Source organism: Oryctolagus cuniculus, chromosome 6, assembly GCF_964237555.1.
Source record: "Oryctolagus cuniculus chromosome 6, mOryCun1.1, whole genome shotgun sequence".
In the NCBI taxonomy this organism is placed as follows: domain Eukaryota; kingdom Metazoa; phylum Chordata; class Mammalia; order Lagomorpha; family Leporidae; genus Oryctolagus; species Oryctolagus cuniculus.
The window spans coordinates 160,950,585-161,238,942 of record NC_091437.1 but is presented as its reverse complement, the minus strand read 5'-3'; the positions used below and the strand labels follow the sequence as shown (position 1 = coordinate 161,238,942).

General features: G+C 42.5%; 1 protein-coding gene across 3 annotated transcripts; it reads right to left on the bottom strand.

The window, feature by feature from the left end:
• Positions 1–48,494: 48,494 nt before the first annotated feature.
• On the bottom strand, positions 48,495–254,507 carry KHDRBS3 (KH RNA binding domain containing, signal transduction associated 3). Of its 3 annotated transcripts, XR_007918873.2 has the most exons (11): positions 254,001–254,504; positions 173,118–173,236; positions 151,226–151,342; positions 146,955–147,101; positions 134,024–134,163; positions 131,642–131,837; positions 98,903–98,985; positions 56,269–56,327; positions 54,299–54,448; positions 52,851–52,904; positions 48,495–49,648 (listed from the first exon to the last, which is right to left on the bottom strand). XR_007918873.2 is itself a non-coding variant. In XM_051844066.2 (9 exons), exons 1-9 carry the CDS (start codon positions 254,086–254,088, stop codon positions 54,357–54,359), a joined length of 1,041 nt encoding a protein of 346 aa, XP_051700026.1. In that variant the 5' UTR covers positions 254,089–254,504; the 3' UTR covers positions 53,833–54,356. The 3 variants fall into 3 exon arrangements, 1 of the variants encoding a protein (XP_051700026.1); XR_007918874.2 differs by lacking the exons at positions 146,955–147,101; positions 151,226–151,342 and having other exon boundaries at positions 254,001–254,507; XM_051844066.2 differs by lacking the exons at positions 48,495–49,648; positions 52,851–52,904 and having other exon boundaries at positions 53,833–54,448.
• Between the last annotated feature and the right edge of the window lie 33,851 nt (positions 254,508–288,358).

Sequence of the window (288,358 nt, the reverse complement as noted above, 5' to 3'; positions counted from 1 at the left end):
GCAGTGAAATTCCTCTAATCACTTCTCCATGTTTTCCTTCCCCATCTCGTCAGTGACAGTGCCTGGCAGAGCCTCATCCCTGAGCAGCCCTGGCGGCAGCAGTTAGGCTCTCAGAGGCTCCACAGACGACCAGGAGAGGATGCTGGTCAACCTCACTGCCCTGGGCCTGGCACTGGATGTGGCTGGAGACAGGCTGGGCATTCCTAAAACTTCCAGGTCACGTGGCTTCCATCAGAGGCTCATTCCTTAGCTGGGCTATGGCTTCCAGCTGTGGGAAGTCTGTCCAGGACTTGATTCAGGGGGTCTCCACCCCCTTTAACTGGGCTTCCCTGGTCCTAAATCAGGAGGGTTCCACTGTGATAGGCTTAAGCCCCCACCCTTCATCCCACACCTGCTTCTCCGGCATCTACAGCCTCTGTGGACGCTGATGCTCAGGACGCAGATCTCATCCTATGGAGAGGCACAATGGAAGGGAAGGAGACTGAGGGCAGGCAGGAGGACAGGCAGGGGAAGGGGCAGTCATGGAGCCTGGTGGGGAGGAGAAAGAGGTGAATGTTATCAGAGGCTTCAAATGTACAATTGGGTCACAGCCATGCCGTGTGTTCTGCCAGGAGGATCCCTTTGAAGCAGTGACAGCTGAGATCTGAGTAAGGAGGAGCCGGCCTTACCCAAAGTCTTGGAGCAGGAGGGTGATGAAGATCATTGAGCCCCTGGCTTTGCTTTCCTGCCTCTGTCTCATTCTTGCCGACTATAGTGGGATGGGCGCGAGGTTGAGTTTGCTTTTGGAGCCAGATACATCTGTGTCCAGAGACAGTGACTGTACAACCCCAAGCTCATCCTTAAACCACCCCACACTACTGCCTTCTTAATGGAATAGAGTAACTTTGCTCCATCAGGGGTGTGGTTAGTTTAACTGAGGCTTCTTGATAGATGTTGTGTCCAGAAAGCGACTCCATGAGCCACAAGCAATGTGGTAGATTCTCTCTGCTGCTGCTGTAAGAGAGTCCCTGGCCTCTCCTGCCCGGTTTTTTTAGATGAAGTTCAAGGTAAGGTCCTAGATGACAGGAAAGGGCTCTGTGCTCCTGGTAATGCCCACCCCCAAGAGCAGCTTTCAGCTCAGTAACTAAAGCACCCAGCTCAGCTTACAACTTCAGGGCAGGCATTGTGCTGCAGTGGGTTAAGCCACTGCTCGGGACACCTGCATTCCGTATTGAAGTATCTGGGATAGAGTCCTGTCTTGACTTTGGATCCAGTTTCCTGATAATGCATCTGGGAGGCAGCAGGTGATAGTTGAAGGACTTGGGTTCCTGTCACCCACATGTGAGACCCAGCTGGCTCCTGGCTTCAACCTGGATGGACAACCAGATGTGGTCCAGCCACATCTGTTGTAGGCATTCTTGAACTAGCAGATAGAAGCGCTCTCTCTCTCTCTCTCTCTCTCTCTCTCTCTCTGTATGTGTGTGTATGTATGTATAAAAAATAAACTTTTAATTAAAAGACCTCTCAACTTCATTTAAGGTGAAACACCCCCCAGTCCAGGTGTCTAGTTCTTGACTCTATCCAGGCTCCTACTCTTCCCTACCCCACCCCGGGGGCAGGAAGTGGGAGAAGGATCTGGGAAGTCCTATGGGTGAATCTCTGGGATAACACTTGTGTTTTGCTGCTCTGTGTCCCTCAGCGGACATTCATGGATCCATGGGAGGTGCCAATGAGAAGCTCCTTGCCATCCAGGCCCTGAACACAGGAGATGCCCCCATTCCTGGTGGACCTGGTGAGACCTCCCTCTCAGCCACCACCCAAGCTGCACAGCCCCTAATATCACTATGGGCTCTCACCCTGGGAGCCTGCTTTCTCAGCAGGGTCCCTTCAAAGACAGTTTGGACCCAGCTACATCTTGCAATGGCCTTGTGGGAAACTCACAAACACTTGCTGAGCAGATGTGGGAGAACTCCACTGCTCCCACTGGGTCTTTCTTCACACCCAGGCACTGTGGAGGAGAGGAGATAGAAGTTGCCAATACAACCAGTCCAGCTGGATTCTCTCCATGCCCCCAGGAAACACGTGGTAAGCTGCCCTGCAAGTGGTCCCCTTAGAGACCCTCTCACTAGATTTGGAGTGAAGGAAGCCCTCCTCTTCTCCCCTCTGCTCCGGTAAGGGACAGAAATGTCACAGAATCTCAATTCTCTCTCTAAATACACCCTCTGCTGTGGGGAGCAATCCGGGCTAGACTAAGTTACTGGAATTAAGACTTATTCTATGCATCTGCTCTCCCACAATATGGCGCTGGGAGAGAAGAAAACAGCTTCTGCACAGCTGCCTCTCACCAACTTGACAAGCTGCAGGAGCTGCTCCTGATTGGAGGAGAGCGGCGTACTCGGCGTGTGGGCAGCCGAGTTAGGATTGGCGGAGGAGGACTATAAAGGAGGAGAGAGACGGCATGCACCAGGAACATCTAAGGGGAACATCTAAGGGGAACACCTGTGCAGCCCCCAGAGAGCCGGCCGGCGGTGTGCCACTCCCCTGCGGAAGTGGGGAATGTGGCCAGGGGGAACTGCCCTTCCACGGAGGTGGAAGGGACAGTAGCCAACCCGGGAGGAACCAGCAGCAAACCCGGGGAGGGCCGAGCAGACAAAAGAACAGCGCAGGGTCCTGTGTTGCTCCTCCACGAAGAGGGGGAGCAACATAATGGTGCCGTGACTCGGATATGAAGCCTAGGCAGGACTTAGTGTCGTTCCTCCATGAAGAGGGGGAGCGACATAATGGTGCCGTGACTCGGATATGAAGCCTAGGCAGGACTTAGTGTCATTCCTCCATGAAGAGGGGGAGCGACATAATGGTGCCGTGACTCGGATAGGAAACCTAGGACGGATAGGAAACCTAGGAGGGAAGAAACGGGAAGAAATGGGAAAATTTCGGAGAGAGAGACTAGCAAACAGCCTAGGGAAAAGCCGGACGAAAAAGGTGCCGGAAGAAGCTATTGAAAGCCTAGGCATAGACTTGGATACGGACTACGGGGGGAAGCTGGGAGAAATCTCTAAGGTCGAAAGCGAAAGTGAAAGCTAGAACAAACAGACTCGGATGCGGACTGTGGGGAGAGGCCAGGAGAAATGAGGGAGGAATATTGTTGGAAGAAAGTTTGGGGAAACATACCAGGTAGAGAAAAATGTTAGGGAAATTGAAGCCGCGGGGGGCAGGCCGAGGCGGAAACGAAAGCCACTTTGGGATTCTCAAGTTAGCCCGGGAATAGGGGGCGAAAAGTTGAAACCAGAAGCGGAAACGTAAGCCGGATTGGGATCCGTCTGATTAGCCCGGGGAGCAAAGGACGGGAAGCCAAATCGTGGGGCGGAGACGTGAGCTGGGTTGAATTCGCCAGGCTAGCCCGGGGAACTTGGATTGAATGCTAATGGCGGAAACGTAAGCTACGCCAGCTACAGAGCGCGCGGGGCTCAAGTAGATAGGGAACGCTGGGCTAAGTGCGAGACCGCGGAGTGTGCGCGCAAAGCCGAGCCGCGCAGATGAGAGAGGCACGGGCTGAAGCGGCTCAGAGCCGGAAAGCTGCCGAGAAGCAGCCTCGGGGCAGGCGCCGGGAAGCCGCGGGGATAAGAGAAACAGAAGTTTAGAAGTAAAATGAGAGAAATGGGAATGTTGGCAGACAGAAGTAAAATGGGAGAAATAGGAATGCCCGGAGATAGAGAAATAGAGAAATAGAAAGGCCTCCCTACAATACTGCAATTAGAAGACTTGGATTCGGTCTGCCCGATTAGTGAGGCGACGAGCACCTGCGGCGGCTAGCAGCTTATGCACCGCAGGTCACCGAAGACAGGCACGAATTAACATCAATAAGGCCTCCCCACAACACTGCAATGTGAGAGCTTGGATTCGGTCTGCCTGATTAAGTGAAGCGATGAGCACCTGCGGGCGGCTAGCAGCTTATGCGCCGCAGGTCACCGAAGACAGGCACGAATTAACATCAGTAAGGCCTCCCCACAATACAGCAATTAGGAGGCTTGGATTCGGTCTGCCTGATTAAGGCGGTAAGCGCCAGCAGGCGGCTCGACCAAAGTATGAGCCGCAGGTCACCGAACACAGGCACGCATCAGCGCCTAAAAACCTCCTCACAACATGGCGAAGAGAGGACCCGGATTCGGTTTGCCTGATTGATAGGACTTGTAAGAACCTGTGGCAACTCTAGCAAGTAGAGCAGAGTGTGTGCCGCGGGACACCAAAGACAGGCGCGTATCAACGCCAAAAATAAAAAGAAAGGGGGATCTGTGGGGAGCAATCCGGGCTAGACTAAGTTACTGGAATTAAGACTTATTCTATGCATCTGCTCTCCCACAATATGGCGCTGGGAGAGAAGAAAACAGCTTCTGCACAGCTGCCTCTCACCAACTTGACAAGCTGCAGGAGCTGCTCCTGATTGGAGGAGAGCGGCGTACTCGGCGTGTGGGCAGCCGAGTTAGGATTGGCGGAGGAGGACTATAAAGGAGGAGAGAGACGGCATGCACCAGGAACATCTAAGGGGAACATCTAAGGGGAACACCTGTGCAGCCCCCAGAGAGCCGGCCGGCGGTGTGCCACTCCCCTGCGGAAGTGGGGAATGTGGCCAGGGGGAACTGCCCTTCCACGGAGGTGGAAGGGACAGTAGCCAACCCGGGAGGAACCAGCAGCCAACCCGGGGAGGGCCGAGCAGACGAAAGAACAGCGCAGGGTCCTGTGTCGTTCCTCCACGAAGAGAGGGAGCGACATAATGGTGCCGTGACTCGGATATGAAGCCTAGGCAGGACTTAGTGTCGTTCCTCCATGAAGAGGGGGAGCGACATAATGGTGCCGTGACTCGGATATGAAGCCTAGGCAGGACTTAGTGTCGTTCCTCCATGAAGAGGGGGAGCGACACTCTGCCTCTTAGCTTCTCTGGCTTTCCCACCTCTTGACCTCATTCATAAGTAGAGTCTTCACAGTGGTGATCAAGTGCAAATTTGGGTCTGTAAGGTGAGCCTTCATCCAACCTGATTCATTCTAAGGAAGACATAGATAGCCAGGTGCAGAAGGAGGAAGCCACATGAAGAGAGAAGATCAGAGCTGTGCATCTACAAGCCAAGGAGTGCACAAGATGGCCAGCAGCCACTATAAGCTAACGAGAGGTAAGAACGGATTTCCCCTCCACAGTTTTCAGAAGGAGCAAGGACCTGCGGGAGCCTGCATCTTGGACCTCTAGCCTCCAGAACTGTAACATGGTCAGTTTCTGCTGTTTTGAGCCACCCAGTTTTTGGCACCTGTTACAACAGCTTCAGGAAACTAACCAAGTAGCAGGTGGCAAAAACCATTTTAAGCAACCTCTCTCATGAGCCTCACACGTTTCATGCCTGATGTCTCCCTGGAACTCTGGAATGTTGACCAACGTGAATCCAGAACTCCGGGACAGAGAGGGTTCCATTTCCACATTTTGTTACCTATGAATCCAGCATATATTTGTATACGGAAAATTCAAAAAATCTAATGAAAAATGCAAACTCTGAAAAAAATATGCATGGATTCCATTTTTTTAAATAAAATTATCTATAAATTCCATATGTCCATGAATATTTTGAAGTACCTTCTCATACAAGACACTGAGCCTGGTGCTGGGGATACACAGTGGATAAGGAGCACAGTCCTGGCCTGCTGAGGCTCATGAGTTATCAGGTCTGACAGATTCTAAAGCATGGGCAGCAGTGAAGTGGGCCCTCCAAAGACCTGTGAGGTCAGGGGTCACTGACCCTCCAAAGGAGACCTGTAGGGTCAGTGGACTTATCCCTTCTCCAACATCCGGGGCAATGGAAAGCATGCAAGAGCATGGCTTTTATCTGTCCTACAGTCCAGAGTGTCCAGCAGCTAATGGTCATCCTCACACAGGTGGGAAAAACCTCCATAGCACCCTGGACCTGGGCTGGGAGTCGGCTGAGAGGAGAGCAGAGTGTGGTCTGCAGCTCCCCAGCACCTACTTTTATAGCTCAGGTGTTGTAATAAATCACCATAGACCACAGGACCTAAAGAGCAGATATTTCTCAAGTTCTAGAAGCTGGGAAGTCCAAGATCAGGATGCCAGCTGGGGTGGATTCTGGTCAGGGCCCTCTCTCTGGTTCACAGATGGCTGTGCTGTGCCCACACATGGTGGACAGCGGAGGGAAAGGACGTGAGATGTCTCCTGTCTCTTTTATAAGGGCACTAATTCCATCACAAGGTCTCCACCCTCAAGACCCAATGACCTCCCAGAGGCCTCATCTCCAGGCACCATCATACAGGGAATTAGGGTTCAGCCTATGGGTGTAGTGGGGAACAAGCATTGAGTCCACTGCACTCCCAAATCTGAGCAATCCAAGACAGCCCCTCTGGGTCTGCAGTCTCCACAGCTCACTGTGGTTTCCTAGGCCCCGCATGGCTCTTAGAGACAAGGCCAAAGTGCTCCTGCCGGGGTGTGGGAGGGGTATTCCCTGCACCCCATAGGCTCTGGAGAGTTGGGGAAGCAGCTAAGAAGGGACTGCACGTCCAGTGCAACCTTGTGTTAACTTCCAGCAGGACAGGAAATGGGAGACACACTCCATGTACCCCTGCCAGCCACCCCTCCTGAGGCTGGTTCCTCTCTGCTCACCCACCAAGGAGAATGCATACTTTGCTCTGCCAACACCTACCTCGAAAACCAAAAGAGTGACAGTTCCAGGCACAGGTGGCACCAGGCCTGGACACGTGCTTCAGACAAGCCTGGTGAGAGGGGAGACATACAGACCGTGGGCAGGAGGCAGGCTCCAGGACTAAGCAGGTGGAAAGGGGGAGTAGTCATAAGCACTGCTCATGGGCTTGCTGCACAGCAAGAATGATGCTAAACGCATCCAGAAGATGTTAACTAGAATCCTCATAATTCTCCAGGATGTCCAGGCATTATCCCTGAAAAAACTACCCAGCAGAGCTGGCAACGCATGAAGAGCACATACATTCACACATCTGGGTCAGGTCACAAGATCAGAAATGTGGGGGGAGGTGTCGAGCTTCAGAGTGTGGGGACTGGCAGGGCTGGGGCACAGGTGCACTGTCAGATCCAGGGTTTTGGTGGCAGGTGTGACGGAGCTGCCGGGACACATTGGGGAGAGTGGCCTGGCAGAGGGAACACTAATGAGGAAAGAACACTATTCCCAATTTACAAACGAGAAAGCTGAGACTCAAAGAAATTGAGTGATTTTTCCTGTGTCACACAGGCTAATAAACAGCAGAGCTGCTTGCGAAAAAGTTGAGTGCTCTGGTCCCTCCCAAGTCACAGCGGACTCTGGTATCAGAAGTGGTTGTCACAGCTCTGAAGGCTGGGACAGCCTATTCTTAGGGACACTGTGGCAGGTAGAGATGGCCCTCAGTGGGTGCGGGCCTGGGACCTGCCAGCTGTGCTTCTGGGGGTCAGGGTATCACTCGACATCTTTAGTTTCCTCTTCTGCAGAGGGAAGTAGATGCTGGAAGTGCCATTGTAACCCCGAGCAGCAAAGTCACTGATGACCTTTTCGCTAACAAGGAGAGCACGGGCATTTTGCAGATGTGAGAAAATGTGCATTGTCCATGGCGCACTGTGGGTGCCTAGAGCAGGCTGAGCAGCCATTAGTTCCCTTCCCAGGGCTGCCTTTTAACAGGTTCCTCAGTCTATCCCTTCCCTAAGCAGCTGGGACACTTTGCGGGGTCTGAGAACAGAGCCCAGGCTCAGAACCAACCTTTAGCAAAATCTGCCCCATGCCCAGCACCTCTAGGGCTGAGAGACAGAGAGAGAGAGAGAGAGAGAGAGAGAGAGAGAGAGAGAGAGAGAGAGACTCCCACCCACACCGTTCCCCTTCAGCGGCAAGCCCACAAGGATGGAATCAAAAAATCCATCAAGGAGGAAATTAGGACACTGAAGAAGGGAATTGAAAATGAAGCTGAGACTGACAAGAAAGTAGATGAAGTATGAAAAGGATCTCTCTGTTCTATGCATTTATACATGAGAACATCAGAAATCCCACATCCGAGGGAGGCTGCATTTCCATTTGCAGAAGTAACCGTAGGAGTAGAAGTCAGGGCCGGAGGTCGTGATGGCAACAATGATTTGGCAGCAAGGGCATCCCCAGCCCTTTCTACACACACACACACACACACACACACACATGGGGCACACTCAGCCAGGCCACTCCACAGCCCTCCACATTCCTCTTGCCTTCCCTTCCCTGTAGTGCATCCTCCCTGGAGCGGCCAAGGGGCTGCTTCCCAAACCCGGGGCTGTCAACTCTTCCTGCACTACAACCCACACGGGCTCCTCTCCACCAGCTCCGAGCTCGCTGTGCCCTGATCTCGGTCTCGCCCCAGCTGCCTGCCTATTCCAGGCCCCCATCTCCTCCCTCCTTCTTGCCTCTGCACCTTTACCCTTGTCAGCTTTCCTCCACTCACCCAACAAGCATTGAGCAAGTGCCTTCTGCACACCTCGTAGAGGAGCCAGTAACAGGACTGTGATGAGATCTGGAGACATCCAAAGCTCTGAAAAGGAGCTGAGCCTAGGGGAGAGACAGATACATACAGAGATCATTAGGAAGTCCTCTGCCCAGGAAGGCTGGTGTGTTTGGGAGGGAGCAGGGTGGGAGCCCAGGCTGGCTGAGGAGGGCAGCCATGCAGGGGGTGGCCAGTGGGAGGAATCAGAGCCCAAGCAGGTGTAGGACAGGGCTGGCATCTGCAGTGGACACAGATACTTTCTATACAGGACTGGTCAAACAAGTGAGTCTATGAAGGGGGAAGGGAAGACTTCCACACAGATAAGGGCTGTCTGTGATGAACTCGTGGTTCCCACACATGCAGAGAGCTACCAAAACCACCACAGCTGTAAACGTCCCACGAGAACGCCTGAGAGCACCGACACGGCATGAATAACACACGTGCCTGGCGCATGGATCTAACTCCAGATCTCGTCCTCTTCTAAGAGTGATCAGGGCCAAACGCGGAGCATGGAAATCAAGCCAGGCACGCCCGAGGTGGGAGACGCAGATGGTGCTGAATGAATGACAGGGCCTGACTGACCAGAGGACACAGAGGCAGCTGGAAGGAGAAGGAGCCCAAGCCAGAGCATGGCGAGAAGAGCCAGATTACAGCGCACGGAACACGCTGGGAGGCCTCCTGGGCAGACTGATGGGTGAGTGAGTGCATGGGCTGGAGGGGTCTTGAGAAAGCAGATCTTTACATATTTGCTCCCTGCTTGCAAAGGGAAAGACGTTTCACAGAGGAGCCAGTCAGGTGGGACAAGTGTGCCCAGCAACGGCACCCGGCGAAGCGGGCAGCACAGCATCCCCTCTGCGACACTCCCGCCAAAGGAAAGGGGACTGGGTGCAGCCTAGAGGAAACAGCAGCTGGAGGTGAAGGCTGCCCCACAAAAGGGTTGGCCTGAAACGTGCAAACGTGCCCAGGCCATCCAAGTCAGGGAAAGGAGCATCCTAAAGGCACCTGACAGCTGACGTAACAGCAGATCCTTTTGATAGAAAGGGAGCCACCGGGACAGTGGAGAGAACTGGGTGAGTGAGGACGGCTGGGCAGTGCTGCACCTGTGCCAGTAGCTGATGCTGATGGCTGCACAGAGGTTGTAGGAAGACTCCTGCACTCACAGGCCATGACAGCAGAGACTTCTGTAAGTGGGTCCTGCACTTCCAGCCTTCTGTAAGTTTGCAGATGTTGACATAGGAACAAGAAGATGTGCACTGATGTGGCTGAGTCTCCCCCTCCCCACTTCTGCTTTCCCTGGCCCTAGGATGCCCCTTTTCTCCTTCCTCAGTCTGGGACCCCCGCTTCTCTCACTGCATTCAGCCTGAGACCCCCATTTCTCTTCCTTCTCCCACAGCGGGCCCCTTTCATGCTCTGTATCTCTGTCATAAACTTTGTCTGGGGCTCTGTGTATCCCCAGGGAAGCCCCGTCCTCCCTGCCATCTGCAAAGCACTTCATGTCCTCGATGCATGGTGTGGTCCCCACGTCAGCCATAGCAGCATCTCCTGGGGACTGGTTACAAATGCAGAGAGCCTGGCCCCCATGTTCCCAGCTGAGTCCTCATAGCAACAAGTTCATCATCACAGCTGAAGAAACATCTCTGAGACCAGTGCAGAGCGGCAACTCAGATCTGGATCTTTCCCCCACGCCCAGGGCCCTGGCACCCCTTGGCCTGGATCTTTCCCCCATGCCCAGGGCCCTGGCACCCCTTGGCCTGCCCTTCCTTCTCAGCAATTCAGGGGGCTCCACTGTGGATCTATCCATGCCCCAGTCCCCTCCGCAGAGCTCCTGAGACTGGAAAGTCAGTATCACTACAGTCCCCACCTCTTACAAGGTCCCCAGGGGAACTGGAGAAATGAGAGGGGCCAGGAAGGAAACGATTGGCACGACTGTCACACTGAGGAGCTCAGTAATTGCCCGGCAAATGAAGCTTGCAGAGGGAGAGGCGGAGCTCTGCAGACTGGCTGAGCGAGGCAATTGGTGGGTCTCCCAGGAGGGCGGGAGTCTGCTCCCAACAGACAGACTCACACGAACACCCTTCCAAAAGTTCATGAAAAACAAATTAAAGGACAAGTTCATTTTGGTGCCAAAAAATTGATATTCATTCATGTGACGGATTCCTCCAAAGGTCAGTAAATATGCATTGAACAATTGCATGTGATTTGCGTGGATTTCAAGGGGGGTTTTCACCAGAAAACATTGCTCTTTTAATTTCATAGTTATGTGAACTTTTTCAAGAACCCTCCTGTGTGCATGTGTGTGCGTGTATCTATGTATGTGTAATGTGTCTATATATATGTGAGACTGTGTGTGTATGTGTGTACTTGTGTGCTGTGTGCATGTGTTTATGTGTGACATGTGTCTATCCATGTGGTGTGTGTGCATGTCTATCCATGTGGTGTGTGTGCATGTCTCTAGGTGTGTGAATTTGTGTCTATGTGCGTATGCAAGTGTGTGTGGTGTGTGTGTCTATGTGTGCATGTCTATGTGCACTGTGTATGCATGTGTGCCTATGTATGTGTAAGTATGTGTGTATGGTATGTATGTGTGTGACTATGTATGTGTATCTATGTATGTGGTGTGTGCCTATGTGTGTATATGTGTATGTGTCTATGTATGTGTAAGTAGGTGTCTTTGTGTGGAATGTATGTATGTGACTATGTATGTGTGTATGTGTGCATGTGTGTGGTGTGTGCCTGTGTGTATATATGTCTATGTCTATGTATGTGTAAGTATGTGTCTATATGTGTGTAGTATGCGTGTTCATGTCTATGTGTATGGTTTATGTGTGTCTGTGGGGAGCAACTGGGAGCAACTCGGACTAGACTGTTACTGGAATTAAGACTTATTCTATGCATCTGCTCTCCCACAATATGGCGCTGAGAGAGGAGCAAACAGCTTCTACACAGCTGCCTCCAGTTCAACCAATAAACAGCAGGACCTGCTCCTGATTGGAGGAGAGCAGCGTACTCGGCGTGTGGGTAGCAGAGTTGGGATTGGTGGAAGAGGACTATAAAGGAGGAGAGAGACAACATGCACCGGGAACATCTATCTGAAGGAACACCTGTGCAGCCCCTGAGAGAGCCGGCTGGCGGTGTGCCGCTCCCCCGCGGAAGTGGGGAAAGTGGCAGGGGGAACCGCCCTTCCACAGAGGTGGAAGGGTCGGTAGCCAACCCGGGAAGAACCAGCAGCAAACCCGGGGAGGGCCGAGCAGACAAAAGAACAGCGCAGGGTCCAGTGTCGTTCCTCCATGAAGAGGGGGAGCGACAGTGTCTATGTATATGTCTATATGTGTGTGTCTATGTGTGTGTGTGTGTGTGTGTGCATGTGTGTGGACAGTCTCCACTCCCTGTCAAGCAGCCCAGCAAAGACATGGCAGGTAAGGGCAAATCTGCTTAAGGATGGCCACCACCATACTTAATTAACTGGGTAGCACTAGGAAAGTTCTTTAAAAGGAGGAAATCCTGCCAGCAGAGACAACGTGGGTGACGCTGGAGGACGTTCTGCTGAGTGGAATAAGCTGGACAGAGAGAGACAAATACAGTGCAGTCTCACCAGAGTGTGATCTACAGAGGGGAGAAGGTGGCTGCCAGGAGCTGGGGCAGCTGGGGCTGGGAGGGTTTGGGTAGAAGGGCAGCAACCTGCAGTGAGAAGACTTCCACATCCTGGAGATCAAAGAAGCGACATGGGGACCATATGTAGTTGTGACATGTCGAGGACTTGAGGTTTGCTAACTGCAGAAGAGATCTTGCATCCTCTCACCAGGAAAGAAGGTAAAGACGTGAGGGGGTGGACACGCTGACGAGCGCAACACTGGCGAACAGGTCACGTCACAACACTGTGGCATCTACACTGAATAGCCACAACTTTTATTTGCCAATTGTACCTCAATGGAACAGGGGACATTTTTTAAATTAAAAGCAGATATATATACACCAGGGGAAGCATCAAATCCCAGCGAGACAGATTGTCAGCTGGCCGTGGTCAGCCCAGGGGCACCTCTCTGGCCTCTGTCTTCTCACCTGACAGGCAGAAAGGATGAAATGGAGGAAATAACCACAGAGCGGAAGTGAAGCAGAAGCAATTCAGTAAAAGGATGAGGATCTCAGAAGAGTCGTGCCTCCTCCAGGAAGCTTTCCTCGATTTCCCAGGGACGATGCACGGGCCCCTCCCTTCTGGGTTTGCCGCAACGACAGACAGAATCACCGCACCTGGGCCACCCCAATGGCACAGGGTCCTGCCAACCCCATGCACAGCACACACTGGGGCTCCCTCCCTGAGCCCCACCCTCGCCTCCAGCTCAGTCCAGCGTTTGCTCAGCTCCCCACTTCCCTCCAGGTCTCCTGAGCCTGCCCTTGGGCTTACTCTGGACTGATGACAACGCTGGCTTCTCCAGACCAGATCTGTGGCTCTCTCTGTCCCTGTGCTTTCTTCTCTCTTCTCCACCCAGCACATGAGCTTTCAGCTCCCCAGCTGTCAGGGAAAGCCCCTCCCCAGCCTGGGTGCCCCCACCCACCGGGAGCCACATTAATAAGCACCCAGCCCCACACCCCCCACCCGCTTTCCTAGGTCCAGGACACTGACAGGATCCACACTCCTCAGAGCATTCCTGTTTCCAGAAATTTTCAATGAAATGAGACCTGCTCTGTCTCTAGTAATGGGGCCACAGGATAAGAAACCCAAAGATGAAGCCAAACAGAATCACCACCCTGGGGAAGAGTTCAGAAAATCAAGCCAGCAAGCTGGGGGAGGCAGGTGCTGGGCCAGCATCACCCCACACACTCGTCTCCTGCTGCAGTGATCGCTGTCCAAAGCCCCTCTCTCTGCTCTGGGCTAGTGCTGGAGACCAGAGGAGCACAGGACACTCTTCTCAGGGATGGACAGGCGTGGAGCTGCCCCCTGGGACCTGGACACCCTTGCTCATCCCCAACCATTAAACCTGCTGACCGGCATTGCCCCAGAGCCCTACCCGGCACGGGGCGGAGCCCACAGAGGCAGTTGCCACCCTGGCAGGGATCCCGCCCAAGAGCAGAGTTGCCAGGGCCTCCCCTGCCCCCAGCTACTCCTCCTGGGGTCCCAGTCCAGCAGCCAAGTGGGTGTGGCTTCTTGCATGTCCCACAAGCTCCAGCTAGCCCACCCCTCCTTTAGGGTGACATCCTGATCTGCTTACCAGCCCCCCACATCCATGACACCCCAATTCCCTTGGCACAGTGCTTCTGAGGCTCCACTTCCTAGTCTGGGTGGACTCATGTGGGGGTGGACGCATGACCCAATTCTGGGAGCTCTTGAGGCTGGGATGAGACCCCTAACAGGTGGTTGTCCTGCCTTCCTTTGAACCCCTGGTCCCCACTCCCACTACTGCCTCCCGAGAGCCCATCTCCTAGCAGCAGCACAAACCAGGCCACTCCTCACTGCTTTCTCATCACCACCAAGAAAAAACCCTTGGACGGACCCTGCTTGCCCCTCTGGCCTCCCCTACCCCAGCTGCTCACTGCCCCAGCACTGTGCAAGCCATCCTTCCCTTCCCATAGCTGCCAAGCCCCTCCCCCTGTCCTGGCGGCCAAAGGGTACATTGCCTCTCACACTCAGGTCTCAGCTCCAAGGCACCTTCCATAAGAGCCCCGCCAGCTGGCTGCCCACTGGGTGTGGCCCTGGCTGCCTCCTTCACTTCCTGTTAAAGACTAGCGCATAGTCAGGCAGACAGAGGAAGGGGCTGAGCATCTGTCGGGCAACTAATGCACCTGCCTGCTGGCTCAGCTCAAAGGGAGGGCAAATAAAGATCAGAGGTGTCACTGGATCCCACATACATCTGGTTTATGCATGCTTAAGGTGTTCCCCACTGGGAGTCCCAGCTCCCAAGGGGAGGAGAAGGTGACACTTTTTATTTTTCTTCTTATTTCCTTGAGGTCCTAGTACAAAGCCAGATCCAAACAGGTGTGCACTGATGGCTAAGTTTGCAAGGGGCCCAAGGAACTCATATAACCATTGGCCCAAGTCTTCATGACAGAGAGGAAGAGAAGCAAGACTCCAAGGAGAACAATGACTCAGGTCCCCAGTGACTGAGCACCGAAGCCCCCATAAAACATAAGGATGTAAAATATGAAGAGGAAGGAGTAGTCCCCTTTGCAGACAGTGTCATTGACTTCTGGACCTATGTCCCAAGCCAGGAGACAGGAGACACGGGCCAACCTTGTCAACCTAACCTATCTACACCACATGGCACACCACCCCAGAATACAGTAGTATAAGACAGCCTCAGTCCACTCCCGCTACTGAGTCCTACTCAGTCCCTGGTCCAGGACTTTAAACTGGAACACAGAGAGCCACAAAGTGCAGGGCCCGTGGAGGTGCTATCTGTGGGCTGACCAGGTAGTGACCTTGCTCGATGTGGTGCAGCTGGCTCAGCCAAGACCCTGCACACAGCCACGAGCTTGCCCAGGGAACCTCAGTTCTCCTCCAGTGTCCTGACTTTCCTCATGGCATCTCCTCCTCCAGGCTTCTATCATCAGCTGATAGCCTGACTTCCTTAAAGCATGGTCACCATAGCCCACGAGGCAAAGCCCAGACACATTGTCACTTTGAAAGCCTTTGTTTGCTTCGTGATTACTAAGCTCCTGTTTGCCACAGCGAGCCACATGGCCAAACCCCGAGTCAGCATAAGATGGGAGGGGGGCACCAGAAAGTGTGTTTGTTGGGGACACTTGCACCCATTTGCCACGATCAACCTCCTCAGAAATGCCAGACCTGTCACCTCCCCAGTGCCTGGCTCTGGGTCTCCTGAGGGGGTGGCAGAGGTTGCCTAGATGTGGTCCAGAGCATGGAGAGGTTCTGCATTGGCTGAACACTGTAAGCTACACTGTCACTGAGGAACAGTATAAACGCTGGGAACAATCTTAACATATCCCTAATGCAAGCTTGGAAGAAAATTAGAAAAATTCCCAGAAGCCAAAAATCAAAGCAAAAAAGGAAGCCAAAGAGATAGGCCATGCTGAAGTCAACTGTTTCCTGGAGACACTTGCTGCACCCTGGAGAGGTGAGCCTCCTCCATGTTGGTGGCCACATACCAAGGAGGAGCACAGACACAGGTGTGGGGAGTCTGACGAGACTCCTACGTGAGGTTACCCTGTAAGTGTGAAGGACAGAAAGAGACCTGCATGGGCAGAAGGGGAATCTGCACCCCAATTCAGCACTAAGTGGAGAGACAATGCTCCCCTGGAGTTCACGGCCATCAGCCAGCACTCACCACCTGCAGACCAGACTTACTCTTCATGGGATTCAAAAGACCCTGTACTCACTTGCTCATGCCTCCCAAGGAAATACCATAGGCTATATGGCTTAACAATAAAAGTTTACTTTCTCACAGTTCTGGTTTGTGGATTTTTCAAGATCAAGGTCCAGGCAAGGTTGGTGGCTGGTGAGGGCTCTCTTCCTGGTTTGCAGATGACCTTCTTTCTGGGCATGCATTCAAAGAGTTAGAGACAGGGAGAGAGAGAGAGAGAGAGAGAGAGAGAGAGAGAGGCTATTCTATGTATAAGGACATCAGTTCTATTGGATTAGTGCCCTACCCTTTTGACTTTAATTTTCACTTAATTTTAATGACCTATCTAAAGCCACATTATAGTTCCAACCTGTGGATCAATGTCCAGTTTGTAATAGGCCCCATGTTTAGAATTTATTTCAAAGTCAAATGAGAATCATTTCTAGAGGAACAACTTCATTTTAATATTTGAAGAATTCCTGCAAACAGATATCCAAGGAATCTGAGTTCATAATATTAAAATTTAAAATACTGAAGAAAATAAATCACTATGAATGTGGAATTAGAAGCACAAATAATTAGATTCCATCTAAAATGAGCATATTTGTTGTTTAAAAGAATAAAAAAGGAAGCTGTCTGCATTATAGAGGAATAGGAGGTGATAAATATGAACAAGCAAACTGGAAGTAGTACTCCATTTGTAGCAAAATGTACGCAACTAGAGGACATCATGTTGGGTGAAATAAGTCGGACCCAGAAGGACACTGCATGTTCTCCCTTATGTGTGGGAACTAAAATTTAAGAAAAAAAAAAAAGAAGAAAAAAAGAAAGGAATGTCTGTGTGTATCAATATTGCTGCAAATATAGTTTTATAAAACTTTTATACTTTTATGAAACTAGTGGTTAGGAATGTTACACTACTATAGTTTTAAAGATCTGTGATCACTTTAAAATTTATTGTATATGGGAGAAATGGTCGTTTTTCCATTCAATTATTTTCATTGTTTATAGTCATTGTCTATATCCTCACTAAAGTAGGGTCTTTTTTGCTTTTTACTTGTTAAACCTCTTTTTTTTAGAAAATTTTTATTTAATAAATATAAATTTTGAAAGTACTATGTGAATTAATGGTATAACTAGTACTCAAACAGTACTTTATACTTTGTGTTAATTAAAAATGAATCTTAATGAAGAATGGAATGGGAGAGGGAGTGGGAGATGGGAGGGTTGTGGGTGGGAGGGAGCTTATGAGGGGAAAAAGCCACTATAATCCAAAAGTTGTACTTTGGAAATTTATATTTATTAAATAAAAGTTTATAAAATTTTTTAAAAAAAGAAAGTACAACTTTTGGATTGTAGTAGTTTTTCCTCCATAAACACCCTCCCACCCACAAACCATCCCATCTCCTACTCCCTCTCCCATCCCATTCTTCATTAAGATTCATTTTTAATTATCTTCATATACAGAAGATCAACTTAGTATATACTAAGTAAAGATTTCAACAGTTTGCACCCACACAGATACACAAAGTATAAAGTACTGTTTGAGTACTAGTTATACCATTAATTCACATAGTACAACACATTAAGGACAGAGATCCTACAGGGGGAGCAAGTGCACAGTGACTCCTGTTGTCTGAGAAACTCTCATGGGGTTTTTAGCTAGATCCAAATGCCTTAAGGGCTGATTCCAAGGCCAGAATGCTGTTTAGGGCATTTGCCATTCTATGAGTCTGCCTTGTATCCTGCTTCCCATGTTCAGTGTAGTATTAAGCCTTATTACTGTAATGTTAATTTAATGTTAATGTTATCAGAAAAATGTTTTAAAAAATGGAGAAGGAAGGAGAGTGGGACAGAGGGAGGGAGGGAGGAAGGCAATAGCATTATGTTCTTAGAAGTCTATATACAAAGGGCCGGCGCCGTGGCTCACTAGGCTAATCCTCCGCCTAGCGGCGCCGGCACACCGGGTTCTAGTCCCGGTCGGGGCGCCGGATTCTGTCCCGGTTGCCCCTCTTCCAGGCCAGCCCTCTGCTGTGGCCCGGGAGTGCAGTGGAGGATGGCCCAGGTGCTTGGGCCCTGCACCCCATGGGAGACCAGGAGAAGCACCTGGCTCCTGGCTCCTGCCATGGGATCAGCGCGGTGCGCCGGCCGCGGCGGCCATTGGAGGGTGAACCAACAGCAAAAGGAAGACCTATCTCTCTGTCTCTCTCTCTCACTGTCCACTCTGCCAGTCAAAAAAAAAAAAAAAGTCTATATACAAAGTATATTGAATCTGATAAAATTTAAATTAAATTTTTTTGAAAAAGTAGTGCTTCCCTAAATAAAAATACAACATTATTTAAATTTAAAACTCAGTGAGTGAGTTAAAGAACAGATTGACCAGAAATGAAAAGAGAATTCATGAACAAGAAGATAATTCTAAGGAAATTTACTCTGAACACAGCACAGGAAGACCTGTCTGGTGCTTTGAAAGCAAGATTGAAAGCAAGGACACCAGTGTGAAAATCTTACAGTCATTTTACAAACATCCAGAACAGTGACAATGTGAAGAGGACATGTGTAAGGATTTTCCTGAATGATGGGAGGTCAGGAGTCAGGAAACACGACATGTCACAGGTAGGCACACCCTGATGAACCCGAAGAACACCAAGGACAAAGAGTCTCTACCCATCCAGAGGCAGTAGAGAGATGAGCTCCAAAGAACTGACCACAGAAAGAACGTGAGCGTCTCAGGAGCAACACTGGAAGCCAGAAGACAGTCAAGTCACGTCTCCAGATGAGAGAAAGATCCATGTGGAATTGTGACTCCAGCAAAACAATCTAAGAATGGACGGGCACAGTAAAGGCACGTCTGGACAAGTGCAAGCTGACAGCACCTGACCAGCAGCACCTCACTGCAGGCAGAAGAAAAATGATCTAGTGATAATTTATAGATAGTTCTAACCAAACTTTGTACAAAACAATCATCCAACAGCAGTCACTTATTCATTTCTTTATCCCACTTGGATTTCCTGAGCACGCCTTGGTCTTCAGGCTCGCAAAGAGAATGGGCTTCCACAGAAAATTTTATATTAGTGACCTCAGAATCCAAGGGAAATGTCCATTGCATTAATGCTTTTATGACAGAACGTGGAAAGTACCTCACTAGGAATAGACAGATGATAAGAAAACTATAACAGGGGCTGGCGCTGTGGCGCATTGGGTTAACACCCTGGCTTGAGGCACCGGCATCCCATGTGGGCACGGGTTCAAGACCCGGCTGCTCCACTTCCAAGGCTGCTGTGGCCTGGAAAGGCAGTGGAGGATCGCCTAAGTCCTTGGGCCCCTGCATCCGCGTGGAAGACCCAGAGGAGGCCCCTGGCTGCTGGCTTTGGACCGGCAGAGCTCCAGCTATTGCGGCCAGTTGGGGAGTGAACCATCGGATGGAGGACCTCTCTCTCTCTCTCTGCCTCTCCTCTCTCTGTGTGTGTGTAACTCTGACTTTCAAATAAATAAATAAATCTTTAAAAAAAGAAAACTACAAGTAGTCTGTTTTTGGATCTCCCCCACTGGGCAGGAGCAATGGGAAGGTGTAGGACCCAAGAGCTCTCACTCTTTTCTGTCATGGGAGAGAGGCTGGGGAGTGAGAGAGAAGAGGCCAGATTAAGTTGATGGGTTTTCTAGAAAAAGTTGCATCAATTCAGTCTACAGGAGGTAAGAAAGGCCACAAGGCAGCCTTGTGCGATGCTGAGAGCTCAGGCCAGTGGCCAGGGAAGGGCAGCGAACTCGGTGATGTGGAGCATTTATGACATCCACAGCTGCCCTCCTACATGCTGCTGGGAGTGGCCACGGATCAAAGATGGTGGGTACATCCTGACCCTTGAATCATTCTATAACATTAGAGGAGCTCCCCTGGGAATATAGTTTACGATGCATATGTAGACATTTACATATTTGTATTTACAAAATGTGACATGTCATAGTTTACGATAGGAAGAATATGAAAACAATAAAATTGTAGTTAAGGGAAATCATGGTACATCCACTCAGTGAAATAACACGCAGCCAATACCAATGGCTTATGCTGTGAGAGTAAACAACCTAGATATAAAACGCCAGGAGCCATATGACTGCCACTCAGTGAAGACATCCATGGGAAGAATAATGGTGAATGAGAAAATAGGCTCAAGGGCTGAAAATAGGCTCTAGGTTATTTTCATTAGGAGGGCTATCAATGATTCCTAATTCCTACTTCTGTGTATCTTTGAACTCTTTATACAGGTATGTATCATTTTCATAACAAAAACAAATTCTAAATCATGAAATCATGAGCTAACCATGTTTCACAGGATGCTTACCTTGCGCGAAGTGAGATGGTATCAAAAAGGCACAGAATGAGAACTTCTCGGGTTCTTTCTCCACCTGTGGAAGTGCTGAGCCTCCAGCTCTGGGCCATTTCTTCCTTCTGCTCAGGCCAGAGTTAAGTCCTGGGATTTTCATCCACTGAGCTCTCCCACCAAGCTCCCAAGAGCCTCTGGGCTTTGGGTTCTCTATGGAGGTCCAGGCATGCCTGGAGTCGGCTGGAGCCCAGACTCTCCACCTCCAGCACTCACGTGGTGGGCTGCAGGTGCCTCTCCTTCCGCATGACTCTCGCCTTCTCCTCACACCTGCCCTAGATGCCAGCAGGAGCACTAAGATCCCCTTCAGGGCCAAAGGCCTTGCTCCCCCAGCTGCTGGGAGTGCTTCCAACTGCTAGCCCTCCTCAGGATTTGCCTTGGCTTCGGAGCATCACCTTGCTCAAGCTTATGTTTCTTCCTGGTCAGCCTACATCCAGCAACTGGCCAATAACAGCAGCGTAAAATCACAGCCCCTACTGCAACAACCCCAGCTCCGAGCTCTTGATGGTATAGATTGAAAGCTTGTGTTGACTCCGTCTTGCTTCGCCTCTCGCACTGCCTGATCCTTCTTCCTCCAGTAGGGGGTGGCAGGGTGGTATTTTTTTTTTTTAAGTTTGCAGAAAATGGAATCAAAGGATATATTTATATTGGCACAAAGAAAACCTGAGACTCATCCATATAAAAGGTCTTCAAAGTATTCCTGGAAAATGTGTACTATGCAAAAAAGACTATTTATGGACTTAAAATTATTTTGTACCAAGACGATTCCATTTCCTGTGAACTTGGAAGCACTCTTGTCTTACTCCCATAGACCAGCTTCCTGAGCACTCTGTGGAAACTCCCACACATTCACTTCCATCTCTGTCTACTGCCCGGGTGGGCTGCCTGCAACTCCTGCTGAAATCCCCCCTTCAGGTGTCTCTGAGCTGCTAGCAGCAAGGGCCACTTTCTGCCTGCTCATTATCTCAGACTGTCCCCAGGTTCATCCTGGGGTCCTGCCCCAGCTAGGATGTCTGCCCTTTCAGCCTGTCCCTCCCCTTTCTTGAGTCATCTTATCCTTTCCTGAGGACAGACTTGGCAAGCCTTTATTATCTACCAGCATCCTGCTAGTTTCAGCCAACAGAAAACAGACATGGTGCCTGTCCCCAAGGAGTTTTCAGGTCAGCACCGGGAACAAACCTTAATGAAGTTGTCACATGAATTAATTATGCCAGCTTGAATCCCATGAAAATGCCAATATTAGGCCACTATAGCTCATAAAGCCAGCCCTCGCATTTGGTTCAAACTAAAAATTGTAAATGGAAAGAAAGCCCCAAATCTTACTTTCATTTATTAGCAGTAATTTTTCTCAGTGCTCAAACCAAAATTCCTAACCCCTTTTTTCTGGTTTCTTTTCTTTCCATCATTGGTGCCTTTGTCATTTTTGTTAAAAAAAAAAAGCTAATATCCCCCATAAGCCTGATTGAAAATTGATTCTCTCTCTTAGTTACTTATGTTCTGCTTGTTACAACTAACATTGAGATTGAAATTGAAAAGTGCATTGAAAAATTCAAGCCAGAGCTAAGCAAGAGAAAATCTAAATAAACAAGCCCACAGATGTGCTTGGCTGTTTCTCCAGATGTGCATTTTCGTGACATCTGACAACCAGAAATGGGTGGGCTTCCCCCTCCCCACTCCCCACCCCATAGAGAGACACCTCAATGATGATGGGCTGAAGCCATGGCTGATATAAGGAAGGAGACTCCATTGCAGCCATTCCAAGGCCAAAGTAAAGATGAGCGATGGGGAATTTCCCAGGGGACAGCCCTCTGTAGGCCTCGGTGGACAGCCACATGACCATTTTTGTAGGAACAGTCAGGATTCGTGCAAAAAAAGAAAACATGAAAACTGAATGGAGTGGAATGGAAGGGGGAGTATGGGAAAGAATGGGGCAGCATGGTGGTGGCAACTCATTTGCCATGGAAGTCTTTGTATTCCAGATAGTTGTTGTGTAGCCTTCTCTTCTTCTTCTTTCCTGGTGTTGGCACGAAATTCTAACAACCCTCCAAGGTGTAGAAATCTCAGAACTGAAGAGTCTGAGTTCACCCAGGGCATCGCAGACAACAACAATACAAACTAGACATTGAATTTCACAGGGCAAGACTGGGTCTTGGGGAAGCCTTTTGGACTGTAAGTAGATCAGGGAACGCAGGGTAGGCCTTTCAGGCCATCAGAGATTCAGTGGGGCTTTCCCTTCTCTTGTCTCATTAATACTTCCTATTTGGACAAGTAAAGTTCTCACCCTGCCTCTGAGACTGAAGTCACAGAACAGGAGATGTCAAGGGAACTGGGCCTGGAATTGTTGACCAGCTACTGCCCACATCCAGGGCCACTCTCACCAACTCCTTGGATGAACCCTGCATGGACACTATGGAAGCTAAGACTACAAATTATGCACACAGTGAAACACACACTCACATGTGATCCTGATGGTGGTCACCTCTCTTCTGAGATGCTAAAATTCTGTAAGATTTAATAACCAATGTGTCAGGAGTTATTGGAGGCAGAACACAATAGCCTTTCTCAGAATTAACTAGGAGTCTTCCTTTTTCCTTGCTGGGGTGGACAGACTTCTAGGATGGGCCCTAAGATTTCTATGTCCTGTCCAGATACCCAGGGCTTTTTGATAGCAAACCAAGGCCAGGCTATTTCCAGTTGGCTACACACTGTGCAATTGATTTTTTTAAACTTTTATTTAATGAATATAGATTTCCAAAGTACAGCTTATGGATTACATTGGCTCCCCCCCCCAATGACTTCCCTCCCACCCGCAACTCTCCCCTTTCCTGCTCTCTCTCCCCTTCCATTCTTATCAAGATTCATTTTCAACTTTCTTTATATACAGAAGATCAATTTAGTATACATTAAGTAAAGATTTCAACAGTTTGCTCCCACATAGAAACACAAAGTGAAAAATACTGTTTGAGTACTCGTTATAGCATTAAATCACAATGTACAGCACATTAAGGACAGAGATCCTACATGAGAAGTAAGTGCACAGTGACTCCTGTTGTTGACTTTACAAATTGACACTCCTGTTTAGGGCATCAGTAATCTCCCTGTGCTCCAGTCATGAGTTTCCAAGGCTATGGAAGCCTTTTGAGTTTACCGACTCTTATCTTATTTAGACAAGGTCCTAGTCAAAGTGGAAGTTCTTTCCTCCCTTCAGAGAAAGGTACCTCCTTCTTTGAAGACCTGTTCTTTCCACTGGGATCTCACTCACAGAGATCTTTCATTTAGGTCCTTTTTTTTTCCAGACACACTGTGCAGTTGTATTATGTGATTGTTCTGGACTCTTGTTGCTTGCTCTGAAATGCTAGTCACAGGTTTGAATTGACCTGCTGGCAGTCATACTTTTAACAATGTCTTTGTGAAGATCCTACTTACTGGCAGAAATGTCAGAATTGATTGAGTGTCCATATATTGGTGGGTCATCATTATTCGTACACTCAGTTTTCTGAGTGCTCCCCCTAGGCAAGGCCCTGTCTGGGGCATGGGAATTACTTCAGTGATCCAGGAAGATGAGGTCCTGGTCTCTCAGGAGCACACAATCCAGAGCAAGAGAGAGACAAGTATGTCCTCCAGGAATGCAGGGCATTAAATGCTAGAGGAGGACAAGTACCATGGACTCCAGGGCTCGAATCAGGCTGGGCAACATGGGAGAGGGCTTCACCCAGGAGACTGAGGAGGAGGAGAGCGAGGAGGGGCTGTGCGGAAGGGTGTTCAGAAGAGGGAACAGCATGCCAGAGACCAAAGAGGCAGAGCTCTCGGTGTCCACGGAACCACAATGTGTGGGTCATTACGCCTGTTGTGCCTGAGTCAAGGCTCCTTCAGAGCAAGCTCAGGAGCCTTGGCTGCGACCAGGCCGAGAAGACACAATCACCTGTGAGACTCACATTTGGCTACGTCCACTCTACGTATTCTAGTGGTAGGGGCTGAACATCCCTAATTCCAAAATCAGGTATCTAGAGGGCTCCAAAATCTGAAAGCTTTTTGAGCATGGACAACTCTACCGGTAGATAATTGCACTCCTGACCCTATGGGACAGGTTACAGGAAAAATTCAGGCAACAAAAAACACTGTTACAAATTACCTTCAGGCTATATGTAAGATAGTTTATTCTGGTTTTAGACTTGGGTCCCAGCACCATGCTATCTCATTATGCACTTAGAAATATTCGAAGATGCAAAAAAATTCAAAGTTGAAAATACTTCTTGTTCCAAGCATTTCAGATAAAGGAGACTCCAGCTCTATTATAAGGAGGAAGATACTTGAAGACAGCAGTGTTTTAAGCTTTGCAGACCACATGCCCTCTGTCCCAACCACTAACTTGTAGTTAAAAGTAGTCATAGACAGTACCTAGAAAAATGGGCATGGCTGAGTGGTCAATAAAATTTCATTCACAAACACAAGCTGTGGACTGCTTTATGGGGCAGACCTTGGTTTATCAACCTCTTCTCTGGAAGCGTGGGCTCCATTTGTCACAATGCATGAAGATTACGTACCAGAATGCTGCAAGCTGCTCCCATAATTCTACAATGATTTTTCAAGCATGATGATGGCGATTACTCAATTGCCATTCCATCCTGCCCTGTTGCCTTTTGTTATCACAGATATGACCAGCACCCCTGGACAGACAATCTTAGAATGCAGGAGCTAGAATGGATATATGAATTGCACAGTCTCATGGATTTCCTAGATAAGGCGATGGGGGACTCTGAGAGGTTTAGCAGCATCCCCGAGACCACAGAACTGGCACAGAACACACACAATTGCTTTCACTGGTGCAATGCTTGCCTTGTGTCAGGACCTGGGCTGGGCGTTTTACACCATTTTCAACTGCCGTCCATGGTACAGCCTCTCCTGCAAATGGGTCTCAGACAAGGATCTTAAAAGAACCCTACATTCCCATACTCTATTGATCAGTGGAAATGGGGATTCCACATGTGGGCTTGTGTGGAGAAGAGCAAAAGGTCAGGCAAAGAGAAGCAGCCAGTTTGAAGGCCACTGGAAGTGGCCAGCACCCCTGGGCCTGCTCTGACCTTTCCTGGCTGCATGACCCCAGCAGGTCACTTAACCTGTCCGAGCCTAATCTAGCTCTTCCTCTGTCCATGCGGGCTTGCTCTGAGAGCTTAAGAAGGCTCTGACTGTGCCTGACAGCCTGGTGCCGCTCACCCAGTGCACATGGAGCAGGGCTACACCTTTGCAGGACCTCCAGCACGTGTGATGTTCAGCGCTGTCCTCTATGGTGGCTGAATGAACAGCTGGAGCTTCTATGAATGGTTTGGTGCATTCCTGGGTCTTCAAGAGCTCAAAGCGCACCTTAGACAAGTGATTTGGGAAGTCCCTCCTTCGCCCACACAGAGCCCTCCTTCGTCCTCAGAGCCCACTCCCTAAATGTCAGCCAGGCTCAGACCCAGGCTGGGCACCGTGAATTTCCCACAGACACCTGTGTGATGTTGCTGTCACTCTTTTCTCTTGGGCTGGCCTGGAGCAGCCCTGAGGTGCTGGCAATGTGCTAAGAACCCTAAAAGCAGGGTCTCCTGTGGCCTCCACCATCCCTGAGGGTCAGTGTGATGGCTGATTGTAGGGGTCACCTTGACAGGAGTCAGGGCTTCCTAGCGAGCTGGCAAAGCGTGACTTCTGGGCCTCTGGGTGAGGTGTTGCTACAGGAGACTGGCATGTGGGCCCACGGACTGGGTGGGTAGGGAAAAGCAGCCTTGGTGTGGATGGGCAGTGCTGAACCTGCCGGGGGCATGCACAGAACACAAAGGCAGGGGAAGGGTGAGTCCTTGCTCTCTCTTTCAGGGCTACTCTGCTGCCCTTGGATGTTAGATCCCCAGGCACTGGAGCCTCTATGCCAATATTCACAGCAGTGCCCCTTCCGACCCCCAGGTTCTTGGGCCTCAACTTAGAGTTGCGCCATCAGCTTTCCTGAGGTTCTTGGGCTTGGACTGAGCCATACTCCTGGTTTTCATGGATCTTCAGCTTGCAGATGGCCTCTGAGGGACGTCTCAGGCTCTCTCACTGTGTGTGCTGGTCCCATCTCATCTCTCTCTCATCTATCTGTCTCCTAGTTGGTCTGTTTCTTTGCAGAACCCTGACTAATAGAGTCAGGTCAGAGAAGTTGAGGGCCTCGCCCAAGGCTGCAAACAACACTAACAGAGGCTGGCTCCATACCAGCTTAAGTACTTGGAAAACAGGGAGGCAGCAGGCATGGTTCTTGCCCCCAGTAGCTCTTAGGCTAATAACAGTGGAAACAGGCACAGAAGGAGTTTGTGTCATTACAATGACATAAGCAGGATTAAGGAGAGGCCCAGCTCCATCTGCAGGGACAGGAGAACCTTCCAGAGCAGGTAGCACCCAACCTCAACCCTATGGGTCCCAGGAGGGGCTGGAAAGCTTGGTGTTCGAATAATGGGTGCTCTAGGCTTGAATCCTTACCAGTTGAGTAGCCTTTGATGCATAATCTCCCTGTGCCTCAACTGCCTGAGCTGTACCATGGGCTCATAATACAACCTGCCTCCTAAAATACTACACGGAGTGAATGCGCTAGGAGGCAGGAAGCAGCCACTCACGGTCCCTGGAGAATGGTGGGCTGAACCCAGTGAAGCCGGGACAGGCCTGGGGCACCCTAGCAGGAGATGCACCCGGGCAAAGAGCCCCAAGGTTCATCTGTGGAGCAGACACTGGAGAAGGCCAGACCCTCTCAGGGGTGCATGTGCGACCTGTCCCTGTCGAGGACCACTGGGGACCTGCTGCACCATGGCCACGTCTGTGCCTGACCATGATCCTGCTGGCTGCAGGCAGCTGGACAGCTGCCACCTGAGAGCCATCCAGGGTTTCTCCCCAAGTGCGCACAGCCCAGCCTCTGCTCCCTCGTGCCAAGCAGCACAGACAGCATCTCTGTGAACCTCGAGGTCCTGCAGGCCCTGGCAGCCCCGCGCCCCTGCCACTCCCCGCCCACCACGCACACCGCCACAGGCCCAGTCATCCTTCTTCATTACAGACGGGTCCTCCCGCCACTGAGACCTTGTCCTGGACGCTTCTGACAGGCGCTGGACTCCGACTCCTGGGTCGATTCCACAGACGCCCCTGCTCTTTCTAATCAGAACAGTGCTGCATGACACCAAGTCCACTCTCCTTAGAACGCACGGGGCTCTCTGAGAGGTGCTCAGATGATGATTAATAGAGGCTTGGGCCCAGCCTAATCAAGCCCATACGTCTTCATAACCTGGGAACGGAGCAGCAGCGGCAGACAACGGGGCAGGAGCCTGGCCTGCACTGGGAGGAGGGGAGTCCATCCAGCGTTCCACCAAGAGCACACAATTGGGTCTTTGGTAAGGGGTGCCCAGTGCGAGCCCCCGGTGCAGGGAAAAACCTCGGGGGCACAGGGAGGCGGGGGTGTTGTGGGGGCATGGCAGCTGAGTGTGAATCTGGGCTCCCCCACCGGCAGCTGTGGGATCCTGACTTCCTCGTGGTAATGGTGATACTGAACCCCAAGAGTAATTGAGATCAAGGGAGATATTTCAAAGAAGCTCTTAGCACAGTGCCTGGGTTATAGTCAGAGGTGCACAAGTTCTGTCTAAGAGAGAAAAACACAAGTGTTGCTTCCATGGGTGGCAGGGCCTGCAGGGAACAGACCTGCGGAACCTGCCTGCCTTTCAGCCCTGCTCTCCTTCCCAGGATGCATCCAACCCATTCTGGGATCTTTCCCGTTTGCTCTCCCATCACCTTGCAAATAAACATAATTAGCCACGCTGTGACTCCTGAACAGACAAGCTCACCAGTGTGAAGTGAGTCACACAGTGAGGCCCCTCCCACACCAGGGTGTGCAAACCTAAGGGAGAGATTTGAGAGTAATTCGTGGTGGATTTGCAGTTGAAAATCAACGGTCATAAAACTATCACAGACAGTGTTTCTGCTGGAAAAATAACCGTGATTATTACGATAATCCCACCACGCAATTTTATTAAATCTTCCCCAAAAACCTTGGGAACGCTGAGGTGAGCCATGGCTGCTTGCTGTGTAAATGCAGCTCAAGGTTCCATACCCATTCCCCCTGCACCCACAGGCAGAACCCAGTCTGGGAGACCTCAGGGACTTGTGGGGGTCACCCACTACCACAAGGGTGTGTGGAACACAGGTCTACGGGCCCACACCCCAGCTGCTGCAGAACTTCCTGCCCAGCCACTGTGCAGGGCACCCAGCGTTTGGCTGCGTTGAATTTCTGCTTCCAGGAGAACCAGAAGCCATCTTCAGGGTCTCGTCCAGGAGTGCAGAGCAGCACTGAGGGCCCCAGATTCTTTGTTTCTGAGTAGATCCCAGCCTGGCCTGGCCCACTGCTGTTTCCGAGAGCTCCAGTTCTCTCCGGGGACCGCTTCACTTAGCCGCAGGGAGACCCAAATCGGGAAAACCCTCTAAGCTCTTTTTACAGATTCTAGGGGTTCCAACTGTGACGTGAGAACAAGAGGTGCATTTGTGCCTCAGTGTGTGGTTGAGACAGGTCTGGAACTTTTCCCAGGAGGCCATGGTGCAGTCCAGCCTGATTTTACAGGGGAGGGAAGAGGGGCTTGGAGCAAGGAGACTCGACCAAAGTCACACTTCCTGTTGGTAACCCTCACATCAGACTGTGCCAATCCACACCCCTCTCTCACACACACAGGCTCACCCTGTGTAAGCTCCTTGCTGAGTGCACAGACTGGCAGCCATCTAACCAGCATCCAGACCCTCTGCTCAGTGGCTCCCAAAATACTCTGGACCACCACCAGCAGCACCCGGGACTTTTTTGGAAATGCAAATTCTCAGGTCCCTTCCCAGACCAAGGAATCTGGAACCCTGGGCCCAGTGCCTAGCCATCTGCATTATAACAAGCCCTCTAGTACATCTGATACAGCCAGCATTAAGTAGCCACTCCTGACCAGCATGTGGGCTGACCCTCCGCACACCCCTTGTGCCGCTGGACGTCAGGTGCAGCTGGGGATTTCACAGCCGTGGAACCTAGGGTTCATACCCAGTGTGGGTAGCATCACAGCCTAGGTGCCCAGCAGCCTGTCTCTAGTGGGACCATTTGGGGCTGCACCTCCCTCGAGGTCCCTGGGGCACTGGCCCTCACATGCAGCACAGTGCCCCGTTCTCCCTGATCCCACACACAGCACATACGTGCTCCCTGCAGCCACGCCCCTGCAAGGTCCCTGAGACGCAGACTGCACTGATGCATGCGCCTGCCTCCCCAAGGGAAAGGGGAGGGCAGCTCCACCCTCCGTGGATGCGAGCGTACAAGGAGTGCTTTCCAGGGGGCTGTCCATGCAACATAGCCTTTGCCCCTGGCCTTTCTTCTTCCCCTGCTTGAGCCACACACACAAAGGCGAAGGCCAGCTTCATGGTGGAAGCCACCTGCTGAGCACTGCAGAGCACAAAAGTCATAGAAGCTGGTCCCTGAGCAGACGGAGCGGCTGTACCATGGAGTGCACTCTGCAGGTGGCACCAAGGGCCTGTGGCAGGATCTCAGCTCTGCCACTCAGGGACTTGCAGTGTTGGGCAAGGTCTTTCCACCCTCGGGGACCATGGAGGTAAGCACCTCTTTCAGACAGGGCTTTGGGGAATGGCATTGGATGAGGGAATACCAGACTGTGGCCCAGGCCAGGCTTATGGTCAGGGACCACTCATGCTAGCTGTTAGAATGTCACTGCAGGGTCAGCACCTTCAGAGGAAAACAAGCCAATTTGTTTAAACCTATTTTTCAGGTTTGTAATACAATGCAGTTTTACCTTTTTTGACACTTATTCAAAGTACCAAAGTTCTGGCACTTGCATTGTGGTGAAGCAGGTCGGGCCACCACACGTGACACTGCCATCCCATAAAAGCACTGATTCAAGTCTTGGCTGATCCATTTCAGATCCAGCTCCCTGCTAATGCGCCTGGGAAGGCAGTAGAACACGGCCTAACTACTTGGGCTCCTGCCACTCACATGGAAGAATTGGAATCTTCCAGGCTGAACATGCCCCTGGACAGGCCGGGCCGTTGTCTCTGCTGTGGTGCCAAGAGGGAGAAGCCCAGGTTGGAAGCTTGCATGGAGGTTCTGTGATTTAAGCCCAGGCCTCTGCTTCCAATCTGGGCCAGAGAAGAGTCCTTAGCCTCACAGCCTGTAGTCCCTCACCTTCTCAGTCAGAATTCCCGGCTCAGCCCAGGGTGCCAGGAGCCTTTAAATACCATGGACAGTCAAGCTGAGGGCCTGGTACCACACGCAGCACCTGTCGCCTCTCCCCGAGCCTGGCTGCCTGGGCTCAGTCCTGCTCCCACACTTCCTTGCTTTGTGACCTGGGGCACCATCACACCCTCTCTGTACCTTGTTTTTCCTCCTGTAATATCACAGTAAACCGTTGCATCTGACTTGGAAGACCAAAGGTCTGGTGAATCCAGCCTGAAAAACACTCAGACCAAGATTCAGCACAATCTTTTTTTTTTTTTTTTTTTTTTTTTTTTTTTTTTTTTTTTTTGACAGGCAGAGTGGACAGTGAGAGAGAGAGACAGAGAGAAAGGGCTTCCTTTGCCGTTGGTTCACCCTCCAATGGCCGCCGCGGCCGGCGCACCAAGCTGATCCGATGGCAGGAGCCAGGTGCTTCTCCTGGTCTCCCATGGGGTGCAGGGCCCAAGCACTTGGGCCTTCCTCCACTGCACTCCCTGGCCACAGCAGAGAGCTGGCCTGGAAGAGGGGCAACCGGGACAGAATCCGGCGCCTCGGCAGGGACTAGAACCCGGTATGCCGGCGCCGCAAGGCGGAGGATTAGCCTAGTGAGCCACAGCGCCGGCCAATCTTTTTTTTTTTTTAAGATTTATTTTATTTATTTGAAAGACAGAGTTACAGAGAGGTAGAGACAGAGAGAAAGGTCTTCCATCTGCTGGTTCACTCCCCAGATGGCTGCAACGGCCAGAACTGTGCTGATCTGAAGTGACCGGGAGGTTCTGGTCACTTTCAGAGGAGAGGTTGGAGCTGCTGTCCAGGGCCCGAGGTGCAGAGCAAAGTGGGTAGAAGTAAGTTCTGGGTTAAACTAAGGGAGCATTTGTATTCCCCTGCTGCTTATCTCTCCTGGCCCTCTCCGTCCATCCACACGGTGCAGTGAGCACATACCGTATGCCAAGTGCAGTGCCAGTGGCTAAAGAAGTAGACATTGCCAAGACACAGTCCCTGCTCTCCAGCTGCCCTTGGTGCGGCAGAGGAAGACAGCACCCAGCAAGCCTTCTCCTCAGGGTCCCCCCCAGCAGCTGTGTCACCCCCAGGTTTTAACACTTCCCACGTGGTCTTGCAGACCTGTCCATTAGCAATGCACTGCCCAGGGGAGGTGCTGAGCCCCGTCTGAGTGTGTAAGCAGAGGCAGAAGCTTTGCCAGAGCTATCACTGGAGGAAGAGTGACCTCTTCTAATGTAAGTGGCCACAGGATGACCCATCCTGGGGCAGGGGGGGCTGCAGCCCCAGCTGGGCCCTCACACATCCTGGTGACTCGGCCTGCCAACCGCCAAGCATCCTTGGCCTCCATAGGCCCACAGAACTCCTCCCCACACCTTGCTCTGCGACCCCTCATTCCCATCTTCACTGGGCCCTAGTGGCCGCCATATTGTTTGTGGCTGGAGTCCCATTCAGTGGGGAGGGGAGCACTCGGAGACTCATAACTCAGAGCGGTTCCCCCTCACCACCTACCCATCCTTCCTCCTGCTCTCCCATGCTAGGTACCAAGGACATCCATTTCCACTGGCTTGTCACTAGGCATTCTGCCAACCTCCCAGGGTCCAGCCCACCAGGGCCACTGGGAGGAGGAGCCGTGCTTTAAACACCCTCCCTGCCTGCAGGTGCCCATCCACCACGTTAACCATTGCCAACCACACTTTCCTTAGGGCGCGTGCTCTCCATGACTGATGGCGACAACCGCTAAGGAGCCCTGGACCGAGGATTTCACATCTGCTGTGGGGTGGGCAAAGCAGTGGTCCTCTGTGTAGTTCCCGAAGGAGCTGCCGGCCAGGCACTGCCAGCCGCAGAGAGGAGCCGAGGGGAGGGAGCGCTTGGTGAGCCAGCGGCCCCGGCGACTCCAGGTGCTTCCCTCCCTGCTTCACCTGCAGCTGCCCTAGAGCTGAATTAATAGCTCAGAGGCAGGAGTGGCGTCCTTCGTATTTTTTCTGTTTCTTTTAAATGACTTTATTTTGTGTAGGTTTCTTCCATTGCTCCTTTCTATATGCTTTAATATTGGAAGACTTCTCAAATCCTTTCTGAAGGCAGGCAGACTATAAATGATGAATGAATAAACACATAAATAAGTGAGGAAGACACAGCCGACTTTTCCAAGTACGTTTTCGTTCCTTTCTGGGTGTCTGTCATTCAGGGCAAATGCCCGTCTCACTCTCTGGCCACAATCACGCACCCTCTTGAAGCCTTTGTCCACCCAGTGTGAGAGAAGCACCTACTAGGTGCCGGTGCACCGGGCCCTGGGTTACCCCGGTGTCCAGAAGCAGGGTGGCAGCCTTGTGGAATAGTGGCAGGGAGGCTGTCCCTGGGAGGCAGTGACTTCCTCTCAAAGAGTGTGTATGGGGCATGGGGACACAGCCATTCCTAACTGGCATCCTAGTGAGTCCTTTCTGGTGACAAAATTGGGGGTGGCAGAGACATTGGGAATCCCAAGTCAGTGTTTCACTGCCCCACCCACCCAACACCCATATAGACTCTCATGGCCAAGGGGACCTGATGAAGACCAGCATGACCCCAGTGGGGTCTGGGCCACTACCCCAGGGCTGGACTAGGTTGGACCTGACAGGTGCTGTGGGGAGGCAGTTACAAGGGACCCTGGTGTGTCTCTTCCCAACTGAGTTTCAAGTGGGTTTGGTGGAGTGAGAGGGACTACAGGGGCAGGAGTTCCCCCCGCAGGCAGGCAGGGTGAATGAGTGAGTAGAATGGGGAGACAATGGCTCTACACCCTTCCTTCCCTTCTCATAGAAAAGTAGGGAGAGAGACCACACGGATGCCACCCACTCCCAGAGGCGGACTCATCCTGTCTCTGTGGAGGGGAGGGAGTCCTGAGCTCCCTCTGGGGCCCGTTCAGTTTGGAAACAGTACACTGTCAATCCAAAGCTGAGCTGTAAGGACTCCTTTAACAGGGAACCTCATGACAGAATCTTCCAGAAAGCTAGTCGGCCCATATCTGTGGTCACCAAGGCTGAGTCATGGAGCCTTGGAGGCAGGAGGGACCCCCAAGGTTGGCTGTCCAGTAGTTTCTCTACTCAGTTCCTTGCAGTCGGGGTGGGGGGCCAGGAGGGTGTTCTGGGTCAGCCCCCTTGGCCTTAACCAAAGCAGCTCCAGTTTCACCAGTTCTGCATGGTTATTGGTGAGATTGTATTAGGAGAAAGGGTGAGGAAACTTGGCCTTGTACATGCAGCACAGGAGGCGGGAATCCCATCCCTGGCTGGGGAGCAGCTAGCACCCGTTTAAACTGCTGGGTGGTAGTGAGCTGCTAATGAAACCCCCAGCTTTCTGGTCCAAGAACAAGGCCAACAGAGGACTTAGAAGTCCTTCAGTGGAGCTCAGAATGGACGCTCTGTTGCTTTCAGCAGAGGCTGCTGGTGGTCATGCAATGTTCTTCCTCTCCTCCTTCCTAAGGAGGCAAAGTTTCATGCAGATTGTGCACTCTGTTAAAATACTGCACTGTCCCTCATTGCCAGGACTGGTTGCTAAGTGTTGGTCAAGACCATATAAACCGGCCAGTGCCACGGCTCACTAGGCTAATCCTCCACCTGCGGCGCCAGCACACCGGGTTCTAGTCCCGGTCAGGGTCCCGGATTCTGTCCTGGTTGCTCCTCTTCCAGGCCAGCTCTCTGGTGTGGCCCGGGAGTGCAGTGGAGGATGGCCCAAGAGCTTGGGCCCTGCACCCCATGGGAGATCAGGAGAAGTACCTGGCTCCTGGCTTTGGATCAGCACGGTGCAAAGGAAGACCTTTCTCTCTCTGTCTCTCTCTCTGCCTGTAAAAAAAAAAAAAAAAAAAAAAAAAAGACTATATAAACCAACATGTGTCAGACTTCCAGAAGAGGTTGTGCAAGAGGATCTGACCTAGCTAGAAGGGGCCTCACTTTTGTCCTTTATATTGCTAGCAAGGGATGTAGAGGCAATGGCTAGAACTCCAGCAGCTGTTTTGGCCTATAAAGTGACTCTCAAGATGAAGGCATACATTTTGGATGGTGGAGAGGAAGACCAGGAGCGTGAAGCCCTGTGATGTCACGGCCATGGCTCTACATTATTTGCTTTGTTTGTGAGCGTCCTTTATGTAAAGGAGAAACAAACTTCTTTCTGTCTAACTCATTATGATTTGTGAGTTTCTGTGAAATAGCGTTAGGTCTACTTAGTTAAAAGAGCACATGACTTACATTGATATGTGGCTGCAAGGACAAAGCTGACACTTTCGCCTTCCCAAGACCCCACGTCTGGAGCTTGAGACAGCTCCACGCTCCCGGCAGATGCCAGACTTCCAATCACTGCCTCTGTCCGGTCCTGACTAAAGATGAAAGAGAAGACAGAGAATTCCAGCCCACAGAGCCTCCTAACAGCTGAGGAAATTCAGAGACCCCCTCCCTGGGAATTTAAGGAGGGGACAAGTGTCGTGCCATGAGACAGCATCCCTCCCTCCGGGGAAGGACTCATCAGCCACACGACAAGGCCGACGGCCGCAGGGCTGCTCAGCACGCGGAACTGGAACATCTCTCTCCTGGTGACAGCACCTGGGGGCGTTAGCTCTTCCTGGAACCACACAGGACAAGTGTCATCTTCCCCAGCAGCCCGGGACACCTCCACACCAAGGGGCAGCCTGCGCTGTAGGGCTGTCCGATAGAATGTGACACAGCCAGTTAAAACCGAATTTCAGATAAGCCGTAAATGTTTCTTTCCTGTGAATGTGTACCAAATATTGCCAAGGCTGTACTCCTACTTAAGGACTTATTTGCTGCCTATCTGAAATCCAAATTGAACTGGGCTGCCTATGTTTTTATTAGCTACACCCGGCAACCCTAGCTTAGGGGCTCGATATGTGCAGACTTCCGGATGGGCTGCATGTGTTTTGGAGAAAGGGTGCGATGAAAAGAAAATGTAGAGGTGCTTATCTGTGACTTCCACCTGCAATGCTCTCCTCCCTCCATGCAGCCGAGCTCTGAGCCAGTTCTAATCCGGCCTTGCTCAGAAGTCCGTGGCCTCCACCAAAACCCTGCTGTCAATGGTAGCTCATAGCAATCCAGAGTGGCATCTATGCCCCGCGTCTGAGCTCCATTACCTAAGTGCTCCGCCACATCAGCCTCTGCCTCAGGGCTGGGAGAAAGCCCAGGGCTGAGCCCACAGTAGCAGCGGTGGGGGTAAAAGTTCCATTCTCTCAACTCAGTGATTGGATGGAGGGCTGGCATGTGACCCAAATCTGCCCAATAGGAGTAGATCCTAGAGTTTGGCAGAGGTAACAGTCTCCAGCTACAGTGATTGGTGGGAAGGCTGGCATGTGACCCAAGTCTGTCCAATAGGGATGGACTTTGAGTCCTGGCTGGGCGGGACACTGCATTCTTGAGGTCCTGAGGGGATGGCCAGTTCTGGAATGGCTCCTTCCCAAGGGAAGAGACCCAAGATACAAGTTGAACTTATTTTCTGGACATTTCTGCTTACCAGCATCAGTAATTCCCCTTTGGCTGAACACCATCTTGTTCCCTTATCCCAGCACTTGCAGACAGAAGACTCCAGCTTCTTAGAGAGCTCAAGAACTGGTGTTGAGAGTCCAGGAGGCCTGTCCCATCCCAGCATGAGGTGTGGGGAGTCCAGGGCATGCGGTGGCCCCCAAAGCCTGGGGTTCCCCTCACTCCTTATTGCAGCTAAACAGATAATGACATGATGATGGTGATGATGGTGATGATGACGACGACGATGATGACAATGACGGCAGTGAACATGTAAGGAGCCCTCTTGTGTGTCAGGTTCAATGCCAAGCATCCTTCACTGTTGTCTCTGGCAATGCCCCCACCAACTGTGAATTCTCTGCTGTTCACATCCTCGCTCTGAAGATGAGGACACAGAAGTCCACACAGGTGACCTCAGTGCCAAAGCCAATGTGGCTAGACTGGAGGCGAGGCTGGGTTTGAGCCTGGATGGTCCAGTTGCAGGGCCTGTGCTCGCCATCACAAGGGGGCCCCCTGCAGGTGCCACGGGTCTCCAGGGCAGTAACAAGGCATCGCCGGGAAGATGGCTGCTCTGTAGGTCCAGGAGATTGGTCGGATCCTCCCCCTACCCTGGTATGCACACATCCCACTGGCTTTGGAGGGGGAAGCCAAGGACTGGCAGGAGACCAGGGTGATGGGTTCCTGGTGCTGTGGGGTGACCAGGGAAGTGGAAGGCACGCAGAGGGTGCCTCTAGAGATCGGCTCTCCCCTCCTCCTCCCGGATGTTGGTCTGAGCCTGTTTGTCATGAGGGCCTGGCTGTTTTCAGCTGAGCCTTCTTCCCTACAATTTTGGGTGCGTTTACTGCCATTCTGATCAAACCAAGGAGACAGCTTTTGTGTGGTGAAAATGGCCCAGAAAAGAGAGTGGCACCTTATAGAGAGAGGATGGGGTGGGGTGTGGGGAGCAAGTGAGACTAGACTGTTACTGGAATTAAGACTTATTCTGTGCATCTGCTCTCCCACAATATGGTGCTGAGAGAGAGAGACCAAACAACTTAAACACAGCTGCCTCCAGTTCGACCAATAAACTGCAGGAGCTGATCCTGATCCTGATTGGAGGAGAGCAGTGTGCTCGGCGTGTGGGCAGCAGAGTTGGGATTGGTGGAAGAGGACTATAAAGGAGGAGAGAGACAACATGCACCAGGAACATCTGAGGAACATCTGAGCAGCCCCTGAGAGAGCCGGCCGGTGGTGTGCCGCCCCTCGGCGGAAGCGGGGAAAGCGGCGGGGGGTGCCGCCCCTCTGCGGAGGCGGGGGCCTGCAGCTAACCCGGGACAGCGTCGTTCCTCCGCGAGTGAGGGAACAACAGCAAACCCGGGGAGGGCCGAGCAGACAAAAGAACAGCGCAGGGTCCTGTGTCGTTCCTCCGTGAGAGGGGGAGCGACAGTGGGGCACCTGCTCTGGTCCCCTCAGAGTAGGCCAAGCCTGTTTCTGTAACCCCTGTGTTTACAAAATGACTCACAACCAGGTGCTGGCTCTAAAGACAGCAAATCACTGGGGAGTCCAGACCCCTGCTTTCCCACTTCCTGCTTCTCTGCCTCCCACGCCCTGCTTTTTCCCACCCCCCTGCAGCTTGAGGATGAGACACTTGGCCAACAAGGTCACTGGGTCCAGAGTGGCCAGTTTGGGTGCTGGCTGCTCTGTGGCTCTACGTCTAGTGCCCCAGGCATGGCAGATGTCCTACAGCTTAGCCAGTGACAACCCGGGGCTGGGAGGCCACTCCATATGCATAGGTGCTGGGGGCCCTCAGACGGTGGGTAGAGCACCCGCTCTCGGAGACAGCATTGTCTCTGGTGTCTTCGGGGAGTGCAGGGGCACAGTGAGCCAGGTCACCAGCCACTGGAGCAGCACCCCAACACCCAGAAAGTCCTGCAGCCACAGGTGCACTGGACATGGCTGCCTTAAAGGCAGCAGCAGAGTGCAGAGGTGGAGGGGAGCACAGCCTGCGCCCACGGTGCTAGGGCAGGCTGTGGGAAGAGGGGCAGCTTTTTGCTGTAGACTCTTGCTCAGGGGGCGGAGTTTCTCCTATCACCTAAGCCTCGTGGCTGGGTCCCTCCTCTCTCAGCAGCATGGACTGCCTGTGACCGTCTTCTGGGCTTGCTGCTGGTGGGGCATCCTTTCACCTGTCCAATTGCCATTGAGCAGCTGCGTGGGGTCCTGCCCCATCTCCTTCACAGTGAGCGAGACGCCAGCGGTGCCTTTGGCTGAGTGGTCCAGAGTTAGGGGCCTGGATTGCCACCTTTTCTAACTAATTCGACTCCCCTGTGCCAAACAACCGAGTACAGGACAAAGCCTCACTGCCTGGGCTATGGGCTATGGGCTCCAATGCCACTGCTGATGCAGCCAGCAGTTCCTAGAAGTGCTCCAGTTGGCTGGGTGCGCAGCACTGGAGGATTCGGGGAGCAGGGCTGAGCCTGGCAAATGAGCCATGGAAAGCTGACGGGCTGCTAGCAAGAGAAGCCAGACATCTCGATGCTGGTACACAGTTATTTAGCAAGAGTGGACATAAACTGCCCCGCTGTGTAAGCCAAAGGAGACAGGCGCCCAGCTGAGCAGGAGCAGGGAAGCAGGCACACCCTCGGTGCTCCTTCCTGAAGAATCTGTGATTTGACCTCAATTACTCAAGTGTAATAGCTTTTGTAGGAAACCACATCCGAGGGGACTACATCCGCAGTAACCAGGTAGAGCCAGTCAGTTAACATGGGGGAATGCGAGGGCGGGCGGAAGAGCTCACCCGTCAGGCCAGAGTGCTCTGGGGTCTGATGGGCACAGCCGCGTTTGTCACCATGAACTGGCTGTCATGAACAGCGCGTCCCTCACGCCCCAGCGTGCCGGCCCAGCACCGCACAGACAGGGGCCCGCAGCTGTCGTGAGCAGCAGTAGCCCAGGCTGGCTGCTCTTTGCTCCCCGTTCCTGCAGGTTCTGATCTCGCCTCTGCCATCATGATCTTCCGACGGCTTCAGACAGCGTAAACGCTCAGAATCGGTTCCCGCCCATCGAGGCAGATGCAGTGCTCTTTGCTGTTTTCCGTCGTGCAGGGATGAATTCTCCCGGGATGGGCACTGATCTCCCTGACAGCTGCGGGCTGCTTCCTGGGTGCATGGGTTTGGAAGTCAGGGGTGGCGAAGGAATTAGCACATCGCAGTGTTTTCTTTGAAGAGATGATCCTGGATTTTGTTCAGCTGAAATACCACACTCGACAAGAAACCTAAACATTTGTCTGGTGTCTGGTTTTTAGGAAATGGGTGCGTTTGTGATCCTTGTGTCCCTTCTCCCTCCTGTGGATCTGAGCCACTCAGGGCGGGGCATGCCTTTCCTGCCCACATCTCTGCACCAGGCACAGGCCAGGCCTAGGCAGAGCACACAGCAGGTGCTCAAACATTGGGTGATACAGTGAGTGTGCCAGGTTGAGCGCTTGCCTTGTAATTTTCCTCTTGTCTGAGCTCCAGCGCATCCTCACCAACTTGTCGCCTCTGAGAATCCCTCAGCAAGCTCAGGAAGGAAGGGTCTACTTCCTCCAGATGCAAGAGCCGAGGCTCAGAGAGCCGAGAGCCCCGGCTGCTCACTGCCAATCTGATGGGGATGAAGAGGTGGAAACGCAGCCTGGCTGGGGAACCAATCCACTAGTAGGACTCCAGGGGCGAGGACACAGCCTGAAAACCCAAGGGGCCAGAACTGGGAGAACAGGCAAGCAGCTCAGGTCCAGCCCTGGGCTGCAGCTGGTCACACAGCTGAGGTCGGGTCCCACAGGCAAGAAAGCCAGGAGAAGAGGGCCCCAGGCAAGTGAGGTCTCAGGAACCAAAGGTAGGGCAATGGACAGCAAAGGAAGCTGAGGCCACCTCCAAAGGGAACAGCCAGGCCGTGACTCACATGACATGGAGTGGCAACAGTGGCAGCAGGAATGCTGAGTACAGAGCGGGGCAGCTGAGCAGGTCTAGGCTGCGCATGCTGGCGTGGGAAGTGTGGGTGATGTGGGCAGGGCGAGTCCTCATTTTGCCAGTGGAGGTCACTGCTTTGGAGAGGACACACCTTTAAAGAGACCAGTCTGTGCCAAGGTTCAACAGCAGAGGTGGGTCTAACGGTGTGGCTCAGGGGGCCACTGCCCCCACAGAGCCACGCTCAGCATGGGGGAGTATTGCAGTGTGGATGTGTGCCTGGGAGCATGGCACCAGGTCCCTTCCACAAGAGAGGATCATGGGAAACAGCTGCCTGCGAGGGAAAGAGGGGCTCCCTGCATGCCACAGGGATGCACGCACCTGCCCCAGGTAGCAGCTTCCTCACGGTGCCGTCAGCAAAGCTCCCCTTCCCAGCCCCGGCATGGATACTGGATCTGGAAAGCCCTCACTCCCGAGTAGCCATGGACATGTAGTAACACTTGGGAAAAGCCCCAGTAGCGTGACGCACAGGGACAAAGGTACCGTTATACTTCTCCATTCCTAGCTCTCTATGCCCCACTGCACCAGCCCCACCCAACAGAGCAGGCTGGGGAGTTTCTTGCCCTCGTGTCTGTGCTCTGCTGGGAGGTCATCTGTGCCGTGGCTCCTTCCTCACCAGCCCTTCCCCAGCTCCGGGGGCTGGGCATTTTGGAAGGGATTCAGAGCAGGGTTAAGTATCACCAGCATCCATCTCTCCCCCTTGTGAAATGCTCTCACTGTCTTCAGAAACACAGCAAACAATTCTTTCATCAATGAAGGCTTATGTGTTCCAAAATGTGTCTAGACTGCATCGCTGTTAGTGGCTGTAGCCTCCCACAAGGCTGTGCAACAGCAAATGAGCTGAGAGCTAGGAGCCAGCCTGGGCCAGGCTCAGGCCTCACCTCCACACTGCACAGGCTGAGATTTGGGGAAATGTTCCCTTCCTCAAGGCAAGGCTGCACACACACACACACACACACACACACAAACACACACAGCTACCTTGCATAGCAGGGGAGCAGGGAGTGCTTGCTTGAGCAGGCCTTAAAGGTGCTAATCACTGTGAATGTCCTTCTCCTTACTATAATCCTGCAATCCGCACCCCAGGACTCCCACTTCTCTCTGCCAGGTATTCAGTGGGGGCGGGCAAGTGCCTCGGTGCAGAAACATCCACACATGCGAGTGCCAGGGTCTCAGGAGCTCAAAGGCAGGTGCGTCCCTGAGACATGGGAGGGAAGCCTCCAGGCTGGAGAGTGTAGCTGGGAAGGCTCAGACTGCAGTGGAAGAGAACAGTGTGGAGCTGTGTGCGGCATGGCTGTTGGGGCACGGTGAGCCCCTGGTGGCCAGAATCCAGGTACAGCAGCGGCAGCTGGAGAGGCAGGCTACCGCCAGACAGGGAGCCTCACCCTTACCCTGGAGCCAATCAGGCAGCATAAAGGAGTGTCATCTAGAGGGTCCATGTGGTGAGGGAGACGATAGACACTGATTGAAAATCAATCTAGTGCAGGGTGAGGGGCACATTATAGAGGGGTTCCAGCTGGAATTGAGACCCCAGGAAGCATCAAGACAAGTGCTCTGCAGTGCTGCCTCTCAGTGACGATGTGGTCTCCTGCCCCAGCAGGTGGCAAGGGGCCTGGGCAGGATGGTCGAAGGCTTGTGACCAGGGGTTAGCACGAGGGGGATGGGGTGGCCCCACCATTCTATACTGGGAGTGTGTGTGTTTGAGGGAGGGGCAACAGCTGATCTATATCAAGCATTTATTGTCTCAGCCTTCATTTTCAGAGCTGGGCACACAGGGCACTAAATCTCAACAACTCCTGTGAGGTGGTCGCTACCATCCCACTGTGCAGGTGAGGACAAGGCACAGGGATGGGAGGTGACTTGCCCTGGTGGGAGCCAGTCTGCAAAAGGACCTCTGTGGTCCCGGCCTCCTGGTTCATACCTTATGTAGGGACCACCCACATTGCAGTGGCAGAGTGATGTTCTGTCACTTTGGAAATCAGGGAACAAAACGCTGCGGCTTCCGTCTTGTGCTTTCCTTCCTTGTAGCTTCCCCCTGTCTGGGAAAGTGAGCTGTCACTAGAGAGTGACCACCATGTGGATGGAATGGAGAGCCCTGGGCAATGGGCGTGTGAGTGCGCCTGCATGCGGGGCTCACCAGCCCCAGACGTCTGACTGCAGCCTTGTAAGACTGTGTAGCACAATGGGTCTCCTGTTCCTGACAGAAGACCCACACGCCAGCACGCATGTGTGTCCTCTCAGCTGCTGACTTCTAGAACAGCTTGTCACACATCAACCGATAGCACACCAGGGGCAGCTCTCCAGCGGCTGCACTTGACCTGTGTTGTAGGATCTCCACGAGCCACGGTGAGGAACCATTCTGAGCCATTTGGAGCATGCTGACTGGGGACTGTGGACATGCACATGTAGGTGTTGTCTAAAGACAGGTGGAGACGCAGAACCAGGCATCAGCAAAGGTGTCAGACACGAGCGGCCAGTGTAGGGTGTAGGACTGACAGGAAGTGAACACACTGTAAATTGCCACTGAGCAAGAACACGGGGAATGGAGCTATTAGGTTCTGTGCACAGCATCACTTTGCCAGGGCTTGGATGTTTCGTCTGGCTTGGGTCACCCTGGAGAGCAGGTTTCTGAGTACCAGTAAGGAGAAACTCTTTGATGTGGCAGCAACTGTAATTTTCACAACACTGTGGAAGGCAACACTTTAAAAAGACGGATTTAAGGACAAATATAAATACACTGAAAAACCCATCAGCTGTTATTTTTAAAATCATAGAAGTTAGAGTCTTTGGAGCCAAACACTACAAGGGTCATTTCCACCTTCTCTGCTTGGAGAACTGTTGACAGCAGGAAACACGGAAAGGAGCAACATGCTCGTCTGAGATGGGCTAAAATTAGCCAGACAAAAGGAAGGCTGCATTTCAAATCCAAAGGCTTCTTTTGGTCAGCTGTCCTCTACTCTGAATAATTCCCTCTGGTACTTCTCTCCCCTAGAGCTATGGGTGCGTGATCCTATGTCGCTGTGATCAGGGACAAAGAGCACTCACAACGGATGATGTTGGAAGCACAAAATCCTGAACCGTAGTCTCCGTCCTGCAGGGCCACTATGTCCTGGACACTGCTTCCCCCAGAATTCTGCTGCTGAAACCCAGCATCCCATGTGAGTGACAGCACTGAGTAGGGCCTGCAGGGAGAGACTAGGTCCCGAGTGCTCCTCTCCCACCAGAACCCCCTCTGCACTTCCACGCTGTGAAGGCACACAAAAGGCACCATCTCTGAAGCCAGAACAAGCCCTCACCTGATGCTAAATCTGCAGGTGCCTTCACCCTGGACTCCAGCTCCACAACCGTGAGCACTGACTTTGCTTATACATTAGTCTAGGGTATTTCGTTAGAGCAGCTCGAATGGAGATTAGCACCCAGAAGGGAGGTGCCGCTGCAACAACACCTAAACTCGGAGAGTGGCTTTGGGAGCAGATGATGGGCAGAGGCTGGGAGAGTTCTGAGGTATGCTGGTGATCCTGGCGAGGGGTCGGAAGAGAAGGGCTGTCTTCTCGCAGACTGCCTCAGTGGGACGAATGCAATGCTGATAGAAAAACGGATGGTAGAGCCATTGTGATGAGGTCTCAGATGGAAGTGAGGGCACATTATCAGAAACTGGAGCAAAGGGGATCCTTGCTATAAAGTGGTAAAGAACTCGGCTGCCTTGTGTTCATATCCTGGTGTTGTGGAATGCAGAACTTGCAACCAGTGAGATAGGACATTCAGCAGCTGAAATCTCTAAGCCAAGTGTTGACGGTGCAGTATGGCTTCCCTTCTGCTTATAATAAAATTCAAGAGATAAATGAATTAAAGATGGAATTTATAATTAGAAGGGAAGAAAGACCTTAAAAGATGTGTAAAAATCTTAGCCTGGACTTGTAGTAAAGAATGAGAAAATGTGTTCGAGAGAGAAAAGCAAAGGTGTGACTAAGTGACCATTAGATAAGGATATTAGTATATATGGGCAAAAGTCTGGGGATGATAGAATGGCCCTAAAGCTATTTCAGAGACCTCCAGGGTTGCCACACTCACCACAGGCTCAGAATGCTAGGGCCTTGATTTTCAGGCACAGTCCCCAGCATTCTGGCACAGGGCTCCATGGCAGCCCCACTGTGGCTGAAGTGGGCCTGCGTGTGCTTGGGCCTCTACTTCACAAAGCAGCATCCACGTGGTGCCGTCTCCACTGGGGTGCAAAATGCATGAGCTGTGAGGTCCAGCATCGCTAGTTCTACTTAGATTTCAAAGGCTAAGCCAGAAAGCTTTGGGGTGGAGAGGGAAGGGGTGAGTACAGAACACCCACTATGAGAACACTTAGTGGAGCCAGGAGTGTCAGGCCACGTTGTCTGCTAGGGAAATGCTCAATGGAGCTCCTGGTGTGCAACTCCAGCCTGGGAAAGTCACAGGCACAAGACCTCAGCCCATGAGAGCTGCCATATGGACTGCACCCAGCAAAGACACGGGGCAGGGCCCATCTGGAACCTTGAAGGACCACCCCCCACCCCAGTGTATCCAGGATGTGGGATTTCAAGTCACAGACTATAGATGCTCCTCAACTTGTACGTGGGTTACATCCTGATAAACTCACGGTAAGCTGAAAATATCTTCAGTTGAAAATGCATTTAATACACTTGACCAACTGAACAGACTAGCTTAGCCATCCCACGTACTGCAGAGCTGTTTACCCAGTGGCCCGAAGGCTGACTGGAGATGAGCTCGCAGCTGCTTGCTGTGTTGCCCAGCACCATGAGGGATGGACTGCCCATCACCAGTCCAAGCGCAGATCAAAACTACAATTCGAAGTATGGTTTCCACTGGTTGTGTAACACCTTCACACCATCATGAAGTCTAAAATTACACTGAATCACTGTACCCTGGGGACTGTACTTATTCTGGAAATGTAAGATTTAACATTTGCTTTTTGGGCATGATGGCTTCTTCTTTCCCTTCCTATTTCGTTCTTTCGGAATGGTCACACTTACCCTAGTATCCTATGTCTATCCCATCAATGTATGAGAGTTCTTGGGAAAATTGAATTAAAAGATAAGTGTACCTTGGTGCAAAGCATTTCCAAGTAGACAGTTTTCTCATGGCAGGTAGTTTCCATGACCTTTTTGAGGCCCCTTTTTAATTTGGAAGAGTGTTTGATTTCACAGGTTCACAGGACAGAGAAATGTAAGGATACAGGCTACCTTGAGACTCACATCTGATTTAGATGAGACTCTAGGGGCTGGAACAAATTAATACCCATGGGCCTATTGGGATGGGATTCATGAATTTTGCATGTGAGAAGGGCATGAATCTTAAAGAGGCCGGGGGTGAAATGCTATGGTTTACCTACTCCCATCTCCAAATTCTTACATAGGAACCTAATACTCAGTTGGCAGTATTAAGAGGTGGGGCCCTTGGGAAGTGGCTAGGTCCTGAGAGCTCTACTCTCGTGAAATGTGGTAGTGCTCTCCCTTTTAAGAGGAGCTCCTCTGTCCCCTTCAGCCATGTGAGGTCACACAGAAGGTGCCATCGATGAGGCACGGACAGCCTCACCACACTCCGCCAGTGTCTTGTTCTTGGCTCCCCATCCTCCAGAATGTGAGCAGTACCCTTCTGTAGTCCACAATGACCAAGCATAAGGCACTTTGTTATACAGTCCAAAAGGACTAAGACTAGGGCTGCAAAGAAAGCCAATGGCTAATACAATGTGATTAGGCACATGTGTGTATTATAGGGGTTTCTGGACTGTTAAGATTTTAGTTACTGTAGATTCAGAGGAAGAGGGAGGAGGCCTGTAATGGCAGGGGCTGGGCCAAGGCCAAAGCTGGAAGCTGGGAACACAATCTAGGTCTCCCAGGTGAATGGCAGTAGCCCAGCTCTTGAGGGTTTGGGAATTGCACCCAGGGACTCTGAAATGGGGATGCCAGTGTCCTGGCTAGACTCTTGGTTGTCATCTTTAAATTGCTGTGCCATGAATGGACTGTTTGTGTACAGAGTGATTTCCCTCAGCTTTTGGGCAGCTCAGCAGGACTGGGTAGCTCTGGGTCACCTCCACTTAACTCCCGTGAGTAGTAAATATATCATTCTATCTACCAAGTCCTGAGAAAGGTGGGAGACATGGGGTTAGAGGAAGCCATTCAGTGAGGTTCAGGGTTTAAAAGGAAGTGGGAAGATCCAGTCCCCAACCTGCGGCAGGCTACACGCAGTTCTCAGTGATGAACACATGTGAGTGCGGCTGAGAGTCGGGAGGTTCATGTCTACCTGGTGGCGATGGCACCCCTGTGAAGTTGGTAGGGAACTCTGACCTCCATCCCCACCTGGCTCCCTCCTGGTTGGGATGGGGTCAGAAAGGCAGAGGGGAAGGTCAGGATTCCGCCCCGCAAGGAGGCCCATGCCCCACACCATGCCAGCAGAGTCCAGGGGTTTAACAGCAGAGACCTTATGAGAGCTGGCACTCCCAAACCTGGCCAGGAGCAATTAGGAGACCCCTTTTCCTTTCGCTTCCCCTTGTTAACAGAGGCCAAGAGAATCCTGGACCCTTTCTCTGTACCCGGCAGTGAAAGGCAGCACATTCCTTCTCTCACCAAAGTCAACTCAAACAGATTTAATTCAGATCAAGAGCCAGGTAACATGAATCTCAGAATGCTCATGTCTCAGCTGGAAATCCTGCGTAAGACAATGGATGGCAATGCCAGGCTGACACAAAAGTTAGAGTAACCTGGTAATTTTCCACCATGGGAATTTAGGGCTAGAGATGCAGGTAGGAGCCAAACCGTTAGTGGTGATAAGCTGAGGAATCTGCCAGTTGAACTGGATGCTGAGGGGAGAACCTAATAATGTTGACCAATACGTAACATGTACAACAATTGGCTGTACTACTCAGCTGGCAGTAGAGCAGCCTGTAGGCTGAGAAAGCATCAGGACACCCATGAGACAGGAAGACCTGCTGACATGGTGCATATACACTCCACGGTCTCCTGTCCCGCCCACCCACCTCTGCGCCTCTGCACCCACTCATGGTGTGTGTTCATGACGCTGAGGTCAGTGCCTGTGTGGAATGTCCTCACTGGCTCACGGACATGCCTCCAACAACTCTTCTCTCCTCCACTCTCCAGTTTTTCCTATCAACTCCACAACCCTCAATAACTCCTTAAAGAGCCCCATAGAGTTGACTGAGCTAATCTCTCCTGTCATTCTTTCTTGAATCTGCCCCATGCCTTCCATCCAGAAATGAACCAGGTCCACCACTGACCTCTGCAGTCATCACCTGCAAGAGGATGGTGTCCCCTTTCCTCACAAGCCTTTCTTCAGACTCCTTCCAGAGTGTTCCTCTCGGATTTCTTCTCCCCGTCCCATGTTGGTTCCTCTGTAGCTCAGCGACCTCTATATCCGTTGTGACATTCTACATATTTGTTATGACCACCCCTCACAGTATAGCTTTCAAGTTAAAGGAGGGGCCGGTGCTGTGGCACAGGTTAATCTTCTGCCTATGGCACCAACATCCCATGCGGGCACTGGTTCTAGTCCCGGCTGCTCCTGAGCCAGCTCTCTGCTATGGCCTGGGAAAGCAGGAGAAGATGGCCCAAAGTGCTTGGGGGCCCCTGCACATGGCTCCTGGCTTCAGATGGCTCAGCTCTAGCTGTTATAGCCATCTGGGGAGTGAACCAGCTGATGCAAGACCTTTCTCTCTGTCTCTCCCTCTCACTATCTGTAACTTTACCTCTCAAATAAATAAAATATTAAAAAAATAAAGTTAGAGGACATTTATATTCTGGTGGCTTTCTTCAGCTGAAATCTCCCTCCTCCTGGTCTGCATCTCGAACTGAACACATAACCTGTGTCTCATATAACCTTCCCACTTTGCAAAGAGGGTATTTCCCCAGTGGCTCTAGAACAAAATCTCTGCATCCCCTAACTTTTCATTTTCTGCATTTCACAACTGGTGCACTAAGTCTTCTCGGGTCTACTTTACAAGTCTTGCTTGTTCTCAGTACCCTGGACCATGCTCACGTCTCTGTATCTTCATTATACGGCTTCAACTGACTCTTGCCACTGTGCTCACTACAGTGATCCTGGCACAACCAGAGGACCTTCTCACACCTCATCCTGCAAAGCTTAAAGGAAAGCTCAAAGCTGCTCCTACAGGCTCTGGCCTCCAGGCAGCTCCCGATCTCATGTTATTGTTGTTAGACTCTTGCTCACTCCATTACTTCTACACTGGCATCCAATTCTTCCTCGAGTACCTAAGGAGGGAAGGGTGCTCCCACCTCAGGATCTTTGGAAAACATCTCACTACTTCTCTTGGTCTCTGTTAAAACAACACCTTACTATACCTCAGTCACCCAAATTAAAGTCTAACCCTCCAATACTGTGCTCTAGTGGCCTGCGGAGCGCTGTCCCCATCTCACTTCTGGACAGTGTCAACTGTTCCTGATGGCCTGCCTCCCCACCACTTGAATGTATGTCTCTCCAGGTTGGACTTCCTTTGTTTTGTTCTCTGCCTTCTATCATGCAGCAAAATGCCCAGGAGGCTCTCAATGCATGATTTTAATGAATTAAGTAATGCAGGAAGTGAGACAGGAGGTCAAAACTACAGTAAGAATGAGATCAAGTAGAATCTAAGATGACTGGATGGGATTTTACTTGTAGGCTTACAATTTTATCAGTGACTCAGCAGGTGGAAAGGATGCAAACAAAAACAGAGTTCAAATTCTTTTCCATTTACCACACTCTGGCTTTTTTCTAAAGTTTCTGTTCATTTAAAATTAATTCCAAACAGAAGTGTTCTCTGAGTTGTCCCTCAACTGCCCACACACAGCCTTCGTGAGCCTGGTGCTCCTGCTCACCGCTGTTTTAACATGCCGGTTTATAGTCCATGCATTTCTGGGATAGGGAAACATGTATTCAGCTGTTTTTAAGATCTACCATAAGAAGATAGGCAAAAGCTAAACTATTCAGTGTTATTCTATGGTTAACACAATGTTCCAGACGTGGTTCACTGTAAAAAGTAAATGCCTTGAGGAAATGTCTCTTTAAGGTAAGAAAGTGACAAAACAATGGGTAGGACTGTTCTTGACATTCCAAGAGTGGGAAATACGGGTGAGCTTCCAGCCAAAGAAATGAAACACATCCTCCTGAGGCAAACTGAATTTAGTTCACAACGTGTGATTTAGAGTAAATGAGGAAAAGAGAACAAACAGAACAATACCGTCTGCAGGGATTACGACCTTTATGTGCCGTGACAAATTACAGGGAGGCATGAAAAATCAGGCTGCTATCCCATATCATTTTGCTTCTTGAAGAAAACCTCTATAATTAATCCTTTAGGTGACAGCATATTCTGCTTTACACTTTTGTGTTTATTGGAGATGGACAAATGAGAAAAGGTGTAGAAGAACCTTGATTTCTTGCAGTGAGTTGCACCTGTAGTTGGTTCTCAAGTGTATAACACTAAAAAGTTGTGCTGACATAAACAGATTTTTTTTCTCACTTTCTAGTGGAGTGGAAGACCTCTGATGGGCACAGTGGGCAGTTTTTATTAATTATTACACAAATCATTGTCTTTTGTTATTAGGAGACAATAAAATTTTTTTTTTCAAAAACAGGATTTCCAAATTGAAATACATACCATTTTATAAAAACATTTCACAGAACACAAATTTGGTTGGAAAAAAAATTAAACTAAGATGATTTTCAAGGTCCCAAGTAGATTCTTTACTGACTAGGCACGCTGGTGAGGTGACTATTCTTAAGAAGTCCATAAACAGAGGGCACATTCCTGAAAGAGAGGAAAATGAAATATATTTGTATATACCAAGGAACTAATAATAATTATAGGATGTGTTAGGAGTGGTAGGATCTAGGCAGAGGAATCAGGTAAGTAGAAATCTAATGAACATATTTTATATGGAAAATAATGCAAAATAGAATTATTAAAAGTAAAGACAACATATTTGTGTTCTGCAGACAGAAAAATTATTAATTCCACTTAGCATCAAGATCAAAATACTAAGTAATATGGGAATTTTTGGGTTAGATCTCAGAATGGCAATGCCTTGTCTTCTGTGAAACTTCTAATGTTTAGACATGAAGCGAGCTCCTATGGGTCCATGCTGGCGCAGTCCTTGCATTCTTGTCATCTGATAAGCAACTGATATATTCTTAACATTTTTTAATTGACAGACCCCAGAAATGCTGATATGCTTATACATAACAAAATTTTGTTTCTTCAAAATCTGTGTGGTGATCAAAGGAAAAACCTAATCACAGTGGTGAAAGCAGCCATTGCCAGTTCACTTTTCTTGCCTCTGTCTACATCTGCCTCACCCTAAGGGATCGCTCATCCATTCAACACAGCTGCAAGCAACCTGGTGCCTGTCATGGCTCCCGGGAGCTAGCCCCTTCCTACCAGATGTGTCTCCCTGCACCTGTCTTCTGGCACCCTGTTTTCTAGCTACTGCATAGATGTTCCCAGCACACAGTGGTTTCCAGAACTTGGCCAGTCTATTAGGTCTACGTTTTCCTTCTCCCTGCCTGCTTGTAAGATTTTGGCTTTGTAGACCCCTTCCAGGTTTCATCTCCCCCCGTCATTCCCAGACCAAGTCCACCACTTTTCCCTGTGTGAACTCTGCCTTTACCAGCCTTTCATGACTGCAGAGTCATCTCTGTCCCCTGCATGAAGCATCAGGGTTGCTAGGATCAATAAGATGCAAATGAAGTTAAGGCTAACACTTAAAAAAGTTGAACTTCAAATAAAGCAAATCTACTGATCTTTAAGTAACCAATGAACATGTTTTGAATAGCTTGTGAGCCAGTGCTTAAAAGGTTTCTAAGATAGAGCAGCCTCGTTTGTGACCCCGGGATAGAGGACAACCACATGTGAGCAGCAGTTCAGGATTAGTTATCTGCCAACTGAGTGCTATGAGCAGGACTCGCAGGCCGAGAAAAGAGGGACTCTCGGGTGAAGGAGCTGGGGAAGAAAACTGTTGGCACAGAAAAGTGCTCTGTTTCTTCCAAAGAGGAGAGGGCCCCTCAGAACAAAAGCTGTCTGTCTACTCAGGGTATCCCAGTGCTTAGCATGAAGCCTGCATGTGACAGGCCAGCCCCTGTTACCTGCTAACATAAATAGGTTCTGCCAGTGAGAAGCCACCAGCACAAGTCAGAGTAAGAGTCGGAAACTTTGTGTTCTCCCTGGTAAAGACACAGAGATGAGCAGCTGGAAGTGTCTGTGCTGGACCTGACACACCCTGTGTCCCCTGGGCATCAAGCCAACCACGTGCCAACACTGTGCAGTGTACAGAATACCATTTCAATGCCACTTTCCAGCAGGTAACTCATCTGTGTGACATGTTAACTGCATTTAGAATTTAAGCTTCCGTCAGAAAAGCGTATTAAGATACACCATGACTTCCATGGGGAACAAGAGTTAACATCTATAGAAATGTAATGACTTGGTAAATCTGCTCTAAGAAATTCATTGTGTGCGCAAGCAGGCACACACACACATATATGCGCAAAAACAGAAAAATAAGCCTGTTTTTTTCTTAGCACTGTCTTTAATGAGGAAAAAATACTGGAAACAAACTACATGTTTGTCAGCAGTTGTTTACATAATGGATCATTCACACAAATATTATTCAGCTAATAAAATATAGCCTTATATTAAAAATAATAGAAAATAAACTCCAACATATATTATTCAGTCTGAAGTGAAACAAGTAGGAGAGAAAACAGCATAAAGTTTTGTACATAAGAATAGTCTTGATAGGGGTGTGTGTGCGCCTAAGCACAGATTATCTCTGCAAAGATACATCGAAAGTTCTAGGAACCGACGGGTATCTGGAGGTACCGTACACTTGGGAAGTTTTAGATTTTGTGCAAGCACACTACTGCCTACGAAACAAAGACGGATTCTGGCTGTCCAGCTTTGCATTCCCCACAGAAACAGCTGCTGGTTAAGGCAGCATGGATCTCAGCTCCGCTGAGAAAACAAACTGCGCAGTGTCAGTGTTTCGAGAATGATTTCATTATTTCACTCGTTGTTCCTCACCTAATACCTCGTTAGCTCTTCCTGTATCTTTGTACCAGGCTAAGATGTACTCTAAGATTTTGGGGTACAAGTCAAAAAAGACATGGTTTTTGCCTTTAAAGGACCTAAAGTCTTGAACTTGAGGAGAAAACATTTGAACAAGCAGAGCAGAGACCTAGCTTCAGGTTAGCACTGCACGTCCTGCAGACGTGGCAGTGGTGTCTGCTCACTTACCCACCTCTGGGTTTGCAGGGTCCTACCTAGTTCAGGAACTGGGAACTGCATTAAGTGAGCACAGTGCACACAGTTAAGTGGCACAGCTCAAACACAAACACTTGAAGACAGACTCTGGCAGATCAAGACCTAAATAGTGGTTTTTGATGGGTTAGGACAAAGTAAGAATATCTGAAAGTGAGATCAAATCAGTGATACCTTTCCTTCACAGATCCCTAGATTTTTAAAAATGTTTGAATGATTTTCCAAAATACATTGTACATTTATTTTAGAAAAGTAATAATTTATTTCACGAAGTGCATAAGCACAAAAAACCATATTTAAACAAAACTGAGATAATTAAAGTCAGCAATTTAATGTTTATTTGTGTAGCTTTGTGTGTGTGTGTGCATACACATATGGAAAGCATTAAGTATGGGAAACTACTTCTTCTATGTAATAATTCTGAAAACTTTTTCATGTTGACTATTTTTATTTAAGAAAGTAACTCACATATTTAAATATTGTGATGACATGAGCCTCCAACTGCTGCAACTCTAATAAAGTTGACTGAGTCTGATTTGTTTACATTCAAGAAGCTCTTTTTCTGACCTGAAGACTTAATCTGCCACCTTCACCAGAACCGGCAGCAGGGAACCAGTGTGGGAAAACTTCCCGGTGACTTCGATGCCTTCATCTTGCCCGGTGAGCAAGCTTCCGGGTATAAACAGGCACTCACCTTCCTTCCAGGTGTGCACCAGTTCCTCCCACATTCCAAGACGACAGATGTCTCCTAGCAAAAGAAAAGATCATTTTACTCAAAATGGAAGGCGATCCCTCAAGAAACAAAAATTAAACATTTTATATAATCTACACTTAAAACAAAACTTAAGCAAAATGATTAAATAACTTTATTAAATATTTGTCAGTTTTAAGAAGTGCCCTCAATTACTAACCAAATAATGTATTACAAATAACTAGTTATGAGGTTTTACATTTGTTTAATAGGGAATAATTGGCCCCAATTAAACTGACTAAACTAAGGCTTTTTAGATTACTAAAACAAATTAAACTTTTTAAAATGAGAATTTAGGTGATCTTAAAACTTTTCTAAAATGGATAATGAAACTTGCTAAGTTGTAATCTCCCTAGCTTTATTATTTATATTAAGATAAATTAATTGAGATTAAAATCTTATTTGATTTATTTACCTTTGAAAATGAAGACCGTTTAAGGGTTACACATCCTCAGCCTTGGCGAGTGCGACCTCAATTAGTCAAGTCAGAATGTCTTTAAAAGCTTTGTGCTTATTGCTTCCAGCATGGAGCGAGGTGTTCATTAAGGTACCAAAATTCTCATAAAAAATCCAAAGTTGCACTAGTGAAAAAATGCTCAACAAGATGAAAACTGATCACATCTTTTTCAGAAAATCCAGTAGTTATTTTTAAAACCAGTTTTTAACCAAGATTTGGTTTTGCGTAGTTTTAACGTGCCACTCAAGCAGCTTGATAACATTTGGACTCTTTAAACAGCATTTAAATCTACGGTGAGTATATAATGGTACATTTAATTTTATACCATTTTTAAAATAAGTTGTACAATGTTTAGTGTGACCCTGTTATGACAAGCATTGTTAAATGAATTCTTTCCCTGTTTACAACTATTTATGAAAGCCTTTTTAAATAAGAAAAACATGAAATTGTTAGCTCACACACACGAGATTTCTTTCAAAAGTTTATTTAGTATCAAGCAAGATAGGACTTTGCTTAACACTACAGAACATTTCAAGACTTTAGTTACAAAAGAATACCACATTATTTGCACTTGTAATTGGCTTCCCTTTTTACGCATGTTGGCAAGAGAAAAAAAAAGAACTAGCATATTGCTGAAAGATAAAATAACTAAATTCTATGGAAACCTTTAAAATAAAAGGTGAGGCTTATGTTAAAAGAATGGATTAACATATTTAGTAAACCTATTTTTTTGTTTAACACTAGTTAATCAAAGTTATTTTTTCTCCTTTTGATGACCTATTTTTTCATATACAGAGTGGAAATAACAAAATTTTACATGTCTTTTTTTTTCTGCCCAGGTTGATGTTTCAACAAAGTAGTTTTAAGTTCCATCCATTCAGATTTTAAGCATTTTGATTTATTTAAAAAGGGATTGTTCATAGAAAAAAATTACTTTGAACAGTATACAGGACTGGTGGAGATTGGCTATTTCACAACATCAGACAGTACAATCAGTATCTGCCATATGGCTGGTCTCTGTAGACTCCCTTCGCTGTCCTCGCTGAAGGTGCCTTGTGTCTTGAGTTAGTCCACTCCTCTTGCCCTAAAATTAGTAAGAGGAATCACAATTACATCATTGCCATGGCTGTCACTGGCTTCATATTTTAGAATATAACAATATTGAACCAATGGTAGATGTTGTATTTAAATATATATGCATCCCTGATATATTAAAAAAAAAAAAACAAACAAGAAATTAAAAAAAATTTACAAACACAATGGAACATGCCGGCCTCACTAATGAAACCTACCAACACGGGAAAAAAGGCAATTTTTGTATCTTGAATGGTAATCATCTTTGCAAGAACTTTGGTTACTCTTAATAAAAGTTCAAAAGCTCACTCAACCAACTGGACCGCCTTTCGGTAAATATTAACAGAAGGGAGACAAATCACTTAGATTGTTCCTTATCGCAAAAACAAAGAAAAACATGGATAAAAATCTGTGAGGATAAAAGGATTAAGCGCAAAAGGGGGAATGGGCAAAGTGAGAAAAAGATATATTGTCTCACTCTTCATAGGCCCTTTTATAGAAATTTGCACTGGGTAAAAATTCACATCAAGAACACTTCAGGAATATGAAATAAACTAAATGATACAACGTGAAATTTCAGTCATTATAACTAAACCCGTACTGGACAATGGTATTGGTAACAAAGGATATCCCATCTTTATCTTCTGACATTAAACAGCTGTTCAGCTTCAGGACTTCCAACGAGTTACCTACAGGTCTCTGACAGCAAACAGTTAACATCCCTGCTGCAACATACAGCAATTTAAAAGCCATGTGTCCACAGAGACCAATTTAAAAAGCTGTGAAGGAAAAATGCTTAAAATGACCTCTTTTTTTTGATACAAACATGCAATCAACGTCATTCCCTCAAGCTAACTTGCATCAATTTAAGTAGATAGCTTTCAGTAAGCCAATGTATTTCTCTTAAGTGTTTGTTACGAATAACCAAAAAAGAAAAAAGAAAAAAAAAAGAAAAACCAAGATATGGTCATCATGTGTTCAGGCAGGTGATATAACAAAATACACTTCAAAAGGAACCCTGGAAAATGGTTTTTCAGTTATGTTCAGAGAAATGTCATAACATCCATTAACCACAGTCCTGACTCACTTGTACTGCGTACTACACACTCATCATAGCTTTGCAACTGATTGAAGCTTCGTGTTCTCTGATCTCTTTGCCCTGCAGCAAAGGTGCTTCTTACCATCATTATGTTGCTGCTGCCAACTCTTTTAATTAAATCTGTCATCCTTCGGCATATTCAGACTTTGGACATGGGCTCTCCAGCATCTCTATCAGGTCCCACTGAATTATGAGGGGTCTGGTTGCCTCCCTGAAGCCCCACAGACCCCTGCATCTCCTCGCTGGCTCAGTGCTTTTTTAAACCTTTATGGGATGACTCGCTGTGTAATTTTTTTCAGAAGATTTGAGATTGAGAATGAGTTAAAACATAAAGAAGTAGGAGAATCACTTAAGAGCTGCAGTCTCAATGGTTTCATTTCCTTTTACTGTCAAGAAGCAAAGACACTTCAAAAAGACCCATGCTATCAAGTATATGCAGTTTGCCAAACTGTCCATGAATGAGAAAAATCAGCACATGGCAATCAACCCAAACAGAAAATCTAATTCAGTATCTTAACCCATGCAATTTTCTGCAAATCTTTAGTACTCTCTAAATATTAAATAGTAAAGAAGCCTCTGGAAATAGCCAAGATATGCACAAATGAATGCAGAGAAAGCTGCTATTTCACAGGCAAAGTGACTTTTTAAATTTTTCCTCCAATTAAGACCTTCAAGGTCTTTCTGTGGCCACTCCCCCTCTCCATATGAGGTTGCTGTGACCAGTCACTCACCATAGGAATCGTAGGTCTCCTCACTGAGCCCGTGTCCATAATCATAGTAATCAGCACCACTGTATTGAATAAAAGGAAACATAGGACAAAATGATCTGGCTGTGAGTTTAAAATGTATTCTGAAACTTAAAGACAACTAACAAAAAGCAGGGCTAAAAACAAATCTCTACTAAGATGACAGAGCCTTAAGACAAAAGCCTTACACTTCATGGTTATCAAAAGCCTCTCTCCTTAATTCCCCCATTTTAATACATAATTATATCTGAATCTTCAAACAACACTTTAAGGAACTCATGGTAAGACCCTAAATTGCATGTGAGAATATAAAGACAGAACTTGTTCTGGGAGTGTGTGTGTACACAATGCTAGAATGCATGCCAGTGACTGGGGCGGGATTGTGCCAGGTACTACGGGAGTGGAGGAGGCAGCAAACATCACTCCTTCCCAACAGATGGAAAGTCAACCACAGTGACTTCTGTTGTTCCTTTAACAAGTAACACTCTTACTTATGGATGGGAGAGGGAGTAGGAAGTGGGATTTGAGTCAGGGTGAGAGGGTGAGTATGGGGGAAAGAACCACTATATTCCTAAAGTAGTACCTGTGAAAAATGCATTCGTTAAAAAAAAAGAAAGTTAACCACAGGGACTTTATTTCTGCTTAAGCCCATTCCCACCAGAGAAGTTGGCGCTGTGTGAACTGTGAGCCCTGGACAACACGTCAAGAACAAGCGTAGAGATGCACACGGTTCTGCAGCACTACTGCACTGCCATCAGGAAGTGGTGGACCACACCAACACTGCCCCAGTGACCAAGTGCAGCAGGAGGGCTGACAGATGATCTGTTTAAAAGTCAGAGGGCAGAGAAGCTTTTCAAAGCATTGGCAATCTATACTCCAACATCCTTGAGACAGAAGGCAGGAGAAAGCATGTTACTACTGCAACTTTGCAGATAGTGTAAAACAGGCTACATATACACAATATATCTTAAGTATGCATAATTTTTATGGGATCAGACCTATGGAAAAACCTAGGCTATCAAACCATAAGCATCTTGAGTATTTGAAGACGAGCTTCTACTTGCCCTCTCAGGCTTTCCTCTTTCCCACTCTACTTAATTTTGTAAGGAAATAACAGTCCTGAAATTATCTTAGCCTGTTGTGGAAATAAAACATCCCAGCATTCCAACTCCATACAATCAATCAAAATGGGAAATGACCAAGCTCAGCTATGTAACACCTTGGGGAGTCACAAGAATAAAATCCATGTGGCAACTGCCTACCATACGCTAGCTGCTGAGATGGCTCCTAGAGTTATCACAATAGCTCCAGCCCAAGGTAACTGTAACTGTCATACCCATTTTGTAGATAAGGATATTACACATAATAAAGCCTAAGTCTGCTTAAAATCTCATTGAGAACAGGAGAGCTGAATCTATCTGACTGCAAAGGTCGCACGTGTTAGCTACACCCACACCTGGTTCTCACCCTTGTTTGCTTTCTCAGGTATATGACACCAGAGACCAATCATCAGATGCAATGACCACGGTACAGTAAGCAATTCCTTTGATAAAAACATAAGCAATGGAGCTGTGCTCCTTTTTGTGTCACATGTATGGGGATGAGTCTTCACATTTGCTACCAGACATGCTCCTCTCCCCTCCTCTGAGCTATTTCCTATGTTTTTAGCTTAACTGTCACTTCCAGAGAGAACTCTCACAATTGCCCAGGGTTAGGCCAGTTTCCCCTACAGTATGTTTTCACTATTTCTCACCCTCTTGGCCTTAACAGACGCTTCCATTACATGTGTTGACTGACTGGGTATATGGAGAAGGGTACCTCCATCACTCTGGTGTGTCACGAGTAGCTTCCTGAGAATGTCCTGCTGAGGAGCACTCTAAAAGACCAGGAGGATGAAGGTGGAGAAGGGCTGAAAAGGGATGGGCAGAAGCAGTGGCAATAAGGGCCTTCCATCAGAAGGAGCAGCAGACGCAAGCATGGAGGCAGGAAACAGGCTGAAAAATCTGAGTAGCTGCAAGTAGTTCTTCATATAGAATAGTAAGTATTGATAAAATACTTGGGCCAGAATTTCCTCTCTATGCAGAATATAAGCTACACTTTGTTATCCTGGTTTAATCGAGTTGATTGAAAAGAGTATAAAATACTGGTTATGATATGAGCTCTCTGTAAAACATAAGCTCTCTGAAATGTGCTGTTAGTCTCACTGGCCCTTTTAAATGCTTCCCAGGAACAAAACAGTCACTTCTAGAGCTGACTGATATGACATGGCAGTGTGTAATCTTTCCAGAGGCACATATACAGCTACAGAGTCTTAAAAAATGGTCTTCAAACTCAGGGCTGGATTCCTAGAGAATCTGGAAGACAAAAAGGAGGTGTAAGAGGAAAGGAGCTACTGTGAGCCCATCGCTGCCGCATCAGCAGCACCTCATGTGTGTGACCTCACGTGCTGTGAAAACATCTCCATGCTGCCGCGGCAGTATGGCTCAGACAGGTTATACCACGTGCCCAGGGTCACACACTTCTAAGTGGTGGCACCTACTCATACCAAAGATGTGACCTGCTCACCATGGCAGGTACCTGCGAGGGAGGGTCCTGCTTTACTCTCACATATGTTGCTGATCTTCCAGAATGCCTCTGGGTTGGTCCTTGTGGAGCACCTATACCCCGTCTCATGCTAAGAAACAAGCCAGGGTCCAAGCGGAACTCACTGCCACATGATTACAGTGACCTCTAACTGCCTTACTTCTCTTTGGCCTCAATTCTCCCCCCCCCCCCCCTTTCTGTAGGTCAATCTTTCCCTCAAGGCATAATATACATTTAAGATGAGAAGAAAAGAAGGACTTGCTGAAAAAAGGAGAAATTTTCATATTCAAAACAGACCATATATCCAACATAAAAACAGTGAAACAAATATGGTTTTCCTACTTAAGATATTGTAGCTTCAAAGATAGAATGCTATTAAAGTAGAATGGTTTCCTTGTCTTGAGAACAATCAGACTCAAACCTTTGATATACATAACAGTGTCAACAGTCCACACATCTTCTAAACAAGAGCCTTTGCCTGCAGTGCATCTTGATAGAGTCACTATTCTGGCTGGATCCTGCTGTTCCTCTGTCTGGCCAAGGGCTGATCCACATGCTGCGTGGAGTTCCTTGAAGCTCTAACATACACACAATGGCTCATTCATAGAATCTGGCCTTAAACTAGTCAAAATAACTTCTCTTTTTGCTAAAAATAAATTGGCTAACACTTCTTTTAAATTTTATTTATTTATTTATTTATTTATTTATTTTTTGACAGGCAGAGTGGACAGTGAGAGAGACAGAGAGAAAGGTCTTCCTTTTGCCGTTGGTTCACCCTCCAATGGCCGCCGCGGCTGGCGCGCTGCGGCCGGCGCACCGCGCTGATCCGATGGCAGGAGCCAGGAGCCAGGTGCTGTTCCTGGTCTCCCATGGGGTGCAGGGCCCAAGCACCTGGGCCATCCTCCACTGCACTCCCTGGCCACAGCAGAGGGCTGGCCTGGAAGAGGGGCAACTGGGACAGAATCCAGCGCCCCGACCAGGACTAGAACCCGGTGTGCCGGCGCCGCTAGGCGGAGGATTAGCCTAGTGAGCCATGGCGCCGGCCTTGGCTAACACTTCTTAAAAACTCAGTACTAAATTAAATTAACCTCAGTCTTCTTTCAAAGGTCACAAGTAACAACATAATGGTTCCTTGGAAAAAACCTTGAGGTTCTTGAGTTTTTTTTTTTTTTTAAAGATTTGATTTATTATTTGAAAGGCAGAGTTACAGAGACAGACAGAGAGAGAGAGAGACAGACAGACAGACAGACAGAGAGGGTTTTCATCCACTGGTTCATTTACTAAATGGCTGCAATGGTAGGGGTGAAACTGGGAGCTTCATCTGGGTCTCCCATGCGGGTGCATCGGCCCTACCACTTGGGCCACTGTCTACTGCTTTTCCAGGCCATAAGCAGAGAGTTGGATCAGAAGAGGAGTAGCTGGGACACAAACTGGTGCCCACATGGGATTCTGGCACCACAGGCGGAAGGTTAGCTTACTACGCCACAGCTCAGGCACCGAGTTCTTGAGAATTTTATCTCTGTCACAAGGATAAAGTGAGAGTGACCACCTCATACAACTGAAAAGGAATTTCTTTGAGATGGTTCTCGATTGTTTAAGTTGAAATCAGAAAGGACAGCTAAAGGACTGATACACAGAAGAGTCTAACAATTGCTTTCTGACCAAACTAAGCCTCCTTTATTAAATGAAGTAAGCAGTAATAAACATCAGTACAGATTGGGAATTTGTCTGTGAAGCACAGCTACGGATAAAAAAATGGAGGTGAAGAATGCTTTCCAATGAACAAAAAGATAACAGGTAGCATAATTTGGTCCAGCAATGGTTTGGTGATATGACAGTCTCAGTTTTGACAAGTGAAAACTTTAAACTGACATTTGCTATCAGTTCACCCAGTTTCTGATTATTTATTGCAAGACTGTCATCAAGCTGAGGAGCTGGGCACAGCTGAGCCCCATTCTCATACCTGTCAGTTCCATCTGAATTGCTTTTGCAGCATTTCATTTCGTGCACCTCAAATGTCTATTAGCCAAAGATGTGTCCTACTTCCCAAGGATAAACTAAAAACTCAACATACAGGGAAGAGGGAAAAACATTAAAATCTCTTCATTTATAGACAGAAATTAAAATGTTAATAATAAAAATTAAAATATTTATAGTCTGAATATTCCTGACCTCCACTAAAAGGGAACACGTGGAAGCCCCTCCCTCAGTAGCTCCAGAGTGGGCCTCTCTCTCTGACAGAGAATCTGACTCTCCATCTCCAGATCACGAGGTTAGTCTTCCTCTCCAGCAAGCCTACACTCCACACATCCCACCCATCCTCATTCCCCACCCAACTCCGCAACTCTTTCACTGTGCACTACGGAATTCATGAAATTCAACAGAATTTCATATCTAGCAAAATCCCTGTATATTCTCAAACTCTTTGAAACCTTCTTGTCCAACAGAAAGTTGATTCACTGTAGTGACAAACCTTTTCCCTCAGCTCTCTCCAATGTTTTCATTATCTACCAAGCTAAGGGACCACTGGGCCTAGAAGGGTCACTGTACTCTTTCCTCTACCCTTAAGACAGACACATCACTTCACTTTCAGATCTTTATGTTTCACTTTTCTGGACCAACACCTGGCTGCGAGTCTCCCAACAGCACCAATGTGCTGAGTCTTAGTGATTTCTGTACATAAGTAGATAATCATTTAAACAAGCAGGCCTCTCAATCACTGAGTCTCAGTTTTCTCAGAGTCCACTGATCTTGCCTCCTTTGACCATTCAGTTTCCATGCACGCTAGGATCTTACATATTCAGTGTCATGTTCCAAACATTCTGACTACTATTTCCTCTCTTTACGTTGCTGGTAATACACTGATTATTCTTCCAAATCCATTGCAATCATCCCCTCTACTACTTTTATACTCTTCATCCTTCACTAAATTCAAGGATCAATTCTCGTTCCTCATGTTATGTGACCGATCAGTAATTAATGCAACTGACCTCCTTCCTCTTCCCTGATATTCTTTTCTGTTCTTGGCCTCCAGGATGTTCTGCTTCCTGGTTTCATTCCTGTCTCACTGACTACTTATCAGTCACCCAGTCATCTTTCTTCTTAAAACTGGAACAGTCCACAGTTCAGAGCCTGGTACTTTTTTCTGCTTTATCTAACAGGTCCCTTGGCACAAACGTTTATCTCAAATCTTTACTTGAAATGTAATCTAAATAGAAAATTCTCCCAAATTTATAGCTCTAGACCAGGTATTTCTGCAAGGGTCATTTTACACCTATGTGTCTGCTCAACATTTCAACTTCTAATAGTCATCTCAAATCTAAGGCCAAAATTACATGGAACTTCTCATCTCATTACCTAAGTCTTTCTACATCTCAGATGATACTAACTTTATTTTGTTTTTTAAGGACAGAAAGCTGAGAGCCATTCTTTTCACCAGCTATAATATTTGCCTGGAACAATTTTACCTACAAACATCTTCATGGCTAACTTTACCTTCCTCAAGACTGCTCAAACGATGCCATATCCAAGACATCTTCTGAGATGAAAACTGCAATCCCCTACCCTGGCACACCTGATCCACTTTATCTTGCTCTATTTTCTTTTTTCCACACAATTTGTCACCTTCTAAATACACCCTAATCTATTCATTATGCTCACTGTTAACTTTCTCTCATGAAAACGTTAAGTCCTACAAGGGAGGCATTTGTGTCTGTTTTATTCACTCACACATACACACACACACACACACACACACACACCACACATTAAATACTCTGACTGAATAGATTACAACAAAATTATCAAAAACAAAAACAAACCAATCTGTGTGTTCAGGCAGTTTAGAAAAGACAAAGTGTTAGTAATGAGTAAACTTGAACAAGAGGCATTTCCCTGACCCACCTCAATTCTAAATGTATAAGGATTCAAAGAAACAAAGAAGATGTGAACTCTTGCCTCTTAGTAGCTCGTACAAATACATCTCCATAGAACAGGGAGTAAGTAGAGACCCTGGTATCAGAGTCTAATTTTGTTGGTGGTAGGAAGAAGGTAAGAAGGAGGAGGCTATTCAATGAAGGTGACACATGAGTGGTTGAGGGACTTTGAGGAAGAGGAGAGAGACTGTGATGCGCCTGAACTCCTGAAGAAGGGGAATTACTAGTAATCCTACTATATTCAGGGTGCTGCTGGCAAATATATAATTACAGAATATATCTATACTCACTATTATAAATAATTAAAACTATAGTTACACATTTTAAGTATACATGATCTCATTTATGACAATGCTGTGAAGCAGGTATTATTCTATTTCCTTTATATACAAAACAAATGAAGCTCTCAAAGCTTACTGAGGTATCCAAAGATGATCAAGTAAAAACCAAAGCTGTAAGTCAACTCTGTCTCACATAACAGCTGATTTTTGCCCAGACACCAGGGCACCTGTTTCTGAAATGCTAAAAGCCAGGAGTTTACCCTTTTGACAAGAAATCTATACAAGTATGTTTATACACAGATTTTTTTTTTCTTTCCTTATGTCTTCTCTCTTTATCCCAAATTGACAACCTGTGACAATCACATCTTTTTGGCACTTGGTATACCTTTTCAATGTGAATTATAATCCACATTTTTTACTTTGATTTGTCCCATTTTTAAAAAGTATTCTCTCCTCCCCAAGCCCCTTTTAAAAATATTTATTTATTTATTTGGAAGGCAGAGACAGAGAGACATAGATCTTTCATCTCTCGTAACATCTCCCAGATGGACATGGGCCAAGTCAGAGTCAGGAGCCTGGAATTCCATTCTGGGTCTTCAATATGGGCAGCAGGCATCCAAGCACTGGGGCCTTGTTAGGCACATTAGCAGGAATCTGGATTGGAACTGGAGTAGCCAGGCCTCAAACTGGAAGCAGCAGCTTAACCCTGGCCACAATGCCTGCCCCACTACTTTCCTTCATCTGCTTTGTTTTCCCTTTCTGGAAACCTCAGTGTAGTTACTTTTGAAGTTTGGGCTCCATCTTTCTTATCTCCTAGATTTCCTATCATGCAGTTCTTCCCCTTTAGTACTATTCATTGGCCTGCTTAGCCATCTATTAATTCCTTAATTCCCAATTCTAACTTGTTTGGCCTTTATGGATGCCTTCCATTCTTATTCACTTGAAGATTTATTACTTACTTTATAATCATCCTCTATTTGATGTGCGCTGTCACTCATGGTGTCGGGTTCTCAGTTTACTGAGTCGAAGTTTCTTACATGGCTTGTAAATCATGGGTGTGTGTTAATTCCTGCTTTCAAGATTCTCAAAGTTTGCTTGTCTGTGAATGTTATCACTTATTTAAAATAGTTTCCTCAATCGGACTTGCCCCAAATGGTGGAGTTAGAAATGTGCCAGGGGATTCTAATACAATCCCATCAAGGCTGCATATACCAATGCCATCTCACTAGTCCAAGTGATCAATTTCAGTTCACAATTGATCATACTGATAGGTCTAAGAGTCAAAGGGATCACACAAACAAGACTAGTGTCTGCTAATACTAACTGATAGAATAAAAAAGGGAGAGAATAATCCAGCATGGGAAACGGGATACACAGCAGACTCATAGAATGGCAGATGTCCTAAACAGCACTCTGGCCTCAGAATCTCAGAATCAGCCCTTAAGGCATTTGGATCTGGCTGAAGAGTCTATGAGAGTATTTTAGACATGAAAAGCCAAGACACTCTGGAAAAAACAACAACAACAACAACCACCACCACCTAAATGAAAGATCTCTGCGAGTGAGATCCCAGTAGAAAGAATGGGCCATCAAAGAAGGAGGTACCTTTCTCTGAAGGGAGGAGCGAACTTCCACTTTGACTATGACCTTGTCGAAATAAGATCGAAGTCAATGAACTCAAAAGGCTTCCATGGCCTTGGCAACTCATGACAAGAGCCTAAGGAGATTACTGATACCATAAACAAGAGTGTCAAATTGTTAAGTCAACAATAGGAGTCACTGTGTACTTACTCCTTATGTGGGATCTCTGTCCTTAATGTGTTGTCCAATGTGAATTAATGCTATAACTAGTACTGAAACAGTATTGTACACTTTATGTTCTGTGTGGGTGCAAACTGATGAAATCTTTACTTAATATACACTAAATAGATCTTCTGTATATAAAGAGAATTGAAAATGAATCTTGATGCGAATGGAATGGGAGAGGGAGTCGGAGATGGGAAGGTTGCGGGTGGGAGGGAAGTTATGGGGGGCGGGAAGACATTGTAATCCATAAACTGTACTTTGGAAATTTATATTTACTAAATAAAAGTGAAAAAAAAATAAAATAGTTTCCTGATGTTGATAACAGAAAAAGGGCACACTCTACGTTTGGGGGTTCCTAATTCCCCCAGAGGGAGGTTTTACCAGAGGCTTAGTCCTGTGTTGTGATGCCTTTAATCTGGGAATAAACAGTACTGCTTTGTACTTCCGAGCTCCACTGAGTCAGGAGCAAGACCAGACCAGCCTAGTTGCTCCCAAGGCAGTTTTTCTATCAATTATGAGAACACCCTGAGCCCCTTAGTACTCCTTGGTCACAGCAATTGATTTGGGATTATATCTTTCACAGAACACTCTAACACTCTTCTCCTGAATGGGGGTTTGTTGTTTTGTTTTCATAGAACTGGTTTCATTTCCTTCTTTCTCAGTAAATCTTTTCAAACTCATTTCTGCTACTATGTGAGATTTTAAGGAGGGATTGTATGGAACAGGTATATATTCTTAGTCCATCTCCTTGATTTTATTTTTGTTTATGTTTTTAAAGTCCTCTAATTTATAACACATTTAGACAATCTTTAGTTCTCAAAATCTGTGCTTGAAGAAGACATTATTTAATTTTACAGGTAAGAAAAAAGATAAAATGAGAACCATATCTAATGCACATTTGTTATGTACAGTACTTATCCTTAATATATGATGGTATTCCAAAAACAAAAAGGTGATTGGAAGACTAATATGAACATGGGCACTGAAAACTCTGTCCATGCATCAGTGAAGAGTGTCTAACAGTACTGTCTGTTTACTATTGGTGAAATGACTTTCTTTGGAGGAGAGGAAGAACAGTAAATCCCTTCAGACGTCATTACTAAGTTCTGCACTACTGCATTAATACTGAAGAGCTAATTTCCATGATTATTTCATCCTGTTCCTTTAAAATCTTATCATTAGTCACTGTGATAAAAATATTTTATCCAACATTGACTAAATGCTTATCATGATAGGAAAAGCTGAAGAACGAGACATGTACAACCCAGGTAATTGCTTACTGACTGACTGTCCCAGTCTACCATTTCCATTCTACTTAGGGGGTTTAATTCTTAAAAACACCATTAAGAAACTTTATATTCAGGGCCTGCACTGTGGTGCAGTAGGTTAAGCCACTTCCTGCAATGCTGGCGTACCATACCAGAGCACAGGCTCAAGTCCTTGCTGCTGTACTTCCAATCCACGTCATTGCTAATATTCCTGGGAAAGCTGTGGAAGATAGCCCAAGTACATGAGCCTGACACCTGTATAGGAGACCAGATGGAGTTCCTGGCTCCTGGCTTCAGTCTGGCCGGGCCCCAATTGTTGTGGTCATTTGGGCAGTGAACGAGTAGGTGGAAGATCTTTTTCTCCCTGTCTCTGTCACTCTAATTTTCAAATAAATAAAAATAATTCTCAAAAGACCAAAAATTTTTATAGACAATATATGAAAGTATTTAAAATGAATTTTGGGGATAATATCTCATTTTCCCATGTCATGGATTCCTCAAGATTTAAAATCCTTTATGGTAAATGGCTAAAACATTTCGAATCTGTTTTCAATAAAAGTCTTACTTATCTAACAGTTATTTGATGAATCTAATACTTCATCAGAAGGATATTTAGTAAGTTTCAGAATGAGGATGTGTAAGTTGGACAGAAAAAGAGCTATAACAAGGTCCTGTCTTCTGACCATGGCTTTGTTGCTTTTTAGCCTTTCCTTGATTTTTGTGAATCAGAGTTGCTACTGGAGCTATTGTCATCCAACCTGGGAAAGGTATCATAGTAACTTTGCTTCATTCCTGTCTTCTATCTTTCATTAAATGTGTTTAAATTGAATACATGATTGCTAATATTTTGTCCCTCTTGGGAATTCTGAGTTAGTGCAAGTTTTGTTCTGTGAGGTGACCTGGCATTCAGAGTGCTTCCTATGTGAGCAGCAGGCAGCCACCATGACATTTCTGCCTCAAGGAACTTATGATGTGAGGATGATTCACTTGTTGGGAAGGATGCACAAGGTGTAGAATATTCTGGACATCTCACTTGACTTTGAATTGCTGCTGGATTCCACAGCATTCACACTGCATCTCCAAAATGGCCTGGAGAAGTGGTTTACCAAGTGTGGCCTGCAGACTCCCAGAGGGCCATCAAAGTAAAACTACTTTCCCAGTAATACTAAGATGTTACTTGTCTTTTTCACTGTGATGACATTTGCACCAAATGTTGTATGTTAAAAAGTGGTGGTTCTTTGTCAGAAATTAATGCAACAACACAAAGCTGTACTAGTTAAAAACAAAGTGATTTTCACTTAAGAAGACTCCTGTGTAGAAGTAAAACTTACTGATCTCCTTAAATCTCAACCGTTAAGTACACAGCCTTTTTTTTTCACTTTTATTTAGTAAATATAAATTTCCAAAGTACAGTTTATGGATTACAATGGCTCCCCGCCCCCCATAACTTCCCTCCCACCCGCAACCTTCCCATCTCCGACTCCCTCTCCCATTCCATTCGCATCAAGATTCATTTTCAATTCTCTTTATATACAGAAGATCTATTTAGTGTATATTAAGTAAAGATTTCATCAGTTTGCACCCACACAGAACATAAAGTGTACAATACTGTTTCAGTACTAGTTATAGCATTAATTCACATTGGACAACACATTAAGGACAGAGATCCCACATAAGGAGTAAGTACACAGTGACTCCTATTGTTGACTTAACAATTTGACACTCTTGTTTATGGTGTCAGTAATCTCCCTAGGCTCTTGTCATGAGTTGCCAAGGCCATGGAAGCCTTTTGAGTTCACTGACTTCGATCTTATTTCGACAAGGTCATAGTCAAAGTGGAAGTTCGCTCCTCCCTTCAGAGAAAGGTACCTCCTTCTTTGATGGCCCATTCTTTCTACTGGGATCTCACTCGCAGAGATCTTTCATTTAGGTGGTGGTTGTTGTTGTTGTTGTTGTTTTTTCCAGAGTGTCTTGGCTTTTCATGTCTAAAATACTCTCATAGGCTCTTCAGCCAGATCCAAATGCCTTAAGGGCTGATTCTGAGATTCTGAGGCCAGAGTGCTGTTTAGGACATCTGCCATTCTATGAGTCTGCTGTGTATCCCGCTTCCCAAGTACATAGCCTTGTATCATTTCATATGCTGAGAGGAAAAGTAGTCTCACAGCAATTCTTGGGCACAATGAAGTACACTGGTGACCTCAAGGAAAAACACCTGGTATTTGTTTACCTAGTTAGTTTACCTGATTGCTCTTTTCACATAATATCATTTTTACTTGAGAGAATGATGGGCAATACACAATGCTTATTCAGATTTGGGTATCTGATAGAAGTATTCTCAAAGAAGAATAAAAAGGACCTGCCATTTTCAAGACAACTGACAGTATTTGTTAACAATGATAAAAGTTCAGCCTTTAAGTAAAAGCTACAAGTTTGGAAAACTAGTATGTGCCAGTATAAGCTGATAGCAAGCCAATACTTCTTGTTTGAGATCAGTGATGATCACAAATGTGATTCTTTTAGATACTGTACAATGAAATGTGTCACATCTGAAAAAAATGTGCATGAGCTGATAAGCCAACATTTTTTAAATGAATACAAGCATGATGTCACAAAATCCATCAAGTATCAAGACAGACAAAGCTATTTTAACATAACAGAGCATGAAAATCTACAGATATTTCAGAGCCCACACTGCAGCTAACTTTTAAGAAACTGTCATCTGCCAAGTTATGGTATTGAAAGAATAGTCATTAATTATTTGAAAAGGCTATTTTTCCTTTTCTAACCACATATCTGTTGTTCAAACTACTGCAACCAAAAAATATATCACATTAGACGAATGCAGAGGAAGGTATGAAAATCCATAATGGCACAATTCTTACTATTTCTTTTGGAAAATGATAATTTTTTTCATAAAAGTAATCACATTAACAAGCAATGAGTTATTATTTTATATTAATACTTAAAATGTTTCTTTGAATTTCTTGTATGGTAAGTATTAACAGATATAAACCATATACACTAAAAAATTTTGTAGCATTCATTAGTTTAGAGTATAAAGGGGGCATAGAATCTTAAACTGTCAGAAATATCTGGCGTAGAATACAAGGCAAGAGTAAATCTTAAGAGGCAGCAGGGCAAGTATTATAAACGTTTACCTGTAGATTGGTTTATTTTAATCTGCAGAATTGTCTCTGTGTCTATGCAGTGATGGGGGAGACACCACTAACCAGCCAGCCACATAGACAGAGCCCAATATGTCACACGATACCATGGTTAAAAAATCCCTGTCTTGAGGGAGGCATTTGACCACGTGGCTAAGATGCCCATTTCCTCTATCAGAGTGCCTGGGTTCAATTCCAGTTCCAGCCTCCAGTTCTAACTTCCCATTAATGGAGACCCTGGGAGGCAGAAGGTGATGGCTCAGGTAAATAAGTTCCTACCATTGAAAAACAAGACGGAACAGATTTTGTTTTCTTCCCTGGGAGGCTGCAGGCAGCTCAAGAATGGAAGCTGTCTCTTACCTCCTTGAATACAGTAAGAAAAACCCAGAGAAAATGAAATTTCAAATACATCAGGGCTGCTGCTGTAGCGTAGCAGGTAAAGCTGCTGCCTGCAGTGCCAGCATCCCCTATGAGCTCCGGTTCAAGACCCGGCTGCTCCACTTCCGATCCAGCTCTCTGCTATGGCCTGGGAAAACAGTAGAAGATGGCCCAAGTACCCTCATGGGAGACCCAGAAGAAGCTCCTGGCTCTTGGCTTAGGGTTGGCACAGCTCCGGCTGTTGCAGCCAATTGGAGAGTAAACCAGCGATGGAGGACCTCTCTCTCTCTCTGCCTCTCCTCTCTGTGTAACTCTGACTTTCAAAGTAAAATAAGTAAATCTTTAAAAACAAAAGTGTATTAAGAGGAAAAGTAATTGGGTGAGAAAATGAGCTTAAAAAAAAAACAAATAATAGGAATACAAATATACATACAGGTTCTTCTCAATCATCAGTAACAGTTTTAGTGCTAGAATAACTTTAGCTCCTTAACTGGTATGAATTATTTACTACTGCAAACAATGTTAGAAAACAGAAAAATAAATTTAGGTTTGAATTTTTGTTTTAGAAAATAAAAATCATATATTTGCAAATGTTTGAATATTTAAATAAATTTAAAAGGATGGTTTAAACTGTAGGTTTAAACCTATGGTTTAATTAGAGGATGTCTCTCTCTGTCTAAATAAAGGCTCAGCTAACAAAAACTGAAGGCCTACACAGCAGACTCATAGAATGACAAATGCCCTAAACAGCACTCTGGCCTCAGAATCAGTCCTTAAGGCATTCTGATCTGGCTAAAAAGCCCATGAGAGCATTTTAGTCATGGAAAGCCAAGACACTGTGGCAAAAAATGACCTACATGAATGATTTCTGTGAGTGAGACCCCAGTGGAAAGAAGGGGCCATCAAAGAAGGAGGCACTTTTCTCTGAAGGAAGGAGAGAACTTCCACTTTGCTTAGGCCTTGTCTAAAAATCAATGGAGTTTGTGAACTCAAGAGGCTTCCATAGCCTTGCAGCTCATGACAAGAGCCTCGGGTAATTACTGATGTCATAAATAAGAGTGTCAATTGTTAAATCAACAACTGGAGTCACAACTTAATATGTTGTAGTATGAGAATTAATGGTAAAACTTGTCTTCAAACAACATTACATTATACTTTGTGTGTCTGTGTGAGTGCAAACTGTTGAAATCTTTACTTAGTATAGTGTTTGTCTTCTGTATATAAAGATAATTAAAAATGAATCTTAATGAAGAATGGGATGGGAGAGGGAGAAGGAGGTAGGACTGGAGTGGGAGTGGGAGGGCAGATATGGGGGGAAGAATTGCTATATTCCAAAAGCTGTATCTATGAAATTTGTATTTATTAAATAAAAGATTTCTAAAAAAAGAAAGAAACAAAAACAAAACAGGGGCTGGCGCCATGGCGCACTGGTTAATCCTCCGCCTGCGGCGCCAGTACCCCATATGGGTGCTGGTTCTAGTCCCGGTTGCTCCTCTTCCAGTCCAGCTCTCTGCTGTGACCTGGGAAGACAGTGGAGGATGGCCCAAGTGCTTGGGCCCCTACACCCGAATGGGAGACCAGGAGGAAGCACCTGGCTACTGGCTTCGGATGGGTGTCGCTCTGGCTGTTGCGGCCTTTTGGGGAGTGAACCAACGGAAGGAAGTCCTTTCTGTCTTTCTCTCTAACTCTGTCAGATAAATAAATAAAATCTTAAAAAACAACAACAACAAAAAAGAACAAAACAAAACAAAGGAACTGAAGGCCTGATTTTCTAAATTACAGACCTTTTAGAATTGATATTATTAACCTGACTGCTAGGAGACATTTCATTGTTCAGGAGAAGATCCATCACCAGGCTGAAGGAGGAGGGAAAATAAAGGCCAATTTACAAAATAATTTCACCATGCTTTTTTAAGCTATGAAGTAAGATTTGGTAAAAAGAGTAAATGTAAATAGGTATGAAAACATTCTTCATTCAAATGATTAACAGTTAACACAAACTGTAGTTCATCGTTGGGTATGGGTATACGGGAACTCTTTGTACCTTCCTCGTGAATCTATGAATCTAATACTGTAGTCCCCAAAACAGTCTTTTAGAAAATTAAAACTGAAAATTGATCTCCTATATTTCTCATAAAGTATAATTCTAAAATGATAAGAAAACAGACCCTTTCCTCCCTTACTAGTAATTTAAAACGCGATGAACTTGGTTATATTTAAAATATTTAATAGTAGCCTTATTTTGCAAATTGACACTATTAAAATCTGAGTTTTACTGTGGCAATAATATTAGCCTATAGCTCTCTATATATTCTACAACAAAAGTACAGTCATCTAATTTATTAAAAGTCTTATAACTATTCTAGAAGAAACCCATTTTACTGTTTTATTCCCACAGAGACTGAGATCCACTGAGACCCACAGGTGAAGCCCTGTTCTAGGGACTGTGCTACACTTCACTGCCCGGGTCTAATCAAACCTGATCCAGTGTCCTGGCCCTGCCACCTAGAAAATGCAGCAAGAGCCAGAGCCATTTACTGAATCTAATATTAACACCCTTGCTATCTGAGAATCTAATAAGACCCTTGCCATCTTCATCTACTGACTTATTCACTCAGGGATTCAACTGGTTTCAAAACATTTAAGAAACAAATTCATTAATTTCATAGAGCTTGTATGCATATTACAATGAGAGAGACAGACACAGTTTATATGTCACATGGAAAGGAGTCCTACTAAGAATACAAAGAGTGGCTCAGAGTTTGCAGGGATGGAATAAGGCTTTTATTTTTTACTCTGAAGAGAGAACCCTTCCAATATGGGTCATTTGAGGGAAGATTTGAAGGTACTGAAGGAATCATGCAAATACCGTAGGGCAGAGGGACTATCCAGTCACAAAGTCTTTCTGGGGGCACAATCACAGCATAGCTGAAGCCTAGAAAGACAGGCAGTGCAGGTGGAGCAGAGGGGACAACAAGGAGGGCGACAGAATCAAAGAGAATGCAACAAGCTAGGGTGGATCACGGAGGATCAGGGAGGCCACTGAAAAGCTTTGGCTTCTTGTTTCTTGCTTTGTATTTTTAAATTTTTTTAAAATCCTGAGATGGGAAAATCTGATATTTTAATGGTTTTTAGAAAAAAAAACAAAATTTTTATTTAATGAGAAAGGGTGGAGTATGGCAGAAATAGCTTTTGAGGGAAAAGAGATCAGAAGTGTGGTTCAGGACACACTGGGTTCAAGAGTCCTCATGGGAGAGAGTTGGAAGCAGTTGTAAAGAGAAATCTAGGGGTCAGTTTGAATTGGAGACCTAAACTGAGATTTATCATACAGAAGACACTTAAAACCATAAAACACGAGATCACTTAGGGCCTAATTGAAAGGACTGGGCCTTGAGGCACTACAAAACAAAGAAAAGAGGGTGACTTGGCAGGAGAGACTGAGAATGCACAGCCAGGGAAGTGGAAGCATGGAGGCTCCTCAGATAGCGAGGGTCTGTGGTGCTTCAAACAGAAGGAGGGAGCCCCTAATCATCTGGGATGGAAGACAACCAAGGACTGAGAAGTGACTTGGAGATTTGGCCACTTAGAGTCACGGAGAATACTGGAAAGAGTTGTTTGGTGACAAAAAGATCAAGTTCAAAGGAAACTGGGATGAAGTCAAGTAGAGACAGTGAAATGAGACCACTGCTGAACATTTCAGTTTAGGTTTTGTAGTTAGAATGTGTATATGTGATATCACCCAGCCTTATTAATAATTTCAGGTATTAATAATCTTAGTGGGTTCTTGACATCTATTCAGAGAAGAATTCTGAATACTGGCTGAAATAAACCAGACAACATGGTAAGTTTTTAAGTGTTCTATTCAGTGAGAGAAATGTATAGGAAAATGAGGGTCTTAATTAGGGCAGAAAGAAGCCTAGAAGCTAAGGTGGGTCCATACCAGAGAGAGAGCAGCCAGGAGCCACGTGGAACAAGCATACGATTATGGGCAGCCACAGGCAGCTTAGCGTGGGCAGCAAAGCAAAGGCAGAGAATGAGCCATGGGCACTCCAGGCCTTTTATATGATTTCCAAAGGGGAGTGGTCACATAGTCTTATGACAGACAGGTGGGCATTCAGGCGAGATCAGGTAGGGGCATGAGATCACACAGGAGGTATGGTGGAGGGGTGTGGACTCCAGCTTACAAATTTAATCAATTTGATCCTGTCTGCCTATATCATAGGTACATGTGTTTACATAGTTCCCCTACTGTATCAACACCTCTAGTGTATGCTTGAATCTGCATATGATATCTAACACAAATTTTTCCTGCTATAAATTTCATGGATACAATTGATCTTAGTAATTTCAGCACACTTTTTTTTTCTTTCTTTATTAAGTTGAGAACTTATATCTTTTCACTTAAAGAAATCACATTATGGCTTCCCTTTGCCATATCCTAATTGCCAGCACCACTACCCTTGAGCTTTGGGGTCTATGGTTAAGTATAATATGGGTTCCCTGAAAACAAGCAATGCAATACCTCTACAGTCCATGTGATACAGCTACTAAGTAACTAACAGGTGGGTAGTGTATACAGTGTGGAAACACTGGCCAAAATGATGATTCATATCCTGGGCTAGATAGAGTGGTATAGTGTGATCTTCCATCATGGAACTCAGAATGGCATTCAACTTTAATGAATTTTTTCTTTCTGGAATTTTCCATTACTTTGGAACTACAGTTAACTGAGGACAGGTGAATACTTAGAAAGTAAAACTTGGAGGCAGCATTGTGGAGTACTAGGTTAAGCCTCCACCTGTGGTGCCATCATCCCATATAAGTGCCGGTTCATGTTCTGGCTGCTCCTCTTCTGATCCAGCTCTCTGCTAATGGCTTGGGAAGGCAGTGGAAGATGGCCCAGGTGGCTTGGGTCCCTGCACCCATGTGAGGGGTCCAGAAGAAGCTCCTGGCTCCTGGCTTCAGATCAGCCCAGCTCCAGCTATTGCAGCCATTTGGGGAGTGAACCGGTTGATGGAAGAATTCTCTATCTCTCCCTTTGTCTGTAACTCTGCCTCTCACATAAATAAATCTTTAAAAAAATTTTTAAAAAAGCAAAACTGCAGATAAGGGGGGAGGACTGTGGTATATACACCTATGCAAACATGTAGACATGTACATATATATTAAATTCTTGCAGACAGTATTATCCCCACTTCAAAAAATAGAATAAAAACTGCTTTTTTTGTTCGGTTTTTATCAACTGGCGTTTTATTTTATGTTAATGTGATTTTTAATAAAGATTTATTTATTTGAGAGGTAGAGTTACAGACGGAGAGAAAGGCCTTCTATCTGCTGGTTCACTCCCCAATGGCAGAAACTGCTGGAACTGAGCTGATTCAAAGCCAGGAGCTTCATCCAGTCTCTCAAACAGGTGCAGGGACCCAACCATTTAGGCCATCTTCCACTGTTTTCCCGGGCCATAACCAGAGAGCAGCCAGGACATGAACTGGTGCCCATATGGGATGCCGGCTCCGCAGGCGGAGGCTTAGCCTACTATGCCACAGCGCTGGCCCCTTTTAATGTGATATTAATGCTAGGATAACAGATTCAATATAATTTATTAGATACAATTCTAATAACATAACGACATTTCTGTTCTCTCTGTTTTAATGATAGCATTTTTAATTTACATTAGAGTCAAGACCTTTATGATCCAGCAAAAAAAGGGTTCAACAAGTAAAAAGTTTTCAGTCTTTTTAGACCCAACTTACTCAAAGTCACAGAGCTGGTGAAGCCAGGATTCCAACAAATGTCTGCTCTTAACTTCTCTGAGACTAAGGTTTTATGTTCCCAAAATCAGCAACATCAGACCAAGCAGACATCAGGAGTCAGTCTCCTGAAATCCAGAGCACCACAGAAATCCCGGCCATGGGGCTCCTTTCTGAAGACAGCACAGTCAGCTCAGCTGGGACTCTGCAGGCACTTGCAGAATGTCCTCTTCCAGGCTTACCCTCCCCACTCGCATACTGTCACTGTAAATGCTGGAGGCTGGTATGCCCTCTTTCAGCTCCCACCACCTCTCAGAAACCAACTCTCGGCTGTCTGTTCCCTCAGAAAGTGTTTCTGTTCGTTGCTGAACAAATGCAGTTAACTTCTCCCCAAGTCTCATTTTCCAGTTTTTCTCTTATCTTCTGCAAAGTTACTGACTGGGCTAAGTTTGCGCTATGAAGCAGAGGCTGGACAGCATGTGCTCTAATTTCAACTCAAGTACACAAACTCAGACACAGAATGTTGGTTAAGTCAGACACTATCCCAAATGCCCCAATTCAGTAGTCTTCTACCATTTGGCTCATATAGTCAGAGCTGGGCCAGACTGAAGCCAGAAACTCCATCCTGGTTTCTCATGTGGGTGGCAGGGGTTCAGATACCTGGGCTATCTCCTGCTGCTTTCCCAGGTGCATTGCCATGCAGTTGGATCAAAAGCAGAGCAGCTGGGATACAAAGCTGCACACATGTGGGATGCTAGTACTGCAAGTGGCAACTCAATCCACTGCTTCACGGAACTGGCCCAGTGACTATTATTCTTAATCCTATTGCTGTAATGAAGTTTACAAAATTTCATTTCAGATGTAAGATTTTAACTATTAACACACATTTACCAGAGGACCAGAAATAATACATGCCTTTCATAGTTGAGCCTTCCCCTCTCTGTAGTGAAATGCTTTTACATTTTACCTCCACGACAAAGTGCAGGAACTTACTGGTACTTAACTGAATCAAAGGGAAGAAATCGACCTTGAGATGCCATAAGGGCCTTCAGGCTAAAGCATCTTAATCAGCTGAGAGAAATGATTATCTCGCTCTAATTTCAAAGACTTCCAGAAATGACACCTGAATAGCTTGTCACGGTAACACCCTCAAGCAAGCCTGTCAGAAAGTCCTTGTTTCATGTTTAAACCTGATCTCTCAAGAAACAGAATGCTTTCTCCCTCATTCTCTTCTCCACAGAGGCTGACAGCACCACCTCTGTGTAAGGCAACCCAGAAGGATACATCATGAGTGACAAAAAAGCATGTGCCCTAGACATTCTTGGCAAGCATAATTAAGAAGAGGCCCTACTGCAGCTACTGTGAGCTGGTACCACATGGGACACAGAGACATACAAAGACGTCATACAACGCTAATAGCAGGCACCACCTATCATATGCCTATTATGAAGAATTATGCTAGGTATTCTACAGACATTATGTTTATCTTAAAGACAAACTGAGAAATTAGTTATCTGTATTTTGTAAATTTATGTTAAAAACAAAAATGTAGATCTTTGTGAGATGATCTTAGTAGGAATTCAGGAAGTTCAAATAGTGTCTTTTTCAACATTTGTTCTCAGGTACTTATAGGGTACCTACTGTGTACAGGGCAAAATGAGTACTATGATGCTGAAAAACCATAATTCTGTAGGAACTCAAGAGGCTAGGTATCTGGAGTTTTGGGGAACATGAAAAAGTTTCCCAGAAGAAAAGCTTAAATTGACTAATCACAAGACAAAGATGAAAAATCTGAACAGAACAATATCGAATCTGACCTGGCATTAGGGATAGCAGCTGATCTGAGGCATAAAATGATTTATCTGAAGTCATGTGGCTAGAACACCATGGAGTCAGGATAGAAGTTTAGTCACTCTGACTTCCACACTCCCTGCTTTTCATTACTATCTAATTCAACTACCAATTATTACATTCTCAAAAAGTAAGAGATGTGTCTGGGTATTTTTTAGAAAATCATGCAATTCAGATTGACCAAAGGAGATGACTGGAATTAAGATATCTCATATTCAAAGTCTAAAAGAAAAAGCCAGATAACCTTCTGTGACACTGGAATCTTTCCCTCTTGGTTACATGGGTATACTACAGGTAAAAGTATATTGAACTAGTTCAGCTAGATGTGAATTCATGCTCTTTGCAGTCAAAAGAAAAAATCTAAAAGAAAAAAAAATTAATGTGTTAAAAGAGGAGAATCAATAGGCGTCTGCTGCCCATTTAACATGCAGTATTCCTTCTTTCTCACCAAGAGATCTCACAGAAGACCTGGGGTGGGATGCCAGTGTTAACAATTTAACAATCCCAAACAACTGAATTTCTTAGCTACTTTTGCATTTGAGGCAGTCAGTGAAGCCAACACCAGACTCCACTCCTGGAGTAAAACGTTCTTGGGAATTTCCTAACAGAGATCTAACTAACAGGAGTTCTTACTGCATCAGCTTGGTGGCTGGTACTGTCACAGCCCTGGGAATTGAGCTGAACCTTAGGATAGAAGCCAGGGCGAAGGACAGGAAGAACGAAAGCAGAAGACTGGATTCTTAGGAACTACAGAGTTGTCACATCAGCTAGGAGGCACATTATAAGGAAAAATCAACCTCTCCTTTGAACTGACGATCAAGTTACAGCATTATTAACCTGTCCTGAAGGGATGTTGTGTACCTTCTGTATCTCTGATACCGGAGCTAACAGCTCCTAAATCTCACTTTCATCAAAAAGTAGCTTAAAAGGTTGCAGGTGGTCCTACATAATTGAAAAATAAAACTATATATTTTTGTTAGATTCCAAGTAAGACAAATTTTTATTAACAAAAATCTCTCCTCACTACAAACTGTGCCAATCTTCTTCCTCCACAGCCGAGTCATGCACACTAGGCATCGTGGTGATGCCGGCTTGCTGAGTTTGCTTCACAGAGCTTGCACTGATGGGGATCCTGTGAAATCTAGGCAATGTTTGCCATATTTACATTCCTTGTATAACCATATTCTCACTTTAAGCAAATTTCTTCATACTACTATAATCAATTTAGAAGATGGCACAGAATTAATAGTTAAGAGGCTCTGGCGCCACACACAGAATAGAATCTAAGCTTCAGCATTTATACTGAAAGCTTAGGTAAAGTTAATTTCCATTTAGAATTATGAAATGACTATCTCTAGTTAGAAATATCTTGAGATCCACCTGAAATTAATACAACTATGTTAGCTTTTTAGTGAATACTATTTCCTTTTCTTGTATTTTCAAAGTGTACAGTTATCTTTTAAGAATTTTTCTTTTGGGCCCAGCGCTGTGGTTCAGTAGATTAATTCTCACCTGTGGCACCAACATAATATATGGGTGCTGGTTCTAGTCCTGGCTGTTCCTCTTCCAATCCAGCCCTCTGCTATGGCCTGGGAAAGCAGTAGAAGGTGGCTCAGATGCATGGGCCCCTGAACCAGCATGGGAGACCTGGAAGAGGCTCCTGGCTTAGGATCGGCACAGTTCTGGCTGTTGCAGCCATTTGGGGAGGGGATCACAGGATGGACGGCCTTTCTCTCTGTCTCTCCCTCTCACTGTCTGTGGCTCTATCTCTCAAATAAATAAATAAAATCTTTAAAATTTTTTTCTTTCAAACACAATATAGTTTTTTAATCTAGTGTGCTTTTTAATTTAGGTTTTTAATCTCCTAATTATTGATCCACTTTGATCAAAGTGCTTCATCATAGTATTTTTCTAATTTTCCAAATTGCTCTATTTTCTTGTTTTTCCTTTTTTGCCTTTTTAACTAGTGAAATGAATATTTTTCATATTTTATCTCCTTTACTGATTTTTAGTTATACTTCTTTAATTTTTTTACAGGTTGCTCTAGAAGTTACAGTATGTATCTTTAACTTATCATTTTATCTTCAATATTTAAATGGTTTGCCAACAGTGTAAATACTTCCAACAATATACTGTCAGTTACTACTATCTCTCTGGGCTTTTATACTACTGTTGTCATATTTTATTTTTATATATTCAATAAATATGTATAAATTCCACATTAAATTATTATTTTTGTTTTCAACAGTTAAATACAAATAATAAATGCAAAAGAATACTTTTTTAAAAAATTTTTTGACAGGTAGAGTGGACAGTGAGAGAGAGAGACAGAGAGTAAGGTCTTCCTTTGCTGTTGGTTCACCCTCCAATGGCTGCCGCGGCCAGCGCGCTGCGCTGATTCGATGGCAGGAGCCAGGTATTTTTGCTGGTCTCCCATGGGGTGCAGGGCCCAAGCACTTGGGCCATCCTCCACTGCACTCCCTGGCTACAGCAGAGAGTTGGCCTGGAAGAGGGGCAACCGGGACAGAATCCGGCGCCCTGACCAGGACTAGAACCCGGTGTGCCGGCGCTGCAAGGCGGAGGATTAGCCTAGTGAGCCACGGCGCCAGCTGCAAAAGAATACTTTTTAAAGGGCTTCTAGTGTTTTCTATATCTACTTTTTCAGTGTTCTTTTCTTTAGATAGAATGATTCTTTTTATTAGTATTAATCTATTTCACTCAGAATAATAAATCTTTTAGCATTTCTAATAGTGCCATTCTGCTGGATATAAACTTCCTTTTAACTTTTATTTTTACCTGAAAGCATGTTTATTTAACATGGCTCTGTGCAGATAAGTTTTTCTATATGAGATGCTGTGGCAACAGCTGTTGTTCATCAGTTTAAAGACAATGTCTCATTGCTCCAGATAAGAAGTCAGCTATATGTCTTATTCTTCCTCTGTACCTAACATTCTTTTCTTCTTTGGCTACTTTCAAGATTCATCTCTCACCTATCTGTGTGTCTCCTTTTTTTGTCTCTCATCAGTTCGTATATGTTGTGCTTTGTTGTGTTTTTCCTTATATTTACATTGCTTGGGATTATCTGAGCTTTGTGGATACATGTGAGGATGTTTTTCTTAATTTTGAAAATGTTTACCTACTATCTATTCAAGTATATCTTGTGTCCCATGTTTTCTCAGTTTCTCAGTTCTCACTCTGGGATTCTAATTACAAACATTAGACTGTTAGGTTTTTTTTTTTTTTTTTTTTTTTTTTTTTTTTTTTTTTTTTTTACAGGCAGAGTGGATAGTGAGAGAGAGAGACAGGGAGAAAGGTCTTCTTTTTGCCATTGGTTCACTCTCCCATGGCCGCCGCGGCAACAGGGACAGAATTTGGCACCCCAACTGGGACTAGAAACCGGTGTGCCAGTGCCGCAAGGTGGAGGATTAGCCTAGTGAGCCACGGCGCTGGCCAGACTGTTAGAGTTTCTAACAAATCTCAAGACTATTTCTTTTCCTCTGTGTTTCTGAGTAATTTTTATTAACTTGTCTTCATGTTCTCTTTTTATCTCTTTTAGGGTCGATAATTTGTTGATAAGCTCATGGAAAGAACTGTTCAACTCTGATATTCTAATCTTTTTCATTTCTAGCATTTTCACTTAACATTTATTCAGTTTCCACATGGGGCTGGCATGATGGCACAGTGGGTAAAGCTGTTGCCTGCAACGCTGGCATCCCATATGGGTGCCAGTTGAAATCCTGGCTGCTACACCATTCAATCCAGCTTCCTGCTAATGTGCCCAGAACAGCAGAAGATGGTCTAAGTACTTGGTCCCAGTGCCCATGAGAAAACTCAGATGAATGGCCAAGCTCTGGCTGTTGTGGCCATCTGGGAAGTGAACCAGCAGATGGAAGAAATGTGTCTCTCCCTCTCTCTCTGTTAACTCTGCCTTTCAAATAAATAAATAATTCTAAAAAAAGAAAGTTTCCATGTTTACTGAAATTCTCATTTGCTCGGGTATGATGCCCACTTTTTGCACAGTATCTTTTAACACATTTATCATATCTTTTTTTAAGATGTTCTTTAAGGATTCAAATACAAGGGCTAACTCTGGCTCTATTACTTTTTATTGACTATCATGTTTTCTTATTTCATTTTTTAACAGAGTGATGAATGGCTTTATGAAAAAGAACAGAGTGAGTAAGATACAATTCATACCTATATAATTATACCTCTCTTCTTTGGTCTGGGTATTAGTTACTGAATTTCTTTCCTATTTTGCTATACAAATTGCAACAGATGTAACAATATAACACAGATTATTTGTCTTGCAATTCTTTAGAGGTCTGACATGAGTATCATCGGGCTAACAGAGTGTTGGCAGGGTTATGTTATTTTCTGGAGACTCTAGAGAACAATCTGTTTCCTTGCTCTTTCCAGCTTCTTAAGGCCATTTGCATCTGGCCTGTGGTTGTGCTTTTCCCCATCTTCAAAGCCAATAGTATTTGCTCTCTGTGCTCTTCTTCCAAAGCCACATCTTCTCTAAACTCTTCTGCTTTCTCCTTTCACTTTTAAGGTCCCCTGTGACTGCAGTGGATGCACCTGGATTTCCCAGGATCAACTCCCCACTCAAGGTCTTTATTCAAAGTGAATGCACTGTTCCTCCTGCCTTGTATGGTAACACAGCCACAGGCTGTAGAAGTGAGGATGTGGACATCATTGACAGCCTTTAACTAGCACACAGTTGCCTATGGGTGGTCAATGTGTTTGCACGCACTAATCTTGCTCTGTAGCTTCTTCATTTTACATGTGCAAGCTTTTAATGACATTGGTATTAATTTTAGATAGAAGTTATTATAGTTTTGAAATGCTAATTTTTCTATTCCCAATTGTTCAAAAACATCTGATTCCAAAGGGACTTCTGAAGTTTTCTATTCAGAAGAATACGAATTTATAAATTAAAATGAATGGAAATTATAACTTTAAGGGTGACAGAGCACATGAGACACATTCCCATCAGACAGGTTTTGCACAAAGTGTTGCTTCCATAGATATCAATTTAGGCAAACTATGAAATTGCATTCAAGCTTTAAATTAGCTCCTAAATGACGCTGACTATGCCTAACAAATTTTAAAATGTCATGATTAGAGCTGAAACGGAGCAGGGCAGGTCTCCTTATCCTGTTTTGTTCACTGATATTTTGTAAGCTCCTCGGATAGTTTAGGGCAAATAGTAGGTACTTATAAATTGTTCTGTAGTATATTACAGAAATGCCAAAAATTTGAGAGGGAAACAAATATTTATTTGGCAGTGATATGTTCATCACTGTGCAAAGTGTATTATATATGTTTTCTCACTTATATAGTACTTAATAGTTAAGAAGAGTAGTTCCCAAACTTCACTGATTACCAAATAACTTCAGTGATTACCAAAATAACCTGGAGAGTTTAAAAATAACTTGAAGATACCTGGGCTACAAGACCCAGATTAAAAAAAGGTGATTTACTTGGGCACCATGTGTATACTTTTAAAGGCTGCATAGCGGGGCTGGCGCCATGGCTCACTTGGTTAATCCTCCGCCTGCAGCACCAGCATCCCATATAGGCGCCGGGTTCTAGTCCCAGTTGCTCCTCTTCCAGTCCAGCTCTCTGCTGTGGCCCGAGAGGGCAATGGAAGATGGCCCAAGTGCTTGGGCCCCTGCACCCTCATGGGAGACCAGGAAGAAGCACCTGGCTCTTGGCTTTGGACCGGTGCAGTGCCAGCCGTAGCCGCCATTTGGGTAGTGAACCAATGGAAGGAAGACCTTTCTCTCTGTCTCTCTCTTTTACTCTCTATAACTCTACCTGTCAAATAAAAAAAAAAAAAAAGAATTTAACAGAAAAAAAAAAGGCTGCATGGGTAACTCTTCTAGGCACCTACAGTTCAGGACAACTGTCCATTTTCAAATTAAAGTTTCAATGGTACCAGATTTATTATTGTATTTTAATAAAGAAGCCTACAGTAGACATGGACTTAGATGTTATCAATATATCTAAAAACACACAAAAGGATTACTTTTTTGACCATTTGTACTAAGTGACAGAGATATAAAGAGGAGTACAAAAGGCTCCTACCATTGAGGGGCTCTTAATAAAAAGGGGACAGATTATCAACAGTCTAGCATGTACTACTGGAAGACAAAGACAACTGTAGAGCACTTTGGTAAAACATAAGACTGACTTAGTACTTACTTATCAACTTATATGAGGTGAAGAGAATCCAGAAAGGTTTTTGGATAATATAACTACTGACCCAAGGAATCACAGCTCTGTTAAACTATAGCTCAAGGGTGGCTTTTGGATTTCACAAAATCCTAAAAACCACCATGTCTTTATAAAGCATAAGTGAACAGAATACTGATGAGCTATTTAGATTTTGATGTCATTAAATTTTTAAAAGGTTTATTTATTTTATTTAAATGGCAGAGTTACAGAGAGATGGAGAGAGAGAGAGAGAGAGAAAGAGAGAGAGAGAGAGTCTTCCATCCTCTGGTTCACTCCCCAAATGGCCGCAATGATGGGTACTGGGCCAATATGAAGCCAGGAGCCAGGAGTTTCTTCCAGGTATCCCATGTGGGTGAAGGGGCCAAAGGACTTGGGACATCTTCCTCTGCTTTCCCAGGCCATAGCAGAGAGCTGGATTGGAAGTGGAGCAGCCGGGACTTGAAGCAGCACCCATATGGGATGTGGGCACTGCAGGCCTCACCTACTACGCCATAGTGCTGGGCCTGACGTCATTAAATTTAATCTTACAAATTATGCCTTAGATTTTAATATGTAATTGAACAAACTATAAATTACTTGCTATAGAACAATTCAGTGTAAAGTCAGATTGCATGACAGGATGACTTGAAATGATATCAAAGATTATCAGCCAGAACAAGTGCTAAAGTGATGGCTGCCAATATTAGAAATGGTCTTATATTAATCCTTTAACTCATCCTCTAGCAATACTTCATATTTGGTGGGATTACAAATTGCCAGGGATAAATCCCATACATTATTCCTTCAGAAATTTCCTAGTTCTTCAAATTGCCACACATACTGTTATTCATACTTCTGTAAACAAATTTTCCTTGACTGTAAACTTCAAACAATCCATGAAGCAATCATTACCCTGGAGAAGCACAACTGGCTCCACTGGAGTTTACTGACACATGGTGTGTACACAACATTGCCTTTCCAAAATTCTAAACCTTAGATACTTAGCTTCAAGCTTTTAGGTAAAGGATTACAGAACTTCAACACGTAAAAAGTGTGAAGTAGTTATTATTATCTTTGCCATATTATAGATCAGGACCTTGGAGCAGAGGTTCAATAACTTGCCCGTGGTCACACTATTAGCAAGTGGCGGAGCTGTGATTCAAATCCAATTCCAGATAAGACATGTAAAATAGTGTTTATTTTCATTAACTATTTATTAATTCAGTCTTGAGATGTTATTTTCCTCTTATTAACATTCAAACATGTAGGGATTTTCTTTATCTAAAATGCCTTATCAGACTATATAAGGGGGCTTCAAAAGTTCTTGGAAATGTGTATTGTCTTTTAATTCAACTTGTCCACAAACTTTTGAAGTTCTCTTATATAACAATATGTACTGTTTACATTCAATGTCTAAGATTATACCCAGTGCTTTTTACTAATCCATTCACAAAGGCTGTACTGGATTAGGTAAACAACTACTTTCATTATGTAACAACATACATTCATCTTCCTGTGGTACACACTGAGCATCCCTAATCTGAAAATCTGAAACTTTTCGAGTACCAGCATGATGTTCCCTTCAGATCTGGAAGCATTTTGGATAAAGAATGCTCAACTAGTAAAGTCTAGGCAAACATTCTCAAATCTAAATAATTCTGAAATTTGAAACATTTCTGGTTCTAAACATTTGGATAAGGGCCACTCAACCTGTATAGCAATTTTTTAAAGGTTTATTTATTTGAAATGCAGAGGTTACAGGGAGTGGAAGAGAGAGAGGGAGGGGGAGGGAGAGAGGGGAGGGAGAGAGGGGAAGGAGGAGGGAGAGAGAGAGGGAGAGAGGGGGAGAGGGGGAGAGAGGGAGAGAGGGAGAGAGAGAGGGAGAGAGAGGGGGAGAGGGAGAGAGAGAGAGAGAGAGGGGGAGAGAGGGAGAGAGAGAGAGGGGGGGGAGAGGAGGAGAGGGAGAGAGGGAGAGAGAAAGGGAGAGAGGGAGAGAGGGGGAGAGAGGGAGAGAGAGAGAGAGGGGGAGAGAGGAGGAGAGGGAGAGAGGGAGAGAGGAGGAGAGGGGGAGAGAGGAGGAGAGGGGGAGAGAGGAGGAGAGGGAGAGAGGGGGAGAGGGGGAGAGGGAGAGAGGGAGAGAGGAGGAGAGGGGGAGAGGGAGAGAGAGGGAGAGGAAAGGGGGAGTAGTATGTAAAATATTTGCACATCAATTACTTAATTTTTACAATTTTGTAGGCCTTAAATTCCACAGACCCCAGACTTTTTCCCAAATCTTATTACCTATTTTATTGAGTATAAATTTAATTGAAAAACTAGGTTAAACAAAAAACTAGATTTATCATCTACCCCTTCTTTTCACCTGAACTCTGCCAGAAACTACTTACTCTTTTTAAAGAGCTCTTAAAATATATTTAGACTGTCAAATACTCATTGTTGGGGCAGACACTGTGGTATAGTAGGTTAAGCCTCCACCTGTGGCAAAGGCATCCCAGCTGCCCCACTTCTGATCCAGCTCTCTGATGATAGCCTGGGAAAGCAGTTGAAGATGGCCCAAGTACTTGGGCTGAAGCACTCACATAGCAGACCCAGAAGAAGCTCCTGGCTCCCCGCTTCGGATCAGCTCAGCTCTGGCCTCTGTGGCCATTTGGGGAGTGAAGCAACAGATGGAAGACCTCTTTCTCTGTCTCTCCCTCTGTCTGTAACTCTGCCTCTCAAATAAATAAATAAATCTTGAAAAAAAAATACTCATTGTTACATTGTTTATTGTGCAAATACTGGGTCATAGGTTATAGATAATCTTAAGGGTCTTGATGTACTTTTAAATTACTTCCAGAAAGGAACACATCCCTTCATGATGACAAGTATCACGGAAAATAGAAACCACACAATATCTGCATCACTTCAATTTTAAAAGTAACATTAAGCCAAATAAATGAGATCTGAATAAATTCTAAGAAATGCAAGCACTGACATTCTTTTTCATAAATCATCCTTCAAAAAATAACCTTAAACTCTGACCTCAAGTCAATGTTCTAACACATATTAGGACTCTAAGCAGCCTAAATAAATGAACTTTCCAGAACTCTATTTCACAAACTGGGCCTCAAAATGGCATGCATAATTTTATTCGGTTTGTTGTCTGTTGAGATTTTATTGACCACAGATTTCCTCAGACAAGACTAATAGCTTCTTGAGGTGTGGTATCTGGCACAGCACAGTGCTTGATGGCCTGGGTTAAAATGCAAGCCTTCACCTTCTCTGATCCGGGGAAGTTCCATAATCTCTTTATATCAATCTTCTCAACCATAAAAATAATAGTAATAACAGCAACTACTTTTATCAGTCATGAAACATTCAGAACAGTGTTCGATAGCCACTACTTTCTACTATAGAAAATTTATTGAAATATTACTGTTATGTTTGCTATTTCATTTAATCACATTCTTACAAATCAAATATTACTGTTGTCATTTCACAGATAAAGAAAACACACAAAAGAAGTTAAGCAACGTGGTCCAAGTCACGAAGCTCAAGTAGTAATGGAGTTAGGATTCAAATCCAGCTTTGATTATTTTTTTTTAAATTTATTTGACAGGTAGAGTTATAGACAGAGAAAGAGAGAGAGACAGAGAGAAAGGTCTTCCTTCTGTTAATTCACTCCTCAAATGGCTGCTATGGCCAGTGCTGCGCTGATCTGTAGTTGGGAGCCAAGTGCTTTTTCCTGGTCCCATGTGGGTACAGGGGCCCAAGCACTTGGGCTATCCTCTACTGCCCTCCCAGGCCACAGCAGAGAGCTGGATTGAAAGAGGAGCAACCGGGACTAGAACCCGGAGCCCAAATGGGATGCCGGCGCAGCAGGTGGAAGATTAACCAAGTGAGACAAGGTGCTGGCCCCTGAATATGTTTTATTATAGCCACTGCCTTTGCATTACATCACGCCACCTAATCTTAAGAGTCATATGTTATACACTTTAGATTATTCCCAATCACTAAGAGGCTATATATGCAAGATTTCCCAGAAAAATTCCTTTAAAAATTAAAAAAGAATACATTTGAAAAATGTATGCAACAAGGGGAATAAAAGATGCAGAGATTTACTGAATAGATTTTGATCTTACCAACCTTAAAACTCTACACTAAAGACTTAAAATTGGGGGTCAGATAATCAACACATCCAATTTTTACAAACCCTGTCACATAATCTACATTTTAGTAATGAACCTCTCTCCCTGGTATGCTCACTCTCTGCAGCATCTGTCACTGCTATGAATGGTTGATCATAAGCACTGCTGTAGTCTTCTCAATGCTATTAAGCAGATGGAAGTGCTAAATCCAAATGATGTAGTACATGTCCCTGGTGGACTGTGTTTTCATATACTACCATTATTCTACAGTTCCTCTGTGATAAATCTCATGTATTCTCAAGCACAGTAAAGAGTGAGTTGACAGTGTCAATTGATTTATTACCACAAATATGCCTTTGCCCACTACCATGCTTCCATATGCTTGTGGAGATGATACATGAAGATTTCAACTTCAACTTGAGTACAGAATTTCTAGTACTTTGTATATTTATCAGAAAAAATTAACCAGTTGTTTTCAAATTAAGGAAAAGCATCTGAGCTTTCTCTTGAAGAGAGGTGGATATGAGGCTTGACTTACTTACTGGCTATGTGACATTGGTCAAGTTCAAAAGTATCAGTTTCTTTATTTGTAAAATTAAGGACTGAGAATTTTAGAGGTTCATCAGAATTGAAATGATAGACCTGAGAACACCTAACAGAGTAATAGACACCACTCCTTCAAAATTTATTTATTTATTTATTTTTTTTTTTTTTGACAGGCAGAGTGGACAGTGAGAGAGAGAGACAGAGAGAGAAAGGTCTTCCTTTGCCGTTGGTTCACCCTCCAATGGCCGCCGCTGCAGCCGGCGCACCGCGCTGATCCGATGGCAGGAGCCAGGATCCAGGTGCTTTTCCTGGTCTCCCATGGGGTGCAGGGCCCAAGCACCTGGGCCATCCTCCACTGCACTCCCTGGCCATAGCAGAGAGCTGGCCTGGAAGAGGGGCTACCGGGACAGAATCCGGTGCCCCGACCGGGACTAGAACCCGGTGTGCCGGCGCCGCAAGGTGGAGGATTAGCCTATTGAGCCACGGCGCCGGCTCTCAAAATTTATTAACATAACAAATCTAAATAATTTATTTTTTCTTAGCTTAATTTTAGGAATTAAGAATTCTTGATGAAACCACAAATACTTCTTAGATTATTCAATACAACCGAAGTTTAGTAGAACATGAAAACCGTGAAAAGTCCAAGTACGAGTCTCAGACGGATCTGATCAAACTTCCCAGACAAGCAACACTACACGACACTACCTGATCAGATTCCCCATTTCCCAGCATCGCCCAGGTGGCAGGGGGTGTCTGATCAGCTGCGCCTGTTTCAGCAAGACTTTTTTATGTCTGTTAGCCAGAATCACCTTTACTCTGCTAACTGTCCTTATCTACTGACTCCTACCCTTTCCCCGGGCTATAAATTCCCACTTGCCCATGCTACATTTGAAACTGAGCCCAATCTCTCCCTCACTATAAAAGCCCCATTGCATTGGGTTCTACATCTATAGCAATGGTCCTGATTAATGTCTGTATTGCCATGTTTTCAACAAGTATCATTGAATATTTTTTTGTTTTTTTCTTTATCAGGGTTGTAATTTTTCACCACTGTCCTCCCTTTTATTTATTTATACTTGTCTTACTACAGGGTCTTTGAGAATTTGGTCATTTACAAATCTACAGTATAATTTGTGTTGCGATGTTTTTTTTTTTTTTTTGTCAATGTCTACATGGTACCATGTTATAAGTATTTGTTGACAGTTTATAATGTTCAGCTTGTGCTGCAAGATTCCTTTAGTAGTTATGCAATAGTCACACACACACACACACACACACACACACAAAAGGTCCTTTTCCTTTGAAAAGCCTGACAAAAGTTTTACAAAGCATGGCTAACTTCTTCTTTTTTTGTTTTTTGACAGGCAGAGCGGACAGTGAGAGAGAGAGAGACAGAGAGAAAGGTCTTCCTTTGCCATTGGTTCACCCTCCAATGGCCGCCAAGGCCAGTGTGCTGCGGCCAGCGCACCGCGCTGATCCGATGGCAGGAGCCAGGTACTTATCCTGGTCTCCCATGGGGTGCAGGGCCCAAGCACTTGGGCCATCCTCCACTGCACTCCCTGGCCACAGCAGAGAGCTGGCCTGGAAGAGGTGTAACCGGGACAGAATCCGGTGCCCCGATCGGGACTAGAACCTGGTGTGCCGGCACCGCAAGGTGGAGGATTAGCCTAGTGAGCCGCGGCGCCTGCCATGGCTAACTTCTTAATCCAGACTAAATCATTACATCCTGCTTTTAAAAGTCTGAAACAATTGATCCTAATCCAACAGACCATTAATTTCTAAAAGATAAGTTCACTGATGCTAAAACTGCTACACTGTGAATTAAATAACAAGTCATCATCTCCAAAGTGATAATTTTAAATTATTTTCAGATTTCCATGGATCAGCTGCCAAGAAGACATTATTGGACACATAATGCTAAGCAGCCAACAGAAATAACAATAAACCAGAGAGCAGGCACATGGCAATACTCATTTCAGAGTCACTGCTTATCATGGATTTGACATTTGAAAACACACCAACAGAATACACAGTTTCTAACAACTTTCATTGCTTTGCCTATTTAGATCAAGGGGCTTAGTGCTGTTGTGTCACAAGTCAGTCATTTCATAATTAAGTTGGGCATTTCATAATTAAGACAAAAGTTAAGACTTAAGGACTTTTCAGCTGCGTATTCTTAGAAAAGCTACTAAACATCCCACTTCTCAGTTCCCTTACATATATAAAACCCTACCATCAGGGTCACTACGAAAACTGCAGATAAGATATATACAAAGAACACAGCTGGATGAGAGACCGCACAGATTCTACAAAGTTGACAACTGTTATTTTAAATTCATTTTTCAGCAATTTAAAATATTTTTATAAAGATCACAGAGATTTGGGAGGATGCAATTAAGTAAATACTTGGAAGTATGTCTAAACCACACAGTACCATGGGGAAACAGTATATCTATATTAAGCCCAGAGTAGCTACGTGTGTCTACAATACAGGTAACCATATACACCCATGTCTTTGAGACCATTTTTATTCTACTTACTTTATGATTGCTGGAGGACCCAAGTATTTCTCTGGAAAACTTGCATTTACCCAGAAGCACAAACTAAAATATTGTGACTATTTTCAATGAGACATCAAATCTCAACAACTCCTGCTTAATTTAAATGAAAAAGATATACTTCTTTTGGGTTTCCAGGAGCCAAGAATGATCTCGATAACTGTCAGGGTTCAAGTCATGTCTGGCCAAAGGCAGGGCAGAGAAGTGAGGCCATTTATCACCTGTTCTTTTTTATGCACAGTAGCTGTACAGAAGGTGTGTAGCCATAGGAATCAATGAGTATTTTTGAGCCAATATGTACTAGAATAATTCTAATATTATAAAGAATACTTTTTATTTCTCTTCACAGTAATTATGTTGACATCTTACTACCTATTAAAGGTGTAAAGTTAGATAAGCAATGCTTTGTCATAATATTAGAGTTATCAAGGTCATTATGACAATCAATGGAGACATATAGTTGAAATATACTGAATTTTCTGTCATTCTGTAGGGATTCTCTTTTATACTACAATTTTAATACAAAGTATTTTAAAATTGGGGGAAAATGTCTAATTTGTAAAATATCTGAGAGAAACTTTTTCTTGACAAAGGAGTATTATAAAATGATTAAGACTTAGGAAGTTTCTTAAAAGTCACTGCTGAAAGGAATCCTTTCACACAGGTGATGCCCAAAGGGCAGCCAAAACACTGCTGTTTTGTCCCTTTCTGGCTTTCAGGTGGGCTAGAGGTTCCCCTTACTGACTCCCGGTTTACTTTAACAGTCACATGGACCATCCACAGAGGGAGAAGTCCCTTGCAAGGCATCCCCTCTCTCTCTTGATACTTACTGCAAAATATTTATTCACACAGTCCTTCCAGAGTTACTAATACCTGCTTTTTGTAGTCATCCTTGTACGAAATGAGAAACAGCAGTAATTCAGAGGTGTAATTCAGAGAGAGGGTAGAAACTAGAATCTATTCAGTGTGCACTGACTACTTTATAAAAGTTATCTTATTCAGTCCTCCAGCAGACAGCACAGTGTGGAGGTACTGAGATACTGCCCTCCCACACAGCTTACAGGAACCTCATGCTCTCTTGTCTCATTCAACCTTCCCGTTGATCCTCCAAAGTAAAACCAATTATTACACAAACTGAGGCTTACAGAGATTAAATAACTTGCTCAAAATTCCATAGCCAATAAGTGGTAAGGCTGGAATTTGACCACAGATCTTTCAAGTAAAGACTGCAGCATGGTTTTCCAAGTATTTTGATAATATATCTGTATCAGAAAGAATGTTTTCAACTTATAATTGTAATGTACATTTATGCAATACATGTACTATAACATCATATCAAAATATTAACATAAAAATATAAAAAATGAATGTGAGTTGAACCTAATTCTCTCTTCATCTAGTGGATTTTCTTGTTTATTCCTGCATGAATGTGTCCGTAACCTGGAGACTATTATATTCCTCTGTTTGCCATGGACAGACATGGCCAGAAGCGTTTAACACAGAGCTGTCTTACAAAAAAGGAAAATGAGAGCCACATTTATAATTCAAAGCTTTCCAATAGCCACATTTATAAAGAAGTAAAAATAAACAAGAGAAATTAAAGAACATTTTCAGAATTGCTTTGACGCCTAAAAATAAAAGAGAGAGCAAATAAAGAGTTCATCGGTGATACCAAACTGTGCCTATAGCAGAGACGATTCCTGAGGTACGAAATTAATTTCGCAGAACCCAAAGCATCAAAAGGAAGTCATTTTGGACTGCAGATATCAGATGTTACATGGGATTTTCCACTGGTGAACACTGTGACTATTGTATGCTCCTGAAGAGCAGAAGCAATTAATGTTATTTGCTGATATAAAACTGGAAAAACAGTTTTTTTTTTTAAGATTTATTTATTTATTTGAAAGAGTTACACAGAGAGAAGGAGAGACAGAGAGAGAGAGAGACAGAGAAAGGTCTTTCATTTGTTGATTCATTCCCCAATTGGCCGCAACAGCCAGAGCTGCGCCGATCTGAAGCCAGGAGACAGGGGCTTCTTCCAGGTCTCCCACGCGAGTGCAGGGGCCCAAGGACTTGGGACATCTTATACTGCTTTTTCCAGGCCATAGCCGAGAGCTGGATAGAAGTGGAGCAGCCAGGACTTGAACTGGTGCCCACATGGGATGCCGGCACTGCAGGCGGTGGCATTACCCGCTGCGCCACAGCACCAGTCCCCAAAGTTCTTAATTTCACTAGTCTTTGCCTACAACTTTGCTATGTAGCATAAATGAAATTCTATGTTTGGTTAAGATAGCCCGAGTTTGCTAAGTTTTAGTGCAGGTTGAAGCATAATTCCTAAGAAATCTGAAAGCATCTTGCATCTTAAAGTTTTAGATGTTTGGATAATAGACTTGGGAGACACAAACAGGAATCTGCTCAGTAACTGAAATGAAGACCACAGTAAAAGACTCGAAAGGCAGTGGAGGAGCGTTCAAAAGAGAACATGTGAAGGCCAAGGTGGATTTGTGAGGTTGGTCTGCCTGGTTAGTTTGGAGGAGCAATTTAATCTCTCTGAATCTGGATGCAAGAAAATGTTTTCAGACTCAAATAATATTGAAGGTGACACTGATGTGGTGGGACAATTCAGGTCAACTCTACAAAGCAGTGCCAAGCACTGAGTAAGCAGTAACTGAAGGTAGCAACGATGATATTCTTGTTAATACCTACTATTTGGTACTGGGGATGATTTGAAAAAGTGCTGTTCTAACTGGTTAATATTAGGTTCCTAATTCAGGGACATAAAGTGTTGTGCTTAAAACAGTGTTATAATAATTGCATGTCATTGTGCACCTCTCTCAGATTCAAATGTTGCAGCCTTATGACCTCAGTTCATGACAATGTTTGCAAATAGGACTTAAAAGATGTGATTTAAGTTGAAATTAAGCCCTTAGGATAGGTTCTAGTCCAATCTGACTGGTGTCCTTTTAAGAAGACAGTGAAGACAATGTGAAGGCAGTCACATGCAAGCCAGAGAGGGGATTCTCAAATGGGACACAACCTGCTGACATCCTGATCTTGATCCTCCAGCCTCCAGAACAATGAGAAAACAAATTGTTGTTGTTTAAGCCACCAGACTGCAGTATTTTGTTATAGTGGCCCTAAGAAACTAACGAGGTGCCTAAAACTACTTCTTCCTCCTACTCCTTAATATGACTATAGATGCTTCACTTCAATTTAAGTACAGCTGATTATTTGAGGCTTGAGAGAGCTATAGTGGACAAGATAGATGTTCATGGCCAGACAGGCTGAGGTTCGAAGTTTGGCTCCTGCGTTTGAGGGCTATATAATCTCATGCAGGTTATCTAATTTTTGTGAACCACCGTTTTGTTTTCCTTTAAAAGGAATGGATATTTAATATGTTATAAGGACTAAATGAGCAGAGTACCCAAAAACAGTGGCTTCTGTATTTACCAATGTCTGCAATTCTCTGTATTCCTTCAGATAAGACATGTTGTAGCACTGAACAGATCACTTTAAAGATCTAGACTGGCTGTAACACAAGATTTTCTTTTAATTGAGTCTTTCCTGACATTCAAAGGACTTGTAACTTACAATGTACCTCTTAACAGGTCTTAGAAACCCCTAGATGTACCATCTGCCAATCCAGCCTCTATAATGTAATTTAATTAATTTTTCTAAATTTAAGTCTAAACACTTCATTCCCTCCTATGCGGCTATTTAATGGCTCCCTACTGTTGCCTACAGTATCAAGTCTTGGCAATTTGACAACGTGCAGCCACTCCTCTCACCTCATCTCTGCCCCACTCCTCATCTGCATCGTATACTAGAGTCCTTCAAAACTACTGGAGTTCTTACATAAAAGTTATTGCTTCATGCCCGTGTGACTTGTCAGTCTCGTTTTGTCAATGTCCTTCCATGCTTGTCACTTGGTGACAACTTTTTATCCTTTACTTACATAGGGAAATGATCCAATATTACCAACCAGAATTTCGCCTTGTCTTCTTATGGGAACACTGAGTTTCTCTTTAATGATTATCATTTTACATTGCATTTGTTTTCTTCCAGCTAGTGAGTTTTTCAGTAGGGTCACTGTTGTAGACTGGACAGGATTTTTCTCACCCCAAACTCTGTTAGGAGTTAAAGTCTTATGCTAACAGTTGATGGATAAAGGGTGGAAACTTGATCTAACTATGGTATCTAAGAGGTGGGCCTGGTGGGAGGTGTTTCAGTGACTGAGGACTTTCCCTTGGAAGGCAGTTCTCTTGAGAGGGTTGATTACATAATTTGAGCAGGCTTACTGGGTCGCTCTGTTTCCTAGCTTGTCATGTGAACACTACCCTGCATCTCCTCAGCCACTGCTGGCCTCCACCCAAGGCCAGATCAATGGGGCTATGTGAACTTTGATTGAGAGCCTCCAACTGTGAGTCAAATAAGTCTCCTAAATTGTTCCTTTCAGGTATTTTAGATAAAGTAATGAAAAGCTGACTCATATAGTCACTATCTCAATAATCTTTGTATTTTAAATGTCAAGTACAGTGGCTACCACAAAAGGAATATTCAGTACATGGTTGCTGAAAAAATGAGTAAAGGAATAAATGCATGTAACTAATCATGTTCATGCAAGGGCACTTCAAAGAACTGATAAGAAAACAATTAAAAGGTAAGTTCATTTTGGTGCAAAATAATTATGAAATACACGCCTATTTTTCCTTAATATGCACTTTTCATGAATTTTTTGAAGAACCCTTACATGTATGGATTTCAAAATTTTTGCACCATTAATACAGTTATCTTTTTTTTTTTTTTTTTTTTTTTTTTGACAGGCAGAGTAGACAGTGAGAGAGACAGACAGAGAAAGGTCTTCTTTCCATTGGTTCACCCCTCAATGGCCACTGTGGCTGGTGCACTGTGCTGATCCGAAGCCAGGAGCCAGGTGCTTCCTCCTGGTCTCCCATGCAGGTGCAGGGCCCAAAGACCTGAGCCATCTTCCACTGTACTCCTGGGCCACAGCAGAGAGCTGGCCTGAAAGAGGGGCAACTGGGACAGAATCCGACACCCCAACTGGGACTAGAACCCGGGGTGCCAGTGCCACAGGTGGGGGATTAGCCTATTGAGCCGCTGCACCGGCCTACATTTATCTTTTAATTCAATTTTCCCTGAATTTTTTTGGACATATCCTTGGAGGTTATCATAGTTTAAAGTGTAAAGATGATGAGCTTTTTGTACATTTGGATTCAAACACAGGCTCAGTTACCTGGGTGAGCCTCAGTTCACCATGTATGTTAACTCTTGCTATTTTCATTTGGACTAAATGAGATATGTTAAGAAATGGATTAAATTTCACAACTGATTTACGGAAGGCACAATATAAATACGGGTTCTCTTATGTTCTCTATGAATTCACAGATCTAAGAATTTAACAGGACAAATAGTTAAAATGTTGTTTTTAAGGAGTGAGTAGTTGGCCTAGGAGTCAGGATACCTGTATCCCATATTTAAGTGCCTGGATTCAATTCCTAGCTCCAGTCCTGATTCCAGCTTCCTGCTAATGTGCTTTCTGGGAGGCAGTGGTGGCTGTTCAAGTATCTGGGTTCTGGCTACTTATATGGGGGATCTGGATGGAGTTGCTGACCCTTAGGCTCAGCCTACGTTCAGCACCAGTTGTGAGCATTTGGTAGGTCAACCAGTGATGGGAACTCTCCTCTCTCTGCCTATCTGTGTCTCAAATAAATGTTTTAAAAAATTAGTACTTCACATCAGGTTATCAAAAACCCAGAGATCACAGGAACTATCATGTATTACAGATGCACATCTTTAAAAATATACAAGATCTTGGTTTCCACATTTACTAACCAGAGATAATGATACTTACTGCATAGGACTGGATAGGTGCTTGTGAAGACCAGCTGAAATCAAATACAGTCTGGCAACATTTCAATGAAATTTTGGTCAACAACAGACTACAAAGATGATGGTGGTCCCATAAGATTCTATCAGTTGATGACACTGTAGCAGTCCTAATTGTAGTAATTATATAATCAAATGACATAGCCCTCATATGCTATTTATGTGATAAATTCACCTAAAGATGTATTTCTCAGAATGTATCCCTATCAATAAGCAACATGTGACTATAAAGTAAGTGCTCAATAAATATTAGGTTCCTTCTCTCGTCCACAAAATGAATCAAACTGTAAATATCACTGTAGATTATCATACTGTTCAAGCAATAAAAAATTGGCATTTCCCCAAAGTTCAATAGACTGAATATTATAGCGAATATTGCGACAAAATTGACATACAAATGCAGTGGGATTCCAGAAAACATACCAAGGTTAAGAATACCCACTTGGCAACCATGCAACCTGAGTTACCACCTATTGGCTGGTAGTCACAGGAAAGTCCCAGAATCTGTCATTCAGGCTGCTTTTCTATAGTAAGAACATTTGCATTATAGGACGGTGGTTAGGAGTGCTGTGCTCACATGATCCTGAATACAGACTTACGAAACTCAAGGAAGCAGTAATACAGTACACACTCAGCAAATGATGTATGGGTGGGAGACTTGCTTTGCCAGGGTTTTTTTAGATCAAAATTTGAAATATTTTGCATTATGATTTCAAACAAAATTTAGGAAAATGACTTTTTTTTTTAAATAAAGAATACAAACCTTTGAGTTAGGAAATCTACCTTAGAATTTCATTTTTCCATTTAGTCTCTGTCTTTTATACTCCTTTTCTTCATCTCTACAATGGCATAGCACTACACACTTCATAAAGTGACTGTGAAATTTCAATGAAATAGTAGGGATATAGTCTTATCTGGCATTCACTGATATGCCAGTCATTGGCTCAATGAATAATTAGGAGTGTGCTACTCCCATTATAATAAAACATACAAACATGATGAACAAGGCAGCTATGCAAAAAGAGCAGTTGAGAGTCAAAATTTGAATGCTACTTAATTTGTTACAAGTTAGGTAAGAAAATAAATTGATCGGAGTAAAAATGAAAAAGTCAGTAGCACAATTAACAAATGTGAGACTGAGTCCAAGCTTAATTGGCACAGAGTTCAAAAGTGATTTTATGCTTTATCAATCTATATTTATTTGTGCTTCATAATCACTGTAAAGCCAGTATTTTATGTTTGTCTATCTTTGTACTGTGCTTAGAATTTTAAACATGGGGCCAGCGCCGCGGCTCACTAGGCTAACCCTCTGCCTTGCGGCGCCGGCACACCAGGTTCTAGTCCTAGTCGGGGCGCCGGATTCTGTCCCAGTTGCCCCTCTTCTAGGCCAGCTCTCTACTGTGGCCAGGGAGTGCAGTGGAGGATGGCCCAAGTGCTTGGGCCCTGCACCCCATGGGAGACCAGGATAAGTTCCTGGCTCCTGCCATCGGATCAGCGTGGTGTGCCATTGGAGGGTGAACCAACAGCAAATGAAGACCTTTCTCTCTGTCTCTCTCTCTCACTGTCCACTCTGTCAAAAAAAAAAAAAAAAAAAGAGGAATTTTAAACATGGAATAAAAGATGTCTAAGCATTTAGGAAAAGATTATGAACAGAATAAACACTGATTTAATTTAACACCAACTATCAGAGTATTTTACCAGAAGAGGTAACTATAAGACTACATTATGGCTCTCATATTATTTATTTCTGGGTAAATATTTCTTCAGAAAATGAATCAGAACTAACTCATTATTCACACGTAGGATTCTGAAGTTGTAAAATAGGAGCACTGCAGACAAGAAACTGAAATATTTTATGAATAAGGTTAAAAAAAAACTTGGCATTTTCTTCTCCTGGCAAGATTTACTCATTTCTGATGTGATTTTTGGCCTCAGAACTGAAAAGTGAGACTTTGAGGCCAGAGTTCCATCTAAGAATATAACGAACACTTAAGTTAAATGTTTAGGGAAAAAAATTCTATTTTGATTACCCAAGCCTTAGTGCTTTAATAGTACAGTAAATTTTGGTGGGGTAATACATGCTAGTTGTTGGAGAGACAGCACTTTTTCAATTGAAGTAAACAAAAAACAGAATAGTGCAAGCAAAATGAGTCTCTTTAGCTAATTATCACACTTTCTCCAGGGTACACAACTAGGAAAGGGCACAGTGTCTGCTGTGGGGTCTGGTAATGAAGAATGACTCTTACCTTTGTGCTGGGGTGCTGTAGCTGTTATCATAGGAATCATAACTCTGTTCATCATAAGCAGTGCCATATCCATCATCATAGTCCTAAAATACAATGGGAGGAGTACAAAAACATCAGAGAAGTTTCTGGAAAGAAAGAAGCATTCTGCTTTCAGTCAATTTTCATTAATTCAGCTAGCCTTTAACTCTATGTCTAATTAACAATGTAAAGAAAAACACAGGTGTGACTTCATTGAAAATGAAATAAGAGAACTTGCAAGCAGTGAGCCAGAATCATCATTTTCAGAATCCTGGAAATTAACCAAAGGATTCAGAGATATAGGAAACACTGATTTTTGAAAAAGTGGTCAAAACCTGGTAAGAGCAGCAAATTTTGTGCTGTTTTAAGTGGTTCTATTTCTACCCTCTCTCCCTCAGCTTTGGGGGAGCACTGAAGATCACCAATGGGAGAGACAGAACAGGGCTGGGGCTCTTTCAAAACTCATTCACAGAGAACTGTTTTTATCGGCCTTTTATGCAGTGCAGAAAGCCTTTTGCCTCAGTTTATCAGAAGAAAATAATTTTAGGCAATTGTTTAGGACTTCAGCTGCTTCAAGTGGTAGAGAAAAACTGGGAAAACAATATGCTAATCAAAGAGATTCAATGTTAAAGTAAGGATTGAAATGTCCACACAGGCTTTGAAAAACCCTGAAATATTCCCGAGAATCTGGAAGGCCACATCCACGCATAGTGTTATGTCCACATTCCACAAAGACCTGAAATGGCCTGAGCGTTCTTCTGGCTTACCACCAGGTCTGTATAAGCAGGAAATGGAAAGCTAGCTAAGAATTAGTTCTACATTAACTGATGGAATCTCACAAACAAGTCCCAGGGTGCACCCAAGGGGCTCTGTCAAAGAGTAGGAAGTTCACTGAAAATCTCTAATCAGTAGCTTTTGAAAACAATAAGCTAATACAGAGGTCTTAATGGTGAAGCATGATAGATATAGACTTTAAAAACTAGTTTGGAAAAGTCATTGAAGAAAAAATAAAGCAAACAAACCTTGGAAAAATTTAACTTCCAGAGTACACAAATTATATTAAATATCCAGTTTTAAGCAAAAAAAAAATTGAGACAAGTATGCTCTCATACAAGGAAAAAAGTCAATAAAAACTTGAGGAAGCCCCTGAGGAAGATACCAGACTTATTAAACAAAACTATAAGTTGGCTACTTTATATACAGTCAAGGAACTGTAAAAGATATACACTGCTTAAAAACAACTAAGGAAAATATGAGAAAAGGGCATCACCAAACAGTAAATGTTAATACAGAAAACATAAACAACCAGAATAAATTCTTGAGTCTCAAAGTATAATAATTGAAAGGAAAAATTCATTAGAGAGGCTCTTCAGCAGATATGAGTAGGCAGAAGAAATGGTAACTTGAACGCAGACGAATGGAGATTAACCAGTGTGTGGAAAAGAAAGAAAATAAGGGAAAATGAACAGGGCATCAGAGAAGTGAGGACACCAAATGAATGGACATGCACATGGTCAGATACCTACAAGGACAGCAGAGAAAGCAGCAGAAGTGTACTGGGAAAAACAGTGGTGGAAAACTTCCCCAAACTGATAAAAACTTTATACATCCAAGAAGCCAAACGATCTGTAAAATTTTTTAAAATTTAACTTTATTCAGAAGGGAGGGAAAGGGATATAGAGATATTCCATCTATGTGGTCATGCCTTAAATGCCCAACAGCCAGAGCTGAGCTGAACCAGAAGTCCAGGACACAGTCCAGGTCTCCTACATTAGTGGCAGGATCCAAGTACTTGAGTCATCACTTGTTGCCTCCCAGAGTGTGCATTTGCAGAAAGGTGGACCTGCAAGTGGAGTTGGGACTCAGACTCTGGGGGCATTCCAACTGGCATCTGAATCACTGTAGCCAATGCCCACCCCTCAGCAATCTCCAGTACATTACTGTTAAACTGAAAGGTAAACACAGACACTTCCCTGATTCTGGATTGGGCATGGAGTTCTTAAAATACGCCAGCAAAACCAAAATAGCCAAAGACAATAGATAAAATGGGCTTCGTCAAAATTAAACTTTTATCCTTTAAAGCATACTAACAGAAAAGTTGAGACAATTCACTAAATGAGAGAAGATATTTGCAAATCATTTATTTGATAAACTGTCTAGTATCCAACTCTACAATTAAAATAAAAAAAAATAACCCAATAAGAGCAAAAGTTCTACTGGGGACAGACTTTACACTGAGGAAATTTTACAGGTATTAGCAAGCACACTATGGTTATTTAAAAAGTATCATGGGATTTAAAAAAATCTAGAAAAACTACTATTCTGTAAGATCAAATGAGATGTGTGTTATTCAGTAATGTTTATATCCATGAAACTATGAATCCTATTCAACAACTGATTTCTAAGTTTCCAGACTTATTCAATTATATAGTGGCTATGGATTTACTGGGATAGTATTTAACTTAATATTCAAATAAGCCTGAAAATAACATCTAAGACAAGTATATTGGGATATCTATATTATTGGTGGAAATGAATTTAATGATTGCAGAGTATACACCAAATTTCTTGAAGTAGAGAAATGTGGTCTCAGAATAAAAGAAAGGGTCTGGCTTCACGTAGGCTTCTATAGTTTGACATCAATGAATTTAGGCAAGCTTATTCATGTACCAGAACCCGTATCTCTACCTGTAAAGTGCAAACCTTTGCAAGCATCTTAAAGGGATGAGAAAATATATGTACATATGTGAATATATATTCCAGCCCAATTCCTGACACATGAAGAATTTCATAATGTATAGCTTGTTTTAATCATTATCACAGTACAGTAGTGTCCACACAGACCTCTCTCATAGATTTCTAAAATACCACAACTCACAGATGTAGAACATCAGAAGGTACTACATGAAAGGTATCAGTCAAATGACTGGCTTTAAAGTGATCACTTCATTCTCTTTTAAAAAAGCATCTAATACATAGCAGACCTCAATTTATTTTAGAAAGACACACATATCTAAATAGGAATTACACTGTAATGCTTTCAGTTATGTAAAACATACATTAACATAAAAAGATAGTATTAAGGTTTGTATAATTTATACATAATCACCTAGATTTGTCATTATTATTATCAGTTTTTACAAAGGAAGAACCAAATATCTATCAAAGATACATGTTCTGTACTTTGGAAAGAACATATACCAGAATATAAAATACTCATTAAAATGGGAGACAGAAGAAAAATAAAAGTCAGGAATAAGCTTATAAATCAATAAGCAAGTTATCATGTTCTTCATAGTACTACCAGTACATTACAAATTTTGCTATAACTTTCCAGTGGCAACACAAGGATGAGAAGGCTTTTACACAACCAAGGGAAAAAACTGAAATGATTTTGGTTATTTGGAAAGTAGCGAAATGCAAGCATTACTAACAATTCTGACAAATTCATAAATTAAAAAAAGTGGGCATCTCCTAACAAAAAGAAGTTGCTATTAAATTTTTTAAATCTTCACCTGGCACCTACTCTGTTTCTGGCACTCTGCTAGATGGAAAGGCACCTCACAGTCTGGTGTGTGCACTGACCACAGGTGACATGGGAGAGATGAAGAACAACTAAAGAGACAACTATAATTCCAACTATAATTCAGCACATCAAATGCCACGTCAAAGCCAAGCACTGAGGTGGGACTCACTAGTCCAGTAGGCAAACGGAAAGGGGAAGGACATTTTCCAGAAACGTCAACGCCAGATGTTGGTTTCACAGCACAGAAAAGCAAAAGTTGCAGGGGAAAGTCATGATAAATTAAAATTGTGTAGAATGAACAGCAGGTACAAAACAGTAGAGGTATAGAAATACAAGAACCCTTCTCATTTGGGGAAGCAAACAGCCTACTGTGAGTACACCGTAAGGTGCACATGGAAGACAGATAAGAAAACTGAGAAACCTATAGGCAGATCAAGAAAGATCAAGTTGAAATGCCCTGTTTTAGTCCCTAAGGATTCTCGTTGCGTACTATGCCAGATTATAAAATACTTATTTTTAAAATGAAATCTATATATTGACTTTCTTATAAATCATCATATTGTGCAATCAAAATTAAGAATTCTTTGAAAACAACACCTAGAGTCTCCAGATAACTTTTAAGACTTCTGTAGTTTTGTGGGTGGTATTTTCATGCAAACAGGTAAGGGTGGGTTTTATATTTTGTAGACCTTTTTGGTCCTACTTTAATACTTTTGTATGGCAGTATGTAGGTAGTGTGTTAAGTTCCTCAAGAATCTCTCCTTAAAAACTTTGAAGTTAATACTTCTGTGCAACTGTGTTTTGAATAAAGCCATGACAGTGTTAAAAATACAGTAAATACAGTACTCCCGGTCATTCTTCTGTTGTTTCTATCCCATTTTTTCTGTGACTGCTGTAACTTAAAAGTTTTTGAAATGGAATTGCTTCAAATAAACTGAAGATTTGTTATAAAAAAAAAAGAAAGATCAAGTTAAAATGGCTGTGGATTTGAGGAACATGATTCACTATATATCTTATTTTAAAGATTTTATTTATTTATTTATTTGAAAGGCAGACTGAAAGGAGGAGGGAGGGAGGAAGGGGGGAGAGAGATCTACCTGTTCTTTCTTTCTCTTTCTCCCTTGCATTCTTTCATCATTTGCTGGTTCACTTCCCAAATGGCCACAACAGGCAAAGCCTCAATCCAAGAAATCCATCTTGGTCTCCTTCATGGGCTGGCAGGGACCCAAGTACATGGCCTGCCCTCCACTGCCTTTCCAGGCACATTAGTAGGAAGCTGGATGGCCAGAACTCAAACTCCACACGCTATTATGGGATGCTGGCATGGCAAACAGTTGCTTAATCACTTCGTATTTTACATATGCCAGTTTCTCACTTTATATTTTAGAAATCTCAGATACTTGCAGGGTGAGGCTGAGATAGAAAAGGTGTACATGGAGGGAGAGAATTGCAGCTACAACTATATCACTAAAATGTGCATAGAGTTTGGCAAAAAGTGGGGATCATGGTTTCTTTAACAAATTATTAGTAGCATGAATAGAACATGGCATTTTTCCATGCTTAAAGAATAAAGACTACATGACTAAAATTTTTAAAATGAACTAAAATATTAAGCACTTCACTGTTTTAATCCTACAATTATGTCATTAATTCTCTGCTCAATTATGCTCCCAGATATTACAATGCTAGGAACTCATTGAAAATTTCAAATTGTTTATTTCAAGAATTGTTAACTTCAATTTTTAAAAAAAAGATTTATTGGGGCCAGCACTGAGGTGCAGTAGGTTAATCCTTTGCCTGTGTCATCAGCATCCAATATGGGTGCCGGTTCAAGTCCCAGCTGTTCCTCTTTCAATCCGGCTCTCTGCTATGGCCTGGGAAAGCAGTAGAAGATGGCCCAAGTGCTTGGGCCCCTGCATCCGTATGGAAGACCGGAAAGAAGTGACTGGCTCCTGGTTTCAAATCAGCACAGCTCCAGCCATTGTGGCCATTTGGGGAGTGAATCAATGAAAGGAAGACCTTTTTCTCTCTCCCTCTCACTGTCTATAACTCTACAACTAAATAAATGAATAAAAACCTTAAAAAAAAGATTTATTTATTTTATCTGAAATGTTGTAAGGCAGATTTAGAGAGAGAGAGGGAGAGATATTTTCCATCCACTGGTTATGGCCTCAATGGGTCAGGGCTGGGCCAGGCCATAGAAAGGATCTTCATCTAGGTATCCCAGGTGGGTGCACTTCAGTCACCTTCCAATGCTTTTTCAGTAACATTAGCAGGGAACTGGATAAGAAATAGGGCAGCTGGGAATCGAACCTGTACCCATATGGGTTGTCAGCATCACAGGTGATGGCCTAATCCACTACGCTACAATGCTGGCACCAAACTTCATTATTTTTATATTAACATTTTAAAAGGCTAAATTTGTCACTGTCACAACATTTCTTTCATGATTATTTCTCATTTAGATTTGGCCATGGGGTGCATATCTGCATTCTCTTTCATTATAACAAGTTCTATGTGTTCAATAGACAATGCTTGAAAAACACAAGGAAGCATAAAGACAACTGTGACAGGATAAAAGGAGGGAAAACTGAGAGTGACAGCAGATAAGTGTCTAAGTTTCTAGACAGGAGCAGAGGGAATTCTTGCTGATCATCTATTTTTACCACAAGACAGGAGAGGGGTCACTGGTTGAAAGCAAGAGATGAGATGAACCAGTAATGACTCATCAAATGATTAACATGAGGAAGGGTATTAGGTGGCAGAGTTTGGTAAGAGTTCCTGCACTACTTCAGGCTTTCTTTGAAGATGGGGTGATTTGCGGGCTAGCAGTCCTCCCTTTTTTATCAAATGCTTTCATCTTCCAGTTTGGTCCTTTTTCTTATTTACATAACACTACATTATAAAATTATTCTTTACATTTTTTTCTGAGGCTGAAGTAGGATTTTTTTTAAAATAATGCATGATTTGGTACAACTTAGTATGTAACTGAGGGGAATCCTAAGATACAGTATAGGAGGAGATGTTAAAGATTAGGTTCAATCACATATTTAAACTTATAATCTATTTTTTCTACAGATTTATTTGAAAGAGTTACACAGAGAGGCAGGGGAGAGAGGGGGAGGGGGAGAGGAAGGGGGAGGGAGGAGAGGGAGATCCTCCATCCACTGGTTCGCTCCCCAGTTGGCTGCAATGATTCGAACCCAGGAGCCAGGAGCTTCCTCTGGGTGCAGGGGCCCAAGGACTTGGGCTGTCTTCTACTGCTTTCCCACGTCATAGCAAAGAGCTGGATTGGAAGTGGAGCAGCCTGGACATGAACCGATGCCCATATGGGATGCCGGCACTGCAGGCAGCGGCTTTCCCTGGTATGCCACAGCACCGGCCCGATAATCTACTCTTCAAAGAAGCCTGTCAGAACCAGGACAGAGAATTCATTAGACTTCACACTTAGCACTGCTCAGATGCACTGGAAGAGTTTCTTTTATTTTGAAGGCAGAATGGGGGGAGGAGGGTAAGAGACAAAGATCTTCCATCTTGGTTCACTCCCTAAATGGCTGCAATGGCTAGGGCTGGGCCAAGTGGAAGCCAGGAGCCAGGAACTTCATCTGGATCTCCCACATGGCTGTTGGGGCCCAGGCAATTGGGCCATCTACTGCTGTTTTCCCAGAAGCATTAGCAGGAAGCTGGACTGGAAGCAAAGCAGCTGGGACTAGAAACAGTGCCTATACGGGATGCTGGTGCTGCAGGTGGTGGCTTAACCAGTTACACCACAATGACAGCCCCTGGAAAATTTTCTTTACACCTCATATCTTTGTGTATTTTCGCACATTTCCCTTTTTCATAAACAGCATTCCTCCTGATTACATGGCCCCCAGTCTACACATCAGCCTCATTTTCTGCCATGTGTCTTGGTCTTCAACTGCAGTAACTAATTTAAGATCATGTGTGTTTCCTATAAGTCTCTGTGCCTTCTGTCTTGAACCAAATTTTTCAAGATGAAGCTCAAATGAGCACCTTCAATTCTGTTTTAACTTCCCAATCTCCTAAGAACAGTCTATAACAGTCTACCTGTGTTATGACAATAGTAGACCTAATACATACACCTCTATTACTGTTTGGATATGACATGCTTTTCGTCTCACCTCCCACTTTGTACACAGATCATGTCTTATTCATTCTTTTAAAACAGAGTAATAACAATGCCCAAAACATATCAAGAACCTAATATGTGCTCATTACACTGCTAGACAGAATGTCCCTACAACTTTTCTCCTGCTTTGTCATCTCTCCTGTGCCTTGAGTTTTCCACAGCTGATCTATACATCTGCAGAACCAAGTCCTTGCATGACAAGAAGTAAGGAAATGGGGCATTACAAACTTATTTTAAGCAATATATTGATTTTCCTTGGACATTTAATAGAGCTCCAACACATTGTCAACACACACCACAAACACATTTGATCCTCTTCCTTGCACGTTTACAACTGGATCCTGTAGCTGTGAAGCCATAGCAGAAACATATGAGATGCACCCCACACCTCATACAGTGGCAAAAATGCATCTGTGTGCATACAGCTGGAAGATACTTCCATCTGGAGAAAATCAGCGCTTTCTGTTTAAACATCCCACTATCAGAGCAACTAGTTAGTATGTCTAGATTATACTCTCTGAAATCTCCTTCACAACCACCCTTTCCTTGTATTCCCAAGAGAATATAAGGATTATTAGATTCATTGTGCAGGACTATTAGATTCACTTGAATCATGCAGCTTCTCCAAATGGACGAGCACTGACATCTTCATGGGTTTCCCTGGTTCTAGCACCTCCTCATACAAACATTCTTCTGGATTATTTAACAAAATGCAGCTCTGCGCTTGTTGCTTCAATGCTTTAAGTTTCTTCTTCCCATTCTCCTCTCCTGCTTCCTATAAAACACAGACCAAATTCTTGCACCTCCCAGAGTCCTCAGCACCTTACCCAGAAACAATGCATGCACAGCTGTGTTGCACCCTGTGTTGCAGAACCATGGGGGGCACACACAATTGTTACTTCATGCTGTGATTGCTCCGAATGTTCTGTTTCATTTGACATCACTTTTTGTAGGTCCACGTCAACACAAGACCGAATTATCATTTTCCTCCATGACAACTGATACTTACAGCACAGTAAGTATTTATTTGCTTCCTTTCTCTCTCACTAGTCTCCAGGGTCTTTGAGGGTAAGGATCAGGGCTTGTTGTCCTGTATTCTCAATGTCTGGCACATAGTAGATGTGCAGTAATGTTTGTTGAGTGAATAAAGAAAGAAACTAATTAACCATAAAATGGCAGGAAATGCAGAAAGTTTTTTTTTTTTTTAAGATGAATGCAAATGGGAAGCAGACCACACAGCACACTCATAGAATGACAGCCCTAAACAGCACTCTGGCCTCAGAATCAGCCCTTAAGGCATTTGGATATGGCTAAAAAGCCCATGAGAACATTTCAGGCATGGAAAGCCAAGACACTGTAGCAAAAAAATGACCTACATGAAGGATCTCTGTGACTGAGATTCGAGTGGAAAGAAGGGGCCATCAAAGAAGGAGGTACCTTTCTCTGAAGGAAGGAGAGAACTTCCACTTTGATTATGGCCCTTTCTAAATAATGTCAGAGTTTGTGGACTCAAGAGGCATCCATAGCCTTGGCAGCACATGACAAGGGCATCGGGTGACTACTGACGTCATAAATAAGAGTGTCAATTGTTAAATCAACAACAAGAGTCACTGTGCACTTACTCCCTATGTAGGACCTCTGTCCTTAATGAGTTGTATTATGAGAATTAATGGTAAAACTTGTCTTCAAACAACAGTACATTATACTTTGTGTGTCTGTGTGGGTGCAAACTGTGGAAATCTTTGCTTAGTATAGAGCTGATTTTCTGTATATAAAGATAATTAAAAATTGAATCTTAATGAAGAATGGGATGTGAGAGGGAGTAGAAGGTGGGATGGGGATAGGGATGGGAGGGTGGGTATAGGGGGAAGAACCGCTATATTCCTAAAGCTGTACCTACGAAATTTGTATTTATTAAATAAAAGCTTTCTTAAAAAAAGATGTAAAACAAGTAGAATAAACCACAATATGTATTAAAATATTAAAATTTTTACAGCAGCAAATGATTTGCATTATTCTCTATCAAACATTAAATAAGTCTTACATATATGTTATAAATATAACTGTATTCAATTTCTGAAAGTTTGAAGAACATTATTAAAAGTCATGAATATATATTAAAATGCATTCTTTCTCATTAAAAAGACTTGGTTATTCATCAAGCTACATGTCGGAGTTTACAAATGGCACTGAACCGGTGGTGGTGGCCTGGACACTTGGCGGATGTCAGGCAGGCTTCAGAGAAGGGCAAATACAATGTAATACAGGTACAGATTCTTCATGGTCATTCTCTACCTTTAAAACTCAAACTGACATATTGCCAGATGTCAGAGGAATCTTGCTTTGAAAAGAGATGTTCAAGGAGAAAAGAAAATAGCATGACCCACTCAATTCTAATTTTGTCACAGGGAAAATCAAGTCTAACATTTAAACCTGGGAAAAGACATTTTAATAAGGCAGAATTTGCACAAATGAGATCTTAAAAATACTGTTTCAATTCTGAAAATTTTAAAAGGAGATAGTTATGCTATTTAACACTTCAGTTGGGGGTGATAAATGGTCATTTTAAAATGTAAAAAGTTTGGGGCCTGCACTGTGGTACAGCAGGTTAAAGCCCCAGCCTGTAGTGCTGGCATCCCATATGGGTGCTGGTTTGAGTTCTGGCTGCTCCACTTCCAATCCAGCTCTCTGCTACCGCCTGGGAAGATGGCCCAAGTCTTTGGGTCCCTGCACCTACATGGGAGCCCAAGAAAAAGCTCCTGGCTCCTGGCTGTGGATCAGCTCAGCTCTGGCTGTTGCAATCTTCTGGAGAGTGAACCAGCAGAATGGAAGACTTCTCTCTCTCTATCTCTGGCTCTAACCTCTCTCTGTAACTCTGTCTTTCAAGTAAATAAAAATAAATCTTAACAAAACTGTAGTTTTCATATATATAAAATACAGGGTTAAAACTTCAAATTTATTCTTACAACGATTCTTTAGATTTGAAAAAAACATTACTTAAAACTGGTCTTCAGAAAAAAAAAATTTTGGGGGGGGGGGGACAGGCAGAGTGGACAGTGAGAGAGAGAGAGACAGAGGGAAAGGTCTTCCTTTGCCATTGGTTCACCCTCCAATGGCCGCCACGGCTGGCGCGCTGTGGCCGGTGCACCACGCTGATCCGATGGCAAGAGCCAGGTACTTATCCTGGTCTCCCATGGGGTGCAGGGCCCAAGCACTTGGGCCATCCTCCACTGCACTCCCTGGCCACAGCAGAGAGCTGGCCTGGAAGAGGGGCAACCCGGACAGAATCTGGTGCCCGACCGGGACTAGAACCCAGTGTGCCGGCACCGCTAGGCGGAGGATTAGCCTAGTGAGCCGTGGTGCCGGCCCAGAAATTCATTTTTTATATTATGCTTTAAAATTTTTTTATTTTGTTATAGAAGAGAGGGAGAGAGAGTTTTGCTATCTTATGTTTTACTCCCCAGCTGGCAAAGGTCGGGGTGGGGCTAGGCTGAAATCAGAAGCTAGGAGCTTCTTCCACGTGTCCCATGTCGGTAGCAGGGTCCCAAGCAGCTGGGCCATCTTCAATTGCTTTTCCCAGGCCATCAGTAGGGATCTGGATTGGAAGTGGAGCAGCCCAGACACAAACCAGTACTCATATGGGGTGGCAGCGTGGGACTGCAAGTGGTGGCTTCACTGCTATGCGACAATGCAAGCTTCAGAATTTTATCTAGGTTCTGGTTAATACCCTTGTCAATTACTACCAATTATGAGTGTCAATGATGATTATGAGTATATCATATAACCAACCTATTTTATGAATAAGGGGATAATCACAATATTAATTCTAAATAAGAAATCTTTCCCACATAATTTAAACATAAGATCAGTATTTAACAATCAAGTCACATGCTCAGTTGTTTACTTCATGGCTATCAGCAATACATTACGTGCCTTTTTAGACTAACAACTTCTTCCTATCAGTCTCGGAGTCTGATAACCATGCTCAAATTCCAGCTCTGCCATTTTCTACGTAGATGGCTTTGGAGAATTTACCAACCTCTTGGAAAAATTTATAACTTCCAAAATGAGAATCATAATACACTCTTACTGGCTGTTTCCTGGTTGTGGGAAAATTAACCAAAACTGCTTGGCACAGTACTTACCATTATAGTGGTATTTTCCTTTTATTTAAAGGCCTGTTCTTTTTAAACAGACAAAGCTATTAAGTCAGAGGAAAATAAAGCTATTCAGGTATTTTTTTTTTTTAGAATCTGAGGAATTCTTAAAACATCACCTAAATGTAATGTCTGTATTTACATCCTGTAAATAGTATTAACTTCTGTGGTTTCTAGACTAAGAAATTACTTATCAGGATTAGCTTCCATTCTATCCACAGCTGAATAAGGCCTTTAACAATTTATCTGTGCCAATTATTCAAAGAATGCCTCTCATCTCTCAAGAGTTCCTATCTGAGGTGGAATTACATTTGTTCAGATTCATTAATGAAAACTAAAAGGAAAATTAAATAACAGGAAGTTAACCCATAAGTTCTACAATCATGAAGAGGGAAAGCAAACTGTAAATGGAAAATTAGGAAAATGAAACTAATCCAGAAATCCCACAAAGATGAGAAGACATGCGAATAACTAAATTTACTGATTTCACATTAACCTGTCATCATGCTCTACATTTTTTCAATCAAATTTTTTCATTGATTCTGGGAAGCAGACATTTGTTCAGTGCCTAACTCTGTGCCAGGCACTGTTTTGAACAGCCTTGAACACACCAAACAAGTATATTTGTCCATATAAGGCTTGTATTCCAGTGGGGAAGCAGACAAAACTAATCATAAAAACATATCATAAGTAAGATAGTGAGGGTGTTGGGGAAGTTTGAGTTTTCTAGACAGGGTGTTCAATGAAGCTCTAGTAGATAAGAGAACTGACCACATATTTTAGGGGGATCAGGAAGAGCTTTTCAGATAGAATAAGTAGCAAAAACAAAGACCATAACATAGAATGGTGCTATTGTTTAAATGCTGGTATTCCTCCAAAATTCATGATGAAAACTTAATCATCATGTGATGGGATTAAGAGGTGGGGTAGGGGGCTTTGGGAAGTGATTAGATGATGAAGACATTAATCTCATGAATGGGATTAATGTTTTTACAAAAAAGAATTCAGAGAGCTGTCTGGCCCTTCACTCCCTTATATCCTTTTGGCCTTCTGCCATGCAGGAACACAGGAAGAGGTGCTATTTAAGAAGCAAGGAGTCTGATACTCAGTCTGGTGCCATGATCTTGAACTGCACAACTGCCAGAAAAAGGAGAAATAGATTCCCATTATTTATATTCAGTGTAAGATATTTTGTTTAAGCAGCAGGAATGGACTAAAATAAGAGGTACAAATGGAGTGAGGCAGAAGAAGGAGAGGAGTCAGACCCTGTGGGGTCTTCAGAGCTTTCAGTAAATGAGCTGGCCAGTGCAGAAGGTGTTTCATGCTAATTTTTGTGCCACTCAGTCTTTGGTCTTTGTGGGTCTAACTTCCAGTGTACTATTTCTTCAGCTGTGTCTAATCTGTTACTCAATTTATCTATTAGTTCTTTTCAGTTGTTATGTCTTTTAGTTTTAGAATGTTTTTTTTCTATATTTTCTAGTCCTCTACTTAAATCACCTATTGCATTTTTTAATTCTTTGATTATAATGAGCATAAAGCATTTATTTCATATAGGAATCTTCTGTGGTTTGCTTCTTTATTTTCTAGTATGGTACTTCCCTATTCCTGTCTCGTTTGAGTATGTATAATTACACATGAAAATCTGTTTTAACGTCAATATTACAATATTTTTTCAGTATTTCTTCAGAGAATATTTGTATTTGCTTTTTTAAATTTTTTTGACAGGCAGAGTGGACAGTGAGAGAGAGAGACAGAGGGAAAGGTCTTCCTTTTTGCCGTTGGTTCACCCTCCAATGGCCGCTGCGGCCAGTGTGCTGCAGCCGGTGAGCTGCGGCCGGCGCACTGCGCTGATCCGATGGCAGGAGTCAGGTGCTTATCCTGGTCTCCCATGCAGGTGCAGGGCCCAAGCACTTGGGCCATCCTCCACTGCCTTCCCGGGCCACAGCAGAGAGCTGGCCTGGAAGAGGGGCAACCGGGACAGAAATCCAGTGCCCCGACCGGGACTAGAACCTGGTGTGCCAGCACCACAGGCGGAGGATTAGCCTATTGAGCCGCGGCGCTGGCCCTGTATTTGCTTTTAATAGAGGATAGCATAATTAGCAATTCCAGGTTAGCCTTAATGCCATCAGGAAGTGAGATACCTGAGAGCTAGACATCAGGGTCTTCCTCTCTGGAAATATACTTTTTTAAGGTTCCAATAAAAAGGTCATATTTATCAATTCCTTTACTCAAACTTCATGAGTCTTAAGACTCCATTTTTTAAGTTTTCCAAAATCTGGATTTCTTTTAAGACTCAATTCAGCTTCCTAGTAAGGAACTGGCAGGAAACCAAGGCAGCCATTCTCAACGAGGGGTCCAGCAATGAAGTCTAATGGCCTCAAATGTCCACTGTACATTAAAACAACTTTCTATGCATCTATCATAAGACCAGTTATGTGCCACACTTGGGACAGTTGAGGAAACAGTCACACAAATCATTTTTGAGATTCACTGATTCAGATTTTGAGTAACCTCTGCTGAACAAGTATGCCCAAGGGAAAAATCAGAGTTTCTGAACTTAACTTTCTGACTTTCCTTTTCCCTAAACTTCTGCCCTACAATTCTTTTCTTAAACTTCTTTAGCTTTGATGCCTTCAAAGATTATTCTACGGTGTTTATTTGTCATTTTCATTTCCCTCTTAATAGCTGTGCTCAGCAGGAAGGTCTGAGTGTTGCTTCTCATCAACATCTAGTATTTGTTTATGACCTATGTCTCCCACTGGAAGTACAATCTCCATGAGAACACAGGCTTCATTTGCTTAGTTACTACTGAGTTCCCAGTGCTGTCACAGAATGAATGAATGAAGAAATAAATAAAGCATCTAATAAATAGTTTCCAAATGAATGGAAGACAGTAATGCATTTACACACAGTCACTCATTCTTCTGTTGTGCTTGCTCAGAAAGAATGACTCCTGTCTGCACTGCATGATGACTGGCAAGAACAGAGACTCCAAGTGTCTTTAAGTATTTGTTTTTAAAACTTTATGGGGGGGAGGGAGATGAAGAGAGAGGGAGGGATGGAAGGAGGGGGAAAAGGAGAGGGAGAGGGAGGGAGAGAGGGAGAGAGAGAAGAAGTGGGGGGGGAGGAGAGAGAGAGGGAGAGGGAGATAACTGACACTCTTATTTATGATGTCAGTGATCACCCGAGGCTCTTCACATGAGCTGCCAAAGCTATGGAAGCCTTTTGAGTTTACAAACTCAGTCAGTATTTAGACAGGGCCAAGCAAAGTGGAAGTTCTCTTCTCCCTTCAGAGAAAAGTACATCCTTCTTTGATGGCCCCTTCTTCCCACTGGGGTCTCATTCAGAGATCTTTCATGCAGAACCATTTTGCCATTATGTCTTGGCTTTCCATGTCTGAAATGTTCTCATGGTGTTTTAAGTCAGGCCTTAGGGGCTGATTCTGAGGCCAGAGTGCTGTTTAGGGCATCTGTCATTCTGAGTTTGCTGTGTAGACTGCTTCCCATGTTAGAATTTTTTCCTATTGAAATTCAATCTATTGTTATTACCAGGTACTTGGTCTTATTTATGTGATCTCTTTCTTATGAGTATAAAATAAACTGAAGCATGTCATTGTAAAAATTGAAAGAAAGAATAAGAAGCAAAGGAGAAGGAAGGGTGGGAGCGAGTGTGTGGTGGGAAGTATCACTATGCTCTTAAATCTGTTCATATGAAAGATATGAAATTCGTTCACCTTAAAATAAATTTTAAAAAAAGTCAATATAAAAAGAGTAAGACAAATAAAGGATTGACTTAATTACATATGCTAAATAAGGTATATACTAAATAACACAGGGATTCCAAAGATTTATAGACAATTATTAAAGGATTAAAATCAAAGGTGATAACTGCTTTTTTAGCATAAGGCTTATTTTGGGGTTCAGGCAATTGAAAAAAGTAGATACAAGAAAAGCTACCTGTCCTTCCTTATTGTTCTAAAATCAAATGTTGTGGGTTGAGTAGGAATTGTCTTTGCTAAATACATGCAGATATTTAAACTTTAATGTCTTAATGTTTAATGCCTAATGGATGATGGGAGAAGGGTGAATATTTGGGCCAATTATTGTCCCTGAGAATTGGGTCTGCTGGGAAGAGTTTGGGTTACTGGGGTCATGCTCTCAGATGGTGGTTCTCCAGAAATGGTTGATTATTTTGAGTTCAAATTCAGGCTAGGTTCTCTCTGCTTCCTGACTCATCATGTGATCATGCCTCAGAAATGCATGGCCTGCCTCTACAAATGCCAGACTACAGGGCTGCTCAATGCTGAATTATAACCTCCAAACTCTAAGCTGAAATAAACCTTTTCTATTCTCAAGAAGCTCCTCTCAGGTATTTTAGTTAAAGTAATGAAAATTGATCTAATACAGCAAGGCATTCAAGTACAAAGGCAAAAGGGACCCCCTCCTCCCCTTTTTCCCAAGAGGGACAAAGGCTGTTCACTGAAGGCACCGTCAGACCTTATAATCCTGAGATGACACCAGAGAATCTATACCACAAATTCTCACTGACTTGCCTTTCTACAGTTTTCTGGCTCCAGAAACACAAAGTCCTGCTCCTTTGTCCTCTCCCTTTTTTGAGATACACTACTGTTCTTTGTTGAGGATGCTTTGTAGTGAAGTTCAAACCCACTGTTTTCAGATTTACTCACTTCTTGGGAATCTTCCAAGCACATGAGTACATGAAATACACATGCTAATAAACTTTTGTATGCTCTTTTGTCACTTGAGTCCATCCAAGTAAAGAACTCAGAAAAAACATTCCCCCCCACCCCAACCCATAGCATTCCTTCTCAGACTCTGATCTACTTAAAGGTAGAGACTGAGTTGTATGAACACTGGTTAAACGTTGAAGGAAAATAATAAAACTAAGCAGGAAGGTTCTAGAAGGAAATCATTATGACACAATACTAATCAAAAGTTCCCCTTTCTGTCCCAGCCCTAATTCACCCGAGTGACATGCACATTTGTCACATCAGCCCCCATGCAGTCAGTCCTGCTCATTAACTTGGACGGGCACGTCCGACTATGAAGGAGAGTACCTGTTTCCAGCCTTGCTCTTCACTTTGAACCCTCTACTCCTTTGATAGGGTACTCTTTTTTGTTGTTACAGTTTTTGTTTGAGGAAAAAAACCACAAATACTTATATAATCTGGAATTATGTCCTGAAATTTTACATTTCTAAAATAAGTAAACCTTTCAAGTAATTTAAGAAAAATACTGACTTGTGAAGCTCCTGAAAGACATTCAAGTAAGCCACGTGCTGCCTTGCCCTTGCTTCTGGTAAAACACAGAAAGTTGCAGAACTTTCATCTTTTTATCTAAAATAAAAATGTTCCTAGGCTTTCCAGTTCACATTTAAAATGCATTTTCAAAAATAACTTTTACACAATCTGTACTCTGTTTTAATTAAACTTCCCATTGTGGAAAACAAGATAATTGAAGCAGTACAGAAATTTGTGAACTGTCAAAAGTGTCTCCAGTATTCATCACATTGGGAAAATTTGCCACTAGTACAACCCTCACATTGAAAATCCCAAAGTAGGTATACAGAGCTTCAGGTAAATTCTAGCTTACGGACAAGAATGAGGATTATGACTTCAGTCTATAAACAAAATTCAACATTAAAGAATTGTAAGCACATTTAAAAATACATTTGGTTTTCCTATTACTGATCTTCCTAGATAACATTTTCAGAGTTTATCCTTATTTCAAAAATGAAAGTAGAGGTACTATACTTTCATGTTACAGGAGAAAATACCACCCATGTTAGTAGCAATGGTTTTTTTTCAACACAATATTCACCTTATGTAAACTTAGTGAGTTATGAAGCTATACAGCAGGCAGCAAAGGTATGTCTACAAAAGGTTCAGATCTCTGCTCCTATGCAGAATGATCTCTTTGACTCTTTCAATGAGGATTACGTTAGGGGCCGGCACTGTGGCTCAGCAGGTTAATGCCCTGGCCTGAAGCGCCAGCATCCCATAAGGACACTGGTTCTAGACCTGGCTGCTCCACTTCCGATCCAGCTCTCTGCTACGGCCTGAGAAAGCAGTAGAAGATGGCCCAAGTCCTTGGAACCCTGCACCCATGTGGGACACCTGGAAGAAGCTCCTGGCTCCTGGCTTCGGATGGGCTCAGCTCCAGCCATCGTGGCCCACTGGGGAGCGAACCATCAAATGGAAGACCTCTCTCTGCCTCTCCTCTCTCTGTGTAACTCTAACTTTCAAATAAATAAATAAATCTTTTTAAAAAATGAGGATTACATTAACTAATGACATACGTCTTCTGAGGAAATATTCTATAGTAGTTGCAGAAGGACTGGTAAAATTAATTACTCCTTAATTATGTACCACAGACTCTAAATTCTGAATAGCAACCTCTATGCCTGAAGAAATTAAACAATTTCACTCTGCATTTATCAGTTTCTCTAAGTGCAAATACAAGGTCTGAGATTAGATGAAATGGAGGGGTCTAAATCCCAATTCTGCCATAATTAGCTGTATGGATTTGAAAAAGTTCCTAGTTCATGGTGGTGCTGTAAAGATGTAACAGATGTTTCTAAGCATGTCAAGTGTTTAGGAAAGTGCTTGCCAGGAATAAGGTCATATGGTTTCATTACCTTCTGGAGGCATAATTTGGGAAAAATTACCCTCTCTAAGCCCTCTAAGTTTCATCTGCGTAGAGACAATAATATTTATTTCACAAGGTTGAAGTGAGGATTGACTGAGATAATACAATAAATATACCAGATACACTAATAAATTTTGCAGGTAGCAAATATCCAATAACTATCAGCTACCTTTTTTCTCAATTAACTGAGAAAGGTTGAAAAGTGCATCATTGGAGCACGCGCTGTGGTGCAGTGGGTTAAAGCCCTGGCCTGAAGCACCGGCATCCCATATGGGTGCTGGTTCGAGTCCCGGCTGCTCTACTTCTGATCCAGCTTTCTGTTATGGCCTGGGAAAGCAGTAGAAGATGGCCCAAGTCCTTGGGCTGCTGCACTTATGTGGGAGACCTGAAAGAAGCTCCTGGCCTAGGATCGGTGCAGTTCCAGCCATTGTGGTTATCTGGGGAGTGAACTATTGGATGGAAGACCTCTCTATCTCTACCTCTCTCTGTAACTCTTTCAAATAAATAAAATAAATCTTTAAAAAAGTGTATCATTATCCTGTAATAATTGGATTAGAAAAAAATTATAAAATTTAAAAAGTTAACTGTATTCTGGACTACAATTTTGTAATGGTTTCTCAATGCTTACATTATCATTCTTACAAACTTACAGTAAGTTAAAACAATAATTTTGTTATGGGCCTTCGGTGATAATTTTACAAAGAAAGATCTTATTCAGTCAGTAAGATACACCAGGTAAGGATATCAGTTTGGAAAAAAGGTCCTTGACCCGCTATGCCTTGTTACACACAACTCCAGCTCCAGCTCTAGTACTCTTTCCTGATTTATTTTAGCCCATAACATTACAGAAGTTAGCATTATGGGAATAAATGCTTTAGACTAGGGAAATCTGGGGTCACATCTCAGTTTACATTTTTTTAAAAATTTATTTTTAAAAAATTATTTTAAAGGTAGAGTTACAGGGTTGGGGGGGTGGAGAATATTCCAACTGTCATCTGCTGTGGTTCACTTTTCACCCATGCTAAATCACTGGATGGTCATGGCTGGGTCACCTTCTTCATCTGAGATACAGTGACTTTCATACTAATTCCAGGTGGGGAAGCCACCTGATGGTGCTTCTGTGAGGACTGGAAGTTAACAGTGAAAGTACAGCACTAATCTCCTGTGGAATGTCCCGGATATCACCTGCCCATACACTATTCTCCCTCAAATCCTGACAAAGGGTCTGGAACAAAAACAATGGGTACTGCAGGCATGTGCACTTGACTCTGCTACTTCAACCTGGAGGAGCTACTACTGTGTCTTTAACTTAAAATTACCTAAGGCAAAGCAAACGCTTCAAAGCCCTTTATTGGCCTAGCTTCACTTTTACCTCCTCCTAATTCCACATTGTGTTCAATAAATATCTTAAGAGAGGATAATCAAAACATATCAAATACCTGATGAAGAAAGAGCTTTTATATCGATGAACTCATATGAATGCCCAAATCGTTAACCCTACAGTTCAGCCTCAAAAACTTAGAATGATTAAACAACACTAAGATGTCAAGAGGTCTTAATGAATGGCAACTACGTTCTATGAGTAGATAACTCATGAAATCATAACTCAATGAGTCAGAGAATAATAAAATTAGGACTTCTAAGACTGTTAATTTACATATTTTAAGACACAGCATGTTTGCATCTAAAAAATCTTACTTCTACATTTTCAAACTTTCAGAATTTAAAAGATAGCAGCGCACTTTTGTCTTATTTCCGTCATGAAAATGATTTTTATTTACTGTGACTTCTGATTCAATATCAAAATTTCTATTAGATTAAATAAAATGTAGTTTTTTATTAGAAAAAACATCTTGAAGATGACAGTGGAAACCAAGTTTCAACAGAAAACACTCAATCCATTACTGAATTGTCAAGTGGTAGAGGTAACAACAAACTGACCCTAAAAGGCCTCCAAGTCATTCAACAGAAAGACCTAGTGCTACTCCTCTGAAGAGGGGCCGACAAGCTAAGCATTATTCCTATCCACAAGGGCAATTTAACTTGAGAAATGAGTACGGAAGGTCTGTTTGATTTTAACTATCTGCAGCAAACTAGAGATAATTTTTTAATCTGTATGTTCCAAGGTCTGTTTGATTTTAACTGTCTGCAGCAAACTAGAGACAATTTTTTAATCTGTATGTTCCTTTATCTATTCCTAGAAATGTCTTCCATAAAATTGACCAGTAGCCTTTTTTGTAGTGACAATACTCTTGTCTCTGAAGTGCCTTATATTCAATCATATTCTAAAGAATGCAATCTCCAACCATGAGAAATGATACCTGTTTACCTAAAGTTTGTCTTTTAGGGCCAAGTCAATGTGTTCTCTCTGTATAATACATAAATTCACACCAGAATTTGACCACTTTTGAATACTTCCCAAGACTCACTGAAAGTTGTTGGACTTGTGTCTCCCAGGCCCAAGTCACTAATATTCTGCCCAGAAAAAGCCTTCTATTATTAACCTCTCACAGATCAAGCTTATTTCTTATATAGACAGAGATTAAGAACAACAACTGGTCTAATGTGCTCACTTACTATCTAAAATATCATCACCATTTTGCAGATTAGAAAAAATACTAAGGCCCAGAAAGGTTAAGTAATTGGAATAGGAATGCATACATGGTAATACTGAAAAGAAGAGGGTAATAAAAGAAAAATTCTGAGATGGTTTAAATTTAATTCCAGAGAACAAGAGGATGGAGGAAGGAAGAATAAGGGAAGTTAATCAGCAGCAGCTGGATAAACCTACAAGATATTTGAATATGTGGTGAACCTGTCACTCAAATTCAATCATGTGACCCAAGTATTTTTGCCCCTGTCACCCACATGGAAGACCCAGATGGAATCCTGGTCTCCTGACTTCAGCCTGTCCTAGCCCTGCCATTGGGGGAGTGAATCAGCTGAAGGTATCTCTCGCTCACTCTCTCTCTGCCTTTCTGATAATCAATCATTCAATCAATCATTTAAAATGTCTATCCTGGCTGACCACCACAGCCACTGTATGCAGTTTGAACTTCCAGAACTCTTAACTCCAACTAAGCCAGAAGCAACTATTAGGTTGCTTTTTTGGACTGAACTATCCTAAAACATCCCCCTGCTTTGCATTATCCCACCCCTCATTACCTATAGACAAGGTAGGCTCAATATAAATAATTAATGCTCTCCTTCTCAAACATTCCTTGTATGAAAAGTCTATGTTCTAGGTCTAGACACTTTCTCAACTACTATCTAGGCTTGTGGCTGGTAGCTGCAGAAAACCATGCCAGGTTTTAGTTCTTTTCTGGTGAGCTTCTGTAAAGGCACAATGAATCCTTTTATTTCAGAAATCCCTTCATCTCAAGAATTCTGGTTTAACATGAGATTAGAAACAAGTATTTTTTTAAAGATTTATTTATCTATTTGAAAGTCAGTGTTAGCGAGAGAGAGAAGGAGAGGCAGAGAGAGAGGAGGGGGTCTTCTATCTGCTGGTTCACTCTCCAATTGGCTGCAATGGCTGGAACTGTGTCAATCTGAAGCCAGGAGCCAGGAGCCTCTTCTCAGTCGCCCACGTAGGTGCAGGGACTCAAGGACTTGGGCCTTTTTCCACTGCTTTCCCAGGCCATAGCAGAGTGCTGGATCAGAAGTGGAGCAGCCAGGACTCGAACAGCGCCCATCTGAGATGCTGGCACTGCAGGCAGCGGCTTTACTCGCTAAGCCACGGCATCAGCCCCAAAAACAAGTATTTTGCCTCTGAGAATACTACTCTATAAAATTTCCTTGTCTTTCATATTTATTAGTTCACTCAGTGAACCATGTCATGTGTGCTAAAAGTGGCTGAATGTGTTTAACTTTAGTTTACCAAGTATACTGAAAAGCTTCCACAATCCACTGCATGACAAAGGAATCAGCTGCATTAATAAAGGGCAAGATACCCATCCTCCACACATTCAGTGAGTATCTCCAAAATGTCAGGTCCTGTGACAGGCTCTGGGCAAACTAAGACAGAACAAGTATAACGGCCCTAAGCAAAAGGCACTCACAATTTATTGAGGGCAGAGAACGGAAGCATGGAGGTAGTGAAACACGCTAACAGTACACAAAAAATGCTACTAAAATTAAATGAAAATTATAAAAAGTCATTGCTTTGGCTTGAATTCCTACAGTAGGCCCCAACTGACCAGTAAAACAGAGTCATTCATGCCAAAGTGTTACTTCACCAAGCTGAAACTAACTTGTATATCTGACCTGAGAAATCAGAATTAGATAACATTTAACAGGGCCAGCTTCAATTGCCATGAAAATGAATTTCTCACTAACTCTTTACACACACACAAACAAAAATAACCTAGTAATAACCAGTTATTTTTCTATACTGTCTCCCTGTTCCTCCCTTGATATGAAAGTAACTTTGAATTATCAATTTGTTTTTTATTTTATTTCTGTGGTTTTTTTTTTTTAGCAAGCTGTCTACATTCTAGAATCAAAAATAAAGCCAATTAAGACCTAAAACTTAATTGTTGTTATTTTTTTCTTTTGACAGTAACTTCACTTGATTAGGACTAGAAAGGTTTCACACTGAAGAATATATTCACAAAGAGTTGGTGCAAAGGAAGCAAGGGCATTAAGAGAGAACCAAGAGCACACAAATGAGATACAACCTTGAAGCCTCCTGCATGCTTAAAGAACGGTAATTGGTAAGAATAGGATGTGAGATGGCACGTGAGGAGCGCAGGAGGCTGATGAGGCTGAACACTCAGGACAGCCACGAAGGCTGTCAGACAACATGCTGAGGAGTCTCAAATTTATCCTGCAAAGATTAAGAATTTCTAGAATTCTAATTGATTTTTCCTTCCTTACTTTGGAGTGGACAGTAGCATAGAAAGGTTTTAAATATGTGAAAGTAATAAGGAATAAAACAGCAAATGAAGATTATTACGAATTTAGCATTGAAAGAGCCTTTCAAAGTAGACTTGGCAGGAGGTCTTTAGGAAATATTACGCAGGAGTTTGGTCACCTCTGCCCTCTGAGCCCAGGCCTCTGTGAAGACTGGAATGACCAGAGGATTACTTTGTACCCAGATGTTCAAGAAGCTTCTAGACATTCTGTTTTTACATTTTTTTTTTTCTTTATTTTCTACTGGTCATATAGTCACTGCTCCTTCTCAATAGGCAACAGCCACACAAGTTCCCACTTTTCCTGCCTCCTTCAGAGTGAGGCAGAGCTACTGGAAACTGTTTCTCCACTGTTGCAAAAAACTGAGACTTAACATCAAGTCTCGCACTCTTGCAGTTTCCAAGTTCACACTGACCGACTCACAGTGGAAAGTCCCCTGGAAGCAGTATGAAGAAAACATTATTCGAAGAAAGGAACTGGAGCAAGGAAGAGACTACAATCAAAAAAAGCTATTAACAAGGTTATGGCAATCATCGTGCATCCATTCACCTAAACAACCAGTATTTATTTAATCAAAGATGTATTTATTTTATTTGAAAGATAGAGTTGGGGGGTGGGGATAGATAGATAACTCTCATCTACTGATTCATTCCTCAGATGGTTGCAATGGCCAGGAATGGGTCAAGCTGAAGCAGGGAACTGACACTTCATCCAGGTGCCCCAGGATGAACAGCAGGGGCACAAGCATTTGGGCCATCTTTCTCTGCTTTCTGAGGCACACTAGCAGGGAACTGGAGCAGAAGTGGAGCAGCTGGGGGCCGGTCCTGTGGCTTAGTAGGCTAAGTCTCCGCCTATAGCATCAGCACACGGGTGCCCGTTCCTGTCCCAGCCGCTCCTCTCTGACCCAGCTCTCTGCGAATGCCCTGAAAAAGCAGTAGAAGATGGTCCCAGTGCTTGGGCCGCTGCAACCATGTGAAATCCTGACTTCAGATCAGCCCAGCTCCAGGCATTGTGGCCATTTGAGAAGTAAACCAGTGGATGGAAGGTCTTTCTTTTTGTCTCTCCCTCTCTTTATAATTCTGCCTCTGAAATAAATTAATTAAATTAAATTGAAAATAAGAAGAAGTGGAACAGCCAGAAATCAAATATGCTCTCATGGGAAGCCAATATCACAGGTGGTGGCTTGACCTGCAATGCCACAACTCTGGCTTCTATAACCAGTATTTATCAAATGAATACTACATGTTAAGTGCTAGAAATAGCAGAGTGATAAAGATTTGACGTTAGTGGGAAGTCACACATGAAACAAATTGTTGTCAATGGTGCAGGGTGCTCTGACAGGACGTCAGCAAAGCAAATAAAGTTACGAAACTGGGAGCTCAGAATGCTTTCTAAAGCATCATCATTACAGCAATTATAACATATAGGCACTTACAGCTCAAAAAGTCATGAGGAAGAAGTGAAAACACACTTAGCAACCAAAGATAGAAGAAGAAGAAGGTGAAAGAATGAGTCTGGGGAATCTGAATATGTAACACTACCATTTACCTTTACAGGGAACCTGGGGAACAGGGAGACCCTTTGTGTTGGTCTACTCCATAGTTTTCAAAAATGCTTTTAGGGCATTCAGGAGAGAGGGACACAGGATGACAATGAATAGAGATTTAGATTTGGTAGTTGTGACACTGCGGTATAATACATGCATATTTAATCTTCTTCCATAGTCTCTGGCTCATTTAAAACCCTTGGAGTTTCCTAGGTGAAAAGCAATAAAGGTGAAAGGAAGGCCTTTTGCTATCATAACCAGCTCCTTCCAACCACATCAGAATCAGGTTAATAAGCTGAAAGCTAACATGGTGGCTTGGAAAGTCCCCAAGGATGTGTAAGAGGAATGGCTGACAAGGCAACCAACCACGTGACTATAGGTTGGAATTTTCTGCCCTAGTCCTGACCTGAAGGGAGAGCAGCTAGAATTTGAGGTAACCATGAATGATAAATGATTTGGCCAAACCCATGAGGTAACCCTGAATGGCCAATGATTTGGCCAAACCCATGAATCCTTTATTTCAGAACTCCACCTAAAGGGGCGTGAAGTGCTTCCAAGGATGCAAACACAGGGAGGTGCTCAGACAGCAAATGCTTAGAGAGGGCGTGGAAGAGACACCTTTCCCCCATACCCTGCCCTTAGTGTCTCTGTTCCTGAGTTGTACCCTTTTAGAATAAATCAGTAATAGTAAATTGTTTTCCTAAGTTCTGAACCACTCTTGCAAATTATCAACCCAGAGGAAGAAGTTGTTGGAACCTCCAAATTAGTAGCTGAGATGGACACAAACTGTGGATAACCTGGGAACCTCCATTTGTGATCAGCATGTAAAGTACACAGCAGTCTTGTAAGATCTAGTCTTTAACTTGGGGGGTCTGTGCTAACTCCACACAATGTCAGAACTGAGGAGAGAATTGTTTGGTGCGGGAAACGTCCACACGTAAGTTGTAAAAATGAAGTACAGAGAATAGTAATGAAGCAGATGAAAGGGGTATTTCCTTTCAGTAGTTATTAACATGCAACTGCTCATTCAGGCAATGCAAATAGACAAGACCACTCTGTGATAGTAAATAAAGTCAATGCATTAAGTGTTAGGGGGACACATATTTATTCTGATTGCACATTTTTACTGCATGCTGATTTGAAGCAATGGATCAAAAATGGTAGAAAATTCATCCATAGTTGGCCTCTGTCTGAAATATCAGGTAATGTCTTTGTAATAGTATACTAACATCTACTGTATTCTGAATTAAGCTAATTAATTTGTCAGTAATTTAATTATTTGGACAGAAGAAATCAGTCCATATCATTTTGGGAAGAGGTCATTCTTATACTCAAAAGATAAAAAGTTATTATTGTGCTTAATTTTACAAAGTTAAAAGTAGATCAGAAGATCCCAATTTTATACTTAATTGACTGAAATCACATGCATTATCTATGTTCTTCCATTTTTGAAAAAGGCTAACCATATCTTGTTTTCTTCAAGTTACTCCTCCTAAGAGACAAGCATTCACTGAAAGGATTTGGTTTTATGAGTGGTTAGCCTATTCTACTCAGATGTACTCTTACAATAATAATTTTGCATTCAAATAGACTTATCTGCTAGCTGATGTTCTTTGCAAGGATACCACAGGAGTTTTCTGTGACACTGACTCTAATGATGAACAGCTGGCTGAAATGACTAAAAATTTTATTATTTACTTATTGGAGATAGATAGAGGATGAGTGAGTGACAGAGAGAGTTCCAGTCTGCTAGATCACTCAGCAAATGCTCACAACTAGGGCAGGGGTGTAGCTGAAGCCAGGAATGCAATTAAAGTCACTTACATGAATGTCAGGGACCCAATTATTTGAGCCATCACTGTTGACTCCTGTGGCATGCATTAGTAGGAGGCTAGAATCAGAAGCCAGACCTGGGAATTCAACCCAAGAACTCTAATATAATTTGCAAATGTCTTTTGTTTTTTAAAAGGAATTCTTTTCTATTTATTTTCATTTTAGCTGAAAGAGAGAGAGGTATTCCAACTGTATATTGTTTATTTTATATCAAGTAAATATAATATAAGATTAAATGTAGTAAGGATCCTGTAATACAAGGAAGCCAGGAGTGGGCCAAGTTAAAACTAGGAGCTCAATTTAGATCTTCCATGAGGGTGGCAGGAACCTAAAAACTTGAGTCATCGTTTTCTGCCTCCCAGGATATGCATTAGCAGGAAGTGGGAGTCACAGGCTGAACCAGGACTCAAATCCAGGCACTCAAATATAGATTTCAGGCATCCTAAGTAGCAGCTTAACAGCTTTGCTTTGACTGTCCAAAGGAGATCCTTAAAAACTATATTTCTGAGGTATAAGGAATGACAAGCCCTTCCCAGAGATAGAGATGTGCCAGAATACTTAAATAGTGGAATTTTTTTTTACTTTTGCCAATAAATGTAATAGTATTAATTTGTTGTTGTTCTTTTTGTAATGCTAACTCCACCTTACTGTTCTAAACAGTTCTCTATTTCCATTTAAATTTCCTAAATTTAATCTCCTAAATTTCCATTTAGGGAAATTTGAAGTGCAAAGGACAGAGAGGCTATTTAATCCCATCTGAGGCAATCACTTCCATGGCATTATTGATGAAAGAGCATACAATATCTGCTGCACTTTCTCCAGAGATAAAGAGGTTTCAGAAGCTCAGCTAGTAGAACACTGTTCGTTTTAAAATAAAACTTGATATTTCAAGACAGAACATAGGCCTTAAATTTTAAATCCTGCATCCGTTCCTTTTTTTTTTTTTTTTTTTTTTTTTAAGATTTTACGCATTTGAAAGAGTTACAGAGAGAGGCAGAGACAGAGAGAGAGGTCCTCCATCCATTGGCTCACTCCCCAGATGGCTGCAATAGGAGCTACATGGATCCAAAGCCAGGAGCCAGGAACTTCTTCCAGGTCTGCCATGTGGGTGCAGGGGCTTAAGGACTCGGGCCATCTTCTACTGCTTTCCCAGGCCATAGCCGAGAGCTGGACTGGATGAGGAGCAGCTGGGACTAGAACCAGCGTCCATATAGGATGCCAGTGCTACAGGCCAGGGCTTTAACCCGCTGTGCCACACCACTGGCCCCTTGTTCCTTCTTTACAGTCATATAATTTTAGGCATGACACTTAAATTCCCCGACTTTCAATTATCATTTATGCAAAAGAATCAGGGTATCTCACTGAGTGACTGTGAGTACCATGAAAAAAAAATGAAAGTGCCTGGTAGAGGGTGTTTCCCATTGAATGTCACAGTTTCTGTGGAGATTCCTTCCTACACTGGGATGCTTCATTTGCCAGTTGCAGTGAATTAGTCTTATCCCTTTGTAACCTGTTACTGCCCTCTGAACACCAGAAGGAGATGACAACTTAGGGAAGTTACTCTTTCAAATCCCAATTAACATATTTCTTCCCAATAGCTGATTTTAACAATAATTAGGAAAACTTACCAAGTCTGTATAGGGTTATTCAGTCCAGCAAACATTTACTAAGTGTGCCAGAAAGTAGGTAGAGACTAAACTAAACAAAAGATGCATAAGAAACCTGGGGGATCTCAGCAGGCTCCAAGATGGTGGAATAGGGAGGGAGCGCACTGATAGTTCGGGAAAAGACAGTTTAATAAAAGTGGAGATACTGTAGTTTCAGGGAAGAGTTAGGGAAAAAACTGCAGAGGAAACTCTTCCGGAACTAGTGGGACATGGTGGACCTACGTGCAAGGCACAGGCACCCTTGGCTCGGGACCCCAGCCGCCAAGTCTACACACCAGCGCTGGAAAGGGAGGTGAGGCGAAACCTTAGTAGCCAGAGACACTGGTGGGAAAGCGGCAGGAAGAGCCTAGAGGGAACAAGGCTTGAAGCCCCATGGGGGAAAGTTCACTAGGCTAACTGGAGGAGAGAGAAAAAAAAAAAAAAAAAAGGATCAGTACGGACATGATTCTCACTCTCTACTCAAGTACAAAGGTGAGCAAGACAAAGAGCAGGCGCCATTTTGGGCATATGTAACAGCACAGGGCTGCGCCCGCCCTCAGCCAAGCAGAAAAACCTGATTCTGGTGGGGAGCAATAACAGGAGGTTAAGACCTAGCAAATGCGGCCGGCGCCGTGGCTCAATAGGCTAATCCTCTGCCTTGCGGCACCAGCACACCGGGTTCTAGTCCCGGTTGGGGCGCTGGATTCTGTCCTGGTTGCCCCTCTTCCAGTCCAGTTCCTGCTGCACAGGGAGTGCAGTGGAGGATGGCCCACTTAAATGAAAGATCTCTGCAAGTGAGATCCCAGTGGACAGAACAGGCCATCAAAGAAGGAGGTACCTTTCCTCTTAAGGGAGGAAAGAACTTCCACTTTGACTATGACCTTGTCTAAATAAGATCGAAGTTGGCGAACTCAAAAGTTTCCTTAGCCTTGGCAACCCATGATAAGAGCCTAGGGTGATCACTGACGCCATCAACAAGAGTGTCAATTGTTAAGTCAACAACATGAGTCACTGTGCACTTACTCCCCATGTAGGATCTCTGTCCTTAATGTGTTGTTCTATGTGAATTAATGCTATAACTAGTACTCAAACAGTACTTAATACTTTGTGTTTCTGTGTGGGTGCAAACTGTTGAGATCTTTACTTAATATATACTAAATTGATCTTCTGTATATAAAGAAAATTGAAAATGAATCTTGATGTGAATGGAATGGGACAGGGAGCGGGAGATGGGAGGGGTGTAGGTGGGAGGGATGTTATGGGGGGGGGGAAGCCACAGTAATCCAAAAGCTATAATTTGGAAATTTACATTTATTAAATAAAAGTTAGAAAAAAGATTCAACAATATCCCTAGAAATGAATACTCCCCTGAGAAATAGATACCTGCTAACTAGTGACTGCCCTACATAAATCTATGCTAATAATTATGGTACATATAAATTGTTAGGAGGAAAAATATTTTTTAAGAAAGAGAAACAATCTGTTTTAGGTTCACCACAATTTTTAAAAACACAGAATCGAGAATATTGATTTAGCAAACATTAATTAAAGACCTACTGTGTGTTGGATATTACAGTAATTGCTGACAGAAAAAAAGGTGAATGGGGAGGGGAAACTCCTACTTAATAAGCTTAGAATGTAATTTATGGTTATTTACAGTTCAAGAAGATAACTAGTACATTCTAGGAAGACCAACTTCCCCACTAGATAAATGCATATACAAATGCTTCCTTGTGTTACAGGATCCTTTCTACATTTAATCTTATAGTATATTTACTTGATATAAAATAAAATAAAATTTAAAAAATTTTATTTCCTCTCTTTCCCATGTAAAACTATGCATACTGTATAAGAATCTTGAGTATACAACAGATAAGACCAAGGGTCAATGTCTAGAGAAAGGCCAGAGGCTACAACGCTGGATTCGAGGGACCGGCAGTAGGAAATTCCATTAAAGCTGAGTCCTGGTGACATGGGCTAGGCAGGCAGATAGCTAGATATGCTGAGCCTGAGGTGGCTACAGGCCATAAGCTTCCACCGGGGGAATAATGCAAATAATGCAGCCCTACTTGTAACTAAGAACTGCCCCTTTCCAGGATGTCACCTTCACCTGAGACCTGGGTGGGGAGGGAGGTACCATCTGATAGCCACTCCCATCCAACCTCATAAAGGAGGCCAGCAGTTAGGAGGGGCTCCTTTTCTCTCTCACCAGAGACCAGAGTACAGGAGGCAATGAAGTGCCATCTCTCTCTACTGCCCCTCCCACACTCCTTACCTCCTTCTGACCCACTTCCCACTACTCACCTATGCTCACATATGTGTGTGTTCACTTTTTCAGCTTCTGAATTAAATTCATGTCATATATGCCAGCATTAAGAATTCATCTCTATGCATGGCAAGGACCTGTAATAAAAAGTAGATCCCATTTCCCCCACTTCAAGGGGAGGAAGATGAGGTCACAACAGCCTATCTGGGAGGCAGTGTTACTGATGGCAGTGGGGAAGAGGCTACCGACTGTGTTTGCTGTATTACAACATGGAGTTTCCTGAGTTTTTATTACACTGCGTCAAGAGGACTTACAAAATTGCTAGTGTAAATGTGGAAAATTCTTGTCTATTAAATTCAAAGGTTTTCTCAGGAATAATACATACTAATGAGTAGACACTATATAATAAAGTATTGCGACTTGGAGAGGCAGGTGCACTCTTAATAGTATTTCTTTTTATGTCTTATTATACTGTCTAAAAGATACTTGGAAAGGATACAGTCATATTATGTATGTTAGGAGTTGTTGTTGTATGAAGCTGATGAAAATTGCTAATGCTGCACTCCAGTCCAATTAAAACAATGATGGCAAATGTGGCTGTCAGTCATTTGTAGGCGACACTATGGTGTGGAAGAAAGGATACTATCCTTGCATTTAAACCACAGCTGCAGTGACAAGAATGACAGGTGTGAGGGAATGACTAGCTCCAACCACCACAGGCTTCCTTTCTCAGAGATTTCCAACTTCTCTCCTCTTCAACAGTACCATTACCCTATTTCTGATAGCAGAGGGTAGAAAGCATTATTCAACAAAATACTTTTCAACTTGGTTGCATTGATACTTTATACATGGGGCCAGCACTGTGATGTGGTGTGTAAAGCTGCCATCTATAGTGCTGGCATCCCATATGGGCACAGATTCAAATCCTGGCAGCTCCACTTCCGATCCAGTTCTCTTGCTATAGCCTAGGAAAGCAGCAGAAGATGGCCCAAGTCCTTGGGTACCTGCACCTGCGTGGGAGACCCAGAGAAAGCTCCTGGCTCCTGGCTTCAGATTGGCTCAGCTCTGGTCATAATGGCCATTTGGGGTATGAACCAGCAGAGAGAAGGCCTCTCTCTCTCTGCCTCTGCCTCTCTGTAACTCTACCTTTCAAATAAAGATGACGCTAAAGAGGTTGCTGGCAACACAAGGTATTACTGCAATCTTACAGGAATTGTGTAAAAAGGTACAATATGCAGCTAGCAAGAGACCTCTATCATATAAAGTAAAACATGAAAACCTATTGGTTCTTGCATTTTATTCCTGTCATGGCTTCTCTTTCACTGACAACATCTATATGCTCTTACTTACTTTCAATTACAAATATGAATCAGTTATCTATTGCTCTTTATTTTCTTCTTTATGATAAATTTGAGTGTTGCAATAAGAATATGAGGAGTTTGTATGCTTAAAGAATCTCCTCTTCAAATTTTCATGACTGTTTTTCTTTATGTTAATTCCATATTGAGCCATATCAAATAATTACTGAATGGTGACTAAAAGATTAATCTGTACCAATTAAAAAATAGGAAAATTTTATTTCCTTTACTGAAAAGAATTTACACTAAGAATCCAAAAACAGCAGCACAGCTTAAAAGGAAACAAAATAAGTGTAAAATCACCTTGGTATATTTAGGCAATTATTTTTAAAAGCTGAATTACTTAGAAGCAACCTAGAGGAGAATATCAGAGTACTAAGTGCTTCTAAAAGCTTCATCATGTATATCTCCATGACCCTGGTCCTGTACCCCTCTTCCACCCAAATTCCTCTTCCATACCTTATATTTAAGCTACTCTATGAAAGAGGCCTGACTTTTTTGCACTTTTTGTACCCAGTACTTATTTTGCATTCAGTAAGTATTCACTGAAGAACATTCAAGAACTAAAACAGAGGGAGGGACTTGGTAACAACAGCAGTGCTTTGTCGCACTGGGGCAATATGAACAACAGAGCAGTGGTCTGACACCTTCACTTACATACTCTCCATAGGTCTCCTGTGTTGGAGGTGGCGGTGGAGGTCTGTACCCCGTTGGGGGAACACCTCTTGCTCTCGGAGTGAGAAGTCCTCTTCCTCGACTCACTGGCCCTCGGGTGGAAAGGACTCCCCTGGCAGCTGGTGTCCCTCGGGGGACACCAACTCCAACTGGCCGGGCTGTGACTCCTCCTCTCCCCCTGTAAACAAGTGCGTCAAGTTAGCAATATTTACCACATTTCTAATGTTCCTTCCATATTACTTATACTTCACAGAAATCAATGTTCTGTATTTCTGCAATAAGGAATAAGAACTAAGGATGCAAAAGAAGAATTGAAGCAAGTAAGAATTAGGTATATACCAAAAGGAAGTTAGCCATTTAGGTAGTTAGTTCAGTAACAATGAATAAGGTAACATCGAAGAAACCCAGACTCAATTTCTCGCTAAAATGTAGGCTGGCAGCTATGAAATCTGGGGAGCTGCAAGTGCTGAAGACTCCTATGTGATACCACACCAGGATAACACCTGAATGGAATCTGCTGCTCATATTCTTTTTTTTGGACAGGCAGAGTTAGAGAGAGAGAGACAGAAAGGTCTTCCTTTTCCCGTTGGTTCACCCCCCCAGTGGCCGCTGCAGCTGGTGCACAGCGCTGATCCGAAGCCAGAAGCCAGGTGCTTCCTCCTGGTCTCCCATGCGGGTGCAGGGCCCAAGCACTTGGGCCATCCTTCACTGCCTTCCTGGGCCACAGCAGAGAGCTGGACTGGAAGAAGAGCAACTGGGACTAGAACCCAGAGTTTTAAAATTTGACAGATAGAGTTAGCCGAAGCTATGCTGATCCAAAGCCAGGAGCCAGGTGCTTCCTCCTGGTCTCCCATGCAGGTGGCAGGGCCCAAGCAATTGGGCCATCCTCCACTGCCTTCCTGGGCCACAGCAGAGAGCTGGACTGGAAGAGGATCAGCTGGGACTAGAACCAATGCCCATATGGGATGCCAGCACTTCAGGCCTGGGCTTTAACCCACTGCACCACAGTGCTGGCTTCATGATTTCAAAAGAAAAGTGATTTAATCTTATGTGATAAGTTGTGTGTGTATATATGTACATTTATCAGACATCTAACACTTTCTTGTGTGCTAACCTTATATATGTATGCTTATATGTAACTTTAAAAAGAACTTTTATTTACATATACAGATACACTGGTATCTATCTGCTATCTGTATACAGCCGTGCATTGCTAACAGAAGGGGTACATTTTGAGAAATACAACATTTGTGTGAACATCAGAGTGTACAACAACCTAGAGAGTACAGATTACTATACATCTAATGGACCCAACTGTGCTATACTTTACATGACTGGCAGCGTGAGTCCGTTCACACCAGCAACACCATAAATAGATCATTGTGCACTGACAGCAATAGGTGATAGGAATTTTTCAGTTTGATTACAGTCTTATGGGACCACCATCTGCTAAACGATCTAATGTGCACAGTAGCATCGTTACATGGTAAATGACTCTGTCTACCTATCACTAAAAAGAAGGCCATGTCAGTGGCTGGTGCTGTGGGACAGTGGGTTAAGCCACAGCCTGCATAACTGGCATTCCATATGGGTGCTGGTTCAAGTCCCAGCTGCTCCTCTTCTGATCCAGCTCCCTGCTAATACGTCTGGAAAGCAGTGGAAGATGGCCCAAATCCTTGGGTCCCTCTACCCACATGGGAGACTTGGATGAAGCTCCCTGATCCTGGCTTTGGCCTGGCCCAACCTTGGTCATTGCAGCCATTTGGGGAGTGAACCAGTGGATGGAAGATTTCTCTCTCTCTTTCTCTCCTTTCTCTCTCTGTAAGTCTGCCTTTCAAATAAATAAGTAAATTTTTTTTTAAGTAATCATTAATCCAGGGAGAAATAAAATCTTTGTTCTTGGACCAGCTGAGGGACTTTCAAATGTCATAGAGTGTTTGCAGTGAATAAAATTACAGGCATTTGGATATCCACTAGGTGCTTAATGCTGTGCTTAGCAATGGTGGTATAACAATGAACTAGCCAGATGTCCACAAAGAGAAAACAGGGGAGACCATTACTTCAAACCACTTATCAATGAATGTTATTATTTACATAAAACAAGCCTCATTTTAAAGAATTAATGTTAAATGAATAATAGTTTGTCTAAAGTTATGAATTAATAAGTGGTACAGGTTATAGTTAACCTTGGGAATATCTCAATCCAATGTAAATTCCCTTAATATGACATTACATTGTCTGAAAACTAGATTTGTACAAATGAACCTATCTACCTTATTCTGGCTACTAACTAAAGAAACACTAAACCTGTTGCTTTGGTATCCTAACCTAAATATAAAAAGTAAGTCAATAACTTACACCCACCTGGTGATTGCAGGGGTTGGTACACTTCTGGTACGCAAGGTAGGTTTCCCTCGAACCACTGGAACATCTGCATTTTCTGAACCACCATTCAAATATGTTAACTCCTGGAGCTGTGCTTGCCTGATCTCATCATTATAGTCCTATACAGAAGACAGAAGACAGAATACTTTGCTTCATACTAAAACTATAAAAGTATCTACAACAAAAAACAATCATTTTTTTTGAGGGGGAAAGTATGGTTATCTTCTTAGAATTGTATCTATTAAATACATTAAATGAAATCTGTTGTCTTTATAATAATTTTTTTAAAAAATGATCAGAAAATACTTGAATTCACAAAGCAACCTATGAATTTACTAAAACAGAAATGTTCTGTTTCATAACCCTGTTAAAATGCTTTCACTAATATACACTTAGAAATGGTTAAAAAATTAGAAAGTACAAATTTAATGATAATATTGTTAAATAGAAAAAAGAAAACCAGTATTTTCTCCCAAGGTAAAATTTTCCATAATGAGTTGTAACTCCTTCCCCTGGGCATGCTTTCCATGACAAGTATTTACATTGAAATTAAAATGGCATATAACAAAATTATTTACAACTAAATTCAGAAAGTAGCTACTAAGCATCTATGATGCATCAAGTACTAGAAAGCCAAATGAGTGAACCAGGGTCCCAGCAGCCAGGGAACTCAATCTATCATAGGAACATTATTAAAATTAAGAACTACAAGTGGCCAGCACCGTGGTTCAGTTGGCTAATCCTCCGCCTGCAGCGCAGGCACCCTGAGTTCTAGTCCTGGTTGCTCCTCTTCCAGTCCAGCTCTCTGCTGTGGCACAGGAAGGCAGTGGAGGATGGCCCAAGTGCTTGGGCCCTGCACCCGCCTGGGAGACCAGGAGGAAGCACCTGGCTCCTGGCTTCGAATTGGTGCAGGGTGCCAGCCGTAGTAGCCACTTGGGGTGTGAATCAATGGAAGGAAGACCTTTCTCTCTGTCTCTCCCTCTCACTGTCTAACTCTGCCTGTCAATGAAAAAAAAAAAAAAAAAACTACAAATATACATTCCTTTGGTAGATTCCCATTTGGCTACTATACAAGTTGTGAAATTCAACATTTTGAAAACTGAACATAATCTTATTCCTCAGCATTGCCTTTCTTTTCACCTTGCATTACCATCCAAATATTCAACTCAGAAACATCGCTGTTATCTCTAAGTCTTCCATCCTCTTTATCATCCTCAACACCATTCAGTGAGCATCAGCAAAGACATGGAGGTGTAAATAAAGTCTGATCTGTTTTACAATAACAGGAAAATTCATGTTTCAGTGATCAAAAAGGAAAATCCAGTAGGTTTTCTATAAGAAGTGACATCTGAGTGAGAAGTAATTAACCAGAAGAGTGGTAGAATGGCAAAAGGAAAAACAAATTTTAATACTAAAAATAGCGGCCAGCGCTGTGGCCAGCTGGATTATGCCATTGTCTGCAGCACTGGCATCCTATACGGGCATCGGGCCAAGTCCAGGCTGCTCCACTTCCAATCCAGCTCCCTGCTAATGTACCTGGAAAGCAGAGTAAGATGGCTTAAGTAGTTGGGACCCTACAGTCATGTGGGCAACTCGGATGAAGCTCGTACCTCCTGACTGTAGCCTGGCCCCACCTTGGCTGTTATGGCGAAATTATGAAAGCAATTTGGCATGTGAGTGGGAGCAGGATTAGGGGTAACCAGAGGCCAACTCATGAAAAACGTTATCTTATTAATGATAGCTTGAAATGCTGAAAATAAAAGGTTCTGAGAAGCCCCTAATAATTCTAAGGCGATCTGCCTATTTAGGTTTACATCCTAGAAATATCATTCTACGTTTAGTGAAAAAAATAGGATAGGACCGAAAACAGAGATTGAAAAAACACTACACCTAGGGCAGGTGTTGTGGTATAGTAGGTTAAGCCCCTGCTTGGTATGCCCACATCGCTTATCAAAGTGCCTGAGATAAAGTCCTGTCTCGGTTTCCAATCCAGTTTCCTATTAATGTGCCTGGGAGGCAGAAGATGATGGCCCTAGTATTTCTGCCAGCCACAAGGGAGATTCAGTGTCACTCTATTCTTCTAATCAATAAACATTTTTTTTTTAAAAAAAAGTACATTCAAAAACACATACGCTTCTCAAGTGTATATGGAATAATCCCAAGGATAGACTCTGTGTCAGTTCATCACACAAGCCTTGATAATTTTACAGGAATTGAAGTTAAAGTGTATCTTCTGATTACAGTGGAATAAATGAGAAATTCATTAAGGAAACAAAATTTGGAAATTCAAAAATATGTAACAGGGAAATCATATAACAAAATAACCATTAGGTCAAAACAGAAACAACAAGAAAACTTTGAAATTAATGTGAGATGAGTGAAAAGACAAAAACAACACACCAAAATTTATAGGCTACATCTAAAGCATTGTTCAGAAGAAAGTTTATAGTTCTACATGCCTATCTTTAAAAAATCAAAGATTTCAAACCAATAACCCAATTTTTAAATTCAGAGAGAAATAGAAAAGAAAAAAGGTTAAACACAAGAAATAGAGAAAAAAATTAAAATCACAGGAGAAATATATATAAAGGCCAAAAAAAAACAGAAAAATAATTAAAAGGTGTTTGTTTAGAAGAGTAACAAAATGAGGGCTGATCAAGTCACCGTTTCTTATAGTGTTCATTTCACTTTAACAGGTTTCCTTTTTGGTGCTGTTAGTTGTCACCTATCAGGGAGAACAAGTGGTATGTGTCCCTTTGGGATTGGCTTATTTCACTCAGCATACTTGATCAGCTCTCACCCTGACTGCTGATGAGCAACTTGATACGTTATCCCTCTTAGTATTTTTTGTTTGTTTGTTCTACTTAATACTTTTGGTTGAATACTGTAATCAATACACAATTCTTCTTAAGTGCTGAAACTTAACTGAAAAGTGATCACTGTTAAATATGAGTGGGAATAAGAGAGGGAAGAGATGTGCAATTTGGGACATGCTCAAGCTGACTTACCTCAAACGGTAGAGTTAGAAACATACCAGGGGATTCCAATTCAATCCCATCAAGGGGCATGTACCAATGCCATCTCACTAGTCCCAGTGATCAATTTCTGTTCACAACTGATCATAATGATAAGACTAAGAACCAAAGGGATCACATAAACAAGAATAGTGTCTGCAAATACTAGCTGATAGAATAAAAAAGGGAGAGAATGATCCAACATGGGAAGTGAGATACACAGCAGACCCATAGAATGGCAGATGTCGTAAACAGCACTCTGGCCTCAGAATCAGCCCTTAAGGCATGCGGATCTGGCTAAAAAGCCCATGAGAGTATTTCAGGCATGGAAAGCCAAGACACTCTGGGGAAAAAAAACCAAAAAACAAAAAAACAAAACCTAAATGAAAGATCTCTGCGAGTGAGATCCCAGTGGAAAGAATGGGTCATCAAAGAAGGAGGTACCTTCCTCTGAAGGGAGGAGAGAACTTCCACTTTGACCATGGCCTTGTCTAAATATGATCAGAGTCAGTGAACTCAGGGGGCTTCCATAGCCTTGGCAGCTCATGACAAGAGCCTAGGATGATTACTGACGCCATCAACAAGAGTGTCAATTGTTAAGTCAACAACAGGAGTCACTCTGCACTTACTCCTCATGTAGGATCTTTGGCCTTAGTGTGCTGTACACTGAGATTTAATGCTACAACTAGTACTCAAACAGTATTTTTCACTTTGTGTTTCTGTGTGGGAGCAAACTGTTGAAATCTTTACTTAATGTATGCTAAACTGATCTTCTGTATATAAAGAGAATTGAAAATGAATCTTGATGTGAATGGAAGGGGAGAGGGAGTGGGAAAGGGGAGGGTTGCGGGTTGGAGGGACGTTATAGGGGGGAAGCCATTGTAATCCATAAGCTGTACTTTGGAAATTTATATTCATTAAATAAAAGTTTGAAAGAAAAAAAAAGAAGATTAACAAAATGCATAGATTCTTAGTTAGACTGACCAGGAAGAAAAAAGCCTCAAGATTATTAAAATCAGGAATAAAAATGGAGCATCACCTGGACTTGAATTAAAAAAACGCTTATAAAGAAATACTATGAACACGACATGCCAATAAATTAGGTAAAATTAGATGATGGATAAACTCCTAAAAAGACAGAAACTACCAAAACTGAACAGACAGCAGTACATGTAACATAATAGGAAACACAGAGTTGGTATTTACCACAGAGTTCTTGGGAGTTTCAGGACTGACAGAGGAGACAGGCTGTGATTCATAGTAAGCCCATTTCACCCAAACACAAGTTTATGAGAGTAATGTGACTTTTGAAGGGTGCAGTCTGGTTGTGAGACAGATCACAACATGACTGTTGGACTACAACTTTCAGCCCCAAGCCACTACAATCTCTGGATAGGGAAGAGGGTTGGAGATTGGCTTAAAAAACCAAAGGCCAATGATTCCATCAACAAAAACTTCACAATGAAGCCTCCATAAAAACCCTGAATGGTAAAATCTGGAGAGTTTGAGTTGGTAAGGATCCAAATGCAGCGGCGAAGAGCACTCCAATTCTGCAAGGATCTAAGCTCCATGCTTGGGACTGTCCCAGATCTCTTCCTATTCCCTCTTCTCCTGGCTATTCATCTTCACCTATTAAGTACACTGTTTCCATGAGTTACATAAATCATTATAGCAATTATCAAACTTGAAGAGGGAGTTAGGTAACACATAACTTGAAGTCCACTTGGTCGAAAGCACAGGAAACCTGGGACTTGCAACTGGCGCCTCAGCAGTCTTGTGGGACTGAATCCTTAACCTGTGAGATCTGATGGTAATTCCAAACAGTGAGTGTCAGAAATTTAACAAATGTAGGATAGCCAACTGGTGTCTGCAGAGTCAGAGAACTGGTAGGCTGGAATTTAAAAAAAAAAAAAAAAAAAAAAAAAAGAAAGAAAGAAAGAAAGAAAGAAAAACCTCACACATTTGGTAGAAGTATTGTGTGTAGACAAAGCTTTTCTTTAACAAGAGACTAAATTAGTACCCCAAATTTTCCTTCCTCCTCCAAAATAGTCCACTGCCCACATGATTTCACATGATCTCAATGATGAATTGAACTGTATATACTTGAGAGAAACAGAGAAAAAGGCAAAAAAGAGGCCTCATCTGCTGGATCACTCCCCATATGCCTCCAGGAGGCAAACACCTGGAGCTGGGACTTCAATCCAGGTCTTCTAGACAGGTGACAGGAAACCAGCTACTCACGTCCTTCCAGCTGCCTCCCAACGTGAGCATTAGCAGGAAGCTGAAATTAGGAGTCAGAGCCAGAGATAAAACCCAAGCACTCAAATGTGGAACACAGGGAAGGGAACCCCAACTCTTCCACATATTTCAAGAAGAAATAATGCTAACCCTTCACAAAATGTTCCAGAACAATTTAATGCAAAGAAACATTTCCTAAGTCATTCTATAAGGCCAGTACAGCCTCACAGAATATCAGTATATACTAATATCAGACAGACAGCACAATAAAAGAAAGCAACAAATACTGATTAATACAGATATTAAAGCTATCAAAATATATACTGAGAATCAAATCCAGCAGCAAGACTTATGCCTAAGAAATAAGCTGAACTTCTCTTAGGACTGCAAGTTTGGTTCATCATCTGGAAATCAATTTAGATAAAAATAATATAAGGGTAAAACCCACATTATCATTTCAATAATGAAGAAACATTTGAGAAAGTAATCCAACAGAGTCAAATGTTAGAAACACTTAACAAACTAGGGAAACCCATAGCTAACATATTAAATGGTGAAAAGACTGAAAGTGCCATTTTAAGATCAGAAACAAAAGAATCCCTACTCTTACCATATCTATTCAATATTGAATTGGAGGGTCTATTAAGGACAATTACATAGCAAAAAGAAAGAAACAGCATCAAGATTAAAAAGGAAGAAATAAAACCAATCTCCATTCTCAGAAGACATAAACCTATATTTAGACTATCCTAAGGAATTCACACGAAAAATAGGATATAAGATCAATTTTTTTTTTAAAAAAGGATTTCTTTACATTAGCAGTAAATAATCTAAAGCTAGAATTAGGAAAACAATTCCACTGAAAAGAAAAACTTCATTAGGAATATACTGACAAAACTGAAGATCTGTACACTAAGAATTACGTAACATTGCTGAAAGACATTTGAAAACATGTAGGGGCCTCTGCTGTGGCCTAGCGGTGTTGGCACCCCATATGTGAGGCACCTCAATTCCCAGGCTCCTGCTAACGCACCTGGGAACACAGAGGAAGGTGGCTCAGGTGCTTCCTCCTTGCAACCCTCTGGGAGACCCAGAAGAAGCTCCTGGCTTCAGCTTGGCCCAGCCCCAATTTTGTGGCCATTTCAGGAGTGAACAAGCAGATCGAAGACCTCCCTCTCTCCATCTCTAACTTGGCCTTTCAAATAAATAAAATAAATCTTAAAAGAAAACATTTAAAGAAATATAGGACAGGAGGACTAAACGTTAATAAGATAATAACCTCTAAATTGATCCACAGATTCAAGGAAATGTCTATCATAATTGTTTTACTGAAATGGAAAGCTGATCTTAAAATTCATATAGAAATGCAAGGGACCAAAATCACTGTAACAACCTTGAAAAAGAACAAAGTTGGAGGAATGACATACTCACATTATAAAATTTATTCCAAGATTATAAGTAATTAAGACTGTGTGGTAACTGCATAAAGAACAGGCATAAAGATCAATTAAATATAACTGAGAGCCCAACTGATTCTTAAACATTCTGTTTAACAAGTGATACTGCAACAACTGGATACACACATTCAAAAAGTGAACAAATAAAGTGGGACCTCCACTTCATGCTTTATGTAGAAATTAGATCCCAGTGGCTCAGAGAGCAAGATTTAAGAACTAAAACCATAAAACTCTTAGATGAACACATAAGCAGTAAATCTTCACAGAGTAGAATAAGAAGGGAATTTTGTGTAGTAGTTGTCATTACTTGGGACACCTGCATCCCATATCCGTGTGTAGGGCTAGAATCCCAGCTTCATGCTAGTGCGTTCTCTGGGATGCAGCAGATAATGGCTCAAGTAGTTGGGCCCTTGTCACTCACATGGGAGACTCAGATTGAGCTCTTGGCTCCTGGCTTTATCCTGACCCAGCCAAAGCTGGGGATACAGACAGAAATCACCCCACCCACTAGTCCACTCTTCAGATGCTCTGCGAACAGCGCAGACAGATCTAAATACTTGTTATAGTTAAGTGAGAAATACAAAAAACCACTCTATAAAAAGCAATAATAAAACTTGACAAAATGATTCAAAGCAACCATTTAAGGAATCTGCAAACTGCCTGAAGGTACATACTAAACTGAAAATACATTTATAAATAGGTAAATTTCTGGAAAAAGTCAGATACCAGCATTTTTGCTTGGAGCTGTCAGCTCCCTCCTCCCCAGCAGCTAGTTGGAGCATCAGTACCACTACAGTGGAGTGAGTCTGGGAACTCAGGTTTTCTGTAGGAGGAGACTCCCTTAACTGGTAATGATAAGTGAAAAACCCCATGCCCAGCAGCAATGTCAATGACAGCAGCAATTCTGGTAGCAAAGGAACAGGGGAGATAAGTGAATCAGCAAGCGGATATCTGCAGTCCCTGAGTGGGGCAAAGGAGAGATCAGAAGATTAGCCAGAAACTCAATGGAGCCTCAGAACTGAGACAGCCATGCAGGCCCTGGGTTCCCCAGCCATTTCTGGCTGAATGCAACGATGTGTACATGCGCAGCAGAGAGAGGCAGCCACACAATGAATCTGCTCACACAGAGAGGAAACATAAGAAATCCAGGCAGGAGAAGTCAGGACAGGCATGGAAACAAGCTACTTGGGGTGCATTCCACCGGGTACACACAGTTCCTTCAGCACAGAACGGAAGCTTTCCGAACATAGGTCTCTAAGTACAACCTCCATGAAACAGTGCTAGAGAAAACTTATAATAGAAAAAAAACTCAACAGATTGATTACCACCAAATTATTAAAGAAATGGAAGCCAAAAAGAGAACAACAATCATCTGTCTGGGAAAAAATAAATCAGAATCTATGATTCCTATAAAATATTAGCTATCACATATAATTTTCAACCAAAAACTAAGTGACACAAAAAGAACAGGAAACTGTGATCCAAACTCAGGAGGAAAAAGGACAAAATGAAACTATCTTGGAAAGGGCCCAGATGTTGGACCTGAAAAAAAAAGGATTTTAAAAAATTTATATCTACAATGAAAAATTCACCGGAGGAGATAAATAACAGAGCTCAGATGGCAGAAAAATGCCATCAGATGGCAGAAGACAAGTCAATTTAAATTATTAAATGTGAGGAACATTAAGCAAAAAAGATGAAAAACAAGCCTAGGAGATCTGTGAGACACTAGCAGGTGCAAGAATATACATATAATGGTATTGTGGTGGGGTAGGAGGTGGTGTGAAAGAAAGGAAGAAAAAGACAGAAAAATGTAAAGAAATGATGGCCACATTGAAAGAAAAACATAAAACACAGAGATCCAAAATATATAGTCAACAAGTAGGCTAAACATATACATCATAGTCAAACTGCTCAAAAACCAAAGACAGAAATAGCAAAAAGGGGAAAACAAGGATCATGTACAAAAGAACAAAAATGATTAATGACTCCTTTCATTAAAAAATATGACACAAGAAGGTAGCAGAAGAACATACTTGAAATGTCAAAAAACACCCAAATTGTCAGCCAACCATTTTATAACCTGTCCATTAGGATACAGGTACGATAAAGAAACAAAACAGTTATTATTTTGCTAATAGATCTAGATTACAAGAACATCTAAGAGAAGTTCTTCAGGCCGAAAAGAACTGATACCACATGGTGACTGTCAGTAAGAACAAACGCAAAGTGCCAGAAATGGTGAATATGTTGGGCTAATATAAAGTCATTCTACTGTAAACTGAATCCCTCGTGATTACAGATGTGGAAATACTAACCAACCTGTTAGTAAAGCTTTTCTAGCAACATATAAGGAAGATCATATACAATGACCAAGAAGGATTTAATCTTAATACAAATGCTTCACATCTAAAGATCAACTAACATAACACACTATTAACAGAATGAAGAAGCAAACAATTACCTCGAAGGGCAGAAAAAGCATTTGACAAATTTCAACACATATGTGTTGACCATTTTTCCATAATAAAAACTCTCAGCAACTAGTAATATAAAAGAACTTCTTCAAATGAATAAGAGAAATAAGAAAAACTTTCAGCAGATAGAGAAAGGCTGAATGCTTTTTTCCTAATTCCAGAAACAACTGTGCATTGAGAATTCTAGTCAGGGGAATAGGAATGGAAGGGGAACAGGAACGGCAATGGGAATGCAGAGGAAACAGGAGAGAACGGAGAAGACAGAAGAGGACACGAGAAAGGGGAGGAAAGCAGGGCAAGGGAGGAGAGAGAGGAGGAGACAAAAGAAAAAATTAAAGGAACCCAAATTGGAAAGGAAGAAGTAGGACTGGCAATATTAATAAATTCTGTGACACACATGGAACCCACTAGTGAGGATTCTTTTTAATCTTGCTAACGATTTCATTTTTTAAGTGCACATTACAACTAGAACTAATAAAAGCTTTAGCAAGGTCATAATATACAAAATCAATATATAAAAACTGACTGTATTTCTATATATTAATAACCATCTGAGAATGAAATTTCAAAATTCAATTCATATCAGAAAACATACAGTATTTGGAAATGAATTTTATAAAATAAATGCAAAGCTGGTAAGCCTGATAATAAGATAAATTTTTTAAGTATCTTTAAAAAAAAGAAACATTTTATGTTCATGAGTTGAAAACTCAAAATTGTACAGATGGAAATTTTCAACAAAATCTCCTGTAGATTCAGCTCAATTTCCATCAAAATCCTAGCCAGGCATTTTGTAAAAATTGAGAAGCTAATCCTAAGACCTATATGGGAATGCAAAGGAGACAGAATAGTCAAAACAATTCTGAAAGAGAACAAAGTTGGAGAAACTACACACTTGGATTCCCAAATTTACTATAAGGCTACATTAATTAAAAGTATGCTACTAGCTATGGCTGGCGTCACGGCTCAATAGGCCAATCCTCCACTTGCAGTGCCGGCACACCGGGTTCTAGTTCCAGTCGGGGCACCAGATTCTGTCCTGGTTGCCCCTCTTCCAGGCCAGCTCTCTGCTGTGGCCAGGGAGTGCAGTGGAGGATGGCCCAAGTCCTTGGGCTCTGCACCCCATGGGAGACCAGGAGAAGCTCCTGGCTTCGGATCAGCTTGGTGTGCCGGCCTTGGCGGCCATTGGAGGGTGAACCAACGACAAAAGGATAGACCTTTCTCTGTCTCTCTCTCACTGTCCACTCTGCCTGTCAAAAAAAAAAAAAAAAAAAAAAGTATGCTAGTAGCTAACATAAGCATATAAATTACTGGCACAGAATTGTGAATGCAGAAATTAAACCCTTACGTCTGTGTTCAGCTACTTCAACAGGGAAAAGGATTATCTTTTCTATCTATGATGTGAGGAAAACTGGATATTTATAAAGAAAATTTAGATCCTAAACTCACCATGCATAAAAAAAAATCAAACCTGATTACAGATTTGGCTGAAAGAAAACTATACAAGATTTATAAGAAAGCAGCAGAAAGACTTTGTGACCCTGGTGGGGCAGAGTTCTCCTGGCCATCCCAGACTGAGGTTGAGGAAAATCAAACAAAATCAAACTGTGCCTCTTGATGGGCAACTCTCAAAGTCATGGGATGGAAGGTACAGTGTAGACATTTGTGAAAAACAGAATTTGTCATCTTTGACTACGTCTGCACTGTCTGGTCCAAACTGCATGCCCACTAAGACACAGTCTCTCTTTAGGTGCTCTTGCCATAGTTTCAACTTTACAGTAGTTTCTATAAATATATGATTCATATTAGCCTTTTCTATCAAACTAAGATCTCTATAAGGGCAGAAAATGTGTTTTTTATTTGTTCCACATCAAGGCTTTTAAGGCAAATGTGATAGAAAAATATCCTTTCTCTTTAAGTACTTTAGCTGTCTTCTTGACAGACAATATGACCATAATACATGTGCTCTGCATCAAAGTCAATCTACTAGCCACTCCTGGGATCACAGAAGACACTGTCTCACCCAGACGCCTGTAGGGCAGACGTGCCAGCTTCTCTAGAATGAGCTAGCCACAGAGCCAGTGTCAAGGCTTTACTTATAAATAAAATAATTATATATTTTTAATAAGAGCATATAAGTCACATAAAAGACTACAATAAACTTAGGTAATAAGAGGTATATTTTCTTTAAAATACCACATTGCTAGCAGTATTTACAGGTCTGGGGGAGGCACTGTGGCACAGCATTGTGACACAGTCATTTAAGCTGCACCTGAAACGCCAACATCCCAAATGAGCACTGCTTCCAGTTCTAGCTGCTCTACTTCCAATCCAGCTCCATGCTAATGCACTCAGGAAAGCAATAGAAGATGGCCCAAGTCCTGGGAAGTCTACTATCTACATGAAAGATCTGGATGGAAATTGAGGCTCCTGGCTTTTATCTGGCTAAGCTCTAGCCCTTGGGGCTTTTTGGGGAAATGAACCAACAGATAGAAAATCTGTTTGTCTCTCTCTCCCCATCACTCCTTCCTTCCACCTGCCCCATAATTCTACTTTTCAAATAAATACATATTTTACAAAGTGTTCAAAAGTGTTAAAACAGATTATGAATTGTTAAAAACACATAATGAGCCGGCGCTGCGGCTCACTAGGCTAATTCACTAACCTTTAACCATTAACTACCCTTTAACCATTACCTGAAAATCATTTTCATTAATCTAGGTACTGTATGCCTTTAACATACTAGGAACTGCACTGAAAGCAGAATTTTTCCAGAAACAACAAAGACAATTCTGATAATCAAGAAACACAAAAGTAAAGAAGGGGGCCGGCGCCCTAGGCGAATCCTCCGCCTTGCGGAGCCGGCACTCAGGGTTCTAGTCCCGGTCAGGGCGCCGGATTCTGTCCCAGTTGCTCCTCTTCCAGGCCAGCTCTCTGCTGTGGCCAGGGAGTGCAGTGGAGGATGGCCCAAGTGCTTGGGCCCTGCACCCCATGGGAGACCAGGAAAAGCATCTGGCTCCTGCCATCGGATCAGCACGGTGCGCCGGCTGCAGCACGCTGGCTGCAGCGGCCATTGGAGGGTGAACCAACGGCAAAGGAAGACCTTTCTCTCTGTCTCTCTCACTGTCCACTCTGCCTGTTTAAAAAAACAAACAAACAAACAAACAAACAAAAAAAACCCACACACACACATAATGACCCTGGCAGAAACTGGCTAGAATTTTAAATAGTGCCCTCTCCTACCCATGCTCATTATGGTTATGTTTGTCATTATATTTACCATGCTGCACTAAGTAATCTGTTGATGTTTCTTTTCCCCTAAACTATATATTCCTCGATGTTAGGTATTAATTTTTCCTGTTTGTGTGGTCAACACCACGCACAGGGCTTGACTGCAGAAGGCAATGATGTGTTTATGTTGGACATCAATCAGTTTTGGACGTGTTTTCAGTCTCACATAAAAGTGTACAACTTGGAGTTCAAAAATATGAATAACAGATTGTGCTGCTGCAAATGTTTCAGCCATGTAAATTTCGTAGCAGTATTTAATCTCTCCAAACTCCACCCTCTCATATAAGAAAAAGGAATAATGTCAAATAATTTACAGGGATGCTGTAACGTCTACTACAAATAAAGATCTATGCAAATTACAATTATTGTCAAGGCCTAAAGCAAAATAAGTATTTTAAAGGTCAAGTGAGCTATGAATAAATATAGGACTAACAGGGATGAGGAACTTTTTGATTTCTTCCAAAGCATGTCCCATGCGGGCATAAGCTTCCGCTGGTGGGGCAAACACTTCAATGAGCACATGGAGATCATCATTGAGGTGGAAGTACTTTGCTTCTCCACTTTTCCTCAACTCTTCTTCCTGGAGAAAGAAAAAAATCATATTTAAAAATCTGACATTATGAAAGAAGACAGACAACAAAAACTACCCAAAGCTTATCTGTTTACTGAACAGCATATATTACCCTGAGGAAGAAGTAAATGGTAAATCGGATCTTTCCACTGTAGGTATTTACAAATACTCCAAAGGCTTCCCATTGATACTAGGATAAAGTCTCCACTCAGGACACTGCCCATAAGGATCACGGACTCAATATTGCCTGCTCCTTCACCTCTTCCTGACTCCCTTCCTTAAACCTCTCCAGTTGTTGATGGTTTAATAGACCACAGAAGTATCATGATTATTATGCTGTATATGTAGCTGATGCACGTCATGATTCCACTAATTTCATCAATGTAGCAACTAGAAGAAAGTGAACTGAGTTCACATTAAATAGTAAACACACCGAGAACCTAAGAATGAGATCTCTTTAGAATGAGATTTTAATAGTAAGTAATGGCTAAACATAAACATATTAACTGAGAATTTGTGAAAACAATCAACAGAAGTTAATACTTTAGAGTTCATGTAATGAAGATATGATGACAATACAGTCATCGGTAATATCTACCTAAGTAGCAAAGTTGTTACTTCAATCATCAGCTGTGGTCAACTTCAGTGAGAGGCTTCCAGTGGTAGAGGCAACAGCACAGTTCCGGGGACAAGAAGACAACACAACTAGTGGACTGGAGTGAAATGGGCTGTTTCTTATGGTAATCAAGAGTTTAAAGAATGAAATGACAGACTCATGGTTTTAAGTTATCAGTTCAAGGCACAAAGAGCCTGAAGTATCCTAGAAGCTTCTACTGTAGTAAACACAGGCTGATGGAACCAAAAGACAGATGCAGAGTTAAAATGTGTGTACTGCTGAATATCCAAACTCTCTCTTATTTGAGTTGTAGAGTAATGTCTAGCTAACAAAGAAACCAGAGGACTGTACTGGTAATATTTGGGATGATTCAAATAACTCTGATCATCCAAAAGTGGAAACCCGATGGAGTCTTCCACACTGGCAGAAGCCTGTACCATATGGTGATGCTTTTCCTATGTTGCTTGAACAGCAGAGACAATTCTTTGAAAGGAGAAGACACCTTCATACTTTCTAACTCCTCTTCCTTATGTCAGACATCTGTTTGTTTCAGGGATACAAAGAATAAGAGAAGCAAACTGAATCTAGGGAAGAAGGCAGCATGCATACCTAACCTGTAACATTTACCACTGTATGACACTACCTCCGAGTCTCCTCAAGAAACATATGGCACCTTTTATGAGAGTGACTTTCAATGAGGCTAAACACCTATACAGAGAGTTACAGGTTGAATATCCCTTATCCAAAATCTTGTGAACAGAAATATTTTGAATTTCAGAATTTTTCACATTTTAGTATATCTCTTTATACATAATGACCTATCTTGGTGATGGGACCCAACTTGGAATAGAAATTCATGCATGTTTCATATATACCTTATACATACAGTCTAAAGGCTTTAATGTTTTCAGTGTGCCTGTGTTGTGACTGAGACCCACCCCATAAGGCCAAGTACAGAACATTGCATTTCTGGCATTGAATCAGGGCTCAGAAAGTTTCAAATTTTAAGATGGTGGGCATTGTGGCTCAGGAGGTAAAGCTACTCCTTCAGATACTGACTCCAATATGGGAATGCCAGTTTAGTTATTCCCCTTCTAATCCAGCTTTCTGCTAATGTGCCTGGGAGGCAATAGATGATAGAAGAGCCAGATGTAATTCTGGGTTCCTGACTTAGTCTTACCTAGCCCAGGCTGGTGCGAGAATTTTGGGAGTGTACTATCTGATGGAAGATCCTTTCCTTTTTCTATCAAATAAATAAATAAGTAAATACACAATATATCTTTGAAAAAATTCCATTTTAGAAGCACTTTCAGATTTCCAGATTAAGGATATTTAACCTGTAAAAGAATTAACTCTGACCTAATGCCAATCCATGGAGGGCCACCAATCAGAGTGTGGCTTATGGGGTAAAAAGATATTGGTCCTCATCCACTGATAGTGAGTTCATCAGATTATAAATTCACACTGAATGCTATTCGTCCTGTTCCTGGGTGGCTTGATGGAACATATATCATCAGCTACTTACAAAATCTCCACAGTGATTTACTGTACCAAATGGGAAGAAAACATAGAAATGAAAGGATTACTGAGTTAGTGATAACTGGTTCAGAAAGAGGCCCAAGTGTGTAAAACCAGGGTGACCCAAGCAAATGTGGAGTAGGTCCTCAATGATCAGGTAGAAACCCATTGTTGCTAGTGTTAGGGTATCTCACTCCCCAGCCAGTTCAGTGCTACTCAAGGCGCTCATAAACAAAATGATCATGGAAAGAAGGACAGAAGCTACATGATACTGCACAACACAGAATCCCCTACAAAAGATGTCTAGCTACTAATTCTGCTGAGTGCCTGGTATGCCAACAACAGAAAACAACCACAAGCCCTTGATATGACAATACAACTTGGAAGGACCACGGAGCCCTTTTATGGATAGCCGAGCATCTGTTATCACCTGGACATATAACTTAGATAGATCTGCCTGCCTCGCTTCCTTTCCACTTGAGAATTGCTCATGAATGCCCTGATCACCAGTACTCTACGCCACAAAACAGTCTTCTGACCAAGGAACTCCCTGAATAACAAACAAAATAAGTAAGTAAATGGGTTCCTATCCTTGGGTTTCACTGCTCACATCATGAAGTCTACTACCATATGGCCTTAAAATTAAAACTGGATTAAGATAGCAGCAAAAGTGGAATAATTCCATGCAAGATACACACTTCTAATCAACTGACTTATATATGCTTCCATTTTCTTCTGCAATATTAAATGAGTAAAGGAATCAAGTGCCATCATTTGAAGCAGTAGTACACAGTCAGAAGTAAACATAACCTGGCTATGCATCACAATCATTTCAAGCATCTACCAAAAATTTATTTTGTGGTTCTATCCAAAATAAGTTCAGGTGTAAAAATCTATTTTTAAGTATTATTCCACATGAGACTGATGCATGCTATATTTCCACAGTTGTAATGAAAACCACATGGGTGTTGGTGGCAGAGAATCATGGTTTTCTTAACCGTGTATCAAACAATAAAATAATTTCCCTGAATAACCCAGATAATATACTCAATTCTCTGAATCTCAGCTTTTCTCACATGTAAAATCCATCATTTTTCCAAAGAAGACATAGAATAATATATGCAAAATATCTCACAGTTCTTGTCTCACAGTGGAATTCAATAGACAAATGGTGGCTTTTATTACAAAACTATAATATAGATGGAATTTTCTTTGTAAAGAGGCCTGGCCTGCTTTTGACTTAACTCTCTCAACTGTAACTAATGTTGTTCAACATTTCATGAAAACTCAGTAACAGTGTGGATTTACTTCTCAGTAATAAATCTTTTAACAATGAGATAACAAGTGAGAATAGAGAATAACTTGACACACATGTCCTGTGAATATTTATTTCAGGATTAGCATATTTGAGAAAATGATTAATAACTCAGTAATTATTAGCTTGTTTAAAAATGAGACAATCAATGTGAATATATCTAAGAAAAACACTAAGTCAGAAAAGAAATTATTAAAACACTTATAATCGATTTTAATTTGGTTAAAGGCATACAGTATTAAAAGTCAAAAACTAGAAATAAAATGCATTTATTAAAAACTCAACTATTTGAAAAATGCATAGAAAACATGACTCAAAAGAACTAATCTAAAATGCAAACTGTGATGGTACAAATACTCTGTGATGGTACAAATACTCGTGACTTTTATTTCTCCTCATGATGATTTTAATATCACCCTACTTCCTAAATGCTGATGCATTACTACTAGAGTCAAAAATATAAGCATTACTGTTTTATTTGTAAATATAATTGGTACAGATTAAGACTATATATTCTGAAATTAGAGTGACTCAATTTTCTAAACAGAATCACAAATATATCCTTACATATATTTTCATGTAATTGCATTTGAGGGGCTAGTTAGCTTATATGCTATGGATTAATAAATAGATATCCTAAATGTACATAAAACAAAGAGTAGCCATGTCTATAAGGAATATTACCTTTGTTTTGTCTCTCATGGAACCTTTTCCAAGGATGGACATTTTTGTCAAGGTTTCTTCTTGCAAACGCTTCAGAGAATTGCCACGTGGACCCAAAAGTTTCCCCACAAAGTTGAACTAGGAAAAACAAATCAACCGACCAAATTTGTAACATTCAAATCTGAAAGTTATCAATCATGAACAACTGGAAACACTACAGTATGCTATACACCATTAATGACAAATAGTTAAATTTCTGCTACATTTATAACAGATATTTTCTACAAGCCATAAGAAATGGAGCTAAAAGTTGTATTTTGTTTTTTTAAACAATAGACTTTCTACCAATCAATTCAATAATGTCTGCATTTAAAAATTGTGAATGGAGTTAATTTCCCAGAATTCCTAGGTTGTGATCCTGACACTTTCAATACACATTAAAGAAGGACTGTGACCAATGTTAGGAGTAGAATACAGGTGAGAAAGAAAGTTAATATGTACAGACTGATTATTATGGAATACCCAGGTTCTCCTACTTGGTTAGCACTTTGACTTGCTTCTTCAACCAATGAATGGACTAGCCTACATGAGTTTCTAAGCAACCAGTGACTGACAGAGCTTAACAACAAAATCCATTTTTCCTTTCCCAAATAGTTATGGGAATGTGGGCAATATAGTGTAACACACATGCCTAGCTCCCTTATTTATCAAGCAAGATTAAGGCCTCTAAGGTTAGACTGCCACTGAAAAACTGGCTTTTGCATTTACCAGATGAGAAATCAGAGGCAACGCTATCTCAGTTTCCTCATTTGTGAAAATGCAACGACAATAGTGACTACTTTCGTAGATCTGTTCTGAGATGGGTCAACAAAAATAAATCGTTTAGAACAACGATGCATAATAAATGATATGTTATTAGGAATTTCATATTTTTAAAAACCTTACTGTAATTAAGGTAAACTATGAAGATTTCTGGCTCCCAAAGAGAAAAATCAGCCCTGTTTACCAGAAAGAAGCTGCTCTCTTCGGCAAGACTTTTAATAACAAACTCATAGAGTTGCTACTTCTTCCATAATCAATGCCACTACTGTGATCTTCCTGTTTTTAGGAGAAAATTTTACCTCAATTTATCTAACTATGACATTGTTATAGTTGAATAAGTATTTTTGAATAAGTATTATTTTTTGTTGAATAAGTAATTTTGCTGAAATAAATAGCCTTTAAAATACCTGAATGATATTCTTCCCTTGTCCACTCTTAATTTTATTTTTCTTCAATCAAAACTAAAATATACTTTAAAAAAAGATTTTATGTATTTATTTGAAAGTCATAGTTAACAGAGAAAGAGCGAAAGAGAGACCTTCCATCTGCTGAACCACTCACCAGGTGGCTACATGGCCAGAACTGGGCCAGGCCAAAGCCAGGAGCCAGGAGCTTCATCAGGATCTCCCACATGGGTGGCAGGGGCCCAAGCACCCTGGCTATCTTGTGCCACTTTTCCCAGGCCAAGATCAGGGAGCTGGATCAGCAGAACAGCCAGGACACGAACTGGTGCCTCTATGGGATGAGAGCATTGCAGGCAGTGGCTTTACCTGCTGGGCCACAAAGTCAGCCCCTCAAATATACATTTTTAATCTCCACATGCAATGATTTGTTGTTTTAAATTCAACTTCAGTGGGGGCCACCATTATGGTACAGCAGGTAAAGTCACTGCCTACAACACTGGCATCCCATATGGGCACCGGTTTGAGTCCTGGCTGCTCCACTTCCAATCCAGCTCTCTGCTAATGGCCTGGGAAAAGCAGGGGAAGATGGCCCAAGTTCTTGGTCCCCTGGCTTTGTTCAGCCTGGCTCATCTCCAGCTATTGTGAGCATCTGGGGAGTAAGCCAGAGAATGGATGATCTATCTCTACCCCCTGTAACTCTTTGAAATAAATAAATAAATCTGGCTATGGCCATACCACCTTGAATGTACCCGATCTTGTCTGAAATAAATAAGTAAATCTTTCCAAAAAATTCAACTTTAGGTAAAAAATTTTAGTATTAAAGGTATAGTTAATGGAATTTAAAAGGTTAAATTCTACTGTAGGGTATAAAAAATAACTGTGTCCTGACCCACCCAACCCCTAATGTTATTTTTGCTTCGCACTTTCTCTATGTGAATAACGTCTAGTATTCTAATAATTTCACATGTAACTTTCAGCCAAGGCTCTCTTCAGTTCTGTTCCATAAACCTACCCTCATAGTGTTAGTATCTACAATTTCTGGGTTTTTTCAAGATTTCCCAATACTAATGATCACATTTCTGTTTGAGTCTCCCTTGCTTTCTAGGCTCAGACTTTGCTTTCTCTATTCCTGAGCCATTACCATCTATCCACTTATTCTACAACAACTGAAATTTTACTAACACCATTTGCCTATTACAGGCTCATCCTCACATTCGTTTCACCTTCACTTGCATTCATTTTAATGGGCTTCAAAGATGGAGTAAAAGTATCTGTAGTCCAATAACCACACTTACATAATATATTAAACATTCAAATATTTCCCAGTTGATAAAAATTAAGAGTCTTTAGAAGTTATCCAATCCAAATGCTTAATTTTATACAAAAGAAACAGAAGCCCACAGAATGATGTGATTTAATACTCTTTGTTCTTCTAAACTCCATTCCACTATATACTATGTATTAGTTACAGCTCCCTAGTTAAATTAACACTCATGAGTCTCATTCTTCCTATGTGGATATGCATGTGGAAATGCATGAATTATTTTCATTTAATTTTAAAGGCAGAGATAGAAATAGACGGAGACAGAGACAGAGACAGAGACGGAGACAGAGATAATCTATATGTTGGTTCACTCCCTAAATGCTCATGACAACCAGGACTAAGCTAGGTCAAAGTCAGGAACTACAAACACCACTCCACGTGAGGAGCAGGGTCAAGCACCTGAGTCATCCTGCTGTCTCCCAGGCTGCACAATACTGGGAAGCTGGAATCAGAAGTAGAGCCAGGACTCCCATTAGGAATGTGGAAGTCCCCCCAAATGGCATCTTCACTACCCTACCAAATGCCTGTCCCTGTTATATGAAATGAATCAGAAAATATGTAAGAAAAAACAATCATCTGTCAGAACAAGCCATCCATCAAAACAGTTCGTACATCTATGCCAAATTAGTAAGCAATAAGTTGGTTAATTTAACTGCTATGGACATATATAATTTTATGTGAACAATACCTACCTTTTACTGCAACTGACAAAGCTACATCCACAAACCTACCAAGGAAGTCACCACACTGAACAGACAAGACCAGGCCCAGGCCACCCAGGTTGGTCAGACCTTTGACTCAAAGTCATAAGAATTTGAAGTTTAGATCTAATTGTGTAGATACAGAATGTCCTCAGAGCTGAGACAACATGCTTGTTGCTTGGCCAGGGTCTCAAAACGCAGATTGCATCACCTCCCTAGGGGTATCTGGAAATAGTTAACAAGTTTGTTTGGTTGTCACAATGAAGAGGGTCACTACTGGGATTTAGTGGGCAAAGGCCTAGTTTGTCACCCATCAGAAGTAGATGCACCCTTCACAGGGAAGAAGTATCCTGTGTAAAATGTCAATTGTGATCCTGTTAAGAAACACTGCTAGAGAGAACAGCCACAGATCTGGGTAACTTGTACTTCTTGGGCTTCAAACCCTTGCTATCGTGCTTCTCTTCAGTCTATAAGTTCAATTCCTCTATGGATTCCACAATATAGCCAAATTTAGTTAAGACAAAAATGTTCCTACAGCAAGCCCCAGTCAGTACTACCAACATAAAAAGACCTCAGTAATAGATGGTCTAAGAAGATGTGATGAATGCAATTAAAAAAAGCAGCACAGTTCTCTTGCTTGCCATTAGTCCTACAACTCCTCCTGAGGTTCCATTGACTTACACTTCTGAAGAAGCATCGCTGTGGCAAGCTCCTCTCCCAGGCACTATGATTACAGTTATTCCTTAGCTCTTCCCGGCCTCAATTTCACCATATTTACTATAGTATGTCTTGTAAGAAGTATTAGATTTCATAATTATTATGAAGTTTAAAACATAAGATAAAGTGCTAAGCACTGTGACAATACTGAATTTTATCTGAGCCCTAGGCTCCTGAAAAACCAGTGATGATTAAAAAATCTACCTGTCCTTCTGTGTTCCTGGAAATAGCCTCCTTCAAGGCCAGACACAGATTCTCCAAATCCCCATGCTTTGCCTCATCAAAGATTAGATAAAATGTTTATCTCCAGTATTAATCAGATATATCTTCATACCCTGACTTGAGTAAACCTCAGTTCAGCTTCTATCCCTACCCCAGGTTATTGAAATCTGATCTATCTTCACTCTGACCAATAGAGAAGCCTTCCTAAATGCCCAACTCCCATCTCCCTGCCCTCTGAAGCCCCCCCAAAAAGCAAGCAAAGCTCAGGGTATAAGATTTTCTATCACCATCCCACCCTGGAACCCCTCGTCATCTCCCTTTCCCACATTTGTTTCTAACAAGAGAAAAGCCCCTTTCTGCTTGACCTCCAAGGTGTCATTTACAGCTCTCATGGTGAACATAATCTTCCCACTGTGATAATTCCCCTCCCCTTGGAGTAACAGTTCACTTCCATGCTCTTACAATGATCCTTTCAAAGAAAGCTCTTGTTAATTTAAGTTCAGGTTATACTTTCACTGGCTACATATATATCTGCAAGATAGATAATAGGAACTTAATATATTTAATATTAATTTTTATAAATAATTTTATTTACCCAAGTAAATTCACTGATCTTTCACTAAATATACATGAATTAATAATTTCATTTGTTCATTTCCATGGAAGATGTAAATGTTATCATTTCTGATACCAATAACTTTTCTCTGGATGCCGATTATTCTGTTACAAACACCAAGTTTTATAACTATAAACAGGAAAAATCTGAAGTGATGACAAACATGGCAAACCAACACAGAGTAGGTATACTTGAATTTTACTGCATAATGTATAAACTCTAATAATTATATTCCTCATTGCAAAGATCAAGTGCCTTTCTGAACTAGCTTTAATTGATCTAAACTATATTTGTGACATGGCACTGTTCCTTTGGGAACAATTATAGTTAAGCTGTCAGTTCATAAACAACTGAACCTCAAGAACATGGCAAGGTCTCCATTAAAAGGTTTCCTTTAATTGAGTGCTCACCAAAAACATGATTAGTCTAACAGAATGATATTTTACTGATACCTAGCCATAGCTTCCGAAGCAAGTCCCCTGGTCTAGCAAGCACTGGTAATCAACAAGCAGAGACTGGAGCTTGCACACTGACCACTACTACAGGAGAGCAGAGATGGGGCCTGAGGTGTTCGCTGCCTCATCTCAAGTACCTGTACAGCAGGTGGCCCTTAATTAATACCAAAGGATTCATGAACTATGTCTTAACAATTTTAACTTGCGTCTTCAAATTGCCAAGGCATGGACACTGTTCCTCAATCCTACTACACGTACCTGTGTCCAGGCCACCTTCTCCTCTCACAAACACCACTGTGGTGTTCAGTGTCCTTTCTAAGTGTCCACTTCTACCTCCTTCAATTATAGAGAGGTATTTTCAAAACACCAAGTTGACCTTACTCCACCTCTAATTCAAATGCAATTGTTCGACTATGTTTAGGATCTAAATCCAAAGTCCCTGCCATTGCAATGAAAGGCCCACACTGGCTAAGCCCTTGCCGACCTCTCTAGGCCTCACCCATTTCTGCTTTTGATTTGAGGCATTCTGGATTTCTTTCAGTTCCTCAAAACTACCGAGCTCCAAGAATTGCCCACTCACCTCAGACGTACAAAACTGGAGAGAATGTTATTCCTCTCTTTAAAACCATAAAGACAAACAGAGAAAAGCTGGACAGATACAAATTAATTTAACCCAACCTCACATCTGGAGAGAGGCACCTGCAGGGAGAGAGGAAACTCAAGCATTTGCTTATCGAGAGTGGGCTAGCATCAGATTATTAAGGGATTAGGAGGGCTGGAAATCTAAAGAATTTTTATTCAGAGTTGCTCTCCAACTCTCGGATGACTGCAGTGCAGGGCAGGGCAGGGCAGGGCAGGGCAGGATAGCATAAGGAAGGGCAGGGCAGGGAGAATAGGGAAACCACTTCCAAGAGGAACAGAAGAAGAGACGAAGGCAGCCACTCCTGAAATCTGCCCAGGCCCATCAATCCTACATACCCCCCTAAACATAATCCTTAATCTACAGGAAGAAAGGCAACAAACTGATTTTTCTTAATATTGACAAATTCAACAAAACATGCATGTAGATCAGTGCCCACCCAGGTTATTACTACTCCAACACTGGTGACTGGCAAACATGTTGTGGGCGTTTAGCAATAAACAAAAAAATGCCAAGGACCCAGTACTTATTGAGCTTTCATTCTAGTATGGGAGACAAATAAGTAAAACAAATATGCAGAAGATAATGTCTGTTAATTTGATAGAAACAGAAATCAACTACCACTGAATGGGTGAACCTGCAGCTAAGCTGGCCTCTCTGCAAATGCTTATGTAATGAGCTGTGTCCTACATATGCAAGAATCTGGGAACACAGGATTACCTGAAATGTGAATAGCAAGTGAAAAAGCTCTCTAGACTAGGAGCTTCTGAGGAACAAGATGGCCCGCTTGGATAATGACAGAGTCACTCAAAGACAAAGCCTAGGTAAGAGTATAAAGGAGAGAGATACACCCAGTTGAGACTCACCAGTCTTGATCAAGAGTTTGGATTTTAAATCTAGATGCAATCTAGTGGTTTCACTCTTTCTTTGTATTTTGGCATAGCTAAAAATTATCCATATGAATATAAATTAACTCCTAATGATAGCAAAAATCTACACTGAAAAATAAAGAGCACAATCAAGTACATGAAGTCAATGCCCTTTCTTGCAGCTCATTCACAGTTTTTATATATATATATATATATATAATATAAATAAAAGCCTTTTATTTAGTGAGAAAGATGCATAGGAGAGTGAGAGCTTTATCTGAGAGAGAGAGGGGGTAAATCTGGGTTCATACCAAGTACCAGGAACCAGCCACGTGGAGGAGCATCTAGGCCAAGAAGCCTAGGGTGGGTGGCCCGAAAGGCCACGCGACCTGAAGGCTCAGGGCTACAGCAAGCCCCCTCCTAGAGGCCAGGGAAAAGAAGAGAGAACGGGCACGCCATGTCCCAGGCTTTTAACCCACTTCCAAAGGGGAGTGGTTAATTAACCCGATTGGCTGGTGGGCACCCAGGTGTGGCTAGGGAGGGGCATGAGATCACACAGGCGTGTGGCGAAGGCATTAGGTAGTGTGGAAGGTCACACAGGGGCATGGCGAAGGTATGGTCTTCCAGCTCACAAACCTAATCGATTTTAACCTGTATGCCTGCCTACTTTACTCCCCTCTCAGAGACTCTACCCACTTAACCCTAAGGAAGTTGATGGGCATCAAATCATCTCTTCTGTCACTGCTTCCTGCTTATGAGGGGCATAGTGCAGGCCCTGCCTATCCTATCTAACAAATTTGTCATTCACAGTTCTAACAGGCCCCACAGACTTCTCTCGTGACATTCTAAATCCACACCCACTCCCTCTTCATTCTGCATTTCTCTTGTGACACTTACCGAACCACACTGGAGACGAGGTGAAGCTTACATTTCCTGATTTTGCCCTGGCCCTGCTCTGACCTTTGCTGGCTTTGGGCAGTGACCCAGTGGATGTAAGATCTCTCTCTCTCCACCCCCATTCCTTCTCTAACTTTGCCTTTAAAATAAATAAATTGTTTTTTTAAAGACTTATTTATTTATTTTGAAAGTCAGAGTTACACAGAGAGAGAAGAGGCAAAGAGAGAGAGAGAGAGAGAGACAGAGGTCTTCCATCCGATGGTTCAATCCCCAACTGGCCGTAATGGCCAGAGCTGTGCCAATCCAAAGCCAAGAGCCAGGAGCTTCTTTCCGGTCTCCCACATGGGTGCAGGAGCCCAACGACTAGGGCCATCTTCTACTGCTTTCCCAGGCCATAGCAGAGAGCTCGATTGGAAGTGGAGCAGCTGGGTCTCAAACCAACGCCCATATTGGATGCCAGCGCTTCAGGCCAGGGCTTTAACCTGCTGTGCCACAGCACTAGCCCCAAAATAAACAAATCTTTAAAAATTAAAAAAACACTATAAAATCTCACCTTTTATGAAGTGATCCAAAAGATATTTTCTAATAGATTATTTTACAATGCAGTTAAACTTTCTGATCCAACAAAAATATAAATATAGAGTAGCTTTCTGCTCCATGGACAACATCATTCAATTAAATATTTTTGAAACTTTTTTCAGGACATTAAATAATATATACTCTAATGAAATTGTGAATTCCTAAACAACAGATAGAAACCCCAAATTTTCCTCAAAGCCCTTAGTAGTGACAAAATTAGAAATGGACGAGGTCCACTTTAATATTTTCTCGGTTTTATACTGCTGCATAACGAAACACTGCACAACTGACCAGTCTTGAACAATATGCCTTTTTCATGCTTGATAGAGAAGGGGATATCATAAGTGGTTTCTTGATGCTATAACAAAATATTTCAGACTGGGGAATTTACATTGAGCTTACTTAGCTCAGTGTTCTGGAATCTTGAAGGCCAAGGCAGGCAGTTGTTTCTGGCAAGGTCCTCCTACTGAATCATAATCGGGTGGAAAAGCAAGCCAGCAGACAAAGCATGAGGGGCAGCCTTGCTTCACAACAACCTACTCTCAGTAACAAACAAGGTTCCACCTACAAACTCACTTGTCCCTGTATTAACCCACTCTCCTGAGAAAAGCATCAATTCCTCCTAAGGACCAAATTACCTCTTCAAAGATCCTCCTTTCCAGTAAAGCCAGAATGACAACCAGATTTCAACACGAGTCTCAGAGGGGCCAAACCACAGCAAAGGGAACACACAGCAAAGCCTGTGTGTTTCATGTTGCTACAGGCAGATCAACCTGGGCTAGGGGATCCTTGTCCAACATCACTCTTCTCATAGCTCCTAATTCAGTCATGGCTGTCAGCTGAGGAACTCAGGTCTCCTAAATTTTGCTGATTCTCCTGCACCTGTATATCTTGGGCTTCTACTTACAATGATGGCCTCAGGGTGGCAGGGTTTTTGTTTGTTGTTGTTGTTGTTGTTTTTTTGTTTTTTTGTTTTTTTTTTTTTTTTTTTTTTTTTTTACAGGCAGAGTGGACAGTGAGAGAGAAAGACAGAGAGAAAGGTCTTCCTTTGCCGTTGGTTCACCCTCCAATGGCTGCCGCAGCCAGCGCACTGCGGCCAGCGCACCGCGCTGATCCGATGGCAGGAGCCAGGTACTTCTCCTGGTCTCCCATGGGGTGCAGGGCCCAAGCACTTGGGCCATCCTCCACTGCACTCTCTGGCCACAGCAGAGAGCTGGCCTGGAAGAGGAGCAACCGGGACAGAATCCGGTGCCCCGACCAGGACTAGAATCTTGTGTGCCGGCGCCACAAGGTGGAGGATTAGCCTAGTGAGCCGCGGCGCCAGCCGGGTGGCAGGGTTTTTATGTGGTCTCTAGCTCTAAGATGAGAAAAACAGAAGCAGTATGTCAGCCCTCTGGAAATGGCACTGTGTCAGGGCTGCCACATGGAATCAGTAAAAGAGAGCTGCAGGTTACAGAAGACTTAAGGAAAGGACACTAAAAAGCATGAATGCACAGAGGTTCAGTACCACAGATAATAATTCAGAAAACAGTCATTCATCAGAAAGTTAAATTTTAGTAGCCCCAAACATCACAGTTTATCTGAGAGCTGGCTGACTACCTACAGCCTTCTTTGCCCTGTGTGGGAGTCAGGTGGGGCAGGCTGGTGACCTCTCAGAGGACAGATACTCATCATTGTACCTCATTGACTGTCTAGAATAAGCAATGTTTCATGCATACAAAAGAGAAAGATGAATGTCAACCAAAATGAATGCCCAAAATATATCAATCACTACCCAAGACGTTAATTAAAATAAAACCTAAGACACATCATAGAAGCACATGGATAAAAGTAGGTTTCTGGTAGATGGGTACTAAGCTGGCTGGTAAGGTCTTATAATTAAGAATACTACAAAATGTAAGCATTTATTAAAACTTGTTAAAAAGATAATTCAGTAAAATAATCAAGTGCTGTGATAGCACAGAAAATGAGAAATGAGAGGATATAAAGAATCTGTTAAGAATGCCTGGATAAGTGCACAGTGACTCCTGTTGTTGACATAACAAATTGACAATCTTGTTTATGGCGTCAGTAATCACCCGAGGCTCTTGTCATGAGTTGCCAAAGCTAAGGAAGACTTTTGAGTTCGCATACATCCATCTTATTTAGACAAGGTCATAGTCAAAGTGGAAGTTCTCTCCTCCCTTCAGAGAAAGGTACCTCCTTCTTTGATGGCCCGTTCTTTCCACTGGGATCTCACTCACAGTGATCTTTCATTTAGTTGGTTGGTTGGTTGGTTGTTTTTTTTTTTTTTTTTTTTTTTTTTTTTGCCAGAGTGTCTTGGCTTTCCATGCCTAAAATACTCTCATGGGCTCTTCAGCCAGATCCGAATGCCTTAAGGGCTGATTCTCAGGGTGCTGTTTAGGACATCTGCCATTCTATGAGTCTGCTGTGTATCCCGCTTCCCATGTTGGATTGTTCTCTCCCTTTTTGATTCTATCAGTTAGTATTAGCAGACACTAGTCTTGTTTGTGTGATCCCTTTGACTCTTAGACCTATCAGTGTGATCAATCGTGAACTGAAGTTGATCACTTGGACTAGTGAGCTGGCATTGGTACATGCCACCTTGATGGGATTGAATTGGAATCCTCTGGCACATTTCTAACTCTACCATTTGGGGTAAGTCAGCTTAAGCATGTCTCAAATTGTACATCTCCTTCCTCTCTTATTCCCACTCTTATATTTAACAGAAATCACTTTTAAGTTAAATTTAAACACCTAAGAATAATAGTGTGTTAATTAAAGAGTTCAACCAATAGTATTAAGTAGAACAAAAAAAATACTAAAAGGGATAAAGTATTAAGTTGTCCATCAACAACTTATGGACAAGGGCTGATAAAGTCACTGTTTCTCATAGTATCATTTTCACTTCTACGGGTTTCCTTTTAGGTGCTCTGTTAGTTGTCACCGATCAGGAAGAACATATGATATTTGTCCCTTTGGGACTGGCTTAGTTCACTCAGCATGATGTGTTCCAGATTCCTCAATTGTGTTGTAATGACCAGATTTCATTGTTTTTTACTGCTGTATAGTATTCTGGAGAGTACATATCCCATAATTTCTTCATCCAGTCTACTGTTGATGGGTACTGGGGTTGATTCCAGGTCTTAGCTATTGTGAATTGAGCTGCAGTAAATATTGAGGTGCAGATATCTCTTTTATTTGCCAATTTAATTTCCTTTGGGTAAATTCCAAGGAGTGGGATGGCTGGGTTGAATGGTAGGGTTATATTCAGGTTTCTGAGGAATCTCCAGACTGACTTCCATAGTGGCTTTACCAGTTTGCATTCCCACCAACAGTGGGTTAGTGTCCCTTTTTCCCTACATCATGTAGGATCTCTGTCCTTAATGTGTTGTTCAATGTGAATTAATGCTGTAACTAGTACTCAAACAGTATTTTACACTTTATGTTCTGTGTGGGTGCAAACTGTTGAAATCTTTACTTAATATATACTAAATTGATCTTCTGTATATAAAGATAATTGAAAATGAATCTTGATGTGAATGGAATGGGAGAGAGAGCAGAAGTTGGTAGGGTTGTGGGTGGGAGGGAAGTTATGGGGGGGGTAGGAATCCATTGTAATCCATCAGCTGTACTTTGGAAATTTATATTTACTAAATAAAAGTTAAAAAATAAAATAAAATAAAATAAAAGAATGCCTAGATAAAGTATGAGGTACAAATCTCTAGCTCTATGAAATTGTGAGAAAGGAAAGAAACCAAACAGAACTAGTGGGTCCATCACTGCATTCCATGGTGATGGTAAATTAAATGTTCTCTCTGGGTTAGTATCTCAAATGTTCCAAGGCCTTAACTTAGGCAACAAGAATTCTCCCCACCTACTTGTCCTTGTACTTCTTAATGTCTGTGAATATAAACATATTTATTATCTATCTAAAAAGGCTATACCTGTTCTATCACTGGTTAGTATCTCACTACTTATTTAGGGTAATAGACTCATCATTAGTATACTGGATGTAGAGTTCCAGTTTAGACTAATCCTGTCATATCCATAATTTAATATGTAATTCCATCTCTAGAAGAATAAACTCTCCATCTTTCCTTTAAATTCGGTGGTGTCCCACTATTATTAACTTAATCCTTATCTGCTATTACTCATAAAATGTATGTTTCCTCTGTTAGATTTTAAGTTCCTTTAGAAGAAGAAGGACCCACATTTGGTTTATCATTTTTCCAACATAATGGTTCACCAATAAATACTTGTGGAACTAAAGCTTACTTGTCCCCAAGTCAAATGCTACCATTCATCACAGATTTCATTGATTCTCTTTGCCACAGAGATTGTCACAACATATTAAAGCTATCTATAGGAAAATTACTATCATTTAGATTTATTAATTTCCTGACAACAAATCAGTAAATATTACTGGTGTTTCAGATTATTTGATGCTGCTTCATCGTGTATATTTTAAAACAGCATTTATTTCTAAATTGTAAACAGCTCAACTTATTTAGACATTTTCAATTTATTCTAATAATCAATAAATTATGTAACTAACTTTTCCAGGGCAGTATGTGTAAAATAAAAAACACATACACAGGGGCACTCATGCATACACATATACAAGCAACACACAATCTGAAATAATCAACACTGCATTTTATCTCCATTTGCTCAAAGCTGGATACCCAGTTGTGATGGCTAGTAAAACCAAAAAAAAAAAAAAAAAAAGGTGAAATTATAAATCTAGAAAACCTCAGATTACAACAGTTTAGCTACAATGTGAACGATTAACTGGAAGATTTAATGCCAAAAGCAAAAACAAGATATGGATAAAGGGCCATTAAAATAGACTGTGTGAGGGATGGTAATATTCTGAATTTAGATATAATGATGGAATGTAGGGAGCAAAAGACAGATAACTAATTTGGAACTAAATGAACAGCATTTCAAGGATGGAAGAGGAAGAAGTTAATGAGGGAGAAGCAAGTAGGCAAAAACATTGTCCTCGTTTCTGGCAGTGGCAAATACACTGTGCTGTCATTTACTGAAATAAGGAACACAGCAAAAACCCCAGGTGAGTTAAGAGGAGAAGGTATGAATTTTAGTTATTCACACATCAAATCAAAGATGTTTGCCGGAACCCCTGAGAAGTATCTGGCTGGGATTTGGTATGACACTCAGGAAAAATGGTGACACATTTATTATCAGTAAAGGAAGAGCTGCACACAGAAAAGTCAGATGGACTGCTAAACCTGACTTCATTCCACTTTCTAACAAAGCTTACGGTGTGTTCCTGGTTTCATATAATTAATGCTACAGTTCCTTGCTTTGATAAAGGTTCACAGTTCAATCCATGGTATGAGTTTTTGCCATTTTCCTCAAATAAAAACTGAGTCCTAGAAGACAGTTAACAGATTTCTGTTGCTATAATACCAAAACCAGTAATTCATAAAGAATATACAAGTTTTGGGGCTGGGAAATCCTTCCCAAGAGCATGGCATTAGCATGTGGTGAGCACCTGTTGCTGCATCATCATTTGCCAGAGGGCATCACAAGGCAAGAAAAAGCAAGAGTGCTAGCTGGGGTCTGGCCGCCTCTTCTTACAAGGAAACAAATGCTTTGCATCATGAAGTCCTCACCTTCATGACCTCAGCTAATCCAAACTACTTCCAAATATTACTAACATACACATTAGGGGATTCCGCTTCTAACACATGAAACTTCAGGGACACATGCAAGGGACTAAATTCTGTGCACATTTCTTGTCTCCAATACCAGTGCAGTCATCCAACTTTCAGTTGATTCAATCTGGTGATCCATGGGGAACCAGAACCAAAACAAATGTACACAAATCTTCAAGATACATAATCCAGTAACATATTGCCAAAGCACTACAAACAGCTTTATCTTTTGGCTCAGCAACACACTGAAACCTATTCTCTAACAAGTCCCCAACAAGTAAGCAAAGACATGATAGAGTTTTACATAACAATATTCGTAATGGAATATAATTATAGTGCTTAATGATCAAAGTATATCTACTAGGTCATTTTTTGTCTTTTGACTATAATAGATTCTTTAGGGTGCTTTAAGGAGTCTATATATGACCAAATTTTAAAATTAGTCAGCTGAGAAAGATCATAATAAAACAAAATGAGAAACATGAATGCATTCTTCCATGAACCCTTTAATATATGCTTGGTTGTTTGTATATTCCACATAGTAAATCTAAGTTCAAGTGCTACTTTCTGGCTCAATAATTAAGCACTTTATTTCAAATGTTATCACATCAGTAAATTCCGACTTAACTAACTTTTCCAGTCTCATGACACATGGTCTGTGTGTCACAGGATCCCAATAGCTCAGAGACCTCAGAGAACAGAACCAAGGCAGCTTCTGAAAATGTATTCTTCCTATCACTACTTGAGCTTCCCTCCAATTCCTACATGAGAAATGAGGTTGGCATACTGCACACTTTAGCCCAGCAGTTAAGGCCCTCAACATCAAAGTATCTGGGTTCAATTTCTGGCTCTGGCTCCAGCTCCTAGAGAATGTATATTATGACAAAACTATGCATGGACTTCAAGTTTTCCTGCATGAAAATAACCTTTTAATTCTAGTTTTCTATTAATGAACTAACACTCTTGTAGAGGTCTTCACAGGCAAAATGCCTTATCCCAATGTAGTCTTGGCACTCCCATCAAATCCACTCCATTTAGACACCACTGCATAACAGTGGTTAGAGTTTATTCACAAGAAAGCTATGCAGCACAGCTTCCATAGCTTAAACACTTAAAAAATTGGCTGGTGCCGCGGCTCACTGGGCTAACCCTCCGCCTTGCGGCACCGGCACCCCAGGTTCTAGTCCCGGTCGGGTGCCAGATTCTGTCCCAGTTGCCCCTCTTCTAGTCCAGCTCTCTGCTGTGGCCTGGGAGTGCAGTGGAGGATGGCCCAAGTGCTTGGGCCCTGCACCCGCATGGGAGACCAGGAGGAGCACCTGGCTCCTGGCTTCGGTTCAGCGCGGTGCGCCGGCCGCAGCACGCCAGCCGCAGCGGCCATTGGAGGGTGAAACAACACAAAAGGAAGACCTTGCTCCCTGTCTCTGTCTCTTACTGTCCACTCTGCCTGTCAAAAAAATTAAAAAAAAAAAAGAGGAAATAGACTTTAAGGGTTTGCATATTAAATAACACATATATTATGGTGAGTGCTGAAAATAATTCTCTAAGAGAAAAAAATGTTCAACTAAGGGATATCATTTTATTAGATGGAGTCTCACAAACAGTACCATCTCACCACAGAAGCCAAAAGTGTTCAGTCAACATCAATTCCTCACCAAGTTCTACTCTACTCATGGCTATTCCAAAGGGGCAAGTCCTGTCCATTTCGTCCAGCTCAGTCTATTAACGGACACAAGCAGGAAAGCTTTTCCTCACACCTGATGGCTGTGCTATATTATCCTTTATACAAGGCTGTCTGGAGACTTGCAAGCTCCATTATCCTACACAGAAACATCCTTTCCCGGTACTCTGAAACTGGCTGATTTCTAGACAACCTGCTTTAGACGCTCTGAGGACTTACGTAGCTACTACTCTGTTAGACACAAAGAACTTAATTTCAGTCTAACATTTAAAAACAATATGAGATTTTATTTCATACATTGTACTTATATTTATTTCACACACCACTCATATACACAAAGTATTAATTTCAGGAAAGACAGGGCATTCCTGTTCATCTACCTATCGAATATTCAGCATATTAAACATAATGGATCAATCCATAAAGATTTCCATAAGCTACAGTTTGTCAAGTAATGAGTCTGTCTATGTAGCATTTATAATATAATTTTCTGTTTACAAACAGTGTATATGCCCAGGTCTGCAGGTAAGGCTAAGTAAGCTCATAAGAGGCTGATCATCTATAGATATCAACTACAAACTAAAATCTGAACAAAATATAAAACACAACTTATTAGAAGTCCTTGAGAGTGATCAAAAACATGCAGATTCTAAGAGAGTCAAAAATTAAAAAAAAAAAAAAAAGGAAACAGCATAGGGCGAATTTACTAATTTTAGGCCTATCAGCCTGAGTGGCTGAGTTTGAAGAAACTATATGATGAAATGTGAGAGAAATACTAAGACAGACAGAATGAGAGTTGGAAACCCTTATATTTTGTGTAAAAAAAGTTGCCAAACCCTCTAGCCCATTCCTGGTACATGTCAAAAATTAAATGCAAAGTCAAACTAAGGAAAGAACTTAACTGAGCTTGAACTCCCCCCCAACAAAGTTTGCAGTCTATATCCAACCAAACGAATTAACTCCTAACGCAAAAATTGTCAATAGTCCTCAGGGAAATATAACAGAAAACTGGGCCCCCATAATGTACATTAATACTGTACAGAATTTTTAAATTCTAAATTATAACATGCATAGAACTGGGACAATATGAGTCTTTGTCATGATAAAAATTATCAGTGCCTAACCTCCTAACTGTATTCAACAGCATAAATAGCATTTGCAATGAATGGAAAAACAGAATTCTCAAAGAGAAAAAAATACAAATATGTCCATGGGTATATGCATCAACTGTATTTTCTGAAATACTTTTAATACCTCACAAAAAGTAAATGCACTTGATGAAGTTAACAGCAAAATGAAGAACACATGAGAATCAAAGTGTTTTAAGATATAACAGAAGTGAATCAACCTGAGGTAAAGAACAACGATGACAACAAAAAACTAATAAATGTAGAGAGAGCCAAAGAAACTGTGAGAATAACAAAAGGTCAGAAAAATTTATAATTTAAGTCTAAAAATGAGAGCAAGCGTCAGAAAAACATACTTGGGGGGCAGGGGAAGCTGATTAAAAAAAATGGAAAAATTCCTTTAAAATACAATCAAATTTTCACACAAGGTGAAACAGAAAATCTGATTAGTGGCATATCTTTAAAAGTATTGAATACCTCCAAGATTCAGGCCAAGAGAGCAGCACTGGTGAATGCTATCAAATACTTAGGAAGCAATTACACCAATCTGGCACACAGTCAGTCTTTTACAGTAAGGACAGATGTCTTCTCCATTCATTTTAAGAAGCCAGCACTAACATTAATGCCCTAATCTTACAAAATTGCTAATAAACAAATTGTAATTCATGAAAATAGAAGTGATGAATACAACACAATATAAAAAGTATATCACCATTAAGTAATTTTTAACCCAGGAACACAAAGAAACTTCAATTTAGAAAAATAAATATTTAAAATTTACTACATAAAAAATGAAAAGAAGCAACACCCCATTTTCATTTCAACATTCAGAAAAAGCATTTTATAAAACTCAACACCTATTCAGGATAAAAATCCTCAGCAACATTGCAACTTAACTTCTTCATAATAAATAGCATCCATAAAAACCTATGCATGATTTCAGTTTTAAGGGGAAACTACTACATGTTTTCCTCCTTGACTGGGAAAATGAAATGATTCCAACTCTCAACATTTACATTTAGTATTATACTGGAGATAATAGCCAAAACAGTGTTGTCAGTGCATAAAAATTATAAAAAAAGTGCATAAAAATTGGAAAGGAAAAATGTTTTTGCAGATGTTAAGATTATTCTGTATACAACAAATCCTAAAACAAACCCCTTACTAGAAAAAAAATAAATGAATTTGCCAAGAAAACAGTTAATACACAAAAGTTCATATTAGAAATAACATATTTGTGGTAGGAATGCAAACTGGTAAAGCCACTATGGAAGACAGTTTGGAGATTCCTCAGAAACCTGAATATAACCCTACCATTCAACCCAGCCATCCCACTCCTTGGAATTTACCCAAAGGAAATTAAATTGGCAAATAAAAGAGATATCTGCACCTCAATATTTACTGCAGCTCAATTCACAATAGCTAAGACCTGGAATCAACACCAGTGCCCATCAATAGTAGACTGGATGAAGAAATTATGGGATATGTACTCTCCAGAATACTATACAGCAGTAAAAAAAAATTGATCCAGTTATTTGCAATACAATTGAGGAATCTGGAACACATCATGCTGAGTGAAATAAGTCAGTCCCAAAGAGACAAATATCATATGTTCTTCCTGATCTGTGACAACTAACTGAGCACCTAAAAGGAAACCTGTAGAAGTGAAAATGATACTATGAGAAACAGTGACTTGATCAGCCCTTCTCCTAACTGTCAAGGAACAGCTTACTATTTTATTCTTTTTAGTATTTTCTTGTAATACTTAATACTATTGGTTGAACTCTTTAATTAACACACAATTATTCTTAGGTGTTTAAATTTAACTGAAAAGTGATCCCTGTTAAAAATAAGAGTGGGAATAAGAGAGAGAGGAGATATACATTTCGGCACATGCTCACTCGGACTTAACCCTAAGGGCAGAGCTAGAAACGTGCCAGGGCATTCCAAATTCTATTAAGTTGGCATGTACTAATGCCATCTTACTAGTCAAAGTGATCAGTTTAAGTTCATAATTGATCATAATGATAGGTCTAAGAGTCAAAGGGATCACATAAACAAGACTAGTATCTGCTAATACTAACTGATAGAATTAAAAAGGAGAGAATGATCCAACGTGGGAAGCAGGATACACAGCAGACCCATAGAATGGCAGATGTCCTGAACAGCACTCGGGCCTCAAAATCAGCCCTTAAAGGGATTTGGATCTGGCTAAAAACACCATGAGAGTTTCTCAAGCATGGAAAGGCCAAGACACTCTCACAAAAAAAAAAAAAAAAAAAAAAAAAAAAAAAAAAAAAAAAAAAAGAAACACCTAAAAGAGAGATCTCTGTGAGTGATATCCCAGCAGAAAGAAGGGGCCAACAAAGAAGGAGGTAACTTTCTCTGAAGGGAGGAGAGAACTTCCACTTTGATTATGGCCTTGTCTAAATAAGGTCAGAGTCTGTGAACTCAAGAGGCTTCCATAGCCTTGGCAGCTCATGACAAGAGCCTTGGGTGATTACTGACATCATAAATAGAGTGTCAATTGTTAAATCGACAACAGGTGTCACTGTGCACTTACTATCCCATGTAGGATCTGTCCTCAATGTGTTGTACTATTCAAATTAACGGTAAAGCTATCATTCAAACAGTACTTTATACTTTGTGTTTCTGTGTAGGTGTAAACTGTTGAAATCTTTACCTAGTATATACTAAGTTGATCTTCTGTATACAAAGGTAATTAAAAACGAATCTTAATGAAGAATGGGATGGGAGAGGGAGTAGGAGATGGAATGGTTGGTGGGAGAGAGGTTAATGGGGGAAAAACCACTATAATCCAAAAGTTGTAGTTCTGAAATTTATATTCTTAAATAAAAGTTTAAAAAAAAGAAATAAAACAGTGGAAAACAAAAATTTAAAAACATTTAATTTACAAAAGTGTCAAAACACAGAGAATATGTAGGGATAAGTTTAACAAAAGGTATACAAGACCTTTACCCTGAAAAGTACAAAACATTGGTGACAGAAATTAGAGGAGATTTAACCAACTAGAGAGAAATACCATATGCAGTTAATAGCAGACTCAGTTTTCTAAAGATTTCAAATCCTCCCAATGTAATTGCAGTCATAATCCTAGCAGATTCTTTTGTGGAAGGACTCCATTACTTAACTTAATGTCTTACAAAATATTCTACAGTAATGTAGGCAAGGTGGTATTGGCACAGAAAGCCATAAAAAAAATGGCATCTTTCCAGTTTCAAAAGTTACACTAATACATTGAGGGAACTTATGTTTAGAAGCTAGGATGAATTTATAATTCATTAGTTAAAACTCTGCAACCAGGATGTAAGACAATGAAGCTAATTAATTTCAAACAATAGTAATCACTTGACATGTGAAATCTCCTGAAAAGTACTAGTATGTGAGCAAGAAATGGTCACTAAAATGTTACTGTATTTTTAACTATAGAACTGTGGCAAGTCTTTATCTGAGGAAAGTAGGAAACCCAGCATTTTACGCGAGCAGACAGTTATTAAATAACATAACTTCCAGATCTTGATTTTCTCAAAAACTCAAAGTAGTCTTAGAAACTCTTCTTTACTCCATTGAGAATATGGATGTCATCTATCTTTTAAATATTGTTAATAATTTTCTCTGCTTAAAAGCATGGGAAAATAGAAGAGAAAAACAATGAGTTTCATATAATAGATAAGAATTTTAAACATATATGAAATAAAATAACCCAAATTGAAAAGGAAAAAATAAATAAATATAATCAAAAACAAAACAAAAAGCAATAGAACAGAATAGAAAGTTCAGAAATATACCCACCATTTATATGGTCAGCTGTTTTTCCCCACAGATGCCAAAACAAGCCATAGGAAAAAAAAATATCTTTCAACAAATAGTGCAGGAAAAACTGGATACTCATATGGGAGCATATGAGAGTGGGAGGGGTGAACTTGACCCCCTACCTCACACCATAAACAAAAACGAATTTGAGATATAGCACAATCTTAAAAATAAAGGCTTCTTAAAATGATAAAACTTTTAGAGAAAACATAGGAAAATATAATATATAAATGACTCCAATATTTCCTTGGGATTGGTCAAGATTTTTAGTTCACAAATGGTAATAACCATAAAAGAAAAATCTGATAAATTAGAAATTATAAAATTTACAACTTCTACTTTTCGCAGGACTCCTTACAGAAACAATAGGCAAATAGTAGGCAGGCCAAATCTTCACAAAACATACATATAACAAATGACTTGATTCTAGGATATATAAAAAGGTCTAACAACCTAATGATAAAAGACACACAATCCATTTAGAAACAGGCAAAAGATCTGAACTTCACAACAGACAAGATATTTGAATACCCAATAAGTATAAGACAAATTACACAAAATCATTAATCATTAGGGAAATAAAAATAAGCATAAGAAATTACCAAAAATTCAAATAACTAAAACAAAACAGACATGACCAAATACTTATGAATATATGAAAACAACCACAACTTGGACACAGTGTTTGTAGAAAAATTACAAGGCATATTACATTGGAAAAAAAAAGTATGGGAACTCCTGTAAAACTAAATACCAAGCAATGTCAATACTAGGAATTTACTCAAAAGAAATGAAAATATATAACCACAAAATGCCTTGTACAAAAATATCCCCGGCAATTTAATTTTCAATAACTGACAATTGCTGAGGAAAATAGATCAATAAATTGTGATATAGTCTGGTAATGGACTATTATTCATACAACAGTATGCATGGACCACATATATAGACGATTGAAAAAAGACAAGACTTAAATACAATTGAAATTGATATTTTTCAACATTTTATGTGCAAAGCACTGTGCTAAGTAGTTAACATGCATAATCTGTCTTTTTAACCATCCAATTTCGTATCATAAATGAAGAAATTGAAGTAGAAAGAAGTCAGGCCCCAAGTCACTCTGCCAGTATAATCATTAGTATGTTTTTTAGGGTTCTATAACTTATACTAAAGTCAAAGACAAGAAAAAATCACTAAATTAATTTTAATTAACTTTAAAAGTACAGTGTGGAGAGGGGACAAGAGAGTAGACAACTCTTAAAATATCAAGCAAAACATAAACTAAACGTCTGTTCCCTTAAGGATTAAAGTCAACACACTTGCATGTAGACCTCGCTGCCTTACCTTAGGGAACTGTTTTACAGGAATTAACACTTTCTGTCCCAGCTTCATGTTCTTATTAATCACCACATCGATGTACTTTTCTTCATCCTTGCCTTCTCCTTTTTGAAACTTTTCTATTTCTGTGGAGGCAAAAAGATAACCATGAGTAGATGACTCGGGACTGTAAAGTCTGGAACATCTGGTTAGCTCTGTGTGGCAGGAAATCAAACACAGACACACAGATTACTAAATTGCTACGCATTTTTAAGCGACACATTTTCTGTTTTACCATTGATTCTTCAGAAATGGGAAAAAATACATGTATCATGATTCTACGAACTCAAACCTCAGCTGTGTATGCTTAGAGTGGGGAGTACTGGACTAGATAACAAACACAAATGCAAAAAAGAGTTCCCCAGGGGGCAGAGGTTGTGGAAAGCATGTTAAGCCAGCAACTGCTATGCCAACATCCCATACTGGAGTGCCCTGCTGATTCAAGTCCTGGGTGCTCCACTCCAATTAAGCTTCTTGTAATGCTCTGGGAAGGCAGCAGAGGACAGCCAAAGTGTGTGGACACCTGTCACACATGTGCAAGACTACGACGAAGTTACTGGCTTCAGTCTAGCACAAGCCTGGCTGTTGAGGACATCTGGGGCATGAACCAGTGGGTGGACGATATTTATCTATCTGTCTCTCTCTCTGTTGCTCTGCCTTTCAAATATAATTAAATGAAAGAGAGAGAGAGAAAAAAGGAAAAAGGGAAGGGGCGGGGCCGGGAGGGAAGAGGGAGGGAGGGAGGGAAGAAAAAGGAAGGGGAAGGGGAAGAGGGAGGGGAGGGGAGGGGAGGGGAGGGGAGGGAAAGAAAGAAAGAAAGAAAGAAAGAGAGAAAGAGAGAAAGAAAGAGAGAAAGAGAGAAAGAGAGAGAGAGAGAAAGGGGAGGAGAGGGGGAGGAGAGGGGAGGGGAGGGGAGGGAAAGGAGGTAGGAAGAGAGGGAGGGAGGGAGGGAGGCAGGCAGGCAGGGAGGGAGGGAGGGAGGGAAAGTAAGTAAGTTAGTTCATTCTTTGAAGCCTTCTGGACTCCAAGAGAAAGACTGATTACATAATGAAAAAAAGGCAGCAACCACTGACACCCCTTTTTAGCAATCTTACCTAAGGCTCATACAAGCAAAAAGTGACTCTAATACAGCATTAAAAGCCTTGAATACCTAGAATACCTTCCATCAGCCTTCTTTCCCAGGCAAATTGTGCCACCTTGCACATGACCCCTATCAACAACACACCAATGTCTTTGCTTTGTCTGTGAATTGTCTCGGTCCTCGATGGGATAACAGGAATAGGAGAATCAATCACTCCCAACTTGATACTCAACAAAGCACAAGTAGCACAACTCTACAACTACTCAAAAGAAAAAACAACAAATGTGTTAGCTTTCATACCAAAACGTATATTCCTATGAGGCAAAATCTCTTATTCAACAAACATCTACTACTAAGTACCCACACATTATGTGCAAGCTCCAAATCCCAAAAAATACTAAAATTATGCCTCATTCATCTTATGTCCTACGGCATAGGTGTTTGAATGAATGTTGAGTAAATGAGTATATGGACTGTTATCTCAAACATCAAGTGCAAAATATCTATGTTCCAAGAAGAATAATTATCAGCAAGTACAAAGTGCTAAAGATGGCATCAGTTGTACAAATGAATGCATATATTTTGCTTGTACAGCTAGGAATATTTAAGAATCTAATATGTGCCATCCCTGCACCAAGCACCTGTCTTCACACTAAAGCTCTGTTCTTAGGACAAAAAAACAAAAATGGGGGGCAACGTGTGGCACAGTGGATTGAGCCACCACCTGCAATGCCAGTGTCCAATATGGGTGCCAATTGGAGTCCCTTCTACTCCATTTCTGATCCAGCTCCCAGCTAATGCACCTGGGAAAACAGTAGAGGATGCCACCTATGTAGGAGACCTGGATAAAGCTCCTGGTCTCAGCCAGGACCAGTTCTGGCAGTTGTGGCCATTGGGGGAATGAACCAAGAGATGGAATACTGATCTCAATCTCCCGCTATCGCTCTCACTCTCGCTCTCGTTCTCTCTCTCTGCCCCCTACGTTCTCTGTAACTCTTTCAAATAAATAAATAATTTTTAAATTAAAAAAGGGGGGATGCTTAGAAAAATAACTTCACAAAAAATGGCAAAGGTAGTATTTTATTCTATTTAAAGATTTATTTTATTTATTTGAAAGATATTGGGCATTGCATAAAATAGTCCCTAACAACATGGTGCCTGGTGGATGATCAGGGGGCGTGTCTGCCACCTCTGGGGTTAAACCCCGTGAGATCGGACCACTTGCAGGGATAGGTCTGATTTATTTCCAGACACGTGGACAGTGCGTGATCCCTATACCTCACTTAAGGTGCCCCTGTGCATGGTCCACCCCTGCTTGCGTGACCTTTTCGCTGAATGGCTCCCCTACTGCGCATGTCCTTCATAAGCTTCATAAGCCTGTACACTTCCTCAATAAAGCGGTTCTTGCTTCAACAGAACTCACGGGTGCTTGCTGTGGTGTGCCTGGCCGTCGACCTTACCTCTACCATTCGTCTTTTCGGGGAGTGCTTGTACTGCCCCCTGCTGGTCAGGGGACAGTCTCAGGCTTAAGACCCCAACAGAAAGACAGAGTTACAGAGAGAGGTAGAGACAGAGGTCTTCCATCCACTGGTTCACTCCCCAGATAACCGCAACAGCCGGAGCTGCACTGATCTGAAGCCAGGAGCCAGGAGCTTTCTCTGGACCTTCCACGTGGGTGCAGGGGCCCAAGGACTTGGGCCATCTTCTACTGCTATCACAGGCCATAGCAGAAAGCTGGATTGGAAGAACAGCTGGGACTAGAACCCACGCCCATATGGGATGCTGGCACTTCAGGCCAAGGCTTTAACCCGCTGCACCATGGTGCCTGCCCCAGCTAGTATTTTAAATCCCAGGTCTGTCTGTTTCTAAAGACAGCATGCCACTGCAGTCTCTCCCACCACATTTTATGTTTTATTTCACAGAAAAGAATATTCTCATGGTATGTCTGGATAAACAGAAGATGTATTTAAACTGGAAGTATCTAGATTATGGCTTTTGTCACTGGTAAGTAGCCATGGTCCTAAATACCGCTGGAGAACTTTTACTCTGTCGAATTATGTTGTCCCTCAACTTTTACTAAAATATTCTCCATTTAACATAAAGATTTTAGATGAGCAACAAGAAATTGTTACAATTTAAAGGACATGAATGTTGGGGCCAGTGCTGTGGTGTAGTAGGCTAAGCCTGTGATGTCGGCATCCCATATGGGCACTAGTTTCTGTCCCGGCTGCTCCACTTCTGATCCAGCTCCCTGCTAATGGCCTGGCAAAACAACAGAAGATGGCCCAAATGCCCGGGCCCCTGCCACTGATGTGGGAGACTCAGATGAAACTACTGGCTTTGCCCTGGCCCGGCACCTGGACCACTGAGGCCATCTGGAGAGTGCACCAGTGGATCGAAGATCTCTCTCTCTCTCTCTGCCTCCCTTCTTCCCTCTCTCCCTCCCTATCTGGCTTTCAAAATAAATATAACTGAAATAAGCAAATAAATTTACAGCTTATGCCATAGTACACACATGCAGGTTTGCACTAGCTGGACCTTTAGTAAGCACTATGCAGCAATGGAAAAAGCCCAACCCCTTTCACCGGGGCCAAACCAACCTGTTTTATATCAGGACCGCTCTATTTGTCTCATGCTTTTGTTCTCTTTCCAACTATGTAATCCAGAATTGGTCAAAATTTTTACTTTAAATAAAAAGACGGTTCAATCAATAATTTTGTATTTCCTATTTGAGGACTGATGATTAGAAATTGTTTTATGTTTTCAAAAAATGTAATGTACAAAAATGGGAAATTATAAAGATGACCTATAAAATCTTGGGAGAGATGTTTAATATTTATTCCTGTCCCTCACATGGAGTTTCATATTCCCAAACCCTTGCTACCACTCACCTCATCTTTCCTGGTGGAGGGAAGGTACTTGACATCCACTAAGATGGATATGACCCTTTAGTTAGGAATAACAATAGAAGACCAGCCAACAGAGGAGATCCAAATCAGATTTTCAAAGTCAAATGCATAGGGGATTTGACTTTCACTAATCCCCAGATTACATTTGGTATCACACTGCTTAACATACCAATTCCATCTCCAAGCTCAGAAGTAATAAGCAAATGTGTGATTAAGGTTTTAGATAATGTAGGGGATTAAAATGCTATGTTTTTAAACCAAGGACATCAAATTTCTATCAGGTCAGAAATATGGATGATTTCAGCAATAAGTTGTGTTGCTTTTACTTGTTCATTTGCTTTTTTTTTTTTTTTTTTTGCCTTGGTTTGATGCAGAGATTCCTAAGCAACAGTCTTGTCCTCTTTTGAACCCATGAAATACATAAAAAAATTTAGTACTAAGCCTCTAAAAAACAAATAATCCTTGGATGTTGAGTTAAATTTCTAATTTAAAAATTCTGGTAGTGTCAACTTTTACTAAAATTGATTAACTTTTCTCATGCATTCAAACATACCTACTACATAGTATTTTTCCAGTCTTAGCAATTTTATTTCCAGAAATTTGCCCTACAGATATGCTAGGATCAATGTAAAATATTAATATAGAGTTCTCTACTATAGCATTGTCATTACCAGCAAAACACCAGAAACTGCCTAAATATCTATCAAAAAGGGACTGGTTATGAAGTAGGCAGGCATACAGGTTAAAATCCATTAGGTTTGTGAGCTGGAAGACCACGCCTTCGCCATAACCCCTGTGTGACCTCACAAACTACCTGATACCTTTGCCACGTCCCATGTGACCTCATGCCCCTACCTGGCCACACCTGAGTGCCCACCAGTCAATCAGGTTAATTAACCATTCCCCTTTGGAAGTGGGTTAAAAGCCTAGGACTTAGTGTGTCCCCCCTTCTCTTCTTTGCCCTGGCCTCTTGCCAGAAGGGGGCTTGCTGTAGCCCTGTGCCTCCAAGGCGTGCCTTCGGGCCACCCGCCCTAGGCTTCTTGGCCTAGATGCTCTTCCACGTGGCTGGTTCCTGGTGCTCGTGGCTGGTTCCTGGTGCTCGGTATGAACCCAGATTTACCCCTCTCTCTCTCTCTTAGATAAAGCTCTCACCTATGCATCTTTCTCACTAAATAAAGGCTTAAAATGTACCATGCTGCCTCGTTTATCTGCACCAGTATTTAGAATTCTTCTCTAAATATTAGGCAAGAATCCTCTTGGGCTTATTAATATTGGAGATTTATTAATAAGCATATGGTGATATCATATGGCACCCCAAATTCCGGTATATAAATTTTAGGGGTCATTCCCAATATCAGTTAAATCAGCTAGGACACATCCATAAAATGAAATAGCATGCCACTATTGCTTCACAAAATTAGGAAGCGTCTCATGTTCTGACATGGAAAAGTCTCTACCACACTGTTTGGTCAATAAGCACATTCATACATACATGCCCATGCTCATATACACATGCATACAATAGTACAAGAAAAATAATGATATATGTTCCTATTATTTTTCATGCACATAAAAGACCCCCTATTGTTACATAACACACTAACAATAGATACCTATCTGGCATAGAGGGAACAAAGTTACCAGGACACTGGAACAGGAGACTTCACTATATCACTTTCTACATTGTTTCAAATTTCTGAATCACGTGACTATTTTATTCCTTTAGATATCATGAAATATGTCAAGCTTTTAACACATTTTTTAAAAATACTAAAACCAAATAAAATACAAGTATATACAGAGATGGACATGTGTATTTTATGTATTAACTGGAAATGTATAAAAGTTTTACTCTCATAGTAATTCATTCAAATTCATTATCTTATCACTGAAACTGTAATGGGAAATCTATAGGAGTGTTTAGCTCACTTGCTGAACAGAGCAGTTCTGAAAATTATAAGCAAACACATTTTATTTTGATAATCCAATGATATTTAAATGTAATGATGTTCACCTGGAGAGTTGAGAGTAGGATGCTGCTGGCATCTATCCAAAAATTAGTCATTAAGTTTCGACACGTTGAAGAAAACAGTGTTAGGCACTGGGAGTATGGATAGCATAAGGCGCATACACAGACAAATTTAACAATATGTAGAGTGCTGCAGAAAAGAAACAGATTGGACTTTTAAAAATTAATCTGAAACTAGTAAATCTGTGCTAAATTCTTCAAAGATGAAAACTGGACACAGTCAGACAAAGATAAAGCGATGAATTCTGCAGCAAAGTGAAGCAGCCTTGTTTAACACCAGCTCACATTCACTCACTTGCACAGTCGCTTTCTGGAGCTTTACTAAGTTATAATATTGCTCCTCCCCTTTATCTTTTAACAACACAAAAAGGAATAAATCAGGCAAATATTAAACACAAAATCCTCAGATTAAGTGAACAAGCTTAGACATGAACTCGATTTCCTGACCCCCAAATCCTGGGCTCCTGCCATAAGATGAAATAGTTACAGAGAAAAGGGGTGTTTTTGCTTGAAAGTGGAGGAGGAGAAATTGGGACAGTATCATGAAAAAGGTCAAACACTGAATGTCATGATGAGAAATTGACATTTAGCAAAACAGGGTAAATACTTACTAACACATGATGAGAGTCATGCTTAATAAAAGGTAACCTGGCAGATGAATAGAAAATGGAACTCACAAAATGTAGAAAGAGATAATGCAGATTAGAACAGCTGGATAAATAAAGTCATCTGCCTGAATAACTCAAGAATGTATTTAGTTTAAAAGTGGACATAAGACAAACAATAAAGTAAGGAGGCAAACTCCTCAAAGGGTACTTAGAAAAGTCTGAGGAAAAATGAAATTAAAAGATATGTTTACTTTGATGCAAAGACAATTTTAAGTCCAAGCTTATTTTTCATAAAATTTCTGAAGCCTTCCCATACGCTTGGATTTAAAATATCTTGCAGGAGGCCAGTGATGTGTCCCAGCAGGTAAAGTGAGCATCCCTTATCGCAGTACCAGTTCAAGTGCCAGCTGTTCTGCTTCTGTACAGTCTCCAACTTACCACCAGGGAAGGCAGAAGATAGCAGAAATACCTGGGTCCCTGCCACACATGCGTGAGACCATGATGGGGTCCCTGGCCTCTGGCTTCAGCCTGGCCCTGACCTGATGCTGCACGCACTCAACCAGGGGGTAGAAAACAGATGCCTCTCACCCTGCCTCCCTCTACCTTTTGATCTCCCTGCCTTTTAAATAAACCTTCAAAAAATAAAAGTTTTCCCATCAAAATAAAATTTTTGCACCATTTTCCACCAACTTCTTAAAGTGCCCTCATACTTAAAGAAAGAAAGTCTCAACTCCATCACTGAATGTAAGCTACAGAGACACAGTGTGCTCTTCCCCTCTTCCTGTCTTCTCTGCCTTCTAACACTAGCCACTTTGTCCAGAAGTTCTGAGCTCCACATTCATTACGCTTGGGCTTCTGAACATGGGGCAAGACTGGAACACTTCCATGTTTGTTTTTTTAACTCTGGAATACTTTTGGTATCTCTGCCTGAATTCCTCTTCCAAGAAAGGCTATCTTCAAATTCCTGGACTACTAGGTTAACCAAAACATGTAATATTCTTTCATGACACACACCACATGTGCAGCTTCCTAATTAATAACTGCCTTCTCCAGCAGACGGTTAGTCATCCCATTTTTTACTGCTTTCCTAGAGCATTACATGAGGTACGGCTCCACAGACACATGCTGAAGAATGAACGACACTGACTCATTACAAGCAACATGCTTGCAGATAGCTTTATCTTACAGTAATCTCACCCAATTTACCTCCACTATTTCCTAACAACAGTCAAGGAAAATTAACAGTTATCCAGCGTCCAGCACTGTGACACAAGGGGTTAAGCTGCTTCCTGTGACACCAGCACTCCATATTTGAGTGCTGTTTTGAGTCCAGCTACTCCACTTCCAATCCATCTCCCAACTAACGCGCTTGTGAAAGCAGTGGAGGAAGATCCAGCCACATGGGAGACCTGGATGGAGTTCTAGGCTCCAGGCTTGAGCCTGGCCCTTCCCTCGCCATAGCCATTTGGGGTGTGAACCAGGGGATGAAGATTTCTGTCTCTTCCCCACTCTTTCAAATAAATGAAACAAAATTTGAAAAAATTATTAATTAGAGAATAGATTTCATTATTTCACATATACGACTTTTGACATATATTGATACTTGCTGCTCTTCCTGCCTTCCTGGTGCCACTCTGTCCTTCCTTATATTTTTTTTCCTTTTAACTTTTTCAGTAAGATAATTTCAAGTTATTTTATAATCACACCTTTATACAACTCCACCAAATAAAGAATTCAACAAGGAGAAAGACCATTATTCCACAGCAGTATAGACATAGGCTATAAACAATAATCAAATCTCAATATGTCAATTTCACTCATATACATTTTTTGTAGTCTCTATATATGCTACCACAAATCATAGAAACCATGGAGTTTGTCTTTTTTGAGTCTGGCTTATTTCACTAAGCATAATGACCTCTAGTTGTATACATTTTGTTGAAAAAAAAAACCATTATTTTTTATGGCTAAGTAGTATTCCATTAGGTATATATACCACATTTTTTTTATCCAGTCATCAATTTATGGAAATCTCGATTTTATTCACATCTTGTGTACAAGAAAAAATAGAAAATATTTTTCCAAAAGTCAGAAAATTAATAAGCAACACAATCAAACTCAGGGAAAACCCAGTACATTTTCCAACAAATTCCATCAAGTTATAGGAATATTTTGCTTGGTGCTGGTGCTGCGGTAAAGCAGGTGAAGACACCATCTGCAGTGCCGGATCCCATATGGGCACCAGTTCAAGTCCTGGCTGTCCCACGTGTGACCCAACTCTCCGCCATGGCCTGGTGAAGCAGCAGAAGATGGCCCCTGCACCTCGTGGGAGACTGGGAAGAAACTCCAGGCTTCTGGTTTCAGATTGCCTAGCTCTGGCCATTCCGGCCTTTGGGAAATAAACCAGCAGACAGAAGATCTCTTTTTTTCTCTCTCTCTGTAACTCTCCCTTTCAAATAAATAAGATTAAAATTTTTTTTTCTTTAGCTAACATTCTAATCAAGTGTTTAATATACAATGTTTATATCAAGTGAAATTATACAAATTTTACAAGTTAGATCCACAAAAATATGTAAAAGAGAAGCTCAAAAAATAATGGAAAATATAATTACAACAAAAAATTATAAAATATGAATTCTGTGTACCAATGTAAGATCCACCAAGTTCAAAACAATCTTGTAAGTGATAATACCAGTCATTTACTCCATTTCTAAAGAACTGGAGTCCCAGGGATTTACCCATTCCAATGTAGACTCTTACATTATTAACTGACAGAAAACTGGCACCCTTTAAGGATTTGAGACAATAACAAGCCAGAAGGAATCATGTAACTTTAAGGTGGATGCCTAAAAATTTCATGGAAACTCTTGTAAAATTGTCGTGTCTGATGAGAAGAATGAACAGAAGAATGCTCATGTTGAACAAAGGGCTGTATGGTTCTTTTGAGCGTTTTTCTGTTAAAGCTTTGGATGATTTTGTCAAAACACTCACATAATAGTGAGATGCCATTGTTCGTTGGCCCTCTAGAAGGTCAACAAGCAAAATTCCCTGAGCATCCCTAAAAACTGATGCTATGACCTTTGCTTTTGACCAGTCTGCCTTTTTTCTTTCTTTTTTTTTTTTTTTTTTTTTTTAAGCTGGACCACTTCCACCTCATGGCAGCCATTGCTTTGACTGTGTTATTTCTTCAGGATTGTATTCACAAAGCCATGTTTACCACTTATTACAATTCTTTCAAGAAATGCTTCAGGATCTTGATCCTACTTATTTAAAACTTCATTGAAAGCTCTGCTCTTTGTAACTGTTATGGTACCCAATGAGTAGAAAATTTGTTCAACTTTTAATTTGTTTAATCAAAATTCTGTAAGATGAATTCAACTGAGATGCTTAGAATCTTTCTTCTGTTCATCATCAGGTCTACTCAATTAGGTTATAAACAGAATTAATTTTTCCTTATAAATTGACAAAGATGGCCTGCCACTGTGGGCTTCATCTTCTACACTGTCCTGTTTATTTTTAAATCAGGTTATCCCCTGAGAAACATTAGTATATTGCCCCATAAACTTCATAAAATGTTAATGATCTCACACTCTCCTACCCAAGCTTCGCCATAAATTTGGTATCTCTTCTTCCATTTTCACCAGAATTCATGTTGCTCTTCACAAACTGATGTCTTTTCCTTCTTAGCACCTCGAGCTAGATCTTATGGATACATGTTATAACAGGTTAGTAAAAAGTTGTTCTGGTGCAAAAAAGTTTCGCAATCCACACATAGTTCTCATAATACATTTTCCACGAAATTTCTGAACACCTTTCAAATTAAAAAGTCAATTAATTCCTATGCTGATTCCGTACTGAATCTGTGCTTGACTATTTGCAAGTCTTCCTATTCTCAGAACCTTTGCTCTTTCCCTGCATGAACGACACTAAGAACAGTACGCTAGAGGGAAAACAGACGCCATTTAAATTGGTTAATCTGGAGAGATTTTAATTAAGGGACTCTACATTAAGGTGAAAATAGCCCAAATAATATCAACAAAAATGATGCAGTATTTGGGGGTTTACAAGAAAGGTGTGGTTACCCCAAAGTATGAGGCATAGAGGCAAAGGAATGAAAAGAAACAGACTATACGAACAGGGTTGCTTGTCCCGGGCTACAGCGTTCCAGAGGAAGGCAAGCCAATCTGTGCTGATGCAGGAGGGTGGAAGTCAGAGTAAACTCCCACCAATCTGTTCGTGACCACCAGTGGGTGTTAACACTGTTAAAATCTAGAGGGTAAGGCTGTCTGCTGATCTTGTCCTAACCCCCACATCAGCTTCCTAAGCACAGAGCAGGGCAGAAAGGGGTGGAAAGAAGACCCAGTGAGGCAGTAAGATCCCCAACCCTCAATCTCCAGCAAACTGGAGCAATCTTTACAAAGACTTTCTGATACCTCTTTTATATACCAACGATTCAACCTGAGCTCACCATATTTACAGTTACACATTAAAATTCTGCAAGTTATACTCATAAGTAATTATTATTACTTTGTTGACACTGACTCACCAAGTATAGGGCTGTGTGCTTGATTTAAATTATCAACTTATCCTAAGAATTTTATGGTCATCTTTCTCAAGAGTAAAATTCCCAGATTCAAATGGTTAAGAAGCTTGCCAAAACTCAAGAGGCTTCTGTGGCCATGACAGCTCATGACAAGAGCCTCGGGTGATTACTAACGTCATAAATGAGAGCGTCAATTGTTGGGTCAACGACAGAAGTCACTGTGCAACTACTCCCCCTGTAGGGTCTCTGTCCTTAATATGTTGTACTATGCAAATTAACTAGGTGAAACTACTATACAAACAGTACTTTGCACTTTGTGTGTCTGTGTGGGTGCAGGCAATTGAGATCTTTACTTAGTATATACTAAGTTGATCTTCTGTATATAAGGATAGTTGAAGATGAATCTTGATGAAGAATGAGATGGGAGAGGGAGTGGGAGATGGGATGGTTGCGGGTGGGAGGGGAGGTTATAGAGGGAAAAGCCGATATAATCCAAAAGTTGTACTTTGGAAATTTATATTTATTAACTAAAAGTTAAAAACAAAATAAAATATGCTGTGGAATGAAAAAAAAAAGCTTGCCAAAGGACAGATAGCTAGTAAATATTACAGTCAGGATTCAAATCCAGAAATATTTGACTTTAAAGTCCATACCTTTCTTTCCTTTTTTCCTTAAATGATAAAAATTACTTGACAGAAAATTTACCACCTTAACCACTGTTGAAAATTTTTTATTTGAGAGGTAGAGAGAGAGAGTGTGTGTATGTGTGTTAAACTGATAAGACAAAAGAGGGAAAATGCCAATCTACTGGGTCACTCTCCAAATAACCTAAACGGCCAGAACCAGGAGTTGGAAACTCTATCCAGGGCTCCTTAATGGGTCAAGGATGTGACCACGTGAGCCATCACTTGCTGTTTTCAGTATCTGTAAGGGCAGGAGGTTATTATCAGAAGCCAGAACTAAAAACCAAATCCAGGAACTCTGATGTGGGATGCAGTCTGAACCAAAAGCTAAACAACTGTCCCTTAATCATTTGTAAGAGTACAAGGGCCAGTGTTGGAACTCAGCTGGTTAAGCAGCCACCTGAAATTGTGGAATTCCATGTGGGAGACCTGGATAGAGTTCTAGGCTCCTAGCTCTGGTCTGGCACAGCCCCAACCATTGAGACCATTTAGAGAGTAATCAGTAGATGGGAGGTCTCTCTCGGTCTAGGTGTACGTGTATGTGTGTGTGTGTGTGTGTGTGTGTATTTCCTCTTAACTCTTCCTTTCAAATAAATAATCTTTAAGAGTACAATTGCAAAAATCCTTAACAAAATATTAGCAAATCAAACCTAACAACACATCAAAAAGATCATTTATCTTGATCAAGTGGGAATTATTTCAGGGATGTAGAGATGGTTCAACAAACACAAATCAATAAACAAGATATATCACATCAATGTAATGAAGGGAAAAACCATATAATTATCTCAATAGATGCAGAGAGAGCAAGAGAGAGCATTTGATAAAATGCAACACCCTTCCATGGTAAAAAAAAAAAAAAAAAAAAAAAAAAAAAAAAAAAAAAACTTCTAAGAAGTTAGTATAGAACATATCTCAATACAATAAAGCAAATAAAGCAATACATGACAAAATTACAGCAGCATTATATTGAATGGGAAGAAGATGGACACATTTCCACTAAGATCCAAAATCAGACAAGGATGCCCACTCCCACAGCTTACCTATTTATATGTTTTTTTTTTTTTTTTTTTGGACAGGCAGAGTGGACAGTGAGAGAGAGAGACAGAGAGAAGGGTCTTCCTTTGCCGTTGGTTCACCCTCCAATGGCCGCCGCGGCCAGCGCACCGCACTGATCCGATGGCAGGAGCCAGGTACTTCTCCTGGTCTCCCATGGGGTGCAAGGCCCAAGCACTTGGGCCATCCTCCACTGCACTCCCTGGCCACAGCAGAGAGCTGGCCTGGAAGAGGGGCAACCGGGACAGAATCCGGAGCCCCGACCGGGACTAGAACCCGGTGTGCCGGCGCCGCAAGGTGGAGGATTAGCCTAGTGAGCCGCGGCGCCGGCTAGCTTACCTATTTATATGGAATGTAGATCTAGACATCTTATCCAAAGACATTAGGGAAAGGAAAAAAGGGAGGAAGGGATGCGAGGGAGGGAGGGAGGGGAAGGATCAGAGCAAGGGAAGGAGAGAAGGAAGAACCAAAATGATACAAATTGGAAAGGAAGAAATCCAACAATCCCTATTTGCAGATGACATGATCCTTTATATAGGGTAACCAGAAGACTCCACTAAGAGACTATTAGAATTAATAAGAGAATTCAGCAAAGTTTCAGGATATAAAATCAACACACAAAAATCAATAACATTCTTAAATATCCATAATGTTCTGGCTGACAAAGACCTTATGAGACCAGTCTCATTCACAATAGCTACAAAAGCTTTAAATACATTGGAATACATTTAACAAAGGATGTAAACTATCTCTACAATGAAAATTACAAAACTTTAATGAAAGAAATAGAACACACACACAAAAAGTAAATATCTTCCATATTCATGGATTGGAAGAATTAGTATCAAAATGTCCATATAGGGAACCAGTATTGTGGCACAGGAGGTTAAGTCACCACCAGCAATACTGGCATCCCACATCGGAGCACTGGTTTAGTCCAGCTGCTTTACTTTCAATCCAGCTTCCCACTAATACACCTAAGAAAGCACAAGATGACTCAAGCCACCTTGCCACCCACATGGAGTTCCTGGCTCCTGGCTTCAGCCTGGCTCAACTCTGGCTGTTGCAGCTATTTTGGGAGTAAATCAGCAGATGGAAGAGCTCTCTCTCTCTCTATTTCTATACACACACACACACACACACACACACACACACATGCATACAGATAAATATATATCTATTTTTCTGATACTTTTGCCTTTCAAATAAATAAATAAATCTTTGAAAAAGTCCAGACCACCCAAGGCAATGAACACATACAATGCAATCCCAATCAAAACTCCAAGAACATTCTTCAGAATAGAATAGAAAAAAAATCCTAAAATTCACATAGAAACTCAAGACACTAAAAACCCAAGAAACCTCAACAATGAAAACAAAACTAAATGGGCCAGTACTGTGGCACAGTGTGTAAAGCCACCCAGCACCTAGAATGGTGCCATACCATATGGGTACCAGTTTGTGACCCAACTGAACCACTTTTGATCCAACTCCCTGCAGATGGCCTGGGAAAAGCAAAGGAAGATGGCTCAAGTGCTTGAGATTCTGTACCCACGTGGGAGTCCTGGATGAAGTTCCTGGCTCCTGGCTTTGGCCTGAACTAGCCCTGGCCAGTGAGGATATCCTGGCAGTGAAACAGGGGATAGAAAATTCATTCATTCACTCAATCATCCTCTTTCTATCTCTCCCCCCAACACTTACTCTTTCAAAACAAATAAATAAATCTTTTAAAAAACTGGATGCATTCCAACACCAGATTTCAAGACATACTACGGGACTGTTACAACCCAAACTGCCTGGTACTTACATAAAAATAGATCAATAGATCAATGTTGGCCAATGGAACAGAACAAAAACTCCAGAAATTAACCCTCACACTCACAACCAAATAATATCTGACAAATTAGCTAAAATTATTCTCTGGAGAAAGAGCAGTCTATTCAACAAATGGTATTAGGAAAATTGTATTTTCACATCCAGAAGTTTGAAACCAGACTCCTGTCATATACCCTATATAATAATTGATGATATATTCAAAATGGATCAAAGATCTAAACTTAAGACCTGAAACCATCAAACTACTAGAGAAAAACATAGGGAAAATGTTGCAAGAAATTGGCCTAGATCTTGGGTAAGACCCTAGAAGCACAGGCAATAGAAGCAAAAATAGACAAACAGAACCACCTCAAGTTAAGAAACTTTAGCAGAACAAAGGAAACAGTCAACAAAGTGAAACAGAAACCATATTTGCAACCTATGTACCCAATAAAGGATTAATAATGGTGCCGTGACTCGGATATGAAGCCTAGGCAGGGTTCAGTGTCGCTCCTCCACAAAGAGGGGGAGCGACATAATGGTGCCGTGACTTGGATAGGAAACCTAGGAGGGAAGAAACGGGAAGAAGTGGGAAAATACCGGAGAGAGAAACTAGCAAAGAGCCTAGGGGAAAGCCGGACGAAAAAGGTGCCGGAAGAAGCTATTAAAAGCCTAGGCATAGACTCGGATACGGACTACGGGGGGAAGCTGGGAGAAATCTCTAAGGTCTAAAGCGAAAGTGAAAGCTAGAACAAACAGACTCGGATACGGACTGTGGGGAGAAGCCAGGAGAAATGAGGGAGGAATATTGTTGGAAGAAAACTTAGGGAAATATACCGGGTAGAGAAAAATGTTAGGGAAAATGAAGCCGCGAGTGCAGGCTGAGGCGGAGACATAAGCCAGCTTGGAATTCTTCAAGTCAGCCCGGGGAGCAAAAGGCGAAGATCTGGAACCAGAGGCAGAGACGTGGGCCACCAGGTTGGAATTCGCCAGGTTAGTCCAGTGAACTTGGATTGAATACCAGTGGCGGAAACGTGAGCTAAGCTGTGTGACTCGCGGAAGCCGCCACGTGCAGAGAGAGCACGGGGCATGAATAGATAGGGAACGTGGGGCTAGTGCGAGGCCGTGGTGTGGGCGCGAAGGGGCGCGGAGACCGCGGAGTGCGCGCGCGAAGCCGGGAAGCCACGCAGGTGAGAGAGGCGCGGGCTGAAGCGGCTCAGAGCCGGGAAGCCACCGAGAAGCAGCCTCGGGGCAGGCGCCGGGAAGCCGCAGGGATAAGAGAAACAGAAGTTTAGAAGTAAAATGAGAGAAATAGGAATGCTGGTAGATAGAAGTAAAATAGGAGAAATAGGAATGCCCAGAGATAGAGAAATAGAGAAAGGCCTCCCCACAACACAGCAATGAGAGAGCTTGCATTCAGTCTGCCTGATTAGGACGATAAGCACCTGCGGGCAGCTAGCAGCTTATGCGCCGCAGGTCACCGAAGACAGGCATGAATTAACACCAATAAGTCTCCCCACAATACGGCAATGAGAAGGCTTGGATTCGGTTTGCCTGATAGGACTTGTAAGCACCTGCAGGCAGTTCTAGCAGAGTAAAGCATGCGCTGCAGGGCACCAAACACAGGCACGCATCAGCGCCTAAAAACCTCCTCGCAACATGGCGAAGAGAGGACCCGGATTCGGTTTGCCTGATTGACAGGACTTGTAAGCACCTGTGGGCAACTCTAGCAAGCAGAGCAGAGTGTGTGCCGTGGGGCACCGAAGACAGGCGCGTATCAACGCCAAAAATAAAAAGAAAGGGGGATCTGTGGGGAGCAACTCGGACTGGACTAAGTTACTGGAATTAAGACTTATTCTATGCATCTGCTCTCCCACAATATGGTGCTGGGAGAGGAGAAAACAGCTTCTACGCAGCTGCCTCTTGCCAACTTGAGTGATGACCTCCAGGAGCTGATCCTGCTCCTGATTGGAGGAGAGCAGCGTACTCGGCGTGTGGGCAGCCAAGTTGGGATTGGTGGAAGAGGACTATAAAGGAGGAGAGAGACAACATGCACCAGGAACATCTAAGAGGAACATCTATCTGAAGGAACACCTGTGCAGCCCCCGAGAGAGCCGGCCGGCGGTGTGCCGCTCCCCTGCGGAAGTGGGGAAAGTGGCAGGGGGAACCGCCCTTCCATGGAGGTGGAAGGGATGGTAGCCAACCCGGGAAGAACCAGCAGCAAACCCGGGGAGGGCCGAGCAGACAAAAGAACAGCGCAGGGTCCTGTGTTGCTCCTCCACGAAGACAGGGAGCGACATAATGGTGCCGTGACTCAGATATGAAGCCTCGGCAGGGTTCAGTGTTGCTCCTCCACGAAAAGGGGGAGCGACAGATTAATATCCAGAATACCAAAGGAATGAGAAAATCAACAACAAAAAAATCTAAGTAAGAAATGGGCAAATGACATAAGCAGACATTCTTCAAAGAATGAAAAACAAATGGCAAATACATGAAAAAACTGCTCAGGATCACTAGCCATCAGGGAAATGCCAATAAAAACCACAATGAGATATCATTTCACCCCAGTTAGGATGGCTATTATCCAAAAAACAAAAAATTTAAAAAATGCTGGTGAGGTTATGCTCAAAAAGGTACCCAGCGCCGTGGCTCACTTGGCTAATCCTCCACCTGCGGCACCAGTACCCCGGGTTCTAGTCCCGATTGGGGTGCTGGTTCTGTCCCAGTTGCTCCTCTTTCAGTCCAGCTCTCTGCTGTGGCCCAGGAGGGCAGTGGAGTATGGCTCAAGTGCTTGGGCCCTGCACCCACATGGGAGACCAGAAAGAAGCACCTGGCTCCTGGCTTTGGATCAGTGCAGCATGCCAGCCATAGCGGCCATTAGGGAGGTGAACCAACGGAAAGGAAGACCTTTCTCTCTGTCTCTAACTCTGCCTGTCCAAAAAAAAAAAAAAAAAAAAAAGGTACCCTAATACACTGTTGGTAGAAATGCTACTGGTATAACTATTATGCAAAAACAGTATGAAGATTCCTCAGAAAACTAAAAATAGATCTACCATGTGATCCAGCTATCTCATTCCTAGGAATATATCTAAAGAATGAAATTAGCATACAAAAGGATTATCTGTACCATGATGTTTACAGCAGTTTCATGCACAATAGCTAAGTTACAGAATCAACCAAATGTCCATCAACTGATTCCTGGACAAAGAAATCATGAAAGCTGGCATTGTGGCATAGCAAGTTAAACTGCTGCCTGCAATGCTGGTGTAACATATGGACACCGATTTGAGTCACAGCTGCTCCATTTCAGGTACAGCTCCCTACAAGCAGCAAAAGATGGCCATAGTGCTTGTGCCCCTACATCCACCTAGGAGACCGGGAAGAAGCTCCTGGCTTCAGTCTGGCCCAATCCCAGCCATTGTAGCCCAGCGGGGAGTGAACTGGAGATTATGCCAAATGAAGTCAGTCAGACTAAGAAGGACAGACACCACCTGTTTTCTCTTATTTTTGGAAGTTAATATATAGAGAAAGTATAAAAATTATATGACTGTCATGCCATATGGTATATAGTTATAAATATTGCTTCACTGAATCATACCAAGTGAAAGACAACATACCTTTCTTTCTCCACATTATGATCATTGTCCTGAATCCCTCACTTTGCGGAATTAGTATCTCTGTTCAGTATATATGTGTACATAAATAATGTGTGTATGTGCAACATATATGTATATATAATATGTATATTTGAAGTGCATGTGGCAAAATGTTAAAAATTGTTAAATTTTGCAAAAAAAATCAAAAGAGTGATAAGTACATTCACTTTGCAATGTGAACTTTTTCCTTACGCACTGTAAACATTTCCTCATGAAACTACATACACACTAGAAAGCTTTCCACTTTTTCTTCCTTCTAGCCCATGGTAACTACCATTCTACTGTTTCTGTGAATTTGCCTACTTTAGCCACCTCTGGAAGTAGAGTCATAAGTTCTTTTGTGGTTGGACAATTTCACTAAGCAAAATGTCCTCAGGGTCCACCCATGTCGTAGCTTGTGACAGTATTTCCTTCATGTTAAAGACTGAGTAATATTCTTTCTTTATCCAGTTCATTTCATTTTCTTTACCCAGTGATAGGTCAATGGAACTTGTGTTAATTATATATATGGTGAATAATTAAAGACTATATCTTTTTTTATTTTTGACAGGCAGAGTGGACAGTGAGAGAGAGAGACAGAGAGAAAGGTCTTCCTTTTGCCGTTGGTTCACCCTCCAATGGATGCCGTGGCCGGTGCACCGCGCTGATCTGAAGGCAGGAGCCAGGTGCTTCTCCTGGTCTCCCATGGGGTGCAGGGCCCAAGCACTTGGGCCATCCTCCACTGCACTGCCAGGCCACAGTAGAGAGCTGGCCTGGAAGAGGGGCAACCGGGACAGAATCCGGCGCCCCGACCAGGACTAGAACTGGCGTGCCAGCGCCGCAAGGCGGAGGATTAGCCTATTGAGCCACGGCACCAGCTATATTATATCTTTTACTATCTGTCTTTTTCTTCCTTCCTTAAGTGAGATCAAGAACATTCTAAAAGCAGTAAATCACCAATATAAATGGCGGGCTTTCTTAATGTAGCCACTGCTGCTAATCCATCACCTTGTTTCTCCAGTAATGAAGTGTCCTATGAGAAACAACCATTCAGCATTCACAGAACAGCTTGAAACTACAGAATCTCAATACTGGTGATCTTTAGTGAGATTTAAAAGTGGACTTAAAGGAACAACTGATGGAATTTTGCATGACGGCAAGGATAACCCAAGACCCAAATCCAAATAGAAGGGCAAAGAAAGATCCCACTGCTGTAAAATAAATAAATCGTAAGTTAAGAAATACAAAGGAGTCAAACACAAGCAATCTTTGCATGTAACATCTAAATTAAACACAATGGCCATGTATAGCCTAGTAGCCATGGACAGATGCTAAAGCCCAAGAGGATTAGTATAGAAAGTATTCTAATGTTCTGCATGGTTTTCCCATAATACAAGTCATCTTCCATGATTTTAACATAAAAAAGAAGATACTCTGGCACAAAAACTGAAGACAGCAACAATGGCAAAAGGGTCTACCTTCTGTCATCTAATATACCTCCAGTACACTGCTGAATTTATAATAGTCAATTAATAATAAAAATTTCCCAGTAAGAAACTAAAGCACAAAAACCCTAAAGGAAGATTCTTGGAAGTAAATTAGCCAGACTCCAACTGCTAGAGTTTGTATCCCTCTCTGGCATATACTCTTCTTTATATGGTATCAAAAAGTAACTTGATGTCTCTAAGTCCTAAATCCATAAGTCATCAAAAAGAAATCTAGAAATAGTACCTACTCTATAAGGCTAGTATGATAAGTAATATTTCTAAAATGCTTATAAAAATAACTGGTACAGGTAAGTTACATATATATATATATATATATATATATATATACACACACACACACTTTCCAAGTAAAATAAATGCCCATATTAGTAAGCATGTGAGATATACTTCCAGTTTAATTTTCTATTTTTTGAGCAAAATACCTAAAATGCAACTCTGCAATACACACCCTCCCCTGGGCAAGTCAAGATAACCCACAAAATGCTCTCTGACTGTATAAAACATGGAGCACATGAGAATATACTTTATTAAGCTTATGGTTCACATTTCCTTTACTCCCAAGAGAAATATAAGCCTATAGGAGGAATACATTTCTATTTATTCATCTTCAATATATTCCAGCACCTACCAGCTTTACTTAGGAAGGACGCCATTAATGGCTACTAAACAGCTCAATGAAAAAATGAAAGAATGCCTAAAAGGGCTAAACTAACTGGAGTGAGCTTGTAAAGAACTAATAGTCACAGTTGAAAGCTGTTCCTTTAAAATTTATTTTAAAAATGTTCATGGAAGGGTCAGGAAAACACAAATGAACAGTGCAAATCAGCCTTCACAATAAAGTACAGTCTGTATATTAGTAAATTCAATAGAGCCCAATCCCCTCCCGATCCACTTCCCCACGCGATTTAACTCTTGCTTGAACTTAAAAAAAATAGGTTTTGATTGAATCTTTCATGAGAAGTTCATAAAAGAATGATAATATGAGCCTATAATAAATATCCAAAAATCTACTCCAAAATCAACACAACAGTACAGTTGGAATATTCAAATTTTCCTTCAAATATATATAAATTTTATCTGACAGATTGCTAAAACATTGTTTTGGCTGTTGGTCTAAAAAGAAATTTTATAACCTCCAATGTGACAAATATTTTCGCTAAGGGATTATTGAAGCAATTTAAACCTAACTGAACACCAATGACATTCAAACCAGAAGTAAATATGACAACCTGCCCAAAATATACTGACTCATTGAGCTTCTAATGCTACAAATAATGTTCCGTAACTATAAATGAACAGTACAGCAGAGAAGGGATACATAGGGCTATACTGCCTAATAAAAATGGAAAAACTCATCATAAATATGCATAAATATACTTTCCAGGGAAGAAGGAATTATTAATACTCTAAATATTAAGAATTTTTGGAATAACCTATTTTTGTAGACACAAAGCAAATATTTTAATATATAATATCCACAAATAGACACCCAAGGAAATCAAGTCAAAATACTTCAAGAAGGAAGAAAAGAAGAAGGCTAATAAGGAGAGAGGGAAGGAGCAAGCACATAATTAATTCTATTTATCATCAATAATTAACAAAAAAAATAACAATTACATTGGCAAATAAATCAAATTTATTTAATGATATTGTTCCATGTATGTAATACTTTTAATAGTGCTGCAAAATCACTATCCTCTTCATTGTACAGAAAGGAAATGTATACTGAAAGACATTCAGCAACTGAGCTAAGGTTCTACACCTAAAAAAGATCCAGTTCCTCTGTCTTCTATGTCTACTTTCCATCTCAGAAAGATTTTGATTTCAAGTGAGAAAAACTCTTTGGAATAGCATTGCATTTTGGGGAAAACTCATTATTCTAAATTATCCAAATAAATAGTTACCAAAGGCATAGTTTTAACACTGTTTACTTAACACAACACCCAATTGGTGCTGCTTATTCATACTATCTAAAAATAATTCTTGGGGCTGGCACAGCAGGTAAAGCTACCACCTGCAGTGCTGACATCCCATATGGAGACTGGTTTGAGTCCCAGCTGATACACTTTTGACCCAGCTCTCTGCTATGGCCTGGGAAAGCAGAAGATGGCCCAAGTCCTTGGGCCCCTGCACCCACGTGGGAGACCTGGAAGAAGCTCCTTGTTCCTGGCTTCAGATCGGTGCACCTTTGACCATTGTGGCCAACTGGGGAGTGAACCAGTGGATGGAAGACCTTTCTCTCTCTTTCTGTCTCTGCTTCTCTCTCTGTATAACCCTGACTTTCAAATAAAATAAATAAATCTTAAAAACAAAAAAATTCTTAGTTCAATGGCTCCTGAGCTTTTGAAACCCAAATCCCAGTAAATGCTCATAGCTTAGGAAACTTCAGTTTAACCAAACAGTAAACTATCCTCAACTACAAACTCCACTTAAACCATTAAAATATTTTCTTTGTCTTGCTCCCGTAAACACTAAACACTTTTTTTTTCCCACAGAAACCTTTTAAGGAGTACAAACTTTATGCATTTTGTAAGCACAACTTTATGAACACAATGATTCTTCTCACCATACCCACCCTCTCACCCACACTCCCACCCCTTTTCCTCCTCCCTCTCTTAATCCCATTCTTTTTTTCTCAATGAACTTTATACACATATGATTAACTTTATACTAAGTAAAGAGTTCAACAAATAGTGTGAAAGAAAAAAAAAACTTTCCCATAAATACTTTATAAACCGCTTGTCCTTCCTCTTCTTTGGTGAAGGTACTAAATTGCTTGAGAGCTGGCACTAGCTAACTCATGCACATAAACTTTAGGTTAAAATGTAGTATGTCTAAATTTACCTTTTAACAACACATACATCTATAGAATGGAATTCAAAAAGAATATATCAGAACAAAATGATTCAAGAGAATTAAATGAGAATACAAAATTCCAAACACTATTTGTAATCATCAAGATTTTGTCAATATTTTTTAAAATTTATATTTGACAAAAAATTGTACATATTTGGAAAAGCTTTTATATTTGACAAAAATTGTACATATTTGGAAAAGCTTATCTTTTGTTAGATGCATACAATTGTATGATCTAATCAGAATAATCAGCATATCCATTATCTTGCATATTTACCACTTTTCTCTGGACAGAACATATAAAAACCACTCTGAGCTATTCTGAAATATGACTAAATATATTTTAAGATTTATTTATTTATTTAAAAGGCAGAGTTACAGAGAGGCAGAGGCATAGGCAGAAGCAAAGAATCTTCCATCCATTGGTTCACTCCCCAAATGGCCTCAACAGCTGGAGCTGGGCCAATCTGAAGCCAGGAGCCAGAGTCTCTTCTGGGTCTCCCACACGGCTGCAGGGGTCCAAGCACTCGGGCCATCTTCTACTGCTTTTCCTAAGCCATAGCAGAGAGCTGGATCAGAAGTGCAGAAGCGGATTTCGATCTCGCATCCATATGGAATGCCGGAACTGCATGTGGCGGCTTTACCTGCTACACCACAGCACTGACCCCGTAAATATTATTTTTAACTAGTCATCCTACTATGTAACACCGGAATTCATTCCTACTACTTGTAACTTTCTACCAGTTGACAAACCTCTCCTCTTCTTCACCTCTCTGATCTTTAGTAATCACTATTCTACTCTTTACTTCAAAAAGGTTAACTTATTTAGACCTCACATACAAGTCAAATCATACAGTATGTGTCTTTCTGTGTGTGGCTTATTGCACTTAATGTCTTTAAGGTCCATCCACATTGTCAGAAATGACAGGACTTTCATCCTTTTTATGGCTGAGTGATATTCCATGGTATATGTACATTTTTTTTTCTTATCATCCTTATCTACCTGTTTAACATTTAGGCTCATTCCAAATCTTGACTGTATTGTGAATTGTTCTACAATAATCATGGGAGCTCAAGGGTCTCTTTGATATGCTGATATAAACCCTTTGGTATATGCCTAGTTATGGGATGGATTGCAGAGTCAAATGGTAGGTACTTCTGTTTTAGTATTTTGAGGAAGCTCTACATTATTTTCCATAATGGTTGTATTATGCTACATTACAACCATCAGGTTACAGTATATAAGAGTTTCCTCTCTCCATATCATCACCAACACTTGCTGTCTTTTGTCATTTTGTATTATTACCTTAATTCGTCTTTAACTGGATGCAATTACTTACCAAACAAAAGCAGGAATGAGAAATATAAAGAGCAGAAATGAGAAATACAAAGATAAGACACGGTCATTCAATATCTCCATGAAATATAAATTTATACCTTCATGAGGAAATACTAAAAATTTTCTCAGAAAAGAGGTAACTGAAATTTTGTGTTAAATTCTAATAATTTAAATAATTCCAAACAATAAACACCAAAGAGTGGAAATGAGAGATGGGATATTGCTACAATTAGTAAATGGAGTAATTACTATAAAGGCTTTACACACATTTACATATATTTAGTCCTAATAACTTCTCAGAATGTCAGGAAATTACTTATGACACCCCCTTTTACTTACAGCTAATAAGTCAAGTTTGATTTCAGGGTTTTGTGTCTCTCAAAGGCTTTGCCTTTCTAAACAATACTACAACATAGCAAAAAGCATGTTGAAAAACAAATGGAAAACTTTCTTGAAACAAGTAAACAAAATAGATTAAATTTGCCTCCCGTAAATCTAAGCACTTTGACAGGCATAGTCAATATATGCACCGAATGCCCCCTATTTATTGTTAAATATAGCAGGTGCAAAGAGACAGTTCACACTTAATGCATGTACAACAGTACAAACTAATTTCCGTCCAGCTGCTGTACAAAACAACAAACGACTGGGGCAATAGAGCTGAAACACCAAGTGGTAAAGATGACAAATCTCTGGTCCACCTAGTTTTACCAGTCCTAATGCTGAATACGGGTACATTTCCCTTCTATTGACCTATTTTTATATGGTGCTAAGGGATGTGCTGAAATAAATATTTATTGAAACTGGTTGAAAAGACAGGCTGCTTCTACTTAAATCACCCATCAGACAAGCAAGAAGATGGATCTAGACATCAGAAAAAAAAAATAGGAATCCTTGCTTTTCCAAAGAGAGCAATCCCCTTGGGCCATTCCAAATGACTGGGGATTATTCTTACTATAACTCAACATATTTAACAAATAATAATCAGAAAATCACAGACTACATGAAGTAACTAGTGCACTGGGTTAATTCAAGTTAACATGAGTTAAGTCAGTAGCTATTAGGAGGAAGAGATGAAAATATCTACTAAAGATTGAAAAGAGGAAAATCTACTTTTTAGTTATACTCAAGGGTTAAACTACATTTCTCACTTTTAATTGCAAACATCATTAAGTATACCACAAAAGACCAGCTATCTTAAACAATTATCAGGCTCCAGAGGTCACCAATTAGAACCCTGCAAGGATTTGAATTAAAAAAGGTTTTATGATTAGGTGAAGTAATGATCCAAGAAAGAGATTAGTTCTGTTCACACTGCACTCATTATAAAACCCATTTCCTTTGTGTGAAGATTCAATGTCTTTCTCATTTATCCCACTGGCATTTTCACACTTTGAGACAGAAATATGACTTTACTAATGATATTCTATAACAACCATATATTACAAACATTTTATTCTCTATTAATTTCATATCTAAAAAGATTACAAATGAATATTTTCTATTGGTTAGTTGTACAATAATGCAAGTGACAGACTAAAAATAAAATCCAAGTAGAATTTATCATTCTATGGCTATACATTTCTAATTCAGTAATATAGCCTCTATTTATATAGCAAATAGTGAAAGTAAACTGGGGAGGGGGTAGCTTAAAACATTATATCATAATTTTGTAAGATGATAGTATTTAAAAGGGTCATTTTTACAAAAATAAAAAGATAAATGGCAAGGGGGCCGGCACTGAGGTGTAGCGGGTTAAGCCGCGGCATGCACACAGCGCTGGCATCCCATAGGGATGCCATTTCGTATTCTAGCTATTTCACTTCTGATCTAGCTCTTGGCTAATGTGCCTGGGGAAACAGTAGAATATGGCCCAAGTCCTTGTGTCCCTGAACCCACATGGGAGATCCAGAAGAAGCTCCTGATTTCAACTGGGCCCAGCTCCAGCCATTGTAGCCATCTGTGGAGTGAACCAGATCAATCTCTCTCTCTTCCTCTGTAACTCTGCACTTCAAATAAATAAATAAATCTTAAAAAAAAAAAAAAAAGATAAACAGCATGATCAAGGACTACAACTAGATCCCAAAGAACATTTCTACTCCATTGACATTTAAAAGATAACATCCGGGTGGGCATTTGGCCCTGGAAGTGGTGGCTCAACCACACCAAGTTCCTGGTTCCTGGAATTGGCCCGGTCTAGCACCCTGCTGCTGGGGACATCTGAGGAGTGAACCAGTAGATGGGATTTCTTTCTCTCTCTCTTTCTCTCTCTCCCTCTCTCTCTCTAACAAGTAAACAAAACTTTAAAAGGAAACTAGTCCTAAAAGCTTTAAATGAAGGCTTTAAAAAAAAAAAAGAAGACATATCAATAAAACCGTAAGATATGCAAACACAATGAAAATGACTTAAAAATGCAGCTTAATGCTAGCAGACAAAACATACATGATATCTAAATATACTGTATTTCCTCTATGCTTACCATTCTTCTAAATGACCTAAAAACTGCCAAACAAGCAAAATCATTATTTATAGCTAAATATAAAAGACCCATAGCCTGTTACTGATTTAATCATGATGAAATCTAACTGAGACACTGATGAAAAATCAACTTGCATACATTTTAATAGTAACAGCCTCTGAGGACATGTACAATCTCAGCACACATCTACACAATTATTGAGAATGAGGACTACCTTCCTCTATCAGTTTAAAGCCAGTGAGAGTTATCCCTGCAAGGTCCTTCTCGAGTCACATTTCAGACACTACCTCACCCCACCCCATCCATATTCCCAGATGTACACTCTTCACATCTCAGCAAGCCAGGACCCTTCCTCAAGAGGGCTGTGTCCCAGCTCTATAAAGTCCCTCTCCCAGATCCCGAGGTGACAATACTAAATGAGCCTTGATCCCAGTGAAATCGGACAAAACCCCCTAAAATTCACCCTGAAATGTGGCCCCTTAAAGTTCCCTAGAAATGCTATCCGGAGTGCCACATGTGCTACCGGAATTTGGGGTGTCTTACGATTTCACCATGGGCTTATTTCTAAATCCCCGATATTAATAAGCCCAAGAGGGTTCTTACCTAATATTTAGAGAAGAATTCTAAATACCGGCACAGATAAACAAGGCAGCATGGTACGTTTTAAGCTTTTATTTAGTGAGAAAGATTAAGTGAGAGCTTATTTAGGGGAGAGAGGTGAATAGGGGTTCATACCAAGCACCAGGAACCAGCCACGTGGATGAGCATCTAGGCCAGGAAGACTAGAGCACATGGCCCGAAGGCCATGCATCCTGGAGGCACGGGGCTACAGCCAGCCCCCTCCTGGCAAAAAGCCAAGTAAAAAGAGCAGGCTGGGCCATACCAAGGCCTGGCCTTTAACCCTACTTCCAAAGGGGAGTGGTTAATTAACCTGATTGGCTGGTGGGCAACCAGGTGTGGCCAGACAGGTGAATGAGGCCACACAGGGGCGTGGCAAAGGGATCAGGTAGGGGCATGAGGTCACACAGGGCCGTAGTCTTTCAATTAAATTCTCACAACTAAAATACCTTGTGTGGTTTCTGTTTATCTGACCACTCCTGACTGATGCATCATCTTAGTAAATTTCTGAAGCACAGTGAGAAGTATCTGGGAATAAACAGCATGGAGGTCTTAAGTGGTAGGTAGGGTACTAGTTCTTAGAGTAGGCCCTCAGTGGTCCCAGGGGTAGACATGACAAAGGAACTATGGGGGCAGACCATGCTTGAGCTCAGGAGAACTTTCGTCATGTCATTTACACTTTCTGATCTCTTCTTTTTTGCACTAAAAAAACATGTGCAGGGGCCTAGCACAGGTAGCCGCTGCCTGCAGTGCCAACAATCCTATGAGTGCCGGTTCAAGCCCCAGCCACTCCACTTCCGATCCAGCTCTCTGCTATGGCCTAGGAAAGCAGTGGAAGCTGGCCCAAGTGCTTGGGCCTCTGCAGCCAAGTGGGAGAGCAGGAAGAAGCTCCTGGCTCCTGGCTTTGGACTCGAGCAGCTCTGGCCATTGCAGCCATTTGGAGAGTGGACCAGCAGATGGAAGACCTCTCTTCCACTGCCTTTCAAATAAATAGATAAATCTTTTCTTTAAAAAAAGTGTGACCTGATTAACAGGTCAGACAGGTTCTCCTGGATATACAACATATTTTTGCAGCATCTCTTTTAGATGCTAACAGAGCATTCTTGATTACAGGTGTAGTCTCAGCTATTTCTTAGAGATAGCAGGTAGACAAAGTTTTTCCCCTGATAGCTGGAAAAAACTGAAATAAGCCCACACTGTATGTTGGTGTATTACCCACTCTACTCTCAGTATACTCATATATCAAAATGATCACCATCAGAGTTTGAGAAAATAGCATCTATGCAACGACATTAGCATAGACGTTCTCTATACAATAGAGTCATAATGAATATTCCTGGAGGCTAAATTATCTTAGCTAAATTTCTGATTTCCCCTGTGAAAAGCACAGGAAGACAATATAATCCAGAAATATGCAATTGCTGGTGATGTTTACCTCCAGAAGCATACCTATCAGCATTCTCATTTGAGTAGCATGGAGTAAATTTCTATGAATATATAACCATTCAACACATTATTCAGAAGGAAAGTGTTTATCATCTTCAAAACATTTGCTATTCCAAGAACTAATTAAGTTTACAAACTGTGTTGTGAATACCAGAAGGCAGTAGATGTACAAATCATATTGTTAATTATGCCTCTGACAAAGAAATTGTATTACAGGTATTACATACAAATGCTACATCCACCCAAGGCCTTTAAATTCCACGATCTCAAATTTGAAACTAAATGAAGCCAAAACATCACATAGGATGAGCGTAAAATTAAGTTGCTTGGGGAAAATGCAAAAATAGCCTTAAGTCAATGTTTAATTGAGCTATTTTGTCACCTGTTTTTGCTTATGGCACTCCCAGAACAACATATTAACTTATAGCCCCCAGACAGTCACAACTTCTAGCTTTTTGACATCTACAATGAAGGTATAAATTAGTGATAATATGGAAAGAGGAACTTAATTTAGTGAGAGAACGCAATAAAAACATGAGTTCAAATCAGAGCAGCACTTAACAATCTGACACAGAAAAAAGTCAGAGGGCTCTGGGTCACCTGGACTATTAATGGGAGATATTGATATCCATCTCCAAGAGCTGTGAGAATTAATGATGAGCCCCAAGGGACATGCCTCTAAACACCACACATAATAAACTCTAATGCCCTACTCTCTCTATGTTCGGATACTTCTGTTCTGAGCTAAATCAAGGCTACTGGATTTAGGCCTCACGTTTGCCTTATACACCTTAGCTCTCTTAAGCTCCAGACTTTCTGAGGGAAAAATGTCTGTTTCCCTCTACCAAGCAGTGATGCTGCTAGGCCTGACAAAAGTCTCCCTAAAGCACTTACACAACTGTGCCTGTGTGCCATGCTACAGAAAACTGCTTCTGGGGTAATCTAGTCAGAAAACCCCAAACTGGAAAATGTTCACAGGTATATTCCTATGTGACACTCTCCACTGTGCTATTTCTGTCCTAAAAGTCATATCACAGGTACATGGGGATTACTCACATGGCAATCAAAGACTCCACTGCTCAAACGAACAATCTGTAATGATAGGGCCAGCATTGTTGAAACAAATGGTTATGTTGCCAGCAGTGGGTTAAGTTGCTGCCTGCAATGCTTGGCATCCCACATATATCAGTTCGTGTCCTAGCTGCTCTACTTCTGATCCAGCTCACTGCCAATGTGCCTGGGAAAGCACCAGAAATGGCCCAAATTCTTGGGCCCCCTCCACCTGTGTGGAAGGATGCTGATGGCGTTCCTGCCTCCTGGCTTCAACATGGCCTAGCCCCAGTCATTGTGGCCACTTGGGGAGTAAACCAGCAGACAGAAGATCCATCTCTTTCTCTCCCTCCACACTCCCCCAGCTCTGCTTTCAAATAAATAATCTTTTTAAAAAATTCTGTTATGAGCCATTCTGTATAATCCAACATAGTAGTCACTAGCAACACATGACCACTGAACATCTGAAATGTGTTAGTACGTCTGAAGAGTTCAATTTCTAGTTTCATTTCATTGTGATACTAAAAATCATAAAGTGAAAAATACATATGATCTCTAGAAACAGATGCCATTAAACTCAGATATTTTTTCTTTTATTCAATGAGAATCAACAGAGTGCATAAAACATGCTATCAGTGTTCCCTAATACATAATAATTATAAGCAGCAGCTTGATATGATGGTAAAAGCACACAAGAATTTTGGAGACAGGAAGCTCTGTGTTCAATAAATGTTAATATCTCTATTGTATAATATGACGCTGTCTCTATTCTAAATAAATATATACACTTGATGGAGACTTGCATGTGCATACGAACAATGCAAAGGATAAATGCTGAGCACTTTTAGAGAAATGCTTAACAAATTAAATGTTGCACACTCTGTAAGAGACAGTAAACATTTATAGTTCAAAAACTCAATGGGAATTTCAGAATGAATAGTATTTCAGCTGAGCCTAAAAATTAAGGCATGAGGAGGGAAGAGCTGGTGATGAAGCTTACAATGCAGAAAGACTGGAGATGAAACAGGAAGATCTTTCAGTGCTATGCTAAACTCTTTGAACAGGAATGGGAAATCTGGGGAAGGCAGTTAAATAGGGCAGTAGCAGGAAGAAATCCATGGACCAAAGAAAGCTGCATGGCACAGTAAATATCCTAATTGTCCTGTTCAAACTTCTCTGAATTAAGACTAAACCACTACAATAAACAAAGATGCCATAACAAATCTTCATACATTTTAATTAAGTGGTATTGAGACCCTCTACAAGCCCTCGAAACCACCCACATCAGAAGAGTGAAACAAATTAAAAGGCTTCAATAACATATGCAAAAAAAATACAAAATGTGCTTCTACGAATTTCAGTGAATAAAAAGCAAACATCCAAAGTGAAAAATATAAGTCCACAGGCTAAAGATTGTAAAAAGCAAAAATCACTACACAATAATATTCCAAATGCCCTCTTGTGATTGCAACTTCAGTTTACAAGGACAAACCAACACTGAGATTAAAAATAAGACATTAAAGAAAAAACAACAACAAAAAATACTACCTTCTAATTATTCTAAAACACAGGAAAATAATGGACAACTACACCCTTTGGACAAGTGGTAAAATGGCTGTAAATCTTAAGGATGGTAAAAATGTATGACTTTACATTTCTTTTCCTCCAATCTTACTTTTAGCTCCAAACTGTTGAATTCATTCATATTTTCTTTAAATGCATTTAGAGTTCTTAAAAAAATTATTTGATATGTAAGTTTCTTGCTCAATAGCTACATTGATTCTTCAGGAAGTGATTTTTACAGCTCAAAGAAACAACATGCTAAAAGGAAAATCTCTGCCTGAAACAAGATACTATAATGACTGGTATTTCATGTGGGCTTTTAGAAGTCTGAATGCCAAAGCACCACAACTTTATGCATGTTCATGAACCACCAATAGGATATTTTTGAAGGCCCACCTTCTAAGAAAGAAAATGTCACAAAGACAAAACAGCCTGGAATTCAGACAGCTTTGTTTGTGTTTGTTCTACAAATTAAAGGTCTGCTCATTCATAAACTGTACTGATTATACCTTAAGGATAGAAAGAGAAGGTAGCTATCTTTATTTACTCAGAGTTAATACACCATGAGAGGTAGCAGGTGATGAATCAAGTGCTTGGGCTCCGACCACCCATGTGGGACAACTGAATAGAGTTCTTAGCATTGGCCTTGGTCAGTCCTGGTAGTTTTAGTAATTTGAAGAACGTACCAATGGATGGAAAAGCTAGAGTGTTCTCTCTCCTCTCACCACCTGCCTCTCATAGTGGATGAAAAATAAAGCATTTTCCTTAAAAAAAAAAAGTTAAACTTAAAAATAAATTACATTTTCTTAATCTTTGAGGGAGGTAGACTAATGCAAGAGGGTCTGTTCTTGGCAATCCGCCTGATACATGGAAGATGCAGGGACTGAACCTATATCTGATTAAAGCTCCATGATCTTTACTGCAGCAACAGCTACCACATGCTTCAGTGTGAACATTTAAATCAAGAACAATACACTTAATATAAGCTACCACTAATTGCTGGTTAATCATATTGGTCGTCTTTCAAAAGCATTTACCCTCTACTTCTTTGTAGCATTTATCATAAATTATTTAGATCTGTCTTACTCACGGTTAAATTACAATGCCTTAAATGTGGAAAATACTGAATGAATAAGTGAATGCATAAATAATCTTAAACAACCATAAGATTTGAATTAATCTTTAGTTTTTTCCATGAGGTAATTAAGTGACTTCATTTTTATTTTTTTTCCCCGAAAGAAACCTTTTATTTAAGGAATATAAACTTCTTGCATTTCGAATACAACTTTAGGAACACAGTGATTTTTTTCTTTTTTTCTTTTTTTTCTTTTTTTTTTTTGGACAGGCAGAGTGGACAGTGAGAGAGACAGAAGGGTCTTCATTTTCCGTTGGTTCACCCCCCCAGTGGCCGCTGTGGCCAGTGCGCTACGGCCAGCGCACCACACTGATCCGAAGCCAGGAGCCAGGTGCTTCTCTGGAACACAGTGATTTTTTCCACTGTACCCGATCTCCCAGCCACACTTCCACCACTCTCTCTCCTCCCTCACCGAATTCTCCATCTTATTTTTTACTAACATCTATTTTAAATTAACGTTATAGACAGGAGATTAACTCTATACTAAGTAAAGAGTTCAACAAATTGTATGAAAAAAAGAAAATGTTCCTCAAAAGTCGAGACAAGGGTTGTTCAAAGTCATTGCATCTTGAGGTTAATTTCACTTTTTTTTTTTTTTGCATTTTTTGGAGAAACAATTAATTTTAAGAAGAATTCAAGAATGATACATCTTTTGCAAGTGACATAACCATAACTGAGACAGAAGAATATCCTCCACTTAATACACTAAAAAAGTAAATCCTTGAGAACAAGTTTTACTATTAATTCTCATAATACAACTCTGAGGACAGAGGCCTTGCAGAGGTCTCTCTTATTCTCACTCTTATTATTTACTAAGATCTATTTTCAATTACTCTTATACACACATAATTAAATCTATGCTAAGAGTTCCATAAATCAGTCAAAAAAAAAAAAATGTTCCTCAACAGTCAAGACAAGGGCTGTTTAGAGTACCATGGCATCTCAAAGTGTCAATTTCACTTCTACAAATTGCCTTTTAAGTGCTCAACTAGTTATCACAGGTCAGGGAGTATATATATGTTATTTGTTCCTTTGGGACTGGCTTATTTCACTAAGTATGTTATTTTCCAAACCTATCCATTTTGTTGCAAATGACCAGATTTCATTTTTTGTTCCTGCTGTGTAGTATTGCATGGTGTATACATCCCATAATTTCTTTATCTAGTTTTCAGTTGGGCATTTGGGCTGATTCCATGTCTTAGCTATTGTTAATTGAGTTGCAATAAACATGAAGGTACAGATAACTCTTTCATATGCTGATTTCATTTCCCTTGGGAAAACTGACAGAAGTAGGATCGTTGAGTCATATGATAAGTCTAGAAGTCACATTTCTGAGGTATCTCCAAACTGTTTTCTATAATGCCTTTACCAGTTTACATTCACACAAACAATGGATTAGGGCACATTTTTGACTACATCCTCACCAGCATTTGTTGCTTTTTGATTTCGGTATAACAGCCATTCTAATGGGGGTGAGGTAAAACGTCATTGTGGTTTTGACTTGCATTTCCTTGACCCTAGTAACTGTCAGCATTTTTTCATGTTACTGACTGTTGGCCATTCTGATAAATGTCTGTGTAAGTCCATTGCTTCACTGGGTTGTTGTTGAGTCTCTTGAGCTCTTACATATTCTGGTTGTTAATCCTTTACCAGTTGTCTAGTTTGCAAATAACTTCTCCCATTCTGTTGGTTGCCTCTTGACTTTCCTGTTGTTTTGCTTTTTTTGTTGTTGCTGTTGTTTTGTTTTGTTTTGTTTTGTTTTTCCAGTACAGAAGCTTCTCAATTTGATGTAATTCCATTTGACAATTTTGGCCTTGATTGCCTGTATATCTGGGATCTTTTCCAAGAACTCTCTGCCAATGCCAATGTCTTGCAGGGTTTCCCTAATATTCTCTAATATGTTGATCGTGTTGGGTCATAGATTTAGACCTTTAATCCATGTTGAGTAGATTTTTGTGTGAGGAGTAAGGTAGGAGTCTTGCTTCATACTCCTGCATGTGGAAAGCCAGTTTACCCAGCACCATTTGTTGAAGAGAGGATCCTTGCTCCAGAGATTAATTTTAGCTCCTTTGTCAAAGATAACTTGGTTGTAGATGCTTGGATTGATTTCTGGCATTTCTACTCTGTTCCACTGAACATCTGTTTTTGTACCAGGACCACGCTGTTTTGATTATACCTGCCCTGTAGTCTGTCTTAGAATCTGGTATTGTGATGCCTCCAGCTTTGTTTCTGATGTGTAAGATTGCTTTAGCTATCTGAGGTCTCCTGTGTTTTCATATGAATTTCGGCATCATTTTATCTATATCTGAGAAGAATGTCTTTGGTATTTTGATTGGTATTACATTGAATCTGTAAACTGCTTTCAGTAGTATGGACATTTTGATGATATTGATTCTTCTAATCCATGAACATGGAAGATTTTTCATTTTTTTTAGTGCCTTCTTCTATTTCTTTCTAAATGTTTTGTAATTCTCATCCTAGAGATCTTTGACATCTTTGGTTAAATTTATTCAAGGCCTTTGATTTTTTTTTGGAAGCTACTGTGAATGGGATTGATCTTAGAAGTTCTTTCTCAGCCATGCCATTGTCTGTGTATACAAAGGCTGTTGATTTTTTTATGTTGATTTTATATCCTGCTACTTAATCAAACTATTTTATGAGTTCCAGTAGTCTCTTAGTGGAGTCTTTTGGATCCCCTATATACAAAATCGTGTCATCTGAAAATAGAGATAGTTTGACTTCCTCCTTCCCAATTTCTATCTCTTTGGTTGTTTTTTCTTCCTTAATTGGCTCTGGCTAAAACTTTCTGGACTACACTGAATAGCAATGGTGAGAGTGGGCATCCTTGTCTGGTTCTGGGACCTCAGTCAGGATGCTTCCAATATTTCCACATTCAACAGGATGCTGGCCACAGGTTTGACATAAATTGCCTTGATTGTGCTGAGGAATGTTCCTTCTATACTCAATTTGCTTAGAGTTTTCATCATTAAAGGGTGTTGTATTTTATCAAATTCTTTCTCAAAATCTATTGAGATAATCATATTGTTTTTGTTCTTCAGTTAACATGATGTATCACATTGATTGTGCTCATTCATGAGCATGTTGTTCAGTTTCCATGCATTTGCCTATGTTTAGAGATTCTTAACTTGTTGATTTACAATTTCATTCCACTGTGGTCTCAAAAGATGCCTGATGTGATTTTGATTTTTTGAATTTGTTGAGACTTGCTTTAGGGCCTAACAGCTGGTCAATCCTAGAGAGAGTTCCATGCATTGTTGAGAAGAATGTGTATTCTGTAGTGGTCTGATGGAAAGTCCTGTAGATATCTGATAGGCCCATTTGGTCTACAGTTTTGATTAACTCTGTTGTTTCCTTGCTGATTTTCTGATGGTTTATCTGTCCACTGCTGAAAGTACCAGGGTATTATTTCAGTCTATGTCTCCCTTTAGATCCAACAACAATTCCTTTTTTTTTATTTGACAGACAAGAGTTAAATAATGAGAGAGAGACAGAGAGAAAGGTCTTCCTTCCGTTGGTTCACCCCCCAAATGGCCACCACAGCCAGAGCTACACTGATCCAAAGCCAGGAGCCAGGTGCTTCTTCCTGGTCGTCCACATACGTGCAGGCGCCCAAGCACTTGAGCCATCCTCCACTGACTTCCTGGGCCACAGCAGACAGCTGGACTGGAAGAGGAGCAACTGGGACTAGAACCTGGTGCCCATATGGGATGCCGGCACCGCAGGCAAAGGATTAACCAAGTGAGCACGGCGCCAGCCCCAACATTTCCTTGAAATAGTCTGGTGTCATGCAATTACGTGCACATATGTTTATATCAGTCACATCTTCCTTCTGAATTGATCCCTTAATCATTACATAATGCCTGCCCTTCTCTGTCTCTCTCAACAGTATTTATGTTAAAATTCTATTTTATCTGATATTAGGATAGCTATATCAGCTCTTTTTTTGGTTTCTGTAAGTTAGAATATCTTTTTCTATCCTTTCACTTTCAGTCTCTGTGCATCATTGTTAATGAGATGTGTTTCTGGTAGTCAGCAAATAGATGGGTTTTGTTTTCTAATCCATTCAACCAGTCTGTGTCTATTAATTGCAGAGTTAAGGCCATTTACATTCAAGGTGACTACTGATGATTAAGGACTTTGCCCTGCCATCTTTCCATAAATATTTCTATTTTTTACTTTGGATTTCCTTTGTGCTTTGGGAGATTTTCTGCCTTCACCTTCTTTCATAGTGATGACCATGTTTCTGTGTTTCTGTGTAAAGTACATCCTTAAGCATCTTTTGTAGGGCTGGACAGCTGGTGACAAATTCTTACAATTTCTGTCTGTTATGAAAGGTATTTATTTCACCTTCATTCGTAAATGAGAGCTTTGCAGGTTACAGTATTATGGGTTGACAGTTCTTTTTTTTCTCTTAAGACTTGGAATCTATCTTGCCATTCTCTCCTAGCCTGTAGGGTTGCTGATGAGAAAAACATGGTGAGCCTAATTGGAGATCCTCTGAAAGTAATCTGGTGTTTCTCTTGTGCACATTTTAGAATCTTTTATTTATGTTGTACTTTGGAGAGTTTGACTATACTGTGTCACGTTGAAGATCTTTTCTGGTCATGTATTTTAGGAGTTCTATTTGCATCCTGTACTTTGACATCCCTTTCCTTCTCTAGATTAGGGAAGTTTTCTGTTATTTCACTAAAAAACCTTCTAATCCTGTCTCTCTTTCAACACCTTCAGGAACTCCTATAATCCCTATGTTGGGTCATTTGATAGTATCCTCTAGATCTCCAAGAGTGTTTTTTAATTTTCTAATATCTTCTTCTTGTTCTTGGTTTGACTGTAAAACTCCCTGCAATTTGTCTTCTAAGTCATATATTCTTTCTTCTGCTTCACCAATTCTATTGTTAAGGCTTTCCACTGCATTTTTTATTTGTTCTATTGAATTCTTCATTTCTAATATTTCATTATCCTTTATCTTTAACATCTCAATTTCGTGGGAGAAATTTACTTTCATCCATGTACAGATTTCATTAGTTCGTGGATTTGCTTCTGATTAGTTCCCTAAGTAATCCTACAATCAATTTTTTGAGTTCCATTTCTGGCATTTCTTCAATCTCTTCATCTTCACATTCTAGTACTGAAGTGTTGTGTTCTTTTGAGGGCATCATACTATCTTCCTTATTCTTATTTCTTTAATTGCCGATTTATTATTCTGCATGTGTGGAGATACTCATTGGTTTCTTCTTTTTTTTTTTTTTTCCTATGATGGTTTTTATCTTTGGACTATTCCTCTGTGGATTAGTGGAGTGTCTGTGTCTTCAGTGAATTCCTATAGATGTGGTGGGTGTGGCAGGGAGCTCTGTTCATGCTCCAGGGTGAAGGGAGTGTTCAAGGTGACACCCAGGTTGGGTGTGGCAAATCTCTTTTTTTATTCAGAGGGGAGGTTTGTTCCATTCTGTAGGAATAGTCTCAGCTCAGCTCCTCTCCTCAAAGGAGACAAGTGCTTAAGCACCTGCCCCAGTTGGGCATGATATTCGTCCACACTGCCACATGAACCACACAAAGGATCTGTGCAGTATTTGGTGTAAGCACAGATTCCACAGCAATGACTCTCACTAGGGAATCAGAGAGCCCAGAACGCATGGAGCCTACCAAAGTGACTGCCCAAAGTCCCAGCCACACCCAGAGCCTTCCTACACAGCCACAGCCTCAGCACCCAAGCCGCCCACAGTCACAGCACCCAGCCCCGTCAGTCTTCCCCATCACTCGGGCGTCTCTGCGCTGCTGCTTGCTGGGCATGTGGACGTGAGCTGGTGCAGCTACTACATATGTCCAAAATGGTGCCCACCCTCTATTGGCTTATTACAGGATGCCAGCTGCAGGGTGGTCTGGGAGAGAAAAATGAGCCTACCCGCTTTTTTTCACCTCTAGTTTGGCAGGTACACTGTCCCCCATAGGGCTCCAAGCCGCATTCCCACCAGGGTCTTCTCGCAGCTTTATCACCAATGGCTTGTGCTGCTGCAGACTGGTTTCACCTCACTCAAGAGCTGGTGCTGAAGTTCTCAGCTGCTGGCATCCTGAGTTGTGCATGTGTGTACCCCCCACGTAGGTTCACAGTGTCCCTCTAATTTGTGTAGAGTTTCTTCTGCCATGGATCTAAGTGACAGTTCCATCACTCAGCAACTGCAAGCATTGCCAAATTACTAATCTCTGGCCCTGTTTCTTTATCAGTATAGGTAATAACATCTAAAATGCAGGACTATTGCAAAGAACTAAAACAGGAAAGAATCATAAGCTGTATCTGCCAGCCAGCCGACAACAGTATATTACCTACTGTCATTACATTTCATGTATACACTTTAAAACAACACCAAAAGGGGGGAGAGGGGCACACTAAAAATACCTAACCTTCTCAACCACAACTGCAATCTCCTAGTTTTTTTTTTTTTAAGTATTTCTCCTCTTTTATCTGTACAGATAGATGCCTGCCCATTAGAATAACTACCAAAATTCTCTTACAGGGTAAGAGAAATATGACAACCAAGTCTGTTCTAAAAGTATACAAAATGATCAGAACTACTGCAGCACAGGTATAATCAAAATGTTTAATAATGCAGTTTCTTCCAAAATAATACTATCAAGTTCTGTCCAGGACAAGTATATTAGTACAAGGCTTTATAGCACAGATGGTACGTACATCTTCTCCACATTCCAGACTACGAGCCTGGAGGACAGATGCATGATATTCTTTCTTCTATATCCTTTGTATCTCAGGGTAAACACTCGATGTATTTTTAAAGACAGAATCAATGATTAACTTATGCAAATTTTCTATATTTAAAAAAGAAGAAAACGACTAACCTTTAACCATTACCTGAAAATCATTTTCATTAATCTAGGTACTGTATGCCTTTAACATAGTAGGAAATGCACTGAAAGTAGAATTTTTCCAGAAACAACAAAGACAATTCTGATAATCAAAAAACACAAACGTAAAGATGGGGGCCGGCACCACGGCTCACTAGGCTAATCCTCCGCCTTGCGGAGCCAGCACTCTGGGTTCTAGTCCCAGTCGGGGCGCCGGATTCTGTTCCGGTTGTCCCTCTTCCAGGCCAGCTCTCTGCTGTGGCCAGGGAGTGCAGTGGAGGATGGCCCAAGTGCTTGGGCCCTGTACCCCATGGGAGACCAGGGTAAGTACCTGGCTCCTGCCATCGGATCAGCGCGGTGCGCCGGGAGCAGCGCGCCGGCCACGATGGCCATTGGAGGGTGAACCAACGGCAAAGGAAGACCTTTCTCTCTGTCTCTCTCTCTCACTGTCCACTCTGCCTGTCAAAAAAAAAGAAGAAGAAGAAGAAGAAGAAGAAGAAGAAGAAGGAGGAGGAGGAGGAGGAGGAGGAGGAGGGAAGACAGACATTAGAGACACAGAGCACACGCTGATGAATGTTTTGACCGATGGGAACACAGAACTATGAAAGATATTAGCAGAATGGCTCAATCCAATCACTTCGAGGTCAAATAAGGAATATATAAGTTAAGATTTATTGTAAGGTTTTCAACATAAGTATTATGTGATCAGTTCTGGTTGAGAAAAGATAACTCTGGCTGACTGATGGGGAGCAGCAATAGGGCAGAAGAACCTCTCAGGAGTCAGGCCTTCAAATGCCTGATTGATCCATGAGACAGACTTAAGTGATAGCTATCTAACCATGCTTAATCGACTCAGTGAGTGGCAAGTTAACAAGTTGCTTCAAACCACTTTAATTTTTGTTAAATTAATAAGCAGCAATAGAGTATCAGGGTGCATGGATTTAAGGGAAGCAATTACCAAATTAGTCACTTGCCTCCGTATTAATGAGCCTCTTTTAGGGTCAGCCTACTACATATATAATTTCCCTTTGAACCATAATACTTGTGTAAGACAAGAGCTTCTGAGGGCCAGCATCACAGTGCAGTAGACTAAGCCATAGACTGCAATGGTGTTATCTCATATGAGCACACCACTTCTGCTCCACTTCCAATTTAGCTGCCTCCTAATGTGCCTAGGAAAACCAGAAGAAGATGGCCCAAGCACTTGGGCCCCTGTCACCCTGTGAGAAACTAGGATGGAGTTTGAGAATCCTGGCTTTGGTTTGGCCCAGCCCTGGCTATTTGCTGTTTATAGCCATTTATCCAAGAAGTGAACCAGCAGAATGCATTCACTTGCTCTATCTCTCCCTCTCCTCTCTCTCTCTAATGCTGTCTTTCAGATAAATATTTTTTTAAAGAACTGTTAGCTATATTTTTTTAAAAAAGAAAGTACTTCTGAAGAGTTTTCCTCAATTCACTGACTTTTTAAAAGATTTATTTATTTATTTATTTAAAAGGCAGAGTTACAGAAAGAGAAGAAGAAACAGAGAAAGAGAGAGCGAGCTTCCATCAGCTGGTTCACTTTCCAAATGGTCACAATGGCCAGGACAGAGCCAGGGCAAAGCCAGGAGCCAGGAGTTTCTTCCAGGTCTCCCTCATGGATGCAGGGTCCAGGAACTTGTACCACCTTCCATTGCTTTCCCAGGCATATTAGCAGGGAGCTAGACTGGAAGTGGAGCAGCCTGGCCTCGAACTGGCACCCAAATGTGATGCCAACATGGGCAGGCAACAGCTTAATATGCTACACCACAACATTGTCTCTGATCTATCTTTTTTTTTTTTTTTTTTTTTTTTTTTGACAGGCAGAGTGGACAGTGAGAGAGAGAGACAGAGAGAAAGGTCTTCCTTTGCCGTTGGTTCACCCTCCAATGGCCATCGCGGCCGGCGCGCTGCAGCCGGCGCACCGCGCTGATCCGATGGCAGGAGCCAGGTACTTATCCTGGTCTCCCATGGGGTACAGGGCCCAAGTACTTGGGCCATCCTCCACTGCATTCCCTGGCCACAGTAGAGAGCTGGCCTGAAAGAGGGGCAACCAGGACAGTATCTGGTGCCCTGACCGGGACTAGAACCCGGTGTGCCGGCGCCACAAGGCAGAGGATTAGCCTAGTGAGCCGCGGCGCTGGCCGATCTATCTTCTTATAGGACTATCTTTTTTAACATGATCCTTCCATCTTCTCTACAGTTTTCCTTTCTGTTTTGGTTAATATTATATCCATGTTCATCTACCCATATCTGTAGTTAAATGTGTCCCTATGTTCTAGGGTTGAACTCCAGCTCTATCCCCAAGCTGGCCCCTTAAATCATATGTAGCATGCACTTTGACTTCCCAAGAGTCAGATATTCCTCTATGGCCTGGCTTACATTTCAAAAGGAATATCTACTTGCTTAGCCACACTTTGCAAAGTATTAAAAACACCACATACCTACACATAAAATACAAGTAATCCACACTGTATCTCAAGGGGTTAATTCTACAAATTCTCTAATCAACTCCCTAGAGGCAAAAGTTAGCTTTTAAGCTTTTGATACACTGTACTTCTTTAATTCATATGCCAATTCATTCACCTATAGTGATTGTCCAGGACACTAGATAGCATTGCAAGTAGAGAATAATGACTAAAGCCAAACCCTGGCCTCAGTGATGTTGGTAGAATAAATAGATTTAAAGAAAACTCATGATACAATTTGTTAAATGAATATGAAATCACAGACAATCAACAAAATTGGGAGTAAAACTTCTTATTGCCACAAATTTGGCAAGAAGTTAATATCATCTTTCTCACTGATATAATGCATCAACAGCACTCTTGTCATGATACACTTCCTCTACTTATAGTCTGGCTATTCCTTGTGGACCCAACGTTAACTAACCACCTACATTTAGAAACTCACCAGGCTGAGGTTCAACTTCTACTTAGAATGTAAAAAGCTGCAAGAGAATGGTCCTTGCCTTGGCCCTTAACAATGAAAAAAAAAAAAAGTTGGATAATCTATTTTTTTTACCTTATCAGACAGCTGAGGTCATAAAACCAGGCAGACCAAATCCTTCAGAGTGATAACCCATTCAAAAACACAGATGGGATCCAAGAATTTCTTAACTTTGGGAAAGCACAGAAGTGGCAACCATAGAAAAAATTAAAAGAAAATAATCAAAATTTAAACAAATTCTTAGAGGCCAAATGCAGAACAATAGCTCAAAATGTGCGCAAGAGGGTAGGCATTTGCCTCAGGATTAAGACGCCAATGTCCCAAGTTTTATTCCCAGCCCTGACTCCCAAATTCCAGCTTCTGCTAATGCAGACCCTAGAAGGCAGTAGTGATGGATAAACTAGTTGGGTCCCTGACACCTGTGTGGGAGACCTGGATTGAGGTCTGGGCTCCAGACTGGCCTGGCCCAGCCATACTGGTGATGGGGAGTTGGAAAATCACTCAGGATGGAAGATCTCTGTCTCGCAAAGAAAACAAATAAATACAGTAAAAAAAGAATTCATCAGAGAACACACCCACTTACCAACTACTTTCTACAAGGCCTCCAATGTGAGTGTTTAAGAAAGAATGGGGGAGGAGCAGAAAAGTTGGGAGAGCTACCATCTGGTACAGGTGGCAGGAAAAATAAAAACCCTGCTTTGGTACCAGACATTCTCTCACATAAAACAAAAACCAGCTGCCATTTGGTCAGAAAAAATAATTCTCAAAATCAGCACCCTGCTCCACCTGCCCTGGGATCTAGCTAAAGGATTGGAAGGAAAGCCATAGATCGATCACCTGCAGGTGTCAGTGGTGGGCATGAAGAGGACAGAGATAAAAACCAACCCCTCCCCACACTGTCACGCATGCCAAACAAACATTTCCATCTGTTGCTTGAGGAAGGGGGCCGGGGGGAACAGCTTGCTCAGGGACTGCACTGATACAAAGGTCTCCACTCAATAAAATAAGCTTCCACTGGAAGAAGAGCAAACTAAACCCAAGTAAACAGAGGAAGGAAATAATAAGGAGCAGGTTCTCAATTGGGAAAAATTAATAAAACAAGAAGCTGGTTTTTTGAAAAGTTCACTAAAATCAATAAGCCATTGCATCCCACTGCTGCCACAAAACAAAGCCAAACAAAACAAAACAAAAACACAACAACCCAGCCCTGGCTGTTGGGAACATTTGGGGAGTGAACCAGCAAATGGAAAGTTTGCTTGTTTTATGTGTGTGTGTTAGCCTTTCAAAAAAATGAAAATTAAAAAAAAAGTACATAAAGACATAGTAATACAGGGAATAAGAATGACATCACCACAGATTCTACATTGATTAAAAGAGTAAAAGAATATTATCAACAGCTTTACCCTAATAAACCTGATAATTGAGATAAGTCAGGCAATTTCCTTAAAAGATACAAACTACCAAAGACCCATGAAGAAGAAAAAGGTGGCATGAATAGCCCTCCAATTTTCATAAAGAATCTGACTCACAGCTTAAAAAGTCTCAAAGAGCTTTAGGCTGCAATGGCCTCATTATGATTCTACCAAACCTGGAGGCAAAATAATGTTAATCCTACACAAGCTGTTCCAGCATAGAGCAAACCTCAGTTTATTAACCCAATAACCAAAACCAAACAGTTTTTTTTTTCAAGACAGGAAAACAATATGTCAGCATTCCTTACACATAAGTTTGTTACAAAATAGTAACAACTGGAATCTATCAATATCTAAATAGGATACCACAAGATCACCAAGTGTGGATCATCCCAGGAATGCAAACTGGCTTCACAGCTGAAAATAATTCAACGTAATTTATTACATTAACAGACTAAAAAATACAGCTATGAGGTCATCCCAATAGACAAAAACTATTTCAAGGGGCCAGCACTGTGGCACAGTGGGTTGAGGCTCTGGCCTGAAGTGCCAGCATCCCATATGGGTGCCAGTTCTAGTCCCGGCTGCTCCTCTTCTGTTCCAGCTCTCTGCTATGGCCTGGGAAAGCAGTGGAAGATGGCCCAACTCCTTGGGTCCCTGTACCCACGTGAGAGACCCAGAAGAAGCTCCTGGCTCCTGGCTCCTGGCTCCGGACTGGCACAGCTCTGGCCGTTGTGGCCATCTGGGGAGTGAGCCAGCAGATGGAAGACCTCTCTCTACCTCTCTCTGTAATTCTGTCTTTCAAATAAGTAAAATAAATTTTTAAAAAACTATTTTAAAATATTAAACATTATGATAGAAATTCTCAGAAAAATACCAGTAAAAGGAAACTTTCTCAATCTGAAAAAGAGCTTCTATCAGAAACTTATTTATAATGCCACAATCAATGGTAAAACAGTGATCAAGAACATTGTGATTAGGAACAATAAAAAAAGAACTTTTTGAAAATTTTATTTAATGTATACAAATTGAATGTATTTCATTTATACAGATATAGGAACATAGAGATACTTCCCACTCTACCCTCCTTCCCGCATACGCTCCCCCGCTTCTTCCTCTTCCCTTCCCTATTTCTACTCTTAATTTTTACATAGATCTATTTTCAGTTTAATTCATATACATAATGTCTATTGACACTGTAGTGGGAGGTCCTAGGAAGTACAAAAAGAGATAGAAAAGGAAATGTAAATATAATTAGTTTGGAAAGAACAAAGCCCAACTCTGTGCACTCAGAAACAAAATGAGCTAGAAAACCTCAAGTGATCAACAAAAGAGCCACTAGAAATAAGTGCATCTAGAAAAATTACTGGATATATTACAATCAACTGTATTGCTATGTTACAGGACAAAAAAAAAACAGAAAATGATACCTAAATAATATTCAATAGCATCAAAAAATACGAATGGATATATTCAATAAATGTATACAAAAACTATGTATCAAAACCTGCTAAAATTTTTTTTTCCTTTCAAACTTTTATTTAATGAATATAAATTTCCAAAGTACAGCTTATGGATTACAATGGCTTCCCCCCCATAACGTCCCTCCAACCCGCAACCCTCCCCTTTCCCACTCCCTCTCCCCTTCCAGTCACATCAAGATTCATTTTCAATTCTCTTTATATACAGAAGATCAGTTTAGCATACATTAAGTAAAGATTTCAACAGTTTGCTCCCACACAGAAACATAAAGTGAAAAATACTGTTTGAGTACTAGTTATTGTGGGGAGCAACTGGGAGCAACTCGGACTAGACTAAGGTACTGGAATTAAGACTTATTCTATGCATCTGCTCTCCCACAATATGGCGCTGGGAGAGGAGCAAACAGCTTCTACCCAGCTGCCTCTCACCAACTTGACAAGCTGCAGGACCTGCTCCTGATTGGAGGAGAGCAGCGTACTCGGCGTGTGGGTAGCAGAGTTGGGATTGGTGGTTGAGGATTATAAAGGAGGAGAGAGACAACATGCACCAGGAACATCTATCTGAAGGAACATCTAAGGGGAACACCTGTGCAGCCCCCGAGAGAGCCGGCCGGCGGTATGCTGCTCCCCCGCGGAAGTGGGGAAAGTGGCTAGGGGGAACCGCCCTTCCACGGAGATGGAAAGGACGGTAGCCAACCCGGGAAGAACCAGCAGAAAACCCGGGAAGGGCCGAGCAGACAAAAGAACAGCGCAGGGTCCTGTGTCGTTCCTCCACGAAGACGGGGAGCGACAGTTATAGCATTAAATCTCAATGTACAGCACACTAAGGACAAAAATCCTACATGAGGAGTAAGTGCACAGTGACTCCTGTTGTTGACTTAACAAATTGACACTCTTGTTGATGGCATCAGTAATCACCCTAGGCTCTTGTCATGAGCTGCCAAGGCTATGGAAGCCCCCTGAGTTCACTCACTCTGATAATATTTAGACAAGGCCATGGTCAAAGTGGAAGTTCTCTCCTCCCTTCAGAGAAAGGTACCCCCTTCTTTGATGACCCATTCTTTCCACTGGGATCTCACTCGTGGAGATCCTTCATTTAGGGTTTTTTTTTTTTTTTTTTTTTTTTGCACAGAGTGTCTTGGCTTTCCATGCCTGAAATACTCTCATGGGCTTTTCAGCCGGATCCGCACGCCTTAAGGGCTGATTCTGAGGCCAGAGTGCTGTTTAGGACATCTGCCATTCTATGGGTCTGCTGTGTATCTCACTTCCCATGTTGGATCGTTCTCTCCCTTTTTTATTCTATCAGCTAGTATTTGCAGACACTATTCTTGTTTCTGTGATCCCTTTGGTTCTTAGTCCTATCATTATGATCAATTGTGAACAGAAATTGATCACTGGGACTAGTGAGATGGCAGTGGTACATGCCACCTTGATGGGATTAAATTGGAATCCCCTGGTATGTTTCTAACTCTACCGTTTGAGGTGAGTCAGCTTGAGCATGTCCCGAATTGCACATCTCTTCCCTCTCTTATTCCCACTCTTATATTTAACAGCGATCACTTTTCAGTCTGCAAAGAACTGGGGGAAAATCACTTTTCATTCCTACTATATATACTGTGAAAGATAAGATTTTATCTTTCAGAAATTACTAGAGGGGAAGGGGACTTAGGGTGACAATTCACAGCACTTCTTAGACAAAGTTACTGAGTGACAGACTGTTGGTAAATATCTAGACATGTCTGATTAAAAAGCTCATGGTGACACACAATTTTTGTAATACAACTTATATTGAAAAATGTGTAAAATTTCAAACAATGATTTGGTGATTTGAATTATAACAAGAATTAGAAATGTTTATAAGTCAAAACTATTCTTCTAGTTTCTTTTCTTTTTTATTTTATTTTATTATTTTTGGTTGACTTTGCATTTTTTTAACTTTTATTTAATAAATATAAATTTCCAAAGTACAGCTTTTGGATTACAGTGGCTTCCCTCCCCCATAACTTCTCTCCCACCAGCAACCCTCCCATCTCCTGCTTCCTCTCCCATCCCATTCACATCAAGATTCATTTTCAATTATCTTTATATACAGAAGATCAATAGTTTGCACTCCTTTTTTTTAATCAGTGTCTTGGCTTTCCATGCCTACAATACTACAATACTCTCATGGGCTCTTCAGCCAGATCTGAATGCCTTAAGGGCTGATTCTCAAGCCAGAGTGCGGTTTAGGACACCTGCCATTCCATGAGTCTGCTATGTATCCCACTTCCCATGCTGGATCGTTCTCTCCTTTTTAATTCTTTCAGTTAGTATTAGCAGACACTAGTCTTCTTTATGTGTTCCTTTTGACTCGTAATCCTATCATTATGATAAACTGTGAACTGAAACTGATCACTCTGACTAGTGAGATGGCATGGTACATGCCACCTTGATGGGATTGAATTGGAATCCCCTGGTACGTTTCTAACTCTACTGTTTGGGGCAAGTCAGCTTGAGCATGTCCCAGATTGTACGTCTCCTCCCTCTCTTATTCCCACTCTCATATTTAACAGGGATCACTTTTCAGTTAAATTTAAACACCTAAGAATAACTGTGTGTTAAAGAGTTCAACCAATAGTATTAAGTAGAACAACAACAACAAAAAAAAAAACTAAAAGGCATAAAGTATTAAGTTGTACATTGTCAGTCAGGACAAGGGTTGATCAAGTCATTGTTTCTCAGTTTCCTTTTCACTTCAACAGGTTTCCTTTTTGGTGCTTGGTTAGTTTTCACTGAGCATGGAGAACATATGATATTTCTCCGTTTAGCATTGGCTTATTTCACTCAGCATGATATGTTCCAGATTCCTCAATTGTGTTGCAAATGACCAGATTTCATTGTTTTTTACTGCTGTATAGTATTCTATGGAGTACATATCCCATAATTTCTTTATCCAGTCTACTATTGAGGGCATTTGGGTTCATTCCAGGTCTTAGCTATTGTGAATTGAGCTGCAATAAACATTAAGGTGCAGACCGTTTTTTTTGTTTGCTAATTTAATTTCCTTTGGGTAAATTCCAAGGAGTGGGTTGGCTGGGTTGTATGGTAGGGTTATATTCAGGTTTCTGAGGAATCTCCAGACTGACTTCCATAGTGGCTCGACCAGTTTGCATTCCGACCAACAGTGGGTTAGTGTTTCTTTTTCCCCACATCCTCACCAGCATCTGTTGTTGGTAGATTTCTGAATGTGAGCCATTCTAACAAGGGTGAGGTGAAACCTCATTGTGAGGTGTTTTTTTTTTTTTTTTTTTTTTTTGCATTTCCCTATGGCTAGTGATCCTGAACATTTTTTCATGTGTCTGTTGGCCATTTGGATTTCCTCTTTTGAAAAATTTCTATTGAGGTCCTTGGCCCATCTCTTAAGTGGGTTGAATGTTTTGTTGTTATGGAGTTTCTTGATTTCTTTGTAGATTCTGGTTATTAATCCTTTATCTGTTGCATAGTTTGCAAATATTTTTTCATTCTGTTGGTTGCCTCTTCACTTTCCTGTCTTTTGCAATACAGAAACTTCTCAATTTGATGTAATCTCAATTGTTAATTTTGGATTTGACTGCCTGTGCCTCCAGGGCCTTTTCCAAGAGGTCTTTGCCTGTGCCGATATCTTGAAGCGTTTCTCCAATGTTCTCTAGTAATTTGATGGTGTCAGGTCGTAGATTTAGATCTGTAATCCATGTTGAGTGGATTTTTGTGTAAGGTGTAAGAAAGGGGTCTTGCTTCATGCTTCTGCACGTGGAAATCCAGTTTTCCCAGCACCACTGATTGAATAGACTGTCCCTGCTCCAGGAATTGGTTTTAGATCCTTGATCAAATATAAGTTGGCTGTAGATGTTTGGATTGATTTCTGTTGTTTCTATTCTGTTCCACTGGTCTATCCATCTGTTTTTGTACCAAGACCATGCTGTTTTGTTTATAACTGCCCTGAAGTATGTCCTGAAATCTGATACTGCAACGCCTCCGGCTTTGTTTTTGTTGTACAAGATTGCTTTAGCTATTTGAGGTCTCTTGTGCCCCCATATGAATTTCAGCATCATTTTTTCTAGATCTGAGAAGAATGTCTTTGGTATTTTGATTGGTATCGCATTGAATCTATAAATTGCTTTTGGGAGAATGGACATTTTGATGATATTGATTCTTCCAATCCATGAGCATGAGATATTGGTGCAGGCATCATGGCGGAGGGTGTGTGTGTGTGTGTGTGTGTATGACTCTACTTTTTTTTTTTTTTTTTTTTTTGGACAGAGTGGATAGAGAGAGAGAGACAGAGAGAAAGGTCTTCCTTTTTGCCGTTGGTTCACCCTCCAATGGCTGCCACGGCTGGCGCGCTGCGGCCTGCGCACAGCGCCGATCCGAAGCCAGAAGCCATGTGCCTCTCCTGGTCTCCCATGTGGGTGCAGGGCCCAAGCACTTGGGCTATCCTCCACTGCCTTCCCGGGCCACAGCAGAGAGCTGGCCCAGAAGAGGGGCAACCAGGAAAAAATCCGGCGCCCCGACTGGGACTAGAACCCGGTGTGCCGGCGCCACTATGTAGAAGATTAGCCTAGTGAGCTGCGGTGTTGCCCAATGACTCTACTTTTAAATAAACATGAGAACTGGGGCCGGCACTGTGGCACAGAAGGTTAATCCTCAGCCTGTGGTGCGGGCATCCCATATAGGCACTGGTTCTAGTCCCAATTGCTCCTCTTCCAGTCCAGCTCTCTGCTGTAGCCTGGGAAAGCAGTGAAGGATGGCCCAGGTGGTTGGAACCCTGCACCAGCATGGGAGACCTGGAAGAGGCTCCTGGTTCCTTGCTTCGGATCAGCACAGCTCCGGCTGTTGTGGCCATTTGGGGAGTGGACCAACGGAAGAAAGACCTTTCTCTCTGTCTCGCTCTCTCTCACTGTCTGTAACTCTGCCTGTCAAATAAATAAATAAAATCTTTAAAAAATATAAAAAAAACATGAGATATCATCCCAGATTTCAGATGTTAACAGAATAAAGTAACTATTAGGAATGACTCTACATACATAAATTCAGGCACTTACATGAAATGAATCAGTGTTCTGAAACAACCAACCAACCAAAACTCATCTAGAATATAGATATAGTCCTATATCTATTAAAGGAATTAAGTTTTAAAGAAAAAAAAAAACAACCTACAAATAAAACTCCCTACCCTGATAGTTTCACTGGAGAATTCTACCAAAGATTTAATGAAGAAATTGTGCTGCTATTACATAATGTTGTGTTCCACAACTGTGTGTCAATAACCATAACAATACTTATGCCAAAAATTCTAATAATACATTGAATATGTATTACATTTTACAAGTTAAAGACTTGTAATTTTCCATTTTGTCTCACCCTACAGCTCTATTTGGTAAACAAGCTACACACTATGATTTCCATTTTAAAGATGGGTAAAGGGACATTCAGAACAGAGAGAGGAAGTAATTTATATGAGGTCACAAGGTTCAACGACTTCCACAATATGACATGCACACAGGTTTGGAGAGAGGGAAGGCATTTTCTGTCATGGAACATTTCCTAAGCCAGACACTGCACTTAACAAAAGATAAACATGGTTCCTCCTGCAACTTATCCTGTCTACCTGGTAAAGCTGCTTGTTTAATAATTGGGTAAAAACAACTAAATGATGTAACAAAAATTACATTTCTCTTACTGAGAAAATATTGTAATAATCTCCCCTTAAGCAAAGGAGGATGAATCTCAGCAAGTATCTAGAATAAAATCTAATATCTTAACTTTTTACAGAACATGTATGTAGATATTTTCTGAAGATGCACACACACACTGAATATGCACACACAGAAATATACATGTGCATCTATGCATATGCACAGTTACAATCTTGGAAAACATTAAGATACATTCAAACTGAAATTTCAAAATAGATACAATTTTTGAAGCACTGCTGTGTGACTAGGTCCAATAATGTTAAAACAATTCTTTAAGCCTAACATTAAAGAGTTACAAAGAACCCTCTACTAGCTTCTAGGGCAATGTCCATATTTCAAACAATTAATACAGATGCTCAGATGGAAATAGGTAAGTTGAATCTTCTCTCTCATTTTTCTATTACTAAAGCAACCATTCACTGAGAATTCTTCACAATTCTGGAACCTATCACTATCTATCAGGGCTCCATAACTTTTTACAAGTGTTCTTCAAAAGTTCATAGAAAATTGTACAAAAATATTTCGAAATCCAGTTTTTTTCATTAATATGCATTTTCCATGGACTTTAAGACATTGCATACAGAAACTAGAGATGTCAATCAACCCTATATACCTCAGAGGCTACTAAGACTTTAAATGAAGCAATGCACGAAAATGCTTTGGTAAAAGCACTGCACTTTGCGAATGCACTGTCTTTATCATCATTATTCAGTCCTATTTGTGCTCGATTGAATCGCTGAGGAACAGATGGTATTCTAGAAAATTAACTTTATACCAATAAATGTAGCTAGCATTTGCAAGCTTATATTAAAAATAAATACTTTTCTGCAATAAGCAAAGCAAAAGTTTAGATGAGAACATGGCTTACAAAAAGTCATTAAACAGAAAGAAGATTCCTATGACTTCCTTGTAAACTAGCCTTCAAATGACCTGATGTGGTAACAGCTGTGACCCATTCTCATTCAAGTCACAGACTTTCACAGACTTATGTATCTCTAAATCCTTGCTCTTCCGGCTCAAATATCCTTTTTCACCTTGTACATAGCAAGAAAACTCTTACTCATCCTTAAAGACCCAACGTAGAACATACCATCTTCTTTTGTTTTCCTTATTTCATCCAGGCTATTCATCATTTTCTCATCAGAGCTCCCGCACCACTTTCAGCATTTATGCATATCTTACAGTGAACACCTGTCAGTTACTAAGGTGCTCAGGATACAAAATGAGCAGACACGGTGCTGTTTACAGGGAGTTTATATTCCAGGAGGGAGAGACAGACAGTAAATGGATCATAGGACAGATGGTACAGGAGAGCTCTGAAGAAAACTCAACTGAGTAAGGAGGATAGCTGAGACAGACAAAAAGTCTGTGCTGCCATATAGCATTTATCACATTGTATATAGTTCTGCTGTAAATATCCTGGTAGAATACAGGGACTATTTCTTATTCACCATCACATTCTAAACAGTTAGCATAGCACATGACAAATCAAAATTGTAAAAGAGTATAACAGTAACAGTTGACATTCACTCAACGTCCTTACCTATCAGGTCATGAATGCTTTGCAATGGTCAGCATATTTAATCTTCTCAACAACCCTGTGAAATGGTTATTTTTACTATACTCCACATTTTACCTAAATGAGTATATTTAGATAGTGAGAGGTTAAATCACACAGCTAATAAATGTGTGTGATGACACAGATTCAACTATAAGCAGTCTGATTTCTGAGGCCTCATTCTTAATCACTATGCAATACTGTCTTCTAGAAACAGTGGGCATTCAAGATCTTTTTGCTTCAAAACAAATTCTACACTTATGCTCTAAAATCTATCTAAAAATTTCCTACACAGGCTCACAAACAGATTTCTGACACCCTTGTAGAAAGAATAAGCAGGTCATTTCTGAATTCAAACATCAAACACTCTAAGGTCTCAGGGACATGAGGGAGTAAGCTCTGCTCTGGAGAGACAGCTAATGACCAAGAGAGACCAGACAGGTAGCAGAAACAGGCACCTAAACATGATTCCTTCACATTATGGAGCATTCACAAATGAAAAGTAAAGAATCATATAAATTCAGAGTATGAATCTGTTTTATATACTTTATACTATTTTGTTCCAAAGACTAATTACCTCAGATTTCAAAGTATAGAAATGCCTCCCACTCTTCCCCACAGCTGCCATAACAGGATTTTACTACACCACAATCTGACGGCAACTACAAGACCGTCTGGACAGCTGCAAACCACAACACATACTCATGGGAGCTCAATGTGTTTACTTGCCACAGTTCATCACGCTTTGGGTTCAGTAATATACAACAATGCAACTATAATAATTACCAGCTTGAGAAGGAGGTATTTTCAGACAGGTTTGACCACTATGCCATATGTTTAATAAACAGCCCAAAAATACAATAAGCAGCTTTCAAATGTGGGCCAGGTATAAAGCATATTTAATTATAACATTTCAATGAAAATAAAAACATCAATTTTGACCTTTCTTTTTAATGGGAAGTAGGTACAGGAGACAGTGAGAAGAGGGAGTTATGAGACTGTTTAAAAATGCTATAAGGGGAGGGGGAGTGAAACAGTACCATGCTCAGGAACAGAACAGTAACAAAGTACCACTTGTTATTTGATGTAAAAAATTCTTTTCTAGATGCTCTGACAAGAAGAGCTTATGAAAAACAAAGGAATTAACATTTGCTGGGCACCTATTATATATCAATCACTAATTTAATATGCTCTACACAACTATTTCATTTACCACTCATTATGTACACTCACATTTTCCAACATCCTTACTAGCTGGTTAGTATTACCCCACTTTACAGATGCACAGTGTTGCAGAAATGAATTAACTTGCCCAAGTCCTCACAGCTAATAGCTACTTCAAGACCATTTGATAGCTACTCTATCAGACCACTTGTCCAAACAGTAAAATCATCATCTCACACAGCAAGCTTCTCCCTGGCTCTGATGCCACTTCCCGCCCACTCCAACACACATCCAAAAATTTAGAAGAAATAATGATTATGAAAAAAGATAACACACAGGCACAGTGGGGGCTATGGAAGTACAATGACAATATAAGCCTTTGGGAGCATATAACAGATAAAGAATTATCTTAGCCAAGGACACAAGATTTCTTGTAGAAATCATCTGGTCATCAAGAGTTTATCTTTACCCTCCCTCTATTATACTATTAAGGTTTACAAAGGAAAAGCTAACCATTTCCTATTTCTAAGCCTAGCACTAGAGAATGCTCTATAATTTGACTGCTGATGCAGATGTAATTCTGTTACCAGATTCAAAACCAAAGACTGCACATATCTTTGCTAATTATTTTGCTCTCTACCCATGGAAAACCTTAGCCACCATAAATTCACCAGCCCAATCAGCAACTCTGAGGTTATATATTAATGCAACGTCCAGCAACATTAATATCTTTTATTTCAACTTTGCAAAACCAGGAGACCAGACAGAAAGAAGTGCCTCTCCAAGAGCTTTCTCCAAATCTGAAATGTATTTTCTCAGAGGGTATGCCTATTAGGGTTTTTATTGTTATGCTGAGTGCCACTCTCTGCCCATCCATCAGTATCAAAGAACAACAAGTTACATTTGAAATGCAAGCATACAACAGGATGAAAAATTGGAAAGGAAACTTTGGTTTTCTAGTTTGATACATTTTGTTCTCATTGGCAAGTACTCATAAAAGGTGATAGACTGAATACCCACCAAAGAAATGCTCACTACTTAATGTCTTCCTGAACAACCACGGCCTGAGCAGGGCCATTCCAAACAGGAAACATTCAGAAAGCACCATCTAAGTATTCACATACACTTTTGCAGCAAGTTTAACTGGTAAAAGTCACCGGTAAATCAATCTCAGAATATAGTCAAGAACATTTAAAATGTTGGTAACTTCTGTACTAGTTATTCAGCTTTTAGGAAACTTCTAAAGAAAGGATCTGAAAAGCTAGCAAAGACAGGAACACAGATTGACTACCAGGACGTTAACCTTTACTGAGCAGACATGAATAAGATTACAACCCAGGGTGATAAAGGCTGTCAGGGGTAAGCAAACTGCTCGAAGAGATGAGGACAAAACAGGGCACCCAATCTGGAAATGCAGTTTCCTCTAGGTGGTGAACCTAAGGTAAAGCTCTGACTATAAACGAGTTAGATGCATAAGATAGAAAAGGGCTCCTGTGCTTAAAACAAAATAAGTACACAGAAGCCTTACACAACAAAGCATTTATCTTTCCTGACTCAAGACAAGATATCCAGTAGGGTTGTAACCTGAAGATCAAATTAAAGAAAAGAGGTGGCAGAAATGAGACTGGACAGGTAAACAGGGCAGTGAATACCAATCTGAGAAATTTATCTAAAGGATATGAAATAGCAGTGAAAAATTTAAACACAGGAATGACAGGGTTGGATCTACATGTTGCACTACCTAGTGAATGCAAATATTGAAAGGGAGGGGAACATTAGTGGAAGGAAGCAAATTTAGGTTGCTATAGTAATCTAGATAAGAGCAGAGATCCAGGGAAGAATAGGATGCAAAAACATGTAACAGATCATAACTATTAGTAATTCCTCTCATCAGAGATAGACCAGTTAAATATATGACACATGTAACAGAGTACTACATATCCACGAGAAACAGTATTCACAACTTTCTGATAACCCACGAAATTGACTATGACAATATTAAAGTTACATTTATAAAATATAATATGGAGAATGAAATAAAATTATCTAAAATTATTGCTAATGTTTTCCTAAACTGGTTTATGGGAAGTCTTCTTTTTTTCCCTTTTTTATAATTTCCATTTTTTTATAATAAGCACGCATTAAAGTATGTAAAGATTGACTTTTAAATGAGTCTTCTCTCTTTTTTTTTAGTTAATATAGCTGTTTTTAAATTCGTGAAGGTGCCAATTATACTAGTTTATAAAACAGACATAAACTTCGGTCTCATGAAATTCATAATCTGGTAAAGTACAAACCAGTCATTTTCAGAAGAAGTATTCCACTTACAAAATTCCACACAAGGTCCAGCGTTGTGGCACAGTAGATTAAGCAGCCACCTATGAAGTCCACATAAGCGCTGGTTCAAGTTTCTTAGGAAAAGAGTGCAGATTGGTGCCGCCTCACACAGGGCATCAAAATATTAGGAAAAGAGTGCAAAACAGAGAGCAAACACATTAAGAATCTACAGCCAGACTGAAGTTATTCAGAGAAAGTAAATCCACAGCCCCAGGTGACCAACTGCCAGCATGCACATTAATGGAGCACATGGCAAGAGGCCCTGACCCCAGGGGCCAGGCTTTCTTATGTTTTAGGAGGGCTGGTGCGGGTGGGGGTGGTGGGCAGCAGGTAGAGGTGAATTCCTGGGAACTGGTCTTTCATGTGGCCACCAGGCCTCTGAACCTAGAGAAGAATGCTGGGGTGGGGAGTAAAGACAATAGGGTGTGAGACCAAGTTGAGATTCAAGGGCAAGGGATAAATTTCAGTATTCTCTCTCTTTTGGGAAATGAGCCAGAATGGCTGAGGCTTATGTCTGTGTTCCATCAAGGACTAGCTGCTCCACTCCTGACCCAACTCCCTCATAATGCAACGACAGAAGATAGCCCATGTACTTGGGCCCCTGACATCCACATGGGAGAGCCAGATGGAATTCTAGGCTCCTGGCTTCTGCCTGGCCCAGCCCTAGCTGTTGTGGCCATTTGGAGATGGAAGATCTCTGTGTTTTCCCCATTTCTCTCTTAGCTCTGCTTTTCTTTCTTTTTTTTTTTTTAACTTTTATTTAATGAATATAAATTTCCAAAGTACGGCTTATGGATTACAATGGCTTCCCCCCCATACCGTCCCTCCCACCCGCAACCCTCCCCTTTCCCACTCCCTCTTCCCTTCCATTCACATGAGGATTCATTTTCGAGTCTCTTTATATACAGAAGATCAGTTTAGCATACATTAAGTAAAGATTTCAACAGTTTGCTCCCACACAGAAACATAAAGTGAAAAATAACACATGATTTTTTAAATGATGATGAAATCAGATCAGACCTATTGTCATGTTTAATCCCAGTGAGAGTCAAGTTGGGAATTGATAATTTCTTTTATTTTTTTTTTTACAGAAGATCAGTTTAGTATACATTAAGTAAAGATTTCAACAGTTTGCACCCCCATAGAAACACAAAGTGAAATATACTGTTTGAGTACTCGTTATAGCATTAAGTCTCAATGTACAGCACATTAAGGACAGAGATCCTACATGAGGAGTAAGTGCACAGTGACTCCTGTTGTTGACTTTACAAATTGACACTCCTGTTTATGGCATCAGTAATCTCCCTATGCACCAGTCATGAGTTTCCAAGGCTATGGAAGCCCCTTGAGTTCTCCGACTCTTATCTTGTTTAGACAAGGTCATAGTCAAAGTAGAGGTTCTCTCCTCCCTTCAGAGAAAGGTACCTCCTTCTTTGAAGACCTGTTCTTTCCACTGGGATCTCACTCACAGAGATCTTTCATTTAGGTTTGTTTAACTGAAATGTGATCCCTGTTAAACATAAGAGTGGGAATAAGAGAGGGAAGAGATGTACAATTTGGGACATGCTCAAGCTGACTTGCCCCAAATGGTAGAGTTAGAAACATACCAGGGGACTCCAATTCAATCCCATCAAGGTGGCATGTACCAATGCCATCTCACTAGTCCAAGTGATCAATTTCAGTTCACAATTGATCATAATGAAAGGACTAAGAGTCAAAGGGAGCACATAAACAAGTCTAGTACCTGCTAATACTAACCGATAGAATAAATAAAGGGGAGAGTGATCCAACATGGGAAGCGAGATACTCAGCAGACTCATAGAATGGCAGATGTCCTAAACAGCACTCTGGCCTCAGAATCAGCCCTAAAGGCATTCGGATCTGGCTGAAAAGCCCATGAGAGTATTTCAGGCATGGAAAGCCAAGACACTCTGGCAAAAAAAAAAAAAAAAAAAAAACCTAAATGAAAGATCTCTGTGTGTGAGTGAGATCCCAGTGGAAAGAACAGGTCTTAGCTCTGCTTTTCTAAAAATAATAAATAGATCTTTTTTTAAAAATTCCATACAAAGGCGAAGGGAAAAAATATCCCAAAGTTGCTTATTCATTTTAGTAGTGTCTTAGTAGAAATCTTACAGTTTATTCTTTTGAGATGCTATTGGATCCTAAACTAACCTTGCAATCCTGGGATAAATCCCATAAGGTGATCTCACATGTATAATCCCTTTTATACATTGCTGCATTTGGATTGCTAGTATTTTGTAAACAATGTTTGGCATCTAATAGTCATAATGAAGTAGGCAGGCATATAGGTTAAAATCAATTAAGTTTGTGAGCTGGAAGACCATGCCTTCGCCATGCCACTGTGTGACCTCACGCCCTACCTGATACTTTCACCACACCCCTGTGTGACCTCATGACCCTACCTGGCGACACCTGGGTACCCACCAGCCAATCAGGTTAATTAACCACTCCCCTTTGGAAGTGGGTTAAAAGCCTGGGACACAGTGTCTACTTTCCTGGCCTCTTGCCAGGAAGGGGCTTGCTGTAGCCCTGAGACTCCAGGGTGCCTGACCTTCAGGCTTCCTGGCCTAGATGCTCTTCCATGTGCTGGTTCCTGGTGTTCAGTATGAACCCAGATTTACCTCTCTCTCTTAAATAAAGCTCTCACTCTCCTATGCATCTTTCACACTAAATAAAGCTTAAAATGTACCATGCTGCCTCATTTATCTGTGCCAGTATTTAGAATTCTTCTCTAAATATTAGGCAAAAACCCTCCTGGGTTTATTAATATTGGGGACTTACTAACAAGCACATGGTGATATCGTATGGCACCCCCAATTCTGGTAGTATATGTGGCATCCCAGATGGCGCTTCTGGGGAACCTTAAGGGACCACATTTTTGTATAAAATTTAGGCGGTCATCTCCGATTTCAATAAGAAATACTGTTCTGCAGTTTTCCTACAATTTTTTTTTTTTAATTTTTGAAACAGAAAAAAGCCAAGGTAATAGTGGCCTCATTTAAAGAATGAGTGGGCAAGATGGATCAAAGACCTAAATTTAAGAAACATGACTGAAGTTGCTGGAAGAAAACGTAGGAGAAACACTCCAAGACACTGGTGTATGGGACGACTTATTGGCCAAGATCCCCAAAGCACAGACACAAAACAAAACCAAACAAACAGAATTATATATATTGGGGCCAGCACTGTGGCACAGCCAGTAAAGCCACCTCCTGCAGTGCTGGCATCCCATATGGGTGCCGGTTGGAGACCCGGCTGCTCCACTTCTGATCCAACTCTCTGCTATGGCCTGAGAAAACAGTACAAGATGGCCCAAGTACTTGGGCTCCTGCACCCATGTGGAAAGACCTGGAAGAAGCTCCTGGCTTCACAGGAGCTCCTGGCTTCACACTGGCATAGCTCTGGTCATTGCGACCAACTGGGGAATGAACCAGTGGGTGGAAGACCGACCTCTCTCCCTCTCTCTCTGTCTGCCTTTCCTTCTCTCTCTGTAACTCTAACTTTCAAGTAAAATAAATAAATCTTAAAAAAAAATCAATTCAGTTAAAAAAAAAATTGGCAAAGGACCACAACAGACAGTTCCCAAAAAAAGAAATAACAAGGACCAACAAATAAATGAAAAAATGTTCAACATCACTATCAGTGAAACGCAAATCAAAACTACAATGAAATACTACCTCATGCATCAGAATGGCTAAAATCCAAAAGACAGAGAGTAACACATCCTGGCAAGGGTGTGTATAAAGAGGAACACTTACATACTGTTGGTAGGAATTTAAATTATTACAGTACAGAGTACACTATGGAGATTTTTTGGAAAACCAGAAACAAATTTACCATACGATCCAGCAATCCCACTAGTGGGTATAAAACCAAAAGACAAGAATACATTGTATCAAAGGGATACCTGCACCATGATGATTACAGCAGCACTGTTCACAACAGCCAAAATATGGAATCAGATGAATGGATAAAGAAAATGAAGTACATAGACTCAATGGAATATTATTCAGCTATAAAAAAGAATGAAATTCTACCATTTGCAGCAAAATGAATGCAACTGGACAGCATCATGTTGCGCAAAATAAGCCGTACACAGAAAGACAAATACCACGTGACCTACTTTACATGTGGAAGCTAAAATTATAAAAAGAAAAAAATTCAAATGAAAGAAATCCCTGTGTGTATCAGTATTACTGCAAATATAGTTTTGTAAAATTGTTACACTTTGTCAACTCAATGGTTAAGAAGGTTATAACACCATAGTTTTAATGATCTGTAACTACTTTAAAATTTACTGTATATATGAGAAATGGTCATCTTTCTATTTTACTACTACTTATTGCCATTGCTATATTACTGCTAAACTAGTGTTTTAACTTTTTATTTGTTAGACTTATTTGGCTGCGCATTACTCCCTTCCTCCTTCCCTCTTCTTTTTAGTTTTTGAGAAGACATATTTTTAATTAAGAAGGGGGAAGGAAGAAGGGAGTAACAGAATACCATTACAATCTTAGAATTGTATCTATGAGCTATACTGAATCTTTTTAAAAACTAGGGAAAACTAAAAACAAAAAAATGAGTTAGGAAGCTTCTACAGTCTGAACTTTTAGGCACCCTCAAATTTCACAGACTGTGTGAGATCTTCCCTATAAGTTGATGGTAATTAGAAGTGGCGATTGGGGAGGTAATTAAGTTATGAGGGCATGGATGAGACTATCACCTTTATAAAAGTCTTGAGGGAGCCTCTTTGCCCCCTTCACCTGGTGAGGCCACACAGACGGCATTATCTATGGGAAAAAGCCCTTTCCAGAAACCAAATTTGTCAACAATCTGTTAAGGGACTTTACAGCTTCTAGGACTGTGAGCAATTTCTGTTGTTTATAAAGTACCCAGTCTGAGGTGTGTTAGAACAACCTGAACAGACCTAGACTGACATATTCCTTCCTCTTCTGTATTTTGGAAGAGATTATTAAAAATTTTCTATTGGTTTTTCCTTCAATATATTTTATAATTAACTAGTGAAGTCATCTGGATGGTTTCTTATAGTAAGTATATTTTTTGTTTTCTTTACCAATTCAATTTCCTTACAAGGCTATTCTGATTTTGTTTTTTCTTGAGTCAGTTTTGGTAGTCCACGTCTTTCTAGGAATTTGTCCATCTAAATTACCTAACTTTTTGGCATACATTGTTCATAACATGCCCTCATAATATGTTTTGCTTCTTTATGATGTAAGTAGTAATGTCCTCTTTTTCATTCTTGATTTTTGTGGCAGAGTCTTCTCTATATCTGGGCTTCTTTGAGCCCCAGATACTCCACTTCTGATTCAGCTCTCTACTATGGCCTGGGAATGGCTCATACCTTGGGCCCTGAACCCATGTGGGAAACCTGGAGGAAGCTCCAGACTCCTGGCTTTGGATGGGTCTAGTTCCAGCCGTTGCAGCCATTTATGGAATGAACCAGTGCATGGAGAACTTTCTCTTTCTCTTTCTCTTTCTCTTTCTCTTTCTCTTTCTCTTTCTCTCTCTCTCTCTCTCTCTCTCTCTCTCTTTCTCTCTCTCTCTCTCTCTCTCTCTCTCTCTCTGCCTCTGTAACTCTGCCTTTGAAATAAATAAGTTAATCTTAAAAAAAAGTTTTTCATGGCCGGCGCCGTGGCTCAATAGGCTAATCCTCCACCTAGCAGTGCCTGCACACTGGGTTCTAGTCCCAGTCGGGGCACCGGATTCTGTCCCGGTTGCCCCCCTTCCAGGCCAGCTCTCTGCTGTGACCCGGGAAGGCAGTGGAGGATGGCCCAAGTGCTTGGGCCCTGCACCCACATGGGAGACCAGGATAAGTACCTGGCTCCTGCCTTCGGATCAGCACGGTGCGCCGGCCGCAGCGCACCAGCCGTGGCGGCCATTGGAGGGTGAACCAACGGCAAAAGGAAGACCTTTCTCTCTCTCTCTCTCCCTCTCTCTCACTGTCCACTCTGCCTGTCAAAAATAAATAAATAAATAAATAAATAAGTCTTTCAGTCAATATAGATGAAATTTGCATTATGCTGATGTTTTCAAAAAATCAACTTTTTTGTTGACTTTTCTTTGCAGTTTTTCTATTCTCTATTTTATTTCATTAATTTCCATATTAATATGTGTTACTTCCTTCAATCTGCCGGAATTAAATTTAGTCTATTCTTCCTTTCCCAGAGTCTTAAGATGAAATTTAGGTAACTGATTTGAAATTTATCTTCATTTTTAAAACAAGAGGTTACAGTTATAACTTTTCCTCTAAGCACTGTTCTGCTTTATCTGTTAATTTTTCATAAACTGTATCTTCATTTTCATTTATGTCAAAGTATTTTCTAATTACCCTTTTGATTTATTCTTTACCTCTTTGGTTATGTTAAAGACTATCAATTTCCACATATTTGTGAATTTCTCTTTTTGAAAATATTTTTAATCCCATTTGTGTTATAGTCAATGGAATTAATCATTTGCATGACTTCAATCTTTAACATTTTTTTTGAGGCTTGTTTACTGGAGTCTAGGAAACGCTCCACATTTTTGGGAAAAATGAACTTTCTGTGGTTGCTGGAGAAGATGTCCTATAGATGTCTGTTATTTCTAACCAGCTTATAGTATTGTTCCAACCTCTAATTTCTTACTAATTTTATCTGGTTGTATCCTTTATAAAAAGTAGGGTATCAAAGTCTTCAACTATTATTGTTAAACAGTTCAAATCATTTAAGGATACTGTATCAGTTTCCCATTGCCACTGTAACAAATTATCCCTAACTTAGTGGTTTAACATAGCAACAGAGATGCATGATCTTATAATTCTGGAGGTAAGAAATCTAAAATGGGTATGTAAGGCAGCATTCCTTTTAAAAGCTCCAAAGGAGAATCCTGGTCCTTATCCTTCCCATCATGTAGAAACTGAAATATTCAATGGCTTATGGCCACAAGACTGGAACTTCTGCTTCTGTTGACAGTTTGCCTTCTGTCTGACTTTGCCTTCTGCACAAAACAGAGTAGTAATATTGGACTCACACACATGATCCTAGATAACCTATCCACTTCAAGATTCTTAATAGTATCTTCAAGGTTCTTTCTGCCACATATAATAGCATTCCCAATTTGTGGGGATTAGGATATAGACATTGATTGGTGGCAGTTGGCAGGGGGGAGGATAAGTATAATTCAGGCTACTACAGACATTAAGTGAAACAAATTTCTGAACCAACTCTTATTTTGTTCCATGTCATGTAGCTTCTGAGGGTCAATGTAAGTCAAGCACATTTTAGCCATACTTGAAAATACATAAACTTGTGTTGTTTAAGCATCCGTTATGTTACCCAGTCTGAGATATTTTGTTAAAGCAACACAAAACAAACTGAATGGTGATTTTGTACGATCAAAAAATGCTGCTTCCTTTATGCATATGTGCTATAAGTTAAGACCAATATTTTCTCTCTCCACATAAATAATCCAAATTGAGGTACTAAAGAAATCTTACTAGTGATATTTTTCAAACAGATGACAAAATTATTTAATTAAAGTGAACTAAATGAACCATGAGACTGTGGACTATTAATTGACACTTCACCAAATCTTAGTATGGTCTGTGCAAAGGAATGAAAAGACATTGGTGGCATACTTAAGTTTGGAGGATAACAAGGATCCCTGCTGTTTACCCCCAGCCCTGGCCAAAAAAAACAACCAAACATAGAAACATTACCACAGTCAGGAAGAACCAAGGCCACACTACTGACTCCTCTGGCATATCAAGCTGGACCAGTATAGTGTAAAGTGGAGCTTCATGTCAGAGTAGGCAAGAGGTTAAAAATGTCATCTTTCGAAAACAAGACCTTTTTTGAGTTTTTCTCCAGAAACTCCTTTTTGGCCTAATTTTATCACATGACTGTTGTGATACAAAAGAGTCACAGCTCTACCCACAATGAGTCTGTTACCTGCAATCAAGGGGAATAAAGAAAAGGACTAGGGTGGCAATTGAGTCTGCTCCCATCCTAAGCCCTCAACAGAAAGAGGTAGGGGAAAATCTATTATGATTTGTATGTAGAAGTCTCATAGCCAAAGCTCTGAATAATACCAGATTTATATTCCAATAATGTAGTCTCTGCACTCTACTTACATACTCAGGGATCCTTAATCATGACACAGGCCCTTGTCAGGCAGTAGGAGTCACATTCAAGACTATGAAGATCTAGGACCAACCACTATGAGCAATGCAGCCACACTAACCAAAAACATACACAAAGGCGGCAGTAATTGTATCATGAATAAGCTGGTGATGACTGGAAACCATAAGGCATATCAATCAAATTGAAAACTTGTGGGGCTGGCACTGTGGCAAGGTAGGTTAATCCTCCACCTGTAGCGCCTGCATCCCATATGAGCACCAGTTCTAGTCCCGACTGCTCCATTTCCCATCCAGCTCTTTACTATGGACTGGGAAAGCAGTAGCAGATGGCTCAAATCCTTGGGCCCCTGCACCTGCATGGGAGACCCAGAGAAGTCCTGGCTTTGGATCGGTGCAGCTCCAACTGTTGTGGCCATTTGGGGAGTGAATCAGTGGACGGAAGATCTCTCCCTCTCACTGTCTGTAACCTGATGGACGGACAGAAGGAAGGAAGGAAAAAGAAGAGAGGGGAGGGGAGGGGAGGGGAGGGGAGGGGAGGGGAGGGGAGGGGAGAAAACTTGCAGGGAAATTGTGAACCAACTCAAAGTCAGTTTGAAGACTTGTGGCCACTGATGAAAACAAGCTACTAGGAGCCCCTGACCTCTCTGGACCAAAAATCCTGTGATAAGCTGACTATTCCAATCCACTTCCTGAGTTCTTTGTACCAAAAGGCTCTCCTCCAAATTTTTTAAGTTAATTCATTATTTTGAAAAGCACAGAGACAGAGATCTCACATCCACTGGTTTACTCCCCAAATACTTGCAGCAGTTGGGGCTGGACCAGGCAGAACCCGTGAGCTGGACCTCAACCCACATCCTAGAGGCAGCAGATGATGCATCAGATGGCTGGGCCTCTCCCTCAAACTCGTCTCAGCTTAGGGATCCGCAGGCTTACAAAGGCCACGTTCTGCTTAAGCATCACCTCCCAGCAGTAACAAGTTTTAAGAGACTACTTGCAAAGGAATAAATCACACACAGACACACACACACAGCTTTTAAAATACACATTTCTGAGTATGATTTATCCTCATGATCATACATCTTTCTGTTTAAGAAAGGAAGGGAGGGAAGGTGCCAGTTCCTCTGCCCAACCTTCAAGGCTAATATGTTGCAAGGAGTCCTTCCTCTGTCCTTTTTCTCTCTTGATTTCACCCACTTTCTGGGTGATCTCATCTTCAAGCACAGCTTCAAACATAGGGCAGTGCATGTTTAGTGAAATTAAATATACTGAAAGACCACATAATAACTCAAACTCACAAAATTCAAAAACTTTTCCACCTGCATTGTTCACAGCATCCCAAATGATCTTTCTTTTTTGTATGACTTGTTTATTTCTCAAATTACCATGTAATATTTTCAGACATGGTTGTTGACTACAGGACAACTGAAATGGAAGAAAGCAAAATGACAAAATTCACTAGACAATCTGCTTATTGGAAATATTAAATTATGGCAAATTGATTACCCTATGGATAATAATATCCTATGGTCACATATAGGTCCAATTATTCTTGCAGCAGAGGAAGACTTCCTACAAGGTCTAAGTCCCACACTAAAGCTAAATACCCACACTACCACAGAATGTATATGCCTGGCACACTTGTCTGATAATCAGCAAATCTCACCTCAGAATCAGTAGCTGGAATTTATTTCAGTTCTCAAATACAGGAAAACTCTGTCTCCATCTTTCTTCACCAAAGCATATCAATGGAATGAATTCCTTTTTATTCCACAATGAAGACACACTGGCTATTCTGTCTGCCCTTAGTGGAGGCTTTAGCCCACTATACCAGGCACTTTACATAGATTCTCTCAGGACCATTTAAAGATAAAGAAACAGAAGTTTGTAGAGCTTATTAGCACAGCTAATATACCCATTTAAGGAGCAAAAAATCAGGACTGGCTATGTGGTGCAGCGGGTTAATGCCCTGGCCTGCAGTGCCAGCATCCCATATGGACGCTGGTTCAAGACCCAGCTGCTCCACTTCTGATCCAGATCTCTGCCATGGCTTGGGAAAGCAGTAGAATATGGCCCAAGTCGTTGGGTCCCTGCACCCACGTGGGAGACCTGGAAGAGGCTCCTGGATCCTGGCTTCGTATTGGCACAGCTCCAGCCATTGTGGCCAATTGGGGAGTGAACCATCGGATGGAAGACCTCTTTCTCTCTGCCTCTCCTCTCTGTGTAACTCTTTCAAATAAATAAATAAATCTTAAAAAAGAAGGAGCAAAAATCTGACTGAGTAAAAGGAAACTACAAGAATATAACCCAAAATATAGTCAACAGATTCTTAGAGTATGACTTTTTCCTTGTCCTTTTGTTCTTCTAACTTATCACAAACAGAATAAAGATAAGGCACGGAATTATGGTTCTTTATTTGTTCTGAACTGATGGAATACTAAGTGATGGACACTGTCAAAAAATTGAATAAATTCCTTTTTCCATGCATTTCTCTAAAAAACACAGATACAGAGGTAATTTCTTTAGTACTTTTCATATTAAAAAGTAACACAAAACATTAACACTTACTAAACAAATCAATAGCTCATAAGGCGGTCGGCGCCACAGCTCTATAGGCTAATCCTCCGCCTTGCGGCGCTGGCACTCCGGGTTCTAGTCCCGGTTGGGGCGCCAGATTCTGTCCTGGTTGCCCTTCTTCCAGGCCAGCCCTCTGCTATGGCCCAGGAGTTCAGTGGAGGATGGCCCAAGTCCTTGGGCCCTGCACCTGCATGGGAGACCAGGAGAAGCACCTGGCTCCTGCCATTGGATCAGCGTGGTGCGCCGGCCGCAGCGCGCCGGCCGCGCTGGCCATTGGAGGGTGAACCAACGGCAAAAGGAAGACCTTTCTCTCTCTCTCTCACTGTCCACTCTGCCTGTCAAAAAAAAAAAAAAAAAAAAAACAAAACTCATAAGGCATCTTAAGACCCAAAGACACTTCTACATGGTAAAAGAAAACCTGCTCTTTCTCCCTTCCATCACAACAGGAGGTGCCACAGAACCATCAAGACAGAACTGTCAAACCCCTTTTTCAGAGTGCAACTTCATACTCCTCCTAATAAACAAGATGGCCCGCTGGCAAACAGAACTGCTCACCACATTTAAACTTAACTTTTGAATGCTTGGAATTTTTTTTTAACTTTTATTTAATGAATATAAATTTCCAAAGTACGATTTATGGATTACAATGGCTTCCCCCACATACCGTCCCTCCCACCCACTACCCTCCCCTTTCCCACTCCCTCTCCCCTTCCATTCACATCAAGATTCATTTTCGATTATCTTAATATACAGAAGATCAGCTTAGTATACATTAAGTAAGGATTTCAACAGTTTGCTCTCACACAGAAACATAAAGTGAAAAATAATAGATGATTTTTTTTTAAATGATGATGAAATCAGATCAGACCTATTGTCATGTTTAATCCCAGTGAGAGTCAAGTTGGGAGTTGATAATTTCTTTTTTTTTTTTTTTTTTTTATAGAGGATCAGTTTAGTATACATTAAGTAAAGATTTCAACAGTTTGCACCCCCATAGAAACACAAAGTGAAATATATTGTTTGAGTACTCGTTATAGCATTAAATCTCAATACACAGCACATTAAGGACAGAGATCCTACATGAGGAGTAAGTGCACAGTGACTCCTGTTGTTGACTTTACCAACTGACACTCCTGTCTATGGCATCAGTAGTCTCCCTACTTTAGAGTCATCACAGACATTAAATTGACTGAATCTGAATCTTTACTTAAGCTACTGCCATCTGTTATGATGACTCTACCATTTTTTTTAAGGATTTATTTTTATTTCTTTGAAAGAGTTACATAGAGAGGTAGAACCATCCACTAGTTCACTCCCCCAAATGGCCACAAGAGGCAGAACTGAGCTGATCCGAAGCCAAGACCCAGGAGCTTCTTCTGGGTCTCCCACACACATGCAGAGGCCCAAGGACTTGGGCCATCCTCCACTGCTTTCCCAGGCCATAGCAGAGAGCTGGATAGGAAGTGAAGCAGCCAGGACACCAACTGGCGCCTATATGAGATGCCACCACGGCAGGGTGGGGCTTTAACCTGCTGCGCCACAGCGCTGGTTCCAACTCTAAGTATCTTGATGTACTGCCTTGATGGCAAGCAATGGGCATGTGTGAGATGGTCTTTCCTGACGACACACTATCCTGTGAGAATGTGATCGCTCCATTTTACTGCTATAAATGAAGTTGTTTGCTGAATAAGTTACAGCAAAAAAAATTACATAAATATTGTGTAGAAACAAATCTATTCTGAGATAATGAAAGGAATATAATTTTCAGATTTTTCACCCAGTTGATTGGTATCGGAGTCTTGTCATTCAGCTTCAGCTATGCAAAATGTGAGAACTGCTAACCCACAGCAAGGTTCATGCACTAATGCCTTCACACAGAGCCCTGCCTTTACATGCTCTTTCATTAGAAAAAGGGTATCTATTCTACTACTGGAAAAATACTGAGCTTATGGATTTTTTTATTATTTTACATATTTACATATATCGAAAGACTCACATTACAAATTGACAAGTCACAAAAAGCTGATGTACAAAGATCCATGTAAGATAAATTAATGGTATATGATGTAAATGACTCACAATATCATTAATTAATTTACCCAAATAGTGTTTATTACGCCCCATGTTGTGGATGGTATGGGTAAAACGGAATTCTGCCAATTTTGGAATAAAGTCTGTTCCTAGGCTCTAAACTTACAGCAAGGAAGAGGAGGCAGTCTACAACCTACAGCCAAAGCCAGTACAAGCCTGTTTTTATAAGTAAAGTTTTATCAAAACATAAACACATTTCTGCATTTACACACTGCACTATATATGGCTACTTTTAGACTACAACAGCACAGACTAAGTAGAATGTACAGCTCACAAACTACTCTATCTACTGAAAAAGTTTGTTGGCCCTAAGTTAAGAACTTAGCATAAAGACAATGGAGACATATCTATAAAACATATCTATTTCACAGCTTTGAAAAGGCACAGAAGCAATCATATATCAACAACTCCATCTCGGTTTCTAAATGAGATCCACACTAAGAGGAAGCAGAACACCCTGAATAAATGCATGGTTCCAAAGTCTAGGGCAGAGAAAGCAGAGAACAAAGCCTGGAACAAAAAGCCATTAGAAAGTTTGAAAAAAAAAAAGTCCTTCCCTCAATATTCCCTCGATATATCTGGGAGACAGAATCTAGGACATCCCCCTCTTCAGACACCAAAATCAGTAATGCTACATATGTATTCTTCTTATGTAAAATGGCATATTATTTGCACATAATCTATGCACATCCTCCCATATATTTAACTGTCTTCAGAGTACCTGTAATACTTACTATATATGATGCAAATACTATGTAGATAGTTGTTATATAGTTTAGGGAAGAATAGTAAGAATCTGTGCACATTCAGTACAGGTACAAATTTTTCTCAATATTGGAGACAGCTGCTTGAATATACAGATATGAAAGAACAATTGTAGTCAGGCGAATGCATGAGATAATTCTATGAAAAAGACCAAGGAGTCAGGGCAAAGAGTACCCAATGACAACTTGAGCATCAAGTTATATAGTGATATTAACAGATTATAACCAATTAAAGACCAATCCATGAATTTATAAAATAAATAGAAAACAAGAGAGAGAGGTTGGGGGGAGAAAAAAAAAAGTGAAAATGTCCCTTTTCAGTACAATGCCAATCAAAAAGACACCTAGATTAAGTAAGTTAGAAAATCACCATTTGTGCCAGTGCTGTGGCATCGCAGGCTAAGCTTCCACCTGCAGTGCCAGTTTGTGTCCTGGCTGCTCCTCTCTCGATCCACCTCTCTGCTATGGCCTGGGAAAGCAGTACAAGATGGCCCAGATTCTTGGGCCCCTACACCCACATGAGACCCAGAAGACGTTCCTGGTTCCTGGCTTCAGATTGGCCCAACTTCAGCTACTGCAGCCATTTGGAGAGTGAACCAGCAGATGGAAAACCTCTCTCTTTGTCTCTGCCCCTCTCTGTCTGTAACTCTCTCTCTCAAATAAACAGGAAAGCAACCATTTTACAACTATCACAGTAATAGAGATGTTCAGGTAAAACATTTAATGGATGCTAAAATTTGTGAGGTAGAGTTTAATGAGAAACCAAATTTTTACAGTCTCAAAGGATCTACCCACAAAAGTACAATTTAATTAGAAAAGAAAAACAGTAACTTCACAGTAAACTGACACCACCAAGTGCTCTAACTTAACATGCTCACCAGTACTGGGACAGAGCGACACAGAAACCTTGTGCCCCTGGTGTGAGTAATGCACCATCACCTTAGTGGCATTTCTGCTAAGAGTGCATAACGTGATTGCAATTCTAAGGAATCAGCACACTCCAAACTGAGAGACAGTCTACAAAAAACTGGCCCAAGTAGCTTTCCAAAATGCCCATCAGAAAAGGCAAAGGAAGACAGAAGAATTGCTCCAAGCTAAAGTAGGAAGAAGACTTGACAACTAAATGCAACGTGTGGTCTTCAACTGGATCTTATAAAAGGCAAAAAGTAGAACTGTCAAATTAGCACATGGACTACAGATGACAGAACCATATCATCTTGATTACTGTATTCAAGGTATAAAAGGAAATACATATCATGGTATTTAGAGGTTGCTTTTCAGCCTAGCAGTGAAAGATGCCAGTTAAGACCACTCCCTCCCACCTGAGAGTGCCTGAGTTCAAATCTTGGCTCTGACTCCTGCTTGCTCACGCACACCTAGGAGGCAGAGGTGATGGCACAGGAACTGAGTTCCTGAAATCCATGTGGGAGACTGGACTGAGTTCCCAGCTCCTAGCTTCAGCACCAGCTGTACCCTGGCAACTGAGCGCATTTGGGGAGTGAACCACTGACTAGAGGGAAGTGTATCCTCTCCTCTCTCCTTCTTTCCATTTCTCCCTCTCAAATAATATTATTTAGGGGTGAAGAGACAAACTACATGCACCTTACTCTCAAGTGAGTCATGAAAGTAATTATATATACAGAGAAAAGGAGAAATCATATGTAACAAAATATGAACTGCTAAATCAAAAAGTGGTGCACAAGAGTTCTTAGCACTATCACTTTACTCTTCTGTAAGCTTAAACTTATTTCCAAATAAAATTTTTAATTCCAAGAAGAAACAAAGGTCTTAAAAATGGGAGGGAGGAGGAGGAACAAAGACAAAGAACTATAATACACTCCGACCAGGTGTACCGTGAAGATGTTATGGAAACAAACAAGGACTGAATCAATAACCTAGAGGAATCAGAGAAGTTACATATTGCTGCAGGAGTTGTTTCTCATGCCTTGTGATGTTTTCTGCATCTGACTAACACCTCATAGGAGGAGATTACCCAAGATTGTCCAGGTACTGATAAGTTAGGTGGCATCTTCCAAGACACCAAATCCAACATGCATTCCTCTGTCACAGAACTTAACACCCTCTTAAAATTGTTCTGTCCATATGTTTACCTCCATTACTATACTATGACTTCTTAGATAAAAATACGATGTTGATGCTGATGACAACAGGACAGCAGCAGCCATCTCCGCTGTACATACTACATGCTACACATGTCACTGAACACCTCTTCACATGTATCTCATTTAACCCCACAAAAACTCCCAACAGGATTCAGAGTCATCATTTTGTACACATGGAACTGAGACTGACAGGGGTTAAGATAACTGAAGTCACAACACAAAGAAGTGGCAGACCTGATACATGAGCCCAAATCTAACTTAAAACTGTGTTAACTACTCTGTCTTCTTTATTTACCAGTCTGAATCTGATTTCAGTATTTGCACATGGTAGGCAAACAAAAGGGGAACAAGGCTTGTCTACCTGTTCTGTTCTATTTATATCCTCAGAGCATACCCAAACTGAAAGAACAGGACAGCAGGGGCACTGGTCAGAAGACAAAAAAAAAAAAAAAAAAAAAAAAAAAAAAAGCAAATAATCCACCACCACAATGACAGAAAACCAAGAGCTAAGGTATGAAATTCATCAGTAAAACAAATCTGTGATAATCAGAAACATACAAATGTTATGTTTCTTATTGATGTTATCAATTTATCTTAGTAACAACCAATGAGGGGGGCATCCTTGTTGTGTGAAGATGAAGGGACAGCAACAGTTCAGAGAAGTAAAATAACTAGTCCACAACGCACTGTTTAGCAGTGTTAAATATTCACAGTTCAGTTCAGCAGCCCAACAACTACTAGTTGAATACATGAATAACATTTTTGAAGTCCTGTGGTCTGTTGATCCACTATTCCAGCTGCTAAAACTACTAAACATGGCTTTGTCCAAACTTGTTCCCACGTCTGTTTTGTTCCTGGTTCTGCTCAAGCCCCCTAACTCACTCAAGTCAGCAGGCAACAGAAAGCAGCAGGAAGCAGGAATGTCCACACCAATTGACAAATCTTTTGTTACTACCTACACTTGTTTCCTTACACAAATCAAAGTGTGACTTAATCTACTCCAACGCAATTTAACTGAGAGGAAAACAAATTCCAAAACCAAAAGCCAAAAGTCAGACTATCCTAACATCTTTGAAAAATGTTTTATGTCCAGTGCTTTTGCAGTATTTGTTCTTTAGGTCACAGTGTCTGTAAGTCAGCCACATGCCTTAGACAAGTTGCATGTCCTACTAAGCCCCACCTCTCTATCTGTACGATGAGAACAACAAAGCTAACTTCACATGACAGTCACCAGATGAAGAAATGTGATAAGTGCCTACACACAATATGCACACAGGAAATGGTGGCGACATAATTTGTGCTTACAAGTTACAGATTTCTGAAAATACTGGCTTTAAAGTATGTCTCTTAAGATACTATAAATATGAAAAAATTAGTGACAACGCATGAAAAACAAAAGTAATGCAAGCTAAGAGATCAAGACTAATTTCAGTCAGGAGTAACTACTGGTATTGATGAAAGCAGGTAACCTAGCTATATGGAGCACCACCTAGTGGAACAAAAGCAGAGCAGCACTGGCATAAATAACAGAAGGAAAAATAATGAGAATGAAAACTACCCTTCCCCTCTCTGTTATAATTTCTTGATAGGAGGTCAAACCAACAGTGATCTCAAGGACAAGATTTATATGAAAGACAGAGATCAAAAAAGCTACTTTTACATATTCATGCCCTTTATCTTACCAAGGAAAAACATCAATAACATGCTAGGAACACTTCTAAAATTCTTAAAATAGCAGCAGGGTCTGATTGGTGAAAAACTGTGGAAATGTGAACATTTATGGAAATTGATAGCTTACCAATTTAGACTAAAACCTCTTGTGCTTGTGGAGGCTGCTGAGTGTCTAGACACGCTTTAAGACACACGGTCATAAAACCGTTTACGGACGCATCATTGGTTAACTGAAGCTTCAGGTGCCATACCTTGAGTAACATAATAAAATCATAGCTGCTGCCAATTTGGTCCACAGGAGTAATGAAGAAACTTCCTAAGGAACAAATGGCTCCTTCAATAGTTCTAGACTCAGAAAAATAAAGTAAATCTAGTCACATAAACATTACCCTAAGAAATGGAACTAGATGAGTTATGTGCTAAATTACTATTATTATTATTATTATCATAAACTCTATGTCTAGAAAGTAATGCCAGTGCACACACATCTGCCTCAGGCCAATCTATAAAAAAACAGTATGTAACATTTATCAAGTACCTTTATGTGTAGACACTATACTTCTGCCTAAAACAGCAACCTTACAAATGCTGCCTGAGGTCCTCAAATTGAGATGGGGAAACTAAGGCTTTGAAAAATTAAGTAAGTGTGCAGACTACAAAGGAACAACAGAAGTCACTGTGCACTTACACACCACGTAGGACCTCCGTCCTTCATGAGCTGTAATAAGAGAATCAACTGCAAATCTTGTTCTCAAACTGTACTCTATATGTTATATGTGTGTGTGTGTGGGTACAAACTGTTGAAATCTGTGCTTAACATGGAGTTAGCCCTCTGTATATAAAATCAAACTAAAAATGAACCATAACCAAGAAGGAGATGGGAGACAGAGAGGGAGGTGGGATGGGAGTCGGAGTGGGAGGGTGGTACGCGGGAAAGAACCACTATATTCCTAAAGTTGTACCTATGAAAAATGTATTAAGTAAAAATTTAAAGAATTATTAAAAAATGCATACATTTCAAAAATTTTTTTTAAAAAATTAAGTTGCAAGGCTACAAAGCTGTCACCTCTACAATCACATGGTTAGTCCTGTATAGCCTGTCTCTTGTTAAATACTGCTACTTCACAATTAAATGATATCCACCAGATTCTCCATGCTGCCAGTTGTCATTAAGTTCCTCTACCATTCTGCCCCTCTGAATGGTATGCAGTCTGTGCTGCTCACCAGATAACCCATCCAGTACCAGGTAGTTAATCTGAAGAGCTGCATGATCAAAATTCCCAAAGGAAAACAAACACAGTGAAAGCATCTATCTCTGCAGGATGCTGACAAGAACTATGCACAGTGTCCTGGCACTCTTCAGACAAGGATCTGCATCCTGGTTCACCATTTGCTTGCCCTGTGACCTTGGGCAAGTTAGTAACCTGCTGATCTGTTTTCTCAGCTGTAAAATAAGGTAAAATGATTTATTCTTTTGATTGTTAGAAGAATTAAATAAAGCAATATATGTAAGTATAAAGTCAGAAAAAAAACTCTTGATAAGTAGTACCTACTATTATCAGCAATTCCAACACAAGTATATTTAAATATGTTCCCCCTGCCAGGCAGTCAAAACCATTATTGGCAGACGTACATTCTAGTATGTTCATGATACGTTTTTTCTCCTTTGTGCCTATTTTTAGATGAATTTCTAAGTATAACAAAGTGGAAATAAATCCTGATATATCTTCAATTGCTTCTGTAATAAATAAAAGATTAAAATATAGAGTTCTGTGCCTTTAAGAAGTTCCTTCAAGACAGATCATTAACATGAATTTTACTTACTATCCATATACAAAGTTTTCCTATTTGCTCTTCAACCACTAAAATATATACATAATTAAAAATCCTTGCTTGCCTACTGAAGACTTAAAGATTGCTAGGCAGCACAGGAAAAAAAAGTGAGCTTGCCTTTTTTGATAAGACACATTTTCAGAAACCTCTTTTAAAGATGTGTCATGTGCAATAAAAATTTCTAGTGAACTTCTATTATGGTTAAGCTTTTTATTTTAAAAACAATAATGTTGAATTCTGTCTTCTTAACTCCTTTCTTGATGTACCCTATCGGAATGCTGTAGACGTGATTTAAACTTCCAGCCTAATGTAAGCTGGGAATCTTGACTGGCCAAGTTACTTTACATTTCTGAGCCTTGGATTCCTCACTTGAGAAAAATCAAAGGACTCAGGTAGCGAATAAAACAACCTACTTTACCAAGATATTGTGGTGGGTGATGAGAAATAATGGATAGAAGCACCTGGAACAGAAGGCAGCTTTTATTATAATCTCACACACTCACACACCCCTACCTCACATGCTAAGGAGTGCTCTACTTCTACAATTTGTAAGAAACATAAGCCACTCTATCTTCTCTCTCTGGGACTGGTGACTATAGGCAAAGGGGTCTTTTGATAGCAAAGCTGTTGCTGGCACTCAATTTGCTATTTCAATTGCCTCTGTAACTTTAGGCCCAGCGTTAGCATTTGAATTTGCAGTTTAACTCCTTCAGGTAAGAGAGTTTATTTGACATATGATAAGGGCCTCAAAAATTCTGGTTTTGATCTGTTATAAGATGTATTACTAGGAGTTTAGGGAGGGGTAATTGTATGTGTACTGGTTCAACAAAGTCCTCAAGAAAAAATAAAAGTAAACAAACATCTGATTCAAGTACATCTGACAAAATCTTCTCATTATCTCCTAGGGAAAAATGCCTACTGTTCTAGGACTTTCACAGAGCACTGGGAGGTTCCGCTTGTTTACCACTGAGTTCCCTCAATACCTGCTTCCATTGTATGTGCTGAGCTGTCAGAGACCTGCCCCATGCCCAGTGCAGGCAGGTGCTGTAAAGTAGCAACCATCAAAGCTTCCCTGACCTTTCAATTCCACATATTCCTTCTAATTTTCCTACTTCTGTGATCTTGAAGACCCCGAAACAAAAACTGGGATTCCCAAGGGCTACATACCCAGAATTACGCCAGATGCCAAAGACACAGGGATGTAAGCCAAGGCCTTGTGATTCTACCATAATAGTTAAGTACAGAGTGCTACGGGAGACCAGAAAGTGGGCATTCAAACTCATCAGGAGGAAGGGAAGCAGTCAAAGGAGATACTTTACGGCAGAAATTTGAACAGTGAAGTATAAAAATGGGTGTTGTATCATTTATCTTTCAACCCATCAGAGGCTAGAAAAGAACAAACTGTACACAGAGAGGCCAGGGTTTTCATTCTCCTTTAGTCATTAACTGACTATAGCAACAGAGTGTGACCAGTAATTGAATTATTTAGACCCCTAAGGGTAGGCAGGGCATGGTGGAAAGAACAATGGATTCAGATAACAATAAAATCTGAACCTCTGCTGTGACATTCTGTAAGTATGGATCTTGGGCAAGTCACTTTAGTTGTCAGTCTTGGTTTGTACAACTAAAAAACTAGGTTAATAACCTCTTTATGTCTGTCCGCTCCCAGTATTAAGATTACAATCATGACCCAGCACAGAGAAGTGCTACGAAGATGTTCGTAAACTGACAATTAAATCTAAGTCACCTAGTCATTAAGTATTTCAGATGGATAATTTAAAGACAAGTATGATCTTCCTTAGCAAAGAAGACATCTCTAATTTAAAACTCATTCCCAAACTAACATGAAAACAGGGACTGCTCAGGAGCAGACACAGTGTTCCCCTCCACCTCCAGGACCTGGCCGGCATCCTAGATTCTCAACGTCCAAACTCTACCACAACAGAACTCACAGTCACTACAGCACTGTGAAGCACCACACACTAGATTAAACTCAGAAATGGTTTGTCTTTAAAAAAAAAAAAAGAAAAAGAAAAAGAAACAACGAAACAAAATTTTAAAACTGATAATCTGAAGGAAAACACTTAAAAACTAAATAACCACACACTCCACTCCATGGGATGAATCACGCAGTGCAGCATAACGGCACCACAGCAAAACACAATTCTGCAATCTTCATGCTTACCGTCTCACTGTACAGGTCTGACAAGCAAATGAAAAGCATTTTTCAAAAAGGAGTCCTCCGAAACAAAATCTTAAGTCACTGAGTTTTGTACAAAGAGATGTACATAAGGTGAAGTAGTGATCTCCCTTTATACATTTGTATTCCCCACATACATCCTAAGCAATACTAAGAATCTTAACATTTGAGGAATTGATATATGAAAAACATATATCTTGAAATACCAATAAACAACTGAATCAACTGCACACAGATACACCATCTTAAGTTGTGAATCCTTTGCTCCATTTCTTCTTGTAACCTACTACTAAACATAACTTGGCAGTGAACCAGCCACCAATCCGTACACTATTATCACATAATTAAAAATACAGTGTTATGTAATCTTATTTAATGGTTATTTGTCTTGGATTGAAAACCATCCAAACTAATACTGGAGAACTGAGTTGAATTACAATGCATGAGACATTTCTAAAGATGTTTTCTAAAGAGTCAGCACATCCCTTACCAGCAAACATAATAAAAAACATGCAACAGTACTTTCTTCTCTAATTAACCTCCTAGGCAAGACACCGCAATGTCAAAGCATCCTACAGACACTTGGGGGCGGGGGCAGGGGACTGCTGCTAGAAAGAGGAGAGTATCAAAGGCTTTTCTTAGATTCTCTTTTAACAGCAAGTAAACATTACCCATTACTTTTGTTAGAGAAACAAAATCAGCAGTTAGGGATGGGGAAAAGAACAAGTTATCCTCAGAAAACAAAGATTAATGCCCTTCATGAAACCTTAAGTCTGGAAAAAGTATGTAAGCCAAGCCAAATCAGAAGAGTTCTCTCTTCATGTCTTCCCAGTTCAAGTCTTTAAAGATTATCAGAAAGAAAAGAAAAGAAGAGAAAAGAAAATAAAAAAGAAAAGAAAAAAATACAGCTACAAGTTGAATAATGTTTAAAAATACTAGATTTTAAAGAAAAGACTACACCTCATTTACAAACTGCTTTATTACTGTAATATGCTGGTTAGAATGTTGGTCACAGGAGAGCTTTAATCCAAGCGTGCCTCTTGGCATGAGCATTAAAATCCTGTGAGATAAGTCTACCATGAACACTTGGTTTTTCAAAGACAAATGCCAGAATTAACTTGCGTTAAAAAAATCTCGGTAAGTCTTCCTAAAGGACACATGATTTCCCTTACATTAAGTCACCTGGAAACAATCATATTAATTATTGTGATTTCCGCAGGGTTTCAGATTAGCATGTGAGAAGCATTTCCTTTCATCTTTTGCTGAAGGTATAAGCAGAAATTATGAATGGCCTTAGAGACAGAAGATCTGAGTTCAAATTAATTCTTGGTGGCCTGCAAAAGCTTGTAGAACTGAGGTGCTCCCAGAAAAAAACACCAACACCTGCCTCACAAGGATACAAGCATGAGGATGGAATTGGAGAGGATGTTCAATGAAGTGCCTGGGAGACTTTAATAAAACACTGTTCAAACACAAGGTACTGTTAGCATTCGGGAATGTTACTCAGAAAATATTTCTGTTACATGTCACTCTACAGTAAAACAAAGGCTTCAATGCTGACCCATCATCATTGCACAATTCAGTGTAGAATACGGATTCCAGTGCTGAGATTCAGAATAACCTCTGGAAAGCACAGCTTTCTTAGAGGCAGGTGGTAAGAACACAGCTAAGTAACAATAAAATACTTTCATACAGCCAGTAACAAGCCAACCTGGTCATCAGATTGAAATGAAAGCTTTCTAACAATCACGCAAACTCAACTGAATCCATGATGTCTGAGAAAGATACTTGTAATTTTGAAGTTACATAACAGCACAATTAATATTTTCAATTAACAGGACTTCACATTCTGGGTGTCGGCCCCTGAATTAAGGGAAAAGCCTTTTAGTCTCAAGTAACAAGTTAAGAGTTACACACGCAGCTGAGTGGACCTCTGGCCGCCTCCACACGTGAGAAATGCTCCCAAGAGAATTTCTGATGAAAAAGGAAATCATCCTCTAAAAATCACTGAATGGCAACATTTCCCCAACACTCCCCAGCATCTTTTTCAAGTAACTGGAAGCCATTAACAGTAGTAAAAACAGCAAAGTGGGAAAAAAGAATTTTTCAGTGTGTTAGCAACACGATACTACAGAAACATGGCACAGAAAATAATTCTGACTTTAAAATAACTCATTAAATAAGTTTCCTTAATTCAGCGCAGCATAACTTGGATTCTGCTTCTTTATTAGGAAAAATGCACTTACTCCACAGCCCAGAATATTTCGAAAGCTGCTGAACTCACCCAACGTACAAAGAAATTTCTCCCACAGATAGGACAGCCTAGCAGGCAACAAAAGATGCATGCAAATCGCAGAGCCGGGAGTGTGAACGGAACCGTAAACTGCTCTGAACAACATGAGCATGAAACTTAGCATTCTTTCTCTCTAATTTAGGCATGCATGCCCACTTCTTTTTCACAAATCCATTTTATTCAAAAATAAGAATAAGCTTGCAATTAAAACGGGGGGGGGGGGGGGTGCTCCGCAAACCTGCTCAACCATTCCAACGTGCGTAAATCTCGGGTTCAGGCAGTCTCCCCACCACCGCCACCAGCCCACCGGAAGAACTGGGTGCGCCGGGCAAACACCGGAGGTCTCTGTGTCAAACACAGCGACCTCAACACACACGGAACATGTCTGCCTCGTCTCTCACTTTCCGACCACGGAAGAGACATGGTCAGCGCTAAGAGCAGCAGCCCGGACTTAACCAAGGAGCTAGACTCGCAGCGATTCACGCCAAAGGTAACCGATCCGACCAGGTTCGTTTCTGCCATTTCGCAGGGAAAAGGCAGGCCGGGGGCCCGAACCCATCGCCCACTGAACGCACAGGAGGGGGCGAGGGCTGCTCCCAAGGAGGGAGGCTGAACCCACCGTCCACGCCAGCGGCTTATCCCGCAGCCAGAGGCTCGCCGTCCGGGTGTGCTGCCTCCAGACACCCCGTCCAGCGGCCGGCTGGGCGCGTGCGAAACGGCAGTGCCCTCCATCCTGCCGGCCGCCCCGGAGGGTCACCCACCCGGCGCAGCCAGGCCGACGGGGGGCCTCCCTCCGGTCCCCTCCCGATGCCCCACGGGCCAGCCCCCGAGCAGGGCAGCCGGCCTGGCCAGGGCTGCTGACCCCGGACCCCGGGCAGGCGGGTCGCGCGGGGCGAGGGGCCTGGGGTCCTCCCCTGGGACCCCCGCGGTCCTCCCCTCTCAGCCCCGAACTTCACCAACAGCCCAAGCACCTGTTCCGTTCCTCGGCTCTGCACCGGGTCCCCTCAGGTTCCTCCATTTCCCTGCGGCTCATCAGACCGACCAAACACCCACCCTAGACCCCGGGGTCCCCCCACGACGAAGCCCCCCGACGCCCGCCGTCCCCACTCACAAGCTACCCCCTGGGCAGCCCCAAGTCCCCAGAGATTCCCTTCAAGTCGCATCCCAGCGTCTCCCCGGGGCCCCTCAGGGGTCTCCGCCAGGCGTCCCGCAGCCCCCCGACCACCGCCCGCCCCAACGGCCGCCGGCCGGCAGTTAACGGCCGGCGCGCCTCACCTTGGTTCACCAGCCGCAGGGCGTGCGTGAAGGAAGGGTCCAGGGAGTCCTTCTCCGCCATCAGCTCCGGCAGATACTTCTCCTCCATGCTCGGCGGCCGTCCGGGGCCCGGGATGCGAACCCGAGGCGCGCGGGCAGCAGCGGCGGCCCCGCAACCCCCGACCCCGCCCGCGGCCCGGACCCCGGGGCCAGACGCCGCGGCGGCGGCGGCCAAGCCGGGCGGGCGGCCGGGCGGCGGCAGCGGCGGCGCCACAGGGGCGGGAACCGGCCGCTCAGCCCCAGTCCCCGGTGGCCGCCGGGTGCCCGGCGCTGGCGGCCGCGGCGTCCGGGACGCGGCTCCCGCGCTCCGGGCGGGCGCCGGTGCGGCCAGGTGGCCCCTCAGGCTGGCCCTGGCGGCGCGCTCGCAGACCCTGAGGCGGTCCGGGGAGAGCCCCGCCAGCCGGCTCCCGCGCCTGGGCAGCTCCCGCGACCGCACGCCGCGCGCCGCCCCGCGCACTCTGAGCCGCCGCCGCCGCCGCCGCCGAGTGTCCAGCGCCGGCCGCCCCGCCCCGCCCCGCCGCGCCGCGCCTGCGCGCTGGGCCCGACCGCCGCGGCGCGCGCCGCCTCGTGGGGCCGCTCCGGGCAGCGCCGGCCGGGTGCGGGCGCGGGGGTGCGGGGACGCCTGGCGCGTGCCGACTCCCTCAGCCAGGCCTGGGTAGGGGTACGGGGGCGGGAGGCCCAGGGCGCCGTTGCAGCCTGGCTGGACGCCCACACCGGGAAACTGAGGCCGGGGGAGGTCCGGAGGCGCGCCCAAGGTCATCACCCCGCGTGCGGTCCCAGGAGTGGGGGACAGGGGTCGATCCGGAAGGGGCGCCCTAGTGGGCCCGGGGCCAAGGCGAGCGGCCGCCTGCTCCTGCCGGCTCCGGGACTCGCCTAACTTAGGCGGCCTTGCTGCCCCCTCGCACTGGCCGCAGAGCCTTCCTTGCTGAGCGCCGGCCTCCCGCGACCCCTGGCGCGAGGCCGGTTACGTAAAGGCTCGCGCCCTTCAGGGCGACTTTGTCTTCTCGGACTCGCGGCGGGGTTGCCATTCTCTGGGCTGAGCCAGGTCCTGGATGAGAGAGCCGCCCGGGGGTGGGGGGTGGCCTCTGGTCGCCGGCGCCTGAGGGGCGTGGACGAAGCGTCCCCCGGGAAGGTCCGGGACTTTTCGCTGCCCAGAGGTCATTCCCAAAGAGAGCTGCGAGTCCGTGCTGGCCTTGGGCGCCCAGGGTCGGGCTGAGCTGGAGTTCTGTGAGGTGTTTCCTGGGGGTAGGGGTCCCCACTGTCTGGTGATTGGGCGGATGTTGGTGGGGGGGACACCAGGAATGTCTGTAGAAGGAATAAGCCCGGGGCACGGCCCATCTTCTGGACAGCGACCCGTGGCCGAATCCACGCGGTTGCCATGCAGATGCAGAAGCCCCAGGCTGCTCTGAACTGGGGCCCCTCACTCCCAAACACCTGCACCGGCACTGTCTCCTGCTCCACCACTCCACCGCCCCGGCCCCGGGGTGGGGCCGAGACTCCCTGACACTCTTGCTCTGTCTCGTCCTGGAAGAGGAAGCAGCCGCGGGAGGAGGTGGGCAGGTGTCTTCTGTCCAGGGAGATGACAGTGGAACCTTTTTTTCCTTAGGGGGTCTCAAGGATTAGGTATTTAGCCCCTGAGGAAGCTCCCTGAACCCAATAATGAAGGCACAGCCCTTCTTTGTTTTGGAGTATTGTCCTCTGCGCTCTGCTGCTCTCTGGGGCACCTGGATCCCGGCTTCCCGCCGGCTCTAGCTCTTGTTCCAAGGGACACATGGCAAACAGAAGCCCCTAGTAGCCCCACTGCTGGACCTGCTGGAGGACACGGGGCATCTCCCAGGAGACTGAGGACAGGGGCTGACACCCCTCCGCTCTGCCCCAGGGTCCTCCCTGCATCCCAGCTCCTCCCTGATGCGCTGTGCCCCTTGGTTAGCTCAGCGCTCTGAGTTTCTGAGCCAGCACCCGTGGAGGGCCTTTGGGGAAATGTTTTCTGCTTTAACAGAGTAGGACAGAGGCACACCTCCAGCTTTTGTTGCTGTTCACAGGACGTAGCTTAGCTTCGGGCGTGTGAGTTGGGGCTTGTCCCAGAGGGGTACAGAGGGTGGCAGCTGAGATCCCAGGGGAGGAGAATGGGCACAGCTACTCAGCTGCCCCCACCCCCTGCTTTGAGCCCCTGATCTTAGACTCTCTGCTTGCTACCAACTGCCTCATCTGCGCTTGTCATCCAGCAACAGTTCAAACCTGGAGTGATCGCTGTGTTTATTAAGTGTTTCCTAAGTGCCAGGCAGCATGCTAGTGGCTTTGCATTGGCTGCACTTCTTTCAGCACCCCGCAGGGAAGACTTCTCACCACTCACAAGTCAGGAGCCCGAGGCTCAGAGCCATTTAATGCTTTACTTAGGGTCCCACAGCTGTGGGTGAGGGCTCCCAGCCCCACCTGTTTCTCTAATGAGTCCAACGTTCTGTCTCTCCTTTCCTGGTCCTGTGGCACACGCCCCTGGCACTCTATCCTGCCCTTCTCTAAGCAGTTGGCAGAATGACCGGCCAGCAGCTGGGGAGGAGGGCTGTGCACCAGGAAGCTGACAGCCAGGGCACTGAATCTTCTGCGGCAGACCTCCCTCCTCCAGTACCTTCCAAGAGGGCAGGTGCCCGGCTTTGTGAGTGCCCAGACCAGGTCCTCCAGGGAGGAGGGAGATGAATGTTTCAGTGAGATGCTCAGGAAATTATCCCACCCTCCAACCTGGCTGAGCCATTGACTGTGGGCTCCTCCCTGCACACTGCCGGTCTTCACAAGGGCACCATCCTGCAGGCGCGAACCTTCAGATCCTACTGAAAATTAGAAAACCAGACCTTGGGGGAGGTGGTGATTTCCTGCACGCAGCTGCAGGCACTGGCCACACCCACGTCCTGGGGCTTCCAGGCTCAGGATCTCCAGAGCATAGCAGTACTCACTGAGCAGATACTGTGTGCAGAGACTGCTCTAAGGACAGGGGCCATCCATGGACAAGACAGACTTCTCCGAGGCCACTTCAGACCAGGACCACGCAGTCTCCTGCACCGTTTGTGTCTTCCCTGGAATGGAGGCCTTAAGTGACACTGAGGAACCCCAGCTGCTGTTTCTCCTCTGGTCCAGTCCACAACTCACCTCTCTGCCCCAGCACCAAGAGGGTCCTTGCGTAGCAGCCCTCACCCAATGCCGTTGGTCTCTCTGGAAGCGCAGCACAGTTGTCAGCAGCTGCAACAGCAACCAGGATGACACTGTCTGAATCCCCACCCGCACCCGCCCCCGCAACAACACACACTGGGAAAGACAGAATCTTTTCTAGCTGGTCCTTATGCACTAACCACAGATAGTCAGCGCTGCAACATCTCCATGTCACCAGAGAATATAGACGAAACATAGGGAGAGTGACTGGGAGGGCATTTCCATGTCTGCACAGCACTGCTGCGCACACTGCAAGCTTCTGGTTCCTTCTGTTCAGGACGATGAGCCCAATCCCAGGTACTCAAGACCTTGCTACGCCATGAGTGGTGAAGACCAAATCTGAATGCCCCCAGGGACAGAGAGACCTGGCTGCAGCCCTGGGCTCTCCTACTTGCCTTCGGTGACCCCGGCCCCAGGGAGAGGAGAACAGCTGCCCGGCACTGACTCACTATCAGGGGCACTTGGCATGGATTCCAGCTTTTTGACTCACCTCTGCCCTGCTGCACTAGCCTTGCATGTGCCCCGGTTCATTCTGATCAGAACACATCAGGTCCTGGTCTTCTGTGGACCCCTTTACCCCACCAGAGCCAGCTGACCTCCTCTGCCCCAGTGCCTTATCCAACCTGACCGTCAAGTCGCAGCAAGCTCTCACGTTCGCTGGTGATCCACTCCTGAAGTGCAGCCCCTGCCAACCCTGCTCCCCAGCTGCCTCAGACACATGAGTTTGTCATGCAAGCCAGGCACCAAAAGATGGCACACCCTTACCTCGAAATCAGCCATTTATGTGTCAGGAGAAATACACCAAGAGTGTTCACTGTGATCCCTAACTCCAGTCAGTTACAGCAGGAATCACATTTTCCAAATGCTTGTGCAACTAGAACCAAAAAGATTTGAGCATCAAGTGGGAACACTTCAAAGTTGGGAGCCTGGGCAAAGCCCATGGTCCAAGATCAGGAGTGCCTTTGCTGAGGACTGACTGGTCTGTCCGTGGCACACTGTTTTATTCAAACAATCTCTGAAAATCTTCTGCAGCCAATGTATAGGAACGTAGTTGGAAGGAAACTCAGAGACCAGGTAGCTCACAAGACGCTAGTTTTTAGAGGTGAGGAAACTGTTGCCCAAAAGTTTAAGCGACCTAAAGATAGTAGCTGGTGAATTGGGCACACACGTGTATCCCTCCCCCCCCCCCCCCCCAAAACACACACATTCCATCCCATCCAAGGCTGAGTGGAATCAATCCTTCCAGCCCAGTCACTCACATACCTGAAGACACCCAGCCTTCGGTCCCTATGCCCTGTGAGTGTCACTATTTGGTGGAAAGAAAGCCCAGTTCCTCTTGCAGACACTCGCTTCACCAGAGAAGGGAGCCATCCTGGTTTTGTTGCAGCAGCTAAAAAGCTATAGGTATTGCACACACACCCCCTAGTGGCTACATCTAGAGGTGCATGCCCCAGAAAGCACTGGGGTTGAGAATCCCTTGGTCTCCATGAAGAGCCCCCACCTCCCTACCCTGTAGATATGTAGCTCCACTCCAGGAAGGAGAATAGTGAAATATGATCTTAGATGAGAGTGAAAAAGGAAGAAGGCAAAGAAAAACTGGAAAAGGACGGAAAAAGGGAGAAAAAGAGGGTGGAGAGAACAAAATGTAGAAAAAAAAAGTGAAAAGGACGGCGATCAAAATACAAAGGAAAGCTTAAATGAGGGATGTTTCTCAGCGGCAAGTCTTGATATGGAAGAAAACAGCAATGGAAAATAAGAAGAGCAGGCATGCCCAGCAGGCTGCCCTGTAGCAGTCAGGCAGTGCAGACCAGCCAGGGAGGGAAAGAGGGGACAGAGAATCCAAGATTTGACCTGCCCCACCAGCCTTGGCAATCTTTTCAAAGCCCCAATCTTTTTCTGTCTCTATTTCTGATCTTCTAAAGGGTAGCTAATATCGGGTTTTCTCTTCACATTTTATTGAAATATGATGAGAACAATAAATATTTTCAGAGAAAAACCCCAGAAAAAAAAAAAAAGTGCTGTGAGCTCTCAGATGGAACCATCTTAGAAATGTGTTACATTGTTTTTCCTGATGCAGCAGCTGCCCTGCATCCTCCACTTCCTGGTCTAAAAGGTTATATGTGATGCAGGACTGCTGAAGTGCTCCTGGTGTTTCAACAATGCATCCAGTTATCACCAGCTCTAGTGCTTTGTAAGACACTGTGATTTGAAAAGCGCCATTGAAATGTAAAACATTATTGCCAGGGTAGTAAAAATATCCACATCCATCCCCTAACTCACTCTTTCTTGTCGAACCCATAGAGTACACACAAAACCATTCCATCCACATTAGCAGAGTTTGCTACAGTAACACTACACATATCTTAGTTTGGAAAAATAATCAGAAACAAAATATTTCTGGCAGTGTCAAGTTACCCTGGGTGTCTGAACAGCTACCAGGAGGGTGATGAAGTTTTCTGAGTTCGCTGCAGATGTGAACACGTACCGGTCTCATAAAAACTCGAGCTTGTACTTTGTTTTCCTTGAGTTGGACATGAAGTGAAAAGCTTAACAAAAATGGCTGTGGGAAAAGAACGGACATAAAATTGAAGTTGTGTACTCAGGAGACATCACTGAATCACAAGCACAAACCTCTTTTCAAAACAAAAGTGGGCTTTTGTCGGTGACCAGGCTGCGAACTCCCTCAATGTCTTGTGGCTTCATTCTTTGGATTCTCGAGAAGGTGGCACAAGCCTTGATGGGGATCTCAGCCCCTCTCTAACCTGTGTGGGTTTATGCCTAGGCAGTGTATGATGCCTCAGCCTCCCTTGCTCCTTGCTACCCAGGGAGAAAGGCAGGGCACCTGGTACACCTGGACAAGCCTCAGGTGACAGCTGGCATGCAGGACTGTCCCGGCCACTTCTGTGAAGCTTACCCCAAGAATCAATTCTTTCCCCATTTCCTACTCACACTTACTGATAACTGATGTGCAAAGAAGCATCCACGGAGATGTACAAAACCATAGTGATCTGTGCCAGAATCTACTTGATGATTTAGCCTGAGCCTCTTGAGGTCTCTTTCCCCACTTGTGAAATGAGTCACAGCCGTCACTCTCCACAGACGCTTACTTAAAGGTGGCCCTGAGCTCAGTGTACGTGTGGAGTTTTCTTTCTTTTTTTTTTTTTTTTTTTTTTTTTTTTTGACAGGCAGAGTGGACAGTGAGAGAGAGAGACAGAGAGAAAGGTCTTCCTTTGCCGTTGGTTCACCCTCCAATGGCCGCCGCGGCTGGCGCACTGCGGCCGGCGCACCGCGCTGATCCGATGGCAGGAGCCAGGAGCCAGGTGCTTTTCCTGGTCTCCCATGGGGTGCAGGGCCCAAGCACCTGGGCCATCCTCCACTGCACTCCCTGGCCACAGCAGAGAGCTGGCCTGGAAGAGGGGCAACCGGGACAGAATCCGGTGCCCCAACCGGGACTAGAACCCAGTGTGCCGGCGCCACTAGGTGGAGGATTAGCCTAGTGAGCCATGGCGCCGGCCACGTGTAGAGTTTTCTTAGCACAGAGCCTGGTACTCAGTGGACCCAGAACAGGTAAAGCATCAGTAGAGCCGCACTGCACAACAAGAATGGGGATGTGAGCCCCTGTGTATTCTCAAGATTTCCAAGCACTACAGCTGTTTCCAAGGGTTCAGCTGCAGCTTGGAAATCTTGGGATATGACTGCCTGAGCCCTGGTCTCCTTAACTCGTTCCCTGCTCCCCATTGAGCAGAAACAGATGTTCTGCCGAGCTCTGTGTCACCAACTCTTAACCCTTTAGTCTTGGAGAGTTACTCACAATCTAAGTCTTACAGTGAGACCAATGATACCACCACTTCACAGTATGAGGATGAGGTTAGATAATACATACAAAAGGCTTAGCCCAGCACATAGGAAATGCTCAATAAATTATTATTCCAAATCTTCTATTATCATGTAACAATGAGTTTTATGAGTTGTTTTGTCTACACAGTTATTTGAAGTATTGGCCAGAATCATGGCAGGAAACAGATGGTGCACTTGAATGAGTCAATAAAGAGATTTTCATAAAGGGCCTATGTGCAAGTGTGTGGCAAAGGTAAATAGAGAGAAAAGAGGTCAGTTTTCTGGGCCCCCAACAGGAAACCTTGCCACCACTACACCTGGGGAGACAATGGGAGCAAGCAGATTCCAGGACCTGTGACAGCTGAGGAGATTGGAGGAGCCTCCAGCAGGGGCTGTGGCTGCAGAGAGCAGAAGTGTCCAGGAAGGTGCAGGGAGGCTAGACATGGGACCCCACACTCCCCACCCCTACAGGGGCCTCCCATTGGCAGTGTCCCATAGAAGTCAGCCTCCTCAGGTAGAGAACAAGGTAGAAGAAGATGGAGAAGAGATGCAGATGGGGAAAAGGAGAATGGCCAAACCATATTGAAAAGTGCTACAGTAAAAGATTTCACTTTAAATATATGGAACTGATCTCCTGGATTTCTACTCTGGTTAATTTTCTCTCCTGCTGGGAGGGATTTGGTATCCTCATTCATGTTGTGGATACACATGACTTATGGGAGTCTAGAGACAGAGAGGCACAGGTTCTGTACTCACTCACCCAACACTTACAACCTGCCTTTCCTACTCACTGGGCGCCTGACCTAGAGCAAGCTAACCTGACACTCTGAACTAAGCCCTCTCTCCAATATCCTAGGAGGAGAGGCAGTTGAGTCACAGAATACTTATGAATATTAAAGGAAGCAGCACTTGTCTCCTATTGGCTATCTCATAGAAGCTGTGGACATTATAGCTGAAAGTTCAGGTTCTCAAGACAGAATGTGTTTGTTCAAATCCCAGCTCTGCCATTTCAAGCTCTATGTCCATGGACTACTTAACCCTTTAGTATTCGTTTCCTCATTTATGAAATGAAGGAGAATTGTTCCCCCTATTTAAGGTGATTGTGAGACTGAAATGATTCATAAGAGTATATGGCACTTACCAACATTTAATGTCTCCCAACTTATAGGCACCCAGTTTTGCAGTGGGCGTTCTATATGAGGGAACTTCATAAAATCTCATGGAAAATTGAGTTCAATGATAGCTTTATTTTGTTGAAAAGAATTTTGAAATCTGTGAAACTTTTTGAAGCTCTATCATACATTCACAAGCTCATTCCTTCTTCTTTGCTTACTGTAAGGGATGTCTGGGGTGATCAGCACCAAGCACATGGACAGCACTCCTTGGGCTTAGTCCAGAGGGTGTGAAAGAATTTCTTTCTTTATCCTGCTAGAAACACGATGAGCAAGGGTTTCGGGATCTGAACAGAAATGAGGGGTGTACCAGGGTCAACCCATTAGGGCTTCTGGTCTTCAGATGAAGGAAAGCATAGAAGCCACACTCCCATGTTTCTGCACAAGAAATAACTGGGTTTCGTCCAAAGATAAGGCTGCTTGTTGTATGCATAGCAGCTCAGAAGAAATCTCGGGAGCCAGATTTTCTCTAGCTGTGAGACCTAGCACCAGGTACTTAAAATTTGTGCTTCAATTTCCTTGTTTGGAAAAGGATCACAATGGCAACTACCTCACCAGGTTATTGTAAGAATGAAATTAAAATTTGAAATTGCTTAGAACAGGACCAGGCACCTAGTGAGTGCTTTATAAAGATTTCTTAAGTAAACAGATCCTTATAAATAAATAATCTTGGTTCAGTAAACGAATTTTGTCACATCGATTTCCTTAGTGTTTGGTACTGGTCTGAGACACCGTCCTCCCTTGGGTGCTGTGATCAAATAAGAACTGCACGTGTCTGTCCAGGAAAGAGTTAGAAAGGGCTTGAGTCAGCAAAATCAAGAAGCCATTCATTGACACAAGTCACTCAGATCCACTGTTTAGCATTCTACAGCCTGAGAATGATTTGATCTTCTATCTCATAACAAAGCAAAGCCCTGCCAATACTTTTTGGTCATGGACCACAGTATTTATAGGCTGGGGGTGAGAGTCTTGATCACCTTTTACCAGTATGTATGTGTGATTGCCCAAGTTATTGCCTCCATTTTCTCATCTATAAAATGAGGATGATAATTCTAGCGTCAAATAGTCCTACAGGCACACTGTAGTTGCTCAGTAAAGTAAGTGACTTCCTTCTATCTTTCATCTTTAAAAACAATATTTATTTATTTATTTGAAAGGCAGAGTTACAGGGAGAGAGGGAGAGAGAGTGGGAGAGAGAAAGAGAGAGATTGTTAATCCATTGGTTCATCCTCCAAATGGCTTCACTGGCCAAGGCTGGGCCATGCTGAAGCTAGGAGCCTGGAACTCCATCTGGGTTCCCCAAGTGGGTGCAGGGTCCCAAGCACTTGAGCCCTCTTCCATTTATTTCCCAAGCATATTAGCAGGAAGCTGGATCAGAAGTTGAGCAGCGAAGACTCAAAGCAGCACCCACATGGGATGCCAGTAATGGCAGTGGTGGCTTAACCCACTGTGCCACAATATCGCCCCCCCTCTCCCTTTAATCTTCAAAAGTCTAGGAATAACAAGGAAATATAGGAAATAACTAGTTTGGGAAACTAAAACTGATGTCAGAGATGACATCAGTTAATGAAGTATCAGTAAGATTGAAACCAAATGGTCAGAGGAGTTAGCTTTGGTTTATTTCTGAACAAGCCATGTGCACTAGTGTTTCTTACCTGCGCTAATCAGAAAGAGGTCTACTGTTCTACTCAGAAGACAAGGGCTAGTAGTATAGTCCTTACGAAGGCTGAAAGCCCAAAATCAGGTGGCCCCACTGTTTCAGCTCCTCTGAGGGCCTACTTGCAAATGGTATCAGGGTAGGGCAAGGGAGCAGGTCTTCATCTTTTATGACATCTCTTTCACAAGAACCGACAGGGCCCCAAGAGAACTATGGTGATCCTTTCTAAGGACACTTACCCCTAGTGACCTAACCATTCCTTAAGAGGCCTCACCTCTTCAGTGTCCCACCTCAACATTGCCACCCTGGAGACCAAGCTTCCCGCACGTGACCCCTTGGTGAACTCAAATCACATTCCATGCATAGCAGAAAACACATAGGCTTCGCAGCTCATTTTTTAAAATTCCAAGATGTGTAATAACCTGTAACAAGTGATTTACCTTTTCCAAGCCTCAATTGCCTATGCTGTAAATTCTTAACGTATGGAAAATTTGAGATGATGGGATATTATATAGATAAATCGTATGCACACAGAAAGAGCTTGGTAACTGATAACTGTCATAGTCAGTACATGTCCTTTTTGAAGTAAAATTGGACTTCTCATCCAGTCAAACAAGCTGCATAAAGTAGGTAAAGAAAAAAAAATCCACAGAAATTACTCTTGCAATGACTGTTTATTTCCAAGATTTCTAGTATAAAACATTATACTTGAGAAACCAAAGCCACTGCTGTTGAGGAAGCTGTTATGTTCTAATGACGTGAGGACACTTTACTTCAAGTAAAGCCCAAGCAGATGTCCTAGCACTGGAGAAATCACTTTGCAATAGGCCTTTGGAAGTAGCTGGGTATTGGAGGCAGTTGTGAAGAGTGGTTGTTGTAGTCATTGAATAGTTTCTACAAGATGTCAAGTCTGCTCTTGTAACAGTTCCCTCAGATTAGCCTAAGAGCTCTTAAAACAAATGAATCCCTGATTAAAGGATTACTGTGGGTTTGCTTTGTATTTGCTTCTTTGCCTTTCATGGAATTGTTGTCTATGCTCTTACAAAGAGTTGGCCGCATCCCACCATCACGTCCTCTTTCAGAGTTCTCTGCCTTATCAAATGGCCTCTCCATCATTCCAGAAACTCGGCCTCTGCTGCCTTCAGCCCAACAGTGACTCAGGTCACCCCGACAGTGACTCTCCTGAGTGTGTCTAGATTCCTCGCACTTCTCTCCCCTCCCTCTTCTCCACATTCTTCTCACTGGGCTTGTGCCTGCTGGCCCCTCTCTTGATAGTTGTCTACGCTGCACCAGCCTGACCTTTCCAAATGCAAATCTGGTCACTTCTTCATTGCTTAAAACCCTTCATGGCTCTCCAACACTGTTGGTTAAGGTGAGAATCAAATCCTTTATTGGGCCAGCAGGACTCTGTGGGATTTGACCCAGATGCTCTGCCCATTTCTTCTAGTATCACTCCAGACACGGAGATCTCTGCCTGGAGGCCTGTGTTGTGAATGAATTGCATGAGTTCTCCAAAACCTACCATGGATCTCTTTTGCTCAGAGCATCAAAGCTCAACCTTCCTCTGGCTCTACTAATTTGCTTTCTACCATTTTATTTTCCCCCAGATTACTTGTCTTTTGCATCAAGAGATCAGTTCCTTCTACGCCTGTTCTCTCTCCCTGGGGGCGGCACAAACAGTGTAGTTTCAGGTTCTGATCATCCAACCAGTGGACTAAGACAGATCCAAGTGACGTCCCACAGCCTCAATCCAGCAGCCTACCACACACACATGCATACATACACATGTGCACTCATGTACATGTGCACACACCGAACATACAAACACTCCTCCCCAGACCGCATTACCTGAGTCAGTGCCTGGACACTTGAAAAGCTCTCAATGTGGTCAAAGATACAGCAACTGGCTTTGAGCACAAAAGAAACATCTCGTCTCTGTGTATCTCTTGCATCTTTTCCCAGAGTATTCAGTTCTGCATGGCCTCAGTGTTTGCAGCATGTTTATTATATGTTCTTTCCTGACCAGGCTTCGGAACAGTCCTTGCCTTCATTGAGCCTAGAAGACATGGTGCATCCTCCTAGCTCTATGGTTTTTGGGTTGCCTGCATCCCATATTGGAGTGCCTGGGTTCAAGTCCTGGGTTTACTTCTGGCTCCAGCTTCCTGATAATTCACAGCCTGTAGGGCAGCAGACAACGACTCAAGTACTTCTGTCTCTGCCACCTACATGGGAGACCTCAATAAAGTTCTAGGCTCCTGGCTTTGGCCTTTCCCAGTCCTTGCTCTTGTAAGCATTTGGGAGAGTGAAGCAGCAGATGAAAAATAACCCATTCTCTCTCTCCTTCTCTCTCAAATAAATTGAAAATAATAAGTAAAAAAATTTAGAGGAAAAAATTAATGCTCTCTTCACAGAATTTTTGTGGAATGAAATAATGTATGTCAGTTGCTAAGTACTCACCTCATAGGATTGAGATATCATGAAATGATACAACAAAAATGGTGAGAATACCAGGATAATATACATCTTTAATAGACACTAGTTTTTTATTTTTATTATGTGAACAAAGGAATGTAGAGTCGCAGACTGCACTCAGTTCTTGAAGGGAGGAGAGCAATGCCATGATGGTAACCCTGGAGACCTCTGAGGCAGAGTCATCAGAGAAAGTCTTTCTGAAGAGGCAACCTGAGCAGTGAAGGGTCAGCCACGGCCATTGCAGAGGCAGGGGCACCTGCGTCTCTCAGACAGTCAGATCTGGGTCCCGTACCGTCTCTGCAGCTCTCTAGTTGTGTCTCCTCCGTGGCCTGGGTTCTTCACTGGCAGCGTGAAAACTACAGTGTCAACTACAAAGAGAATGGGAAAGATCACAACAAAGAAGTTAATGAAATTTGGTCCATCTTAAATACAATAATTCATATAAATCATTAGGCAGAGAGTCATGCACACAGGAAGCATTTAATAAGTGCTAGACTGCCCTCCACTTCTCCATCTGCTCCCCTGTGCTAAGCACCTTCCCAAATCCACAACTGCCTCCCCAGATCACTCACATGGCTCCTAATTCAAGCCTGGCTGACCTACTCCAAACGCTGGGTCTTCCCACTTCACTGTTCAGTCAAATCCAGATCCAAGACCATCAGCTCACACAAGGGAGGAACACTAATTCTGCAGGGGGCCTTTTCATGAATTGTATCTTCAATCCCTACAGTATCTTTGTAAAGTGTCCTAATCTCCCCCTCCCTCCCCCATTTTACAGGACACAGAGAGAAAAAGAATGACCATGGTGATGTGTCTGGGAAGGGGCTGTCAGACTCCCAGCCCCTGTCACCGGCATGGTCTTGATCCTCCTGCCTTCCCAGGTTCCCTGCACCACAGGTGAATCCTGTTCACCTCTTTCAGGAAGGTTCTGGGTTACTCCAGGCCACAGTGATCTGGATGACCTGGAGAGGTCGGGACCTTGGACACATTTAGTCTCAGCTCTCCTCCTGTTAGCCTGTGAAAGAGTGACCTTCACGTGGGTCTGGATTGCACCTGCCTCCCTGCCTTCCTCCACCCTTCTTCCTCCTTTGTTCTTCTATCCTGTATCTCACGTTGTGCGCAGATCGGGCAAGTCCTGACAGCACGGGATGGGAGGCCAGGGAGAGTGAGGAGAGAAAAATCATCCCAGCGACCCCAGCATGAGTGAACCGTGCTGTTTCCTCTCAAGCTCTGAATTAAAACCGTGCTTTTTCTGAGGAAGATGCACTTTCTGAAACAAGAATCAGGACCCATTTCTGATAAGGAAGTTGAGGAGATGTGAAGAGGCCTAAATGTTGGGATTGTTAGGAGTGGATTGGGGGCTGGAGGTAGACTTGGAATTAGTTTTCTGTACCATATCAAAGGACATTATCATTCCTATTTCACAGATAAAGAAATTGAGGCCAAAGGTTATTCAGCTTCTAAGTCGATGAGGCGTTGCACTAAATGATGGAACTTCTGCCTGTATGTGTCATGTCTTCCCAGGCCCATAAAACTGGTCTACAAGTGACTGTGACGCCTCTTTCCCGTGTTTTGGAGCCCTCCCGGGTCCACACTAACACTCTGAACTTCCCTCGGCAGAACACGTATTACAACAAAGTTGTCTATTTATTTGTCCATAGACTGTGAACTGTGTAAGTGCTCCTCTATTCCTTGTTTGTGCTCCTGTTTCTGGGACAGGCACATGCTATGTCTTTGTTCTATGCTCCAAATGATGACTCTTGCTGTCCCCTCCTCCTGTCCATGAACCTCCCCCTTGCTCCCTTGCTCTTCCCTCACATTCAAACTTCAGAACTCAGCGTTATTTCTTTTAAAGATTATTCTATTTATTTATTTAAAAGGCAGTGCATCAGAGAAAGAGGGAGAGACAGAGAGTGAGAAAGAGATCTTGCACCCATTGATTCTCCCCCCAGATGCTCACAACAGCCGACCCTGGTTCAAATCCAGGAGCCCAGAACTCTGTCTGGGTCTGCCATTTGAGTGGCTGGGGCACAGACATTTGAATTATGTTCCCGTGTGTTCCCAGGTGCATTAGCAGGAAGCTGGATCAGGAGCAGGGGAGCCAGGACTTGAGCCAGCACTCTGATACTGGTTGCAGTCATCCTAAGCAGCAGCTTAACCTGTTGCACCACAACGCTCACCCCCCCACACACACACACCAAGAACTCATGTGGATGGCAGGCCCCTGCTGTGTGCAGTGCCCCTCCACAGTGCTCCCAGAGCTTGGGGCTTTCTCATGATGTGGCAGCCACCTGCTGGTCCTCCACCTTCCCACAGGGCTAGGTCTCCCTGGAGGCCAGAGGTCGTAAATGACCCATCCCTGTGTAGCAATGAACTCATGGGGAGTCTTTCCAACTATTAGATTTTAAGATATCTTAGGCTAATCCTCCACCTAGCGGTGCCGGCACACGGGGTTCTAGTCCCGGTCGGGGCGCCGGATTATTTCCCAGTTGCCCCTCTTCCAGGCCAGCTCTCTGCTGTGGCCCAGGAAAGCAGTGGAGGATGGCCCAAGTGCTTGTGCCCTGCACCCCATGGGAGACCAGGATAAGCACCTGGCTCCTGCCATTGGATCAGCGCGGTGCGCCGGCCGCAGCGTGGCAGCCGTGGCGGCCATTGGAGGGTGAACCAACGGCAAAGGAAGACCTTTCTCTCTGTCTCTCTCGCTCACTATCCACTCTGCCTGTCAAAAAAAAAAAAAAAAAAAAAAAAAAAAAAAAAAGATATCTTTCAATGTGAGCTACTTAAGCATCGGTCTACATTTCACATCCAGCGTCTTTATACTGGACCTATTTGTTCAGCACTGTGGTTGTTTCAAACAAAAGAAAAGGAAACCAGCTGAATAATAATTTTCAGTATTTAGCAGCAACCTGGAGGATTTTTAAGGGGGAGGAGATGGGAAAGACTAAATCAGGGCCACTCTCTTCCCATCCTCTGGAAAAGCATCAAGTTTCAGGGCTACAGCAGCCATACATGTGAAAGTGTTAAATTACTTAATAGTTTATTATGTATCAGGTCTATAAAGCCAATTATGTTTTTTTAAAAAGCCCATATCCATTTGAATAAAAATGAAATTTATGTGAACTAAGAAGCTGTTCTTTTATTCCTGTCATAACTGGTGGCCAAGAAATCCAAGTTCTTACCTCTTCCTCTGATAGGTTCAGAATACATTTCAGTCATTCATTCATTTACCCACTTATCCATTCATTTATTCATTGAGATCATATGCTGGGCATTGAGGATCAACAGGGAATAGCTGTGGCTTCGTGGTGTCAGCTCCTCTCCTCCCCCGGGGAGAAAATTAAACAAATAAGCTTGCACATTCTTCTGGAAATTACCAAGGGTGATTAATGAGCTGAACAAACAGCAAAGAATCTGCTTCCATCACAGGGTCAGGAGAAAGGCAAGCTAGAGGGAGATCACTTGGTCCCAAAGATCAAAAGTAAGTGGAGGCCACATGTGCTGTCTCCACTGGTTCTACAAGTCCCAGGCTCCCTTGCTTCACTGGTTCAGGTAACTAATCGAGTACCCTGATTGTCGAGGAATACTATTTTTCTTGTTTGTTCATTTGTTTCTGTTCTTTTTTCTTTATACTATTCAGTGAACTCTCAGCGCAGGGTTTATCTTATGAGTGTAAAATTAACTGAAAAGTGACCTTTGTTAAAAAATAAGGATGGTAAAGAAAGAGGGAGGAGGAAGAAGGGTTGGAGTTTGGGGCAGAGGGGAGAATCACTATGTTCCCAAATTTGAATATATCAAATGCATGAAATTTGTATTCCTTAAATAAATTATTTTTTAAAAAAGGATGGGACAAGGTAAGCTTATTTCTAAGGTCTTCCTACCTCCAGCAGACTATGTACTTGCTAATCTCTCAGACACCATCGAATAGTTTCCTATTTTCTGATCCCAATATGAATCACTGATAAAAACCAATAGTGATGATTCCACTAGGCGGTTTCTTATATACACACATATGCATATATATGCTATATATGTGGGGAGGCATTTCAAAAACTCATGGAAAACAGAATTAAAAGATAAGCTTATCTTAGTATAATTTTTTAAGAAATCCATTATTTGTATTTTCTTGTGCAGCTTGCAAACTGTGTTCTTCTACAGGTGATTTGACCCTGAAACGGAACTTTGTATTAACAGTTGCATAAATAAAACAACTGGCTGAAAATCCATGAGGATGAAATTTTGGGGAAAGAACAGTAGAGTCAGGGCATGCTTGTTTCAGTATCTGTATAATCAGCATCTATATGCAGAAGAGTTTCTGAAGCATTCTCAAATATTCTACATTTCCTTACATAGTGGGGTCAATAGAACAAAGTCTCTTCACAGAACAGGTTCCCTGCAATCTGCAATTAATTATGCAAAGGGGCAAATTGTATTTAAAGATCTATTGAAAGGACATCAACACTATTGTTCTTTTAATACAAAGTACTTTTCCCATAATGCATTTCATCCATTTTTTCCCTGTACAGCATGTGGCTGCAAAGAAACCCTTAAAATAGGCAGAGTCCTTATAATACAAGTCTACTTATCAGAGGAGTGTGTCTCACATCCCCCAGTATTGTGTTCTACTAACTGTGCTCTGCGATTTCAACATGCTAGTTTTATTCTTTGCAGCTAAGGCTTTCTTTCTTTTATTTATTTGTAAAACTTTATTTTTATTTATTTATCTTAAAGAAGGGCAAGAGAGAGAGAGAGAGAGAGAGAGAGAGAGAGAGAGAGAGATCCCATTTCCTATTTGGTGGTTCATTCCCCTAAATACTTGCAATGGCTGGGACTGGACCAGGCTGAGGCCAGCAGGTTGGAACTCAATCCGAGTCTCTCATGGGGGTAGCAGGGACCCAGATATTTGAGCTATTATTTGCTGCCTCCCGTGGTACACATTAGCAGGCAGCTTGGCTAGGGCTTAAAACCAGGCACTGTGATTTGGGAGGCAAAGCTTCCAAGGGGAGTGTTAAATGCCAATACCCCCCAGCTCCCCAACCCCCAGCCAAGGCTTTTTTTTTAAATTGGACAGACTGTCCCTAGTAGAAGTAATTCACATGTTTCCTGCCTCCCTCCTTCCCTTCATTCCTTCTTTCCTCCATCCTGTTTTCCTTCTTTCTTCTTATCTAATTTCTTATTTTTCCATCCCTATCTCTCTCCCACCCAAGACATCAAAACTTGTTACCATCATTTCTGGTTGGAATAGGAATAGGGAGCTCGATGAACCATCACTGCCTTTGTCATTCTCTTCTCCACTCAGTGTGGGCAAAACAACTGCAGGATTCAGGGTAACTCAGGGGCTCCCACTCACCTGGACAATAGGGCAGCCACAGCAGGGGTCTAAGTCACTCTGTTGCCTCTGTACAGTGCATAGAAGTGTTCCTGGTACCCTGTAGTTGCATGAGGATAATTGAACTATATTAAACTCTACTTGCTGTCTGGGAATTAAGGAACTTAAACCTATTCACGCTGTACTTATCTGGATGACAAGAAAATATTTCTTCAAGTGGAAGTGAGGGTTTGCTTTTCTTGATCTAATAAAAAGTATCAGAGAAACATGGGTTCAAACCCTGACTTTAGGACATAAAAATGGAGGGACTTCAGGCAAATCTTCATCCTCCAAAGGGGTCTATATCACAGCACTGGGTTGCTGTGGGGATTGGAGATTCGATTGTTATCATCAGGTCTCCTGTAGAGTCTGACACATGTTCTTTGCCCAATACCTGTTTACGCTCAGCCAGAGCATTAGCACCTCCACTGCCTAAAGGGGAAGTTAGTGAGTTTGAACTCCAAGCTCTGTGACACATTTGCCGAATGAATGAAATTCCACCTGCATATTTGTTAAGGAGCAACACCACCTGCTCAAGTATGCTGCTGTGCAGTATACTGCAGAAAACCAAGACAGGGATCTGGTCTTCAAGGAAGCAACTACTGTGTTTGAATAGATTATTTAATCCATCTAATTATTTGATAGCAAACTGAGCCAACTGCAAACTCCTCTGGGTGCCAATGAAAGGAAGGACTTAAGCCGTTTAGTCCAACAACCCCCCTTTTCTGTGCATAGCATTGGTTAAGAAACACAACTGCTGCCTTGTCTTCATGGTCCATTGCCAAATAAGGTAGGACAAGAAAATCACCAAACAGTCCCTTTCTTCTAACAGGTTTAATATCTGCCACTAAAGTTTTTTTGTGTGGAGTGATAGGTAACCTAGGAAACTCTCATATATTTTAAATACATAATGACAGAAATGAAGTGTGGACACACGGTATTTATGATTCTGGCCTTAATTTCTACTTAATTATTGTGTTCACACACATTTACTCACTGACTTATTCACATTCTTTCATCCAAGCACTCACGTAGACGCCCTTACTCAAGCCTCTCCTTTGTGTCAGGCACCCTTACAAGGTGCTTTCCCAGATCACTGCCTGCAGAGCAGTTACTGTGATTCCCATTGTACAGATAACAAAATAGAAGCTCAAGTGGTTAGATGATTTCATCACATGTATGTCATTAGTAGTAGGTGGAGCCCAATTTTAATTTTTAAACAGTACTCCTGTAAATAGCAGCTCTGTTACTTCTGATGAGCTGTAAGGGAATCGCCCTCCAAAGCAACGCTTCCTGCAGTTTTTCCAACCTCATTTCAATAATTCCTCCTTTTCTCTGTTGCACAGGCTGAAACTGTCTCTCCTACTTCACACCCAGTCCTTCAAAAAATCATGTTGCTATTACCTTCAGAATAAATCCAGAACTGAGCACACCTCATAGCCTCACGCTGCATTCACAGTGAATTGCTGCCAGTCTCCCAATGGCTCTGCTTTCACCTTTGCGCCCTTGAGTGTGTCTCAACTCTGCAGCCAAAGGGCGCCACTTCAAACCAATGCCAGACTGTCCACCTCCATGGATTCTCACCTCACATGGAGCCAAGGCCACAGCCCTATCAAGGCCTGCCACCATTCCTGGCTCAGCTCCGACCATCCACCCTGTTCTTCCTTCTGTCCTTGGGGCTCCTTCGCTGAAAACCTAACTGGCCTGTACTCACCACTTTCACATCTGCTTAAAGGTTAGCTCTGGGTGAAGTCATTCCTGGCTGCTCCAGTTAAAATTTCACCCCATACCCCTTCTATGCTTTATTTTTATCCACCTTCTAGTCATTTTCACTGGACAGCATACTACACAACTTACCTTATCAATTTTCCATGAAGTGATTCCCTCTTCCTTTGAAATGAGACAAGCAATTTTTGCCTAGTTTGTTCTCTGTAGTATTCTCAATGCCAGTCACCTAGTAGGTGCTAAATAAGCACGTGTTGAATCACAGACTAAATCTGAGTCTGAAGTGCAAGTCAATGACCTCAAAAAATCAGGCACATCTCAATCTTAGTCCTGAGCACAGACGGCCTCTCCAGCAAAACTCATAAGGGAGATGGACCCACAAGAGAAAATGGGGGATACAAATTAATGCATCATTTTGTTGTCAGCTAATCTGGACTCTAACCTCCAAGCAGAGGACTCTGATAAGCTATGCAAGTCCAAGTGTCCTCAAGTGGTGTCCGAGAGGCCTTCTTGTACCACCTCACCCCCCAACCAGGCTGCCAATCATGTCACCCCTTGACCAAGACATGGAAGTCAAGCCAAGAGGGTCTCTTGTTACTGCTTCAGTTGAACAAGGGAGCAGGAGGGAGAATCTCATTCATCAAGGAAGAGAGAGAAGAAATGGGGTCACACTCTTGTTTTGACCTTTAGGGCACAGTTAATTAGCAATCTGTAGAATCTGACCAGTCCAATTAGTGGGCTCTCCTCCCTCAAACAGGGGAAGGCACAAAGAGATTCCTGTGGCCCTCAGGCCTCAGTTTCTTACTGAATATGCACACTTTCTACTGTTTTTTGCACTTTGTATAAGTACAAGTAATTCCCATACTATTAAAGGCTACATAGCATTAAGTATAATAGCTCTCTAATGGCCCACCCTAAGGGATGGGGGATTTTTGCTGGACTAAAGAGGAGCCTTCACTGTGTGATAACAGGCAAGCCTCTGCCTCAACCTCACAGCCCTGTGCAAGGACTGCACTAAAAATGGTTTACTAGGAGCTGGCACTGTGGTGTAGAAGGTTAAGCCCCTGCCTGCAGTGTCGGCATACTATATAGGCACAGATTCAAGCCCCAGCTTGAGTCTACTTCCAATCCAGCTCCCCCCTAATGTGCCTGGGAAAGCGGGGGAAGATGTCCAAAGTCCTTGGGCCCCTGCATTCATGTGGGAGACCTGGAAGCAAAGAACAAGACTAGGCCCATACACAGCTTTTCTATAAACCCTCTTATGAGAACTCAAGAGGTCAAATGAGAACTAGCTTCTTTTTTTAAGATTTTATTTATTTATTTGAAAGGTAGAGTCATAGAGAGAGCAAAAGAGAGAGAGAGAGCACTTCCATCCACTGGTTCACTCTCCAAATGACCACAACAGCCAGAGCTGGGCTGATCTGAAGCCAGGAGCCGGGAGCTGCTTCTTCTACGTGGGTGCAGGGACCCAAGCACTTAGACCATCTTCCACTGCTTTCCCAGGTGCATTAGAATGGAGCTGGATTGGAAGAGGAGCAGCTGGGACATGAACCAGTACCCATATGGAATGCTGGAACCACAAGTGGAGGCTTAGACTAGGCACTACAATGCCAGATCCCCAAGAACTACCTTCTAAGAGTATAACCCCAATGACCTGAGGATCTCCTCTGGGCCTGCCCTCATAATGTTTCCACCACCTCCTCACAGTATCACCCTCAGGATCAAGTCTTTAACACATAGGCCTGTGAAAGGGCCTACCTCTTAATACTGGTACAATGACAGTTTCACATGGGGACCGGTGCTGTGGCCCAGCAGGTTAAGCTACTACATACAACTCCAGCATCCTTTATGGGCACCAATTCAAGTCCTAACTTTGCTTCCAATCTGACTCCCTGCTAATGTGCCTAGGAAAGCAGCAGAGGGTGACCCAATTGCTTGCACACTTACCACCATGTGGGAGACCTGGATGCAGTTCCTAGCTCCTGGCTTCAGCCTGTTGCAGTCATTTGGGGAGTGAACCAGCATATGAAAGATCTCTCTCTCTCTATCTCTCTCTGCAATTTTGTCTCTCAAATAAATAAATAAAAAAGTTTAACATGAGTTCTGGAGGGACACTCAAACTGTAGCAGTGTGTCTGTGAAGAGATGGGGAAGGAACTTGCTTTCATATTGGGATCATCATGGATTAGGACAGAAACAGCACCTGGGGTAAGAGCATGAAAGACTGCAAAAGCTCTGAGGAACAGGTCCTCCTGGCCTTAGCAAAAATTGCGCAGGCAAGTACTGGGTTTCCATGGGGCCCAAGAAGCATAAAGACTGTATAGAACACTGTTATCTTGGTCTCACAGGGGCAGGAAACACAGCTGACAACTGAGTGACTTGAATAGAGAGGAAGTACTGATGCTCAGTTAGTATGGACACTTGCATAAGGAACGAGTATATGCTCACAGAGCTATAGTCCCAGGACAATGAGGGCTGAGTGGGCGTAGCTGGAGCATAGCAAAGGACTACAAGTGCTTGGGGGTCTGGAGAGAGGCACTGTCTGAGGAGAAGAGGGGCCTCTTCATATGAGCTTTCCTTGGCTGTCACTCCTCACTGAGATCCCTGTTCTCAAAACAGATGCAGAGTCACATTCATCTCTGTGTTTCCAGGGTCTATTATACTGTGTAGTGGCATCAATACACTAATAAATGTTTGGTGAATGAACAAATTAACGGAGATGTTTTTGCATATAAAACATGATATGTTGCTTAAAAATTCTATTTGCACTCATTTTGCAGATGCACATCTGTTTCAGTAGTTGGTTATTTTAATTAATTTGGCTTTTTCTGTGCAACATTTATGAAGTGGACTGTGGCAGTAATGTAATTAAACTAATATATGTAGAAAGTAAATAGGATTATCCAGGATGGCATTTGACCCTCAATTACATGATGGGACTACCATGATTTGGAACAAATTAAGAGGCAGTATGTTTTAATGCAATCATCAAGTCCTTTGCAACCATCTAGGTTTCGATTCTAGCTCTGTTCCTTACTATCTCCATGAACATCAGCAAGAATTAACTTCTTGCCTGATACATGAGAAAAGTTATATTCACTGCTTAGGATGTAAGCATCAAAAGTGATGGCGTGTGTGTGTGTGTGTGTGTGTGTGTGCAAATGGTATAATCAGTAAGATTGCTCTAACTTGATGTAATGCTACTCCTGAATCCGAATCTTTAGTGGTTGTGAACAGAGGTGGGGAGAAGTGAGCTGCTTTAGGAATCAGCACTCAACTCTGAATCCAAGTTTTATGAATGACAGGAACCCTGACTCCATCTGGCTTTAATCCAAATCCAGTGACCCAGGGTCTGTCTAGATTCAATACAAAGTCTGATCCCAAGGACTGAACTAATATTGAATATCAGCTCATTGTGCTATTGAGTTCTGCCATAATCTGTTTTCAGATTTGCTGAGGTTTTCTTTATGATTTTATCAGCAATTATTTCAAATGAAATTGGCACCAAGCAATTGGATTACTGGATCGTTGACTCTCACATCCTGGTAGATGGCGAAAAGTAAATGCAATTTTCAGTTTGGTGTCAACTAATCCATGTTGCTCTGGGAAAAGAAGCTTCGGCCTAGAGAGCCGTAGCAGGGAAGAATCTGAATGGAGGGGAAACATGGATTCTAGCTCTCTCGTCAAGCACTGCTTTATGTCCATAAGAGATACAGGACCTGAGAATTTTCATAAATTGCCTTTTTGTTGTTTTTGCTGTACATATCCATATTAATCAAACTTTCCATCATCAGCAATAATTCGTGCTTATCTAGAAAATGCCTATCCTTTATGACTATTTTATCATACCTTGTCCTCACAATATTTTTTCAGGAAAGAAAGAACAGATGAAGGTCATGAATTTTAGGGCCAGATAGACCCAGATTTCATTTTCATCTCAACACACGGTTCCTTCATCTATCAAATAGAAACTGCAAATCATTCTTGGAAATTCGTTATGAAGATTAAACCAGATGAAAATAAACAACCAAGCCCAACTCTTAATTCTTATACAGAAGTAGATAATCTATTCATCTAATCAATAAACAATGTTTGTGGCAGGTAGACTGTATTATTATTAATTATTGGGTTTTTTATCATCAGAGAATTATTTATCTCTCTCATTGTCTAGATCTTTGAATATGAACACACATGGAATAGACCTGAATCCAACCTGAAGTGCTGTCTTAGGAATGTAACTCACTGAGTTCTGGAACTGCTGTGGCCCACAGCAAAATTCTGGGGACTGAGCAAGACAGACTCCACTTTTGGCCTCATGGAAGTTACAACTGAATGAGGAACACTGATGGTAGACAATTATAATAAATTGCTTAATTGTGTTAGTGAGGAATTTCCAAAGAAATAGAACCAATAATGTAGTGGAATGAGAAGGCCATGCCAAGATGGCCGCTGTCAAGCTAGAGTCAATTACTCAGGAATGGCTTTGAAACCCACCTGGCAATGGAGCCTGCCTGGCAACAGGCTGTGATTGGTTAGGGCATAGACCTCCCCTTGACTGGATTGGCTGCCTTGGCTATATAAGCTGTTGTACCAACTGAAATAAACGAGTCTGTGGGCTGCTTGCCTCAGGCCTGCTTTCACCGACTCCTGGGGTCTGTGTGGTGACTCTGCGCTTCTTGCCCCCACCACACTCCTCCTCTCAGAATGAATCCTCTCAGAAAGAAATCAATCTCAACAGAATAAGGCGTGTGTGTGTGTGTGTGTGTGTGTGTGTTTCTTGATTTCTTTTAAGGAATTGGTTCATGCAACTGTTGAGTCCTGATGGATCCACCACCTGACCTGAGAAGCCAGCAGGCTAGATACTCAGGAAAGAGCTGTAGCTCAAGTCCACAGGCAGTCTGGGGGCATATGCTGAGGAATCCTACTATTCCTGGGGAAGGGAAGGGTGAGGTTTTGTTCTACCCAGGCTTGCTCACAGAGAGCTATCTGCTTTACTCAGAGCCCTCAAATATAAATGCAAATCTCACCAAAAACACTCTCACAGGAGTTTCCAAACTAATGTTTGTCCAAATATCTAGGCACCATGGCCTAGCCAATGACAGAAAGTCAACCACCTCAGGGGTTCTGTGATAGGCAAGGGAGGTCCTCCTCAGCCTATGGGGTCAGTGGTCACAAAGGAGGCCACAGCCTGGGCAATTTCTTGACTGATCCAATGTACAGCCTGTTGGGATCTGTATGGTGTGTTGGAATAACACCCACTTGAGGCTGCCCATGTATTAATTTCTGAAATCTGTGGATATGCTATGTTAGAGCGTCTTGAAAATCCTTGCGTCTTAATTTTTAGAATGTGTGGATAATTGTATTATAGGGAAGGGAGAATTTAGATGGATAATCAGCTGCTCTTAAAGAAATTGTCTTGGAACCCAGTGGAACCACAGAGGTTCTTTGGAAGACAGGGACCCAAGCATGATAATTGAAGTTAGAGAGAGACTGGAAGATGCTAGACTGTGGCCTTGGAAGCTACGGGGAGTAGCCGCAAGCTGAAGAAGGCAATGGGCTTTGAGAAAGACAAGGCAACAGCCTCTCTCTGAGAGCCTCAAGAAGGAATCCAGCCTTACTGGAACCTCCACTTTAGCCTGGGGACAGTCATTTCAGGCTTCAGACCCTTCGGAATCATAAGATAACAAATTCATGTTGTTTTAGGTCACTAAGTCTGTGAACATTTGTTATAGCAGCAATAGAAAACTAGTAGAACTCTGCTTCTCTCTGGCCCCAGAGTGCTCACTTTTGATTTCAGAGGAGTGATTTTCTATTTTCACTACAATGTGTCATCATTTGCTCTGAGTCCTTTTATAATAATAATTCTAATTTGCCTTTAATACCAGGCCTAGAAGAGGAACCGGATGCCCAGTTTCTGGTGGTGGGACTGTGGTGAGGAAATCACTGGACTGGGAAGAGCAAAGCAGCCCAGGACCCTCGCAGCTCACCCCTCATCCTGTGGATGGGCAACTGAGGCTCACTGCAGGAAGAACTCAGCCGTCAGCAGTAGAGTCAGACCCCGTCTGGACAAGGTGGGTGCAGACCCTGCCCTTTCCCACCAGAGGCACATGCAAGAAACCAGGCATTTGAAATGACAGCACAGGGTAGGAAAGCAAGAGGTTTAGACACTGCCTTGGTCTGGCTGAAGAGCTGCAGAGGACAGCGAGTTCCAGCAAAGCTTTGGGGTTTGTACCTTAGGAAGCAATGGTCCCAGAGACCCAGCAGGGTAGGTAGCAGGACTCTGGGTGACAAGAAGATTGCACAAGCCAACTTAAGGTCCCTTTGACCCTGTGCTTCCATGCCTCGGTGAACCATGGCTGTAGGAAGCTCACCTTCCTGATGGTGTCTATAGAGCTTTGGGATGTCTCTGTCCCTCAACCTCCCCACCCTCCCTTTTGCCAAGCTGGTAGGAGCAGCCCTCCGGTTTGTGCTTTGTCATTCCATCTTTGTACCCTTTCCTCCTCCATTCCAGGCCGCTGGGAGATATATTTGTCTGACTTCAAAAAGCCCCTGACAGTGGGTTGCTGTTGGGAGACAGGCACCACACCAGGGCTGAGCTCATTTGTGAACAGCCCTCTCTGAGGGTCAAATCTGGTCTGCGAAGCTCCAGCCAGAGCCTCCCGTGGCTCCTGGCCAACCTGCTGTGCAGTCCTCACCTGCTGCCTGCAGTCACCACCTCTCTCTCCTGTGGAAGAAAGGCTCAGCAGTGCCCCTGACCGTGGTGCTGGTACAAAACTCAGTGATCACTGAACTGGGCTCCAAAGCCAGTTCTCTGAGCTTCTGCAAAAAGGCTCCACGCCACCCTGAACACTCTGTGATGTTCTTCCATGGAAGAGGGTGGTCTCGGGCCTGGGGGGACATCACAGAGAATAATGCGATTAGCATGCACTCCTCTCCTCCTCTCGTCAGGCCCTCGGGCTCCATCTCCCTTTCCCCTGTTACCTGTTACACATTTAATATGTTTTACTTAGTGGGAGAATCACAATATGGCCTTATTATCTTGTTTTTCTGCACGAGAAATCCTTTTGTAGGGTGTTGGCCAGACTGGGGGTGGCTGATAACGGTATGTGGTTCCCAGAGGCCAGAGCAAATTTACACAGAGCGGCTCCCTCCAATTTTTGCCCAATTAGGAAGGAAGCCAAGGACCCCTAGTTTGGGTTGCTGTGTGTCTGTTTTCTGTTTTGCATTCGGGCCTTTCTCAATGTGTAATTTTCCTTCCCTTTCTGTGTCACTTGTGAGAGAGAAAAGAAGACAAAGACAGAAGGAGGACACAGCAGGGCCCTCATTCCTTCTTATTCCTAAACAAAGTCTCCAGGAGGGGCATGCCATCTGGGTTCTTTTCACTTTTGTAAATTGCAACTGAAAAAGAAGAAGCCCTGATGGGAAGGGAGGGTGTGAATAGGCTCAGGAGTAAAATGGAAGGAAAGGGGAGCTTTTTTTTTCCACTAGGTGTTTTGAGTAAAAAAAAAAAATCGAAAATTAACCTAAGACCTGGTTACTACAATTTTAGAAATTGCGTTTTGTCTTAGGACATTGTCATTTCCGTGGTGTTTCCCTAGACCATGGTAGCGTAGAGAGCAGGTTTTCTTTCTCCATTTATACCACGCTGGGCCACGAGACTTTTCAGCGGAATAGTGGGCCTCTGTTTTACGCTGCTTCTGTGTCCTAGAGGAAGGAGGCACGTGGAATGCCTTTGTCCCAGCAGTGCTGGTTCCTGCCAATTCTTCGTTTTCTAAGTGAAGAAAGTGAGGATCAGAGAGGTGAAAGATCTCTCCCAAGCCCACATCTTGAATAAATGAATGATGAATGAGCTGGATCCAAGCAAGTCTGACCGAGTATGCAAGTCGACACTTTTCCTGAGCCCCAGCTGGCTGATACGGTCCCTGGCTCTTGTACTGCCTCTCTCTGAAGCCAGCTCCAGCCTCCTTTCTCTCATGACCTTGTTGACAACATCGTTAACTTCAAGCCCAACAGGTTTGGAAGTGAACTCTCCTGATTGTCTTCCCAATCATTTCATTTCAAAAAGCCGCTTCCCCACAAGAGCTATGATTATCTATTGCCATGGAACAGACAATCCAGAATTTTAACAGTTTAAAACCACCACCATGTTATTACAGTTCTGTGGCCTGGACATTGGAACTGGACACAGCTGAAGGATGCTTCTCCTTCAGGTGGCTTGGATGGAATTCAGTAGGTGATATCCAGCTAGGTGGGCTGCTCTGGAGGGTCTCAGATGGGGCAAGGGGATTCACAAGTCTTGTGCTTTGGTGGGAATAGCTAGAAGCTGGCCACAACAGGACTGTTCACTAATGTCCACTGTGGCCTCTCTATCCTGATTGTATTAGATAGTTAGACTCCTTACCTGGCCATGGTTGTGTCCTTCTTACATATGCTCCCTAAGAGGAACACCCTAATTTGCTCCTTACTATGGTTTGACCATTTGGACCACTTCCAGAATTCCTGTTGAAATTTAATTCCCCATATACACTGTTAAGAGGTGGGGCCTTCAGGAAGCAAGTAGGCCATGAAGACTCATGCCACACAGATGGAAGTAGTGACTTGTAAAAGGACTTGGGGGGAAATAACTAGGGTCCCTCTACCCATTCTGCTCTTCCTCAATGTGAGTGCTTAAAAAGAGACATCACACTGGAAACAGGATGAGCCCTCACTGGACATCCACTCTGTCATTGGTTGAGCTTGGGCTTCCCAGCTTCAAGACCTGTGAGCAGTACACTTCTGCTGTTTATAAATTACCCAGTCTATGGTATTTCATTCCTGAAGCACAAAAGCACAAAGACGCTGCTTTTGAATTAGTGGTGGCATCAGCGCCTTGTTTCTAATGAACAGAAGTAATGCTGTGTGGTTTCAGTAATGAGGCTCCTGCCTGACTTCATGTCTTGGGACATATCTTGGAGCACTGGGTTGATACACACATGCCTGGTGACCCTGAAGCAGGCATGCTGGAGAAAACACACGGAGGGACCATATAGACTTACAGATGCTCACAGGGTCCCAGCTGCTCTAAACCCAGTAGTGTGGGTTTTCCCACCCCAGGAAACAAGACTGGACCAGCCCAGTCTTGGCTTCCAGCTTCCAGTGTGGCTGAGTGGAGACAAGGATTCCTCATGGCATCCTCCACACATTTCTGACCTTCATAACTCATGAGCATCCCATGTGGTTGCTTCACAGAACTAACGTTTTATTCAACTTTTTGTGCCCACAGGCACCAGGACAGTGACAGCCTGGTGTGTGTGTACTGGGGCGTGGTGGAGGGGGCAGGATCCAGCAGCGTGTGCTCAGGTGAAGAAGAAGGTGGCTGCCGATTCTGCTACGAAATGACCTTGGAAATCACAGTCACTTGTGCTGTACCCTATTAGTCAATACAGTGACAAGAGTCGGGGGGAGAGGACTCAGAAGCCATCTCTTTAAGGGGAAGCAGTAACAGTTTGCAGCCATATTTCAGTATCTCCAAAGTCAGCATTAATCATCTCAATAAATGACAATGACTGCTTAAGCCAGAAAACTAAGAGTCGCTCCCTCTCCCTCACACCCACATCCAATCCACCGACAGCCAGCAAGCCTTGGTGTTTCCTCCTCCAAAGCATTCACGAAGCGCTCCGTGTCTCCCTGCACCACCCCACCCCACCCGTCTCCATCCTATTTCCCTTCTCAGAGCCACCTGGGTCCTCCCAACAGCTCCACCCTCACTCCCTGCAGCACTTTCCACACATCGCCAGAGGGTTCTTCAAACATTATTCATTGTATCCTATCACTGCCCTACTGAAATCTATCAGCACCTTTCCACTCCAGTGAGACACCTTCTAAACTCATTAATGTGGCTTACGAGGACTTTCATGCTCTGCTTCTTGTTTACATCTCTAATCTCGTGACATGTCACAAGCTTTTTCTCACCCTAGAGCCATTTTTCATGTTGTTCTTTTTGGCCTGGAATCCGGTTTTCTGGGCTCTCTGTGTGTCTGGCTTCTTCTCACCCTTTAGGTCACAGCTTAAATGTCACCATCTCCATAAGACTTGCCCCGACCACAGCATTCTCTCTCCCAACATCTTTTTCTTGCTATTGTTAATGTAGAAGCAATGAAATCTACACTCTAAAACTATGATATGTAAAATGGTAGCCTAACTTTTTTCTCTGTTGGTGACGTCTTGCAGCCTGAGAGCCCTCCTTGTTACGGCTGTTGGAGACAGTAATAGGTAGTGGGTGGTGGGAAGAATATCTGCTCAGCCTATTTCTAGATAAAAAAAAAGTGTAAAATGCCCATTTCAGGTAAATGCAGACTCTTTGGGGAAAATGCTTCATCCAGTCTCAATTCAAATGCCATCAGATCCATTTTGCCCCACTTTTCTTCTCTTTTTTTATTTTTTTGTTCTCTCTCTCCACCCATTCTCTAAGTACTGTCTAGGTGCCTGGGAAGCTTATGCCTCCCTCAGGCTTGCAAGAAGTGAGTCCGATGTCTTCACTGTGGTGCCACCAGTTTGACCCAATACTGGGTCACCAACGTGTGTGCTAAAGGCCTCTGAGGTACAGACAGTCCTGCCCAGAGGTCGTCATGGCACCTGCTGCAAATCCCCTATCTTTTGCCCTTGCTGTGATAGCCCAACTCTCCATGAACTCCTCTGGCTTCCAGTCTTAGTCTGCCTAATGTTCACTCAGGGCCTCATTGACCAGCCCCTCTACAGTATGTGTGGAAACTCCTGCATCTCCCAAAGGTCAAGAGATTGAACAGCACCTCAAGGCTACCCTTCCATCTGTTTTCCTCTGCCCCTGTAGGCCTGTTGGCTCTATTTCAGAGTGAGCATGGTGGAGCAGAGGAGCTGCTAGATCCCTAGGGACTGCGTTGCAGGACCCCATCTCCTGCCTAAGGCTCAGGGTGCTCCGCAGAGACCCAGGCAGTGTCTCTGTCCTGAATGAAAGCCCCCCGACCTCTTTGTCCCTTCCTGCACAGAGAGTACACCACTTCTCCTTCTTCTGTGCTGGGGACCTCCCTAGCCTGACATCCTCCGACCTCTTCCTACTGCAGTGACTACTCGGAAAATCACAAGTTCGGTGTGGTTTCTTTCTCAGCATTCCTGCTTTAAGAATCCAAGTCCTCCGTACGGCAGTGAATGACTCTGGCTGAGCCGAGCAAGGTCCTGTAAAAGGAGGCACCAAAAGAAAGCTTGTGAGAGGCAGTTTGTGCGATTTGCATGTGAGTGTGCACGTGTGTGCTGTGAGTGCATATACATTTGTACACTCAGGCAGATTGACAAATGGAGAGATTTAAAAACCATCCCTGCTATATCTACTTTTAAAGAAGATTTTATTTATTTTATTTATTTATTTATTTAGTTAGTTACAGACAGTGAGAGGGAGAGACAGAGAGAAAGGTCTTCCTTCACTCCCCAGATGACCACAACAGCCGGAGCTATGCCGATCTGAAGCCAGGAGCCAGGAGCTTTTTCCGGGTCTCCCACGTGGGTGAAGGGGCCCAAGCACTTGGGCCATCTTCTACTGCTTCCCCAGGCCATAGCAGAGAGCTGGATTGGAAGAGGGGCAGCCAGGACTAGAACCAGTGCCCATGTGGGATGCCAGAGGCTGAGGATTAACCTACTGTGCCATGGAGCTGGCCCCTGCTAAATCTATTTTAGCACACTTAACGTACCTTGTTTACCTGTTTATTGTCAGTTTCTCTTACTAGATTCCATGATTACCCTGGAAAAGCAAAGATCACAGTGCTGCTGTGAGGGTCAAACACATGCGCCTGGGATGGGGCTGGGCACAGACAGGTGCCAGGAGGTTAACGATTGTTACGGTTCCTTTTTTGACCCACCAACTCACCCTCTTCATTTTCCCTCCAGGAAATTTCTGAGTTTCACATCTCACAGACTACGGGGAACTCTCAAGTAACCTTTTTCTACCTTTTCTCCTTCTTTCTCTTCTGTTTGTCCTACACAGACACGGGGAAACCAGGTAGGAGCTTCCAGGCAGGTGTTACAGACAAACTTGGAGGAGCCACCTGTCACTGCCAATGCCTATATCAGAGGTAGAGACTGAGAAGGACTGAGGTCTGGAGCCTTGTGGTAGGTAGGCCCTACTGGACAGCAAGGATGGGGCCAGGCTTCAGCAGCAGGAAGAGCTCAGAGCAGAGCAGAGGCTGGGGATCTGGGATATAGGCCGTGCCTAGAAGGAGACACAGAATAGCTAGCTTACCCAGTGCCCAGGACAAGTCTCCTACCTCTGCAGGACCTGGGCCTCAGATCTGATGTGTTTGCTATGAGATGCAGAGTTAAACCACCCTGCACAGAGCAGAACAGGGGTCCAGAGCAAGATGGAGTTGAGAATCAAGCAGACCCTGCAGCTGGTACAAGAGAGCAAAGGGAAAGATGGAGGTAGAAGAAAGAAGTCAAGACACATGTGGGGTTTGGAGAGGAGGGGCAGAGACAGGATGCATCACTGTCAGGAGATCCGGGAGTGTCTGTGGACCCTCCTACAGGTGAGGAGGGAGGGCCTCCCCTTCTCTCATGCTTTTTCTTATTCTTCCACCAAGTAGAGGGTTTAACATTACTTAGCTAAGCTACAAGTGCTATTGAAGATACGGACAATGGTCTACACTGTTATCTTCTCTCCCCTTCTGTGGGGAGAGAAAGGGGGGTAGACTCTCTTCCCAGTCCCTTGAAAGAAAAGAACCCCATCCTTGGATCTGATACAACCTTTGTTGGAGAACAAACTCCGTGAAGTTGGTCACGTGGCTGCTGCAAGTCTCTCCTGATCCTTTCATCTGTTTCAGCCTGAACATTTCTATGTTAACATGTTTTATGTTGGATTTCTGCATGAGCGTTTGCTTGAAAAATAGATTCTGCTGTTGCTGCGCAGAATGTGCAAAGCACTCTCTGTTCCCATTCGCCTGTGTGCACAGGAGGAAAGAACGCCCCAGAGAGCAGGGACCTCTCAAAGCACACAGCTGGTTTAAGGCAGAAACCGGACTCAAGCCCAGTGTCCTACCCTTAGTGTCCATGAGGGAACCAGTGGGCAGAGTCCCTTCAGGAACAGTGTTGTTTCATGGCAATGCAGTTATTTCCTGAGTCAGAGCAAGTGGTCCAGCAGGAGCTTGCAAGCTGCCCTAACCCACATCACGCTGACCTGCCACGCTGTCTTCATTAAACGCGGCAGCTGATTAATGGCCTTGGGACAGGACCAGGCTGCCTCAAGTGTTTATTATCTCAGCAACAGAGGGTCTGACCTGGAGAGGCAAACACCTCTTCACACATTTGCATCAAAATGCTCTGCAGGGCTTTGGGCCAGAGCTGCCATTGCTAGCCCCAGAGCTCTATCACCAACTCTCTGTAAGTCTGGCAGTGGCATTCCATTGCCCATGTCCTCGTAGACTCTGCAGGCTTTGGAAGGTTGTCTAGGCTGTCACAACATGCGATGAGCTGAGGCAGGGATCAGATGCCTCTTGGGCCACAGTTGAGTCTCTCTCATCTGTGCTCCTGCCCTGGCCTCCGTGTGGGTACAGGTCAGACGAGGGAGGGGGTGGCAGTAAAGCAGAAACTGCGATCTCAGTGGTTTCGTGTAATGAAAGGTTATTGGGCACACAATCTGGCTGGATAGCGATGGAGTGCAGTGTGACTATAGCTAAATCATCTTGACTATAGCTAAATCTCTCCCAGCCTAGCTAAAATCAAACCCATTTTGCTACCTATAGGAGTGACTCTGTCCTTATGGTCTGGCACACACACAAGACTTCATGATTTCCTATGACTCAGAACTTGACCCTATTTTTAGGAAGTAATACAACAGCCTCATGATGCTTAGGGGAACGCAACCCCTTCTTACCCAGAATTTGATTATAAAGCACCATACATTGTGAATGGAATTTAAAAATATCAGTTGAATTCCTTCTTCTTAACATCTGGGAGAGATTAGAATTACCATTTTACTCAGACACAAACATAGCTCTTTTGTGAAAAATGACAATAATGATTCCATTCATAACATATTAAGGGAGTGAAAAACAAATGCTTTTGAAGTATAAATTATGAGGCTTAGTAGGTTTGGTAAAACATTTATTATTAGCTATAAACAATCAGGTTTAATGAAGCAACACATCTGCTCATGAAAAGTATAAGCGATTATTAGAACTGTAGACAAAACATTCCTCCTCGCAGAAGGCCTAATGGAATGAAAACAGTAATTATAATGCCAAAAATATTGTTTAAGTGTTAAAATTGACACCGGGAAAATGAAACACTTTGCTTAATTTTTGATAACAGTACATGTTGAGATGTGACAGGCTTGGCATTTCGATTGACACAAAATCTTGCTTTTTTAGCTGAAACACATCTCATACTTTCACACTCTGCTTTGCAATATAATTTCACAAAAGTTGACCTTCTTCCAGATGATTGCAAAGCGCCACAGGCCCAGGTTGTAGCTGCTTCCTTCCCGCGCATTGCCTCCACTGGAGAGTTTGGTTTTGCTGTTATAGTTACTGCTGTTTTCCTTGGGAATGCAAGCGAGTATTGGATCCTGCAATCCGACTTCTTGAAAGTGTAGCTCTCTTCCCAAGAGAATCACCATGGTTCCAGACAGAAACTCAGGACCCACAGAGACCTCTCGCACCTTATTTCACACGGCACCCACGTGATACCTGCAACAAACAAAATGTAAAGTGAGGCCCCTCTATATTTTGTCTGACATTTTTGGACAATCGGGAGATTGCCTAGTACTGGTTTGTCATGTCTATTTTAAAACACTCCCTGTCATATACGCAGGGCTCCACAAACAAAAGGAGCCCCACAAATTTTAGCAGCGCGACAGTCTGAAAGGGCCATCTCCTTGGAGCGCTGAGATC

Bases quoted from the DNA above. Each gene is read 5' to 3' on its own strand.
- KHDRBS3 (XM_051844066.2), bottom strand. From the start codon at position 254,088: ATGGAGGAGAAGTATCTGCCGGAGCTGATGGCGGAGAAGGACTCCCTG. The intron at 131,838-134,023 runs GTGGGTGTAAGT...ACTTGTTTACAG, and splicing joins CCAACCCCTGCAATCACCAG to GGGGAGAGGAGGAGTCACAG. The intron at 54,449-56,268 runs GTGAGTGACTGG...TACTAATTTTAG, and splicing joins GGAGACCTACGATTCCTATG to GGCAAGAGGAGTGGACTAAC.